This window comes from Anastrepha obliqua, chromosome 1 (assembly GCF_027943255.1).
Source record: "Anastrepha obliqua isolate idAnaObli1 chromosome 1, idAnaObli1_1.0, whole genome shotgun sequence".
Lineage (NCBI taxonomy): Eukaryota > Metazoa > Arthropoda > Insecta > Diptera > Tephritidae > Anastrepha > Anastrepha obliqua.
The window spans coordinates 67,680,732-67,932,752 of NC_072892.1; the positions used below are offsets into that span (position 1 = coordinate 67,680,732).

General features: G+C 35.9%; 1 protein-coding gene and 1 non-coding gene across 2 annotated transcripts; both read right to left on the reverse strand.

The window, feature by feature from the left end:
- Positions 1-16,968: 16,968 nt before the first annotated feature.
- LOC129253438 (uncharacterized) lies at positions 16,969-196,779 on the reverse strand. Its single transcript, XM_054891812.1, has 3 exons — positions 196,719-196,779; positions 191,654-192,387; positions 16,969-17,087 (listed from the first exon to the last, which is right to left on the reverse strand). The coding sequence occupies exons 2-3, from the start codon at positions 192,126-192,128 to the stop codon at positions 16,969-16,971; spliced, it is 594 nt and encodes a 197-aa protein (XP_054747787.1). The 5' UTR covers positions 192,129-192,387; positions 196,719-196,779.
- Positions 21,936-22,008, reverse strand: Trnav-uac (transfer RNA valine (anticodon UAC)). Its single transcript has one exon. It is a non-coding gene; the product is annotated as a tRNA-Val (tRNA).
- Positions 196,780-252,021: the final 55,242 nt, after the last annotated feature.

Here is a 252,021-nt window from a genome sequence, read left to right on the forward strand (position 1 = left end):
ATCATATGTGGCATGTTCACGGGTCGGAAAACCATCTGCGTTTTTTGTTCTTGCACCTAATAATACAATAAGAAATGTCGTGTATCGCAAGGTGCTTAACTGAAGAGTGCAATCTATTAAAGCTCCATTGAAATACTTGATTAATAGAAAAGTAACTTAATAAAATCAAAAATCTGTTTTTTTATTGCCTCTAGGGCAGAACAAAGTTCGTCGGGTCAGCTAGTTTCCATTATAAAGGAAAGAATCTATCCATCTATAAATATGATTAATATATAAAGAAAAATCTCATAAATCAAAGTTCCAAACATTGTATGAAATTCAAAAATTTTAATAAATTGCAAAAAATAATTATACAAATTCTTTCTATTTAAAATTTCTAGAGAACTTCTGGGAGTGCAATTTTATAGTAGCAGGTGGCGCAAATTTAATCATCTGCTTGATGCGATTTATATTAGCGCAGAGAAAGGAAAATAATGAGGAATTGGCAGTGAGAATAGTAAGCAATTATGCACGTGGGCGAGTACGCGTCGCGCGCGTGGTACAGATAAATGCCAGTTATTAAGTCATAAGGAGTGACAAAAAGACAGTAAAATGATGGCTTGTGGGGCATATTGACAAAATGAAGCCGGAAAATAACTACGTGGAAGAGAAAAGTAAAAATGAAACTTTCGTGGAAACAAAGAAGATGAATAAAAGAGAGCATGACGTTAGAAATGGGGTAGAAAATGTTCAACCAGATTTGTATACTCGAACGCACTTGCGCACTATGAGCTATGGGCAAAGGTTATTGGTTAACTAAATCGAGATATTAAAGTCGTATATTTACCGTACAAAAATAAAAAAAAAAAAAAACAAATAAAAAAATCGTCAAGCTAAAGTAATCATCTAATTTTTTGTTGAATAACTTTTTTACTAAATAAACAAAATTTCAATGATAGAAAATCTTGGTATTGACCCTTACGCACTGCATTGCTTACCAAAATGATTGACATATGACCATTTGCAAAAATTATAAATCTTTCGATAGGCTGATTTATTTTGCGCCATGACCGTTTGCAAAAATTATAAATCTTTCGATAGGATGATTAATTTTGCGCCACCTTTGATAGTAAAGTATAAACTTCAAACCGCTCAAACATCGCGTGGAGTTTGGACAATTCAATTATTATTACCTTTTTGTTGTTTTTGCATTCCACATATCCTTCTATATAAAAGGCTTCCTAATATGTTGCACTGAAGTATATTTTTTATAAAAACTAAAAACAAAAATTGGTAGGAAAAATATTGCGAATATCGCAAAAAAATTATGTGGCCTAATTATCTAAGCACCAGTGCATATAAAACATAATTCAACTCTCCTCTTGTAACCATCCGAATAACTGTCAATAAGTTAACCATTCACAACCCGAGAGGTTCTATTCACATTATGACACTATTAAATTTTCAAAATGATCATTGAATAAATATTCAGTGCACGACCTCACTGTAGTACCAAACAGATTCTCAATCTCTTCGTATAAAACTTGAATATATTCACGTTCCTGAAATTAAAACATTCGTATTCAATGCCACTTTCATTTCAATTTCGTTTGTATTTTCGCTATTTATTCCAACCTCTGGAATATAGATTTCTTATACAGCGCAACACCTTTTCCTTGTTGTCAAGTGATGGTAATATATTAAACAGCTTGCCAAGTTGCACTGTATCAAAGGCTTTCTCATAATCTAATATAAAGGAAATAAAAACTTTTTTTTACACAACTTGGCAATTTTGAATGAGAACATGAGCACAGAGCTTCGCGTGTTCCCAATCCATTTCTAAAGGCGAATTGGGAGTCTCCGATGGCTTCGTCGTACTTGCCATTTATTCGACTTAAGCTGAGCAAGCGTTACTCATAGCATTTTTAAGCTTGAGGTCTTTTTGGCAAAGTTATAAAAACAGATTTTAACAAACATCCACAAGCAGATTGCAATCTTCCACAAGTAGATAGAGACTATTTCCATCTATTAGTATTAGAATTTCGGCAGGTATTTCGTCTGGCCCTGTGGCTCTATCGTCTTTGGAGTACTTGATGGCTTGTTTTAGTTCAATCCGGAAATATTAGTACTGATGGATGGAGTATGCAGTATGCGGAAATATTAGTATTGATGGATGGAGTATGCTTAAAAAAATAGTGGTAATGCAATTTAGTGATAGTTATTTATCGATTCAATACAATCTGGAAAAAAATTAGTTTTGCAATATTTCATTATGGAGAATTTCTAAAAATGAATATTACCTACACTTTCACTTCCCACTAAAATCAATTTATTCACAATAAAGTCTTTATATTACCTTAACCTAGCGCAACCCATTTCTCTATTCCATCTCAAGTTGCCAACATACTTTTCAACTACAATACATAACTACACATCTAACATACAGCTCCACAATTCTATAAGTAGTGTTCCACTTTCGCGTAATCCACACACACGCACACACATATTCTCTCCATCTCAGCCCACACAAAGTCGACTTTCAATTTGAGAGCTAAGATTGACATTGTGTGGTGGTGAAATGTTGCTAAAATGGGGAAGTAAAGAATTCACCTCACCTTGAACTGCAATCATCCTAGTTATTGATGCCAAAACGATTGGAACTCATTCGCATTCGAGTATGAAGGTGTTGGCAAACCACTTTGTAACAGGTCGTCGTAACATATAATGATAGATGTATGTATGCGCATAGTGTGTATGTATAAGTGCTCACATGTATGAACGAGTGCGTGGTATGCTGCTTGCCTTGCTTGACTGCTTTAGCGGCAGCGGCAGCGAAGATGACGATAATGAATGAGTAACAGGTGCAGACGGCAGACGTTGGCTGGTTATGGGTGTGTGTGCTTAGCGTCCACGGAGTTGTAGTGGGTTGTTGCTATTGTTACGTATCCACTATGTCGCTTGCATGATTTTCATATGCGACGAAGCGTAAAGTTATAAGTAGGTATACATGCTTGGGTGTGCGTATACTTGATTGTTAATATGTATGTATGTGTATTAGTATGTATGTATGTTTATATGCATACAGATACATATATAAGTTTTTATTTATGAAGGATTGGCATTTTTTTTTTGCAGCTACCTCTTTTCTATTCTTCAATGCCTAATCTGTTGTGCTTTTAAGTTTGCCAGGCCCTATTCCACGGGATTAGGACAGGTTATATTTTTCTTTACTTTGTTTCGAAGAGTAAAGTATTATAATCGCAAGTTTGTTCAAAGAAGTCCATGGATATAGAGCTTCCTTAATTTTAATTGTACTTATTATTCTCCAATAAATTGTTTTTGTTTTTTTGGTGGTACATTTTTTTCAAAGAAGCTTTCTGCTCCGCTAGAGAGCATAGCATTACTTACGACCTGTAGTTTTAGGAAACGCAATATGGAAGACCTGTTAGTACCCACATTGAAAGGAGTGACACTGCAATTGTCTTCTAAGATAAAATACTTAGGATTAATCCTAAATAGTAAGAAAACCTGGAATACGCACGTCGAACTGAAGGTCTCTCGAGCACTAAAAGTTTCTGGCAGTGTAAGAGAACCTTTGGCAAAACATCACGTGTAAGACCCGCGGTATTACACTGGTTGCACATCGCCCTGAAAAGACCCATTGTAATCATGCGCCTCTGTAGTCTGGTGGAAGGCTACTACGGTTCATTCCAGAGCAAATCCCTAACCAGGCTACAGAGAAGTGTGTGATATGAGTAACAAATCTGGCGTTGCTCTTAATGCCATCCCGAACTCGCAACTTCTAAATCTTCAAATTCCAAAGGAAACGATGAAAGCGGCGTACAGGCTCAAGTTAAACGGTGTCTGGGGAAACGAGGAAAACACTGGGTACTGTTAGATCTACCACCAGTTGTCGGAGCGCTGAGTACTGTTTTGGATGTCAGCGGCAAATCGAGGGCTTGTTAGCTTCAGTAGGAAGAATGATGCTTTAATTCCGATAGAGATCAATGCTTAAGTCTAGATAACCTAGTAACGGGATTTTAGCACCCTTTCTACAGCAACGGATCCAAAACCAGTGATTGTAGCGGATCTGGATGGTTCTTAGACGAAGACACTAAGTTCTATAGGACAGATGGTTACAATATTCTTAACCGAAGTCTATGTCATCTTGCATGGGTTAGTAATATTGGAATTTGTGGTGGCACAGGCAAGCTGCACTGAGAGTCTTTGTTAACCCAGGCCGCTCTTCGAAATTAGTCGGTGAATGTAAGACAAAACTGAGCAGTGTTACACAACACAACGAAGTTTGTCTTATGTGGGTACCTGGACATTGTGGTATTGCAGGTACCGAGTTGGCCGGCAAACTGGCTAATGAAGGCTTAGCAAGCATACCACTAGGCCCTGAACCCTTTCTAGGTGTCAATTCTTCATCGATTCAACTATGGATTGACGACTTCACGAGGCCTATCCATAAAAGACGTTGGTTTCAGTCTGACTCCTGCAGAATAGCCAAGTGCTTTGTGACTTTTCACTCAGGCAGATATGACGAAAAGCGCCTCGAGCTCGCAAATGTCCTCGATGTCGTCCCCACTCCAGACAACCTTGTAACGCAAATGCTGAACTTGAAAGAGAAATAGGCAGCAGTAAAAATGTTTGCAGCAAGGATAGTTATAAAACTCCGAAACTTAGAATGAAAACTCAAAGCAAAAGCAAAGCGAATGCGACCGCTATAGAACACCCAACAGATGCGTCACGCAAAGAAGCCATTTTGAAACAGATCTCCTGTGAGGGTGACTGTATTCACGAACAGACGTCAAGCACAAACGCGTGAGATAAAGCCTCAAGACGAGCCCAAACAGACGACAAGTCGATATCGAACAGCGATATTGCAACTTTCCACTGCCCCATTGGTCATAAAGTAATGGAGGCTATCGATAGCGTATAACGCCAATGCGCAAATAGGAGAGGAACCTGAACGCAGATACCTGATGTGTCTAAAAGAAAATGAAATGAATTTAGCAGTCTCAGGCGAGAGGGGAGGACTGTTGTAGGGTTAGTGGGAGCATGCCCTGCATACCACTGGTGTGACGGTACCCTTGATGATGTTTTTGCCATTTTCGATTTTAACCTCCTCTGAAAAAAAGTGCTTTGTGAAAGAACGAAACAGGAAACTAGCGACATTTTTCCTAAAATATAGTAGGAAAATCTGAAAGTACTGGTGGGTGCAATCAGAGGTCACAATACCTGTGGCCAGCATCTGACTACCATGGGAATCAGTCGCGACTCAATATGATTATCTGGCCTTGATAATGAAGAGTGTGCAGAGCATTTTCACTGTAGCTGTCTGGTGTTTTCTAGAATGAAACTTAAGATGTTGGGTTGCGATGTACTGATATTCATCCTCTTCCGGATTTCTTAAGATTCATCAATGAGTCCAAAAAATGTTGCGAAAGAGTGACCTCACACCAATTTCTCCGTATCCATGGTATCCATTTTATATCTAACCTGTCTCTCTATTCTTTCTACTTTAATCTATTAGGGTGTAGTACAGTGGTCTGAGTGCTTTGACTTGTCCAACCGCTCATCAAATCTAATCTTATCCGCCTGTGGTGCCAACGTGCAAGGTGAGGTTCGTGCCCTAATTGTTTTCAATTTTTCCAATGCATCATTTAAATGGCGTAAAAGTGCATTAAAAAAATTTAAATTTTTTTTGTCACACAGTATTATCGTGAAAAATAGAGTGAATCATAATGAGTTTTGAGAATTTGTTATGCAATATTTTACTACTACAGCGTTTTTATTATCAAAAGTTTTAAGTTAAGTTTTTTAATATTTTTTAGACCTTTTTTAAAGGACCAAACTTTGGACAAAAATTTTTTTTTTTTAATTTTTGATATTCAAAACTGTGTTCGGTCGCTTTTAAACATTTTTTGAATGATTTAAAATTAGATAATTGCAATAAATATATTTTTTTATTATTTAAAAGTAGTGAAAATCGTTTTTCTTCTTTTAAAAATAGTCAAATTGAGTCAACTTTTCAATTTTACGCCCTCTAACGGAGAGTATTTTGAGAAAACTAGCATGAAAATTTTAATTTATTGCACCCTGAAATTACATATGTACATACATTTTATTCTAAATTAAAAAAAAATTAATAAATATAACATAATTTAATAAAATAAAAAAAAATTCTTTGGGGGAATAATAATATAACTAAAATTAAAAGATAAGATGCTCAAACTTTATTTTAGAGCTACAAGAGTTTTTTTCTTCCTCCCACTCGAATTCAATTTTAGAGCTACATAGGCTTTTCTTTCCGACCTTTTTGGATTTCTTAGTTCAGAATTGCTAGTAGATACTTCGCCGAAGCAAAGTCTGCTATATTTTTTAAGAACGAATTGACCCGCCCTCATCTCCAAACATATATGTGTGGTATGTGCGCGCGTTTGCGTGCTTGCGCTTAATCATTTCTGTTTGCAGCAGTGGCACACCGGCCATGTCAAAGGATATTGGCACTCACACAGGCGTTATTTGTCAAATGCGCCAGCCCAATGCCTCTCAATGCTCTTTTCAACCAATCCACATTCTATTGACAGACATATCCAACATACACCTACACACTTTACACTACTATACAGCTTATTTCCGCATGGGCCGCCTTTTTTCTTCACTTTCTACTGATTTTTTTCTCACTATTTTTTCAGTCATTTCCTGCAATTTGTTTCATTTCAACTTTTTTCCATCTGACTTCAACCATTAATTTTTTTTCCATCGCACGATATCTTGCTTCAGCGTGTCTACCGCGCCTTCTCAGGCTGAATGTCCTTTTTACACGCTTCAATGCTACTTATTGGCTTACACCCGCAACTGCCGCCTTCTCTCTGCTGCCAATTGAATGTGAGCGTACTTGTTTGCATTTTGCCGTGTGAAAGTTTCAACTTCGTAGAGGCGACAAAGTTTCCGTATGCAAGCAGTTAGGCAGCCAAGCAGTGAAGCAGTCAGGCAAACAGACAGCCACAGCTGTCACCCGCCATTCAATATAAAAAATAACAGGAATTAGGATGCTGTAAGCACATGCACACATACATAGCCTATATAAAGATTGTCCACACCTATAGGCTTTTCATGTAGATGTGTGTGTATATGTATATGTGTGCAGTCAACCAACACAGCCAACGACGACATGTAATTCAATTTGTTTCGATTAGAAAATTTGAAAAGTTTTCGCTTCCATTCCACTGTGAGGAAAAAAAAGACGTCCAGCCGCCTATTAGTATGCATGCATGTACACACAATTATACTCGTGTATGAAAAAATCATTCGCATATGCTCTCATGGCTGACTTTCTTCTTCGCTTGATCTCGCACAGCTGCCTTTTTTACAAGCGCTGCTTTCACTATTTTGCTTCCCCTTCCATGCATTCCTGTCTTTACAGTTTTTTGTATTCAATTTTTCAATTGGGATTTTCACGCCTGATGGATTTATGGGCGTCAAATGCGCACAGGGTTCAATGCCTACAAATACAGGCAGGTTCTAATATATGAATATATGAAACTATGGAGTGCGTTTGCGCTCCCTGAATTGGTTATCTGCCGCTGAGTGTTTACTTACAAAAGGTTAGACATTCTGCATAAATTAACACTTATACGCAATGGCATCCTACGCCATCTTATGTAGTTGTGTGTGCGTACGTACAGACGTGTGTGTAGGTATCTCATATGGCTGAAGAAGATTTTTGTAGGAAGTGTCAAAACAAGTTTTTGAGAATTTCGCACAAATAAATTAAATATTTATGCGCCATGTCGACACTGAGCGTGTTCTTCATTTAATTTATTGAGTTTACCATTTTATGTTTCGCTTACAAATACAAATGCAAACTGGTACTTATAAAGGGTCTTTCAAAAGTGACGCCTAGGTTAGTCAGTAGTGAATACTTCCTAGATGGTGCTAAGCTGAGATCTACGCTGCAACGAAAGCAACACATTTAGCCATCGAGAACATTCCTCCGAACTCTCAAATAAACTTCTTCATTGCCAGCCAAGCAGCATCTAAACAAACTCACACTACGTACGACAATGCCGGATGAGCTAGAAACTGAGAAACAAGCCACCATCTACTGTGCTCCAGGGCACAAGAGAATTGAAGAATACGATATACTAGCCAAAGCAGGGGCAAATCTCCCTGCATTTAGCACGGCCGTCAAGTGAGCAGCCATCCTGCCAGATCATGTGGTTTAATTCGGTGGAGTTATCGGGTTAGACCAGAGGTGTTGGGTAGTTTGCAAGTTTTCTCCTTCCCGTGCCTTTGAAGCCTGGTACGGTGCAGATACTGTAAGAGCTATTTTATGTTAAAGAAAATGTCGATAAAATCACAAACGAAATTGACCTGCATGTTAGAAGTCGCAGCATCGCCCAGGATCTACAGATCGCCCATAAAAGGATTCTAAACCATTTGCGCAAAGCTGGATTGAAAGCTCGATGTTGTCACACCAAAAAACATGAGCGATCGCATTTCCATTTGCGAAGCCTTACCCAAATACGATAAAATCGACCCCCTTCTTAAACGAATGGTGACTGGGGACGTCACATACAATAATATCGGGCGAAAACTATGACGGTCAAAATGCGATGAAGCAGCTCAAACGGTGGCCAAACCAGGACTAACGACCAGGAAAGTTCTGCTGTGTATTTGATGGGACTTGGAAGGAATCATTTATTATGAGTTACTTCCGTATGGCCAAACACTAAACTCAGATCACTACTGTCAACAACTGTGCCATTTGAAGCTAGCGATTGACCAGAGACTGCCAGAATTGACCAACAGCAGAGGTTTTGTATTCCATCAGGACAACGCAATTCCACTCACGCCTATGGAAATAAGGGTGCTTGGTTGGAAAGTTAAAGTGCATCCACCATATATTACGGACTTGGCAGCAAACGACTAACACCCTTTTGTCTCATTGCAAAACTTCCTGAGTGATAAGAAATGGGTATCAAGACAAGGTTGTGAATCTCGATTGCCAGAATTTTTCGCCAACAAGGACCAAGACTTCTAGACTCAGAGGCATTGTGAAGCTACCTTAAAAATGACAACAAATTATGCAACAAAACGGCGCATATTTGACCCAAATCGGGCAATCTGGAATAAATAAAATTTTGAGTTTTACGCAGAAATAACTTATATAAACTATTTTTTTCTATATGGAGTACTTTGATCTTCGTTCAATTAGTCACTTATTATCTTCAAATGGGTTTCATGCTATATAAAATTTAAGTCCTTCCACCGAAGCTTGCATATCTGCGTATTTATAAATTTTTCTCCGAAACCCATTTAGTAAACCACGAAACTTTAATTTACCAATCAACGAGATTCATTTCATTCCATTGTCTTTTTTTCAGCAGCGTTGTCTCTTTATAATGGAATCCAATAAACGCTGCGTCAGTTACTAAGAGTACCAAAAAAAATAGAAATCCACTTCTCACTTCACCCCTCACTTATTCCTCAACAACTCTTTAGCGTTGGTTCAAATTGCATTCCGAGCTATTCAACTTTGTCACATTTTCAATTACGAAAGTCCAAAGTTTTGACACACATGTGACACTTATGACCTCGTGCCATTGGACAATGTCGCCACTTCCTAGCGACAACAACAACTTATTCATGTTGCTAAGCTTTATTTGGTTGTCAACAACAGCCGTCACACTGTTGCCATTTTTAACAAGTCCCTATTCTTTGTGGAGCAGCGGCAACAGCGGTTGTAACATGCGCCGCGCAACCAGCAACAGCAACAACAACAACAACGGCAAATATCAGTCAACCAGTCAAGCAGGCGCCATGGTGTGAATTCCTTAATAAAGGAAAATTGCTCTGGCATTTGTATAGTGGCACGACGCTCGCTTGTTGGGCGTTGAAGCGCCACTTCCGCCTTGACGCCGCTGTGGTGAAAGTGTCAAACCTCTAGACAATAGCGCGCATATGTTGGCGTTTCTAGCCACTTAAGTGCGTGTACTCGTATGCATATGCGGATATCTACGTAAACGGAGACATTCGAAAAAAAAAAGTTCAACCTGCGCAAGTTTGACAATCAGCGTGTCAAGTCTAAAGCCGTAATGTTGGTGGGACCGAAGCGACTGAAACAGAGCACAGAGTTAACCCTTTAATGGTTATTGACAACCGTTAGACAGTGTAATACACAGAGCCCAGCTCAGTCTTTCACTCAGTGCCTCTGTCTGCTCACACTTTGCTCTAGCGTCGATTTGACATTGACACTTTCCATTCGCGTTTTAGCGCAGCTTTGAACTGCTTGCATACTCACACACATTGGCCGCCACTTACAACTTTGCGTATGTGGATTTTGGTAACATTTTCTTGGAAAACTTTTCTATTATAAATGGCACAACTTTTCATTTCCTTAGAGCCTGCTGTGACTGACAATTCGGTTCCTGTTTGAATTTATTGTTGCTATTCGTTGTTTTTTTGTTTTTGTGAACTAACCGCTGCTCTGTTTTAACCCTCACGATAAATTTTTCTACCATTCTCTTAAATCGATGAGAAAGCAAATGCTTGTAGTTGACCTTTTCTCAAACCTAAATTGCGATATTAAATGGTTCCACTTTATTATTGTAGACACAACCGCAATCCCGCTTTTTACGCGGTGTACACAGTTCTTTTACCTGATTTAATCATTTCGCCTTTTTTGCGCGATTAATTTTGGGGAATAACTTTGACAGTCACTTTTCATCTCACATTTATGCAAGGTGACGCAAAATCCGTCTGCCAATCATATTTGACACTTGTGAGATAAACAGCTGCAGTAAAATCCATACCAGAAATGAAACGCATGAAATTCAAAATAAATATTTCCTTCACTCAAAATCGTTTTTTTTTTTTATTTAGTAGACAGTTGTTCAAATAACAAATTAAATGATTAATCTTGTGCCACCTTGTTATTATGTACAATACATATTATCAGTATTTATAGCAAAATAAAGATTATTTTTATTTAATGTAAAATTTTATTTGAGTTTTATGTCCTTAATGAAGTAAAAAAATTCGCCATCTTGGAGCAAATGTATTCGACTACTTCTACGAATGATGCGCTCGATATTGATATCTCAGACTTCAATAATTGCACGTTTGTTGAAGCAAACAAAAGACTACAAAGAGCGATCGAGAACTTCAAATGGTTCAATGGCAACAGATTACATGATCTCTGTTTTCTGTGTATGAGTCTAGTTCTGTAGGTAAATCGTATCGTAGCCGAATAAAACTGAACTGATGCTATTCACTAAGAAAACCAAAATACCAAACTTTAATCTCCCAAAATTAAACGGCGTTAGTGTTACGCTAGCCCAACAAGCAAACTACTTAGGTGTTATCCTAGATACCAAACTCAGCTGGAAGCCCCATGAAGAATACACGGTGACGAAAGCTAATAGAGCACTTTACACGTATACGAGAATGTTCGGTAAAAATAGGGTATTCAACCATATAAATTTTCCCTACAAAACCAATACAAATATATGCGCTCTAGAAAATAAATACAATCGAACCACGCTCAACGCTTAGCACAAGTCCTACTGAAGCGGTTAACGTACTAACGCATCTACTACCATTATACTTACAAATAAAAACAATCGCTACATGCAAGGCTGTGATACTCAGAGACATATGACGCTTGAAAACCAGGTACAGTAACAGTAAGAGCCTCCTACAGGCATCCTCACTGCTCAAAATCAAATCAGAATTCACAATCCCCGAGTTTAACTTCAAGATAGATTTTATGGCACATTTCCAACCGAGAACCGAATGGAGGAAAAGGAATAGGTAGATCCGATATTGATGAACTAATGATGATGATTCGAAGATGAACTATGGTGTGGGAGCTGGCCTTTATTCGGAGCTGCTCTACTTATCCAAATCGAATTGACTTCCTGACTACGCGCCCTTGTTCTAGACAGAACTATTAGCAGAGAGGCACTAGAATTGCTTGCTCATTGGCTTGAAATTACTCTGATATGGGTTCCCGGGCATAGGAATATGGAGGGTAATAAGATAACAGATGAGCTAGCAAGAAAAGGTTCGGCACCAGTCATAACAGAGACGGAGGCAGTTTCTGCACCAATCAACACAATAAATATATCCACTGCCTCGCACTACTATGCTTTAGCCGAAAGAAGGTGAAAGCAATCAACTACATTCACTACAACAAGAAGAACAGGCCCGTCGCCTATTAGAATGCTCTCGACCAAGCATCTCACGTATCACAGCAATCCTTGCAGGTCACTGGAAGGAAGGGGATCATGCAGCCATTCCTAACCTTACTCTCAATCCCATCTGCAGAAGCTGAGAGGCGGAGGTAGTGAAACAAAGTCTTTTTCATTATTTATGTCAATGTCCAGGTCTTGCGAGAGCAAGAGTTCGCTCTTTTTGTAAGCCTTTCTTACAGCAAATTAATGAAATCTCAGATATAGAGATACAAAGTTTGCTGCTATGCTTGGAATCTCACGAATGGCTGACTTAAAAAAAATACAAAAACCACTAAAACAAAACAATCAAAACAAACAAAAACAACAATAACAGGATATCACACGAGAACAGTGGTGGTACAACGTCGCTAATCGCTAATAAAAATTCTTTCAATAGAAATGCTCAACCACTTCAACAACAACAACAACAAAATATATTTTAATAAATCTATTCTTGTAGGTTTCATTTTTTCCGATAGTCATGCTGCTATAAAGGCTCTGACGACGCCATGGTGCAGATCCGAACTGGTCAACTCCTGTAAAGAGGAATGCGAGGGTAACATTTCTCTAATTTTGATTCCAGTACATAGGAAGATAGCGGGAAATGAAGTGGCTGATGAGCTTCCCAAGAAGGGGTAGACTGAATTAGTCTCAGAGGTATCTACCCGGTCAACGGCATCTCCCAGTCTGTTGTTAAAGGTGAATCGCAGAACTTCTTTCTCCGGAAAGCACAGATCAGATGGAGTTATCTTTCTTCTTATGCTATTTTGAAAACCTTTTAGCCCCCTTCACCATAGACGCTGAATGCAGAAAGTCCAGGGGACTCCGTGGCGTTCAATTTCCAAACTCGTTGTTGAGTTTGTCGGCCAATGGACGATGCTAGGGTTATCATTTAACCCCCTTTGCAGAAGCTGTGGGGACTTTCAGAGAAGAAAATTATTGAGTACTTTTTCTGTAAATGTCCGGATTTGACAGCTAGACGATTAAAGTCACTGGGTGTTACTTTCTTCGACAGCTTGGGGCAGTGCGCCAACCTAAATCCCATCAATCTTCATCAGCTCTGGCTGGCTGTAGATACCAGGCTGTTGAAGATCTCATAATGATATCAAAACGGCGCTTCAGTGCTCCTTGGGGAGTGCCAGACTGGCGCGTCAACCATTTCACCTACCTAACTACTCTTGCAGATACATGTTTTTGTTGTTTGTTTTACTAATGTTTCCAAACTACGTTCACGGACTTTTTGAAACAAAGGACCATTGATTACTAAGCCCGACTTGAGAAAGTGATTCACCATTTCTTAACATCTTAAATACTAAGTAAATGCAGAACAAGTAATACTAAATTGAGATTTATGAATTTATTGTTAGCCTCTAAGTAATAGAGAATATTCAGTAATACTCGTATAATACAGACACAGCTGGAGCTTTTTTCTTCAGGGTTTTTTAATTAATGCATAAATAATAGATTCCGGTATAAATCTCTTCTTTTAGTGTTTATTATCCTCTTAATATACATATAAGCACATACCATATATTTTGCTAAAGCACACTATTTCATTCATTTTGAGACTGTTGAAGCATACAATCCTCCTCAACGCCTTTCTGCAGTCATCCCTTTTAAATCACTTCTCCAACTTCACCTCACAAATATTTCACATTAACTTTAGGAATTTGCTATACTTTCCAGCGTCAGTGTTTACTTTTCATTAAAAACGGATTAAAATGTTTACTTAATTATATTTCTACATGTATCCTACTTATTATGCCACACTTTCTCTTTGTTATCCATTTAAATAGTTTTTGTTGACCAAAAAAAAATACAACCAAACGCACAAAAAAACTTACTTTCCATAATGTTTGTGTCTATAGAAAATTAAGCTTTAAAGTTTTACGTTTGGTTGCGGTTGAATGCGGATGGGTTTGCCCAACTTAATTACCAAAAAGGGAGTATTTATTACATCATTACGTCGTGCACTCATGGAAAATGAGTGAGCCTTTGGGCGGAGTAGGCGTTAGCGATTTGCCCAAGCTTAATTAAGCGAATGTGAGTTATGAAATGTTAGTGCAAAGTTTCCCAACAAAATTAGCCAATTAAGCGCATTATGTGTTCATCATTTTTGGCATCTCCCAAACTCTGTAACTCAAATTAATTTTCGTCAATGTTTCGGAATGTCTATGCTAATGGGTGGAAGTAGTTGAATACTCGTAGAAGGCTTTGTATTTATCTATTTGGAATATAAAGTGCGCGCTTTTAATTTAGGGATACCATATTTGCGCTGTACATAGGTAAAACAATGAAAAATAGCTTAAACTGTATTGCCGTTGATAGGATGATATTTGACAAGCTTGTGATCTGTGTGCCGTAATTTGGCGAAAAGTTATAGTGTGTTTTTGTTCGGCTCGACACATGTAAGAAGACGCCTTGCACACAGAGCCCTACAGCATTAAAAGCTATTTCAAGTAATTAAACTTTCAGAGATGAATATCTTACGAACTTATTATTCATGAGCTCCTGTTTGCTCGTTTGTAAAAGTACGTCACATATGCACCGATTACCAATAAATCACAAAAATTATTCAGCCCGGTGCAAAATTGGCAATCAGCTGTCACGGCTGTTTCGAGAGGTTTTACTTTATATAAATTGGTTTTGTGGAATATTTTAGAGTTTTTAGTTTGTTTGATTATTATTAACCCGGGTCGGTCCTTCTTTTGGTCCTGTTTAAGAATCCTTTTTAAAAGGTTATATCCATAAATCCATAGAAAATTAAATTTTAGGAAGCTAATATACCTGCAGGCTTAAGTCGTTACCTATAATAGAAATATGTTAAATTCACGTCCAAAGTTGAAATTTACGTCCAGTCTTGCCAGAGCCGGGTGCTCAACGTAGGGTTAATTACGCAATTTGCTGCTAGTAATAGACAGTTGGAAGAAATCCGCAAACGACGTCTACTACAGCAACAATTCACATGCGAAACTCGATATTATTATTATACCATTTTTCCATATTTCTTTCTTTTTACTTCTATTGCAGTGTAGAGTGTGTCTAAACTCGATATTACATTTTATAATAAGCAATAAAAGCCAAAGCGCCTTTTTTCTGTCATTTGAATGCTTAATTAATAATATCTAATTGAAATTTGATTATAATTATGTCGGCAAACATATTTTCTTTGCCGGCGTCTGTTTAATTAAGTTTTTACTTTGACGTTTGCCTTACATTCGTCATAATAATTACTGATAGCGAAAAAAGCACAGGATTTTGCGGAAAAACGTTTCTTGATAATTCAAGATTATTTTATAATTTCGGAATTCGGGAGAGAAATTTTGCATGGGTAATCTCGCTTTTTACTTACGAATTGGGAGTTAAGCAGAAAAGAGTAAATAATCGGGGTTTATGTGATCCTACTTATACTATATGTGATCCTATTAGGAAATCCGGTTGGACTGTTGTAACCTTAATTGTTCTTAACATTCTGTTGGAAAACAACTACGAAAAAACGTTATTATTAAGAGTGTCAGTGATACCCCAATTCAGAGATCTTCATTGAAAATTATGTTTTTTTTGTGATTCCTATTCATAAATCTCACTCAACATTATGGCAAGAAAGAAGAGGTTTCAAGGCAGAGCCCTTTCTAAGAACACTTCGCATGGGCCAGATGGTCCTAATATGCCATATACATACATTAGGGCGGGTCGATTTAAAAATCGCTCATTGCTCTGTGAAAATCGTATTCTAGGGATCAAAATAAGAAACTTTGCCGAAGGAACCATACCTCTAAAACGAATTCTGATGTCCCCCAATTTGGGTCGAACGAAAAATCCCACTTTGACCCATTTAGAGTGCTCCTCCAATCGAGTCCAAATGTATGACCGACCCCCACTAACTTTGGACAGCCGATCCACCCATGCCAGTGGCCCACACCCTGGAACTCCCCTAGGGAGTACCCCATACAATCATTTCAAAATATCACCATTTTTGGCCTTTGCATGAGAAAAGAAACTAAAAAGTTCGATCCAAATTGGGGGACATCAGAATTCGTTTTAGAGGTATGGTTCTTTCGGCAAAGTTTCTTATTTTGATCCTTAGAATATGATTTTCACAGAGCAATGGACGGTTTTTTTGCCTGCTTTTGTCGTTGGTTACACTCCTGAAATCTGGCTTCCGTACTCCGTGCCACTCGCCGGAGAAGTAATGTCGGGATACCATAAAACTCGCGGGCAATATTTTCTTTTAGTGCTGAGATGGTCGCTGAGTTTGTTTCATAGACTTTACTTTTGAGGTACCTCCACGGAAAGAATTCTATAGAGGTGTGATTTTGTGTCATGGTAGCCAGAACATTTCCCCGAAACGGTTTATCAGTTTACTAGGGAAGAAATCACGTAGTAGCGCCATAGTCTCTCTGATCGTGAGCGTCAGCACGACGCCTGAAACCATATGTGTGTACTTAAGGAAGAATGTATCTCATTATTGGCAGAAAATAAAAGCTCGGCATATGCGGATAAGAGACAAGACTGAGCTTGAAAATACACACCCAGCCATTACTTTGGGTCTGTGAAGTTACTGCTGATGTTTTACTAATGGGTTCTCTCTTTTAAGTGACCAATAGCGGCTCGAACTTATCGCTCAGAAGTTTTTCCCAAATTGTAATCGCCAGCCATAACCACTTGCCCGATTTTAAATTTGAAGAGGGTACTACAAGATCCTTCCTCAATATTTCGAACACAAATATTTTTGGAAGGCTCAGAAGTCATACGATTCATTGGCCAAGAAATGCGCTTCATCAACATTTTCGTCTTCACCTTCATCTCCATCTGCATTTTCATCTTTATCTTCACCTTTATCTTCATATTTATCTTCATCTTCAATTCATTTTTATCTTTATCTTTATTCTTTGCTTATCTGCATATGCACTTTCACCTTTGTCTTACTTTGAGTATTTAAATTTAACCTTTACCTTTATCCCTGTCATAGTCTCAACCTCAAACCTCTCCACAACACATTCCTTAAATTCGGTTTCACTATTGCAGCATACATGTCGCAGCATTTTTCATTAGTGTCAAATTTCAACTAAGATTTTCGCTTCATATTAAATTTGAAAACTAATTAATTTTATTCAGCCCGAAGGCAAGCAAAAGGTTTCATGTCCTTAGGTCTGTTGATAAAAAAGAAATTCAAATATAAAAAACTGTATTCATAAAAAATATTCATGAAGAAAACAGAAACTCCTTATAAAATGCAAAATTAAAAGGAAAATAATCAACTTTTTCCAGTGTTCTGTGATGCATATGGAAAATTAAAAGTTCTATTCAGTAGATTGAGCTCTCGTATACCAGCATTGATGCATACAAACATAATACATACAGAACGCGACAAAAGATAGCACCGCAGCACTTGGACCAATTATGACCTTTGTTTAAGAGAGAAAAGACATAAATCCAAATTTCCAACTTTGTACAAAAATTAGAAAAGTTCAGCAAATTCGGCAACGAGACCTCAACCTTTTACTTTATTGTACTTAAATTTGCTAAACTAAAGCTGCGTACCAGGCACTCTTCGTAGAGACGCTAAGAAAATAAACTGCAGAATTGTGATGAAAAATTTGTGGTTTTTTTTTTTTAAATTTTTGTATAAAGTTTTAAATTTGGATTTATTTCCTTTTTGTTAGGCAATAAGCTATACTTTTGAAAAAATTGTGTTAAACATTCAAAAGAAAAAATAGTCAAAGCTGCTGAAAATGTTGAGGTCTTAGCGGTTTGTCGCAGATTGTAGATGCGTAAATGCGTTGTTCATTAAAAAGGAATTTGATTCAATTAAATCGGCAATTGAATGTCGAAGGTAAAGAGAGGCGGGAAGGAGTGAGAATAAAATAAAGAAACTTTAATTAGCTCACTTAAAATGCAAATTGTGTAAAATACACAGGCACACACATACGCACAAGCGGAACAACGCACGCACAGCCACCCAGAGAACAGACGAGCACGCAATAATAATTACAACAATTACAACACCATAACATCAGTACTTACGCGCATAATAGTAAATATGAAACGTAAATGGTGCGGCAAAGTGGAGCAAAGGGCAAAGTTTTACATAAAAATTTACCTATACACATACATACATACATAATGCCTTTGCATACTTACACATTTACATGATATACGTCTGCGTACATTTACTTTGTGTGGGTCGCAACGACAAAACGTCAATGCTGGCATATGCCATTTTAAAATCATCTCCACACACAGATGCATACGTTGATGTGTGTACACTCCCACACACATCCACCGAAGCACCAATTTATAAATTTATGTATGCGCTACTTGGCAAGGAATTTCACGCACTCGCAAAACTAGCAGTAGCAACAAGTTCAACGAGAGGAGTGGCAGGAAATATGTCCAATTTTCAGGCAAATTTTCGGGAATAAATTATAAAATTCTTATTTGGTATGCCATTTGATTGCGGTGCGGGTATGCAACTCATTTCCATACTTTGCCCACGGCCGTCGCTTCAGTCAGTGGGCAAATCAATTAGCACAGAAGTCATCATCGCAAGTAACTGAGCCATATGAATGTTTGTGAGTTGAAATTAATTTGGTAAATTAAGTTTAGAACTTTCACTTTGATGCAGGCAGTTCAACGGTATACAGTCATAGTCAAAATATTTGCAATTGTTTCGCGACCGAATGAGTTTTTGCGTGATTGGTATTCGGTGGATTCGGGTTCTAGCGAGCATCATGGAATATCAAATTACAAATTAAGTGGATTCTGCAATAAAAACGCTTGTCACAAAGATGGCTTAATCTTACGTTTTTATAAATATAAATATTGGTGTGTACACTTCTATTAGGTGTTTGGCGCGCGTCTTGCTGTTGTTCCATAAATGGACAAGCAAATCCATCTGCATCAAGACGCAACATCTAAATTGGAGAAGGAGCGCACCTGCTGAAGAATGAAGCGGCCATTGCTCTTTAACTTTTTATAGTCATTTGTTCACTTTTATTTATAAAAAACTTATAAACTTATAAAAAACTTGGAAAAAATGGTCGTGCCAGATTTTCGAAATATGAAAATAAATAAAAATTTGACTAAATGAGCCGCATTAATAGTATTTTTCAAGAAATACAGTAAAATGTAAAAATATTTTTGTTTGTAATGTAAACAGGAAATGGTGTTGACAGATTTTCGAAATATCAAAAAAAGAATTGTTTAAGGTAAATAAGCCGCATTAACGATATTTTTCAAGGAATGCAGTAAAGTCTAAAAAATGGAAACATATTGAAAAAATTGGCAGGATTGCCACCTATCGAAAAAATTAAAAAAAAATTAGAATACTGCCAACAACCGGAATGTCTTCGAAAGAAATATATACAGCATTGCCACCTATCAGAAAAACTAATAACAACGAAATAAATCGCTTTCTCTCATTTAAAAGTCACCGAAATCCATGTAAAATAATTGATATAAGATATTGAATAGTAGTAATAGCTACAATTATAGGATATGAATATAAACTTTTATAAATATTATATATTAATAAAAATAATAATTGGGCCAAAGAAATGGCAAGAAAAAATAAATAGATTCATTACTTACCAGTTGAACGCGACTTCAGTGCCACACGGACTTAAACATTGCCTATGTCCGTGCTATTGGCTAAAGGAATATATTGTTTAAATTTGGTTACAATCCGTTCCCTCGTTTAGGAGCCAAGTTTTAACAAAGAAAACGGCAACATTTGTATAAAATATTAAGGGAAATAAAAATACGAAGGGAATGCAAATAAGGATAACGAAAATATAGTTAAAATGAGAATTTCTAAAAATTAGTAATACCAGGACAACGCTGTTTTCAAGAAAATGAAATCGTCTATGAATTTGCCAACTGCGGATTAGCGGTTCTCCCATGGGGACCAGAGCCAATACTCGGAATCAGTTCTAAAGGAATCATGAAGTGGATCAGCGATTATGTAGATATGCAATTTGCATAATGAGCGATGGTCCAGTCTAGAACGCTGCAGAGCTGCAAAGTGTTTTATGACAAGCCCGAACGGAAAACTATTGAACTTTCTTCTAAAACTTTGTAGAAAAGACGTTCGGTTGACGATCGGTATTATTACAGGACACAATCCATGAGATCAGGATATGACCGCCATTGGAGTCTTTGACGACTCGATTTACCTGGCTAGCTTAGAGGAGGCGGATAGTACTGAACATTTTCTCTGTGACTGTCCTGCCTTTGCTAGAGTAAGGCTGGGAATTTTGGGTTCCGATGTCATGAGAATGAGTGAAATTCGAAGACTAGCTATATCTGTCTCTGTCTCTATCTCTCTTCTATCCTACCTCTATCTCTCTGTCACTTCTCTCCCTTCCTCCTTGACTGTCAACCCTCTTACTTTCCAAAGCTCTGACTTCGAAGGACTTTTTAGCTTGAGTGTTTTAGGAATTACCATTCTCTCGATGCTTCTTGGCTGACCTTTTTAAAAATTCAATTTGCATGTCTAAATAAACAAATATAAAAGAACGATGCCGAAGATTACTAAAAACATTTTCCAGTACATCACTTTTAAGCTACTATATGCACACAGGATTAAAATAATCTAATTGCAATTTTTTTGGAAATAAGTCTCATACATGAACAGTTAAGGCCTGTTTTCTCAAGTAGCTTACAAAAGCTTTTATCTGCCGTTTGTAAAAATTTTTTTCAGACCGAAAAAAAGTGCGTTTAAGGCAGGACAATATCTGCGAGACCCCCTAGTAATAAAATAAAAAACCTTTTCCAATTACAGTTTTTTTTGCCGACACTGTACACTTAAAGTCACACATACGCCATGTAATTTACCCGAAAGAATCCTTTGCACTCATTCATAGATACAAATGAACGCAGCAGCATAGCCATTTGCATCAAATTTTAATAATCCCAGCGGCATTTCTATATTAAATGCGGCGACCCGATTTGTCATGGCTCGCTAAGTCAACCGTGACAGCGCTGTGCCGCTGTTGTGAATATGTAAGTACACATACATATATTACATACTCCTATAATCATATCATATACAAATACATACGCAAATATGCATAATTCAATCAAATATACAATGAATGTTCGATGATGAAATTTCATGACCATCGTCGAATCAAAGCTTATTACGCACTTCATTCGCACGCATTCCATGTCACACACACTGGTATCACACATCCATACATACATCGGTACTGTTGCCAGGTGTCGATTGTAATGAAGTTGAGACTCATTAACCCGGCGCTGGCCTTATTAATGTAACAAATTCTCTTTTCCTAAAGGGTTTTGCACGCATGTATTTGTATGTATTAGTGTGGCAAAATATGCAAGATTCCTATTACAAATTATGCAAATGATTACATCAGTACGTGCATATTAAATGGTAACACTTCCGGATAAATGGACGTACATACATTCCTATAATATGCACCATTGGGAATTCACGGGACCCGTCCGTATTGTCCGAAAAACGCGCAGCGATTGGCAACCCGGAGGCAGTACAAATTTTGCAGGGGTTGCGCAATAGTTTGTCGGTATGTTGTATGTGAAATTTAAGCATGCAAAATATGCTTGGATACATTTAATTTTAATTTTTACTTTCCCTGCAAAACGTTGTTTTTAATAATTTCTGGCTAAAGAAACAGATATGAAATTAAAAAAAATTAAATTTTAATAAAAAATATTTCTGTCTGGTTCCATCCAGGGTCGAACTGGAGACCTTCTGCGTGTAAAGCAGACGTGATAACCGCTACACTATGGAACCACTTGAACAACTATTGCCAAACGCCAAGTAAGACGAGTGATAAGCTCATGTATAAGTAGTAGTGGATTGAGAGAGATGCGAAGAATGGTGAGAGTAAAGTATATAAAAGCATTTTGCCTAATTTTTGCACTTGAACAAATAACAATTAGCATCAAGCGGAGCGTAGAATAGAAAATACAATATGTGCATGTGGTAATACCAGAGAATGTTAATGCAATTCTCTGCTAATACTTAGTATTTTAACACGTCGGGAGACGTTTATGCTATGACTTTCAAATTTATTGAGAATCAATTCGAGTTGCCATTGTGAAGCGCTCGATTTGTGAAATCACACGTACTCGTACAATTTTTAATTGGTTTATTTTTGTTTTATTATTATAACAAGCATTTGATATTATTATATTAAAAGAGCTTGGAATTACAGTGAAACCTCGGTATAGCGAAAAACACCCAATTTGCAAAATTGTTGCTAAGTCACCTGAAAAAGCCTCGTCGTTGCGAAATTTTCTAGACAAAAATACGAAGAAATTTTGGATTATATTGACAGTTAAAGTCCCATTAACAAAAGCCTCTATACAACAAAGTGTAATGCGAATTTAGTGCACATTTTTAACCTTGGTTTACTTGTTGCCAAAATGAGTTACCCAATGAAGTGCAAGTTGATTTGCCTATGCGACAAAACTTTTGAATCTTTGAAAATTTCAAAATTACAAAATTACAAAATTTCTATATATGTATATAGGTACCAAGAAAAAGTTATTTGAGAATACAATATTTCTAATAGGGCTGCCATCTATCTAAAAACATTATTCAATTAAATATAATTGAAGTTAAATAAAATATGATACGATCGAGAAACGAGATTGGTTTAAAACGAAAGGTGCTTGAAGAAGTCGTATTCCACTAACATTTTTTAACAGAGTTGCCACCTTCTAAAATAAAAAGATTGTGTCCTACATATAGAAGAAAATAAATTCAATGAAATAATTAAGTTTATTAAAATTTTGCAACATAGATATCAAAGTAAGGATCATGTAAGGTGCATGTAACATTTGGTGTTAATACGATTTAGAGTAAAAGGGTTGCCACCTACATGAAATATTATTCTGAGTTAAATGTGTAAATTAGTTAAAATATTGAGATGTGGGTATCAAAAGAAAGTTATTTGAGAATAAGATATTTATAATAGGGTTGCCAACTGCTTAAACATTTTAATTTAAGTAAATATAACATTAGTTAAATAAAATACGATAAGAAGGACATAAAAAGAAAGGTGCTTGAGGAAGTCTTCATTCACACATATCTGAACAGGATTGCCATCTGTGAAATATGAAATAATTGGGTTGTTTTCTACATATGTATATAAGGAAATACATTGAATAAAAAGTAAACACATTAAAATATTCCAATATAGATATCAAAGTAAGGATCATGTAAAGTGCATTTAAAATTTGAAAATAAAAGGGTTGCCATATATATAAAATATAATTTTGAGCTAAATATGTAAATATGTTATGTAAAATATTTAAATATGGCCATCAAAAGAAAGCTGTTTAAGAATAAAATATCTCTCACAGGGTTGCCAACTATCTATTAAATTAAATTTAATTACAAAAGATATAAGTTAAATAAATTATTACAAAATTTTTATAAAACGAAAGGTGCTTGAGGAAGTCCTATTCCACGCACAATTTTTAGTAGTGCTGCCACCTATGAAATTAAAAGGTTACGCAAAAGGTTGCCATTGTTTTTTATTTATTTATTAAGTAAATAATCTATCACATTATTATATAAGCGTATCAAGTGAGATGTGTTGTAAGCAACATTAATCCAAAAATATTTCTAATTAGGATTATTACCATATTTGTGAAATAAAATTTTTTTAAATAAATATTTAACCAGTTCACCACAATATTACGATATATAAGTACCAAAAGACGAATCATATGGAATAGAATTGAACCCTTTTTATTAAAAAATTTAGATTAAGTTCAAATTTGAAGGGATCTTGCCTGTACTGTAGGTCGGGAGATGAAACCGCCAAATATGTGCCGGCATCTTACACAGCAATGATGCATAGGCCGAGCAAATACCTGCGTAATCATATTTTACCAGAAGAGCGAATAAAACTCAGAAAATAGAACAAGTGCTAAACTTTATTGAGGAATTTCAGCCCAGAGAAATACTATGAATCCATTAAAAGGGCACACTAGATCTTTCAGGTGGCATTGCTAAATTCCCTCTTAAGAATTGCAACAAAATTTGAATAAAAATATTGCATCAATAAATAAGCAATTCCAAGATAAATTACAAAGAAGAGATAAAAGCGAAAGCCCCTAATAAACTTAAGTGCGGAGTAATAATGAAAAATAAAATGTCCTCGCAAAATTCTGTTAAAATAATGTATACTAAACATAATGGCAAGATATAGGCAAAGTGATGTCAAATAAATAATTAAAAAAAATATGTATTCCAATCACTTGTTTGCATGAATAATTCCAAATCAAATCAGCCAGTCAGACTTTTCAGAACAGCCACACCTCGGCTCGCATGATCCCCAGCGGTCAGCAGCATAACGCCGCCAATTAGCCATACCGAATCAGAAACCTGCGAATGAGAAGCAGACAAGGGTGTTTCCCGCCGTTACCGCCATCGTCACGGCTGCAGCCGACCGAGTTCAATGAACACACAAAGCGTTGAAGCGACTAAACAACGCCGCGTGTATGCTGAACTGGACACAAACAGTCTGTCTCAAAGACTTTCATACGTACGTACACACGTAGCTACGTGGCAGGGTTGAGGCAGAAAAATCAGAAAGTCAGCATGAAATAAATAATAACAATAATAACAACAACAACATTAGAATATTTAATTTGTTACACGAGAAGCGGCCTTTCTGGGTAGTCGCAGTCTGGGATGGTTCGATCAGGAGCACCTACCTACTACTCTACAGGTCAGTTGATGGCGTTGAAACTGCTTTTGACAATAAAGTGAGATTGTTGATATGATGAGCTGCTGGTTGTTACTTTAGGTGTTTATGAGCAGCAACGTCTGCTTTAATTTTTGCCAATAGATGAACTCTTCGTACTAACAACAAACGATGCCAAGTGAAAAGGTCAAATAAATGTGCGTCACCGGCGGCAATAATCATAGGTTGTCAACAAGAAGGCTGTAATGAAATTGTCTGATGATTCAAAGAAAACAATAATCAATTGTAAATTGCACATGCAGAGAAAACTAATCTGTTTGCACTGCTTTGGAATTTTAATGATTTTGAAAGCGAATTTCTATGAAAAAAATTGCAAATGGAAAAACGAATGAAATTTGCATGAAAATTGGTTGAAGAGACAAAAAAATTTAATTGAGAAAGAGAAACAAATAATTTTAAATAGTCATTAAGTTCACAATTAGTCTTAAGATATTCACAAAATCTTACAATACAAAGTTCATAAAAGTACTAACTTTTGCACAATCGGAGAAGTTTCGGCGCTTCAAATGTGCGGGGGACTCCATTGACTGATTTAATTTGGTCTTGTAAGTTCTTAGGTCACGACGTTTAGGCAATATTTACCACAATGTAGACTGAGAGACTAGGAATTCTTGTGAGCGGCGTGTAATCGACTGATTCGGCTGATTTTGAACTCAATCACGAACGGATGAAATATTTTTGGTACTGCGTTCCTTATTCTCTCCCTGGCATTGGAACACTCAATAGTGAATATGTTTACTCGAATTGATCCACTAAAGCACTTTTGAGGAGCATCTAATCCAGCATCTAATCCATAGTATAGTGGAGCAATTATTACGGCAAATTTAAACGATTTAAAGTTAAGCCCACCAACTCAGAATTTAGGAAGTAAATTTCTATGATTTCCAGACTTTACTAATCTTTGAATTTCATTAAAAAATATTAACCGTTTTTTTTTTTAAATACTAAATTTGAATTTGTATTTAAACAGTCTGTACTCAGCAGTGGCAAGGAAAGTGTTATTTCAATTCTATTTTGCTCTTAAAAATATTAAAATCGACGGGTGACTACCGCAGATTCTCACGGATTTTTTTGAAATTATTTAGAAATCTTTAAAAAAAATGTATCACTAGAATCAAAATGATGAGCTTTTCGATGCTTTTGAGAAATGCAGATCAAACTTCCAGGTGGTCATTGATCGATGCAAATCCTCGCTTTGTCCAAGCGGTACATTTCCAATCGTATTCCCTCTAAGAGGCCTCCGCGAAGGGAGGCATCTTGTCATGGTGCGGGGGCTTAATCGAATCATTAATCAGACCTTATCAAAGGATGGTAGTATGCCCGTTTATGTACATTCCAGTATTGAGCGAGTGCATTCCATTTCTATGGTTCGGGCTGCCTTTTTGAACGATGACTAAGTTCTGCCAATCGGAGGGGCAAGCGTCTTGAAAAAGCTCTGAGTTAGAACAAGGTGTAATACGACCCCTGCTGAGGTGAGTTTTAGCTGGGGACCCAGATTTAAAAAATAGCCCAGTCGCGAACGGAGTGCTCCGTATACCTGGCGACCTTCAATTCTATCTAGCTATCTAGCCTTACCTGTGTACACGGACTTTGTCCGCTACTCGTGGGACCAACAATGAGCGAGAATTCAAAAAAAGAAAAAAATGAACGTTGGTCCCCTTAAGCCTAGAGCGCGGCAGCGGTCAGACCGACAGTAACAGGAGGAAGAAAGGGCTGACTGAGTGCTGCAGGAGGCAGTGGAAGAGAGCAGAACTGGGAAATCCGGCCTCCAATAGTTTTACGGCGTGTGTTCTGGGGTCAACGGGTAGTTTTTGAAGAAGGGGCGTGGTAAACATGTTTAAGGATGTCCCGAAGTTAAATAGAAGAATTAGTGGAGTATTTTGCGAGTTGCTCGCCTTCAAACTCAAATTTAGGCCACCGGAGGTAGTCACAAAAAATTAAAAACAGTGGATTGGCGGGAGGTAAGCATTCATAGCGAAGCCGATAGCCAAGCGGCAATTAGGACTCTAGGCGCGTTGTGGGAGAGCTATAAATTAGCCTCACCTCGCTCCCGACCGCATCTGAATATCTCGTTTTTAGACTCATTTATGTTCCTGGTCACAGTGGCATAGCTGGGCTGGCGGGAAATGACTGCACAAGCTTGTATCTGGTACAAAGCATTTAAAGATGACCCCATATCCACGTCTTAAACGGACTCAAATATCGAACATTTTAAGAAAATTTAAGTAAACAGCCCACCATCAAGCGCATAACGGCCACATGGCATTCTATCATTCTTGCATAAGTGCAGGCACGAAATGATCCAGTAAACTTTTTTCTCTTTGCTCTGAAGGGCCTGAACTGTAATACTTGCTGCGAGGACGCTTATAACTTATTAGCCTACCGTCACATTCACCTACCCGCGCACATACTTGTTCTAGTTAAAAAGTGCAGATAGCTGCTGTTCCACACATTTTCTGTTTATATTTGCCATTTTTTCTGCATTGATGCGTTTAAACCATTCGCATAGCTGAGAAATATTTTAAATATTTACGCCGCTGAATTGACACACCTAAGTGGATGTGCGTGTGTTGGTGCATAAATACGCAGAAAATATAAAATATGTATAAGCATGTTTGTGAGCTCATACATTTATTACATAAAAGTTGTGTAGCAAACGCTATTGCGCGTCGTCGTCAAGGTTCAAGGTCATTGCGCCACCAACGAACGCAAACAGCGAAACACTTCAGCTAAACTTTTATACTAATTTTAAATTATGCGCGTGTGTATGTATGTTTACATATTTATATACGTGAAAAATCTTGCAATTTATGCGAAATTGAGTTATGTGTGCGCTTCCTCGTCAAACCGATGGGATTACTTTACCTTCAGATTCGCCTGCTTGTTGTTTGTTTTAATTTTGTTTTTATTTTTCATTTGACTTTATTTCTTTTCGCCTTTTTTCTTACTGAGAGTGCATTTGTGCGGCCCCTTAGGCATCTTTAACTCATTTGCAAAGCCTATACTTGGCAAAAAACAACCTTTTAATCTTTATATAATTTATGCTCGCATGCACTGCCTCGTTATTAATAATTTGCAAGCGCGCCTAAAAGCATGCCATTCGGAACAATACAAATGTGAATTTATGTTTGCGTTGTTTACAGGCGTGGTTTCACACAAACTTTGGGCAGGCTATTTTCTTTCGTTAAATCCCTGTCGTGTTTGTTGTACCAAGTATTTAACATGAAAAAAAATGTGAAACAAAAATTTTAAAAGGCATTCAATTTATTCATTTTTGTGTTAATTTGTTTTTCTCTCATTGTTGACAGTATCAATGGCTAAGAGGCTGCTTAAAATTTTGTAAATTTATGAGCTTTGTCAGACCACAAGTCTCATATTTTACGGGCTTCTTCATGCGTAAATTGAAAGTATTTTGGTAATTTCCAACTTTTTTTGGGCGTAAATTTGTATCATGGAAAGTTCACAAATGGGATTTATGGTTCAGAAATTTTTTTTATTAATTTTTATTTTTTACTTTAGTATCACCCTTTTCACTGATCAAAACCTAAATTTTGGAAAGCAATAATAAATAAATGATTTCAAGTTTCAAGTACACGGTGGCACAGTAATTCAATTACTCATCCAATTTTGTTTTTGACTAACCTTTTTACAAAATAAAAAAAAAAGTTTTTGAGTGATGGAAATCTTTATTTTAACCTTTGCGAGCTCTCTTAATTGTCTGTTTGTATACTGAAGCTGTCTAGTTAAAAAAAAACTTGCAAAAGTTATAAATCTTTTTATAAAAACATTTGGTTGATAATATGGCCATGGGAGCGCATACAAGGTGGCGCAAAATTAATAATTCAATTTTGTTTCTGAATAACTTCCTTACTAAATCAAAATTATTTTGAGTGATGGAAATCTTTACGCGCTCCATTGCGTGTCTGTTTGTAGAGCTGTCGAATACACAAGTGCCCAATATGGCACTTCATTTCCATTTCCAAAAATTATGAAACTTTCGATAAAAAAAATAAATAATTGGCGCGTACACGTCTATTAGGTGTTTAGCCGAACTCCTCTTTCTATTTCCGGAGCGCGTTTTGATGTTGTGCCACAAATCTTCCGATAAGGTGACTAATTTTGCGCCACCTTGCATAACACAGTGCAATAAATTTTTAGTTGAAAAAAAACACATAAAAAATCGACGGTATCGATACTCTCTAGTATAGTTTAATTCCAGGAAATCTGCGCTTCAAGTTCCTCATAGGCTTGTCACGATTTTTCAAAAGAACTTCGAAGTTTTGTTTAAATCTATTATCACACCATTACTTCATACCCCTACGATTTCTTTTCAAAATTATAAATGCTCCACTCCTTTTTTAAAATATTGTTCCTACTACAACAAAAATTATATATCACGAAATTTCAAACTTTGTATACAATTTTTTAAAATTTCATCAAAACTCTCAACCACAAAATCTGTAAGCAGTTTCATAGCCCATTGCATTTTAGTATAACTAATTTTAGTGCAAATTTTAAATTTTGATTTTTGACAATTTTTTCGCTGGAGGGTCATGCCTTTCCTTTTATAAAAAGTATGCACTTGCATAAAAGAACTCTCGTACGCAGGCTTAAAATACATCACGCAGCTCTTCAATGTCATTCTACGGATTCTGTTCCAAAGCAATTCAAAATCGCTGAAATGATTCTACTCTCCAAGCCTGGTAAGCGACTAGAAGCTGTTACGTGTTACACACCGATTAGTCCTCCCCCAATCTTATCAATCGTATCTTCTATTAGCGTGACTTAAGCCAAAACTAAAGCACGTAACGCACGCAAACACGGAACAAGTTCCACAAGGAACAAGTCCAAAATAAAAAAGACTGAGCTTAAATAGAAACGACAGGAGCTTCATTCTGATAACTTCGAGTTTATTTGTACAAAATAGTCGTCTCTGGCCTCGATACATTGTTTTACACGATCTAAAAGCTTTTCGAAAGAGTGTCTCATGCCATTGGCCGGAATGTCCTTCGGGTACAAGCCTTTTGAATGGCCTCTACGGACGCAATACGTTTTCCTTACATGGCCAAATGCAATTTCCCAAATAGGTAAAAGTCACAGTGAGTCACATTAGGCGAGTACGGTGAGCGATTGATGGTTAAAATGCGATTTCTAGTCAAAAAATCACTCACAAAAGTGGATCGATGAGATGGTGCATTATCATGCAAGCTTCCTCCTTCGCGGTATTCGGGGCGAATTTGACGAATGCGAGGCATAACACTAAAATAGAAAATTACATTGACGGTTTGGACCGTTGGCACGAACTCCTTGTGGACAATTTCATTGGAATAGTAAAAACAAAGCGCCCATTTGATTTTTGACTTCTGAAAATTCGATTTTTCGGGTGCTGGCTCGTGCGGGGCCTTCCGATCGGCACTTTGACGTTTAGTCTCAGGTTCATATTGAAAACACCACGTTTGATCTCCAATTTCAATGTTGTAAAGGAAGTTCTCGTCGTTTCTCGCCTCTTTAATGAGATCTTTCGAATGTTGAATTCTGAGCCTCAGTTAACTTATACGGAATTAAACGTGCACAGACCTTTCGTAAGCGCAAATGATCAGTTAAAATGCGATATATCGATGTTTTGGAGATATTCCAACCCGATTCCATGAACTTCAACGATAATTTCGGTTCATTTTTGATAAATTTACGAACAATTTCGATGAAGTTTTCGGTGATTACTGATTTTGGGTGGCCCGTATGTTCATTGTCATTTATGTCCTCACAACCATCTGTGAAACGTGTAAACCACTCATGAACTCTGCCACGAGATAGACAATCATTGCTATAAACTTTTTTCATCAATTCATATGTTTCATGAATGTTTCGTCATGAGCCCGATTTTTTGAAATTTACATTGATTGGTAATAATAATCATCGCGAAATACTTGTAGAAAATAAAAAGCAATATGCGGCAGTAAAACAGTGAAACATTTGTGCCCATTTGGTCCGAAAGTCATCACTTGCTTCTGAGAGTAAAACTACTTCTGCTATTAAATAGTCGTTTCATGTGATCCTATTAGTCCAACTGGCGCGAACTGCGCTGCAAACTCCAGTAGTATAAACCGCACACGACCGACCGGACAACCTACAAATATTTTACGAGCGGCAACATGAAAGTAGATATATTTAATATATGTATGTTAGGGCGAGTCGATTTAAAAATCGCTCATTGCTCTGTGAAAATCGTATTCTAGGGATCAAAATAAGAAACTTTGCCGAAGGAACAATACCTCTAAAACGAATTCTGATGTCCCCCAATTTGGGTCGAACGAAAAAATCCCACTTTGACTACAATTCATGACAGTTCATTCGAGAGATGTTCTTCATCAGCAAGTGCGGAACACATTTTAAATGCAATTATATAAATTAAAAAACAAAATCTTTTTTAACAAATTAAAACAAAAATTAAAAAAGAAAACTAAAAAATTAAACAAAAATAAAAAATTAAAAATTAACATTTTCTTATTTCTTTTTTTTTTTTTGAATTTTTTAAATTTATTTTTTATTTTTATTTTAAAACGTTAACTATTTTATTTTTTTAATTTTTTTATTTATTTTTTTTTTTTTTTTTTACTTTTTTAATTTATTTCTACTTTATTTTTTATTTTATTTTGTTTTTACCTTTTTCAAATTTTTATTTATTTTTATTTATTTATTTTTTATTTTTGAAATGTGCCAGTCAAATTTCAGCTATTGAATTTTTACTCGGATTAAAAAATATTTTGCCCCCCCTTTTTTACTTGAAATATATCCCGAAATCTCGGCAATAAAATTCCCCCTAATATTAGCATCCCTAGTAAGAGCATACATACATAAGCAGAATCCATGAAAAAATAATAAATGCAATATTATTTGGTTCAATATTGCGCAAACAACGCACAGACAACTTTGACGACTGGGCGAAAAAAGAATATAACATCCATGGGAGCTGCATTCAAATCGAATCGAATCAAATTAAATTGAAATCAAATGCAACATTGATGGGGCTGGTGAAGAACAACAAATCGAGATCAATGACATTTTCAGTTAAGCCACGAAGTCACGCATGCTCACATATACATATATGCATGTGCGTGCGAATGTATGCATACAAGAAAATATTTATATTATGGTTTTACACGTGTGTGTATGCATTTGGATTTTTATATGGGTTTGTTTGTTTATAATAACGGTGGTGAATCTATAAACTTGAGGCACTTCAAAAGTACGAAGACTCAGTCGCTCAAGTCAAATAATTTCTAGTGATTGACATGTACATACATATGTTTGTATGTGGATATTAAGTTTTAAAATTTTTGCAGAAGAAAATGAATACATTTCATAGCAGACATGGGGTCGGTGCAGACAGAATTCTACCTAAATAATCGCAGGTGCCCTTTGATTGACGTCTCAGGCGCTGTGCGAAGTGATCCTTCATATTCCACCCATTGATATATATCTTAAAGAGATAGCGGCCAAATCTGCTTCCGAGACTAAAGCAGCAGACACTTCTACTATCTGTGGAACACTTGCAAGACTCATCAAAAAATGACTATCTGGTTCCCAAGTTAGATCTGAACAAATTCTATAAAATACGAATACCTACAGACTAGTGTGGCGTCTTCCAAGCTAAGATCAACGCAATAGACAGAGCAGCAAAAACGATACGTCTAATGGACTTACCTGAAACAAACCTCACCATTTTTATTAATAGTCGAGCAGCGACCTAGTCACTGGCCTCAACGCGCATCAATTCAAGATTTTTTTAATAAATGCCGGCGGTCGCACTCGCTTATCCATCAACATAATACCAAACTTTGTTCGCTTACCGGCCACTCAGAAAGGGAGGGAAATGGAAGAGCGGATGAGGGTGCGAGGAAAGGCTCTGAGCTTGACCTAAAATGAGCGGTAGAGGACATAACCATTCCTCTAAACGAGCTATATACCGTCATTAGCTTGAGCGTAATCGCGGAACCAATAGAAGAGGGTCTCTGACTACTAACTGAAGGATCTCCAAAGCGCTCTGACCTAAAACTGAATCTTAAAAGAACAAAATGTTTGCTTACATTCAACAGATCGACTACCAGCATTCTCACTGGAGTTATAATGGGCCACTGCACTAGTGGTACCCTAGCCAATAGAATGGGTGGGCATCACAATGACTTCTCAAGGAGTTGTAGAGATGAAAATGAAATTGAATCAGTACATCACCTCGTCTGTAAAAGCCCTGTACTTCAAAGTTGTCGTATCTTGGCGATTATTTCTTTAAAGGCCTTGGAAATTTGCAAAATGGCACACCAGAGGGACTAGTTACCTTCTTAAAAAGATCTAAGTGGTTTAAGCAACTAAGTTAGGAGAGGGAAATCAAATGCAGGTACCACAATCAGTCTGAGGGCCACCGAGTGTATTGTCTTAGACAAGCAACCTGGCTAACCTAAGCTAATCTATAGCAGATTTGGTTACGATAGAAACTCATATTAGGTACAGAAATTCCTACATCTGTATGTTAAAGTGTTTTTATTACCCCGTAATCGCAATCACAATTTATCACCCTCAGTGTATCAAAAAATGTTTTTATTAGTTTGGGAAAATTTATGTCATAAAATTTATAAAAGTACCCAAACAATAGACATGTACGAGCTCTAATAAAATAATAAAATCACAAAGCAGTTAGCTCACACAAATATTGAACTGCCGCCGAAAAATCTGCGAAATCACAGACGTTATTTTATTGGTTCTTTTTAAGTGCTTTGCATGGCAAATACATTTAAGCAAATATGCAAGCAATGACATACAAATAAATAATTTTGAAGAGGAGGTAGTAAAATTTCTGTTTATAATTTTTAAGTTTTTTTTTTGTACTGTTTTATTTCGCTTTCACACTTTTATCTTCATTTCCGCCTGAAGGATTTGATTAGTGGCACTGCATATCTTTTTGGTTTTTTTTTCGCGGAGAGGTTGAGCTAAAAATTTCTTCTGCATATCTTAACAATAATAATATTGTTAATAATAAAACATTGACAGGTTTATTCCAGCATTTTTTCCTACAATCTGTAGCGAGTTCTTCAAATAAAGAACCATGAAATTCTATATATTTCGCCACTGAGTGGCTTGTAAGCAGAAATGCACTTGAAGAATTAGCTCCAATCAGCCTATAGGTATCTTAAATTTTTGGAGTGAATCTGGATCAACAAGTTGAAGTGTCTTTAAAAGTTGAAGTTATGCAAGGTGGTGCAAAACTAATCATCCTGCCGGAAGATTTATAATTTTTGCAAATGGAGTCGTACGTCAATCATATTTGGCACTTGTGAACTAAATAAGTAATGGAGCGCGATAAGATTAATATTTAGGTTTGCATCACTCAAAATCATTTTATTTTATTTTATTTATTTTTATTTGGTAAAAAAGTTATTCAAAAACAAAATTGGAGGAATAATTTTGCGCCACCTTGCATGAATCGGATGGAAAGGTATCAGCATTAAGAAAGAATGCTACGCTAGATCTACGCTAACACTAAGCTTTGCCAGTGAGAGAAAAGAAAGAAAGAGAAAGGGGCACGAGATGTGCACAGAAAAGTCGGATGTGGCTTTGAACACTTACTATAACATGGTGAAAAGATTTTTATTCGGTATTCGACTCTGAGCGAATTTGACAGAATCAGCTGTTGGGCTGACGTCACTTGGGATGTGTTTACAAAAAACTGAGATTGTGTTGGTGATATACGAAAAAAGTCAACCGATGACATTTCGTTGCCGTCTGAACAACGACTGATTGGACGAGTATGTGAATAAATGTGAAATGATCTTGCAGAATTCGGTTGCCGAATCTCCTAAACGACGTGGTAGGCGAAGTTCCCCTCAAAAGTTTCGCTTTCACCATAAATAAGCAGCAAACCTTGTGAATTTATCATTCTTGCACGATTCACAGGTAGCCGCTATCAAAATTTTAACACATTTGACACTTTCGCGGAAAAGCCGGCAAACATAGAGGCAGCACGACATTCCCCGTCATTAATTATTGCAACAAATATGACAAACCTGAAACTCCCGCAGCCAATTCGATATTACTTTACGGTTTCCTAATATTTGTGTCGCAATGAGTTTTAATTGTTTTAAAACTATGAATTACAGAAAGAAAAGAAGTTGCAGTTACTTTAGGCAAGCTCGAACATGCATTGACTCATTACATCTGAAAATATAGCAAGTGCCCCACCGAAACGTCTTACCAAACACTTTTGTCCGCGAAAGAATTGCGGCAGGGACGGATTTCTTGCCGTCGGTTATTTTTACGATTGCTGCGTCATTGGATTCATTTCTATTTTTCCTGGCAGATTGAAGACTTAGGATTGCTTTTCTGATTACTTGTTGACAATTTGTTTGTTTGTTAGCAACAGCAGGCAAATAACAAGTAAATAATCGATTTGCACAAGAATACCCGCAAAATATCAATAATTAAGAAAGAAGTTTTTTCTTTGTTGTAACAATGAGCTTCAACGAATTGCTTCACAAATAGAGCAAACGAAAAGATTTTACTACTAAATTAATTTTAGCCGTCGTGGGCCTGCAATTCTGTTTCGGGCCTATGTTATTATTTTACTTACTCGCCTTTTACTTACTCGACATCTGCCGTCAAAATGTCGTACTCAAAAATTGGAAAAATTTTAAATATTCTGCTCTCTCAGCAATCGCTAAGGATGCCTAAGGTTGCCTGCATGTCTTTTTCTTTTGTATATATATGTACATATATGATTGGCACGTACACGCTTTTTGAGTGTTTGGCCGAGCTCCTCCTCCTATTTGCGGTGTGCATCTTGATGTTGTTCCACAAATGGAGAGACCTACAGTTTCAAGCCGACTACGAACGGCAGATATTTTTATGAGGAGATTTTTCATGGCAGAAATACACTTGGGGGCTTGCCATAGCTTGCCGAAGGGCGATCACTATTATAAAAACACTTTTTCTTCATTTTGGTCTTTCACCGAGATTCGAACCCACGTTGTCTCTGGATTCCCAATGATAATCACGCAGCAACCCCTTCGGCTACGGCGGGGAAAAAGTTAGGAGTGGTGATGGAGAGAAATCAGCTATTTATGCAAATTATATAGGTTCAGGCAAAATATTTTTTTCTGTAATTATAGGTAAACTTTTAAAAACATCTAAGAAGTGTATTAAAAGTATTCAAAGGGAAAATATGAAAAGGGGAATATGACTTCACATGTCAGCTCTTATAACTTCATTTTTCGGGAATATTTGAAACTCGATTATATAAGCAAATAACATTCGTAAAAATACAAACTAAGATATTAGAATAAAACGAAAGTGTGATACTGGAATGCACTGAAGTTGACATTGAAATTCATGCAATATAAATTTTCGATTTCGCCCTAAGTATTTCGTGTTTCTACGATAAGAATTATGACTCAACAAGAACGTGTGACATACGGAGGCCTACCACTATCAATTTACTAATTATGCACCTCATATGACCAGTGATTAATAGGCAAAAATAAAAATGTGCACCAGCGCTGTACTACACTTTGAAATTTTAATGCGCCAGGCGGTGCACATGACAATCATGGGAACTTTTTGATTTTATTTTTAATTTATAAATCATTTCATATTAGTCTGCTTTTATTTTTCGAAATTTTATCTATTTTGCGAATTATCACAAAGCAAATTTGATTAGCATGAATTTCAGTAATGCTCACATTTGGACGCACTGATAACAAACACATTTTTATCATACTTCCGCGTAAAGAGCGAATTGGGTAAGATAAAAGATGTTGGGTGATCGAGTGAGCGATGGGTTAGCGAGCGATGGGTTAGCGAGCGGAGAGGGCGCCTTGCAGCTTTGTACCGTAAGCTTTTTATTTCTAAAAATAAAAATATTTTTTATAATAGAAAATTTAATGACCGAGGGATTCCCCACCAATTCCCCTTCTGCGATATATTTTATAAATGCAAAGATATTAATTTCGTAAAGCACTAAAAATTTTTTTTTTAATATAAAATATTTCTTTACCATATAGAATTATTATAAATCGGTAATTTTATTTACATATATTTACATTTTGCCGCAAAACATGTGTTTCGCCATAACCAAATTATATAAAAGCTTATTTGTTTATAAAAGAGCAAATACGAAGAGAGGTTGGTAGAGAGCGGGAGAACGTATTGCGTTCTCTGAGACACAAGAAGCACGAGAAGTTGAGGCATTAAGTATTTCATGCTACGATATTGAATTCTTATACGATATACCATTAACTTGTAGCAATGGCCCATTCATAATTTGCTAGTACACGGTGGCACAAAATTAGTCATTCTATAGGAAGAATAAGAGGATAGGGCAGCCGCCGTAGCGAATGGGTTGGCGGGTGACTACCATTCGCTGTTCGGAGAACGTAGGTTAGAATCTCCGTGCATGAACATAAAATAATCAATGAACGTCGACTGGCAATGGCAAACCTCCGAGTGTATTTCTGCCCATAAAAACCATTTGTCGTTCGGAGTTGACTTAAAACTATAGGTCTTTCCATATGTGGAACAAAATCAAGCCACACACCACAAATGGGAGGAGGAGCTCGAGTAAACACCTAACAGATTATTTATTTATTTAGATATATAGGCGCAAATCAATCCTTTTAAAGGGCCCCTATCCCAAGTTTATGTGCCACCTGTCGAATAAGTCGTACTATAATAATTTAGCCCTCCAACCCGACAAAGGTGCACGAAATGTTCGAAGTCCCATAAAATGGGTCCCTGCTCATTTGTCAACTGTCAGCGCTTTTAACAGTACAGATTTTTTTTTTTTTAATTACACATTTAGATGGCACTTTCAATTGAAAATAAACAAAATATTTAGGAAAAACATTATAACGCGTATTATATTCATCCTAGTCGAAAGATATGGTGGAAACAAATGTTCTCCAAAGATTTCTGTCAGCCGCTATGTGTCCGATTTGGTTCCAGGTGTTGGTGGAGGGTCTCTCGAGAGAGGTTATGTGCATCCAAGTTTGAGATGAACGATCTATGCCCGACCTCCTTGCGGATTCCATTGTGCCATTTTGGCAACATTATCGACTTCTCTACGGAGAGTGTGCCCAATCCAATTCCATTTTTGCCTTTTTATTTCGGAATTGATTGAGCAGCTTTTCGTAAGCAGAGGAAGGTTCATACTCGTATTGGAGACTGTTTTCGACCAAAAGATACGGCATATAATTCTGAGGCATTTGTTGGGAAACGTTTGAAGGCGTAGACTAATGTAGTCAGACACAAGCGAACCCGTAGAACTATCGTCCAGGAGGACCGATTTTACGCGGGTATTGAAGATTTTAAGTTTTGTTTTTCAGTGGCAGGGTACGAGATCGCCACAGTCTGCTAAGCTTATAAAATGCAGTTCGCGCTTTACTCGTACAAATACGAACTGACACATTTGCAACTGCGCTACCATCTTTTATGAATTGGGTACCGTAGTTCGCAGAACTACATATTCCACATATTCGATAATGATGGCGTTTTCGGAGAATTTTTACAGTGGCGCCAGCTGATAAGTGAGTCATAAAGCAGACGTCGTCAACATAATCGAGGTCACCAAGTTTCTGGTTTAGCCTCCATTGTAGTCCTTCTGGAACTTCTGCAATTGTGAGTTTTAACACTCCATCAGAGACTCCATACAGATCAAAAGCGATGATAAGAGGCAGCCCTGACGTACGCCTTTATTTATGACAAATTTGCCACTGAGTTTTCCTTTGAAGCGTACACTTAGCATTGCGTTTCTATACAAGGCTTTGATAATGTCGATGCTTTTGTCAGGAACGCCGCAGCTTTGCAACGAACTCCATATAGTGTCCCGAGAGATGATGTCAAATGCATGTTCGAAGCCAACGAAGAGTAGATAAAGTGGTGGTCTCCATTCATTTGATTGTAATATTCAAATTCAAAGATCTCAATAAAAAGTTAGAATCATTTCAAAAAAAGATAAGTTTTTTATTTTTAAATTTGCATACTTCAGTTAAACAATTCGTATTATATTCTTTGAATAATTATGTGACAAGACTCAATATTTCTTGACCTACAACAACATCATAAACTAATAACTAGAAATAATCTACGCAAAAAGTAATATCACACTCATACACACATACATACATATCTGAAATGATAGCACTCTTAAGTTCAACAAAAGAGAAACATTTTTTTTTTACCAACTTAAGAGCCGCATAAAGAGGCATTCTTGTAAATTGCTCGCTAAGAATGAGAGCTCAAATTTAGGTGAACGCCGATTTGGTGACGATAAGTAATTTATAGCCGCTACTGCCAAAAACTAACAACTCATTAACTATTAGAGCCAATACTTTATACACACATACATATGCACTTCTATCGTTAAAAATCAAAGTTAGTAGAGGTATTTTGGTAACACAAAAGAAAGCCGCCGATAGATGCAGCTGGCGAAATGATGAAAAAGAAAAGCGCGAAGGCGAGGACAGCCAGGGGAGGTCGATCGTTGGGGATCCCATGTGGAGCGCGCGCCACTTACAAATGATTACGTGTCAAAATTTTCATTAATCACTTTGCAAAGACAAAAACAACTACTATATTTTGTACTAAAACTATTACTAAGCTAAGTTTCGTTGGCTTACAGACCGCACAGTGTGACTGCATAGCTCTATTGCGCAAGCAAAAATGGCAAAAACAAAAACAAAAACAACAACAAAAACCAAAAAATATAAAATATGAGAATGCCGGTATGCTCATGTAGTAGAGCGTCAAAAAATGAGAAAAAACAATTAACAAAATACCGCTCTAACAACAAAATGAATAAATATACATACTTACACATACATACATACACATATAATGCATTAGTTGGCTCGGAATGGCAATGTGGCGTGATGTGAGCGTATGTCAGAAGAGATATGTACGTATGTGTAGCTGTTGGCAGTTGTTTGCCAGCAGAAAAAAGTGGCCTGATTGTGACGATGAATCAGCTTTTTAAGTTATTTTTTGAATGGAGACACCGACAATAATTATGTATTTTTATCGTAAACATCAATTGACTATTCAATTGCGATTATGAGAATGAGAGATGTGTACTTAATATATATATTTTTTTATTAACATTTTTTTTATATATTCACAATATCGAAATTAATCAAACAATTAAAATAGTACCTTTCAGCAGAGAAATTTGAGCACTTCACCCACCAGTGTCACTGCTGACTCATTTGTTATTGTTTTTATTTTGCACAGTTACATTGTTTGCTATGTACAATTAATGTGAAATTTGTTGAAACTTGTTTATTTTCCTTCGGCTTTTTTCCTTTACCGCAGACGTATAAAGAACAAGTAATGAAATTTAGTCAAAAGTGGCAAAGAAGAAAAATTATCAGTATTTCCACCCTACAAGAATCCCAGCGCAGCAGATTTGATAAAAAAATTTACCTAAATAATAATGTTCTTAAGTGTCTAGGATAATTCTACCGGAAAGCCTGTATATGAGTATTTCACAAATTTTAAGTTTTTTTTTTTTCAAAATATAAAACAAAAAAATGGCAATTAAATTCTCCATATTGGCTAACTCACTAGACAATGAGCCCGGGACTTAAAACATCATAACGTCACTCAAATTAACAAAATTTTAAAGAAACAAAAAATTAAATCCAGTTAAATTAAAATGTGTACTTGCAAAGTAAAATAATATCACAATTATTATATATTCCCTTTTAAAAATTTTAATAAATTATCTGAGTTTGTGAGCTCTCATAAATTATTGCTTGTTTCGGAAAAGAAGATTCAATGATAATAATTTTTGAGCACAAAAGGAAAATCTATGAATTTTTTTGGATCGCTACACCGAGAATCACGCCACCGCGTTTTTATTTGTAGTAAGAAATTTCAGAAGAAAATGCTAAAAATAGAATGAGTGAATGAAATGAGGAAATACAGAAGAGCAAAGAGAGAATTATGTGTGAGCTTAGCAGTAGAAGAAAGTAGTGAAGGTTAGTAATGGCAAAAAATGGATTACTACTAATCAAAAAAAAAGTAGTTATAAAATAAAAAGTTCTATAAAATATAGTTTAGTACTGAAAACAAGGTAGCTTAGCTCTGAGACAAAATAGGTTAGCAGTGAAAAAAGTAGGTAGTTTAATAGAGAAGAAATGTATGTAGTTAGCACGGGGAACAAATAGTTTAGTAGTACAAAAAGTAGTTTGGTATAGAAGAAATAGTTTCATAGTGAGAAAAAGTATTTTAGTAGGGGGAAAAATGGTTTTGTTGAAATAGAAGGTAGTTAAGTAGTAAGAAAAAGTAGTTAAGTAGAGATGAAAGGTAGTTAGTCAGTGAAAAAGTAGTTTGGTAGTTTATATGGGAGAAAAAGTAAATAGGTAGTTTGGTAGTGAGGAAAAGTAGTTTAGTAGTAAGAAAACGTAGTTTGGTAGAAAGAAAAGGTAGCTTAGTAGTAAAAGAACGTAGTTATTACTGAAAAAAGGTAGTGTAATAGTGATAAAAAGTATTTTGTAAGGGAGAAAAAATATTTAGTAGTATGAAAACGTAGTTTAGTATTGAGAAAAAGCAGTTTGAAGTGAAAAAATTAGTTTAATAGAAAGAAAAGCTCGATAGCAGTAGGAAAAGTAGTTTAGTACAGAAAAAAAGTACTTTCGTAGTGGTAAAAAGTTTATACGTGAGAAAAAGTAATTTAGTAGAGAGGAAAGACAGTTTGCTAGTGAGGAAAAGTTGTTTAGTAGTAATAAAACGTAGCGATTACTAAAAAAAGTAGTATAGTAGGGATAAAAAGTAGTTTATAAGTAACCTAGAAGAGAAGAAAGTTAATTTAGTAGTAAGAGAACGTAAATTAGTGCTGAAAGTAGTTTAGTAGTGATAAAAAGTAGTTTATAAGGGAGAAAAGATAAATTAGTAGAGAGATAGTTCGGTAGTGAGAAAAAGTAATTTAGTAGAGGTGAAATGTAGTTTGGTAGTGGGGAAAAGTAGTTTAGTACAGAGAAAAAGTTGTTTCACAGTGGTAAAAAGTTTAAACTGGAGAAAAAGTAATTTAGTAGAGAGGAAAGATAGTTTGTTAGTGAGGAAAAGTTGTTTAGTAGTAATAAAACGTAGCTAAGGGTGTACTCGCCAATAAAAAAAAAGAAAATGACTAAAAAAAGTAGTGTAGTAGGGATAAAAATTAGTTTATACGGGAGAAAAGTAACCTAGAAGAGAAGAAAGTTAATTTAGTAGTACGAGAACGTACATTAGTACTGAAAGTAGTTTAGTAGTGCTAAAAAGTAGTTTATAAGGGAGAAAAGATAATTTAATAGAAACGAAAGATAGTTTGGTAGTAAGGAACAGTGGTTTAGTAAAAAGAAAAGGTCGTTTAGTGGTAATAAAACCTAGTTATTACTGAAAACAGTAGTTTAGTAATGACACAAAGTAAGTTAGTAGTAAGAAAAAGTAGTTTGGTAGCGATAAAAAATGCTAAAAGTAGTTTAGTAGTGAGAAATAATAATTTCATAGCGGGAAACGTAAATTAGTAGTGAAGAAAATAATTTGGTAGTGTTAAAAAGTAGGTCAGAGGTAAGAAAACGTAATTACATAGTGCGAAAGAGTCCGTACGATTAGAGACAAAACCCATTCGGGATATTCCGTCGAACCTTAGAAACCTCGCAACCTCCGGGAACCTGAAAAAATTTCCCAATCCGAAAAAGGAACTGTCAAATTTTTTATGTTAGATCTCTTTCGCGAGCTACGTAAATTTTTAAAATTTTTTCAAATTTGTAGTGTCAAAAGATGTCCAGTGCATTTCAGTATTAACCTCATAGAAAAAATTTAATTTCCTAATTTGAGCAAATATAAAAATATATAAAATTTCATTATTTAATCAGCACACTTTTTCATGCCATGTAGACTGTTTTCGTTGTTATATCTACTTGAATTAACTCGAATACAAAGTTTACATTTAACTGCACCGACAAATTACTGAGTTTAGCAATTATTTATCAGATTCCAAACTTATATGTTCCCAAAAAACTTCGAAAAATGTCGAGCCTGGAGTTTTCCACTTTTCACATTAAACGGAGTCATCCAACTATTTGCGGTGATTGTCTAGTTTTTATTTGAACAGACGATTAAGAACTTTTAATTTTTTGGCATACATGTTATTGCACTTTCGCTTCGTATTTAGCTCACTGTGCACTCACTTGCCAATAGTGTCGCTAAATTTACCGCAAACAAAAACTTGTGCTTCATTTTACCCTCGCATTCAGAACCGACAACACAACAATGACCTAGATTTTCCTTGAAATCATTAAAACAGCTGGTGCCGTTTTCCTGCACTGAGAACTACATACATATCCATATATAAATATATATGTGTGTGTATTTTTTATTTATTTATTTACTTATTTATTTAAGTAGAAGTGTAACCCCATCCACACAAAAACTATGCACTTGTTAAATAAAAGAAATTTATATGAAATAAATGAATCAGGAATGGCAAAACCGTTTAGCCATTTGACTGACAGCACATTTTCGTGACACGCGAAAGAGTAATGTTTCGTATTTTGCATTTGCTAAAAATTTGCATAATCACGTCAAAAGCACGCTGATATTAGAAGAGGAACGGAAAGTGTAAGACGCATGAAGAATTGGCGCTAATAGTAAAATAATAATATTATATATGAAACAAATTAGGGAAAAAATTTTGAAAAATATGTTTTCTAGTGCACTGAGTATGCGGAAGAACAAAAAACGGTATTAAGGAAACAGCAACGAAAAGAATTGCTTCGGATTTGCTTTTGCATTTTTATATAGTATAATGTTTTAAAGATATTGTGTGAAAATTAATGAAACAAATTCGACAAATACTTTTCGAGTTATTCATCAGGGTGCTCAAGCCCTCCGGAGCGTTCGACAGCAAGTACAGGGTTCCCATATTCGACGGACTCATCTGGCAACCCTGTATCTTTTCACAGAGACGTCAGATCGCTTAATGACATACCGCGTTGGAAGCGTCAGTGGAAGAAGAAGTGAAAAGAAGAAGAAGAAGAACAAAATCATCATGTCCGATGAGGCTCATTTCTTATTGAATGGGACGGTAAACAAGCAAAATTGCCATATTTACGCCACTGAAAATCCTCACGAAATTCAAGAGGTACCTCTTTACGACGAAAAAGTCATCGTTTGGTGCGGTGTTAGTGCGAAAACGATTATTGGGCCGTTTTTCTTCGAAAATGAAGATGGTCAAGCTGTTACCGTCAATCAGGAGCGTTATCGCGATATGATAACCACTTTTGTGCTGCCAATTATTCGTCGAAGGCGTATGAGGCAGTCCCGGTTTCAACAAGACGGCGCTCCACCCCACACAGCTCGCACCACAATCGATTTTTTGAAGAAATTTTTTCCTCCCCTATTTGACGCCACCTGACTTCTTCTTGTGGGGATATTTAAAATCAAAGGTTTATATTAATAAGGCAAAGACCATAGAAGAGCTCAAGAACAACATCCGTGAGGAAATAGCCGCTATTCCAGCCGAAATGTTAGCTAAAACTATGGAAAGTGCTGCAAAACGGGCACAATACGCCGTACAGGCTCAAGGCGGCCATTTGAGAGATATCATATTCAAAAAGTGATGTCAACAAATCTACTTGAACCAAATAAAGTGATTATTATCGTCAGCATCAGAAAAATTTTGTTTTTCTTTGATTTAAAAAAAAAACACATGAGTCCGTCGAATATGGGCAACCCGTAGCTAGATGCTGCACGTGGGAAAGTGACAGCTAAGCGCGCTAACGATCACACTCGAGACGGTAGAATACTACGTAGACAACAGCAAATCGATATTTTGAAAGTGTTTAAATGCGTTTTTCTCAAAACTATGCTTTTAAACTGGTGATCACTGTAACTTAAAAACCGGACAAACGGGCTCCACACAAACAGCGATAACTTTTACGATTATTTATTTTTTTTTTTTTTGAAATTTTGCTAAAAAAAATAAAAGTCGAAACATGATGTATCAATGGTATATTTTTATTTTTGTAAAATAAAGCAAATGACTAGCAAAAATTATATTGAAAATCGTCATTTTTTCTGGCCTCTGACTACCCCTAACCCCCTAAGAATAAAAAAAACTTTCGACTTTTCTGCCTTGTATGCTAACTTAGCGGCCGCCGTGGCCGAATGGGTTGGTGCGTGATTATCATTCGGAATTCCCAGAGAGATCGTTGGTTCGAATCTCGGTGAAAGCAAAATTAATAAAAACATTTTTCTAATAGCGGTCGCCCCTCGGCAGGTAATGGCAAACCTCCGAGTGTATTTCTGCCATGAAAAAGCTCCTCATTAAAATATCTGCCGTTCGGAGTCGGCTTGAAACTGTAGGACCCTCCATTTGTGGAACAACATCAACACGCACACCACAAATAGGAGGAGGAGCTCGGCCAAGCACCTAACAGAAGTGTACGCGCCAATTATTTATTTTTTTTTTATGCTAACTTAGCAACTACAGACGTTAAATATTTCAGTGGTATTTTTTCTGCCTATGCTATTAGCTTAACTTTCCCCCCAAAAGGAAGTCTTCTTAACCTAAATGCGAGAACTTTTAAGAATGTACTTTCCACCGCCTCTACAGTTTGTCCCTGTCAGGGTGTCACTGAAAACATCCAACACCTCATAGGCATCTGTCCATTTTGTGGAAAATACGTTAGATCTACCTAATATTATAAATAGCTTAAATGGCTGCGATTATAGAGCTTGGCTGAAATATCTATCCTGCTCTCTCAAATATAGGGAAATAATTTTAAGTGAATTTTCATAAGAACTCTTTTGAGTTTAAATAATAATATTTTGTGAGTACTGAAGTTTTAGTTATTTTTTGCATTTTGTAAAACCACTTTTGAGCCGAAATCCTTTGAATTAAAAATGAAGAAAAATGTGTCATCATATAATTCTTTTAAATTATTCCGATTGGCCAGATATCAATGCTATAGTCGTTCCATTGTTTATATATATAATTATCCTTTTAAAATATAGAACATAATAGCTAATAACGAAGTGGATCAAGTGCTTACTGAAAATTATATCAATGCGGAATGATATTCGCCTGATAGTCATGATGTTCAACGCTGGTAGGTTATCGTTTTATTTTGACTTCAGTGGATATGAAAAGCTATTCAGTCGAATAAGTATGGTCACCCATTTGCAGTCTACACTCTTAAACAGTGATGTCATATATTGACTTGCTTCAGATCAGATTGAAATCAAATTTTCGCGCACACTGTGCACAAAGCAAAGCTCGCTCTAAAGACGATATGAGAAAGCACCACTCTCCACTACGCAAGCCTACAAACTTCACTCTTTTTTGTTTTAATATGAAACTTTGATATGAGGTTGCCGATGTAATTTTGTGGGCTGAATACAATTTGGAGACCATATGCCAATTTTGAAAGTTGATTCATTTTTTTAAATAATAATTTAATATATTTGTACTTACTCATATATTTGAAATAAGAATGGATACATACCTGAAAATGAAAAAGAAAATCACTTTAATGAACTTTTTAATATTTAAGCATACGTTTTCAATTTAAATAATATGAAAATTTTAGAAAGTGGATTTAAACAATGGCCAAGTAATCGAAAATGGGCTGATCTACTGAAATATAATTCACAAGTACGCATATCTGGGGTTTTGGTAGTTTGTTTTTTAGTTTTTTTTTCTATTTTATCAAGTAGCTCATCTTGCTTTATATTCGTTGAAAAATACATGTTTTTACTATTTTTTTTCTGCGACACAGATAGTGTTTTTTTAACTAGTAAATTTGTAAATAATAATGTAACCTTAAAAATATTTTCCTAAATTTGCACTGCAAAATATTGAAAATTGAGTTAGACCGTGAATCTCCAGAAACGCTTCTAAAGACAGTTGCTTTGCGTGCGTATCATAACTCACACAAGAATCTCCAGAAACTAAAAAATCCAAACTAATTTGTTACAGAAGATGTTTCTCGAGATATCCCTCGGATAATATTTTTTCGAGTTTTTAAATTTTTCGTAGCGCTTGGAAGCCAAGTGTGTAAAATTCCAGAACGATTTGTCTAGCAGATATTGAGTTATGGCTTACACTTCAAAAATAAAAAGTTTCTGAAAAACGCTTTAACGAGCAGGCATAAAAATCCGGCGTGACAACCGATGCTCAATTACTCATTACTTCGTCACTGCACTTCCAAATGCATACAAAGGAAAGTTGCTAATTTATGCTCCAAATTCTATAATAAAAAATGTTCTTTAGCCATTTAAAATAAAAAAAACAACATCAGAAAAGAAATACTTTATTTTCTTAATTTTGAAAAACAGCAAATTTTTAACATTTTTCTTTTAGAGACACACAGATTGAATGAGAGGTGGAAAAGCAAACCAAAATGTATGTAAATTTCGAAATGAAATGATTTGTTTTTCTTGATCCTCTAATAATTTCATACTTTCACTGTAATTAGTTTTCGAAAGCTCTGCAAAATACTTTTTCACAACTTTTCATTGAATTATAAAAGTATGCGGCACTAACTTTGCGGAGAGCTTCATCGCTCATTTTTCAAATAAAATATGAACCACTCATATATCTGAAATGTCTGTTGTATGAAGAATTTCACGCAATCAATTTTATCAGTGTACGACATTAAGTTGCTTCCATTGTCACAAAAAATACACTGCCATGTCTACTTCAAATGGATTGTAAATAAAGAATGAATTGACAGATCGCAATAAAATCTGGTTGTATACGAGGAGTGCCTTTTATATGTCGGGATTAGAGAACAAAAACAAATTTTAATCATCGAAAATCACTTTATTGTTTTTCAAAATATTCTCCATGAAGATCTATACACTTTTGCATGCGTTTGAACCAATTATCGAAGCACTTTTGCCACTTTGAATGAGGTACCTCCAAAACATGCATTCTTAATGCCGCAACCGCTTCTTTAGGTGTCGAAAAACGTTCACCTTTCAGTTTGTTTTTTACGTACGGGAATAAAAAGAAGTCATTCGGTGCCAAGTCAGGACTATACGGCGGATGACCCATTAATTCGATGTTTTGGGTGCTCAAAAATGCAGTTGTTTGAGCCGATGTGTGAGAGCTCGCATTGTCCTGGTGAAGAGTGATCCGTCTTTGGCGATTGGTTTTCCTAATTTCTTGGAAGACAACTGGCAAACAAATGGTTGTGTACCACTCAGAATTTACTGTTCTGTGTTTTTCTAGTGGTACGGTTGCGACATGCCCAGTTTTTCCGAAAAAACAGGCGACCATTTGCTTGTCAAATGTTTATGTAATATTGAATGTATGCTGGTCCCACTAATGCCTAAGATTGTCTCAATCTCACGATAGGTCACATGACGATCTTGCAATATCAGTTCGCGCACAGCATCAACGGTTTTCGGAACAACAACTGATTTTGGACGATCTTCACGAAATTCGTCTTGGAGTGAACTACGACCACGATTGAATTCACCATACCATCGATAAACACTGGTCCTTGATGGAGCTTCATCGCCAAAAAATTAATTAAGTTCATCCATGCAATGTTGCTGAGTTAATCCACGTCGAAAGTTGTAAAAAATAATCGCACGAAAATGTTCACGATGATTGCAACACCAGTATTGCCAAGTCCCGACATATACGTATTGAAACGAAATATGACAGAAAGGGTCTTCCACAAGTCACACTTAAAAGTCAGTAGTGAATAATTCCAATACGATACCTTTTTTATATCATCTTTGACATTTGTCAATATTCAGATGTGCAATTTTGTATGAACAACGCACTAAAAATTATTGGAACTTACAAATTCCTGAAAACTGAATGAAATGCGAAAATTCCTGATTTTTTTGGTTGAAATAATCGTCTGAATGAGTCAACAATTGACAGGCTGGTAAAAAAATTTCAAGAAACTGGTTCGGTCGAGGATACAAAAAGTAATGACAGACCAAAAACTGGGCTTTCTGTTGAAAATATTGGTACTGTAGCGCCAAGTGTTGCTGAACAACCACCAATAAAAACATAACTCATTCTTAACAAAAGCCGCATAAATCTAAGTTCCAAACTTTGTAAGAAATTAAAAAAAATCACTAAAATTTTCAACTTTTTATTCAAAATTTAGGGTATGCAGTTTAATAGCCCATTGAAATTTATATTATTATATAAACTGAAAATTGCAGTGCCTAAAATTTTACATTGATTTTAAACAACTTTTTTTAAACAGCTCCTTTTTTCATATAATAATGTGATTCATATACAATACCATAAATAAAATCTTTTTTTAAAAGAATTTTCGATTTTTTTATTCGAAAGTATAGTATCTTAAGAATAAAACTTTCATGCGAAAATTCGCAATATTATAGCTTCTACAGCCCATTAACTAGATAGAGAGCGGTCCGTACGCTCTTGTACCTCAAACTTAAACTCATTTATCTCGAAACTACTTTTTCCGGCACGGTCTGCATAATAACTCATACCGTTTTTGATATTTTTTGATGCGGTTTTTGACGTGATAACGTCTTATAATTCGATTTAACAGGCTGCACGCACGAAAAAATGTGTCGTTACCTTGCTCATTTATCGTTACCTTGCTGATTTGTCGTTACCTTGCTCATTTGTCGTTACCTTGCTCATTGCCGTTACCTTGAATGAACTGCAAGCGAGAGCGCGGAACGAACGACAAAGAGCACAATCGGTCCCCGCGTTCGGCAACGTTCGACATCTGGCTCTGTCCTACTTGAGTGAGCATATATATGTGTGTATATGTATGTATATGCGCATTTGTATATAAATTCACATACTTGTATATTCATATGCCTTGTTCCTGTGTGCATGGTAATGAACCATTTCTCTGTTGAGAATAGGACGATGATGGAAAAAGTAGGAAATGAGAGGGAGTGTTTCGAGTGTAAAGTGTCTTGAAAAAGGCAAATCGATGATGGTGCCTCTTAGTGTTGTTGACTTATTAACGTTGGAAGCACAATCGAAATTGAACATATCTTTCATGAATTTGATAAATGTTTCGTCATTTTTCACGTTTGTGTAAATGTAACTTGACCTATTCCATTGCAATTCCATTTACCTCCTCCTCTGTATCCATACAAAATATCTATCAAACAAATAAAATTAAAATTTTGTTTTGAAAATTGCAACCATTCCATCAATATTTTCTAATGACGTTGTCACGTTAAACTATCGTCAGTAAACCGACTTTACAGACGACCTCTTTTTTTAATATTTTTGATATTTTGATTAAAGCATTTTATAAACATAGTTAAAGTGTGGTATTTATGACGTAAAACGCATACTTTTTTAAAATGTCGTAAATTGTAAACTGTTTGGACATTCAAAATCCGCTTGACAGACTATAACTACAACTTTATTTTACAAGATTTTTTTTTTGCTTTTTACAGATCCGTCAACATTTTAAGGAGAAATTATGCAGACCGTAAACAATATTTTTTTATTGTATGATACTTTGGGTTACGTGATTTTTTATGTACTAATTTTTGTAAAGAAAAATTAAAATAAATTTTTTTATAAATTTTAAGTACTTATAAACAATGCGTAAACTTTGTTTATATTTATTTCTGTTATTATCACTTCTGAAAAGTGATTCGATTTTGAAGCTATTCAAAACTTCACTTTATTACACTCAAATTGAACGAGCTATAAAACTGCTGATTAAAAATTAGAAAATGTTTACGAATTCTTCAAGTTTTTATGAAATCCGCACTTTTATTAATATGGCTTCTGCCAAAAAAATTACTGCACTTTTATGGAAAACTAGTTAAAATTAAATTAAAAAACCTATGTAACAATTCATAATCTCAAAAGGTGTATGGGTTTTTAGTTCTCGGGTGCCTGTTGAAATTATCGACCATTTCGAATTTTCACTTTGCCTTTGACAGATGCAGAGGTTTGACGTGCTTTGATATATTTATTGATCTTTGCTCGGATTGTCAAATTTGTTATCAAGCTAACCATCGCATAACCGCCAAGCATGAATATATCAACCCAGATTCTAGAATTTGCTCCAAAAAGTTATAACAAGGGGCAAAATATGAGTAAATGGGTATGACATCGAACACAAAGGCCAATCATCATCATCCTGATGGAAGGGATCGAAAGAACCAAGACCGATAAAAGCTCGTCAAATTTGGTAAAATGTTTAGGTTTTGGAGCAAACAGCCATAGATGTTGAACCAACTCACAAATTATTAATTATTTGTGATCATTTGACCAAAAGTGACACATTAATATTGCCTCAGTCAACATGCTTGGTATCTTGTGGCAACACATATAATTGTTAACATTTTTTAATAAAACATTAAACAAATAACATCTAAGCGCGTCTTTTGAAAGACCCTTTGATTATTTTACTGGTTAGTAAATGTTGCTTTCAATACTTTTCAACCAACCTGTGTCTTAGCATAAAGCTATGCAATTCTCGTACTGCCTTACAACAACAAATTGTTTTCCCTGTTAAGCCAGTTCAATAAATCTAATTTATGGGCAAGGCAAATTATTAAATCATAAACAAAGTGAAATATAATATATAAAAATACATATATAAATACACTTTCGAAAGGCAGCGCACAGTGTGACATTTCGACAATGTAGGCGGAAGAAATTATTTTCTTACATTTTTGCTAATTAAACGGATAAATTATAAAGAAAAGTCACACAATAAAATGCATACTCACACAATTATGAAATGCGGTTCATGCCACGCTTTGATGTAGTCCTGTTTACTAGGGCAACGTATTCTACTAGTTGACTCAAAACGTCAGTATTTGTCCGAGTCATACTGCACTTTCTTGAAAACCTTTCAATAAATCAGCTGTTGATATATTTCTGCAATAAAAAAATATAAGCCCCAAAGAGTGCAGCACATTTTAATACCAGATTGCTATAAAATTTTCCTAATGTTTGTCAGAAAATGTATAAGTTTTTCTCGATATATCTCCCGCCTTTGACCGCGTTTGGCATGATGGCTTACTCTATAAAATAAAGGACACTCTTCCAAAAAATTATTATATACTGGCCCGCCATCTATCGTTACGGATTTGAACTAGGTATTACTTGAAGAATGGTAACACTTAGCTGTATCTGATTTGACAGAAAATTAGTTTTATTCTTCCGCTGAACGAAAATTGTTGTGTATACGCTCAAAGAACACTGGGAAATATTGCGACATTACTTTGAAAATCATGGTAATGTTGCAGAATGCGTACGAAAATTACGTACGGCAATGGGAAGAAGAAAAGCACCGAATGAAGCGTATGTGCGTTACTTTGCGGGTATGTTAATAAGCAAGCAACGAGCCGCATTTGGGGCTCAGAAAACCCGCACGCACTCGAAGAAAAGCCGATGCATTCACAACGAGTCACTGTTTGGTGCGGATTTTGGTCGAGAAGCATCATTGGTCCATTTTTTTCGAAAATGAGCGAGGAGTGGCCGTAACCGTCAATGGATAGCGTTACCGGGCCGTGTTGAACGAATTTTTGTTCCGAGAAATTGAAGAGGAGGATATTGGTAGCATTTGGTTCCAACAAGATGGCGGTACTTGCCACACAGCGAATGCTATGATCAATCTTTTGCGCACTGTCTTCGAAGATCGCATTATCAGCCGAAATTCTGATATCGTTTGGCCACCTCGGAGCTGCGATTTGACGCCGTTGGATTATTATCTTTGGGGTGCCGTCAAAGACCAGTGTTATGCCAACAAACCAGCAACAATTGATGCACTGAAGACCAACATACGCGATGTCATAGCTGCATACAATCGAAAATGTGTTGAAAAATTGGACCGATCGTATGGGATGGTGCATGGCTAGCCGAGGCAGCCATATGAATGAAGTTGTGTTCCATCATTAACCGGAAGGATTGTACTTCAAAATAAAAAAAAAAAACAGTTTGGAAAAATATTGAGTAGTTTCTTTTTTATAGCATTTTTAATTCCGTAAAGTTATATGGCGGACCCTTTACATAGTATATAATTGCCGCGTGCATCCTTTTTAGGTGTTTGGCCGAGCTCCTCCTCCTATTCGTTGTGTGCGTCTTGATGTTGTTCCTCAAATGGAGGGACCTACAGTTTTAAGCCGACTCCGAACGGCAGATATTTTTTATGAGGAGCTTTTTTATGGCAGAAATACACTCGGAGGTTTGCCATTGCCTGCCGAGGGGCGACCGCTATTAGAAAAATGTTTTTCTTAATTTTGGTGTTTCACCGAGATTCGAACCGACGTTCTCTCTGTGAACTCCGAATGGTAATCACGCACCAACCCATTCGGCTACGGCGGTCGCCAAAAAATTATTACATATTTACTAAATCGTTCCTGGAACATCGACGAAGAACAGTCAAGACAAGACGAAGAACAGTCTGAACAATGTGAAAGTTCAGCTCGTGTACAACAGGGCAGTATTATGGGCCCCATTTGTACTTGCTATACACATACGATCGACCAGCTTCTGAAGAAACAATAGTCGAAATGTGCGCAGAGGACACTGCCGTACACACTATTGACCCCCACCCCCTTGTGGCCTCGCAAAAATTACAGGAAGGATGTGATAAAATAACTCATTGGTTGAAAGAATGGCTCTCATCATGCCCGTCCTTACGTATATAGGGCAGAAGCGTGAACGATGACAACATCCGATGAAGCGCCGCTTGGTGTGTTTGAGAGAAAGGTTCTGCGCAAGATTCCAGCGGCTACGATGCCTGGGTCATGTTGTTCGAATGGATTCGATGCGGTACCAGCTGCTGGTAGCAGAGGAAAAGGAAGACCTCCTCTGCGAGGTGAAGAAGGACTTGGCTTCACTTGGTGTGTCCAACAGGCGACGTTTAGCACGAGAAAGAAACGACTGGCGCGCTTTGTTAAAAAGACAAATAGGCGAATTTTTTACCTAAAACGAAGGACCAGACTCTCGCCTTTCATTTATTTGTAGTAAGAAAAACGAAAGAACTTATTTTTTTACAAGGAAAAGCGCAAAAGCCGTATTTTAATTTGTGAATATGTTTTGACCCATTTACGTAGAAATATATTTTTTGTACTTAATCAAACTTTTCTCTTTAACACTGCAGCATTGGGCTTTTGAAATTCAATAATCAAACAAATTATAATAAGCCCAGCTAAACTAGTCAATAGTAAAATATGCTTACAATATTATATATTATATTAAAATTCTTTTTATATTCCTGTGCCTTAAAAAAACGACATAATTTTACAGCAATTCTTTTCTGATTGAATTATTTTTACTAGATTCTTTTTACTAGATACAAGGGGAAAAAAGCCCCGTATGTAGTGTTGGTGGTCAAAAGCTGTATTCGAAGGTGCAGAGTTAGGCAACGATAGCGATTCGGAAATATGTTCTCTGACAAAACAGCAAACTCAACCCTGCCTCTAAGCTTAAATTCAGCATCACTAGCTTAATGAATTAAACAGATAGTTTTTTCAGAGTCCAGCTTTTTTTCCACCAAACACATTTCAGGGTTTCATTTGATATGGAATACACGAAATACATTCGTTTTTGTTACATTTTTTTCAGGTACTATGCTCAATGTCGCATAGTCACATAACGGTGGGATTCAACAGGTTAAAATGTTGTACAAAAAAATGTATCATTGAATTTCACTAAAAGTCTTCTGAGACGAAATTTAAAGAAAATCAATATTTTTACTGGATTTACGATATTATTTAACATGGCATTTCATCAATATTGCGAAAATTTAATTTACTTTAAAAAAAAGTTTTGACCTGGCAGACCAAAACCCAGTTGGGGTTTTACTATTCTACATGAGTACTTTCATTTGCAATTGGTTTGGTTTAGACCCGAGCCGATGACCTGAAAATTGTCGCACTGTGTTATTTTTTGCTACCAATATACCACTGTGTGCCGTGGCAGTAAAGTGTTTGTTATACATCAACGCACACGCCATTTAGATCAAATCGACAAAGGCAGCATTATTACTTCAAAAGGAAACATGATTTTCTATACTCCTACTTGTTCTAATTGTCGTTCATTTGCATACATATGTATGTGCGTACCTCTTATACGCAAATAAGTGCATAGATAAATATAGATATGTACCCATGTAAATATATACAAATATGTGGATACACTACTTTTTCACATATTTGCAACATTTTCATTGTCACTTTGTCGTTTAGCAAGCGGAAGAAGTTCCAATTCAATTTTATGCTAAATTACCCAAGAGCGAAAAGGTAGAATAAAAAATGCGATATATGAAGTGGAAAAGTTAGGTAGATAAACAGACAAGATACGAATGCATAGCATTTGAAAGGAGAACTCAAATAAGTGCTGATGTAATATAAAAAAAATAAGAAAAATTCAAAATAGTAGATCATACATTTTTACACATGTGATCATAATGAAATCTATAAGTACAGAGGCCATGCCAATGGCTGGCCGAGTAGGCGTAGGTGGTCCCTACAGAAATGTAGGAAAATTTGGCAACAATGTTGGCGCTAAATTACACGTATGTACTAATTTTAACACATACCAAGAGTACCTATACAAGTACAAATACATATACAAAAATGTACAAGTAGATACATATAATATAAACTTATTTTACAATTACAAATACTCATCAAAAGAAAGTGACAACATATATTAAAAAGTTTTGCCCATTTTTTTTTTTATTTTATTTTATTTTTTATATAACTACAATTTATGTTGCAACTCGTTTGGAAAACTACAGGCAAACTATGATACAACAAGCAGGCTCGACTCACGACTACTGAATACACATTTTCAGATGCCCAGACTGTCAAACCTAGTCTTTTACACTGCTAAACGAAAGACATAATGCTAGAACTATGTTTTAAGCGTCATTTACATGACGGATTAAGAAAAACTGTTTTTAGAAGGGATAATAATTGAAATAAATATAAAAAATTGTATACATTTTTTATTATTACTTAAACTTTATTTTAATTTATTTTAATTTTTCTTTAAAAAAATTAATATATAAAAAAATCACATTACCCAAAACGCAATGAAAAAAAGTTTCTTCACGGTCAACATCATTTCTCCTTGAAATGCTGATGGATCTGTAAAAAGTAAAACAAGAAATATCGAAAAAAATCAATTTTTTGAAATTTATAGGCGTGTGTAAACCCCGTAAATACCGAGAAAACCAAATACATGATTCGGTCAGTCAACAACACGACACGCGATGACCTAAGTATTAACAACTTTGCTTTCGAAAATATCACTGAATTTAAATACTTGGGTTTTAAACTATCAGCAGATAAAGATTCGGCGATAGCTATTAACGACAGAATCCAAGCTGCAAATAACGCCTACTACGTTAACATAAAACTATTTAAATCAAAAGATTTGTCCAGAGCACAGAAAATAAGAATGTACAAAGTACTGATACGACCCGTCCTTACATATGGTGCAGAAATATGGACGCTGAAAACAAATGACATTCATCAGCTGATGTGCTTCGAAAGACGTATCATAAGGAAAATATATGGTCCGGTTGCAACAATAGATGGCAGCTACCGCATTCGCTACAATAATGAAATCGAAGAAATCGTTCAAGGACAAAATATAATACGTTTTATCAAAGCCCAACGAATTAGATGGATTGGGCACGTACTGCGCATGCCGAAAGAGCGAAATGCTAGGAAAGCTTTTATTTTAACACCAATTGGAGGAAGAAAAAGAGGACGCCCACGAAAGCGATGGTTAGATGACGTCGAATCAGATCTTAAGCAAATGAACGTACACAACTGGAGAGATGTAGCCATGGATAGAATAAAGTGGAGAAAAATTGTTGATGAAGCTATGGTCCACCACGGACTGTGAGGCTAAGAAGAAGAAGAAGAAACCCCTTGAAGAACCCACTCCAGGCGCTCTAATTTAACCTGACAAGCAACGCTTTGGCTGGACTAATTAGTAAAATATGAAGTCTAACTAGGGAAACTTTAAACACCGTGACAGATTTATTTTGTAAACCCCAAATTTTTCATTTTTAAATCTTTTTAAAGTATGCCAAGTACTTTGCTCATGCTATGCATAAATTTCACCCAAATCAGAGAAAGCTTTGCGGAGATATGGCAAACTTAAAAAACTTCTCGCTGATTTATTTTCTAAAAATCTCTGCCTGACTTTAGTAACTCTTATATAGTTGGGGTTCATGCAAACTTTAACTAAAAACTAACTTCGCCGAACAGACAAATAAAACTCACTTGTAGGACGACCAAGTTGTGACCATCTGATACATTTGGAACAACCTCCTAGTGGAGCGTACATCTGCATCTCAAAATACTAAGAAAAGACACGGTATTTGTTCATTTTGGACCCAAATGGCAATCAGTGGCGTCAATCACCGCGACAAAATTATTCGCTCGCTCACGTTAATATAACTGATTTTTTTTTAGCCCCCATTTTATGTAGAATGGTGAGAATAATTCAGGTTTGCTTAATTTTTTAAGTGAATTTCTTTAAAATGTATTTACAAATATATTAAATACTATAGTACTTAGCATAATTTAGTGTCACCCACGCCTCACACACAAAGTTGTTGCTAATGCAAAGTTGTTGATAGCAAATCTATATGGTGTATTGTACACCCTATATATTTATACTCATATATGCATGTATAAGTGATATTAATTGTCACTTTCTGCTATTCTTGCATTCTGTACCCGTACGGTTCTCAGAATTTTGAAATATACCATTTCGAAATAAAGAATTTTATAAAATAGAATTTTACAATACAGCAATTTAAGGGGATCCGGTGGTCTAGAAATTTCAAAAGATCGGTTTTTTTGTTTTTTTCGATATTTCGAAAGTATAGTATCTTAAGAATATACTGTGAAATTCTCATAGGGAAATTCACAATATTAAAACTTCTACAGCCCATTAACTAGGTGGAGAGCAGTCCACGCGCTCCTGTACCTCAAACTTTAAACTCAATTATCTCAAAACACCTTTTTCCGACCTGGTGTTACCAAATCAAAAAAAAATTCAACCGAATCATCTGAAATTTTAATATGTTGTTCACAACAACAATGGCAATCGCCCGTACTAGAATCATATTACAATATTATTTCAATTATTTCGTATTTTTTTGTTAAGATACTGAAAAAACCCCGATTTTTAGTAGTGCTAGTAGAGTTCTAGTAGCTACAGTCATACTGATTATTAATTTTTTTGCTTTTTGTGTTTCAGATAAACAGAAGAGCCAAAATGGACAACACACATTAGGTCCAATTTTTCGGGAGGGTCAACTTCAGCGCCATTTGAAAATTATTAAAATTAAGAAAAAAAATATTTTTTCATTCTTTATGTAAAAGACGTTATATAAAAAGCTTACAAACTTTAAATATTGTTTTTCATTTTTTTTATTGTAAAATAAATTCCCGAAAATACCCCAAATTTTCGAGTTCTAGACCACCGCGACCCCTTAAGAGTCAGAATTTTCAATACAGAATATTGTTTCATAAAAATGTTGTACCCAACCTACTTCCTCTATATTCTTGTTTTTTTTTAGGTCAAGTTTACGACTCGTTAGAAAGAAGAATATTATTTACTAACGAGCATTAGTAAGTTTTTCCATATAAAGAAAAATCGAAGAACTCGTTATAGCAAGTAAATGCAAAACACCGTCAACAAAAAAAAAAAAGAAATTACTAAAAAGTTAAGCGAATTTCAAGAGACTTTAAATAGCCACAAATTAAATGGGCTACAGAAATGTACATACAAAATTTTTCTAAAAATTTTAACTAAGAATTTTGAATATTTTATAAAAATTTATAGAATTTTTCAACGTTTTGAACGTTAATATATTATTATTAAAAAAATAAATAAAGTCGTACTTTCTAGGACATGAAAGATCTTTCAGGTCTGGTTTTCTGCCGTTTGGCATACTACAGACACTAAATTATTATTATTTTTTGCTATATGACGCGTTGTTATTATTGTGAACACAGCTGTATATTAGGGTGGTCCAAAAATGCATGGGAAAAAATTTATATTAAAATTTTTATGCTGCCGCCCCCCATAATGGTAAAGAATGAAAAATAAAAAGACCCGTATTTTTTTTTTTTTTAATCAGACCATATTTAATGGTGCCGCCGGGGCTTTGAAATATCCCATGTATTTTGCATGGGAAAAAAATACTTTTTCGTAGATTTCATGTAAAAACCTGGAAAATGAATATATTTTAACCGGATACTCAGTTTCTCTTCATAATTGCTCAGGGAATAACAACCAATTATGAAATAATTAATTTTTTTGTATTAACTATTTTTTATAGAACCCCAAAAAGCCCCCATAAAACGAAAATCTAAGAAAAAATCGAAAAACAATATTTTATATTACTTTTATGATATTTTTTTTACGAAACTTTGTACACATGTTTTTGGAGGTGATAGAAGTAACATAGGGTACCATCAGCGAGGTGGATAGGGTTTGAGATATAGGTCAAAACGTGGACCCAGGTAACCTTCGGATGTGTATGTACAATATGGATATCAAATGGAAGCTGTTGGTGAATGCTTTAGTTCAGAGTATTCCTCATGCCGCTCCGTGACTAGGGTCTCGAGATAAAGACCAAAACGTGGACCCTAGAATGTGTTTGTACAATATGGATATCAAATTGAAGCTGTTGGTGAATGCTTTAGTACAGAGTATTTTTCATGCCGCTCCGTGACTGGGGTCTCGAGATATAGGTCAAAACGTGGACCCTAGAATGTGTTTGTACAATATGGATATCAAATTGAAGCTGTTGGTGAATGCTTTAGTACAGAGTATTTTTCATGCCGCTCCGTGACTGGGGTCTCGAGATATAGGTCAAAACGTGGACCCGGGCAACCTTTGGTTGTGTATGTACAATATGGGTATCAAATGAAAGCTGTTGATATAAAAATGACTGTGGAAAAACTGTAAGCCATGAGACTGTCCGGAAAGTTTTAAGAGTGCACAAATATTCTTCGCAAATAGCCAGAAAAAAACCATTACTGTCCGCAGTTAATATAGAAAAGCGGCTTAGTTTTTCTGTTGCCCATATAAACAAGCCATTGGAATATTGGGATGACGTAATTTTTTGTGACGAGACAAAAATTATGCTGTACAGTCATGATGGACCCAGTAAAGTTTGGAGAAAGCCAAGCACAGCTCTGCAACAAAAAAATATAATACCCACAGTAAAATTTGGCAAACTTTCAGTGATGGTATGGGGTTGCATCTCGTCGAATGGTGTGAGTGAGCTGCGAATTTTTAATGATATAATGACAAAGGAGTATTACCTTGACATTCTCAAAAATGACTTGACAAGAAGCGCGATGAAGTTTGGATTTGTTGACCCAGAAAATCCTAATAAACTAAAATACAAGTTATAGTATACCAGGATAACGACCCTAAACACAAGTCGTTGCATTGCAGGACCTGGCTACTTTATAATTGCAGTAAAGTCATTGATACTCCAGCCCAGAGTCCCGACTTGAACCCAATAGAGAATTTGTGGGCGTACTTAAAGAAGAAAGTGAGCAATCACGGCCCATCTAATAAAACCGCTCTCATCAACGCAATTCAGGTTGAATGGCAGAAAATACCAGAGACTTACGACCTGAAGAACCTTATAAATTCCATGCCCCGTCGTCTGCATTCTGTAATGGAAGCTGAAGGCCGTCACACTAAATATTAAAATCACACACCTTTATTTTCCTTACAAAAGTCACATAATATATGAAAATGTAAACAATTAATTGACAGCACAGAATGAACCTTTTTACAGATTTTTATGTTTTTTTTACTTATTGTCCTAAAGTTTTGAGTTTTGCTGCTATAAATATGTTAAAAATAAAAGTTACAAAAATAATGTGTATTTAAAATTTCGAAAATGTTATTTAAGTTGGTAAAATAAAGTTATTAAAATATATTTAAGAAGCTTCTATCATGTTGCAAACAATTAATTGACATACTGTATGTCTGTTTATTGTAAAACTCTATGTAAAAGCATGGTTTGAAGCACCAACTGCTAAAAACGCTCCACGTAATGACCTTCACGGAGCGGCATGAAAAATACTCTGTACTAAAGCATTCACCAACAGCTTCAATTTGATATCCATATTGTACAAACACATTCTAGGGTCCACGTTTTGACCTATATCTCGAGACCCCAGTCACGGAGCGGCATGAAAAATACTCTGTACTAAAGCATTCACCAACAGCTTCAATTTGATATCCATATTGTACAAACACATTCTAGGGTCCACGTTTTGGTCTTTATCTCGAGACCCTAGTCACGGAGCGGCATGAGGAATACTCTGAACTAAAGCATTCACCAACAGCTTCCATTTGATATCCATATTGTACATACACATCCGAAGGTTACCTGGGTCCACGTTTTGACCTATATCTCAAACCCTATCCACCTCGCTGATGGTACCCTATGTTACTTCTATCACCTCCAAAAACATGTGTACAAAGTTTCGTAAAAAAAATATCATAAAAGTAATATAAAATATTGTTTTTCGATTTTTTCTTAGATTTTCGTTTTATGGGGGCTTTTTGGGGTTCTATAAAAAATAGTTAATACAAAAAAATTAATTATTTCATAATTGGTTGTTATTCCCTGAGCAATTATGAAGAGAAACTGAGTATCCGGTTAAAATATATTCATTTTCCAGGTTTTTACATGAAATCTACGAAAAAGTATTTTTTTCCCATGCAAAATACATGGGATATTTCAAACCCCCGGCGGCACCATTAAATATGGTCTGATTAAAAAAAAAAAAAATACGGGTCTTTTTATTTTTCATTCTTCACTATTTTGGGGGGCGGCAGCATACAAATTTTTTTTGGACCAGCCTACTGTATATATGATCTTATTTAATATGTACATATAAAGCTTACCCATAAGGGCAAAGAGAAATGTGCCACGTTCAAAAAAAAAACATTTATGGTTGAAATTTTTTATTTTTCAAATAAAGGCAACGCGATACTTTTCTTGTTAGAGAAATACTTATTTTACGAGCAATTATTACAATAATATTTACTCAATTTTTTTTTGCTCCCCGATCCCCTGCGAATACTATTATTTCCTTTGCGTAGCATTTCTTAAGTGCTTGTGGTCCGAAAATCTTCCAATCTCTATGGTTATCTAATCTAATACATACATACCTACATACATCCAACTTTAACACATATTCGTACTAATTTATTTTTGTCCAAACAATTCCATCTCATTCTGCCTACATAAATGTGTATTACACTTCGTAAGTTATCTTAATCTTTATCCAAATCTGTTCTCTACTATCAACTCATAATCAAAATAAAATAACGTCAAAATAAAAAACGTCAACATGATAAAAAAAAATTTCGCTCTCGAGTAAATTTTTGCCATGAAAAATTTCTTATAAAACCTCATTGGCATTCTTTGAAATCATGAAAATTGCACCACACAATTTGAAACAGCAGCTTTTCCCAAAATCATTTGGATGACGTAGACGCCGATATCTCAACACCCTAGCCCTCTTATTCCATATCAAAGTATACTTTACCTTATGCACCTGTAGTTTACGAATCCAAGGTTAAATTTTAAATGTTTCCATTTTATGGTATGTTTAAATGCATGCAGTTAATGCATTTTTCCTCATTATGTCACTAGGGACAAAACCCGGGGATTACTTTAAAAATATCGTAAAATCCCAGGATACAATTTTCCTTAATAACTATTTGCCCTTTAGCATCCCTAAGACAAGCATAAATTATATTCGGCTGCCAAACTATGATTCCACACATTTACATCCATTTAAATTTTTTTTCAAGGTTCTCTATTTGCATTATTTTTTATTTGCTTATGTATTTACTTTTTTTATTTATATTTTTTCTTTTTTTCAATTCTAAACTATAGTCGATTGCCAATTAATTTAAATTTTTTCCACTTACAAGCAAATATACAAACATATGAATGTAAAGTAAATTGACAAAGCTCTCATTTAAATGTGCACACACACATGCATATATGTATGTGTCTTGCTGCTGGTGGGTAATTTTTACTTGTAACATTTTTCGTTGGAATTAAATTTTAACTACGCATGAAATAAACTTAAGTCGGCGCAGAAAACCAAAAATAGACGAAATCGCTTCTCAGCGATCAATCATTTCACATTTCAGAAAATTAAAAATGAGAAAAAAATTAACAACAAAACATGTTTACAAAATGCTTGAAAAAAATGTGCTTCTTTGCCAAGCCATTTGAGCACACCCTCGATAGTATTTACATATATACACGTATTTCCTGTAAAAGAAAATTCCAATTATTTTTAAAATTTTTCCTGCCATTGCAGAACTTTGGCACTGACATTCGCATATATACCTACATATATAATATTTGCACATACAGTCTGCGAAAAATATACCTCACTATTTTTACCAGTTTTTTTGACTATTTTTCTTTTTTTTAATGTTCATTTTTTTCGAAATTATAGCTCATTGTCTAAAAGAAAAACTACGTAAATTCAAATTTTAAACTTTCAACAAAAGTTAAAACAAATTAAAAAGTTTTCATCAGAGGTAAAAAAAATTGCTTGATTGATTGATTTTGTGTCCCATTGCATTTTAATATAAAAAAGCATTACATCTCAACATTTTTACCAGTTTTTACTGTTCATTTTTTCATTTTCATTGTCCAAATTTGTCCATATAAGTCCAAATTTCAAACTCTATGCAAAAATTAAAAAAATGACAAGTTTTCATCCGAATTAAAAAAAAACTGGTTACATAGGTTTCCAGCTAATTAATTTTAATATAATTTATTATTATTTATAAGTTTGAAGTTGTAAGTCTCATTACTTATTTATAATTTTTTTTCTTGACGCTGTTTCGCAAGTTTTCCATTTAACAAATCTACGAAATTTTTTTATATGAAGAAAAATTCCATCACCGGAAAAACTTTTCAAAAATAAACTGGAGTTCTGAGCGACTTCAAACATGAACTTTATTATACTAAAATTTAATGAGCTTTAAAACTGTATACCCATTATTTTTTTTTAATTCTAATGAACATTTTTTTTTAATTTTCGCTAAGTTTTGTTTGAAGTTTGAAATATGAATTTATATATAATAGTTTTTCTTTTAGACAATGAAGTATTGTTTAAAAAAAACAAAAATGAACATTAATAATACCAGTAAAATAGTTAAAACTGGTAAAAATGTTAAGCTGCTATTATTTCTATATTAAAATTCAATGGGTTACAAAACTGTGTACAAATTTTTTTTTTAATTCTGATGAAAATTTGTCAATCTCTAAAATATTTGATACATTTTTTAAATTTTGTTTAAAAATTTTGAAATTTTGTTGAAAATTTTTAAAATTAGCTTGGATTAATACGATATTTATTATAGAATGAACTTCTTCTTCTTCTTAATTGGCGCTATAACCGCTTACGCGATTTTGGCCGAGTTTAACAAAGCGCGCCAGTCGTTTCTTTCTCGTGCTAACCGGCGCCAATTGGACACACCAAGTGAAGCCAAGTCCTTCTCCACCTGATCTTTCCAACGCAGAGGAGGCCTTCCTCTTCCTCTACTACCACCAGCTGGTACCGCATCGAATACTTTCAGTGCCGGAGCGTTTGTATCCATTCGGACGACATGACCCAGCCAACGTAGCCGCTGGATCTTTATTCGCTGTGCTATGTCTATGTCGTCGTAAAGCTCATACAGCTCATCGTTCCATCGTCTGCGATATTCGCCGTTGCCAACGTGCAAAGGTCCAAAAATCTTGCGCAGAATCTTTCTCTCAAACACTCCAAGCGTCGCTTCATCGGATGTTGTCATCGTCCAAGCTTCTGCGCCATACGTAAGGACGGGCATGATGAGAGTCTTGTAGAGTGTTAGTTTTGTTCGACGAGAGAGGACTTTACTGCTCAGTTGCCTACTTAGTCCAAAGTAGCACTTGTTGGCAAGAGAGATTCTACGTTGGATTTCAAGGCTGACATTGTTATCGGTGTTAATGCTGGTTCCTAAATAGACGAAGTCTTTTACAACCTCGAAATTATAACTGTCTACAGTGACGTGGGTGCCGATACGCGAGTGCGCCGACTGTTTGTTTGAAGACAGGAGGTACTTCGTTTTGTCCTCGTTCACCACCAAACCCATTCGCTTTGCCTCTTTATCCAGTTTGGAGAAGGCAGAACTAACAGCGCGGTTGTTAAGGCCGATGATGTCAATATCATCGGCATACGCCAACAATTGTACGCTCTTATAAAAAATTGTGCCTGAGCGATTAAGTTCTGCGGCTCGTACGATGCTCTCCAACATCAGGTTAAAGAAGTCGCACGACAGCGAGTCACCCTGTCTGAAACCTCGTTTGGTATCAAACGGCTCGGAGAGGTCCTTCCCAATTCTGACGGCGCTGCTGGTGTTGAGCAACGTCATCCTACATAGCCGTATTAGTTTTGCGGGGATACCAAATTCAGACATCGCGGCATACAGGTAGCTCCTTTCCGTACTGTCGAATGCAGCTTTGAAGTCGACGAAAAGATGGTGCGTGTCGATTCTTCTTTCATGGGTCTTTTCCAAGATTTGGCGTATTGTGAATATTTGGTCGATGGTAGACTTTCCAGGTCTGAAGCCACACTGATAAGGTCCAATCAGTTGGTTGACGGTGGGCTTCAGCCTTTCACACAATACGCTCGCTAGAACCTTATAGGCGATATTTAGAAGACTAATCCCGCGGTAATTGGCACAAATTGCAGGATCGCCCTTCTTATGGATTGGGCAGAGCACACTTAAATTCCAATCGGCAGGCATGCTTTCATCCGACCATATTTTGCATAGGAGCTGATGCATGCACCTTACCAGCTCCTCGCCGCCATGTTTGAATAGCTCAGCCGGCAGTCCGTCGGCGCCCGCGGCTTTGTTGTTCTTTAGCCGCGTTATCGCTATTCTCACCTCGTCATGATCGGGTAGCGGAACGACAATTCCGTCGTCAACGATTGGGGTATCGGGATCTTCACTTTCTCGGTGACATGCGCAGCTGTCACTGTTTAATAGGTTCGAGAAGTGTTCCCTCCATAATCTAAGATTGCTCTGTACGTCAGTCACCAGTTCGCCGTCTTTGTTCTTACAGGAAAACGCCCCGGTCTTGAAACCTTCTGTAAGCCGCCGAACTTTCTGGTAGAATTTTCGGGCGTTGTTCCTGTTGGCCAGCATCTCAAGCTCTTCGCACTCACGTATTTCGGCCTCTCGTTTCTTCTTTCGGATAATACGTCTCTCTTCCTTTTTCAGCTCTCTGTAGCGATCCCACATGGCTCGCGTTGCGCCCGATCGCAGCGTGGCTCTATAGGCGGCATCCTTTCTTTCTGCGGCAGCATGACATTCCTCGTCGTACCAATTGTTTTTTCGGGCTCGCCGGAATCCGATTTCTTCTTCGGCGGCGGTACGTAGGGAACGAGAAATGTTGCTCCATTGCTCGCGCATGCCGGGTTGTTGGGCAGTGCTCTCCGAGAGCAGGAGTGAGAGTCGAGTGGCGAATCTTCTGGCTGTCTGTTGTGATTACAGCTTTTCGATGTCGAACATTCTTTGCGTAGGTAGATGTACGTTTTTTGCTGCACAGAGGCGGGTGCGCAGTTTGGCTGCAACAAGGTAATGATCCGAGTCGATGTTGGGTCCTCGGATCGTACGTACATCTAATACACTAGAAGCGTGTCTTCCATCTATCACAACATGATCGATCTGGTTTCGCGTTTTTCGATCAGGAGACAGCCAGGTGGCTTGGTGAATCTTCTTATGCTGGAATCTGGTGCTGCAGACTACCATGTTTCGGGCCCCGGCGAAGTCGATCAGCCTCTGTCCGTTACCGGATGTTTCGTTGTGCAGGCTGAATTTTCCGACTGTGGGACCAAAAATTCCCTCCTTGCCCACCCTGGCGTTGAAGTCGCCAAGCACGATTTTTATGTCGTGGCGGGGGCAGCGCTCATAGGAACGTTCCAGGCGCTCATAGAAGGAATCTTTGGTCGCATCGTCCTTCTCTTCCGTCGGGGCGTGGGCGCAAATTAGCGATATGTTGAAGAAACGGGCTTTGATGCGGATTGTTGCGAGACGCTCGTCCACCGGAGTGAACGACAGTACTTGGCGACGAAGTCTCTCTCCCACAACAAATCCGACACCGAATTTGCGCTCCTTTACATGGCAGCTGTAGTAGACGTCGCAAGGTCCCATGGTTTTCTTTCCTTGCCCCGTCCATCGCATCTCTTGGATGGCAGTGATGTCAGCCTTTACTCTCACGAGGACATCAACCAGCCGGGCAGAGGCACCTTCCCCATTAAGGGACCGGACATTCCAGGTGCATGCCCTCAAATCATAATCCTTAGTTCGTTTGCAGGGGTCGTCATCAGTATAGGGAGGTCTCATCCGAGGCTTTTTAAAACTTTTCATTGGGGGCGATTTTTAAGTGGCGGGTCCCAAACCCAACGCACAACCAGCTATCCTGGAATGTTTCACCTTCTCACGTTAGCTCACTCCCGAACGGATGTTCGGAAGCTACCCAGAGGATACGTGGGCTAATCCCGGCCGTTGTGAGCTGCTTGAACCATATGCAGAAGAATCGTCCTGGCCATTCCCAAGTGAATGGCGATCAGTAACTTTCCCCACTTGCGTGGACTTCTACACATGGAACCATCCTCCATAGAATGAACTACATTTTATAAAAAAATAATAATTTAAATTAAAAAAAAAAATAAATAAATAATCAAAGCTTGTCAAAAAGTTGAGATGCTACATTTATCCGCGTGCTGTAGCAGGCAAATAAATTCATAAATTTCTATCATAAATCCCAATAATTACAGCCCGCATGCTACCTTCTCCTCCTACACACGTCGAACCGATAGCACCGCATCTAAACGTGATCTTTGAACGACCATCACTCGTTCACAAAATTTCTTATTTATTTTTCTTGGCTCGAAGCCATTTACACCCATAAGTAAGTAAAAACAAAATTAACAGAATCGTCTTTGAATGCGGCCGCCAGCGGTACTATTCGACAAACACTCGGTTAATTGACATCAAAAATCAATATACTACATATTCACACATGCATACAGTTTCAGTACGTACTCGACTTTCGGCACTCATTGCTTCCAAACACTCGCTATAGTCACACTCGTACGCTCTCTGTACTACTAGTTAGCAGCTGCATACTACATACATACATACACTATACTGGGGGCTTGTCTCTTGTGCAGTTAACGTTGTTTATCTTTTATGAGACGTGCCCCTCTCTTACATTCCCCTTTTGCCATATATTTCTCTTTCGCTCGCTCCATTTTTTTACTTTTTTCATTCTATAATTTTACAGTTTTATTTTCATTTCAATTTACTATTTAATTTTTAGATTTTACTAATTTTTACAGATCGATTGGTTATCGTTCCATAATCATAATTCCAAAATTTTCACACCGCATAAAAATAAAAAATTAAAAAAAAAATAATTTTGTATGTCAAGCGGATGTCAACGGACGTGTTTCGGACCGCTCTGCAAAAAAAGTGTTTTCAAAAATTCAAATCTGGACACAATTGATGTTCGTATTGAGACAATGACTTTATATCAGTGGCGAAGTGGATTTTTGAAGTCTTCTGCCTTTTTCTCTCCCCCATAAAACATATTTTCCATAAGAAAGAGTTAAAATAAAAAAGTGTAAAACAAAGTTTTAAATTTTAACTGTATCATAACAATATACGCAATCCATGGATTGCAAAAGGTGCAAATTGCAAATCCGTGGAGAGACGGGAATAAGGTGTGCGGGTGTATGTGGCAAAACGTATCATTCCCAATCGAAATGCTCGGGAATAGATCAATACGAGTATATATTAGAAAAACAAGATGAAATTCCCAAGCTTCGCTACATGTGTGGTTTACATAGCAACGTTGACCTTGCAATTAAGGAGGTTCAGAGTGTAGTCGAGAAGAACGGTTCACGATTGATTGATTACAAGTTTGAATTCGAAAGTGCACTTAAAACTAATGATAAAGAAATCAAAAGCTTAGTGGAGGTTATCGAGAAAAAGTACAGTGAAAGAATAAGTGGAATGCAAAAAGCGCAAGAGTATGCAAGCGAGGTGTGCGTGAAATGCATAAAATCTGCGAAATAATTGCAGGCTTCAAAGAACAAAGTAGCAAAATATGCAAGAAACGGCAGAAAACCAGGGAGGAAAATTCGAAGATATACAACGAAATCAAAGAATCGAAAAAGGCAAGCATAGCAAATGATAACGGCCAAATACCGTATGCAGCAGTGTTAAAAAACAACATTGCTCTCAAAACAGTGATGCCAGACTTAAAAAAAGATGCACCATCAGTGATTAAACCGAAATCGAAGCAAAAAGGTGAAAAAACAAAATTAGACTTGATTGCAAAAGTTAATCCGGGAAACTTAAAAATCTCAAATATTGAAGCCAGAAGAAACGGTGTTATAGTGATTGGAGCTGAAAGTACAAACGAACGGGAAAAAATTAAAAAAACGATTGAAGAAAACAATTGTGAAAGCTACGATATTCAAATACCGAAGTCAATAAGGCCAAGATTTATGGTATCACTAATGGGGTATAAGCATGTTTAAAAGTCCTTAGTAGAGAAACTAAAAAAGCAAAATAAATTTCTAGAAAATAGTGAAATCAAATTAGTAAAAATATATGAAGTTAGAAAGGTGAGCAGACTTCTTTCCCCTATGTTTTAAATTTCTAAAAAGTTAATATTGGATGGGAGCGCTGTAAGGTATTTGATGGCGTAGAAATCTTGAGATGATTTAAATGTCAGGGGTATAACCATAAAGCGCATAAAGCTGTCGATTGCAAAAATAAAGAAGTATGTTATAAGTGCCTCGAGCAACATAGATCAAAGGATTGTAATAAAGTTAGTATTCAGAAATGTATAAACTGCATACGAGCTAATGAGAAGTTACATCTTGGCGTAGACGTAAATCATCCAACTCAGAGCAAAAGATGCCCGGTATACATCAACAAAGTTGAAATAAGGCGAAAGAATATTAGCTATTAGCAACCAAAGCAACTGTGCAGTTTTTATAATAACATCTTATTGTTTAGTTCAATAATAAGAAATTGTATCCTTCCTTTTTTATTTATCTCTTCCTCTCATATTCTCTATTTCCGCTACTTAAATTTTTTCTTAACTCCTGTTTTAACCATACTTGCTGTCATATTCGGTAATATTCGGTTTTTAGAGGGTTTTATATGCAATGTTCTCTTTTTTACTTCTCTCGCCAATGGTAGGTACGGATAAACTATTTCACAAGGGCAGAGATACCACTTTTAATATGATTCGTGTACTAAGTAGGCTAAAATCTGGTCTGGAAATATGTCATCTCAACGCTCAGCTATATTTTTGAGTCTTCTGATGTAGATGTTGTGTGTGTATCTGAAACATGGTTCCCCCCGTCGCATAATGACGATTCGTTTTGTGTTAATGGCTATAAAACTTTCCGTTTAGATAGAGCCTAGCGTGGTGGCGGCGTTGCAGTGTTTGTCAAAAATAGTCTGTCTACGAACCTAATAGAATATATTTTCTTTGAAATTAAAACTAAGTATGACAAAATCCTTATTGGCTTTGTATATAGACCTAACAAATACATCGCCTGCGCATAATTTGTTGATTTCATCGAAAATTTGTCTCTTAATTATAATAATATCGTTGTAGCAGGATATTTTAACAGCGACCTGTTATGTGAAAGAAAATGAGTTCGTGTTAACCATGCGGAGCTTGGGCTTGTTCCCCGCCAACGGCGCTATGCCTACACATTTCACGCAAACTAGTAGCTCTTTGCTAGACATATTTTTTATTAACGATACCGCAAAAATTCTCCTATTTAACCAGCTTTTCGTGCCACGTTTTTCTAAGCACGATTTAATTTTCATGAGATTTGACTTCCAATTGACCTATGACACTAAATACTATTCGTAACGTGATTTTCTACGCATAGATTATAAGCTTCTTGAAGGGGCTGTGGAGGAAACTGACTGGGAATGTATCCGTAACTTAATATTTAGTAATGAGCAAATTAGTTTCATTGAAGAAAACATTAGCTCGCTCTTTGATCGCTTCGTACCACTTGCACACAAACCAGTAAATGATAAACACCGACCCTATTAAACACCTGATTTACCAACGCAACAAAGCGTATCGCAAATGGAAGAGTTTCAGAACCTCGGAAACCTATAACACCTTAAGGCTCGCAGACGAGATGTTAACAAATCAATTAGATTCAGTAAACTTAAATACTATGAGCACCAGTTTAGTACTGCAGTGGGTTCGAAGCAGACGTGGAACAATATTCGTGCGATCGGGATTGGGAACAAAAATCAACCTATACTCGATTTATGTGATGTTCATGTAAATGTACTAAATGAGAATTTTGTGCGCTTGCCCGGCTCTGTTAATAATATATGTTATGACAATTACAATTCTAATCTTAACGTTGTGATGCCCAGTTTTTGTTTTGAATGTGTCGATGATTGTGAGGTAGTACTGTCCATCCTTAGTGTCAAGTCGAATGCGGCCGGTCTGGATGGAATCCATCCAAAATTTCTAAAATGCCTGTTACCAAAGATCTTAAAATATCTTATCTATGCTTTGAATACCATCTTAACCACGTCAATCTTTCCCAACTCTTGGAAGAGAGCCAAAATCATACCAATTAAGAAAGCGAATGGAGACTACCGCCCCATTGCAATATTGCCGTTCTTATCTAAAGTTCTTGAGCGTATTATGCATCGTCAAATAAACACGTTTCTGAATAACAACACCTTGGTGAACACATTGCAGTTGGGGTTTAGATGTAGTAGGAGCTGCATCACAGCACTCCTAAAAGTGTCTGATGACATAAGGCTCAACACTGACAAAAAGCATGTGACTTTTCTAAGTCTACTTGACCATTCCAAGGCATTTGATTCCGTAGACCATAAACTCTTAATCTTGAAACTTATTTAGCTTTTCAACGTTGACCTTGACTCTTATAGAAACGTATCTTAGCGACCGATTACAAGCAGTATGTGGTGATAACACCATATTAAACTTTCTACCTGTAACCAGAGGTGTACCTCAAAGCTCTATTCTTGGCCCTCTTTTATTTGTCTTGTAAATTAACGATTTGTTCAGTGTGATTAAATATAGTGATGTCCATGTATATGCTGATGACGTTCAATTATATGTTAGTTGTCCATTAGCTGTATTAATATTTGCATAAGTAATAGGAATTCTGACTTGAGACTCACAAGCAAGTGAGCTTCTGATCACGGATTAATTCTTAATCCTGATAAGTCCCAATGTATCGTTATATACAAAAAAAATATCAAGCTCGATGGCTATACAGAAGCCAAACTAAATGACGCTGTGATTAAATATGTGGCCAATGTTAAGAATTTAGGGGTTACATTTAATAGAACTTTGACATGGAGCAACCACATCTTTACTGTCATAGGCAAAGTTTATGGTATGCTCCGAAATTTATGAACAACTCAATATTTTACACCAGTAAACATTCGACTGCTACTAGCTAAAACGTATTTGTTACCAACGTTACTGTATGGTTGTAAGTTATATCCTCCTTGTGATAGTGTGTGTCGTAGTAAGCTTAATGTTTTGCATAACAACATTGCAAGATACGTGTACTGTAAAAAACGCTATGACCATATTTCTGTTTTTGCAAAAAAAAAATTGCTTCCGTATCCTTTTACGACTTGCTTAGGTTTAAATGTTTAGTTCTACTCGAGAAGATCATAAACACTCAGGAACCCAGATACCTCAAAGATCGACTTATGTTTTCAAAGTCCTGCCGTTCGTTAAACTTAGTCCCCATGAAATACAATTGTTTGGTGACTGAACGTCAATACTTTGTGTTCTCTGCCCGTCTTTGGAATACCTTACCTTACAAAATTAAACGTATAAAAGAAAGCTCGTGTTTCAAAAATAAATTGCTTCGCTACCTTGCCGAAAATTGCTGAATGTACTCAAATGGTTCCACATTATTTAAATCTCCTCCAATTAATCCCTACTCTTACTACTATTATTTTTACCTCACTTTCCTTTTTTAATACTTTTCTCCAACTTATACTTCTTTACTACTATCAGTAATTTTAATTTTACTGTTAATCCTTGTAAACTATTCTTAAGGTCAATCATTGTAAAAATAACCTATGGTTGTCTATTTGGCCTTAATAATAATAAATAATAAATAATTAATAATAAAACACAAATAATAATAATCTCTAAATTATTAACTTGTTTTTCAAAATGTTTGCAGTTTACTTCATATTACTCTTCTCCTTCCTTCTCTGTACTTCGTCACTCTCTGTCCGCAAACTGGGTTCTAGGGGTTGTACTAGGGCTATCTTTTCAAGCAGGCTTGATTGGAAGGAATGGAGAGTCTGCGCCAGTGACGGATCCGAGATGGAATCTAGAGTTGGAGCGGAAGTTATGTCTAGGTCAGCCAATATATCAATCTCCTTTAAACTGCCCCGCCACTCAATTAGCCTTAGTAGTGGTCACCGGTCATCGGAACGCATGCGGAAAAGCTTGGACTTCCGTACAACTCCATTGCAGAAGACGTGGGATATGGCAGAGAAAGAGAGCATTGAATACTTTCTTTGCAAATGTCCAGGTCTGGCGGTTATGCGCTTGGGATTCCTTAGTGTGCCTTTCGGGGATAGCCTGAGGCAGTTCTCCAGCCTAGTTCTCTGCTTCACTACATCAACAACGCTAGATGGCTGTAGATGGTTTTTCTTCCTTTAAGTTTTTGAAATTTTTCACAGGTAGTAGTGATCTACATTAGGGTATCTGACTCAAAATCACCAAGGTTGCGAATTTCAAAATCGGTTTTATGACAAAAAAAATTGCAAGCTATAATGATGACTATTAGTTTATACTGTTGCTGAATTTGTATATTTTTAAACCTTTACAGGGCAGCGCACAGAATTCTTTATTTTTTTAGTAATATTGCTTAGTAGTAAATATCTTGCAGAAAACCATCAATTCGGGAGCGTTTTCCTAAGTTTCGTAAAATCCACAAAAACCAAACAAAGCGCATAATTTGAGCTTTGTTTAAAAACATGGGTATATTATGTATCTATATTGAATAAGCAATAATGAAATCAATACATTCAAAATTTTCTACAAGCAAAATACGTTAAAAAATTGAAGAAGTTGCTATTATTGCGCATACAATTTAAGAAATTTCAAAATATTTAAAACTCTTATAATCGAATTAACGTAATATGTACAGAACAAAAGTTCTGTAATGTAATATTGTAAATATATATATATTGTAATATTGAATACCTCCATTTATGCCTATTCTATTGAAATATTGTAATGTTCCCGAAAATGGTCAACCGTTCCCGGAATGACAAAAATGTTCTCGAAATGATGATATTGATATAATTAGGTAAAAATAAGGAAATATGTATTTAAATTATAAACAACGGTTTAAAGAACTAAGTTATTTATTTATTTATTTCTTTACAAAACTTATTATTTTTCGGAAACATCAATATCATTATCAAAATAATAATATTCTTGAATTTTTTCTTTTTTTAGTGTCGGTGTTGGAATAATACTGATTATTTGCTCAAAACCAATACATGATATATCCTTAGGTTCCAGCTTAAATTTTCTAATATTGTTACGCACAGATCTCAAAAAGGTTCCTCAGATTTCTCCATCATCGTCATCGACACATGTCTAGCAGGTAGCAACATATCTGAAGGAAACATTTGGCTTCTCAGAAGGGACTTTAACAAGCAAGAATGTCCTAGGGGATACGAGATTTGGATGTATATTTTCTTTACCATAAGACGTATTTGCTTCAACATCAATCTGTTTAACTTTAATCTGCTGACGACGAGATATAGTCTTTAAATCTTCATTGTCTGAGGAAGATGATCGCAAATCGTTATCTGTGATCAAGGGCTCTTCGTCAACAGGAGATTCAATTGCAGGCATAAAAACTTCCTCAGGTTCAACTGCACTCATATTACAAAGGCTAGAAAGCTTCGATAGTTTTAGCTCTTTATGAAAATGTTCGTATCGATACAATTGTATTAAAACGTCTAGTCCTTTTTGCCAGTACACTTTTGTGATGTCCATTATACCTGGAATAGCATCCAAAAACTTTGGAACTCGGTTTTTATCCTCAATCACGTTGTCTTCTGGGATTACTTTTACTTCAATAGCAGCATTTTTGAACAAATCGAAGCTGTTCTTACATCATTACAAAATAAGACATGTCTGTTAGCTGTTCTTTTTAGGTATCATCCTACACCATCCATTGGGCCTTTACCATGACCAGCCTCGCCTTTTTTTCTACTCTCTGTCCTGACCCCGTTCAATTTCTTTGTGCTCTTCAGTCATCTTATCCAAAAACTTTCTTCTTCTAGCATGCGCCTTTCCTCTTTGGCAAAAATAAGCTGCACTATCCTTTTTAAACTATTTTTTAGATTTTTTTTTATTTTTTCCTTTATTAGGAGTTTCCATTATGCTGTAATTATAAAGAAACAAAATTTTAAAATAAATTTATTAAAAAATTGTAAATGATTCGCCCTTAGAAATAATAATCATCATTCCGAGAACAGTCATTTCGGGAACGTGTCATCATGTCCGGGAACGTTTCCGAAATGACCGTTCACGAAATGACGATTTCCAATAAGCGCGCGCTTTGATTAAACGGCGGCCATCTTAAATGCGGTCTGAGTTTGCCAATAGGAAAATATGTGAGTTTATTTTGTTATTTCGTGTCGTAAAAAAGAATTTCATCAATAATTAAATGTAATAATTACGTTCACGAATTGACGGACTATTGATGTACGCTCTGCGAATAATGAATTAAAAGGTACTTACCATTTAGATTTATTTTATTTGACGATAAATACTCTGACAGCCCGCTTTGTTATTGTTTTCTTCCTCGACTGACGTTAGACACCGAATGGCTGCATTCACTTAAAATTATTTTTGATCTATTATCGATACGTTCACTGAAATGACTTGTGCGGTATCGGACAAATTATATTGGACATTTTTATAGTTAAAAATAAATAATCTTTTAGTATCCTTTCTAAGCCTAAATTTTGTATAAAAAATACGGTGTATTAAGTAATGAAATGGGCAACTTACCTTAAATTTGTATATTAAATTTTGGACTTGTTGCTGAAGATTGTACATTAGCACGCGTTCCCGAAATGATTATCCATGCATGTATATTGATTTTATTTAAAATTTGCTTTATTAATTAGTTATATTGTTTGATGTACACACAAAACAGGTTAGTTGAAGTAATTTATTAATTTTTTTTCCACAAATAAGTCAAGATTTAAGACATTAAATTGCTAGCAAAGCCAATTCTGCACCTTGGTGATTTTGAGCCATCTAGTGCTACTCGTAGTGTACGCGTGGGGCTCTTGGCATCTAACCTAGCTGCCTACCTCTTATTATACTCAAACCTAATAATAAATATTTCTGTTTTTAAATTGAATTGATAAAAAAAGTCTAAAAACTTGGATCGCCTTGCATAAATTGATTACCTCCTTACAAAGCATGCATTTCGAGACTTTAATATTGAGCCTCAGTTTCTGTCACAGTCGAAAATCAGTTCTTTTCACTTAGAATGATTGCAATGAGCTCCCTTTTTCATACGAATTATAAAATCCTGCGTCCCTAAAATTTTATTCGGTCAGTTCCTTGTTTTCCTTTTTTTTATATATTTGCTAATTGCATCTGCAAACAGATACTGCATCTGACACGGATATTCATTCAGTTATGTCACTAACTTTGTGGTTATGAACTCTTTTACTCATCCGGTACTGCACTTGTCTCTCACACCCAAATCACCACCACTACTGTAATGTTAGCACTATGACAAAGAAGCAAATCGTCGGAATCGGTTGAAATTTCAACAGATCGCCTTGTGTGGGACGCCACACTATGACTTCCCGCAATTATTAGACAGCCCAGAGAAGCAGATTTGTTTGCATTGATGGCAGAAATCAACACCTACCACAACCTACGCTCTTTTGGCTCAAATTTCGATATTTTCAAAAAAACAACAAATTAATGAAATGACAATTTGCAGAAACAAATACATAAATGATTTATCGTCGTAATTCAACTCATAACACTGCGTTACAAAAACGAACTTTTTTTCTGTCCTATGAACCAAATATACTTTTTCGGAAAGGGGAGAAAAAATAAAAATACACGTGTATCGGCGATTTTCATGTACACGTCAGAATTTTTTTTTATGTATAAAATATAGAGCTCGTAGTCCGCCTGTGTGAAAAACTTTGGATCAATTTTTAACCCTTTTTCCGTGATCCAATCGCGCTGAATTTCTGCAGGCAGACTCGTGGAAATGTTTTTATTATGTAAAATTAAAAAAAAAATGTTATCAATTCTCTTAATGTAACAATTTTTAATTTTAATATAATAATGTTAATAAAAAAATTCGCGGTTTTATATCTCTATTGTAATGCGGAGTGAAATACCTTTCTTTTGATACCCACATCGCCATATCTCATGCAATTTATTTTTTTTAATTTCGAACAGGTTGCAACCTTGTGAAACATTGTCAGTGGCAACACCTAGGTGAAAAGTCTAGAAATGTGATACACTATCTGTGTGCTCAATTTCATTCAAATCCGTTAAGCTAATCCTGAGATCGTGTGGCTATACAGATATGCATACAAGAATTGCTCGTTTAAAGTTATAAAATACAAAAAAAAAAACAAAAATTGTGACGTGTACATGAAAATCGCCGATACACGTGATTTTTATTTTTTATCCCTTTTCCGAAAAAGTATATTTGGTTCATAGGACAGAATGTGTGTAACGCGGTGTAATGAGACATTTCTGATTTGACATTTTTGACAAGCATTTCCTGTTGGCGTCGTCATTGTGAAATCATGAGAAGTCATTTGATATCATTTTCATGCATTTCCCCCTATTTTATTATAAAAATAAGTATAATTTAAATAAAATGAATTAATTTAATAAAACGTGGAGCCTACAAGCTGTGTAGTGTCTAAAATTTATTTAAAGCGTTTAATTTAAAAATTCTGTTCATAAATCTGTCACTTGTCAATTAAAACGCAATTTTATTTATGTAAACAAATTTTAATTGAAAAGCAAAACAATTATATTCATTTTTTCTTTTTTTTTAAGTTACTTTAAAAAACCCATGAATACGTGAACTAACTGTTTTTACGCTTACTGCTATTTAGTCGTCTATTGAGCACTGCTGTCATTCTTCTAGTAGTAATTCAGACTTTTAAAATGCAATTTGTGCCACAAAAAAATACGAAAAATTGTCAACTAAAAACAATTCGAATGCATTCACGCCAACACAAGCGAAGCAATTTGAAAACAATTTCAAAGCAATTTCAACAAAACTTCGCTGGCATAAAAATTTCACGCGCGTTTTAATTGCGAAAGCCAAAAATAAAATGCTAAAAAAAATACAAAAAAAAGAAAAAGAATAGAAAGGCAGGGCGAAACATATACGCACATACACTCACATGTGATACCCAGTGCACGTTCTAATTAGGGCATATTTCTCTATTGACTTGAAGGTAGGCAGTGTCACGCCCATTCTCCAAAAAAATTTGGGTCAATCGGTTTCCCATAGTATTTTATTTGATAGTTACAAAAATAGTTCAATTTGGTAATTTTTAAATATAAGTTAGGTGGGCGTGGTTGCTGATCGACTACTCCCAAGCTCTAATGGCAACTTGCATTCATGTTAAGAGTAACATACCTATTTTCAGTTTGTACTAACCTTAAAACGACAGCTGTTAAAATTTAATGATATTATATTTATTAGTTCTTAAGTTACTGTGCTAAGTGCGAAGCTCCTTTTGTTATATTCAGAACAATGGATCAAAAAGAGTTTGGTGTTTTAATTTTGCACTACTTCTTGAGGACTCCGATCCATGAGAACCAACAATAAAACGATGGTTTGTTCACTTCAAACGTGGTCGTAGAGACACCAATGATGCGCAATGCAGTGGACGTCCAAATGAGGCAGTAACAACAGAAAACATCAAAATATCTACAAAATCGTTTTGGACGAAAGGAGATGTTGCGAGAATTAGCTGACATCGTAAAGATATGAAAAGAATGGAAAGATCTTGACTTTATATTGCATGAGCATTTGACTATGAGAAAGCTCCTTTCAAAGTGTTTGCCGCATTTGCTAACTGTTTTGTTTCATCAAGGCAACGCACCGTGTCACAAGTCAACCAAAACAGTAGCAAAACTACATAAATTGAACTTCGAATTGTTCCCACATCCACCGTGTTCCCTAGATTTGGCTCCCAGCGGCGACTGGCTGTTCGCAGACCTAAAAAATTATCACTGGTAAGAAATTTTGATCGAATGAAGAGGTCATCGCTGAGGCCTATTTTGAGGCAAAAGATAAATCGTTCTACAAAAGTGGTACTGAAATGTTAGAGCGGCGCTGGAATGATTGCATTGTTCATGATGGAAATAATGTTGATGAATAAAACTAATTTTGAACAAAAGAAAAAAACTGTTTTCCTTGTTAGGCCCGGAACTTGTCAGCCCATATGTTATGCGAAAAAAATTACTACATAGTGTGCATTGGGTATTAAAAGCGGGCATTGGGTATTAAAAGCGTGCATTGGGTATTAAAAGCGGTGGTGGGTGCCTATTCAAAATCTGAAGAATTTTTACAGTTGAAATTGGCATTCATTTATTGTGGGCAGTAAAAAAAGGTCTGTATACGTAGTACACAAGAACACATGTACCAACAAGTATTTATATGTATGTGAATATCATGTTATTACCCCTCCAGTGAAACACCAAATTAGCCAGAAAAAAGACTCCTTCACAAATAGATTTTCCTGAATGAGATCGAACTAGTCCGAAAAAGACCAGACTTGTACCGATGCAATACGGTTTTTTATGCCTATTTTATTTGACTTTAACCTTCTATTTTACTTTCTTTTGGGTATACTTTAAACCATTAAAACCTTGGGTGTTTTTTAAGAGTTTGAGAACTTTAAATGATAATACAAAACTAAAATATTGTTGGAATGATTTTTTTTTTATAATCTCGTAGATAATTTCATTGCATTTTATTTTTTGAATATAATATCTGAAATGTGTCTGCCGCGGCTACGAGTTACATGGTCCATTCAATCAGTCCCATAAATCGATTGTTAAGCGCCGTCTTTTTGGAACCTTTGATAATCGACCGATTATGCTACCAGTGCTCCATGAACTTGTCGAACAGATTTATTATCTCATTTTTTTTTTGTCAAAGTGAATTTGCACGATTTGGAAGCGTTTTTATGGGTTACTGATATTGATAGTTCACACGCAGTTACAAAAATACCCGATATTGACTGGCCTAGATCTCGAAAATTTAGGATATTTTCAGGAATTTGTTTTACAATAAAAAAACGAAAAACGATATTTAAATTTTTTTAGGCCTTTGGTTTAACTTCTTTTGCATACAAAAATGAAAAAAAAGAAAAAATAATAATTTTTAATTTAAATAATTTTAAAAACTGCGCTGAAGTTAACCCTCCCGAAAAATTGGACCTGGAGGGTGTTGTCCATTTTGGCTCTTCTATTTATTTGAAACACAAAAATAAAAAAATTATTTATCCGTATGACTGTAGCTATATCCCATACTAGAATAAAAAAGAAAAAACACAAATTGTCAAAAAGGAGCGGTGTTGAATTTGACACTCTAAAAATCGGTTTTTTTCAGTTTCTTAATAAAAAAAATACGAAATAAAATAATTGAAATATTAATATGATTCTAGTACGAGCGATAGCGATTGATGTTACGAACAACATATTAAATTTTCAGATGATTCGGTTGAATAGTTTTCTTTTTTTTGTTTTCGCCAGGGCGAAAACAGTCATTTTGAGATAATTGAGTTTAAAGTTTGAGGTACAAGAGTACGCTGAACGCTCTCTACCTAGTTAGTGGGCTGCAGAAGCTATAATATTGTGAGTTTCCCTATGAGAATTTTAAGATAAGATACTTTCGAAATGTCGAAAAAAAACAAAAAATCGATTTTTTCAATTTCTAGACCACCGGGTATGCAATCGAATAACGTCATTGGGTCGTCGTTATTGGGGAAGATAAGCCAAATATTATTTATTGTGCTGAAAATATTTTACTTTTGATATCACCTAATGAAAAATGCTTTTATTTAATATTTGGAATAATACCAAATCGAAGGCTGCTAAATCAAAATGTATAATATTTTAAATAATGCCTATAAAAAAGGTTTTTATTTGGTTTTCATGGCTTTATTTAATTTTTCAATTTCCTTTTTTAATCTCAAAACAGTGCTGTTCGTCCATAGCTAGGCTGCTTTTTTTTGTTTTGTCTATTTGAACTAGTATGAAATTGGTATATTTCTATCGAAAACTGACAATTGAGAGCTCATAGAACACCGCCATGTAAAAAGTACCGACAGTTGCCTGACTAGTTGGGCCTGCGGCTCATATTAGTTGTGAGGTAGTTCACAATTGGAACATTTGACTATAGGGTACGGCGTGATGAAAGTATTGCAACGAACGTGCTGCAGCTCTCATACATACATATTTTTGTTTTTTCATGGCCAAAAAAATATCAAAAATTCTGAACGGCAATTTTAAGTTTTTAAATGGACATTCATATATTTGTAGGGCAATTAGTCTTATCTGTCAAGCCAGCCTTCAAAGTAAACACATTTTTGGCATTCCTAGAAAATTACTCCAGCGAGAACTTACACTAGAGCAGTCCCTACAAATTGTGACACTTCATTTGCAACAAATGGTGTTTAGTGAAAATATTTAAATTATATTCTTCCATGAGATTCATATGAGGCTCAGTCGTCCTGTGAATAAAAAAATGCCATCAAATGTCAATGTAAACTGAAAAATGCACGGTGTGTATGTGGAATCATACTTTTTCAAACATGAAAACAAAATGCCGCCAAGGCGAATCTATTAAAAGTGTTATCAGTAATTCAGCTGATTCGTTTTTTTTTTTTTTTTTTCTTTCGCCGTGTCCATGTGGCTGTCAGCCTAGAATGAAACAAGGCAAATTAATTCTTTGTTTTCTACTTCGCCAATACTTTGCTTTGACAATCAAACGTCCAAAACATTGTTGTTGGTCTAGTGCCACCACCTTTAATAAATGCGGGTTGAATGGCGCCAATTCATGCGCAATAGACAAATTCTTCGCGTTTTTCTTTGATTTCCTTCTTCTATAGAAATTGAGCGATTCCGTGTCAAGTGATTCCAAATATTTTTTCCGAAAACTAGTTTATTATTGGGCTATATATTGGGCGGCCGCCGTAGCCGCGTTGAAGAGAGAACGTTGGTTCGAATCTCGGTGAAAGACCAAAATGCAGGAAAAATTTTTTCTAATAGCGGCCGCCCCTCGGCAGGCAATGGCAAACCTCCGTGTGTGTTTCTGTTATGAAAAAGCTCCTCATAAAAAACGCAACCTCCGCACAGAGAGCCTTTTTTGACATATTTTGTTAGCTACAGGATCATATTTTTGACAAATTTTAATAATTTTTTTTAATGGAGAGATTGGAAGAGATTTTCTAAGCTCGAATCTCAAATTTTTTGTATATCAAAACAGAGGGGTAGTTTTATGAAATTGAATTAAAAAAAAGAAATTGTGTGTATTCAAAATCATAAAAATATCCTTATTCAATGACGTGTTGTGACACAAAAGGGTGTCTTTTGATATAAAAAAAAAATTTTAATTTTTGCCTAAACAATCTCGTCTAAAATCATTAGCAAACATTTTGAGAAAAAAGTTATTAGAATCGATCCAAAATTGCCTTCTTTAGGACTTATGAATAAAATTTGTCGAAAAAACCCGACTGTGTGCCGTCCCGATTCGGCATACAACTATAGGCCCTTAAATTTGTGGAACAACGTCAACACACTTGTCCTATTACCCTGTCCTAGTTTGTTATGCTAGCAGCGATCGTTTAATAAGAATTTTCCATAAATACTATATTTTACTAAATTTAAGAATAAACAATAAAATTGTGCGAAGTTCCCTAAAATATTAAGATATCGCTATTGAAGACTTGTTTCTCTTTAAATAAATAAATAAAAAATAAATACAAAAAATCGCTATTGAAGTATCTTAATTTTTGTATTTTAAGAATATAAATACCGCCCTGCCCTACCCTACCTTTACAAGTGATCTAAGTAACTCAATACCTACAGATTTCGAATTGCACTTGTCGCTCATCCAACTGCTGAAACAAGTGCATGTATAAATATAACACAAAAAAAAAAAAAACAAATATAAAAGTATAAGCAGAAAACCTTTTAGTTTGATTGACAAATGGCGGTGGGCGCAATTCAAGGAGTCAAACTGGTAGATAATTACGCAACTACAGCAGAAACAACTCAGCTTACAACATTTGTATGGTTTCCCGCAAATGAGTGGAGCAACTGATGCAAGATAAAAAATTCAAAGAATACAAAACTAATAGCTCATCAAACAAATTACAGCAACGCATAAACAAAAGTAGCAACCACAATGTAAGAGATCATCAACAATATTGTAACTGACAAGATCGAGGAGAGCAAATGTCGAGAAGAGGTGAGAAAAACTTAAATGGATTTGCGATTTACAAAGCATTGAATTACTCATTACAACACATACGTAAAGCAATAAAGCTGTTATGCATCCTAATTGTATAATTATAACTAATAGCAATGCAAAGTGTAATTGCGATTGAAGTAAAATAAAGGTTTTGTGACCCCATAACTAAATTTATGAGATCGGAAAATAGAAAAAAATATTTACATCCACATACTTATATAAATTTTAACAAGAATTATCAATAATATATAATAATATATCTAACAAAACGCTTTCGTAGTACAAATATATACCCGCATGGTGCTGAATACTCGAAAAGCTTTAAATAAACCTAGAACTGGTACAAAAAAACAACCAGCATTTTTCCGAAAGCTTACAAAAGTATAATAAAGGCTGAACTTTTTTATTTTTTTTAGAAACAGAAAAAGTAGATAAGTTTGGATTGGAAAAGTGCGAGAACCGTGCTTTACGCGCGATTCGAACTCACAAAAAAAACGAAACAAAAATTCCTCCAATTCTATTCTTCAACCCCAAAAAACGTATCCTTTCCATCCTTACTTCCGCACAATAGTCTACGCATTATTTGCATTGTGGCTGTTAAAACTAGCAAAAATCAATGAAAAACACAAAGTTACACATTGCATCAGTGGGGCCAGCAAGAGGAAGCGGGCAATCGAGATAATAGCGTAGACACCCGAAAATTAGCAAAGTACTCAACCATCTGTGCAATCCTTCTGCCAGAAAAATGGGAAACACAGATGGCGCTCCAAGCAGTAAGAAGGCGCTGTTCCTAAGCAACGACAGGTGGGCATTCCCAATATTTGGGACTGGTAGCGGCAGGCTAATCACTTAATCATCTGTCAGAAATCGAAACAGATTAACGAAGCCAACGCAAGACTGAGTCTTGTCGAGGTCCTATGCTCCCGAGAGGAGTGAAAAAGAAAGAAAAAAATGAAGGCTGAACTAGTTATCACTTTCCTCCTAGGCAGAAAAGAAAAATCTTTAGTTCAGCATATGCAAGAGAGTCACAGTTCCATCAAGAGGTTTTGAAAATGAAGTTAATTGAATCTCTAACACCGAGCTCACCAAAGCTACAGTTTTTTTGAGTTTTATTGATCTGTGCGCTCTCTCTGCGATTCTCATCACACTTATGGCTCAAAAGATAAATATGAACACAACATCTGACTCTACATCATAGTGGATGGTCATCTGGATTTTCTCAGGGAAATTAAAAATATCTATTTCCATGAGTATGCAAATATGCAAAAAAGATTAGAGAATGGCTGTACGAATACCGTTAGAAATTCATTTCCTTCATTCCCTTTCAAATTATATGAAATTAGCAAGAAGTTTGTTGGAAGGCAGTTTGTAAGCGATTATTGGTGGTTCTTATACGTGAAGCAAATCCAAAAGTCTAAAAGTCTACACTGGAGTCTTAATCTATAACTCGATTCGAAAACAAATTTACTCCAATTCAGAATTTTTTTACTTGGTAAATAGGGTTTGCATTTTCACTTATATTTTCGAATAGTTCATTCTAAAAACAAAAACTGACAACTATGATACTCGAATTTTTATGTTATTCGATCTTCGAAAATAATATTCGTTAGCTTTTGAATTGTAGGAAGCAAAAAACTTTGGAAAACCCCAAATATTTTAATAAATTTTCAATTAATACAGCCAGTTTAAGCCCAAAACACTCTTCAACAGATTAAGCAAGCAAACCTCTGCACGCAAAACTAACCAATTTGGAATTATGGCGGAATTTACGTTATCATATCCAAATTTAGCAAAGGCCTATACAAAGTGCGCTGATGCTAAGCAAAGATGTGCAAATTTGTGGAGGTCCTTAACTGAAGAGTGAAATGGAGACCGACCAGCCAAACGCAATGTAACCTCATGGAAAAAGGAGCTTTTTGCGTGATTGCGCTAACTTTGCTAACCGCTCTTGCCCTACCTTGAAAACTAGTTTCAGCTGTCTGGGTCAAAAACCGTGTAAACTTGTGTTATTTTACTTAAGGTCAATATTATTAACACATATTTTTCAATTATTGAAATAGTAAATAAAAAATTAGAATCAAAAAACTTTTCATTGCTGCACTAACAGAACAGGAAATTCAGCAAAGAGCAATAATAAATAAGTCAATAAATATGCCGTTTAAACAAAAACACAAAACTGCAATGAGCATAGATTGATGGTCAATAAACGACTCGTCATGAATTGTATTCGCCTATGCGCACAAGGTCATGCCGTTCAAAGTAATTCAAAGTAGAAAAAGTGATAATTATTGCTTGCAGTTAGAAGGACTGAAAATATTTTGAGAGCTATTTTCAGGGAAAATTAAAAGCTTTTTATCTTTATATTTTGTTTTGGTTTTCATTTTTTATAAATTTTTTTTTAATTTTTCCTAAACGTTTTTTATTTTTCTTTTAATTATTTTTAATGTATTTATTTTAAACAATTTAAATTTTAAGCAAAATGTTTTTTTATTATTTTTTAGTTTTTAATTTTCTTAAATTTTTTCTTTTTTTTTAATTTTTTTATTTCTTTTAATTTTTCTCTTTTTAATTGTTCTTTAATTTTGAATTGTTTTCAGCCAGCACGTACAAGGGTATGCTGCTCAAAGAAATTCGAAAATTGTGGCAAAGTAGTAAATATTTTTTTGTAACCTTTTTTTAGGTTTTTTAAATTTTCTTTTAATTTTTTTATTTGTCTTTAATTATTTTTAATTTTTTTTTAATATTTTATAACTCGTTTGTTTTCTTGTTTTTTTTTTTTATTTCTTATGCCCATTTTCCATATACTATTCGTAAGTGTTATATAATATATATTTTTTTTAATTTTTCTTTAAAATTTTTTGTAACCCTTTTTTAGTTTTTTTAAATTTTCTTTTAATTTTTTTTATTTTTCTTTAATTCTTTTTAATTTTTTTTTTAATATTTTATAATTCGTTTTTTTTTTTGTGTTTTTTTTTTAATTTCTTATGCCCATTATCCATATACTATTCGTAATTTTTTTTTTATTTATCTTTAATATTTTTAAATTTTTTTTAATTTTTTTTCATAATTGTTTTATAATTTTATTCTTAATTTCTCTATTTATTTTAATCTCTATTATTATTTTTGACTCCATTTTTCTTGTTTTCTAATTTTTTTATTCCCATTTTCAGTATACTTTTTCTTTCTTTTATTTTCAAAACTTCTTTTTTAAATTTTTCTTTTTTCCTTAATTTTTAATTGATGTTTTTGTTTTTAATTGGCTTATAATTTTTTTTACTTTTTTTCTCTATTTTCCTCTATTAAATTTAACATTTTTCGTGTTTTTTAATTTTTTTATGCCCATTTTCCACATACCTCTCCTAATCGTTTTTTATTCTTTCCTTAGTTTAAAAAATTACTTTTCTTAAATTTTTCTTATAATTTGTTTTATAGTTTTTTAAACTTTTTCTTTTATTATTCTTAACATTTTTTCTTGCCTTTTAATTTCTTGATGCTCGTATTCCACATACTATTCGTGTTTTCCCGACACTATAATTTATTTGTTTACATGTTAATAATTAACAATGTGACTACAACGCCAACAATGGCTTCACTAAAGGTGCCATACATACATATGTATGTGCATATGCATATACTACATATCCATACACCCAATGTTCATTCAATCGCAGTTTGCTGCTTACATACACACACGCACATTCGAGTAAAACTAATTGCTGTTGTTCTTTGTCTAATTTACCAGTTTCTTTACTTCCATATAGTACACACATCGTATGTATGTATGTAGGTGTGTGTTTTAAATTGTAAGTTTTGCATTGATTACATATGCACACATACACACATATAAATACGTTTGGTATGCACAGTGCATTCATTACCATGACGTCCACTTAGTAGCATAAAGTATTTAAATAGCGAACTGGCGGCAGTAAATCATTTTCACCTCGACCTATGAATTTACATATGCACATATTTACTTGTACGAGTGTATGTGCACATGGTCGTCAAATGCCGGCGTCAACAGATTTAAATATATTTATGTACTCTGTTTGCTTTTAATTAAAACATACAGACATATGTACATATGTAGATTTAAGTAAGTACGAATGCAGCCATACAAGTCTTTGCCTATTACAACATTTTTCAAACAATATGTGGCTGCATATGTTCATGCATACTGTCATAAAATATGATATTTGCGTTATGTGCAACCGGCATTCACACATAGATGGCGCTAGCTAGAAAAGTATAAATTTACGAACCAACTATGATACATCAGTCACGCGTTTTTGTTATCTTACCTTCTCAGGTTGCTCACAACAGCGCATTTGTGCCAGTGTTTATTATTTCGAGTTTTTGGCCTTTAAACTTCGATATGTGACGGCAGTTGTGAATTGCTAAGAAAGAAAAACATTCCTAATATGCGTCGAATAGTTCAGCTGATAAAAAACGGATATACAGTGGCTCATAGCCAAAATGATGTATTCAGTTGCTAATCCGAATAATGAAATAAACGACAAAAAATTGAAAAAATTGAATAGGTAGCACAAAATATTTATATTGTGGCATTGGCATCTCATCATAGATTTTTGGTTTTGTGGATAGATAGCTTCGATTGGGGCAATGGAAGCCAATATTACGAAAGTTATTCATGAGACCCCGACTGAAGTCCTCCAGCCAGTCATTCAAAATTGATGTTTACGGATGGCCGAATTTTTAAAAAATAAATGTCATGAGCGTTTCTACAAAAACATAATAAAGATTTCTCAATCAATTTGAATTTTCGTTGTTTTATTTCAATCGAAAACCCGATACCTCTCAATTGATCACTATTGGTATTGTATGCGTAGTAGTGCTCTCGATTGAGTTCGCACATTTCCAAACAGCTGAGGCAAATGAGCTTGAGGTTGAGCATATCAAGTTTTTTGGAGTAGTTCGAGCAATACTTTTCATTATTTTGACTTCTGGCACCACTTTTTTTAAGTTTTAAAAATGATTGGAAAACTAAAGGATCAGCATTCTCGATTTTTGTTGAGATGGTCAAATTGTTTAAAAGGTCGAAAATTTCGAACAAATATTTGAGTAGTTGAGCAATGAACCAGTTTCGAGCGAGTATCGATTTAAGCCTTTTTGGTTATTTGTCCGAGCTCTCGAGTTCGAATGCACTCGTTTTTTTATAAATTTTTTCTTTTATATATATTTTTTTTAGTTTAATTAAATAATTTTTTACTTTTTAATTTTGTTCTTTTTATTATTACCTTTTTTCTGTTTTTTATTTTATTTACTTTTTTCCACTGCTGTTAAAAAAACTTGTTCTATGTTGTTTCATGCACGAAGATTCGAACCTCCGGACTTCCGAATGGCAATCACGCACCAACCCATTCGGGTTGAGGTGAGACTGGTTTCGAATTTCATGTTTTTGCAGGTCTTTATCTAAAACTGACTACAAGTTCTCAATAATATTCAAGTCTGGCGATTGAGTTGGTGTTTGAACAATATGCGGGCCATTCCAAATGGAACGAAAATTTTACCGATCATTTAATTTAGTGCCACTTTGTAGCAATTTGACCTTTATTATATCTAAATGATTACACCTGCAAATATTGCATCCAACAAAAGTTTAATTTCCGATTCCTTCATATGGCACCTTTAGGTGTACTCCATCGTGTTTGACTGAGCTACTGAGCAAATAAAACTTTTGCTGCCTAATCTGAAAAGGTTAAATTTGCTTACATCAGCAAAAATTATGGTGTTCCAGATCTTCTCGTCAATCCATCAATAATATTTCATGCACCTAACCAGATGTTTGAATCGTAAAAAACTCTTGCAGTAGCCTTGTCGGAAGAAAAAGCCTTATGGAAATATATTTAAAAGGATGCAAAGCCCGAAAGGAGGCGTAGCTTTCAGAACCAATCGAAAAAAGCGTTTAGAATGGGCTCTCCGATACCAACACTTTACGGCTGACGATTGGTCGATTTAACTCATTTTAAAATATCAACAACCATAACTTCTTACCCTAGTCCAATTTAGAGGAAATAAGACAAATCTTATACAATGATTTTTTCCCTTTCCTGCAGATATTTCGAACACCTGGTGTGACGTTTGCAAGGCAACAGGTTGCCGAGGAATACCATCCAGATTGCGTGTTGCCCACAGTTAAGCACGGGAGAGGCAGCATTCTGATCTGGGGCTGTATGGCTACTGATGGTGTCGGCGAAATGTGCATGTGCGAGGGTCGCATGGATAGTCAAAAGTACATAAGTGTATTAGAAACTTTAATTGTGATTCGTTAACGTATCTTTCCTGTCACACTTATTTAGATAGAGTGCAATTCCAACAAGACAATGCTCCTCGTCACAAATTAGCAACTATGATGCGTTGGTGTAGAGAAAATAACATTGTTTTGTTAATCACAGTCTCCAGATCTAAGTCCCATAGATATGATGTTGATTATTTTAAAACGTAAAATAAAGGAACACAACATAACATACAGCCGAAGTCATAAGTACAGCCGAAGCTGCTGTAATCAAAGCAAAAGGAGGATCTACTAAATATTAATGTTTTTATCACTAATTCCCCTTATTTATTCCTAAAAGATCATTGCTTCAGATTAAAAAAAATCAATAATTAATGTGGTGCCTAATACTTTTGTTGATATCTCAAAAAAAAAGTCACATATAAACCGCAAACCGTCACACAGAAAATAGGTCCAAATCGATATGCGCTTCTAAAGTCAGATGAAACAGTTACGAATAAACGCTACTGAAAACAATTAATTCAAAATGCTCAGAATGTCAAAAGAGGCTGCCCAAAGGAATAAGGAATAAATTTACTAATCATTAAAAATTATTAAAATGCTAAAAACCTTATTCTGCCCATTTTGATGTATATAAATTCCCCTTTACTTCTAATCGTGCATATCTCGGTACTATTACGATAATTGCTAAAATGTGTAGTAGTGCACCTAAGGTATAAAAAATGTAAGGCCAGCGCAATTTGAAAAGATTAAAGTTTAATTTTTTTCTTCTTCTTCTTTATTTCATTACTTATTCTTAAAACAAAAAATTTCCTTTAAATTTACGAACAAATACAAATAACTTTAGTTTCAAACAAATATTTGCCAACATTTTTAACATATTTCCCTTGTCAAGCGCATGGCTGGTACGCAAACTAGTCTCTCATCTGCGTCAAACACTGCGATGCTAATTGCTTTTGTGCAGCATTGACGGGTTACTATTTACAGTAACAAAAAAGTACTTTCATTACCATTTTATTTTTTAATTTTTATTTTAGTGTTGTAAATGTTTGTGTTTGCTAAAGATCATTCATTGCGAAACTCCTGGTCAAAGCTATAATAACGATGTACGCGCTTAAGAATGTGAGACTTCAATTATACAACGTTGGTTGGGTTAAAAGTTGAAAATGAAAGCTGTTATTTGCCAAATATATTATTACACGCAATGCATACAAAGTAATTTACTTGTGCTATGGAAATATTTTATGAAACTAACACTTACCCATAACAACAATAAAAATATGAATTAAGAATAATTAAAAGGTAGATATTTGCATATTTTTTTTTATAATAAACTAACCAGCTGTGGGTATATTTATGCGACCTCTAAGATCGCATACTATGAGCGTCAAATGTATATAAACAACTAGGAAATTTTTGCTCTTTCTGATGTGTGAGCACAAAGTAAGAGACACCAACAACTTTAGGGTTATTGTAGGCGGACGGAATGCAATCAATTTAGAATGACAGTATTAGGGCTACCTGGTAAGATCCCCAAAGCTTTTTGGATTTTCAGGTACGTACCTGAGGATTTTTTAAAAAAGTGGGAAAAACTATTAAAATACTTAGTGAGTGAAGTACCTGATTGTGACTTGCGTAGTAGAATTTCACGTGGAATATTTTTGTGGAATATTTTACTCCAGTAGCTCAATCAAAATGGGCTCATTTAGCCCCTCTTTTGGTCAAATTTACAAAACAATGTATTTGCAAGGTCGCTAAAGGTTTAAATTGTTCTAGAAATTTTGTTCTAGTGTAGTAGAATTTCACGAGGAATATTTTTCTAAAAATTTTAGTCCAGCAGCTCCATCACAATGGGGTCATCTAGAGACTTTTTTGGAGAAGTTTGCAAAACAATGTATTTGCAAGGTCGGTAAAGGGTTAAAATGTACTAGAATATTTTTTAGTGCAGTAGAATTTCACGAGGAAAATTTTTGTAGAATATTATAACCCAGTAGCTCCACCAAAATAAGTTCAATAAGTCCCTTTTTTGGAAAAATTTGCAAAACAATGTGTTTTCAAAGTCGCTAAAGGGTTAAATTGTTCTAGACAATTGTTCTAGTGTAGTAGAATTTCACGAGAAATATTTGTGAAGGATATTTTACTCCAGTAGCTCAATCGAAATGGGGTCATTCAGACCCTTTTTTGGAGAAATTTGCAAAATAATGTATTTGCAAGGTCGCTAAAGGGTTAAATTGTTCTAGAAAATGATTCTAGTGTACATAGTAGAACGACACGGGGAATATTTTTATAGAATATTTTACTCCAGTAGCTTCATCAATATGGGGTAATTTAAACATTTTTTTTGGAGAAATTTGCAAAATAATGTAATTGCAACGTCACTAAAGGGTTAAAATGGTCTAGAATATTTTGTAGAACGAAGAATATTTTTGTAGAACATTTTACTCCAGTAGGTCACTAAAGGGTTAAAATGTTCTAGAAATCTATTCTACGGAAAATTTCACTGGGGCGTCCTCAGTCAAAATCTGTCTAAAAAGAATGTAAAAGTCTACAGAAGCTAAAATAGTAAATAGTTTCATATTTCCGCTGAAAATATTAACATACCTTAATTTTATTCTTTCCCTTCACAGGTAATTATGTTTATTCCGAGTGAACAACGCTGCTACCTTTGGAATTTTCCGAAGAATAATTTTCTAGCGCATTTTAACCCTCTAGCTACATTGCATTTGCATTGTTTTTCATGTTTTCCGAAACAAGGTAAATTAAATAATACATTGGTTAAATGTTCTACAAAAATATTCCATGTCAAATTCCACTACAGTGGTACCTCTCCTAACGGACACCTCTGTACCGATTCTTCTTCTATTGGGCGAACATTTATGCCTGAAACAAATCTTCGGTGTCGAATTAAATTACGCTCCCTTGAGCGGAGAAACGATGAATGACGATGTGTGCCCGTCGATAGAAGGTTTCACTGAATAAGTGTCCAAACACGGTATTACGCTCAGCTAAGTATTTTAACTGTTTGTTTTTTTTACATTTTCGAAAACTACTCAGGTACATAAATTAAAAACTAATTGAGCTATGAAAAAAAACTATCTGGGAATACCAAAAACGTTGACGGTTTTCCTATACGTCCCTAGTACTTTCATCTTGAGTTGGAATCATTGCGCTCTCAAAATGGCTCTTCCCTGTTTTATAACTATATAAACATAAAGATTTATACAGACCCGAAATAATATACAATGGAGCATTTTTCTTGCCAACAGCTGTTACTTTGGGCGAAATAATTAAAAAATTTTATTCACTGCTATCAGAATCTTTTTTTTTCAAGCCGAGTTTGGTTAACGAAGACGACAAGGCTAACAAATCGAAGATTATTTTAAATTAAATTAAAATTTAAAGATAATGTTTAAATGGAGTTTGGCTATTCAATAGATTTTCCAACCAATCAAAGATACCTACAATACCTCACACTTGGCGAAATAGTGGCTCTTCCTCCTATCTGTGGTGCGCGTCTTGATGTTGTTCCACAAATGGAGGGAACCTACAGTTTCACCCCGAACTCCGAACGGCAGAATATTTTAATATATAAGGAAATTTTTCATGGCAGAAATATATTCGGAGATTTGCCATTGCCTGCCGAGCAGCGAACGCTATTAGAAAAAAGCTTTTTCTTCATTTTGGTCTTTCACCAAGATTCGAACCTACACTTCTTGCATAGTGTTTGCACTTGTTGTATTATGCTAATGTTGTATGCAACTTTTTTGCCAAAGTATGCAAATCGATTAGTTTTTCTCCATACGATAAACTTACGAAAAGCAAAACCGTGTGGGTATTTTCCCATCTTTGACGCTCATTGTGCATACGCATAGCAATCGCTGTAGGGGTATTTGTGATAAACAAACAGCTCATTTATCATTGGTTGTTGGCACTGTTAAGGGAACAAAATATATTTGAATATTATTCGTTGAGTATTTCATTAGTGCTAAATGCTATGGAAATTTCTTTAATTAGACAATATTGAATAGAGCTTTCAATAAATCGTTTAATATATTAATTTTATGATATTGTTATTGTTATGGAGGTAAAGGTCAAATCATTATTTAGTCAGTAAATTAAAGACCTATAGAAAGTATTTAAGCGTTGAATTATTGCTTAGGAGTGCTGGTTGAATAGATTTAAGGGTGTTATCAACAGAGCGTTAGAGCTATACCTGTATAGTATATACAAGATGGCACAAAATTAGTCACTCTATCGGAAGACTGGCGTCGTATGGAGTATCAAATATAATTCAGCCGGTCTGATAAGAGCATTGAGTGTTTCAAATTTACTAGAGTTTGTATATTGGCCTTCAAATAGGTAATTTAAAAAGAATATTTAATGAAATAAATATTTTACTATCCTATTGGTTTGCTAAAGACTGCGCACTGAAAAAGTTCAAGAAAAATATAACAAAAGTTCAAAAAATTTACAATTAAGCTGTCAAAACCGCACGCTAGCAATACATAGTACAGTATTTCTTTAAAATAACACAACATAATACAAAATATTAAATTTAAATATCAGGTTATTTATTAATTGGAATAACGAATAAATTTTCTCAATGTAAGAAAAAATATTTTTTTCTGTGGCTTTAAAAGAGATTTACTACAATATTTGGGCATTTCCGCTGCGAAAAAGCACAAATACCACTTTTTATTTGCATGTATACATAGGGCCCGTGTACATATGTATAGGTGCATATCTATGTACACAAGCAATATAATTGTACCACATGGCGTATGCGTGGTATTTTTTTTCGATTGTATTCAGTGCTCAGCAGAATAGTTGGGGCAGCAACCAACTCAATTCCATATAAAATGGATTTTGCTCAAAATATTTTTTGCAGTGCGTTTAAATTTTTTGCTGACAGGCACTATTAATTTACCTACCTAAAATTTTATATTGTGCATAAATGGATTTCTAATAAAATTCCTGACCTTAAGCGCATATAAAAAAATGTAATAAATTTGGACTTTTGTGACCTCTTTCCAAAATAAATTTTAGAAAGTTAAAATGTTCTAAAAGTTGTATTACAGTGCATCCAAAAAGCAGTTAAAGGCTTAAAATGTTCTTAATATTATCTGAAAATGCATTAAAAAGGCAGTTAAAGGTTTTAAGGGTTCTAAAAGTTGTATTACAGTCCACCAAAAAACAGTCAAAGACATAAAATGCTCTACAATTGTATTTAAATTTATAAAATGCTTTAAAAATCGTATTAAAATGTATCGAGAGGACAGTTAGAGGATAATCATGCTTTGAAAGTTCTGTGAAGTTCCATTAAAATGGCAGCTAGAGGGTTGAAATATTTCTAAAATTGTATTGAAATATATCGAAATGGTAGTCAGTGGGTACAATGTTTTAACACTAAAAGGGCAGCTAAGGGGTTAAAAGTTTAAACAATTGTATTACAGTGCATAAAAAGCCAATCAGACGGTTAAAATACTCTAAAAGTCTTATTAACATCCTGTTGACCGCTGAATCTATCCCATGTCCCCGGATATCATTTCGCAATTCAATGTGAAAGTGAAATAATATAATTTTCTTTATACAGAATTAATTGAAATGATATTTTGGACATATTTTTTAAATAACTTTTAATTGAAATAGCTAATGCAAGTACGTGAGTTAGCTTGTGATCGGTCAACAAAGTGTCAAAATGCATCGAAATGCATTCTTAAAAAGCATAAAAAGGGCAGTTAGAGGGGTTAAAATGTTCCGAAAGTTGTATCGAAAAGATTAGAAAGATCGGTTAGGGGTTAAACAGTTTTAAAAGTTATATGAAATTCCATGGAAAGGGCAGTTAGGGAGTTAAAATGTAGAAAAAATGTACTGAAGTGCAGCGAAAGGCCTCTTAGTAGATTACAACTAAAATGTTGTAAATGAATTTTAAGTTGAAAATTTCCTAGAGGTCACCGGAGATGTTAAATTTTACCATATAATCTATACTGAATATATAAACATTAGTAAAATTTATCAACTTCAATGACCACTAAAAAATCTTTCTGAGTACAGTGCCTATTTTTGTAATCAATTTATATGCATACATAAATATCAAGGGAATCGAGCAAGGCAGAGCAGTTAAAATTTCACAATTTGATAATCAAGCAAATTTAACGAGAAAAAGGTCGGATAGAGTTTTTTGAAGTGAAACTTCTTAGGCGGCAATGGACGAGCGAGATGGAGAATAAAATTTCAAGGCCATGCCACGTTTTAGGCATTTTCGTTCCGCGAGAGAGAAAAAAGATATAACGTAGAGGAAATGCTTTGCATTTGTCCCAACATATGTATTCATATATGCATACATACATATGTATATGTAAGCGCGTAAGGTTTAGATGAGATTTTTGCTTACATACATATATTATATATATGTTTGCACATGTTTGTCTATTTGCTCTTGATTTTTTTGTAAATTTTGTTTATTTGTATTCTTTACAAATGTTGTGAACTTATTTAGATATATATTCTTTCCCTCTCTGTCTCTCATTCTCTCTCTGGTCTCTCTCTTTTTCTTTGTCTGACTTGAAAGTTTCACTTCTGTTATGTGTACTACGCTAAACGCACTTTTTTATTATTTATTTTTTTATTACTTCTAGTTTTTTTTTGTTGACGATGTCGTCTGTTCACTTAGCACATAAACAACTTAAATAACAAAAGTCGCTAAAAATGTTTGCTATTAATTTTTATAAAATACAATTTCTAACGAGAAATTATAGTAACTCTGCGCACGAGGCTCAGCATGACATATGCAAAATGAGAATTTATTAAAAACCACTTCCACACCAGTGAAAACATTTTATTAACACAAAAGCGGCTCTACTCACACACTATTGCACTATTGAAATATACAAACACAATAGGACTATTCTCTGTCACCAAATGAAATAATTTCCTTTTTTCAAATGCATTTACTCTGAAATTAAAAGCGGAATATGAATGTATTGGCGTGCGTATAAAATGCTCATCTATAATTTAGCTGTATTTTTTTGTTTCTTTTTTGTTTTCTCTGCATATTTACACTCAAGCGTAGTTTAATTAGTTTTTTTCTGCACTCTCATTGTGGCGTGTTATAGAAAATGTTTTTACATGCTCCGCTATTCTCTGTCACTAATGAAAACATTTGTTTGTGGTTTGAAATTCTCTGCGTGTATAAGGTGACAATAGCTTGCATAGAAGTGCAATAGCGCCTGTTCAAGGGGAATCGAAGCAAATGCAATTTTAAATGGTTATTTAAGATGGGCTTTACTTAAAGGTGGCTCACCAGAAAAAATTGCTGATTTCCACTGGAATTGTAAGGTTTGTCGAATCTTAAGAGTCCGCCAGTATATTTCGGTAAAATATTAAGGCTTAATTGAGCTTGACGGATTTGAAAGTAACCCCAAAAATCGAGTTTTTTATAATTAAAATTAGTTTCAAAAATTGTGTCTTTTAAGTGACCTCAAGCAATAGAAGAAATCAAGTTCAAAAAGTCTGCGTCAAAATGTTGAAAAATTGTATCATAGGAATTAAAATAGTGATGCTGTTTTTGACTTTTTTTTCAAAAAATAAAACTAAAATAACTCCGACCGATTAAAATTGCTAAGGTACATATATCGTACAAGTTAGTGATACAATTTTTTAATCTTCCAAATTAATTTTTATGAAAGGCGTTTAAAGGTTAAAATGTTCTAAACATTTTATAAAAATGCACCGGAAGAGCAGTTAAAAGGTGTTTAAATGACTGTTGGAGGGCTGAGGGCAGTTAGAAGATAATCACGTTTTGAAAGTTTTGTGAAATCCCATTAAAATGAGGGATAGAAAAGAGTTTTTTTTTTATTTTTAAAGCTTTATTAAAATGAATCGAAAGGGCAATTAAAGGGTTAATTACATCTATGGAACTCCATTCAAAGGGTAGTTAAAATGTTTTAAAAGTTTTATTACTGGAGAGCGAAACCATTCAACTTTTTTATTAAAATATATCGAATGGTTAGGGGATAATTTGAAAGTTTTATAAAATTTCATTAAAAGGGCAGTTAGAGACTTAAAAGGTTTTTAAAGTTGTATTAAAATATATTGAAATGACAGACAGATTGATGAAATGTTTTTAAAGTATTATGAAATAACATTAACAGGTCATTCAAAGGGTAAAAATGTTTCATAAATTGTATTAGGGTTATATTATAGAGCATACAAATGCTAGTTAGAGGGTTAATATGTTCTAAGAGTTGTATTAATATGCATCGGAAGGGCAGCTAGAGGGTTAAAAGTTTTAAAAGTTCTATGAAATCCCACTGAAAGAGGAGTTAGAGGGTTAAAATGTTCGAAAAAATATATTTAAGTGTAGCAAAAGGCTAGTCAGTGGGCTAAGGCGCCCTAAATCAATTTCAAATTGAAAATTTTCCTATAGGAAATAAGTATAAATAAAATTAGTTTAAAAAATATATTTTATTTTTTCAAAAATTATTTCAAGTAATAGAAGAGCTTAGACTTAGAAAGTCTACATAAAAATGTTCAAAAATCCAATATCAACGGAATCAAAATAGTAAAGCTGTTTTCACCTTTTTTGAAAAAACAGATTTAAGGAAATCTAGAATAACTCAGCCAGATCTTGACCGATTTGAACTTCCAAGTAATCAAGGAAAGGCATTTTCTGACAATTTCCATATCTTCAAAAATCCTTTTCACGAATATGTTACCCGCTAAAACTCTATGTTATATCAAATTCAAGCATAGCAATTTTCTTTTTGCTTGCAAAAATACATAAATTTGGAACACATTTTTTAATAAATACACAGAAAATAGATTTTGGAAAAACAAATTTACTCGGAAACTATGTGGATGCTCTGGTTCTAGGGATTTTTTTGGCTGTGAACTAGCGAAATATGAAGAAGATTTCAAGCCATTGGTAAAATTTAGTAAAACAAAAATAAAAATTAAAAAATGTATATAGAAAAAAAAATTAAAAATATAAAATAAAAATTTAAAGTTTAAAATAAAGTTTTACATAAAGCTTAAAAACAAAAAAATTTAAATTTAAAATTATAATAATATGCAGCAAAATTAAAAATAGGAATTTAAAATTAATAATTCAAAATATTTTCAATACAAATTAAAAAGATAAAAACAATAAAAAAGTTGAAAAGTTTAAAAATAAAAACTAAAAAACATATAAAAATACAAAAAATATTTAAAAAACTTTAAAATTGAAAATGAAAAAACATTTCAATAAAAATTAAAGAGATAAAAAAATTAAAATTTAGTTTAAAAATAAAAATTAAAAGTTTAAAAATAAAAACTAAAAATTCAATTTAAAAAAATGTAATTTAAAAAACTGTTAAATAAAAACTATAAAGATAAAACAATTAAAAAGTAGAAAAGTTAAAACAAAAATTAAAAAATATACAAAAATATAAAAAACAACTTGAAAATACTAAAAAATAAAAATCTTAAATTGAAAAGAGTTTTAAATAAGAATTAAAAATAATAAAAAATATTAAAGTTTCAAAATGCAAATTAAAAGTTTCAAAATAATAAATAAAAATTTTATAAAAATATGAAAAAAAATAAAAATATGTAATTTAAAATTAAGAATTAAAAATATTGTAAATAAAAATGGAAATATAAAAATAATAAAGAAACTATGAAAGTTTGAAAATGAAAATATAAAAAACATTTGGCAAAATTTATAAATAAAAAAATTAATTTAAAAAATGTAACTAAAAATTTAAAAAATGTTATAATAAATAAAAATTAAAAAAATAAAAACAATTAAGAATAATAAAAGTTTAAAATTAATATATTAGTTTAAAAATTAAAATTAAAAAAGAAATAAATTTAACAAAATTAAAATATTAAAATTTAATTTACAAACATGTAATTAAAAATTAAAAAAAAAACTGTTAAATAAAAATTAAAAAGATGAAAGCAATTAAAAAATATAGGAAAATATAAAATACAGCTTGAAAATATTAAAAAATAAAAATTTTAAATTTAGAATCAAATAAGAGTTAAAAATATTTTAAATAAAAATTAAATATAATATGTCATAAAAATAAAGAAACTATAAAAGTTTGAAAATAAAAACATAAAAAACATTTAACAAAATTAAAACATAAAAATTTTATTTAAAAATACAAAAAATGTTAGCGTTTGAGTGCATTTTAACAAAAGGTATTCACGGTCATTTACTATAATCAATAAACAAATGATATTTTACTGCTGACAAATGGAAGATACAAATTTTTAGAAAAAAACTAATGACAAGTGTGAAAAACCGATGGCGGTGGAAAGAAATTCACAAATGTTTTTTGTATTGTAGCGTAATTTATTCACATTAAGGCAGTGCACATTTGAGCGGAAATACCCTGGCATGTCATTCCATGATACGAGTATCAAATATTCAGCTTTAGTTGTAGTGCTGCCAAGATTGTTTGCACTTAATTGTGAACTAACCTGTTGAATTTATGATTGCCAACTATAAATCATTAAGTCATTCAAAATTACTTTCTTTTAATTTATGAAAACTTATATGCGCTTTAATGAATACCCTTCTCTTTAGCGCTGAAATTATTAAAAAAAGAGAAAAAACAAACATCACAAATAAGCAAAACAAAAATTCGCTTTGTCTTGCAGCAACACCTGCCCACGTAAGTTGAGTAGTAGCTGTGCAACTTAAAAATATTCACGTAACCACGCAAAGGACCAACAATAAAATAGCAGAAATGTATGAACAGCTGAGCAAAGCAATAACTTTTTAGGGCAATAACTTTCCTCAGCAAATTTTTACGGCACAACAGACTTGTGCACAATTTATTTACTTACTGAGTATCAATACTATGCATTCTGCTTATCTATTTGCCTACGTTATGCCCCTTTTATAACATTCCTTCGATTTTTTTATTAAAAATTCAATTTCCTTTTTCTAGCTTGACGTATCTATATAATAAATCTGCCAAGTAAATCCGGCACTTCAGGGTATTTTATAGTCCATATCAGCTGATTCTTTTTATTGGCTTTATCATATCAAACTTAAATAAATCCCAAAGTGAAGAAGTCTGGGTGCTTAAGAGAAATTTGTGGAACCTTAGCAAGAGAAACTGCTAAATCCAAGCTAATAAATATTAAAATAAATAAAAATAAACTTCAGCCAAAAGCAATAGCAACAAACAGCAATAACTGATAGGCGCATTTGGGACGCAATGAAAAGAATATTAGACCATAAAAATGGCCGATTTCTTCAAAGCGAAAACAGTAAGAAAATAATCAGCATTAATAGCAAAATCTCCACGATAAGCTGAATGGGCAGACACAGGCAGACACTAATTTCCACCAGTCACATTTGCCAGCCTAGCCATCGGCAAAGCAATCACATAACGCCAATCGATTGCTCAGCTGGTTGACTGAGCCGGTTTGGTCAATAAAAATCAGTGAAATTAGCCACCCAGTCAATCGTGAAGGTCATAAAAATAGTAACAGTTGACTGGATACTGTAAAATTTTTTGTACATATTTTAACGCATTTGCATTTGTGTCTGTTTAAGTGAGGATTTCCGAATAGTTCAGATTAATTTTGGCTTAAGAATGGGTAGTTTAAATGGAAAGAACACGCAGAGCTCAGAATGTAGCAGCAAAATTTATATAGCTTTTGATTGAGTCTTCAGAAATGTATGCATGGGTATACGTATGTCTTAAAGCTTGTATTTTCTCACTCATAATATCCCTTTTGAAGCAATTTTCATTCGAGTGAATTTCATTCCTACAGTAGAGTAGAAAATATCTGTACTGCAAAAAGGCTGTATGCCAATTGTCCTCTCGTTTTTGAGTATTTATACTCCTGCATATAACGGAGAGCATAATGTTTGTAAGATCACTTAGTTTGCTGAGCCCCTGAAGAGCATCTGAAGAGAGACAGAGAGGGATATTGATTTTTTATCTCAACTTAAACTTAAACCATTAAGTTTGCTCTATGAAGGATATGCTGAATGTAGTTGTACTAAGCATTCATGAAATATTTATCGTTTCTGCAACGGCACTAATAGTCGTTCTGTTGGAAGCCTATCTCTTACCATGTATACACTTATGTACAAGAGTTTTCTGTTATTTAGAGTGGTATGCTATTGGCAGAGCGTACGTCAAGAGGGAGAGAGTATGAAATAAAACTTCAGGAAAAAAAAATGTTAATAATCAAACACAAAACAAAAAAAAAACAAATCCATTACAAACATGGAAAAAACTTAAAATATATAAAAAGACGTAAAAAAACTAATACAAAAATCTCAAAATTCGAAAAAATCAAAAATTCAAAAATAAAAATTAAAAAGTAAAAATTAAAAATTAAAAATAACAATTTTAATAAAAACTAAAAAGATAAAAACAATAAAAAATATATAAATGTTTAAACATAAAAATGAAAAAATATTTCAAAAAAATTCAAAAAAATGGAATTTGCAATTAAAAATTAAAACAACAAACACTAAATAAAAATGAAAAATATGAAAACAATAAAAAAATTATAAGAGTTTAAACCGAATATAAAAAAATATGTAAAAATATAAAAAACATAAAAAATTTAAATCTAATTAAAAATTAAAAAAAAACTACAGTAAAAACTACAATAAAAATATAAAAATATTAAAAAATATACAAGTTTAAAAATAAAACAAAAAGTACAAAAACTTTTTTAAATTAAAAAAAAACGAAGAATTAAAAATGATAAAAATAAAAATTAAAAATTATAAAAATATATAAAAAAAATTTAAAAACTAAAAAAAAATAAAAAAAAACTTGAACAAAAATTATAAAAATTAAAGAGATAAAAAAGTAAAAATTAAAACTAATGTGTACCTGAATAATAATGCCTAAAAAAATTTAAAAAGGAAAAACTTAAAAATAGGAATTTAAAATTAAAAAAAGCTTTAAATAAAAATAAAAAATTTCAAATACAATATAATACAAAAATTATAAAAGTTTAAAAATAAAAATTAAAATATATTAAAATATATAAGAAAATGTATAAAAATTAAAAAGATAGAAATAATAAAAATTAAAAATATATATAAATATTAAAAAACTTTAAAAAATAAAAATAGGAATTTGAATTTGCGGGCCTTTAACGACGTGTATAATTTTTCCCCGACTTTAAATCAGATTTCCCTTACTTTCTGACAATATCAGCTCGATTCAATAAGGTAGCAGAGTATCTTTCATAAATAAAATACGACAAAATTTGTCGCAAGCATTCAATCCATGATTAAGTGTGTCAAAAGCTGTAGTACCAATTGTATGAAACAAAAATAAAAAAAATCAACGTATTTCAAATAATTGCTGTCAAAAATCTGCATCACCCTATAGCAGCTGCCCGTCTGATATTTGCTTTTGGTAATTACTAGAAGGAAATAGAGTGCCCAACACATTAAACAAAATTTAACACAAATAATTTTGTTTCTTTCCTTGGTAGTTCATCCATAGTAGAATTCACAGAAATATCTCGTCGGCCCACACTACGCTTGTGGTACATTACGAGTGGAAGTGCAAATCTCAGTGGAAGTGCAAATCTCGAAGTAATCTAACTAATCCCACTACCCATCTTTCGCTCTAGGCTAGAGTCATCAGCAAAAGTAGTTATGAGGAAAGGAGCCACTCTGAAACCCAAATTTGTATGCGGTCAGCCAGTCGGTGCTCTTACTTCTGCAGCATTCCTTAAAAATGTATGGTGAGTAGTTTGTGATGTTACTAGCCGCTGCTAAAAGTGAAGGCAAGTGCTTGGCTTCATACAAAGCTTAACTAACAAGAATAAAACTTTACTCTTAATTCCAAAAAAAGCAATCCAATCCAATCATATTGAAATGCTACTCGATGTAGCCTACCGTCCTTAGGCAGGCTGATGTAATTGAATAATTAAAAAAAATAAACAAAAATATTTATCTATTTGTTATCCTTCAATCGGCTTATTTATTTTTAATTTTTAAATTTTGTTTTATGATTTTCCATTTAAATTTTAGCTCACGTTGGTTTTCGTTGTTATCAAAATGGGCTTTTGACTCCTTCTAAAGCAGCCCCAGCCTAATCTTACCCTGTTCGTTAAAGAAAAAATTTCGCTTTAACTCCACATAAAAAATTAACAATTTAAAGAAAAAAATGTATAATCCCACATTAAGCCAATGCAGGTACTGACGTATTATAAAAGAAAAAATAAACAATTAATAACAATAAATTTTAAACAATTGATATGAGGCAGCTTAAATAAATAACTGTAAAGCTAATGCAAAATTTATGACTTTTCGTAGAGTAAATAGCAAAGTCGCAGGGAAGTAGGAGGAGTTGTGCTAAAAGCCGACAGTCTACATGCAGAATTTGCGCAAACTGATTAAAGAATACCAGTTGGTCATTTAAAGTACATTCATACAAATGTAAGTGCGAAATGCGCGATAAGCTGAAAAGCTATAAAACTGCAAAAAGTCATTGTAATACTTAACAATAAAAATAATACGATTTCAGCAGTAGGATTTATGAGTCTACAACTTAAATCCGCCATTTCTGTTGTATAAGTATTTTCAGAAAAATATATAGAAAATACGTATAATAATGTTCTGCTGCAACAACAAAAATAAACTCAAGTACAAATCGTGGATTTAGGTACTTCGCTGCGTGCAGTATAACAGCAAACGGCAATGGAGAGGTATTATTGCTCGCATTAGTTAGTTGATGGTGTGCTTTTAGGCACTCTATGTATTGTTCAGTGGAGCTATAATTACATCAAAGTCTCGCTAAACAAATGTGTATTTATTTTATATGGGTTTAGAAAACATGCAACGTAAGTTATCTCTACACACATACAGACACATATATGTACATACATGTAAAAGCACGAGTAGAAATGTTGAAAATTTCTTTGAAAGAGCGTCACTCAAAAATGACAGCCTCGATTTTAAATTTGTTTGGAAAAGCCAATGGGTCCAAGATTGTTTGCGTGCAACACTAATTTTAACTGGGTGTTGCCACCTGTTTATTAAAAAAACAAAGTAATTTATTGAAAAATAAACACAAGTATTACACCAATAGTATCAACTCTAATTTTTTTAAGAAACATTTATTCCACAAAAAACAAATTTGGTTATGGCGTTGCCACCCGAATTTTATCAGAAAAATAGCATTTTATTACATATTTTAACTGAAAAATGAGATATATTTACTTAGGTATCAACTGAAAGTTGCTTAAGCCATTTTATTTGATAGCGTTACCACTTGCATTTAATAGCAACAATATTAATGAAACACACATTTTAGTTCAATAATGAGATACAAGTACTTAGGTATCAAATTAAAATTGTTTGCACAATTTATTTTTTTGATAGCGTTGCCACCTCGATTTAACGCAATATAACAATTTATGACACGTTTTGGTGAAATACTCAGATATACTCATATGTACATAGGTATCTTCAGAAAGTTGTTTCAAAAAGTATTTTTAGCTAGTGTTGCACCATTTTTGTTTGGAAATTAAGAAATTAATAACAAAAATACAGCAATTGTTAAAAATAAGTGTACATATATCAATGTGAAAGTAAAGATAGATTTTCTCCAACCAGATTTTTAAAAGACGTTGCCACATTATTAAAAAAGAAAACATTAATAACTAACATAATGTAAGTTAATAAGAGTTAGGATATGGTAGCAAACAAAATGTGTTGAAAGGAACTAACCTTAAAACAACCGAAAACTGCCAAATTGGTTGTCATTTAAAACAATATTGCCAATTTAGAGTTCTCGGCATCTAAAAAAAAGCATACTTCATATGCGCCATCATAGGTACTTATCTATATTAACTGCATATCTATGCCTATGTGACTACGTGCCACATGCAATCAGCCGGCAGCCACCATTAAGCTGTTTTATTTTCATTTTCAATTGGGGTATATGAAGTTTAATGATGGACACACAAAAGTTTAATGCGAAAATCATTAGCTCCATTAACCTCTACTCTCGGAACTCATTAAGTTTCCATCAATTTCATATAAGTAATTTTTATGTGTTTCACTTAGACGGATATTAAAACCGCTTTTGCAAAATGCCCATATGACGAGTGAAAAAAATTTAGTTCTTACGTAAATATTCGCTCTTGCAAATTTTTTCATCAAATTAGAACTAAATACAGTGAACTCTCGTTAATTCAAACCTGCGATATTTCGAACCTCTCAATATGTAAAGTTATCACGAGTCCCCTACAAAATCTCATTATACTTCGAATTATGTCCATACATTTTTATGCACTCGGTAATTCGAACGAAAAAATCATTAGTCAAACACTCGACAAATCAAATTTGCAAAGTTTCGTGGTGTGTTAGTAAGAACTTTAAATTTTGGGACTCCCCCGAAAATACATTGACCACATATTGAGCATATGAGTCCTAAAAAGTGTAAATGTTTGACGGTTGCTGAAAAGCTTGACGATAATTGAAAAAGTAGATGATAGATGAAGATGAGGACGATACATCAGAACCTTTGGCAGAGGTGTCAGTTAAGGTAGCAAGAGCCTCGTTCGATAACTTAGAAAGCTTTTGTCTACAAAACTAAACTGATGAAACAGCATATCAGGCAATTTTTCTAATTAAAAAATTATTGAAAAGTCTGAGCAGCAGCAATGTGCTTCGAAGCAAACCCGTATAAATGAGTTCTTTTCAAAGATTAATTAATTCACATTATGAATATGTAAAACATAAGCAATTCAATACAAACGCTTGATAGCTCCAAGTTTTATTTATTTCCTCTCAAAAATCTCGAATCATTTAATATTTCAAACACTCCATAATTCGTAATATTTTAAGAGTTCCTCGAATTTCGAATTAACGAGAGTCGACTGTACAAATCTTGACGCCTTCAACGCCTTTTCGACCAATTTGAGAAGGATTAAACCACTCCCTCGTCATACATTTTTTTCAATAAATCATAAATTTGAGTAGTGGTGTTTCAAAGCTTTCTTGGAAATTTCGTAACAATTCGCTGCTCATGTGCTGCAAGATAATTTCGGCGAAATAAAAACAAAAATTCATCCATAGAGAACAACTAAATTTAATCCAACTTTATATTAATTAAAATTTAAACTAAATTTAAGCAAACTTGTACTGAATTGCGCAGCGAATCCCTTTTTCCTTAAAATAATCTTTAGACTAAAATAATCTGTGTGAAAAACCCATACCAGACTAAATTATCCCAATACAATCACTCGGCCACCGTAGAGATTTAGTAAAAACCTTAGGCATATCATTGGGCAGTGTGGGCAACATATTGACTGAAGTATTGGGTTTCAGAAAGATGTGTGCACAGTGGATGCAGCATTCGCTAACAATGGAACAAAAACACATTTTAATACTACTTTCTCAGCATCATTTAGAGCATTTTTCGCGCGCGGTTTTTGTGCATCAAGATGGAAGAGACTCGGGTCTATCACCACGATCCTAAATCAAAACAAGAGACTAAAGAGTGGTGTGCGCGCGGTTCTTCAGCTCCGAAATAAGTTCGTATCCATAAGTCGGCCAAGAAGGTGTTAACATCCGTTTTTTGTGATGCGAAGGAATTTTGTTTTGAAGATTACTTGCAAATTGATAAAACAATAAATTCTAAATATTATTCTAATCTTCTAGACCAGCTGGAGGAAAAACTTCGTTAAAAAATACCCACTTTGCAAGAGAAAAAAATTATTCTTCATCACGGCAATGCACCGAGTCACAAGAGTTATTGGAGCAACCATCGTATTTACCAGATTTGAGCCCTAGCGACTGCCATCTGTTTCCAGACCTAGAAAAATGCGTTCATGGAAAGCATTTTTCCTCAAAAGATGAGGTCATAACAGCTGCGGAAGTGTATTTAGCAGCGCTTCCAGATTCTCCCGTCAAGGACGGAGTTCGAGAATGGGTATCTCAAACCATAAAATGGTCTTCTTATCGAACCGCAAAAATTATTGAACCATATTCAGTTTTCATAAGTAATTTTTTGCTCAAACAAACCAAAGGTTTACTCAGACAGGAGAAATTACTTGGTGATTTTGAATTTAGATTAGATTCAAACAGTTGAACAAAAAAATATATTTTTTTGGCAGTTTTTCAGTAAAAATATAAAACCTGGCGTGTAAATTCCCAATTCTCTTACCATTAAAGCCTTTCCCTTTCACACTTTTTGACCGTAGTCGTGAGACTAAGTCAAAATGTAGCTATATATTTTTTGTGGCGCCTTTACAGTGGTATTCATACTATAAGGGTTAGTTGGTAGTTAAGCGAAGTGAAAAGCTGATAAAAGCTGAGAGAAAATCTTGAATTCATAAAGCTCGTTCATCTCCAACGAAAAGTTATTTCAAATGGTTTTACTTTTTTTCTATTAAAATAATATCAGCTCTTCTTCATACCTACATAAATCTAATCACATTCAATTAAAATAATTTGAGGTCATAAGAGTTGATAGCAGTAACTTTAAAATTGTTAATACACCATATTTTTTTCAGCAACTCATTAGTACTTAGAAAATACTTAACTTTGCTAAAGCCTATGACTTCCACCTCTCCTATTTACGTAAGCCAAAAAGTGCTTTTAATAAATAAATGGTCAGCTTCATTAAATAAATATAGCAAACATATAAGAGAGGTTATTTTTGTAACCTTTGAATTCACTTCAAATTACCTGAGCCAGTTTTACATAATCGTACATACATACGTACATATGCTCGGCTTTCAGCGCATTAATAACAAAAAGTACGCATTAAAAGTGACAGCCGTCATCCACTTTTTACTTGCTTTTCAAAAGCCAATTAAAATTAAAATTAATTCATTAAAAATTCGTTCACAAAATATTTATATATATTATATTATATATATTATATTAAATTTCTTAAACTCATTCAAAATGTCAGTTACATTGTACAATTTTTTGAGCTGTCATAGGTACAAATTAGAAATTTGTCTGAATATAATTTGCAAATTTTCTCTTAAAAAGTATCAAATATTTTAGCATAAACAAAGTACGTAAAAGGAAAAAGGCAATTATTTCATGCCACTGTCGTCATTGTTCACGGTTATAATTTTGAGGTTTTAAGCGACTTCATTTATCTAGGAACCAGCATGAACACCGATAATAATATTAGCTCTCATATCCAAGAGAAGGCGATTAAGTGGTAGGCGATTGATTGAGTAGTCAAGTCCTATCTCGACGAACAAAACAAACACTTTATAAGGCTCTCATCATGGCCGTTCTCCGGCTCTGAGAGTATTGGATTCGCTACCAGAGGAAGAGAAAGATCAGGTGAAGAAAGGCTTGGCTTCACTTGGTGTGTCCAACTGTAGCCGTTTAGCATGAAAAAGAAACGACTGACGCGCTTTGTTAAATTCGGCCAAAATCGCTTAAACGGTTATCGCGCAAATCAAGAAGAAAAAGATATATAAATAGATTTGTATAATTTGTCTACATGAATCCCAGCAAAACGTGAATGAGATAACATTAAGAATCTTGACCCAAGGTCAGTGGCAATTTTTTCTGGTGTGCTATGCACTCAGAAGTGCCCATGCTAAATTTATGGTAACCTGACTGCGAAGTGACTGTATTCGATAGAAGAATGGCAAAGCAGATGGGATTCGTCAATTAACAGACGCTAGACCCATAGGCTTATATCAAATATTAACTATCGAGGGACCAAGAAATACGGAGACGTTGGCTATTATCTCCCTCAAGTACTGAGTTGTCGCCTGGATGCCTGATCCAAATACTCACAACGGTTTTAAACCGCGGCATATCGGTAATACCTATGAAATTTTTCCGTTTGCATTTGCTGCAGACCCACTTATAAACACAGTTGAAGCAATGGGTACTCTCTATAGCGTATAACCTCTATGCGCCCATATGAAAGGAACCTAGACGCAGGTACTTGCTGGGCCAATAGACGGCTCCACTTTGATGGTTCCAGGGTGGAATTCAGCCGAGAACGAGGATTGTTATAGTATTAGTGGGAGCATGCCCCACATATCACTGGAGCGACGGCAACTTTGAAGATGTTTCTAACATTTTGATTTTAACCTTTAAAAGAAAAAAAAAAACAAAGGGGCAACCATCGTAACCAACTAACCAAACATTGGCTTCCTACCACAGCGAAGTTTTTAGTCAGTACGAAGTTAAGTTAAGAAATTATCAATCTTTCCAAACCAGAGTTTGCCATAGAATATCTTTTTTTTTGCCTTTATATAACTTCCTTCATTTTTGCCTTAGCCTGCTTGTATTGATGCTTGTAAAAATCTAGTTTTCAAAGCGATCTACCTGTATTGCTGCAGTTTCACAAATTCTTATCGATCCTTTGATCGAGATACTAGCTAACCTGTGCAATTAACTTCACGTGGTATGGCGGTGTTTTGTAGATATTTTAGAAAGCAAGTGTTACAATGAGAAGGACAATAGTTTTACAGCCACCAAATCTTTTTTTCTTTCCTTTCTTCGTGCATGAAACACCAAAATTATAGAAAAGGTTTTTTCTATATTAGTAGCGGTCGCCCCTCGGCAGGCGATGGCAAACGTGCGAGTGTATTTCTGCCATTAAGGGGGGGGGGGGGGGGGGGGGGGGGGTCACAAAATAGAAATTTTTTTTCTTCACTCATCTTATAGTAAATCATTTCAAGAATGTTGTGTCAAAATTCTAAGTGGATCGGAGCAGAAATCTCAAAGTTATAGCCTTTGTAGGCACTCTACCTCGAATGCGGAGCATCGATAATTTTTCAGAGTCATTTTTTCAAACGCGTTTTTCCCGAAACGACTTCTTAAAAGTCGGTGCCAATCACAACTCCGAAACTAAACTAACCGATTCTTTTCAAATTTGGCACACGTTTTCTAAATCAAAAATATCCCCCCCCCCCCCCCCCCACTGTTTTTTTTTATTTTTTTTTTTTTAAGGTTGTTTTTCACTTACAAATATGGCGAAATTTTTCGCCAAAAATGCTCGTTTTACGTTTTTTTGCCACCAAAACTACAAAAATGAAAAAAAAAAAAAAAATTTATTAATGGAGGGGGGAGAGCATTACGTCATACTTTAACTGAAAAATTCGACGTTTTTAGTTTCAGATGATTCTACGACGAATGCCGATTGGCACCGCAGAGCACCTCTCGAAAAACATATCTCCAAAAAAACTCTGTCATGGGCTTATTTGTCAATATTTTATTATTAATATTTTTTAAAAACTTATTGAAAAGATGTACAATAACATGCAACTGATTTTATTAAAGTATCTTAAGCCATATTTCTGTAAAAAATTCACAAAAAAGTGTTTTTTTTTAGCGCTAAACCCTACCACCCCCTTAAAAAGCTCTTCATAAAAAACCATTTACCGTGCGGCCAAACACCTAACATAAATGTGCAGTGCACGCGCCAATTATTTATTTATTTATTTATTTTAAATCTCTTTTGAGCTCGAACCAAAAAGTCTTTGCAACGCCAAAGTGTACGTATGACGAAGCTACACATTTTTGTCGAGCTGAAAATTTCAATCCAGTCTCTTATCTGTGCCTAAATACTTGATTGCTCCTCCAAGGCTGTTCGTTCGAATCAAAGTTTCTTCATAAACGGCCTTGTAAAAATAAACGGCGGAAGGGCGGCATTTGAAGGCAGGAGTTCATCTACAAACACATAATAATGGCATCGATGCTTACAGAAGAATAATAAAAAAAAATAAGTAATATTCCACTCATTTAGCATCGCCTCAATACAGTATGCAAGTGGAATAGTCTTTGTATTCCCTCCGGACCAGTATCGAACTAATTTCAAATGTATCTCAATTCCAGCTACTGGCCTAATAAATGAGCATACATATAAATATGTATCAACGAGATAAAATTAAAAAGCAAATACAAACAAATGCAAAAACCCAACAATAGGCAGCTAAAAGATGCGCCACAAACGCTTTGCTGACCGACTAAAACACATCTGCGGCCACAGGCTGCCAGTTGAGTGGCCATGATAAATGCATCACAACAAGTAGCGGTTTTGTGAGAGGATACGCCGCCATTGGGGTAGTTGGACGCATGGTTGTACAGTTGATTGGATTTGTGGCAAAGGCGGTGGTTGGCAATAGATGGTAGACACGCAAGTTACAATGGTTTAAGCGGCAGCAACACACGTATGTAGATGTAAATATATGCATTTGTATGCGTGCAGTTGAGGAAGTGTATGCTTACATACACACATACATGTAAAATATATTTGTACATTCACAGCGATCGCTCGAAGACTCCACCATTGTGGCTACATTGAATTGAATCTGTGATTGCCTGCGGTTGACTGTTGCACGCCGACTTTGTTTTGCGCAGCTGAGTGCATTTCCATTTTAATTGTAAACTTTTCTTCCATACAGTATTTACGCGGTTTTTTTGCCATTTCCTTCGCAACAATTTTTTCGTACTGTGCTGATTTTGAACAACCGGCCTTCATACGTAGATATGTTGGTATTTCAAAACTGAGGCCTAATTTTAAATTTGCGTTTATCAATTAAAAATTGTAACTTTGTTTAGTAATTTTATGGGCTTCAGATGGCTTCCTTTGTGGAAATAAAATATATTCATTTAGGGCATTAATGCTATTTATTCGCAGCTGTGTCAGTACTTTTTGGCCATTTTACGAGCTTTTGCGGCCAATTATAAATTTAGAAGAGCATTTCACTAATTCAATAGGCACCAGATGTGAAGAACATTAAATCGGTTTTACTGCTGGTAAGAGTGGATTTAGAAACATGAAATGCAATTAAATTTTAAAAAAACTTCTTTAAAACGGGAAAAAAAATAGAAACTGTGGCGAGATGGCACTCAATATACCTAAGGCGATTTGAGTTTTGTAATAATTAATTAAGTAGACGTTAACGATTGCCGCAAAACCCAATGAAGTTTTTAAATAATAGATCCCTTTAAGTTACCTCGAGCTCCGTCTCTCGTTTTAGGTATCCGTCTTTTGATTATCAAACTTTTGGAGGCTGAGTTTTTGGCACTCTCTGAATAGCAGCCGGTTTTTATGAGAAATCATTTTATGGCCAAATGCGCCCGGAGAATTGCCAATAGAAGCCAAGCGAAGAGTAATTAGGGAAAAATAAAGCATTTATCCAAAGCACGTTTTGGATCTTCTTCTTCTTGATTGACGGGATACCCGCTTTGGCCGAGTTCAACAGATCGCGTCAGTCGTTTCTTTCTCGTGCTAACCGTAACCAGTTGGAAACACAAAGTGAAGTCAAGTTCTTCTCCACCTGATCTTTCCAACGCAGAGGAGGCCTTCCTCTTTCTCTGTTACCGCCAGCTGGTACCGCATCGAATATTTTCAGAGCGAGAGCGTTTGTATACATTCGGACGAAATGACCCAGCCAACGAAGGCGCTGGATCTTTATGAGCTGCGCTATGTCTATGTCGTCGTAAAGCTCATACAGCTCATTGTTCCATTGCCTACTATACTCCGAGCCACCAACGCGCAAAGGTCCAAAATTTTTCCGCAAAATATTTCTCTTAAACACTCCAAGGAACGCCTCATCGAATGTTGCCCTCTTCCGAGCTACTGCGCCATCCGATAGGACGGGCGTGTTGTAAGTCTTGTAGTATGTTCGTTTTGTTCGTCCAGAGTGGACTTTACTACTCAATATCTACTTAGCCAAAAGTAGCACTTGAAGGCAAGAAGAATTGCCATTGGATGTCAGAGCTAACATTATTATCGGTATTCATGCTGGTTCCTATATAAACGAAGCCTCTCACAACCTCATTTTAGATCATTAATTTAGAGTAAATAAAGGAATTACTCTAAATTAAATTGGGTTTGAAATAATTAGAATTAAACTAAGTTCACTTAGGTTAGGTTAGACGTGCTGCTCTTGAAAATAACACTCTCAGTGGCTAAACTGAGGTCTTAAACTTAAAACGCACCGATGTTTTGCGTAATGAAATCTGCTTCGCTAGCAAGAGTTTGCTTAAACTGTAGCGGAGCCCAGTACACATTAGCGTTGTGCTGTCAAAAATATTGTAGGAATCTTTTTGACTTCGTCGTCCCCGACCTGAGCACTTTGATCGCTGCCTCATTCAGGAACTTTGTCGACTTGATAGTTGCATAGATCTCGGTTTAGAACTTCAATAGTAAAAGAGAGCGGCTGAAAAAAGTCGTTAGATCTTGCTTCACGGGCCCATACATTTCTGTTAGATGTTTGGTCGAGCTACTCCTATTTAAGGTGGGCGTATTGATGTTGTTCCTCAAATGGAAATACCTACAATTTTAAACCGACTCCGAACGACAAATAGTTTTTATGAGGAGCATTTTTCATGGCAGAAATACTCTCGGAGGTTTGCCATTGCCTCCGAAGGGGCGACCGCTATTAGAAACAACTTTTTTTATTATTTGATGTTTATGCTTGGAGATTCGAACCTACGCACTCCCCATTCTGCTACGGCGGCCATTAGTTACTTCATTTCTGTCATTAGTTTACATTATCTTCCTATTTAAAATGGATGGCATCCACGAGCAATATAATACAAGATTTCCCAAGTTAGTACAGAAAATAAACAAACAAAAATAAGAGGAAGAAGAAGAGGAATAGTAGGCGAAAGGGAATGGAAATACAAGATTATATCTAGAATAAATCGTGCATACATCCATCTGCTTGAGTATACAAAACTTTGCTTATTTTCAGTACTGACGTCACTCAATTGTCAAATTCGCCATAAATTAAGTAGCGGTTATCGGAAGGCGCCACCTTCTGTATTCTCTACACCCGCATTCTGTTAGAAGTCCTAAGTCATAGGGCAGCCAAGTTGGCTTCATTTCAAATACCTTATTTACTTTATTTACTTATTTACAAGTTTTGACAATTTTTTTTTATTTAAATTTATATTTTTTCTTTTTCTGGAATTATAGTTTATTACTCTCCAAATCTATATAAATCAAGGTTTCCAACATTTTGCAAAAATCAACAAATTTTCATTAAATAATTAATCAGCATTTTTAGAAAAATTTCGAGTATGCTTTTTTATAACCCATTGAATTTAGATATAATAAAATGCAAGTTTCAACAGGCTCGCAAATTACTTTGATTTTTCAATTTTGCTTTTTTTGCTAGCGTTTTTGGGTATTTTCTGCCATATAAAAAATGTTGAGCTTTTGCTATATGGAGAAACTCTCAGAAATTTCACCTCATTCGACAGTTTTAAAGCTTTACTTTTAAATGTTACCGTTTCTTCTTCGATTTTGAAGAATCAGCCTAGATTGGAGGAGATCTCTACAGCGCACCTCTCTGTTCACTTGGTTATGTCATTAAATGCAGTCTGGCTAACCGTTGCTGCAGTTATACGTAACTTATTTGACTCCTTTTGAAATGTTTCTAAATAAGGCCTCTAATAGACGTAAAACATACCCACAAGCGTGTACTTTGAAATTTCCAATTACATGCGTAGTAGTTAAATTAATGAATTTTCTTGTTATTGGCGATAACTTCATTACGTGAACAGCAATGCCTTGTAATCTCATGACATACTAGGTAATCGCTTGCCACTTCAATTACTCGCTTTGTGTAAAGTTTACTCCCACAACTTAGTAGGGGGCGTAAGGAGTGCGTGCGTGTGGTTTGTAAGGAGGTACTGGGATGTACGTAATTTAATAATTTATGCCTTTATTTGCTAAGTACTTATGTATGTAATAATATGAAGGCAATTTACAGCTTATTATTAATAGGAGCAAGTTATCTCGTGACAATTAGGAGGCATAATTTAAAAAACATATGGTTCAAGCAGCTCACAACGTCCGGGATTAGCCCACGCATCCTCTGGGTAGCTTCCGAACACCCGTTCGGGAGTGAGCTAACGTGAGAAGGCGAAGCATTCCAGGATAGCTGGTTGTGCGCTGGGTTTGGGACCCGCTACTTAAAAATCCCCCCCAATGAAAAGAACTGCAAAGAGATACACCTTAACTGATGGTGACCCCTGCAAACGAAATAAGGAATATGATTTAAGGGCATGCACCTGGAATGTCCGGCCCCTTAATGGGGAAGGTGCCTCTGCCCGGCTGGTTGATGTCCTCGAGAGAGTAAAAGCTGGCATCACTGCCATTCAAGAGATGCGATGGACGGGGCAAGGTAAGAAAACCATAGGATCTTGCGACGTACGGTGTCGGATTTGTTGTGGGCGAGAGACTTCGTCGCCAAGTACTATCGTTCACTGCGGTGGACGAGCGTCTCGCAATAATCCGCATCAAAGCGCGATTTTTTAACATCTCGCTAATTTGCGCCCACGCCCGACGGAAGAAAAGGACGATGCGACCAAAGATTCCTTCTATGAGCGCTTGGAACGTTCCTATGAGCGCTGCCCGAAACATGGTAGTCTGCAGCATCAGATTCCAGCATAAAAAGATACACCACGCTACTTGACTGTCTCCTGATCGAAAAACGCGAAACCAGATCGATCATGTTGTGATCGATGGAAGACACGCTTCTAGTGTATTAGATGTACGTACGCTCCAGGGACCAACATCGACTCGGATCATTACCTTGTTGCAGCCAAACTGTGCACCCGCCTCTGTGCAGCAAAAAACGTACATCTACCTACGCAAAGAATGTTCAACATCGAAAAGCTGCAATCATTACAGACAGCCAGAAGATTCACCACTCGACTCACACTCTTGCTCACAGAGACCACTGCCCAACAAACCGGCATACACGAGCAATGGAGCAACATTTCTCGTTCCCTACATACCGCCGCCGAAGAAGAAATCGGATACCGGCGAGCCCGAAAAAACAGTTGGTACGACGAGGAATGTCAAGCTGCCGCTGAAAGAAAGGATGCAACCTATAGAGCCACGCTGTGATCGGGCGCAACGCGAGCCATGTGGGATCGCTACTGAGAGCTGAAAAAGGAAGAGAGACGTATTATCCGAAAGAAGAAACGAGAGGCCGAAATACGTGAGCCCGAAAATTCTACCAGAAAGTTCGGCGGCTTGCAGAAGGTTTTAAGACCGGGGCGTTTTCCTGTAAGAACAAAGACGGCGAACTGGTGACTGACGTACAGAGCAATCTTAAATTATGGAGGGAACACTTCTCGAACCTGTTAAACAGTGACAGCTGCGCATGGTCCAGAGAGTGTGAAGATCCCGATACCCCAATCGTTGGCGACGGAATTGTTGTTCCGCTACCCGACCATGACGAGGTGAGAATAGCAATAACACGGCTAAAGAACAATAAAGCCGCTTCTATGCAAAATATGATCGGATGAAAGCATGCCTGCCGATTGGAGTTTAAGTGTGCTCTGCCCAATCCATAAGAAGGTCGATCCTGCAATCTGTGACAATTACCGCGGGACTAGTCATCTAAATATCGCCTATAAGGTTCTAGCAAGCGTATTGGGTGAAAGGCTAAAGCCCACCGTCAACCAACTGATTGGACCTTATCAATGTGGCTTTAGACCTGGAAAGTCTACCATCGACCAAATATTTAGAGTACGTCAAATCTTGGAAAAGACCCACGAAAAGAGAATCGACACACACCATCTTTTTGTCGATTTCAAAGCTGCATTCGACATTACGGAAAGAAGCTACTTGTATGTCGCGATGTCTGAATTTGGTATCCCCACAAAACTAATGTACTTATTTTATAAGAATATCTAGGCGCGTGTTTTGAAAGACATTTTTGTGAATTTTTCTCAGAATTTTGTTATTTGCAGGCTGGAGTATATATTAATATTATATGAAAACAAACTTCAGAACGTTAAAACAGATTATAACGTATTGTTTAGTAACATTATTTCAAAAAATTAGAAAATGTCTGTCATAGCGAAATGATTAACAAAAATAACCTGAAAAGTAGGTATTAGAATTGAAAATAATTTAAAATGTGCACAAATTAAAATTAATATTATTTCCTTTAATGTCAATGGTCTTGAAAACAAGTATATCTTCCCTGTGTTTTTCGACTATGTTAAAAAGCATGACGTTTTTGAACTTATAGAGACCCACCTAACCGGAGAGAAAATAAACCAAGCAAAGAAATATTTTCCAGATTTTGACACTTACTGGAAACCAGCAAGTCGTAGCAGCAAAATTCGAAGAACGTCTGAAGGTTGCGTGTATGGAGTCAAAAAAAAGGAAAAATTAAACTGAAAAATATTAAAAAAAAAATGTATAATTTTGAAAAAAATTTATAATGTTGAAATTTATTCAAGGTTCAAAATTTAAAATATGTTCGGTTCTTTTTTAATTTTATAAGTATATATTTTTTGGATAAAATATACTTTTTAAAAAAAATTTAAAATTTATAATTTTTATGTATTTTTTTCAATTATGTTTAATAAAATGTACTTTTTAAAGATTTTTTTTTGGGCAAACAATATTCTTTTTGTTAAAAATTTATCAGAAAAATTTTTTTTGTCATTTTTGAAAAATACGCCTCTAAAATGTTGTTCATATTTTGTTTCATTACGCTCAGTAGTCCTTGAAAGTTTCATAGTGAGATTCCGTAAATTTTCGGGTTATATTCCAAGCCGTAGAGGGTAAACGAATCGCTCAATGATAAAAAGTAGTACAAAGAAAGGCTAGTACGAATTTTGTTAAAAGTGAACTATAAACACAAAGAAATAGAACAAAATGATTTTTTTTTTGCTGTAATGGCATATTCATTTACTGTTTTATGTAAAATTAAATTGAAATTGCAGAGAACAGAAGTTAAACTAACAGCAAATGAACTACTTCGGAGAATACCGCGTACCAAAAATACTCGAGAAAATCTCCAGCCTCAGGTTAAACTTAATACTTTGGAGATCTTCATACCTTATATTTTTATTTCCATCCAATAAATGCTCTCTCAGATATATACATCAATAATTTAATAATAATAAACTCTTGTTTTACCTTACTACGAGTTCGCAATTGATTCAGAAGAGTTTTGCAATTATACACAAGCTTCGGTAGAGTCTTAAGGGAGTCTAAGGCTTTTGGAGCAGCCTGACTATCTGAGATGATAAGTATTATTTGCGAAAATTCGCTCAAAATATGGTTAGGTAAGTTGCCATTAGCAGAGTTAGGGAAGTTGATACCAGTAAGGTCTCGGAGACACAAAAGTTTCCCAGTGACGTTGTTGGTTGTTTCCTTTCTATATGAAATGTGTAAAACTGTTCAGCATTTGCTATGTGGGAGCAATGTGTAGGACCTCCAGCAAGAAAAATTATCAAAAATCAATACGATTTTTGAGCCATTTGAAACTTCCGAAATACAATGCAATATAAAATTAAATACGCGATTTTTTTCAATTCTGATAAAAAGGTGTGAAATTTTGATGACAATTTTTTAAATATTTTCTTAATTTGCAGAAAGGTTTTTACTTAAATTTTCTTTAAAAAAATTATTAAAATTAAATCAGAAATACACAAATTGTGAAAATAAGTCCTAGTACTGTAGTGCTGTAAAAAAAATTATTTAAATTAGGTAAGAAACAAATAAATTCTCAAAACTTTTCACAAAGTCCAAGTGCTGCAGTTATTTCACTCTGTGTATGTGCCACTTACTTGTCGCTTCTTAATTCTGGATTTATGTATGAAATGCCAAAAAAAAATTTAATTTGATAAATTTTCTACGAGGTCCAACCTTCTTACTTACGTTACGTTCCGTTACGTTATTTACTCATCTATCAACTTATGTAGGAATCACATGAAAAGCAATACATACCTGAAATGAAAAAATAATACTATTGAATTAATATTTTCAATGACTTCATTATTTATACTCTTATACTGATATATAATTAGTAAAAATAAAATCAATAAATAGAAAATCTTTAATATAAAAATAAAAATAAAATAATTTTAGATAGTTCCGATATCTATTTTCAGGGCCAAATGGAGTCATAAACGTTTATTTTGCGTACGGTCAGGCAGCTGGCATTTTCGATAAGGTATCCACTCGTCAGCAACCAAACACTCACACCCAAGGCAAGGTAAGCAAGCGAGCTTTGATATGGCGCCATTTCACCGTATGCGGTTCACTAAGGTCTGCAGCGAATATTTCTTTTGATGCAACTACAAGCAAGCTTTTAGAAGCAAACGACTCGTTATATAAATATACTCATTTAACATCCCCAAAACTAATTGCTATGCTAATTTAGAGACCCACCTCATACACGCAAAAATAAAAAAAAAAAAAATAAATAATTGGCGCGTACACTTCTGTTAGGTGTTTGGCCGAGCACCTCCTCCTATTTGTGGTGTGCGTCTTGATGTTGTTCCACAAATGGAGGGACCTACAGTTTCAAGCCGATTCCGAACGGCAGATATTTTTATGAGGAGCTTTTTCATGGCAGAAATACACTCGGACGTTTGCCATTGCTTGCGAGGGCGACCGCTATTAGAAAAATGTTTTTATTAATTTTGCTTTCACCGAGATTCGAACCAACGACCTCTCTGTGAATTCCGAATGGTAATCACGCACCAACCCATCCGGCTACAGGCAAACATAAATAAAAATAACGAAAGTACCCTCATGAAGACACTAGTGACTATCATTATTATTGAGCCCTAATGCACTTACAACTCTATTGTGGTCTATTGTGCTTGACCACGAACCTACAATTGTAGGCTTATGTTGAATTTGCTATGCTCCACAAGGAGATCAGAACAGCAGAAAGTAAGTAAGTTGAATTTGTGTACTTCCACAGATTGTTTGTTCCATATCACCAATAAATTTAGAGACGCACCACCTAGGCGTACGAATTTTTGCCTTGCGAGAGCTGCACATTCACAGAAGATGTGCTCTAGAGTTTCATCATCCCATTCGCAAAACATGGCAGACGTTTGTTTCTACTGATTCTACAGGGTTTGATTGAAAAGTAATGAGCCTTCCCGCGCGGAACGTCTGCCAAGCGATCAACCGAATCGGCTGGTGGGGGAAAATGATCGTTGGACCTTCCCCTTCCACTAGAAACCGGTCCCAGTTCGCGGTGCAGTCAACATCGCTCCGCGCGTGAAAGCTGTTTTAAAAGTGTGTTAGGATTTTGCAAAGGCGAAAATGCAGCGATCGTTGGAGCAACGTTACTCGATCAAATTTTGCGTAAAGCTAAACAGTTTGTACCTCCAGGAAGCTCTGTAAACGTGGCATTTTACAAAGAAGTGCTCCTTCGGCTGAAAAACCGCGTCGCCCGGGTTCGGCCCGACCTCGTCAACAATTGGACCCTTCATTACGACAATGCGCCGGCGCACACCGCCTTCCCTCTGCACCCTTGCATTGGCCAAGATGTGGGTTCCGGTGCTTCCCCACCCTCCCTATAGCCCAGACCTGTCCCCTCCGGACTTCTTCTTGTTCCCGCGCCTGAAAAGAAAGCTGAAGGGGAGGCGTTTCAACTCCATCGAGGCGATCCAAAAAACTGTGACAGCCGAATTGAACGCGATTTCGGCGGATGAGTTAAAAAAATGTTTCATGCAGTGGAAGGACCGCTACCAGCGGTGTATTGACGTTCAAGGGTCCTATTTTGAAGAATATTAGTTGTATAAGCCAAAGGGTTTAATAAAACTGCTTAAAAAAATAAGGCTCATTACTTTTCAATCAAACCCTATATTTTGCTGAAATGATAACGAAGTGTACATGGCCCCGTATAGTATCCAGTGAGAGTTCCTAAGATCTCTTCATTCCAGTGTAGGAGCTTATTTGATGCTCTTTTGGACGGCAGGGAAAACTGTTTAGCAGCCGATGTTCTGGACTCCCCATCTAGTGATTCACGAATGTGGGATTTCACGGTCGTTCATGAACCTTCATGTGGTGTTTAGTAAGCCACTACTTCGTGAGCGATTTATCACGGCCTACATCAAAGCTTACTTCAACATCAGTGAATTTTGTTTGAACGCACGTTCCGATGAAGACGAAGAGTGACGAGGGCAACCAGCATTTCTATAAATGCCTGTAGAAAACTTTCAAGTAATACATTGTTACTTTAGTGAAATCGTGAGTAGGCCACTTCAAACCTGGTTGAGCCATTGAGGTCCCACAGTCGGGAAATCACGTTCGGAAGGAAATACCGTCCGTACACAATGAAAATCGACTGAAGGACTTCACCGTGGCTTACAACATGAAACGGCGTCAGATATCAGCATCGAATCAATCCTCCAAATAGATTAATTTGAGATAGATGGAATGTACGCTTCGAGCATGCAGATGCATACAGGTAACCGCTTGGTTGTTTTAAGGTACGCGGATAAAAAATAATAATTGGCGCACACACTTTTGTTAGGTGTTTGGCCAGCTCCTTCTCCTATTTGTGGTGTAAGTCTTGATGTTGTTCCACAAATGGATGGACCCACAGTTTAAAGCAGACTCCGAACGGTAGATGCTTTTTTATGATGAATTTTTTCATTGCAGAAATATAGTCGGAGATTTACCATTGCCTGCCGAGAGACGACCAGTATTGGAAAAAAATTGTCTATAATTTTTCGGTGTTTCATGCACGGAGATTCGAATCTACTCACTCCCGAACGGTAGCCATGCACCAACAAATAAATGTGGCTACGGCGGCCGGCACGCGGACAGCTCTGTGCAATCAATAACTGGCTTCGTGCTAGGCAGGACGTTGAGAAATAGCTATCAAAATGACCAGCTGAGAATATTCACCCGAGAATAGCTATACTCTTCATCACCCACTTATAAACGAACAATTAACGTCCCTTTTCCTAGCTTTCGCTCCACCGAGATTGTTGAATATAAAATTCAAATATAAAATTAAATAGGAAACTGATTTCAAAATATTCCCACCTGTTTATGCATAAAAGGAATCAGCTTGCAATGTTTTTTTAATTTCTTTATAGTCCATCCTATAAGTCTACTCTTTATCTTAAATAGCATCAATGCCTCGTCAACAACACTTTCTTCCACTTAACACCTTGATTGGCCAAAGCAGCAACTAGAACGGCAAATAGCCGACAATTGGTCGCATGCACCAACACAAACAAGTGTTTGAAACAACGGAAAATGGCTAGCCAATATTGTGTCTCAAAACAGTTTGTGATGAGAATTGTTTATGGCGAAAGCAAAGTAAAAAAGAAAAGAAGAACTTTAAATGGCAATGACATTTGCAATATTTACTTGTATGGAAAATTGAGGTAAAAACTTACAAGAATGTTGCCCGGCTGCTGCAGCGCCTGCTATGCAATTTTTCCCCTAAGTCAAAGTTTAAAGTGCAATGTACGCGAAATTTCTTGGCAGACAGCTGCTGGCAATCGGACGAATACAAACATATACGTATATGTGTAATCCTTTTTCAGCTTTTTTTACCGTTTTGTGTAAACTGTAAACAACTAAATATCGTAGTGCAATGATGCAATCATTCGTAAAAAGGATATGCACTCTAGTGGCATTGCTTGCCAGCAAATAAAAATTATGGCGCAAAACATAAATAAATTGCCAAAAAAAAGTGGAAGCAAAAAGTGTTGAATTTTGTTTTGGTGCTTGTATTGCTTTCATTTGATATTGTATTTGCTGACTGGCATTCGTTTGGCAGCCAATGTTGCATGTTGCCGACTTTATTGAATTATGTGGCAGGCAGTGTTGCATGCAATGTTATGTACCACAAAGCAATAAATAATAATTGTTGCAGCAGGAGCAAATCCGATTGTGCTTCTGCTCACATCAATATATTTACTCGTACGTAGGGAGGTTTGTAAATGTGCTGTACTAGTAAGGTTGTTGTTGCTGCTCAATGCTTAATACTGATACATACTTACTTTTACATATATATATATTTACCCAGCATGGGGAAGACATTATTTTATTAAATATTTTTTATTTATTTGGAAATTTCAACTTTCATTATTGAAATGGTAAATATTCATAAAGAATTTAATGTTTTTTGATAAAAATAATATTAAGAATGGAAGTATAAAATTTAAAATTTTATTTGATAATGGTAATAATAAAAATAGTAGTGAAAAGTTACACATTTAACGGCTAATATTTAGTAATATATTGAATAGCAGGTGTAGGAAAAATAGTAGTGAAAATTTTACGTTTATATTACTAGAACATAGTACCTAAAAATAGTACTGAAAAAAGGTTCTAAAAAATAGTACTGAAAAATAGTTCTAAAAAATAGTACTAAAAATAGTACTAGAAGATAGTAAAAAAATAGTACCAAAAAAGTACTACAAATAGTTCTGAAAATAGTACTAAAAAGTAGTAATCGTAAGTAAAATTGAAATCGCTTAAACAACTCCAAAGAAAAATTGCCTGGGATAAATATTTATTTCCTTACTCTTATTTCAACGCATTTTATTATTATTATTATTATTACTCTACTATTGTACTTAAGGGGTCTAGAGTCCACAAACTTAGGGTAATTCCAGGAATTTTTTTCACAACACAAAAAATTAAAAACGATATTTACATTCTTTAGCTTTTTATTTAACTTCTTAAACATACCAAAATGAAAAAAAAAATTTAAATTTAATAATTTAAAAAATGGCGCTGAAGTTGACCCCCCCGAAAAATCGGATCTGTACTGTGTTGTCCAGTTTTGCTCTTCTATTTATCTGAAGCACAAAAACCAAAGAATTATTAATCAGTATGACTGTAGCTATGTCTCGTACTAGAAAAAAAATTTACAAAATGGCGCAAAATTTCACAGTATATTTTTAAGGTACTATATTTTCGAAATATCCAAAAAACAAAAAATCGATTTTTTGAAATTTCTAGCCCACCGGCACCCTTTAGAGGCAAAATCAAAAAACCACTCGAATGCGAATGAAACCTATGGGTAACTGTTTTGCGGAGTACTGGTTTACTGAAGCGAGAGGTTCTGTATTCGAAAGAGCAAACTTGATACCAAACAGCTGGCGGTCGCTGTTTGCTACCTGCTCGTTAATTGATGAACGCACCTTGCATTTTGAAAATATAATTTTTAATTTATTATTATGATTTATTTATTAAGTCGATTAACCTACATTCTTACAGTCAATGATTAGCACAAAATAACTTAAAGCTAAGAGAGCACGGATTCACATTACGGCGAAAATAATGCAGGGGTGGCGACATCCGCGAAATGCTATTTTGTTCTCAGTGAATTTGACAGGATCAGCTGATTTGCTAACGTAATACTATTAGTTTGGGAAAAAGAAACCCATTATTCTTGCATAAAATTTATTTCAGTAAACTTCGATTAATTCTGTGATTTTATCGACATTTTCAACGACATAAGCATAAGGTCGTGCATCTTTAATATTAAAAACGACTGAACGGAATCGACGAAACAAAAATTCCACGTAATTAGCTGTTGCAGTATCAGCACCATAAACACCATTCACATCATTTACAATTTCAGCGGCCTGGCTTGCATTTTCGCCTTGCGCCTTTATGAAAGAAAAACTCTAAAACGTACCGAATTTTCTCTTTGTTGACTTCCAGTGCCAACACCCTGTAACTCACAGCTGAGTCGAACAAACAGAAAACAGCGAAAGCATTTTTTTAGCGTGAAATGTCGCCTTTACAACGAGCATACACTTTAAATTATTGCGTCGATAATATACCAGATATCGACCACTACATTCATCTACCGATAAAATAATGGATTTGATTTTGTTCCAGAATTCTTATGGTTTCAAACCATGATTTTGGTAAACCTCTATCCTTTTTCGCATTGAGTTTGCTAACTTAACCTTACGACCTCCAAATTTTCGGATTTCCGGAGCTAAAATTAATGCCGGACAATGGCACTCTATGTTTTGCAACATTCCTAAAATTACAGACCAATTTCACTATTGTGAAATGATGGAATCTTATTTATGCTATGTACTGTATGTACACCACACGGTCATTAACTTATGCAACTCCAGTTTTCACAACTAAAAGCATTTATTACCCATTTTATGCCAAACCAACTGAGACACTTTTAATGAAAACATAAATTTTTAAACCCTTTTTTAAATCATTTTTCGCTGTTTTTTTTTTTTGTTCGTACTCTGTGCGTTTGAAAAAAAAAGTACGAAAAAATCACAACGCATCGGCACAGAAGTCTGCAAATACATTCAAAGTTACAAAGTGAACATTAAAAACGGCAGCAAAAAACTGGAAAGTTGGTTGAGTGCGAAATTAGTAAAAGAGAGTATTGAAGGCATAGTACGAAAGAAATAAAATGAATATAGTAGGAAAATAATTCTTAATTGAATTTGTGCAATTCTCCGCATTGCTGTGCACTTTTTGTTGTAATTTTTTGAGTGCAGTATTTCTTTCCCTTGACTTCGTAACTTTTCAACTCCTTTTTTGTGTTTGTTGGTACTCGCACTCGTACTCGCACAGTTGCTTGTTACTGGGAGGAATGCAGGAGGGGAATTTGCTACAACTACTTCAATTACAACACCAACAATGCTTGCAAAACTGCCAACAATTTGTAACTGGTACAAATAATGCAATTGACCCCAATTGATGTTGGCCACAGTGATGATGTAGCTGCTAATGCTCGTTGTGACGGTGCACGATGATGATGATGGAGTTCTTGATAAAGGAAATTTGTGTGTATGTATGTATGTATGTATGTATGTATATGATAATACCGCTGCAGCTGACGTTCCGCTTATAGTCATTATAGCGTGTATGTGTGCGTGTGATTGCGAAACGTAGCCGAATCATTTGTAAGGGATATTCGCCTCAACTTGCCCGATGATGAAGTTCATCCCAACTGAGCGAATAAGTAAATAGTTTCATGAGTTTGTGCTATGTGTATGGCTATGACTAGAGCTCCCGAGGGTCAAAGAAAACGGACAAAAGTCAACACTTTGTTACAAGTTTTTGATACTTCCCTAACTAAACGATCGCTAGTGGTCCTTTTCGTGGTACAATAGAATGCATAAATGGGTTAAAACTACTGCGCAAAAAAAGGTAAATGAGTACAAAGTAAGTAGAGAGTCGGAAAGAGAGAAAATGAAAAAAGTCACAAAATTTTAAGTGCAAGAAATTATCACTGAGGTCAAAAGGGTATTATAAAATATTGCAGTTGGTCGTGGAATGGGTTGGCCAACTAATTGGTTTGCTGATATTTGATGCATGGCATTTAATAATGTACGAAATTGAACGCAAATATTTTGAAAATCTTGAGAAAAAGTTAATTGGCGAAGCAAATGAAAGGAAAATGGTAAATGAACTGATAAAAGTTGAATATAAAATCGAGGAGAATTTACAATTAAACTACTTGAACTTATGGTGATGATTTTATGAAGCATAAGTAAGGTTTTGCTGTGCGTATCGACCGGCACTATTGAAAATATTGAGTTTATAATTTTAAATGTTTAGATATGACATGATGACGTATGTAAAATACATATAAATCAAGTTATAAATTTATATTATTTTTTTAATATTTTTATTGGATCGCTTTCTTTCTTGTCTGTTTAGTACAAAATTTAAAGTGGATTTAAACTACATATTTAAAAAAATGTATCCACTTAACCCTCGAATTCATTTTAATACCAAGCAAGAATAACTCTGCTAGGTATACGCAGAGGTCGGCATATTAACGCGGAATGAAATAGCATCGGAGTGGAAAAAGAACTAACGCCCTGAAACTATTCGATGTGATACCTGCTGATGGTAGCAGTGGAAGACGAAATCAACCTTTGCCTTGGAAGGAGCCGGTGGAAGTATAACTTGGTGTGTCCAACTGGCGCCTGAGAAAGGAGCGACCAGCTTAAACTGCCTTGTGACATCCACGTGTTCTTGGCACAATTATGTTCAGATAATTGTAGTAGGCTAACTCCCACCTATCCAGAATCGACCCCAACATACTCCGGCATGTGAAGGTATTCTGCGCGATACCAACCACCTACTCACATGCCCCCTTAAACCTACTCACCTAATACCGTTCTTTCTTTGCAGCCAACCCGTCGAAACGCGTGTTTCCTGAGATATATGGAAAAGACAGTGACTATACCGTACTTTTAGGGCTTGACGAACTGCTACAACAATAACAACAACCAGCGAGCTTTGTTAAGCTCAGCCAAAACCATTTAAGCTACCATCGTGCTGTTAAAAAAAATTACTTTGCAAAAAATTTAGTCGCTAGATAGTGAGTGTCAGATTTAGCAGATATTCAAAAAATTTGTTACCTTTCTGTGGGTGGTAGTTTAGTGCTGATTAATATTCTGATACGAGGGTTGCTTTCATATTTTGAGCCTTTGCAACACTAAATGTGATAAGCTGTACTCCGATATTTTTATCGAAAACCTTGATATTTTTTAGCATAAACTTACATATGAGATGGAATTAACTCGGGAAAATTTCCGTGCGATGATTTATTGCAATTTCCGTCTTGGATTATCGATACAGGCGTACATTGATCAACTTACTTAGGCTTCTAGCGTCGATCCTTGCAGAATGAATTTCGCAAAAGGCAACCCAAAAACGGTTGTGGTGCCAGAAACAACAGATGCTGTGCATCAATTTATAACGTAAGATCGTCATGTGACAGAAAGCGACATAGAGACACTCTTGAATATTAGTGGGACTAGCCTACTTTCAATATGGCATGGACATTTGGTTGTCAATAAGGTTGTCAAAAAAGTTATTCGCAGAAAAAACAACCTGGTCGCCTATTTTTTCCAGAAACTCTGGTCATGTCAAAACTATACCACAAGAGAAACTTGCAACATTCAAATCTGAGTGATACACAGCTATTTTTTGAGGCAATTTTTAGCAGCATTAATCATCCTGCATCGGAAGAATCATCTTTCACCAAAACAATGCGAGCTCTCACATATCGACCCACACAAGAGAGGGCACACAAAAATTCTAATGACCCATTAACTGCCTTGTAGCCCTGATTAGGCACCTATTGATTTCTTTTGGTTCCCTAACATCGAAAATAAAGTACGAGACCACTGTTTAACAACGCTTGAAGAAGCTATTGAAGCCTTTTAACAGCTAATTTTGAAGGTAACCACTTCTGAGTGGCAAAAGTGCTTTGAAAACTGGTTCGAAAAAATGCAGTAATGTTTTAATTTCCAAGGAAAATATTTTGAAAAACAACAAAACCATTTTTAATATTATTTTACCGTGTTTTCTTTATTGAGCGCGAAATATGAAAGGCAACCCACCCATGCACATTATTGCTTTAGGTAGATAAAATAATCAATTAAAGGCACGACAAGGAAAGAGAAAGCGCAATCAGGTTCGATTCATGTAATTTCCGGAAAAGGATTTAAATCGAGTGAAAATTTCCACACACACATCGAACTAAAAAGCAGAAAATTATCATTTAATTGAAGAAATAAGTGAACAAACCTGAGGACCCGGTTTGCGTGTCTTGCTTAGAGGAGCCGCCCAGCTCTGAGCATTTTCTCTCTCATTTTGTCGTACCTTTGCTAGAGCAAGGCTACAAATTTTGGGTTCATGATGGTGGGATGTCATGAGAATGCGTAAAATTCATTCTTTCAAACTTGAAGATATTTTCAGATTTGCCAAAAAAAAACTGGAGAGTTCTCACAGTACTAGCTATCTCTGTCTCTGTCTCTATTCTAGCATATCTCTGTCTCTATCGCTTTCTCTCCTACCTCCTTTCCTCCTTTTACTTTCCAAAGCTTTGAATATAGGACGTTTTAGCCTGAGTGTTTTGAGAGTTACCATTCTTTCGGTGCTTTTTGTCCCGCCTCTTTCAAATTTCAATTTTCAGGAACTAGATGCTTTGAAGTCACAGACAAAGGATTTAAGACCGTGTATTTTCTTTTGTGTTTTGGGTTTTTTTTAACAAAATCAATACCTGAATTTATTGTTTTATTGTTAAGCTTCCGTAGACACATGTTTGTCATCCAGTTCATAAACTTTTTTCCACACACCGAGTTAAATTTTTTATATACATTTGCTTTCTTGTACGTATGTAGATAAAAATTTTTGAAGAATTAAAGTTGATATTATAATAATTTATTCAAATAGTATATATCAGATAATTAAAAAACATGCCCGGATTTTATTCACATAAAGAAAAAGTTTATCAGAAATAGAAACAGAAACCACAACCAATGAAACATTTTGTGGAGTGGGTGACTCACACCCCAGTGTCTGACCTTGAGTGTACAAAATAAAAATACGAATACATAATATTTGGAGATAATTAAAATAATGCTTGATTCACCAAGCCGGAAATGTGGTTATAAGTTCACAATTTTTTCAGCAGTAGATGATGTAATGCCACAGATGGGCAATTCTCTTCTTCTTTACGGTCTTACCTTGAAGTGTCAGAACCAGAATTTCTTTACTTAAACATCAGCTAAGCCTCCACTCTTTGATTGCAGAAGTAAAGCGAAAGGCAACATACTTATGAAATCAATAAGAGTTAGCGGTTCCTTAAAAGTATTTACTGCCAAGGGCGCTTTCAACATCGTTCCATTATCCAATCTAGATTCCCATAATTTAAACCATCTCAAATATCTGGTACCACAAATATGTAAGTATATACATAACCAAATACGTAACCTTTCTCAAAAATATTGAAGCGAGTCATTCGCTACCACAAACTTGCATATACACAAAAGCCACACTGAGGCCAGCAGGGTCCAAAATTATCTATGACAAACCGCATTTTTACCTTCAAAGTGAAAAAAGGTAACCAGAATATTTTACACTCTCTCACTCTCTCATCAATTCATACGGCATGCAACCCGCTGAGACACACCGAAAAAGGTGCCCGCAGTGAAAAAGGGCCAACGTGGGTTGCACTTGGGTCGCTTACGGTTACGAAAAGGTGCATTTGCGGTTGGCAAAAGGTCAGTAATTTACTGAAAAGGATAAAGAAGTGCATAAAATTTGAGCAATAAGATGAGGCAGGAAAGCAAAAACTAAGGTTGGTTAAATGCAATGGGACAAAATTGCAAATTTTATAGTTTTGGGTTCGTTGGGCATTTACGAATGGGCCCCACAAAACTTTTCACCAACGCCTAAGGGACCAACTGTATGAATTAATGGTTGAGGTACCTTTGCTCGTAAAAATCGTAACGGAGTGTAGGTGCACAATTACAGCAAAAAGGAAGGTGAGTAAAGTATTGCTGTAAATGCCTGCGGCGGCTTGGAAATCGTTTGGAAATAATAAAAAAAATATCATGCAATTTTTCCTGAGCGAAGCTTGAGTGTGTGCTCTATTGTGGGGCGCATGATTTTTTAACGGCCAACATTTAAGACAATTCGCTGGAGTTTTAAAATTTAATAGCTTACCTTTTGACACTTCTGGTATAGTCGATAAAAGTTTTGCAATAAATTAGCGTTTTGCGACACATAAATGCATACATACATGCCCACACAAATATTTTTCTTAATATACCTAAATGAGCGCGAGACTACGTAAAGCGAATTAAAAAAATTCATTTCAATTTATTCACTTCAACCATTTTTCCAGCCTACAAGCAAACAATTTAATCAGTCCATAGTTGGTGAGCGGAAAAAAATGTGTAATGCAATATATTTTGCGTAATGACAAGAAAATTGTTTTTCCAAACCCAAATTTCAGCACTTAGAACAGTTATAATTCAAATGGTATTTGTATTTTTTTTATTTTTTGGTTTTTCTTTACACCCGCACGCAATGACTGTTTGTCACTTCAAGTACTAATCAATCACGTGAAACTTCGGCCATCAACCGGCCACACGAGCCCATCAACTAAACATTGAAAATGCGTGGGTAAGAAAGAGTTAGCGGTTGATGGCGAAAAGCTCGAAGACACTAGACAAGTTTTACAAAAAATTTTGGTGCAAGGAGAGCGCAAGGGAAAGAAAGAAAGAAATCGACTTGAAATAATGGAGATAGATCGGCGTGAAAAGACCAAATGGTCGGCTTGTCATGTGCACACATGAAGACAATGTAATAAAAATAGAGCTTGGAAAATCAGAAGAAAAAATGTTTGACCCATGCGCCATCCCAGGCGCGGCGAAGTGAGACGAAGCGTGTCGAGGGAATGATAGGGTTGAGTGGGTGATATTTGCTTAGGTTGCAACGCGCAGTGTTTCATTTCCACGTTTATGTAAATAGAAATTCAGATCTTAATGGGCTTATTTCTGGTTTTATGACACTCCTTTCACACATTAGAGCTTGGGCACTCTAAGGCATATGAAAGGTGGAGCAGTTTTTGAGTTTAGGCAGGACTACAGCGGAAGTATATTACTTTGAGAGGATGTAGCTGTAGCTGAATGGGTTTGTGTGTGACTGCCACTAGCTCACAAAAAGGCCGTCTAGCTCGGCTAATCCGCTGCTTATGTTTTTCTGCTTCTGCATTGTTCGCTCATGTTCGCTATAAATCCTTGTTACAGAGAATTTTTTTCAAAATACTGGCCTTGTTCAGAAGTGGGAATATCTAGCGCAGGTCGTATATTTGCTTCGGCTTGGGATGGTGTTAGAGAGGCGTTAGCTTCTTCGATGTTTCGGACTTTTTCACCAAGAATTCGCGGGGACGAATATTGAATTTTGTTTATTCTTCTGAAGGCTTCCATATCTTCATGTCCAGGTATTCCTCTCTGTTGCAATGGGATATGTTGTTTACTTGTCGGTATCCGCTTTAAGTATCTATCTCTGCTCAGTTGCCGCATTATCGCCACGGTTATCTTTACAATGCAAGGAGGCCGTGCAAGGCCCTTATGAGCTATTACGTTCAGAGCCAGAATGGCATAAGTCAGGAATTTCTCACTTGAGCCTGTACCGCCAACTTAAAGGTGACGTTGCTTTGAATGTGCTTGAAGACCTGCCACGGGCTTAACAGGACGGAGGTGGTCTACAATATTAACCAGGACTTCACTCCTGTTTACTGAGCTAACCGAATGTTGTAGCCGTCAACCCGAAGCCAACAAATCCAAATCGTTTGTAAAATATCTAAACCGTTTCGTTGCCAGGTTCACTGCCTAAATCACAATCCATGTGTGATGATGTGGACACAGGCTCCTACTAGAAGAGCAGACGCTGACCAAGGAGCCACTCACTGTGTGTCAGACGCTTCTAGACTGTTTTATGTTCATCATACCCGTGTATATTCGTGTTTGTCGCTGAAACTTCATTGGGCTTGCTAGATTTTGTACCGCGTCCTGTGTTTCAGTCCCTCCTTGTCGGGGTAACTTATTTGTTAAAACTTATTCGCTACTAACCTGCTACTAGAGGCCTTCCGGCCTACCGACCCTCATGTTGCTTAGAGCCCAGCTTAGCCGTACGATCCCGAAAGCGTGCGGACATCCGGCGGTCCGAAACTCTTTGTGAGTTTGAAATACCAAATAATAAATAAAAGTTTTTCTAATAACCATCGCCGCTCGCCAAATAATGGCAAGCCTGGGAGAGATTTCTGCGCTGAAAAGGCTGAAGCAGTAATGCTTAGCTGTTGTCTTTACCGTAAACCAAGTAGCCATTAACATGACGCTTGCCGAATATTTAGATCCCTGTTCTATAAATGAGCTCAAATCGTTCCGATCCGTTTGGATATATTTATGAAATTGTTATTAAGCTACATAATGAAATTTTGCACCCGCTGGAGATAAATGCCTTGCTGCGGGACTACTATTCGGAAATACACGGGTTGGAACCAACCGCCAATGGATGTCTCGCCATTTGTGGAACAACATCAAGGAGAAGGAGGAGCTTGGCCAGACTAGGTTAAGTTAGCCAAGTTGCTTGTCTAAAACAGACACTTGGTGGCCGTAAGGTCCATTGTGATACCTGCATATATGTAAATATGCGTGAAATTTAATTTGAGTCATCTACCTCTACACCTGTATTCATAAGAATAGCAGCGTAACATATTGCAAAGTTTTGATTAATTATTTTATATTTTTTTTTTATCAAAATATATTAAAAAAAATCAATCGGACTTTGTAAAAATTAAATAAAAAATTATCAAAATTTCCAATTTCGAAATTTTTTCTAAAAAAGTTATGTCTATGCAGTTATTTATCCTATTAAATTTTGGTACAATAAAATGTAAGCCTTAAGTAGCTCAAATTCGCGTTAATTTTTAATAATTTTTTCTGCTGATAGGGATGCGCATTTTTTCCATATAACGAATGCACGGTATTGTTTTTGAAGTGAAACTTCTTTACGCGCGTCAGAGTATAATTTCAAGGCCGCGTCACACGAGCTAGCGTTACGAAAAACCGTCACGAAATGGCATACAAGCTATTCTCTTTCTCCGCTTTGTGCGTTGCTTCGTAGTCTCACCACTCTGTAGATACGTATTACAGAGTATACACAGACATTATACACTAATCCTATGCCATATACTGCAGCCTACGGCCTATGTCATATGGTGACATCCGTATACACGCGCATGCGCAGGGGCGAAAAGATGGAGACGCCTAGACACATAGAAAACCACGCGGATTTGTGTAGTCCACGTGCTCATCAAAATTAGTATTATTATTAAATAATATTTAATATTTAAATCTATATTCAATGAAAGTGAAGTTAAAATTTGCAAATTAAGTTCCAGTTGAACAGGTATGTATTGATAATTTTTTATAAATATACTATGTCAAATTTAGTATCTATATATACGAAGAAATTAAATATCAGTATATTGTGATTATGAAAGATCTATCTTTCACAGTTCACAGGTACTGTTGAGGATAAAACTGCCGTGCCTTACTAAACCCGATTCGACATCACTAATTTGAGTATTTGTAAGTATTGAATCCAGTTATGGAAAAATGCAATGGGGTAGTTTTTCATGAGACTTGGTTACGTGAAGACGAGGAGATCAGTTTACCGAATTTTAACTGCATCATCCAGTGTAAAAGAAGTAATGTTCGAACCGGAGGAACCGCTATCTACCTCAACAAAAATGATACCGTGAATGTCCTCATACCACACTTACGATTTACCGCTGTAAAGTCAACATCAAATGCAGCTATAGCAGAAGATGTCGGTGATATTTGTTTTTCTGTGTGCCGTGCGATAAATGGACAAAACATAGTAATTGTGGGTGTCTACATAACTCGGGATTCACATATCAACGACATTATCGAATTTTTACATGGTTTGTTATTAAGATACACTCGTGATGGTGGTAAACTTCTTCCTCAACGCGACGATCTGAAACCTCTCATATTAACTGGAGATTTCAATGTAAATTTTGCATCGGACACGTCCATGAAATTAATAGAATTTTTAGAATATCAACTGAATTTACAAATGAGTAATGACCGCTATATTTCAACAACAAAATCAGGAGCAACGATAGATGCCGTATTTTCTCGCTATATCGACACAATCGAGTCAAGAACATATGCATATATTCTATTTCAGTTACCACAAACCGATTGTATCCACTGCTGCTATTGCACCATCAATACAAAATGTACAGGCTATTGAAGCACCGACTAATGTACAAATTTCAGAAATAAATGAATAATAATATTATCCACTATTATTGTAAGTAATTTTATAAAGAATCATTTAAATCCTCATTAAAATATTAAAATTTAATCCAGAAATTAAGAAGTTTCACTTGAAATATACGTTCGCATGGAGAGAAAATTGGCAACATCGGCAGATGTGTGTTTATTGTGAATACTGATTTAGATAGTTTTAGAGTAACTGTACGGGGTAGAGAAATTCCAATTTTATTTAAAATTTCAGTAAAAAGTTTCGTTTTTTTAACGCCTATCTCTCTGTTTATTTTAAAATATTATATTTTTCCGCCCATTTTTTGTTTATTTAAAAATATCTTTCTGACCATTTTTCTATTTATTTAAAAATATTTTTCTGCTCATTTGTCTATTCAATTTAAAATATTTGTTGCCTTTTTATTTATGAGGTGTTTATCAAAAATACACCACTGTAGCTCTCCACATGCTTATTGTGTATACAAATGTATGTATATACGTACAGCCAACTAGCCATGCGCCCGAGAGGAGGGCATTGGGTCGAACCGAAAGCAAATCTAATAAAGTAACGCAAATCAAATCAGAAACATGCAAACTAAACTCAAATTACAATAAACGAAGCGCACTGAAAAGGAAAGGCGAGAATAAATAAAAACAAATAAATGCTAAAATATCCACATCTGAAGGTCACACAAACGCATACACACATACACACACACACACTTGTGAAAGACATAAAAAAGATGTACAAATCGAAATAGGGAGCCAGCGGGGCAAAATATGCGAAAACAAGCAAACACTTTCATGTTCACCAAAGTTTATCCGCCCTCTGCAACAAATAAATGGGTAAACAACAAAAAGTACACATCTCGTTTGCGGACAAGTAAACAATAAAAAGGATATAGCGAAAGTTGAAAAGGATATGCAACAAAAATGGCAAATGGAAATGTTGGAGTGGAAAAAATCAGTTACAGCCGTTATTGAAAGTGTAAGTGCCGAAATGAGTAAATTTGCACGAAGCTGTCATAAAAACGACCTCGCATCTCGAGACATGGTGAATGAACAATACGGTATATTATAGCAACCGGACGATCGAGCACTCCGTTAACCAGTGTCCTCGAATCGAATCGTTGATAGGCGCCTATGAAGTGCCTGAAAAGGGTACGCAACGGCTTATTTATAGTGCCAGAGCACTTTTGCGGGCGTACTTGAAGAGTAATAAATGAGGAAGTGGAGTGAAATCGAGTGAAGTGAGGGGGTTGAGTGTGGCTGTCAACGATAAATAACCAATTCATCATAAAAGCACTTACAATGGAAGCATGCGGCGACTTTTGCGGAGAGATGAGCAGCGGAATATTGTTGTAGATAGTTTATATTACACATATTTACATATACCAGTAGGTATGTATGTGTGTGTATGTAAGTGCAGGGACGCATATTGCGGTAGTTTATGGAAATTTGTGCAACTTATTGTGTAAAATTTGCAGTTGTGCGGCTCGATGATTAACGTGAAAGCAAGGCCAGCGCGCAGGGATAAAAAATAGCAAAAGAAAATAGGGTAAATAAAATGCAATACGATAATTTGAAAATATTCTGCAATACTTGAACTGTGTTAGTATTCAGTTATAATGCCAAATAGTCAACTATGTGAAACTACGAGCCAGCGCATGATATTAAAACGACCAAGCAAGCAAAAGCTTGAATAGCAGATGCAGCAAATAAATATTCGGTCGATTCCATTTATTATTATCTATATTGTTAGAATTTGAAAGGCACTTCGTGATAAGTGAAAACCGTAAGTTTCCTAAGAAAGTAAGTTGCTTACATAAAATTAGTAGAAGTCCAGCAGTCGATTTACTTGTTTTAGATCTTTTAATCCACTACGGAAAACAACGTCAACTCAACTTGTATGTATGTATGAATGTATGTAAATATGCATGTAAAGGGTGGTTTTTTAGAGGTTAGGTTTTCAAGATGAAATAAAACGTATATAATTTAATGTTATGGCCAAGAATTTAGCTTTATTATAAAGATAAGGGTTTGCCATTATGTTTTAAAAATGGTTACGGGCAAGTGGCCCCCGCGGCTGGCTCGAATAAATTCCAGCCGAGAGGCCCAATTTTCGACAACTTTTTGCAGCAATTGGGGCCGTATGTCAGCAATAACGCGCCGAATATTCTCTTCCAAGACGTCAATCGTCTCGGGCTTATCTGCGTAGACAATCGACTTCACACGATCGCACGATCTTGGAGGCCACGCCACAGGTCCACGGCGCGAGATAATGCGCTCACCAAAAGTTTCCTTCAATAAATCGATTGTTGCGTTGGCTGTATGGCATGTAGCGCCGTCCTGTTGGAACCAAAGGTCGTCCACATCAACATCGTCCAATTCAGGCACGAAAAAGTCATTAATCATGGCTCTATAGCGCTCTCCATTGACTGTAACATTATGGCCGGCTTCATTTTTAAAGAAATATGGACCAATGATTCCCTCTGCCCATAGAGCACACCAAACAGTGACTTTTTGAGGATGTAACGGCGTCTCAGCAATGGCTTGTGGATTATGTTCACTCCAAATGCGACAATTTTGCTTATTGACATACCCATTCAACCAAAAGTGAGCTTCATCGCTGAACAAAATTTTCTTGTAAAAATCGGGATCGGTGGCCATCTCCTTTTGGGCCCAATTTGCACGATTTGCAAACGTTGTTCAGGTGTAAGTCTATTCATTATGAAATGGCAAACCAAACTGAGCATAAATCAAGTGACAGCTGTCAAAAAGACCATCTACGAAAAAAGTAGTGCCAACTTGAAAACCTAACCTCTAAAAAAAACACCCTTTATCTTACTCTGACACTATCATCCTTAAGGTGGTCTAGAAATTTCAAAAAATCAAGTTTTTGTTTTTTCGATATTTCGAAAGCATAGTATCTCAGGAATACACTGTGAAATTTTCATACGGAATTTCCACATATTATAGCTTCTACAGCCCATTAACTGGGTAGAGAGCGGTCCGCGCTCCTGTACCTCAAACTTTCATTTACTTTGACTTTTTCGGCCTAGTATTGTCAAAATATTAATTAATTAATATGTTGTTCGCAACATCAATCGCTATCGCCCGTACTACTTTTCATATTATTATTTCAATTATTTTATTAAAAAACTGAAAAAAACGATTTTAATTTATATATTTGAATGCTTAGTTTTAGAGCTATTTAAAACAAGTAAAAAATAAATGAGAATTAAGAATTCAACTAAATAATATTTTTGTTTTTGCAACACGAGGTGCCGAAAAATTAATCACACTATCGGAAGATTTCGGCCGCCGTAGCCGAATGGGTTGGTGCGCGACTACCATTCGGAATTCACACGTCGGTTCGAATCTCGGTGAAAACACCAAAATTAATAAAAACATGTTTCTAATAGCGGTCGCCCCTCGGTAGGCAATGGCAAACCTCCGAGTGTATTTCTGCCATGAAAAATCTCCTCATAAAAATATCTGCCGTTCGGAGTCGGTTTGAAACTGATGATTAATTTCGCGTCATCTTGTATTTCTAAGAACACAACTGAGTCAAAGGAATCCCCTAGAAATGAATGATATCCGCTTACTTCTTACGAATATACAAATAGAAGAAATAGTCTCGTGAAACCTTTTGTTTTAGCAGCCAACAAATAATCGATACCTCATATTAGTAATCGTCTATTTATAGTTTTTGACTTTGTTGCCCCTATAGACCTGTTCAGCTGAGATTTCACACTAATCAAATTTTCATTGTGAGATGCTGTACAGTGTGTAAGTGATTCTAGGTCTTAAACACAGCAATTTCAAAAAGATTTCGTACATTCATTATATGGAGAATATGCGCAGCACCGTCAGGGATCCCTTCGGTAACACACGACAAAATAATTGAAGAAATTAAAAAATGAAAAATGAAAATTATTACTGCTGAACAAAATATTTTCTGTATTGACGAATTTCATCTACACCACATTTAAGGTAAAATAATTTTCTGAATATTGGAAAACAGCAGAAGTCATTAGGCCAAAGCCGCTCACGACGTAAAATCATACAGGCCAATCTTCTTCCAATACTATCGAAAATGGTGGAAAAATTTTTGATCAAAAGGATCAATGTAATAATAGAAAATGAAAAAAATCAACATTCGATTATTGATTAAATACATAGAATAGTCCGAATAATTGAAAACACCTTGGAAGAAATAAAACTTGGCCTGCGGTATTGCTTGATGTATCCAATCCAAATTAATGCGCTACTACCCAAGCCTACGTTCGTATATATCCGACCGCTACTTCAGAGTAAAAAAAGAAGAAGCGTATTGGCCATTTATTATATTTGGTCTTTACATGTGATTTGCCATGCAATCCAAACTGCGTACCAGTTCATTTTTCTGACGATACAGGTATTCTTCCGATAGGAAATGCGGAAAACGCATCGACATCACAATTACAATAAATTAAACGAAAACAAGTATGTGCATATAAATTTCACCCAGAAGAAAATCAAATATGTTCCAATATATATAAAAGTTACACAAGTTCCCCACTCAAATACTGGAAAATACCTGGACGACAAGCTCATATAAAGGAAAAAAAGAAGAAATGGAATTAGAGAATAGAAATATGTACGAGTATTGGCTTATGGGAAAGGAAACAGCCCTATCCACCAATAAAAAAATATTCATATGAAAACAAATTTTAAAGCCTATATAGTCCTACGGCGCACAGATGTGAGGCTGCTCCAGTCAAAATAATATTCAACTTCTGATTAAAATTTTTGAAATATTGATGAAATTTTTTCGAATTTTTTTCAAATTTGGACACCATGACCATATTAATGTCTTTGTTATAGAATGAACTATAAATTTATAAAAGCAATATCAGAAATTAAAAAGTAAATTAATTAATAGTCAAGTTGTCAATATCTGGTGCTTTCAAAATTTTGTCCGCACTCCACTGCAGACATGAATATTTCTAACATGCAAAGGATATGCACCTACATGCTTAAATGTGTATATGTACCTACATTAGGGCGGGTCAATTTGTATAAACCAATTTTTCTCGACATCGTTCCCAGCAGATTCAGATTCTATACACAATTTTAAGAAAAACAGTCCACTAGAGCATAGCTCTAAGGTCAATTTCGAGCTAACCAAATTTTGAAAGAAGCTATATTTAATAAATACGAGGAAGCTATGGCGAAAAATATGAAGATAAAAAGTCTACAAAGTCAGAGCATCTCCTGTTGGTAGTAAAAAGTATTTAAAGCCAAAATATATGTAAATAAGTTAACTGTAAAAAACAAGGAAATGATTAGAAAAAAATGTTTGAAATTTTCTAAACATTAAATATTAAATTTAATTGCTTTTGTTTTTTTTTACAAATTTAAGTTTAAATTGTTTATTTCAAAAAATACTATAATTTTCTTTGTAGCGCGGTTCTTTAAATAAAAACTGGATAGCAATAATATTTTCTCAACTACGAGTTTGTATTAAAAAAATAACATTCATAATACTTGAACAATATTAATTTTCACATTGACTTCGTATTAACTAAAAATTATTATTGTTATTATTATTATTATTGTAATTAGGCTACTGAGTACTGGAACCAAACGAGATTACACAATAGATCTGCTGAGGTACCCTATATTTTAAGCCTCTCTAAAAATTGTACCACATTCTGGGGTTTATTGTTCCACAGTTTAGATGGATCCGCGGCAATACCACCAAGGTGCTGCAGCCGTTTTCTGTCTAGCGCAGGGCCTTTACAAAAAATCTGTTGTGAATATTCAGTACGCATTTCACAGAATCGGCAGTTGATAGCTTCAATAGAAATTTTTTTTTAAGTGATATCTACAATGGCCTGTAAAGTAACAAGTTAAAAATCTTAAGGGGTTAGGGCTAGTCAGAGGCCCGAAAAAATTATCTTTTCCAATAAAAAAACTGACAATTAATTGTTAAAAAAATCGAAATTTTTGAAAAAAATATTCTTCGATCGGGCACGAGTTTTTTATGTTTTTCAAATGCATTTTATTAAAATCTACCAAGGGGTTTTTAATTTACAGTTCTGTTTTTGTTTTTAGTTGTTCACTTCAAATTTTCACACAATATTTTTAAGATATTAAACTTTAAGAAAATGCAAAAAAAACTCCAATTTTTTTTTACTTTTTTACTACCCCTAACCCCTTAAGTCTACTCTGCTGAACAAAAGTAGCTTTTCACAAATGCCTCTGTCTATGAATGAAAAATAATATCGTTCAAATGACTGCCACGACTTGTCCTTAACGGCCCCCCACAAAAAATTGTCCAACGGGATTGAATCACAGCTCCGAGGCAGCCAGTTGATATCGGAATTTCGGCTGATTATTCGGTTTTCAAAAACGGTAGCCAAAAGTTCGAGTGTTCGTTGAGCATGTCACGGTAACGCTCGCCTTTTACTGTAACCGCGGCTCCTCGCTCATTTTCGAAAATAAATGGCCCGATGATGCCGCCAGACCAAAAACCGCACCAAACAGTGACTCGTTGTGGATGCATTTGCTTCTCTACAGTAACGTGTGGCTTTTCTGATCCCCAAATCCGACAATTTTGCTTATTGACGTAGCCACCGGTGTGAAAATGAGCTTCATCAAAAAAGATGATTTTTCGATAGAAATTCTCATCTTCGGTCAAACGATTTTCTGCCCATTGAGCGAACCGAAAACGCATTGGATGGTCATTAGGCCTCAGTTCTTGTACCAATTGAACTTTGTAAGGCTTCATACCGAGGTCTTTATGCAAAATTCTCCTCAAAGAAGTGCGTGAAATGTTCAATTCTTGAGAACGATGACGAGTTGAGGTTGTTGGATATTCACGCACATTTTCGGCTACAGCAGCAATGTTTTCGGGTGTACGCACTGTAGAAGCACGTTGGTATGTTGTTTTATCCATTAACGATTCACTTTCACGAACACGATTAACAAATTGATCCACAAACTGTTTTGTTGGCAAATCTTTTTTTCGGATTTTTTTTTTTCAAATTTCTCACAGTTTGAGTAGAAGACTCACCACTTTGGAAATAGGTTTTCAATATTGCCCAATTTTGTTCAAGCGTATAGCGTTCCATTTCGTAAATATCAAACCTTTAAGTAAATGAATACATTTGACATGTCATTTGTGTTACCATTCTCAAAAGCAAACGCTATATGGCCCACCCTGTAGATGGTCAGCCATTTCATTTTCATATCACTTATGCCTAGGAACCTAATACTACTATGTTGAAGTTGCCTAAAAGCTTTGAGGAGATTCAGGTAGTCATATACCATTTTGAGATGATTATATTTGATAGAAGGGCTTAGATAGATAGAAAGTCGTTTGACTAAGATAAGAATCCTTTCGAATTGTTTTTTTGAACTTAGACCCATTGATTCCCGCCCCTTAACTAAAGATACATCAGAATTTGGAAGGGTCGGACCGAAATTGGCTTAGCTATATTGGATTTTTAATTTAATTTTACGTAGAACCCGAATCTTCTATGAGCGATGTGGAAAAAATGTCCAGTCACATACACGTAAATATGCTCGCACACATATGTTGCCTATATATAAGCTCTTAAACGCCTTAATGTACGCTACCTGAAATCATCTGCGGCATTTAAAGTTTATCTACAATACGTGCCGAGCATATAAAGCAATGCGAATGAAAATAAAAGAAAGAATTATCGATATTTCAAAGGTTAAGTAGAGAGTCCACACCCATACATATATGTAGGTATATGCATAAGCAAAAGTTTACAGTTTGTATGAGTAACAAAAATCATATAACAAAAACCAACAAAAATTCTAGCTTTATTTCAAGCAACGATGTCAATAACAACTTCATTAGCAATGGCGCTAGTACGAACGTATTCGGTAAACAACAAACATTTTTGTTCCCTAAACCAGTTGTAGCAATGAATTTAACAAATGAAAAATTTAACAACATTCATTTATGCAACCTAGCAAAAATGTTCTGAGTTGCCTACTTCAAGGCGCCAGAAAGCTATTTGAATGCTAAGGTGCTGCATTTATCCAGATTTGTTTACCAGCGTTCGAGTCATCTATGTATTTATTTGTGTACATCTCTGCGGATGATTTTGCTAGATATGCATGTAGGTGTGTATGTGTTCCACTTCCTCACTTGCCTCGATTAGTTGCGTCTTCATTTATTTGTTTTCGTTACGTGCATGAAATGGCTTAGTGTTGCAGCATCCTTTATAGCGCTTTGCATCCTTTTGCTTTTCTTTTATTTCATTTTTCATGCTTTTTCTTTGGTTGTATTGTTTATCTCGATTATCTCCAATTTTCAGTTAGATGAACGTGTGGCAATCGTAAAAATGTGACATGAATTTTTGTATTTAAAATTTAGCTTGTCGTAAACTTTTATTGATAGAAAAGTATTTGTAGTCCTATCGATGGCGAGTTGATTGTGCCTTAAACGATATGCTGAGAAAAACAACTCAGCAGTTTCCTACTGGTGCGGCGTCGCGTATTTACCTTAGAAGTTACTTGAAATATAGAAAAAATTTGCTATGTCAGCCGACTAAATTGGAAAACGGCGTGAGCTGCTTTCAATTCATCAACCACCTGCTGAGTAATAAATAAAACTTAAAATGTCTCTTAAATCCCATCTGGTTTGGTAGCACTGCATTAATTTCGCTTTGGCAATCTCTTCTGTGATTTCCATTGCTTTTCAAGGCATCCCTTTAAAATATAATAGAAAAATATCCCTATTTCTACTTGGAAGCACTGGCGGAAACCTATTGCTTGTAAATTAAGCGACTATAACCAAAGTCGCTTTATCATCACCAAATTATTTCTGTTTGTTTGCTTAAATTTAGTGTTAACTTCACAGCCGTAGAAAGAAATGTAAAATTTATGAGCATCGCGCCGGAAGCAACTGGCAAATTTTGGGAAGAAAAGTATTTTTAAACAAATTGATACACATACATATACAGTGTATTCTCTCCTAACGGACACCTCTTTTAAGTGGACAAATCCTTAAAAAAATTTTTAAATATTTTTCTCTCGAGCGAACAACCCTCCCAAAACATATTATTAACTTTTCTTACACTTTTCTCATCAGCGCACAAATTTTTCAATTCTTTAGGTGTCCGCTGGAGAAAAATTTAAAGCAGATTTACTTTCACTTTTTTGCGAAGACGATTCAATTAAAAATATCATATCTTCGGAGTATTCGAACTGTGGCACCCAACTGGCAACCAACCAAAATAGTAAATGGAAAGCGGCATTTGTCATATGGCAGTATAAGACAGAAATTATCTTACGTATTGCTGGTACCAGCAACAACAATGCCAGCCTTGAAATCAAGCGAAAGATAACTCTTGCCTGCTAACTGCGCAATTGAGTCGTAAAGCGCTCTCTCGATGAACGAAAAAAAAACACTCTATAAGACACTCATCATCCCGGTTCTTCTGTATGACGCTGAAGCCTGGACAGTCAAACAATCAGATGCAGTCATTCTAGGAGTTTTCGAGAGGAAAATTCTTCGCAAGATTTTTGGCACTGGAAAAACACAATAACGCTTCGAGTGGCAGAAGCAGGGCTGTAGGGTTGATTGGCACGGAAGAAGCCATTGGTAACAGAATCGCAGCGACAACGCCAAATTGTGTTTACGCGAGAGCACATTTCCTGCACTTAAAATCAGTGGCGTTATATTTTATGCAGCTATGAAACGAAAAATTTAATAGAGTTCTTCCAGACATGCGGCGTCCAAAACATGCAGCATTCGTCCCCAAATTCATCTCACCAATCACAAGGTACGAAAGAGGCTCAATAATGGTGTGGGGCTGCTTTTCACGGAACGGTGTCAGGCCAATTCATCATATTAAAGGTAATATGGATGCGGTAAAATACGTTCAAATATTTCAAAATGAATTTACCGGCGATTTGGAAATTTTAACAAGACAAGAATCAGAGGCACATTTCTCATGATGCAAAAAAGTTTTCCGAAGAACATTCGATCACAGTTGTAGGTATCTTCGAGTGCCGACTTAACGACAATAGAACATCTTTAGAAAGACGTAAAAAACGCAATCAGTACCCAAAATATCACAAATTTGGATCAGTTATTTGAAAAGGCCAATGCAGCGTGGGAATCCAATCCTGTTGAACGTTGCAGCGATTTAATAATGTCAATGTGAAAGCGTTGTGCGGGAGAATTTTATGAAAACGGTCTTTCAACAAAATCTTAATGCATACGTTTCGCTTTCGCCTGCATTTTTTATGATTTGACTATTTTGCTTTGCTCTTAAGTATTTTTCTCAAATGAATTTCGCTTTGTATTAACTTTTGTACATGAAGAAAAAAAAATATGTTTTTCTTGAATAAAATGGCTAATACAGCTTGCAAGCATTTAAAATTTATAAAATAAAACTTAATACTCAAAATATTTTTCAACGGCTGTATATATATTTTTTTCCTTGTTCATTCCACTCAGGAGCATAGGGCCTCGACAAGACTCAGTCTTGCTTTGGTTTCGTTAATCTGTTTTTGATTTCTGACAGGGTAGGTGATTAGCCTGCTACCAGTCCCAAGTATTGGGAATGCCACCTGTCGTTGCTTAGGAACAACGCCGTCTTACTGCTTGGAGCGCCATTTGGGTTTCACATTTTTCTGACAGAAGGATCGCACAGATGGTTAAGGAATTCGCTAAAATTCTTGTGTCTGCGCTATTACCACGATCGCCCGCTTCCTCCTGCTGGCGCCGCTAATGCAATGCCACTGACTTTGCATGTTTTAACAGTCACAATGCCAATAATGCACTGACTACGGGACTGAGGATACGTCTTTCGGGTTGAGGAATGAATTTTCTTTTTTTGTTCTTTTTTGAAACAGGGAAAGTAGATAAATTTGGAATAGTGCGAGGACCGTACTTTACGTGGAACCCACAACCTCTGGGATGGCAGGCTAGTGCACTTATATGTATATATATTTACTTTAACCTTAAAAATTTAAAAATATTTTTATTTTAAAAATATAGTAGAAAGTTGTACCACTTGAAATCATCCACTGGACCCCTTTCTTGCATTTTTATTTTATTTAGAAAGCAAAGCATGGCAATTTGTATCTAATAAATTATTGTTTTTTTTAAATCTGTAAAATATGGAATTCCGTAACTATATATGTACCTACATACAATTGTATGTATATGTATTATATGAAATTCAATTCAATTTTAGTTCGTTGAAAATTCTTATACCTTTTTAAATGAATGCAGAAATGCTCACCCCGCAGCTGTCCGATTTTCTTTGTTTTTTATTTCACGTCAACGTTCATTGCTTTCCAAGTTATGTACATACATACACATACACGGTATACAAATACATATATTTTTGCACATATCTATATTCATATATACCTCAATTGCAGTTCTTCTGCGGCCATTCAACAGCACTTTGACTGTCAAAAGTATTTCAAGTGCAACTGAAGTCTGCTAAGATACTTCATCGTTTCCTTGGTCTAACCTTGTGCTCAAGATTTTCCCAACTACTTTCTTTACTTTGATATTTCTACTGGCATTGCTATCGTTTTTTTTTTCGTTTTCTTTTTCTATATTTCTGTAGCTTTCGTAAATTTTGGTAATATTTATTTGCTGATTCCCGCACTCAAGTGCTCATATTGTTGCAAGTATGGATGTATGTATGAATGTGTACAGTGTGTTTCACATTAATGTATGTCAAATGAGTTTTTCATTGAAACTTTCGAGCAAAATGTTATACCAAATTTCAAGCTCTTCGGCTTATCTTCTAAACAAACTTCCAAATTGTCACTGAAATTTTATTTATACAGAGAAGCATGAACTGTTATAGGTAATTTTTTGTTTGTTTTTATCTGTAAGGAATCGTGTATTTCTACAGGGTGGCGCAAAATTAATCCCCCTATCGGAAGATTTATCATTTTTGCAAATGGCACCGTACGTGAATCATGTTTGAAACTTGTGAATGAGGCACCAGCAGCCTACAAAGAGGCAAGCAATGCACCGCGTAAAGGTCAAAATAAAGATATCCATCACTCAAAATATTTTTTTTTAATTATTCAAAAACAAAATTGCAGGTTTAATTTTGCATCATCTAATAACAAATAAATTTTTTTTTTTTTTTAATTCTGAATAAATAGATTTGGATATGTCTGATGTGTTGGTTCTGTCAAAACCGAATTTCCGATGCATGCTCTAAAACCAGTTTTTTTTTTTAAAGTGGTCTCAATGACTCATACGTTTGAATCAAAATTGGCAGCTAAAAAGGTAGTTTTGGATATCCATATAATAAAAAATGTATCCAACGTACTTTATATGGAAGAAAATGCATGACACTGTCAGCAAAAAAATTGTCAAAAATCAACGGTAATTTGGATTCAAAAATCAATGGATTAAAAAACTCCATACTCAAAATCTTTCCAGAATTCTGATTAAAAAGTATTGGTATTTGGGATGTATTATGTCTGGTAATGGTGGCTCAAGCGAAGGCATCAAAAACCGTATAAAAAAAGCGAAGCAAGCTTTCGGTGCTCTAAATGCTTTGTGGAACTCCACGATTATCACAAAAATAAAAATATTTAACTCCGATGTGAAGTCCGGTTTTCACTTGTTGTCTCCGCAAAATATTTCGAATTTTCTCGCCCGAATTTTTTGTGTTATCATTTGAAGTTCTCATTTCAAGTTCTCTTAAAAACACCCGATATATGTATATATTTTCGCCACAGGCCGCACTCTACCATCTCAGTCCTGGACATCAATCACCAGGTTTTTATTCATCCTTATTCTTACAAAGGATCGCTCGTATTATAAAAAATTTGGAAGAAATATATTTAAGAAATTAACATTTTTAATTCAAACCCTACCTAGATTTTCTATGGAATAGTTCGAAAAAGCACAATTATCCAAAGCAAATTAAATCAAAACAATTTAACTAATATTCAAAGCTCACTTCACTGCTAGTTTTATTTGCAGAACGTAAACTTCTTATGTGCCTCAATGTACATAACAAAACCTTACATATCAACGCATAAGTGTGAAAATATCCTTTAGCGTCCTTCCGCAGCTTCACACTAAGCTCTGTAGAAGGAGTAAGTACACAAATCAAGCGAAAAATTAAATAAATCTTCTCCACTTTTCCGGTTACGCTTTTGTGGTGTATACACATACATACATACATGTGTTGGTATTTATAAGCTTTTCTCGTACTTTTATTAGTCGTGCACTCCCACTCAACACGCCCCCATACAGACATATTTATTGCACACACACACTTTCGATGCTATTTTGTTATTGTTATTTGTTTCGAATTTTTCTTCTTGTGTAATTGTTAGTACTTTCGTTGGTTTTATTTTATTTGCCCCTCCTTTTGTTTCGTTTTTATTTAAGTACTTGTGAAATGACCATAATTTATTTGTCATAGAAAGGGAAATTTCGTACGATTTGCCCCGCAGACTTCCACAAGCACATTCTTTGTGAATTTTTGGCATTTCTATTTGCTCCCATGTGGTATTTTTCATAGATGAAATTTTTCCTTTATTTTGCTTCCTTTTTTTCTGTGTTGTATAACAACTCCCCGAAAATGGAGTGAATAAGTAAATATTCTGTTCGGTAGACGTGTTCGTTTTCGTGCACATAAATTCCCCTTTAAACAGTTTTAATGTCCACTTGTGTGTTGCGGTTTGTTCGGCTACACTGTTGGTATTTTTATGGATCCTCCTATCTTTCCAATATGCTTTATGTTTGTATTCGTATCCATTCTTATTCTATCCTAGCACTTGTGCCTACGGCTGCTGTATATTTTACATGTATGTATGTTTGTTTGTGTTGCCAAATAATTATCTTGATAGAGTGCATTTAATTATGTTAAATGGCTGATATTAATTGCGGCAAAATCTTCTAGATGATTGAGGTCACGCCCTAATTTGCATGCGAAAATTTCTGCGAGTGAAGGCTACGAAATGTGTGTGTGCATATGTAAATGTGTGTGTAAATGTGCAAACATTGCCGCTTCTAGCAGCAAATTCAGTTTTAATTTGTAATTTTAGTTTATTTTTAAAAACTCATTAATTTCTCAATTTAAAACGCGAAACAACGTAACTGCAGTGAAATCATCAAATATTAAATACTCTATGGACTCAGCAGGATCCGCCTTATCCTAAAAAAAGAGGATACGCGTTATTTTAAATAAAACGTTAAAGAGAGAGGTAGCACAGCTCCACGACACGATAAGACTCTCTGTAACCCTTTAAACCTGTAAAAAGTCCTTAACCAAATGTTGGGTGCAGATCTCCAGTACTAACGTTACGTTCATATTATCGTCGTTTCGACACATTCTTCTATATCGTCCCCTTAGTATAACAATAGCCTATGTGTTCATAGGCTATTATTCTTTTATTGAATTTTTGGATTCTCCATCGTCGATTTTATATGTGGTCAAAATTTTGTCAAATTCTAGTTCCACAAAGTGGGTCAAAACGTCAGTCAAAAATAATAAATATTTACAGACATAACGAGATTTGAGTGAGAACTACTTTCGACAAAAAGTTTGAAATTCATTTTCTCAAAACATCAAAAAATTTATAGGCTATTTTAATACTAAGGGGACGATATATACCTACATATCTGGATTGGTGGCATAATGGCCCGCCTTGAGCTGGGCGGTTGGTTGGAACCCCGATGTATAGAAAGCAGAGGTGTGGGTGGCGTCAAACCGTTAACCGGCTCTCAGCTTTTTTGAAGGCATTAGCTGATTGGCTGACGTAATAGGGGTCATGAGAGCGGTTTGTGTCCGAAAAAACTGAGATTGTGTGAACACAGCCTTCGCTCATGTTACTTCGTTGCCGTCTGAAGAATGAGTGACTGTACGAGTGTGTTTGTTGTGAATACGTGTGAAATGAGCAGGAAGAATTCTGCCACCGAATACCCGGTGATGTTGCAGCCAAAGTTACTCGCACAATTTTGCCTCGGATGGCCGAACGTCGTAATGTATCATCACCGTTACCTTCGGCTTGAGTTTGCGCGAACACATATTTGCTAGGGAATGGATTTCTAGCCTAAAGTTTTATTTACTGACGAAACGAAGTTATATTTGGAACTGACGGCCGAGCTGAAATATAGAAGAGGCAAAATGCGGATATGGAAATGAAAAATTTGACACCACTATGGTTTGAGAAGCTATACCTGTATCTGGCGTTGGAGAGATGACCTTTATTGAAGACACTATGAACTGATATAAATATAAAAACATGTTGGAGTAACATTTGAAGCCGTCAGTTGAGTGCTGGGGTCTAGGGCAAGGTTGGGTTTTCCAACAAGACAATGATGCCAAGCATAGTTCACTAAGTGTCCAATAATGGGTTTTATTATATATTACACACCCAGACAACTTAGTGCACTAAGGCAGATTCCGGATTTAAATCCGATGGTGCATATTTGGAAGCTTAAAGAGAGAAAATCTCGACGAACTATAATAACTGACGCAAAATGGATAAAAGTGTTGATGGCGGCATGGAAACAAATAATGCAGGAAGAGCTTATCCAAGTAGTTGGATCAATGCCACGATGCCTTTAAGCGGTAACTGATAACGGTGGTGGATCTTCTAAATACTAAAAGTATTCAAAAAAGCTCATTCATTTTATAAACTAATTGAACTGTGTGCAGACTTTTGTCATATCACTTTTTGTTGTTTTGTTAATTTTTTTTGTTATTCACTTGCTTTATAATTTAATTTTTATAAATTTATAAATAAATATGAATTCCAAAAAAACTACATCAACAGTTTTTTCAATTATTGTATACCTTCTGGGAAGTAGGAAAATATGCTGCTGTATGTCCTTCACTGTATACTAACATATTTTATATTTTAAAAGCCGCTTTTTTAGCGAAAAGTTAGAGAATGGATGTACCAAAAATTTGGTTATGGATTCTGGGTAGGCTTCTCATTGTTATAGGCAAACTAATTTTTTTTTATTACTTAAAGAGAGAACTTCGAAACTTTGAAAGTTCTACAGAGTCTAACATAAACTCTTACATAGCAGCGCGGCTCACCCGTAAATCACAAATTGAAGCACTCTACACCTGTGAATGCATACAACACAAGGCAAGAGCTATGTATGGATGTTAATGTAAGTGCCAATGTTCATCTTGGTGTTAATGTTAATGTTAGAGTTTATTCTTATGTTAAATAACTAATACCAGAGAATGTTAATGAAATATTTCAGATAATGGAAATGTACAGATAATGGAGAAATATTGCAATTATGTTGAGTTGCCACAAATTCATATTTACGTAGAACAACAACATTGCTGTTAGTACTTACATTATTTTTATTTATTAAATAAAAAAATTTAATCCTATAATACTAATAGTACACACACACAGTTTTTTTTTTAATTTTCTATAAATATAAGGAGGTGGAGGTGTTGTCTGAGTGACACAGTCCACACCTAATTAGTACAAAAGATGCCATTTTGATACCCCACTCGTAGAAAAACTACTTTTTATTAGTCAACCTATATTGATTTCATTATGAATCTATCAATATCGTACATTTTCTTTTCTGCAATTTCTTTCAAGTTAACCATCGAGAATTCCCCTCGCATTCTATGTCGTAGAGCGCTCAGACTTGGGCACTCACACAGATAGTGAAATACTGTTTCCTTAGATTCTTCTTGATTGCAGCTTCTACATCTATTGTTGAACGGCCACCCCATCTTCTTAGCATGGTATCTCAATTGCAGTGGTAGTTTGTTGTTAACGACATTCTGAAAATGTCTGCACGTGGCTTTCTTAACAACTCCGTCCTGGATTTGTTGAAATTGGGCCACGTTTGTTTAGTTATTTTGCAGGTGTCCATGTTAGTCAGTGGCCTTTTTCTGGAACAGCAAGAAGATCTTCCCTTTGCGCACTCCATGGGGACAGCCTACTTCTATCGCACCGGATTCGTTGTAGAATGCGCCCTGTCTTACCAGTTCATCAACTTTCTCACTTCCTTCTATGTTCCTATGGCGAGGTACCCGAATGAGACTCATGTATCTCATGCGCGCTAAATCATTAAGTTCTTCTTTGCATATTCTGACGATTTTTGAACTGGTTATAGGTGACCCTAAAGAGGGCTGCTTGACTATCTGAAAAACACACACTTCTAATAGTTGTTGTGGATGGTTTTTAATTATCCTGCAAGTTTCCCTTGTCCCGAGAAATTCTGCTTGACAGATACTATTCCAATTCACCAGGCGCAAAGACTTCGAAGTTTCGAGGTGCCTACGCTGCAGTCCATCTTGGATCCGAAAAGTGTAAACTGTATCTAGTTTAGAGGTGTCAAATATGATTGAGGTATGACGTCGTTTGCTGTATGGTAATTAATTTCGTGCCACCTTGTACATCACGTACTATGTTTGTTTGGGATCGCCTGGGAATACCAATAAGAGTTTATTTTAATTATGTGAAAGAAATTCCCAACTCGAAATACCATAATTTATTTTTAACTATTAACAACGTGGCAACGCTGCTATCAATATGAACAAATATAAAATTTCAAAAATACCTTTATCAGTAAAAAAAATTTAAAAGAAACCATCGTCTTTTTTGTATCACTTCCAAATATGTACTTAGCTTTCCTAGAGAGAGCAAATTAAGCTCCTTAAAACTATAACATTTTCTTAACTTTCTGGTTTCCCATAAAGTTGTCGCGCTTACCTACTTTGAGCTGTTAGCAATATAGACCTTTTAAATCCTATTTCGTACCCATAACAGAAAGTTGAGCCAACTCTGCTGACGGATTACGTACTAGTACACATACTAGCGTTGACTGATAAACTAACAATCATTCGTTCGAGTATATTTTAAATCCTTCTAATAACATTGCGCTCTCTCAAACGGTAGTGCTCAGACTATAACGCACCTATTGCACCCAAAACGGCAATCTTTGAGATAGTTTTACTAAAAACCTCACAAAACCTTTATTGGCTGTGAAAAATGCTTAACCTATAAACACACAGCCACACAAGCCGTTCAGCGGCAAGCAGTGCCCCCTTCAGTGTAACAAAATAGTTTGGAATCTTTCCTCCTCTCTAGTATGCGTATTTAAATGTGTGTATGTATAACTTCAGAGTTGTGAAACCGTTTCACGCTTTTATGCTACCGTAGACAATAATAAATTCCACTTGGATATCGTTGGATTCATAGAAAAATGGGAAACGTGCGCACAACACATGAGAACCGAAAAATTTAAGCGAAAGTTCAAACAAAGCAAATAACAAAACACCAAAATGTGCCCCTTACCACCCACTGTGCCCACCGAACGCAGCAGTAGCCACCAAACAAAAAAGGGCAAAAAATTTGTAAATGCTGGCAATATTTAACAGAGGATCCCTTGCAAAGGAAAATACAAAAAAAAAAGTATTTGAACTAACGGTTCTTCATAGCGGCTGAAAGGAAACAGATAGCATTAGGCGGAAAGTTACGACGTACGCTTAGGAATGCCTATTGGTGCACAAGTCAGCTCGGTTGCATTATAAATTTTTACTATGCACACAAGCGTTAAACTTCAGATACGCATAGATGCACAAACATATCGATAAATACGCACCAATGCATCACAATACATGCACGCTGGTATGAAACCATTTACTTTTCCCGTTTATTGCGGTAATGTCTGTTTTGTTTTGGGTTCCGCACATGTTTTTGTTTCTTATTTTGAAAAATTTTGCAGAAAAGAAAATTGTTCTGTTTTTTTTTGGTGTCATAAATTTGCTTTTTCTTTAAAGATTTTGCAATTCTTTTCCGTTTTTTTAAACGAGTTCTGCGGATTGTTTGTTTAAATGTTTTGGAAATTCTGTGGTACTACTGTGTTGGTGCGCACAAGGTGAATTCCAAAAATAAACAAGACTGAGCTAAAATAGAAACGACAGGAGCTTCGTTCTGATAAGTTCAAGTTTATTTGTTCAAAATAGTCCTCTCTGGCCTCGATACACTATTTTGCGTGATCTAAAAGCTTTGCGAAAGAGTATTTCCGGTCATTGACCGGAATGTCTTTCAGGATGTCGGTAAAAGCCTTTTGATTGGCCTCTACGGACGCAAAACGTTATCCTTTCATGGCCAAATGCAACTTTCCGAATAAGTGGAAGTCATAGGGAGCCATATTAGTCGAATACGGTGAGTGATTGATGGTTAAAATGCGATTTCTACTCAAAAAATCAGTCACAAGAGTGGATCGATGACATGGTGCATTATCATGAAATAAGCGCCAGCGAAGAATGCGATGCAACAAACGCTTCAAAACGCCAAGATAGAAAATTGCATTGACGGTTTGGCACATTGGCACGAACTCCTTGTGGACAATTCCCTTGGAAGCGTAAACACAATTGAGCATCGACTTAATTTTTGACTCCGCCAAACGCGATTTTTTTGGGTGGTGACTCGTCTGGGGCCTTCCACTTTGACGCTTAGTTTCAGGTTCATGCTGAAAACACTCATCACCAGTTACAATATTGTAAAGGAAGTTCTCGTCTTTTCTCGCCTTTTTAATGAGGTCTTTAGAAAGTTGAATTCTGAGCAATTTTTGGTCCTCAGTTAACTTATGCCGGATGAAACGTGCACAGACCTTTCGTAAGCCCCAAATCAGTTAAAATCGATAAATCGATATTTTGGAGATATTCAATTCCGTTTCCATGAATTTCAACGATGTGAATTTCGATGGAGTTTTCGATTACGGGCCACCCAAAATCGTCCGTATGTTCATTGTCATTTATATCCTCACAACCATCTCTGAAACACGTAAACCACTCATGAACTCTAGCACGAGAAAGACAATCATCACCATAAACTTTTTGCATCAATTCAAATGTTTCGGCAAACGTTTTACCGATTTTAAAACAAAATTTGATATTAGCTCTTTGTTCGAAACTCATTTTTGGACCGATGACACAAACAAACTGACTCTTTAGACGCAATAACTTCGCTTTCACTGAACCGAATGTCACCCAGCTTTCACTGGATGTAACTTCCAAAGCACTAACTCATTAAAAAGATGGCGCTACTCTTGTTTTTTTTTGGACTTCACCTTGTATGTTTGTATGTAATGTGAATATTTCAAATTTGGCATAGTCTCTCAAATACTCTTTATGCTCGAAATGCAACTATTACTGGAGCCTCAATTGAATTTAATAAAATCTACAAAATTTGTTGAGATAGATTTTTAATTTTCAAAATATCGCCTATTGAAATTTTTGCATATTTATTATAAATAGTTATTTATAGTTTCTGTTTTTTAATGCCTATTAACCTTAAAATATGTATACTTAGCCAATAAGAGTCTATTATATTCCTTGGCTTTATAAATAAATAAATAACTACGTACTTTTTGCAGTTTTCTTAACATAAAACATTACTCACAGTTTGCTTCTCATCAATAGTTTCGACGAAATTAAAGTGGCACTACTCTTTTGTAGTTTTTTTTTAGTATGCCCTGCACTCAGAGTTATGCAAAAGCTATGAAAAGCCCCCAAGCGAAGAACATCTCTTTCATATTTTATTTTTTCATTTCCTCCTTTTATTTTAATTAAACTTTCGATTTTTGTGAAGCTAAAACATTCCAATTCACTCCCAGCTAAGCTGCTATTTCAAGGTAATATAATATTTCGCAATTTATCCGTTCATTATCGAAAATGGAAATGGAAATGTACTAGATAATAAAGTAAAATGTTGAGAAAACTGGACCAGCCGGTTCAGTAAAATGAAAAAAATTATAAATTGTCAATCTGTCACTTAAACTACCGCAAGTCAACCCGGCCTGCATTGCGGAAGAGTATGCAAAGGCTCATGACTTCATCGAGCGGGGGCTCGCCTCTGTCGTAATTGTAGGCGCAAGGCATCAAAAAATGTCAAGGTGCGCGCATCGGCATAAGTGTGCGTATGTATGTGTGTGACTGACTGATGTCTGACTGACTGCATGTCGACATGTAAATTATACTTATCTGAATATTCAACTTAAGGGGTTACGCCACTCTAGCTACTGTAAAAAAGCAGTTTTTTAAGGATTTTTTTTACATTGAAAGAAAGGTGCCAGGAAAAAACTTTTTAAGTATATTATTAAGCATGTATTTAAGTGTAATTACAAATATTTTTATTGAAAAATATTACAAAATGGCGCCTTTGGAGTGAATCTCTGAACGCGCCCTGCGAAAAAGGCACTTCACGGCAAGCAGTACAACTGACGTAAATGTCCACCTAAACCAAATTAAAAACATTCTTCTCAATCGACGTGAGTATAGCTGTAGAAATACGTACGGGATTTTAGAAATATTGAAATTTGTGTATTTTGCAGATGTTTGAAGTCAAAAGTAGAATTTTTCGTCTAAAATGGAACCGTTAATTGTTTATAAAAATTTTTCTAATTAATTAATAAAAAAATCCGTACGTATTTCAGTGCGGAATAATGTTCTAAAGATCCTTGTACAATTACAAGTGAAAATATTAAAAATTGTTTGTGTTATGCTGCTTGCCGTTTTGAAAAATCACGTTTTGAGATAAACACGCTTTAAATTTGAATAGTCGGTTCAGAGACGTCAGAGGCGCTCGCGCAAAAGTGCGAAATATTAGAGATAAACATTTTTTTCACGCATAGGACTTTTTGTTTTATATTCTAAAGAGTTTAAAGCATCTTTTAAGCAAAAAAAAAAAATTTCGATATTTTGAAAATCCTAGAGTGGCCTAACCCCTTAAGTAAGCTGAGGTTAGTGATTTCATGAGCGCGAATTTGAGCGAAGATGAATGGCATGAAAATAATTACGAAAAGAAAATAATTGAAAGGAGTTTCAAAATATGAAAGAAGCGAAAGATACAAAATAAAAAAAGTAAATATAAAAGTAAAGAAGTAGCCTCATGTGCACGATGTTAGCTTTTTAAATTGCAGGCATAATAATGGAAAAATTAACATTCATTGGTGATTGAACACGGTTTTAGTGGTTGTCAAAATATTCTCGATGACAATCAATTCAAGTTTACATTCATTTGAACAAATTTTCGAGCACTTTGAGCAAATGCCTTTCCAGGTCGGTTTTTGAATTGTTTGATATTCAACGGGAACATACTTTTTCTACAAAAAGGTGATCATACAAAATCTTATTGATCCTCATCATATTAAGGGGGGAAGCTGGTCTAGAGCGCAAAAAATGGGCATATTTTATGAATTTATTTTGACTCAACAAAGGAATCAATCGAAAATCTGTGAAATAGGTTTAATAATATAGGCGCCTTTATAAGGCGCCTTTTTTTCTAGTGGGTCCATTGCCGAAGACGTAAACTCCTTAATTTTTGTCCTGGATCAAAAAATAAAATTTTTTTAGTTTCTATATAACAACAGAAAGAGACGTACGTAGGATTTTTTCGATATTTTGTTTTTTCGCGAAATGGTGCACGTTTGAACAAAAAGTTACAATTTTCACTATAAAGAACGACATAAAATTGTTGATTAAAAAAAAAACTATGTAATATAAATAAAAAATCCTACGTACGTCTCCGGAGAAAGGTATTTCGAATGTATTGTCAAAATTTCGTAAGAATCGGTAAAGATTTGTTCGAGTTATGTCTTCGGCCAGTTTAAAAAAAGTGATTTCGAGAAAAACGCGTTTAAAGTTGTAAGTAGCGTTCGGGGCATACCTGCGAGGCACTGCCGTCGAATGAAAAATTTGGGCATTTAGACATTTTTGCTGGCATCCCTCATTTGGTATATTATTTCTAAGACCCTAAAGCACCTTTTAAGACAAAAAAAAAATTTCGATTTTTTCAAAATTCTAGACCAGCTTCCCCCCTTAACGCCTAACGATGCGCCAATCCCATGCTATGCGGCACCATGATCTTGCACAAGCATTTTGCGCAATAACTGATTTGGCAGGATCTTTCCGGAGTTCATTGGCGACCGAACAGTGACCACGACAAGATTCATTCTACCAGTTTTTTACGAACGCTAAAGGACGGTGCTTGCTCGCTGTATAATAACTTTAGTTCCCAGATGCATTCTTGTCTTGTTAATCCGCGGTGAAAATTGTGCTAAATAATAGCACGAAAATGTTCCCGGCCCAGTTCCATTTTGTCGCCGAGATGAATTCTTAAAGCCACTATAAACTCCACTAATATGCCTTACACATCAAAACGTTCTGAACGTGTTTTTGGTAAAATTTGTCAAACTTTCCACTAGAAACACCAGATGGCCCAGTGAAGAAATACAACTTTTATTCAACCAACGCTTAATTGATTTGTTAATAATGAATGTTGGACTATCATAAATGTATGTATATACGTATGTATATTAGGGTGCTTCACCTTTTTCGATCAAATTTTTTAATATTTTAATTTTCATTTTGAGCTTTAACACTTCTTCTATTTGGGATTATTTTTTGGAAAAAATATTTTTAAACTAATTTTATTAAGAAAATTCGATTTTCGGAGTTACTTTTAAAACAGTTCTGCTCTCACAAAACTTAATATTTTTCCGATATATTTTGGCAAACATTGAATATTGTAATTAGTCCTGCCATAAGTTCTGTTGCAAGTTAAGTCCGTTATAGATAATTATAATCCTTTTAGTTATTTAGTCCTTTATTAAAATTAGTTTTATTTAATCATGCAAATATTAAAATACAATACAAAAATTTATTTTCATTCGAAATGGTCATCGTTTGCCTTACCTACAACAAACGATTAGGCCATTCAGCCATAACAGCATTCATGCTTTCCATTATATTGACGTCGCTGCTCGAACTAGAGGATGTTTGCGACTCTCCGAATTTCTGTGAGGTCTTCGACATGCCATGTTCTCCAATCCACAAATTAGTCCAATAAATACAGATCTGGACTTCCAGACGTCCAAGGTTCTGCGACTAAGAACCCAGGAATATTGTTTTATAGCCACTGCTGGTTGGTTTTTGCCTTTTGGGCCGGAGATGAATCTTGCTGTAAGATCCAACGCTCTCCATTGAAAAGAATATTGCTCAACTGCTTCACCACGGCTTCTAGGACATCCTCCTGGAATACTTTTCCTGCGCTCTTAACCACTTTTTCGCAGAAATGAAGACAAGACATTTACAAAGACAATCCCCACCAAACCATTACGGAGGCTGGATGGCGGTCATGCTGAACACTTGGAACAACATTTTTTGCGACTTTAGAAGTTTGAGCATAGATTTTGTTGGTTTGCTTATTAAAAATTATTTTATCTGTGAAAAGAATATTTTCATGGCCTTTGACCGCGTTCCACCGAAGAACCTGCGAACCCAAGTGCGCCGACAAAATATTACCAGTTGAGCGCCGAAGGCTTTCATGTAGAGATTATCTTTAATTAGCCTTGACATGGATCTGGTCGATACATTCATTTTCCTGGGCATGATTTTGTGCTTTTTAAGGGGACTTCCACTATCTCAGTCAGCCATCTAACGTCATTGACCATTTAGCAGCGCTGCTTTGCATTGTTGTTTTCATTATGGTTTGTTGCCGAAATCATCTCTGCTTTCATTTATTACCTACACACGAAGTACACGAAGTCTTTCTCGAAAGGGTTTTATAGGTGCACTGGTTCGAAACACGCGAGGACGATCACCTCTTTTTCTGTCTGTCACTTAAGACGTTTGCAAAAAACGATTACTTATTGGGAAAAACGAAACATTCTCGAAATATTAAGTTTTTTCAGTAGTTCGTAAGTCTCATTGGACTTTTACCACACTGTTGGAATACAATCACTGCCCTGCGATTTCCTTAGCTCGCCACTCCATTGTTAATAAGCGAAATTTGCGACGAAACTGAGTACAATTTATGAGTAGACAATGCATACGAACAAAAGCAAAAATAACGCAACTTTTTTCTGCGAATTCGTTCTCGCCGTGTGTATTGTAAAATTTGTCACAGAATTTGTGGCAAGACTAAGTACGATTGAATGTGTGCAGATTAGCCAATCTGTTGATAAGATCTTTCAGCTTCAGCCCTTCTATTATCTGAAGTGATTTTTGAATTCCATCAAAGTTCAACTGTAATGAGCCGACCCACAAGTGTACGGATTTCAACCTAGCCTAAAATTACATATGAATTTTTTTGGAGGAAATATCCTTGAGCAGATCATCAGGAGACATTAGTTAGACATTGATTTAGTTGCTTAGAGAATACACAATTTTTACTCCAGTTATGCGCTACAAAACCCAAGCATGCATGGCCAAATCGGTTCCTTTGGCCACTTCAAAGTTTCCCAAAATCTCTCTCTGCCACTCTAAATATAATATATATACATAGATATATAATTGGCGCGTACACCCGTTTTGGGTGTTTGGCCGAGCTCGTCCTCCTATTCGTAGTGTGCGTCTTGATGTTGTTCCACAAATGGAGGGACCTACAGTTTCAAGCCGACTCCCAACGGCAAATATTTTTTATGAGGAGCTTTTTCATGGCACAAATACACTCGGAGGTTTGCCATTGCTTGCCGAGGGGCGACCGCTATTAGAAAAAACTTTTTCTGCCACTCTAAATAAGTACAAAAAATCGTATGAGTTATGAACGAAATTGCACCGCCCTAATACACCAGTAACTGAAACAAAAATTACATCTGCTACTAAGCTGATTATTAAAACCTGATTTTATGAATATTTAAAAAATTTTGTTTACATTTCCAAGCCGTTGCATTTTTACATAAAAGAAACATATACATACATACATCCATACATACATACATACATACACTTATATTTCAAATGCAAATGCCGTGCTTTTTACGTGACTTCCACTATCTCAGTCAGCCATCTAACGTCATTGACCATTTAGCAGCGCTGCCTTTGCATTGTTGATTTCATTATGGTTTGTTGCCGAAATCATCTCTGCTTTCATTTGTTACGTACACATATTAGCGCTTACTTTGAAAATTCATTATACAAACGCAACTTTTTTTGTAAACTTTCTTCTTTTTTTTATTTTGCTTTCCAGCCGCGTAGGCCGACCAAAAGAATTAGTAAAGCAATCCAATTGAGTTTTGTGTTTGCGAATTTTTCGACTCAAATGTTCAGTTAAGAAGATTCTATTTTTGGCAAGTAGTAAAAAAATTTTGCTCAAACTGGTTTTGACATTTTTACTGACGAGATTGACTGCAAGAAGAGGATCTACATTCTGAACAAAAAGTGGAAACATTCAATTTATATACTACCAGCGTGGAGCTTAAGCGGTTGGAAGTAAGGAGCAACATCACAAAGCGAATTGATTTTCTGATTGGGCACTGGGAAATGTCTGCTTGGATGTGATAAGAAGTCCAATGTTGGCATATGGAGCGATAGCCTGGGCATCAACAATGCGAGCAGCACTTAGCATGCGTATGCATCACGGGTGGTTGTGGTGATGTGGACCTGCCCTACAGTTGTGATGGAGGTGCTGCTTAAGCTGACACCGCTTCATATAATCATGCAGCAATCAACCAAGCGTACCCGCTGAAAATTACCAAGGAAGGCATCGGGAGAGAAGAAGTGAAGTCATCTAAAAACATGGAATTGCTGACGCTGCAGTTCTCACTTACTTAGTTATCCTGAGAGTATATCACTGAATTCAACAAATTCAGGCAGAAGTTCAGAATTGAACTGAACGATAAGTTAAACTGGGTTAGAAATGCATTTGAAGGAGTGTACCCTGCACTGGTACACAGATGGCTCGAAAACACGAGAAGGCATAGGCGCTAAAATATGTAGTCAAGCACTTTGCGCCGATAGATAGTTTTCCAAGCATCTTCCATGCAGAGAAATGTATGACTTGTGCAGAGATAAACTTAGACAGAAATTTTCGGAATAAGCGAATTGCCATTTTAAGCGACAATCAAGCGACACCCAAGGCTCTATTATCTTGTGCGATTAAGTCCTCAGCGTTCCTTGAGTGTATCGAGAAACTGAATTTACTAGGAATGCACAAACGCATTCGGCCAATTTGGGTTCTTGGTTTTTGTTGGAAATAATCACTCGAATGAGTTGACAATTCAAATGTTGGTGCACAAATTTCAAGAAGCTGGTACCGTCAAGTACTGGCAAACCAGAAAAATGCGAATAAGCCAGCAACGATTTCAGAGCTGAAAAACAACATTCGGATCGAGGTTGTTGAACTCAATGTGTGAACCAGTCTTTGAAAATTTTAATTCTCGTATGACAACCTGTAGACGTGCTTATGGTGGACATTTAGTTATATAATTCTTCACTTATAATTGTGAAGAAACGTATTTTGAATAAAAATAGGGAAACCTGAAAGAATCTAAATTTTTACATGTTTCATTTCAAAACAACATCTAGGCGTGTCTTTTGAAATACCCTTGTTATGGTTCTGAGTAAAACTACGATACTGCAACATAGAGAGCCATATATGGTGCATAGAGAGCCATATTTGGTGCGATTTTTTTATTGTAAAATAACACAATTTTTTCCAATATCTATATAAACAGATCACAAACAAGTGTATGATCATATTAATGATATTTAATTTCCTTTTTTCTCCATAAAGAAGATGCCCTGCCCTGTAGAGCATTAAAAGTAAGTTCTCTCTTTGATTTCAACGTCCAAGTTTTAGTGTTTGCGAAACCAATGTATCGGATTTTTACGTTACTGTTGACAAATATTCAGACTGCCTTGTACAGCAATTACTCCTAAGCTATTACTCACTATTCCAAACTAGTTCTAATTAGCAAATTTGTTCAGCAAACAAAAATTTTCGTATCACGTGCTTCCTACAAATAATATTTCATTGTCAAAAACCAAGTACCAATTTAGAGACCAAACATTACATTGGCCATTAAAAGCAGAGCAAATTACTCAACCCTAGCTGCCACTTCTACCTCTCTCTTTCTGCACTCACCACTCATTTATTGGAAGTCATTAAAAACAAGGACGACAAAAACCAAATAAATCAGCTACAGATTTGTTAAATGCATTTTTATTGCAATTTTCGAGGGGGTCAAACCCGTTCCTATTAAAAGTTGTTTCTGCCTATAAGCAAAACTTCTCTCTACTACCAACGGCACCTGCAGCAGCAACGCTCTCTTCGCAATACTTGCAGACAACGAAAAAACATAATATAAATACCTCCATGGAACCAACAATGATACGAAACTGTAAATGAAATCGAAAATTCATAGCACGTAACGCTCACGAGGCCATGTAAAAGCACTAATAAAGCCGCAAGGAAAAGCAATCGACAGTAAAACAATTCCAATAAAAACAACATCAACAGCAGCAATAAAAGTGAAAACAAACAGAAAAGGAGTAAAAATCCCACTGACAATGAGTAAAGTTGTGAGAGTGAGTGGAAGAAAGGAGCGGCATGAAGCGGTCACCATCACCACATGCAGTTCAACAATATTGATGGGATTACACGTTAACAACAAAAACTACAAAAACAAAACGGGCTGAAATAAAAACAATAACAAAGTTGATTGTAGCAGTAGTCATAAAAAATAGTACTCAGTAGTTACAATAATGTATGTATGTAGTCGTGTATGTACGAGCTTTTAGTAAATTTGTATGGATTGGTTTGCCTGAGTGTAAGCAGCAGTTATTGATGCGCATAAAACTCGAAAAAGGGGAAGTGGGCGTGGTTGCATGACCAATACTATCTTCTGTGGGCAATATTGCCAATGTTGCTGCAACTAAATTTGTGAACCTTTTTTATATGCAACTCATTCGCATGTTTAGTACGATTTTTATGGGCAATGCAATCAATTTTGTGCCAACTAAATTTTGTCTTTCGATTTTCTTTGTTGTTGTAAATGTTATAGCTGCTGTGCACAAAAAAATTGGAAATGGCCAATGTGAATGAATACCAAAACGAGCGAAAAAAAACAAGAAAACCCCCAAAAAAATACAATATAATAAAATATAATTTAATGCATAAAAATTTATAAAAACGGGAGCATGCGAAAGTGAGTTTGCATGTATGTGTGTAAGTGTGAGGAGCATATAAAAGTGATAATGTAAATCTAGTACGTAACTATATAAATATGAGAGAGTATGAGCACAAAGTATTGAATTGCTGTGATGAAGTTGGAATAATAATTTGTTAAATTAAGTGTTATTGAGTGAACTAGATATTTCAGCTAGTATTTTTGATCCACAAATTCATGCGATGAAAATTGTTGTCGCATTTTCTAATCGCGCCAACAGTGTCCTTGCTGTATGCTCTGATTCACATGTTTGTGGTTTAATACTTCTTTGTTATTTTATTTATATAATTTATTAAATAAATACATACGAGGCCTTCAGCCGCTGAAATAACATATTTTTATATATTATATAATAATTTTAATAATTTTTTTCAATATTCGCACTATTTTCATGCAACATTTTTTTCCATAAATTCTAGTAAAAATATATTTCATTATAATAAAACACAAACTTCCAAAATTTGTACTAAAGGGTTTTCCAATAACAGGTGTTATTTTGAATAGCCCGCTATTTCGGTAGATGTCACTTTTAAAGCTGTAATTTTTATATTTTACAAGTGAAACTACACCATTAATAAAAATGGAACGATACACGCTTAAACAACGCATTGAAAATATTAAAATTCACTATAAAAATGGTGGAAATTTGGCAGAGACGGTCGGTAAAACTCGAACATTTTTGCGGCATCGTGAAGCACCTTGTCGAACCGCAATACAGAAATTGGTAAACAACTTCGAGCTGTTGGCACAAGTTAGTGATGTGAAGAATAAAACCCGAGCACGTCGCTCAAGAACAGCCGAAAATATTGCTGTTGTAGCCCAAAGTGTTGAAGAAAACTCAGGTTTGTCCATTCCTTGCGTTCTCTGGAATTAGGCATTCCACAAACGTCATTACACCATATTTTGCATAAAGATTTGGGTTTTAAGGCTTATAAAGTCCAGTTAACACAAGAACTCAAGCCAGCCGATCATCAGCAACGCCGTGTCTTTGCTAATTGGGTCGTTGAAATGCATGAAAATGATCCGGAATTCCATCGAAAAATCATCTTGAGTGATGAGGCCCATTTCCACCCCGGTGGCTTCGTCAACAAACAAAATTGTCGGATCTGGGGCTCAGAAAATCCAAGAGTTATTGTTGAAAAGCCTCTCTATCCTAAACGTGTGACTTTTTGAAAATGAAGTTGGAGCAACAGTTACGGTGAATGCATTGCGCTATCGAGAGATGATTAACGATTTTTTATGGCCGGAATTGGATTGATCTCTTACAAGAATAACAGCTCTTATTGGAAAACCCTTTAAATTCACAAAAATTTTTACATTTTCAAATATATTTCATCAAAATTTTCAACAATTTAATCAGAATCTCTGGAAAACTTCTGGAATAAATTGTTAAGAATCAACGGGATTTTTAAGTGGCTTCAAACTTACACCTCCCCTATGGCGAACAGCAGATATCAAAAAAAATATTTTTTCAACAGTCATTCTGTTTTATAAAAATCAGCTGGGGAATGAAGACGACAAAAAATATGAAGGGTTCCTACTCCTAATGGAAAGCCAATAACACAACAGCAGAGCTATCATATGAAAGTGAGGTTTCTATGCTTCAATGGGATATAAAGGAAATAATGATGAGAGCTATTAGATAGCCACTAGGCTGGCTTTACAAATAAACAGTAAAGAATAAAAAACACTTAAAATATAATTTTGCTTGTCAACCATAGTAAAATCGTATATGTAAATATATATTTGGATTATTAGGGATTTTTATGAAACAAAATTTTCCGATACTGCACCGTCAAAATTGTGAATAGGGATAACAAGTTCTTATATGATGTAGGTCTAAAATGAATTTTGACACTTTAAAAAATTGTTTGTATAGGAAATATTTGATTTAACTAGAATTTCAAAGGCACTTGGAATTTGTAAAATTATTTTTTCGCTTTTTACGTTGGCCCTCAGAGCACAAATCGTCAGTGGTTTTTTTCTTCTTCTTGATTGGCGCCATAACCGCTCGAGCGACTTTTGGCCGAATTTAAGAAAGCGCGCCAGTCGTTTCTTTCTCGTGCTAATCATGCATACCTACCTGCAGGTATTCCGCGGACCGTAAGTTAAGCGTAACTCCACAGAAAATAGTCGAGTGCTTCTAAGGATGCAGCGTACCAAACGTTTGGCGAACAGCGCACTAATTTTTATAACAAATTTTAACAATTTGAACTTACTGTTCAAAACCGTCTAAATGTCCTAATTAATATCGAAATAAGTTCATTTCACAAGTACAGCTTTAACAAGATGGACGCTATTACGGTCCAAATGAGAGCACTTCTACTAAAAGGCTCTATAGATTAAAAAGCTAAAAAACTTTCTAGCAGTTGCGTCGCCTTTAAAAATATGCCGCCGCCTTTTATCCGCTCCGCCGCAACAGAGCACTGCCGTTCTTCGCTGTACCTACATATATTCCCTTTTGTTCTACATAAATTCGCCTTCGCTGTGAAAACTGTTACGCTCTCACACAATTCATTTCTGTAATTGTTCAACTCATTCAATTGTCAATTGGTAGCAAATGGAAGCAAAGTTCAAAGGGCGTTTTTTATTAAGTTATTGCATATTGGATTCTGACTAGTGTTCGGGTGTTAAGTTAAACACAAGCGTGAGATTTAAATTGTTAACCTATGAATTAAAAAGAATTTGTAACCAAAAGTTTAATAAATTTACAGAATTTGTGATTTTGATTTTGCTGATTTTTTTAGCTTTTAATTAACCATCATTATGAAAATTTAACAGGTTAGTAACCTAACCTCGTAACCTAACTTCAAGGGGAGTTGATTCTGAATTTTCGTAATCAAGTTTCGCGTTAAACCTATGCTTGAATCGTTTTATTTTTAGGCTAAGTGATCCGGCGGTCGCCCTGGCCGAACGGATTGGTGCGTGACCACCATTCGCAATTCAGAGAGAACATAGGTTCGAATCTTGTGGAACACCAAAATTAAGAAAAAGTTGTTACTAGTAGCGGTCGCCCCTTAGCAGGCAATGGCAAACTTCCGAGTGTATTTCTACCATGAAAAAGCTCCTCATAGAGAATATCTGCCGTTCGGAGTCAACTTGAAATGTAGGTCCCTCCATTTGTGGAACAACATCAAGACACACGCCACAAATAGGAGGAGGAGCTCGGCCAAACACACAGAAAGGGTTCGAAGAACACACTCGAGCTTGACTTGTTTACAGTAGCACAGAAAACAAACTATGTGACATATCACGCTGAAATTTGCCATGTAAGCTTATAATAGTCCTACCAAAAAACAAAAAATTTATTTTTGCCATATGTCATCCGCGGACCGGTTTATTGATAACGTCTCGTTCATATTTGAGCAGAAGGTATATATGACCCGGTCTTAGTAATATAGGCTTGGTTTTTTAATAAGAACTTCCGTAATATAGTCTATCGATAGCTTGACTGGTACAAAAGTACTTCGATTACCAAGAGTTTTACGTTACCGATTTCTAATTGAAAAAATTGAAGAATAATTGAAAATCATCAAAATTATCCAAACAATTATGTTAGTCATGTAATTAAAAAATATTCATTTATAATTTTATTTTTTCTTCATTATTCATTATTAATTTATAATTTTTTTATGTAACTAATTATTAATCAATAAAAATGTGCAGAAAGGGATACCTTAAAACACACCCTTTAGTTAATAATTATTGTAATTATTTTCTCTTTCTTTCTTTCTTTCTTTTGTTTTTGATGACTTTTAGACGTTTGTCACATCTAAATCCACTCAATTATAATCTCCCTATTTGATTTTGAGTACAGCCTCGTTCCTTCTGGATGCGGCAAACATACCAAAAAATTAAAATGCAATTCAGTTTATGATTAAATAAATAAAAAAAAAAAACAATTAGTGACAAGCATACAGCCCAGAGCAAAATAGCTTATCGATTTCCAGACACACTCCACAGAATTAACTCCAACCACTCATGCACTTATCCAGCCTTGATAGAGTGCATTTTTGTTTGATATTGGCATGCGTTGCGGCGCAATGTGGCTTGTTGACTCTGTTGACAGGCGTATTGACAGACAACTTGTCAACAGAACTTGTGCTGCTAACTAGCTGACATTTTTCGCATAATAGTACACGAGGGGGGCCTCAACGCTTACTTGGGTAATCACGTCACACGCTGAAAAAAAGTAATAGCAGCAAGATAAGCAACAACAAGCACTACCTACTAATAAATACCTACACAGACGTATGTATGTATAGATGTGTACACAATACGCGTATCACCAACGAGCAATCAATCAAAACTATCAGGAACAATTATCATTTGAACGCTGCGACAAACTTATCTGTATGCCATTGGATTTTTCACACCACAAACTACGCCGCTGCGTAAAATGATGCTGTACACACACTAGTACATGAATACCGCAGCATAGCGTCTATCAACACCACTCGCCAGTTTATTTTTTTTTCATTTGCTTTCGTCCCACTCTATTTCTGCAGGAACCCCCACCTCTAAATTCAGCATTCAGCATTGCAGCTTTCACATTAAACGGCACTTAATCGCTTGTTTATCCTTTACAAATCCTATCAATGCCATCGATAGCACTTCATGCGCAATGCAAAACACGGAAAATCAACAGAATTGCACAAAGTATAATTGTATGTGTGTATACGTATATATGAGTGTGTGTGCAATGGCCGTATGATGATGACCCAATTGGAAGTTGACTACTTCACTTCAAAGAAACAATTTTTGATAGAAGTACTTTTTTTACAGGGAAGCTATCGAAAGATTATGTTACGGAAATACTTACTAAATCACCAAGCCTAAGTTAATAGGATAAGATTACAAAGTACTTGATAACTAAGCCAAAGAGTAAAACGATTCAAGCATAGACTTAAAGTGAACCTTGATGATAAAACTTCAAAATCAACTATCTATGAGACTAGATTATGGTGGTTACACTCTCTATAAGTGTGTAGAGGCCTGGAGGCCTATTGTAATAAAAATAGTTTGAACTCAAGACTCTCTTCTAAATCCCATAGTGATAAAACCACTCGCAGATAAACGACAAAATACTGTGGATAGCTGCGAATTCCAATTCTGCCAAACATTCAAAGACGTACGAGTTTGGAGAGCAATATCATGTTTGGACAAGAGCAGGACAGCTGCAGTGGAAGTGTTCAATTCTCTCCAGCTCTTCCTCATCCCTGCAGTGCGACAGAAGTCGTTACAGGGAAAGCTCATACGTTTCATGAGATGATACCAACTTCATGATACTGTATTAATGGAAGCTCGGTCAATATTGATGAGCGACCTAGTTTTGTGTAGTTATCTCACAAGTGGGATCCATGGCCCGTCTACTGTTGGCTTGTGCTGAAGACCAACCCGACCCAGAGCTTGTTTGAGGATAAAGGCATGCCCTCATATTGAGCAGAGCGGACTCATTTAAGATCGACTCTCGTCCTAGATATTACAAACGTAATGCAATTTCCAATAATGTGTCCGTGACAATCGTTGGTGCTGCACCGTTTAGCCAGCTCAATTAGAAAAGACCTACATTCGATTGCCCCTTTGGATGAAATACCTTCTATTACTGTAGGGATTTCACAGCCGCTTGACTGTCAGAGTAGATAGTAATACTACGGACGAGCCCCTGGCCCAAAATCTAGCCCTATTTGCAGGTATTAACTCAGCTTGATAGACACTGCAGTACTCAGATAGCCGTAGTCCGAGGTTCAGCTGGAAAACTTCTGAGTGGAAGTCACTCTTGATCCTATTATTTACTTTTGAACCGTCAGTCAAGCGATTGGTAATGGGTCACTCCGAAAAAACTCTAAAAATTGGAGCTAACGAATGAGTTATTGCAGTGGCAGGAAACCAATCTGCTCGATTCACTCAGAACAATCAATGTTTCCACAAACCAGATCCAGGAGTAACAGCAGCAACTCATGGTTCTTCTTCTTTCTAATGACTATAGGTTTCTTAGTTGGCAGCGAGCACCATAAGTTGGCAGCGGGCGGAAGAATTAAGAGGCTGAAGAACAAAATAAAGGAATATTTTTTGAACTCGTCTAATATTCTAAGCAGGATTGTTGATAATTGGGATGCAGAAGATTGGCGCATAATATAATTTGAGGTACTAGTGAATTAAAAAGAATTTTCTTGGAATAGGGGTACTTAAAGTCTCCTTAAAAAAGTTGCGATGATGTTCTGCAGCGCTAAAAAGCAGTTGCGTCGGCTGTAATAATTACCTTTCATTTTTTTAAAGTTTCACTTTATTTATTATTTATTATTAACAATATTTTTTTCCGATAGCCAAGCTGCGTTCACGGCTCTGATGACGCCATGGTGCAGATCCAAACTGGTCAACTACTTTAAAGAGGAGATCAAATCTCCGGGGCTGTCTGATCTGGTTCCAGGTCATAGGAACACATAGGTAAATGAAATTGCTGATGATCTTTCCAAGAAGAGGTCGACTGAATTGGTGTGAGAGGTCTCTTATTCGGTCATCGGCATTCCCTTGACTGTTGTTAAAGGGGAATTCCACAACTTATTTCTCAGAATAGCGCTGGACATATGGAGCTCCATTTCTTCATCTGCTGTTTTGAAAACCCTTTGGGGCCCAGTACAATTGACAGAAGGCTCAGAAAGTCCTGGGGACTTCACGCCATTCAATTTCCAAACTCGTAACTGTGTTTATCGGTCATTGTATGATCGTCTCACACGCAGAAAAGCTAGGTTTACAATTAAGCCCCCATTTTAGAAGCTGTGGAGACCTTTCAGAGAAGGAGACTGTTGAGCACTTTCTCTGTAAATGTCCGGACTTGGCAGCTAGATGATTAAGGTCACTGGGTGCTCCCTTCTTTGACAACCTGGGGGACAGTGCGCCAAGCTAGGTTGGGTTAGGTTATGGTGGTAGTCCATTGTGATACCACTGTGCTGCACAGGAACACCAATTACCTTCCTTCGTGGAACCATTTTGTGGCTCTTATGAAACGTAGAATTGATCACAACCCCACGCCAGATAGTTCTGTAAGAGATTTAAAGAAGTAGTTACCTAGACAACCTGCTCTGATTTTAGCTATGGCTGGACAATTGCAAAGGAAGTGTTCAACTGTTTCTTCCTGTACACCAACCTAAATCCTATCAGTATTTTCCATTACATCAACAGCTCCGGCTGGCTGTAGATACCTGCCTGTTGGAGGTCTCATGGGCGCTTTAGTGCTACTTGGTTAGTGCCAGAGTGGTACTTCAACCATTTCACCTACCTATCTACCTAACAGTATTCAGGTTATTTTTTTTTCATTCATGTATCCAATATGCAAATCTCCACAACTCCTGCCATTTTTTCTACATACCCAACAACCAAATATAGGATTTCCTGCTGGGCAACCACAAGGACAATACAGCAATCAACTTCACATCACAAATGAAGTGCCAATAACAACCATGGGAAATGCAATAACGGCTGCAATCCAACACGTACTCAAGCCATAGTCTAGTTTGAGCAAGCTTGTTTGTGCAAACAACCTGGCTGAGCCGCATTCACAATCCCATTTTAACACAATTCTACTCTCAACTTAGCCCATCACGCGTGTATGTTTGTGTGTGTATCTGTGAGAAAGTCACTTTGTACTTACGTGTGCATGTATGTTTATGGATTTGTATGCGCCACTCGAAAATTCAAATAAATCAAGGACATTATTGGCAACCCTCCAGCGCTACTGCACAACGTCGGCATGGCTTAAGAGTTTCACATAGACTGACTCTTTGCGATTTACGTATTATTGTTGCAAATATGTGAGTAAGCAAGCATGTGCGTTGTCACGATGGACATTGATCGGACAAATGTCATTGCAATATCTCGTTGCCATTGTCTATGTCATTCGTTATGGTGTGAACAAATTAGGCGGTTTATTTGATATAAGCGATGCCGCGTGCAGGCAAACAAGTCAAGTACTACTGCATAAATAAACACATACACAATGATGGGCAACGCATTACGTTTATAGAAGCATGCATGCATATGTACATGGCTGCATGCCCTTCGCCCTTATTTTTTAGAACAACATATTGCTTTCCATAGATATTAGCCGCTTCCCTCTATAGTTTCGGAATTATCTAGATTTTCCATTTGTTCTCCCCTTTTCAATAATGCCGTCACTTTCATCAATACTTTTGACATAATCTCATTGCTTTTTCTCCTGCTTTCGCAGTTTGTTTTAGCATTTTAATAAACATTTCTTTTTCGCTTAGTATGACTTATCAGCGCGTTGCATCAATCATCAAATTTTATTGTCAGAATTTTTTATCGATTTGTGAGAAAATTATTAATTCAAGCAAATATGCATAACTAAATGCACTGGTGCGCACATCCGAATTTGTACATTTATATATGCGTAAGTATGTATTATTTATATATGTATATGTTTACGCTGCCATTTGAAAGCTACTGCATCACATAATCGCATATGCGCATAAGCAATGGCTTTCATGCTCAAAGAGGATATACGTCAGAAGGGTTTTGATAAAATATACGCATGAAATATTAATCATTTTTTGTGTACATTTACTTATATAATGGCATACGAAAGAAGAGGATGTGGAAAACATACATATGTTTGGGTAGTATGTATGTAAGTGCATATGTACTTATACATCGGCAATGCAGGGATTAGCGCGAATTCGGCGATTCTATAATACGTTGAAAGCCTGCACTGAGTGGATTAAAATGGCTACATTAAGTGCTAAATTTATTCAACTACCTATGTAGTGCATTAGGAGGGTCCAAAAAACAATTTTCTTCCTTAATGTTATTCTCTGGTATTGGTATTCATGCCCGCCCCAGTCGAATGGGTTTCTGCGTGACTAGCATTCGGAAGTGCACTGGTTCGAAAGCCTGTGCACGAAATACCAATTATGGCGAAAAAACAACAAGTCGCACACCACAAAGCAATGGAGGAGCTTGACCAAATACCCAAAAATGGTGTAAGCGCCAATTACATATATCGGGTGTCTTCTAAGAGCTTGAGAACTTGAGATGATAAAACAAAACAGAAATATTATTGGAATGAATTTTTCGTAATGCCGCTCAATGAACTTCGTGAACAGATTGGTTGTTTTTTGCCATGATTCAATTATAGAAGGTTAGGGAAGTAATGACAAGGGAATTTTGACACTCCCTTATATGTGGTTGCATTTACGAAGGATTGAGGAAGAGGGAAAAAGTTCTCCCCTTCTTGCCTAAAGGTAGTAAAAAAGTACGCAAAGTAGCAATTAGCAATGTAATAAAAAATTAAAAAAAAAAAAACTGACCAATATAGATTCAATCTATATTAGAACAAAACAACAAAAAAATTATTGTTTTCTTTTAATAAAAATATGGTACTTACTTAATTTTTTGTCAGGATGACCAAATCAAGTTAACTTTTTAATAAATCTATCAAGATTATTTAATTATTAATGTTCTGAAATTTAAAATGCTAATCATTGCTTTATGTCTATTGTTATTGAAGGTATGTATCCCTGTTAGTTACTTTATTAAATTAATTACTAATAGAGTAAAATCATCATTAGAAGACTGGAAGTATTGCTCTCTCATAGTAAATTAGCACTTATTTCTAATGATAAATTTTATTAATGCAAAGATAGTTAAACTTATAACAACCGCTCCTCTTGATTCAGTTTATTTATTATCATTTGGAATAATAAATTATTACTCTGCAATTTCTCGATTTCCTTAACCTGATTTCATTAGTATTTTGTCCTTAGTTTTCGACCCAACTTCAAGTATTTTTAATTTATCATTAAATTAAAAGAAGCTCTTTTAGAATTAATAGGAATTCCTTCAACATATTGACTAATACTTACCATATATCGTATCTTTTGAGATTCAAGAAAAAGCATTTAGCATTAACTTTAGCAATAATCTACAGCAGGAATTAAATCATTTAGCTTTATTTACTATTAATATAACTTGAGCACAACACAGATCACTACTAAGTTACACAAGGATAATCTTTTACAGTAACTAGGAATTTATTTTATTATTTTGCTATCTTATGAAAAAAGCATTTACAATTGCCGACTCAATTTATGGATCTACGTATTTCAGTGCACAATTTGCTAGTATAGGTACATATATTGTGAGTGCTACTAAGGGATAAAATACCCTTTTATACTTAATGATACACTGTTGGTCTGTTCCAACGCTAGGATACACTCGTTGCATGTGAATGCTACATTTATCATAGCGAATAGTTTTTTTATTATATCACAGCAATGTTCCAAACAGTCCATATTGTCCCATGATTCCTAAAGTCTCTGAAGCATAATTGTTCAAAGGAATGGATCGTGTGATTATATCAACAATATCCAAAATGCCCCCCAGTTTAAGTTCCACTTCAGCTTGTAAGATCTAGAGAACAACTGTTAAAACAGTTCGTCAATAGTAAAAAGAAATTTGAAGTTTGGTCTATGTGGGACGTCAATGAACATTTTAGACTGCCGAAGATTTTGAAATGAATAAATTTCTTCTTAAATATTTCTTTATTTTTTTCGTTCTTTCATGGCACCCACATAATTGGAATATTGCAGTGGTTGTACCCGCCAGCTCGCTCAATCTGTATATGTCCTCGCACGTTATTTTGAAGTTTTCCCATATATCCGAGGTAACCTTGATAACTGCTTGTCTATCCGACTATTTCAGAAGCACGACCACCATCGACCCAAATAATTTAAAACGTTATTAATTTGAAAATTAATTCGATTTTATCGTAATATGATACTCAAATGTTTACAGTTTGAATGTTTACGATTTTCAACGAATAATAATAAGGCGAAGCGTCGAAATAGAAACGGTGTTGCCGACATAATAGTTTTCACTAAAAGTTAAAATTTTACTACACTTTAAAAGTTTTTTTATAAAACATGTACGTATACTTGTAAAGAAGCAACATGTTTTCAAATAAGAGAGCCGATTTGTCAAGAGGAAGCGAGAAAGCTGCTTACTTACCTAACCTTCTATAATTGAATCATGGTTTTTCGCAAAATAAATTTCTACAATTTGGAAGTGATTCATGATGACTTGCCAAACCTTACTGAACAGAAATGTCAACACGTTTGCCATTTTCGGCTGTCAAACTATAGTTATCGATATTTTTAGTTCTCATGCAGCTAAAAAACACCCGACTCATATAAATATTCATATGAAGATTTAAATTAGGTTGTTTACCCATTGTAATACCTATGTCAACAAAGTTGTATATTTCTTCCAAACTGCCATCAAATATTTTATATGAAGTCGGGTGTTTGACTTTTATAAGAAGTCGGGTGTAGCTGCATTTCATAATCATGGATTGGCCTCAAAAATTATCTATCAAGACTCAATATTGTTTTAAAAGTGGTTTTTAAGAAAAAAAATTTAATATGCGGCTGTGCGAAGAAAGCATTATGACGCGAAACTGTTACTATTTTAATTTTTTTGCTGTTTGTAGTTTCCCCACCATAGCCGACTCATTCCGTTCGATCTCAATGCATGTTAGTTTACAGCATTATGTTGACAACTGCTGTTAAATGTTTCATGGCGCTTTAGTAGTACTGGAAAATAAACTTATGTTTAGTATACAGATGGAAAAAAATTGTTCCAGAAGAACAAGACTGTTACTACTTATCCAGATAATAACAGAAATATTTTAATCTTTTTTACTTCTACTAATAATATTTATCGGTATTGAATTAATCAATACTGACTCATTTCATTCGATTGCAATGCATGTAAATTTACAGCTTTATGTTAACCCTTGCTGTTAATAGCGCTGTGAGCAAATAAATAAATAAATAAAAGTAATCGAATGAAACATGTGTACATTAGCTTCAGTATTCAGCATCTCTGAAATTTTAATTTTCTTCGTACATTAATCAGGCCTGCAGGAGAGCCAACATAAAAAACGCGCTAAAAATTCAGCTCGTAAGTGGTATGGCACGGAGTCTAATAAAATTAGATTGATAAAAGAATTTAGATTAAGAAAAAATTATTTAATAAATTAATAAAAAAATTCACTTAATATTGAAAAAAGTAGATAAAAAGTTGCGTTAAAAAAGCGCTATAAGAGAACTCCAAAGGGATTTTTTCAAAACAAAATATAATAATTATTCCATTTTGAAGGAATAAATCTCTTAATTTTCAATTTACTTTGGCCTTCAACCATTTAAATATAATATAAACAAAGAACAGTTATATCATAGTATATCTACCTATATATACATATAGATAACATTACCCAAAAAAACCCTAAAAACTAATAAAACTTTGATGGTTATAAAATCTATTCGATGCAGTGTCTGCTGGTAGTAGTAGAGGAAGAAGAAAGCCTCCTTTGCACTGGAAAAATCAAGTGGAGAAGGATCCGCCTGCATAAGATGTTTCTAACCCAATCCAATCGCTTAGACAAGTATTGTGGTAATAAAGAAGATGCAGAAAACTCAATGCATGATTCGGTTTGGAAATATTTAAATAACAACATCGAAATGAATAAATAAAAATTCGAAATGAATAAATAAATATATCGAAGTAAATAAAAAATTTCTCTAAAATACTGAGTACTTTTTAAACTTCATTACTTACACAACTTTTAATTAGAAACGATTGTATCACCATAATTGATCTTCGTCCCTCATCTACTGACTTGACATTTTACGCAATGCTCTTTCCCCCATCTAATACCAGCCGCATTCCGCAACATTTACCTTTCCAATATCTACTTTTATTACTTTTTAAGAACTTACAAGACCGCGCAAAACAAACCGGGTGTATTACAAAACTTTCACCAACTTGATTAACTGCGACAAGGTGCATGGGAAATAGATATTTCAGGGGGATAGAAATTGCATAAAAAACCTTAAAAGATGCAAGAAAGCGATGAGAACAAAATGATGCAAAACTAAAGTTCCGAAGAGCAAAATTAACATGGGAAATTGCGTAGACAAAATTTTTAAAAAAGAGAGTGTGGGGAAAAGTGTAATAATAATGAAAATAAAAAACCGCGCATGCATGTGTATGCGTACAATGAAGGCGACACACGTGATGAAAAGTTATAAAATGGATAATGCTTTAGAGCCAACTTAACAGCTAAATTAAGTTAGTAAAAGTTATATCAAAGCGAGAAAATGAGAAAGTCAAAGGGCTACAGTTCTTGAGTAAGGGTTAAAATGTCGCAAAGTAAGAGAGTTAAAAGCGCAGATAAATTTCCAAGTAGCAACAAAAACCGGATATTCACATGCGACATCAACGAAGGTGAGCTTAAACTATGCAACTAGTGTTAGAGAAAGGCAAATACAACGACGATAATGCGAAGTAAAGGAAGAAAATTAAAGCTGCAATGTAGGGGTGTGTATGTGTGTGTGTTCGAGGGTATTGTAACCATCCAGTTTTATCGTGAAAAGCCACGCGCAGCACAAATACATATATTTTCCCAACTGATCTCAGCTGCATGCAAAAGCAATGAAGCAAAGTAAACAGTTTTAAGGCCACTGTGTTGAGAATGTGTTTAAAGTGACTTAGAGGGGAAGAAAATGGAAATGTGTGCACGAAAAGGACGCTGATACGTACGCTGTAAATCGTAATGAAAAGTAGTAAAGCTTAGGTGAAAAACTTAGGATGAAGCATCAAAAGCAAATACAAAATAACTAAAACATTTCAGGTAATGAAGAATGTTCTTAGAGGTTTGATTTTATAGTTAGTTAGCAAAGCTCTTTGGTAATGATAATTGTAATGATATTGATAATGATAGGGATAATGATAATGGTGATAATAGTGATAACACATGATTATGATTATAACAATGATTGCGGTAATGGTAATGGTAGTGATATTGGTGATGATAACGATAATTTTAATGATAATGATATTGAAATGATGTTCATAATAGTAAAAATAATGATACTAGTAATGAAAATTTGGGAAACTTACCCAACTATGTGAAACCACTTCGAAAATTTTCAAGACTAGAGTAAAATCGGATGTCAACTAACTAAACTTAATAAAAAAACAATTTCGGTGACTTTAAAAGAATCAAAAATAATTGATTTTAATTATGGTGCTGCAAACCTCTGGACAAATGCTGTATATGTGGCGTTTTCCCCCTCTTAACTATCCAATCTAAGACGTACTCTAATAAAGTTGTTGTTGTTGCTGTTGTTGTAACAGCATAAACATTCCCCAAACATACGCGGCTGCTGGAGTGACAGTCTTTGGCCGGATATACACTAAATCCGGTCGTGCTGGTGACGTAGAACCGACTGTCGTGGGAACACTTAAATAAGACCAATGCTAGCGATTCGCTAAAAAAGTACTTCGCACTGATTTGTCACTGTTTGCTATGCGTGAGAGAACTTATAGTGAGATCACTATAAGGCTTTATGGGATTACTGAGGATAGTCGCAGCTATTAACGAAAAAATATTTTAAAAAAGCCTGGGAGATGGTTTTCAACAATAGCAAGCAGAAATCTTTTTCGCAAAAATTTTCAATCAAAAAATTATTTTTTTTTCCAAACAATCTTTTGCAATAAATTTAATTTTTTAGATATATTTTATCTAAAAAAATATTTCTTTTAATAATTTTAAAAAGAACCGAAGATATTTCACTATAAGAAACTCTACAGAAATTTTCAACAATTTTCGAAATTTTTTTTTTTTTTTTTTTATACAAATAAACCTATTTTTAGAAGAATTGATGACAAAGTCCAAAATACTTGGATCAATTGACATGGAACCGGTCAGCTGTGAAAACAAAATGTCTAATCAACTGACTCATATGAGATGGCTTTATTGTGGACCTGTACAATACAATTCGTGGTGGCGCAAAATTAATCTCCCTATCGGAAGATTTATGATGTTTGCAAATGGCGTTGTACATCAATCATATTCGAACTAGACAGCTGCAATATACAAACAGCCACTCAAAATCATTTTTTCTTTTTATTTGTCAAACAAAATTAAAAAATATATTTTTTTTCCACCACCTGCTGCAATGATTTAAATAAACTTACGGCCCTATTCTTAGCTGATACTCGTATCACAAATGAGTCATCTTAATTTTGAGATTTTTTTTGTGATAGTTCTTGTGACTGCATTCTTGAAAAACTCTCTGGGAGAAAAAACATTCTAAACTACACCGCAACTGTGTGAGAAGTTATTTGCCCTAATAATGCGGGTTATGCTTCTTCTGGCCGTACAAATTACAAAAAAAAAGCAAAAAAGTCGGGAGTTTTGAGCTTATTTTTAGGTCATTAAATGTTGGTTTTTACCTGTTTAAATGAGCTCAGAATTCATGAATAATAACCATTAATTATAGTCATGAAAAATTATCTCAAAGTCAAGCTTTACAAGATCCAAAAGGCGCATGATCTTACGCAAAAGCAGCAACAAGTCAGACTTGAGAGAGCGAAAGAGTTGCTTTGCTTAGTCGAAAGCGGTCAATTTCCGAACATTGTGTTTTCTGGCGAGACATTTTTTTAAATTGAGCAATTCGTAAACTCCCAAACGATAGGATTTATTTGACCGACCGTTCATACGAGAATTAGCGTCATCGATTGGCACCAGGAGGCAGTACCTGCCACAGGTAATGGTTTGCGCTATAACCGCAGATGGGCGCTCTCCAATCGCTTTCATCAAGCCTGGCGTCAAGTTAAATTCGAAATATTATCGGGAGAGTATTCTGGAGGTTGCTTTGAAGCCGTGGGCAGACAATGGTGGCAGACCATGGTCGTTTGAACAGAACTCTACACCGTCTCACAAAGCTCGAATTAACCAAAAATGCCTAAAAAACAACGTTCCGAACTTCTTAACGTCCGCACAATGACTTTCAAATTCCCTAGACGCGAATCCGATGGATTATTCTCTTTAGGCCATTTTGGAGAGGAAGGTCCGAACTAAAAGATTCGCCATGGGCCAAAATACCTGCAAGTTACATTCGGACAGCTTCTTTTTTGGATCGTCGCAAGGCCATAGTCAAGGCAAAAGGTGGTCATGTCGAACAGAAGTAAAGTGATTCTTAATTTTGTATTATTTTCACATATTATATTTTTTACTTTCAATTGGCCTTTTTAATTGGTTACACTTTGAGTGCCGGACCCTATATATGTATTTGCGTGCATTGCCTTTCCGGATCCAACGCCTTCATAAAAAACAGGAAAGCTCATTTACATTTCGCACTAGTTCGGAATTAATCAGAACTAGTCCATAAAAAAAATGTTGCAACTGTAACTGACAAGTATCTGCATACCACCATTTTTATTGGCTTTGGTAGGTATTAAAAATAGCAACAAAAAAATAGCAAAAGCCTTTCATGTCGGCTTAAAATGCTAAAAACGCAAATGCGACATGCCATCTGCTAGTGTTGACATTTGACATCTGAATACAAGTTTTTTTTTTATACAAACATTTGTATGTAGAAATTGTAAATTTAAAACCGCATTCAAATGTGGTTTGATTATTTCGTTGTTTTCCAGCAATGTGACGAGATTTATTTTTTTTTTTTTAAGAGAAGGGGATGTGATAAAAAGCGAGAGTTTTTCAACAGTAGAGAGTAAAGACTATGCGTGTGTGAGAGTAGAGTATACAAGTGTGAATCAATAAGTCTATGATGATGACCTGTAGCAATGGTTTACTGAATTCTGATGCCATCGTAATAGCATAGATGGTGTTGAACGTTCTCGGCACCCTAGTGGGGACGCTACACGAGAAATGGTAATACAAAATTTTCAGTGAACAGATTGGTGATATTCACTCGCCGAATGCCGTTTCGTTATGGCAGACTTTAAGAAGAACTCATCACAATATATCTGAGGCTCTGCGTGTGTACTCATTCAAAGCCAAGAAAGGGGTAAACGAACGCATTTGGCGAGTAGAAAAGTAAGTTGCGAGCTGCTCTCTCAACAGTTGAGCTCCCCTGTGGCTATTTACTGCTTTCAGACATGAAGAAATGGTTGAGCGGATTGAGTGAAGAGGTTATCGATGACATAAATGCTTACCTAGGGGGCATCCCGACATTGTATGACATTATTTGAAGGATATCAAGAAATTGTGGAAGTATAAGGAAGCTAAGAGAGTTAAAGGAATAGCAAAGAAATAAATGATAGCCGCGTACACTTCTGCTAGGTGTTTGGCCGAGCTCCTTCTCCTATTTGTGGTGGGCGTCTTGGTGTTGTTCCCCATATGTTCCACTTTTTGGGTTACTATTTTAAAAAATGACACCCCGTTTTCATTTAATCCAATTTTCAGGAATTCGTGTTAATATAAAAACGAGGGACTATAAGCGGTTTATGCCCACACAAAAACACCTGCTGGTGATGCAGCTCATTGAATAGGGAATGTGCCTGTATGTGCCTACACATACGTGCATGTACTATATATGTGTGTATACTCGCTTGCTCACAAATTTTTTATTTTGCACCTTCTACTTGCTTGTACAATATTTGCATTGCAAACCGCAAAATGGGTGGGCCAGCGTTGGATTGTTTGTTGATTTTGCTTTTTCATTCAATTATTTATTTCCTTTGCCATTAAAAAAATTTACTTGATTAGTTTCATTACTTTTTATTTAATTACTATTGTAGCTGGTGGCTGCGGCTTTATTTGCGTATAAACAACAATAAATTAGACAGCATTCAATTTTTGAAATGGTAAGTGACGGCAATTTTTAAATTTAAAGGAATTTTAAGTATGGTGGAACATTTTTTATTATTGTTTTTTTTTTTTTTTTTTGTTTTTTTGTAAAGAGTTAATAAGAATTAATAAAACTCACAACATTTTACCTTCTTAGAATAAAATTTGAGGTGCCACCAGCCAAATTAAATTTGAAAAAATAAACGCAATTCTTTAATAAAAAACTTCATATATCAGAGATTTTAAGATGTATGTTTGATGTGAGTCGTCAAGCAGTGAATGGGAGTTGTTGGCAAAAATGGCTGAGTCGCTGGAGCAATACGCCATACCAACGTTAGACCATCACTTGAATCCTTCTGCACGAAGTTGACTGGACAGACTACGTAAGGCTGTGGATTTTCACCTTACCCAAATATTGACAGGGCACAGTTGCTTCAAATTTTGTTTACATCAATTCGGACATGAGGACGACCCATACAGCGCAGCTTCTGTGCAAATGACTTAATTCCTCTGTACTATTATAGCACTTTCGCCCTAGAGTTAGGCATAACCTAACCTCAAACTAGATTTTGTTATTCATTTAAATTTCTTCTTGAAAATTTACTCAAAAATATTATTGGTTTAAGACTAGCTTAGCCTTCGTTTTGATATATGAAAATATGTATATATGCACATATTTTTTACAATTAATATGCAGTGCAATCAATCCATTTACAATGTATCCACACTGACCAGCATAACTGGATTAATCATATATTTTTTTTAATGTAATTAAATTATTTTTTTTGTAGCAAATCATATAAAACGAACTTTAAAATTTATAAAAATACGAGATGCAGAAAAAAAGAAACAAATTGTGGTCTAAGTTTCACGCTTTTTATTCTGAATTTTTAGAAAATTGCTGGATATAGATATTCCATATAAAAAAAATTTCTTGAGAAAGAAAATGAAAAAAACGTTTGTATAAAATGCACTTAATAAAAAAAAATCTTAAAAATCATCGCGATTTTTTAGCTGGTTACTAAAATTTCATGAGTCAGAAAAAAAAATTTTTTTTGAAAGAAATTTTTATGAAAATTTCCTACATTTTTCTAAATTTTGAATAAAGTGTGAACGCTTAATTTATATAGTTTTGGTTAAAGTATAAAAAATATTTAATGGGTGGTCAGAGGCCCCTTCAGTCTATATATTTTTTTTAAATTAATATTTGTAAATGTTTTCGCTGTTTGTGTGGAGCCCGTTTCTCCAGAAGTCCTTTGCGGTGATCATCACAAGTCCTTTGAGATTCAAGTTTTATTAATAGATAATCTTATGCCTGATCGAAGCTTTTTTCAAAATTAACAATATGGCGGCCTCATCAAATATATATCAGAAATAATTTCAAAAAAAAAAACCTAGAATTAATTGTTTAAAAAAATACATTTTATTGAAATCCACCAAGCGGTTTTTAAGTTACAGTGATCACCAGTTCAAAAAACATAATTTTGAGAAAAATGCATTTACAGTTTTGCTATCGGCTCCGAAGCACCCTTTGTTAATCGTTGAATAACTGGAAAAGTATTCGTCGGATTCACTTCAAATTTTCACACAATATTTTTAAGATATTATACTTTAAGAAAATGCAAAAAAAAACAATTTTTTTGAAAATTCTGAGTAGCTCTAATCCTTTAAAACAAAAAAATTGTGCTAGAGAAACAATGTAAATATCTATTTAAAAAAAACTGCACTTCCAGCTAGGCTTGCCGATACAATCCAAAAGAAAATTCATTCATATTTTCCATATTTTCCATTTTTCATAATTTTCCGAAGAGGAGCTGATTTTATAGTTCCAGTATAAAAGATTATAAGGATCTATTTTAATATATATTGTATACATATATACAAAATATAGGGTGGCGCAAGATTTATAATTTTTGCAAATGGCAAGGAAAGTAAATCATATTTGATATTTCTGAGCCAAACAGCGGCAGTATACAAACAGACAAGCAACAGATCGTATAGAAATCAAAATAAAGATTTCCATTACCCAAATTATTATTTTTTTAGTAAAAAAAGTTATTCAAAATACATTGGGTGAATTTAAAATTTTCTTATTTAAATTTGTTCACAAATCTCGTGCAGTAATTTTAATGGTTTTGAATAACGTTTCATTCTTCACAGTCAAATACGATATGCTCGGGTTTCGGTTTAAAAACACAAAAAACGGAAATAAAAATTAAGATGAGTAGCCAATTTAAAAATCAAAATTCGGTTTTAGAAACATCGATCATTTTTGAACATCCCTACTATCAGCAAATAGGTACCATCATCTTACAACTAAGAACGCCACATGGCATCTAAGAACGATTTTTAATTTCCTATATATATTTAAAATATAAGCAATTTATAAGTACATCCATTTGAAAACGCTCTACTTGGTGCTTTATCCACGTGCTAGCCAATAAGTTTACACTTTTGCACTTTTTCTCACACTCTACTACTTTTCTTGTTTCCCTAAACCCCAGAGAAAAGTTTAAATATCCGGCTTGTAATTCAGCCAATGTACTTTACAATGTCGCTTCCACACAATCAATCACGTATTTACAAGCAAGAATTACCAAAGTTCCTCACTGAGACAAACGCACACATACACCCATACATGGGCATGCATTCCAAAGGGGCCTCAGGCAATCAATAATTGCATGTGACAACAATGTTAAAAGTTTAAAATAGTTTGGTCCTATCAAACCTCAGCTGGTGGTTTCAGGCGCCCATTGAGGTAATTTTCTTTTCCATAAGAAGATGGTCAGTATCTGATGGGCAGTAATGCTTTTTTAATACCCAAAAAGTTGGTTTTCGATCTTTGGCCCAAGGTGGCATAGAGGAAGGTCAGTTGGTTGGCAGTTTGAGCTGGAATGGAACGATGTGTATGTACGTATGTAAGTATATAAATAGTCTGTGAATAGCTTGTGAATGCTAGTTTGTGAAATGGAGTGAACATATTTTTTAGAAAAAAGGTTGCATAGAAATTCAGAAGTGAGTTTTTATGAAATTTAAAAACTAATATAAGAAAGATAATGAAAATTCTAAGAGTACAGGATTGGCGCTTAAAAATTGATTTAATTGTATGCCACTATTTTTGAATGGTGACTAACAGAAAAAACTTTTAGAAAGACATAATTATTATATGTAGAAACAGCTCTGTACTATCCTCATCCCCGAAACAAGATGTCCGCAATGGATCGTCGATGATGCCTATTCTGATCATACTTCGTCTCCATGGATTGTGCGCCGTAATTAGTCTTAGCAAGGCTCATAGCTCACTTCTTCGTTGCCTGAAAAGGAATTCTGCTGCCACCCGGGCATGCATTTTCAGCAAAACTTTGGTACAGAGTAAGGAAAGCAACAACCGCCATGTATGGATGCAAGGGCGCAATTGGCAAAAGATAATAACCTTTCGCCTAGAGTTGTATTTTGGTTCTACAATACCATAATAAAGCTAATCTTTTTATATGAAGTCGTTGTATGGTTGAACACATTGGAGAGGATGGCATCAGTTAAAAAGCTGGAGAGAGTTCAAAGGTCTACACTCATTGGAATCAGTGAGGCGCTTTGAACTACTCCTACTCTAGCGCTTAATGTAATGTTAAATGTGGTACCTGTAGACATCGCAGGCAGAATTGCCGCTGCAATCAGACAGAGGCGCTCGGGCTATAGGCTCAACCCCACTTATGGACACTCAAGCATCCTTAGAAACTTTGAGCTCACACTGAACCAACTGAACATGAAGCACCACAAGAGCGATTAAAAAAATATAGAATTTGATTGAATGTGAGTTTAGAACGAAGAAATTCATGTTAGTGGACAGAAGCAAAACCGTTTACCTTTTTTTTTTTTCAATAATCCATTTGCAAAAGCATTCCATGGAAAATATTTTCTTGCCATATGTCCATAAGGGGTAAATAGTTGAAATTTTCCAATTAAGTAAATTCCAATAAAAACTCCCAACTCACACTCACAATCAGAAATCAGAAGCCTGTACTTTCGCTCTTTATTAACCCACTAAAATACCACCTGAAATAAATGAGAAGGCTCACATTCTGCAACCAGTTCAAGGCCAAATCAATCAGGTAGCCACACAAGTCGACGGCCGCGCATTTTTAGCCAACAAAGGCAATAACTGAGCGCATCAGACATTCCGTCACCGTAATTGGCACACCGGTCATGGACAAAGCCAAGACAAGTTATGCCTGCATGTATGTATGTATATGTGCATGCAGCCATCCATATTACATACTTACATACTAACCTATACTTCTATATACGTTTGTATGTATGTATGTATGTATATGCCATGTTTTCGTACGTAAGTTTGGTTCGCTCTTTAATCAATGCCATATATTAACAATAAATTATGCAATTTCTAATTTTATATGCAATTTTGCAATGACTGAATTTGTTGTACCCAGACGATGGCGCGAAAAGAAAAGAAAGAGCAATAAAACATACATACACTCGCATTCCGTCTTTTCCCCCCCCTCTCGCAAATTCACTCCACCTGCTCGTGCGCTCTGTTACGTGCACTTAACAAAAATGAATGTAAAATGAACTGCTAGCAAAGGTGTAGAATTCCATTTCAGGTGTTCTTTTCAAGTGCAACAAACTTCAAAGCCTTAAGTGGAGAAAATATCTGCTGGAAGTGCTGCCACTTCAAACTGTTGCTTTGCTTTAGTGTGCTTGCTCTTGCTTTCGTGGCTTCGAGCTCAAGTGTGCAAAGGAGAGGAAGAAGGGGAAACAAATTATAAACAGCATGCGCATCTAAATTCAGAACAAACAAATGTTGGCTTTGTAAGATTCGCTTTTGTTACTTGGCATTTGCAGAGGAAAGCTACGCATAGTGAGGCAAAGTTATAATAGATTTTTAAATGGAGTTAGTTGGATTGCCTGGGCTGGAGAATACAACTTTTAGCACGTCTTAGTAGCAAAAGCGAGAGGATATATTTAATCACAATACGTGATGTTGGACAATAAAAATATATTTTTCACCTATAACAGAAGAAGCGTGGTGTCAGACCCGAGCTGGAAGGCAGAAGGTTCAGCACTGGAATACCGTACTTGGGTAGCAACCTGTTGGCAAGCAATGCGAAATGAGTCGGCGATTTGCAATATATTAGTGGGAGATACATAGCACTTTCTGCCACACTACGGATCGTGTTTTTCTTATATTTGCACGAAGCTCGACAAGAACGTGGAGGTAGGGACTAATAGCTTGACCTTCAGAATTTTGAAAAAAAACATTGCTTAGAATTTGAATTACCAACAAAGACTTTTCGAGATATAAAGGTGTATAGCAAAGAGAAAAGAAGTATAGCAAGCGGAAAAGAGTGAAAAGAGGGAGAAAGGGAAACTAACGTTAAGTCCGTGATGCCAAATAAATACGAGGGCTACCTTTTATAATTTGCGACTTTGCAACACTACGTGTGATAAACTGTAATTCGGTATTTCTATCGATAGCTTTGGTATTTTTTAGGATAAAATTATATATAACGTTTTCACTTCCGAGCTTTATTAGTTCTTTTTTCAGTGAGTTAAAAAGAAAGAATTAACTCGTGAAAATTCTCGTGCGATGATTTATTATAATTTTCGTCGTGGATTATCGAGACTGGAGTACATTTTTTATTTTATCGAAAGGCTCTACCCCGTCAGTGTGGGACCTTAACCCGAACCAATTCTCTCACTTCTTAACTCAGTTCCTCTCGGGCCACGGATACTTCCGGAGATATCTGCAACGCATGGGCAAGGTAACCGATTCCAAGTGCATATACTGCGAAGCGCTGATGCGGCTCGCGGAAAGAAATGCTCTAAGGGAGCAGATTGGCGACATCCCGCCGAGCAATATAATCAGCAAAATGCTCAAACGCGAGTGCAGATGGAACGCGGTAAAGAAATATCATACATCGAGAACGTACTACCGCCGCACAGATAGAGACACAAGAAGATAAGCCTATAGCATGAAAGCTGGCTACAAATATGTTGGACCCATACATGGGTTAATAGAATTGGTCCTTTATGGATGCCGTTCTGGGTCCTCTCGAAGTAATATAGAAAGCAGTTCCGGGAAGGGTGTCTCGCCAGAAGGAGAGGAGGGAGCGTTTTAGTGGTCACACCACACGACGCAGTAGACGCCGATCGCCGTAGGTGCAAAGGCATTTTCAACTCTACCTCACCCACCAAAAGAAAAAAAAAACCGCTCACCGTCAATATTGATCCCTCCCGTTGCTACAGTTAAGTAAATCGTCGGAAGGCGGTTGAGCACTAGGCTCTACGTCAGTTACTCTTCACAGGCAATCCGTCAAAAGTTGCATGTAGTTTATCCTCCCCTAGTTTTGTTTATTTATGAAGTGAACCACCCCAGTGGGGCCTGTCCGTTCCCTCCTACCAAACTTGTCACACTTCGACTTAAGAGTCCATTTCCTTGTCTATCGTCTGTTTGGCTGCCGCTGACCTCGTTCACGTCTGCGCGCTTTAATGCATGTTGCATTTCGCTGATTGCCGAGTAGATCTTATACCAGACATCTTATTGAAGACATCATGATGTCGACTATGTTTTCTGGTACTACTGGACATAAAAGCGACTCACGTGTCCTAAGGCTAAGTTAAGCTCACCATAGCTTCGATTTAGCCATTTTTCAATGGTTGGGATTAGCGTATAGGTCCACCTTCCCTTTATTGATTTTTCCCAACGCTCCTGCAATTTCTCTTTTTATGATATCTGATATGTTAGGAGTACATTGACCAACTTGTTTGGCTTTTGGCGGTGAAGCACAACATTTAGTCACAGTGAAACGCTTGTACGACGAAATCCAATGTGGCCGTCGATTCTTTGCGACTTTGAATTTTGTGAATGTCGTCTAAAAGCGGTTGTTGTGCTAGAAACAATCGATGCTGTGCGTCAATTGAAGACGCAAGATATGGGCTTTAGTAGGACCAGCATACTTTCAATATTGCATAAACATTTGGGCGCCAAGAAGAGTTGTTTTCTTTGGTGCGGCATAATTTGACAATTTCCCAAATACCCAGAAAAGAACTCGTATCGAGCCGTGTAAAGAAAAGTTGAAGAAATTCAGTCACGGTGGTGCAAATCACATATATGACTTCGTAGAATCTTAGATCTGTGCATTTGGGCCAGGAACTAAACAGCAATCGACACTAAGAAGCACCTCAAAGCAATTGGTGGGTTTTTTTTTTTTTTTTTTGAAAAATCTGCTCATGTCGCAACTGCACCACTAGAAAAACGTAAGACATTCAATTCTGAGTGGTACACAATCATTTGTTTGCCAGAATTTTTCGTTCAATGAAGAAAAACCAACCATCTTCACCAAGCTCTCACGTATCGGCTCACACAGCAGAGTTTTCAAGCACCCAAAATATTGAACTAATGCATCATCCGCTTTGCAGCCCCAGTTTAGTACCTATGATTTCTTTTTGTACTCGAACATGAAAAATAAAACGTGAGATCAACGTTTTTCAAAGAAGCTGAAGCAGCTGCTAAAGCCTTTAAACTGCTCATTTTGGACGTATCCACTTCTGAGTGGCAAAAGGGCTTTGAAAATTAACTCAAGCGCATGCAGAAGTTTATGTACTTCCATGGAGAATATTTTGAAAAGCAGTACAGCCATTCATTACTGGGCACAAAATACAAAAAGGAACCCTCGTAATAAACGAAGTTTGTTTTATTTAGTGACTTAGGCCATTTACAAAGTTATGGCACAATTGCTGATATTTCATGCATCAAACTTGAAATAAATAACTAATTGGCGCGTACACCTCGGTTAGGTGTTTTGCCGAGCTCCCCCTCCTATTTGTGGTGTGCGCATTGATGTTGTTCCGTAAATGGATGGACCTACAGCTTTAAGCCGGCTCTGAACGGTAAATGGTTTTTGATAAAAAACTTTTCCATGGCAGAAATGCACTCGCAAGTTTGGCATTGCCTGCGGAGGGGCGACCGCTATTACAAATTTATTTTTTTTATTATTTGGTGTTTATGCACGGAAGCTACGCACACTCGGATGATAGTCACGCACCAATCATTCGACTACGACGGCCGTCAGGCTTAATATACTCTTCACATTCAATCATATAAAAGCAAGACCGTTCTTGAAGTAAAAACTATTACAGATGGAAAAGATACGGCATTTATAAAAGGCGCTCTAAGGTTACTTGTTTTTGCTATTTCTTTTACTTGGTTTTCAAATTTTTGCTCCCAATTAATTACTTTGTATTTGACACCTCTCAACCTCTGACCTCATTAAGTTATTACATATTTTACTCAGCACTACGTAATTTTTATTTTCTGTGTGGGCCAAGTTTTTTCATCTAATTCTTTCCAAAAAAGTTCTGGTGCAAACTAAATTAAAAAAAAATTACTGCCTCTTAACTTTTGATCTCATAAACTTTATTGGTATCGCACTCGCTCAGCACTAATTTCTGCCCTCCGCCACTCAATACATGAATATGTATGTGCGAATGTATGTACAAGCATGTTTATATGTGTAAATGTATATACGAGTACATACTTATACAAGCTGCTGCACCGTCTACTAACTGCTATGTAGAGTTGCTGTTGCCACTTGTTGCTACTTTACACGTTCATAAACCAGCGCTCTCACTCACCAGCGCGTCTCACTCTCCACCCAATGCTCACAAATGAGCTAATGCACTGCATAGACTCTCTGTGGGTAAAGTATTGGCTTTCAAACACATACATACATACATACATATGAATGTACACTTTGTTATGCATCAAGCCACGTTTTCCACACTATAAAGCAAATACAAATACATTTTTTCAATGCCGGCCGGTATTTTCGATAATTATACACGTCACTGTCGAAAGAGGTAAGAGAGTTACAAAAAAAAACGCCAAGTAAAATGAGCAAGCAAAATAAAATGAACTCGGTTCCCCAGTCAAGTCAGTCAACTAGCCAGTCAGTAGACAGTGCAAACACACCACAATTTTGGAGGCAAGAGCGACGACAAGGCAGTAGCAACGTGGAAGTACATATTTATAAGCAGAAAGCAGTGCAGTGCAAAAAAACAGTGCGACAGACACGTAAGTAGACGCACGAGATGACTTTGAAGAATGCAGACGCTTGGCAATTACCAAGCGCCAACGGTGCAGCACACTTGATAAATATAAAGAAATAAAAAGAAACAAAATGTTGCAGACACACAGCTCATAAGGAACAACGAAGATATGTACATGTGAAGAATGGCAGTAGGCGAAACGTGTGCAGATCGGATGCAGCCGGTGGTCGAGGCTGTTTTGCACACCGACAACGCCAACAAATGGCACAACCAGTTCGTGTGGCAGCCACAATGCCGACGTTGTAGCTGTTTATGTTGCAGTGCAACGGCAGTATGATGGCTATTTTTATGCGCATCTAATACAAAAATAGATTTTCAAATATACCAACACGAAATGGACCAAGTGGAAATAATGAACAAAAAAAATTTTAAATGGGCGGCGCACCATTTCGAATAGATGCTGGTGGCTACTCATGTGAAAGAGGTACATACGTATGTATGTATAGTATGTATAGGAAATCGGCGAATACAAACAATATTGACTAGACGTCATTAAAAAGCTAAGTAACGCTTATAAATGTGTTAGCAAAACAAAACTCAGCGCTAAGCCTAAGTCATTTCATTACTCGATTTATTAGTTTTTTACTCACCAATGCTAAGCGGTGTGCCAATCTTGCCGGAGACATTCAAAAATTTAAAATCGAAATGTATTAAATTTTTGCGACCAAAAAACGACATTGAGCCACTGCCGTCACTGACACTATTCGCTGGAGGAGCACTATTTTTCGATGATTTCTCCGCCGATGTTACAGGTGGGCCAAGTGTTGTTGCAAACGAATGTAATTTCTCCATTAACGTTGTAGCATTGAGTGCACTGTAGGGTGGGCCGGCTGTGGTGGGTCCTGGTGTACCAGCAGCAGCGGTGGTTTGTACCGGACCAGCGGTAACAGTGCACAGCTTACTAATGCTCAGTATGCATGTGATAAAGATGAAATTCGACGAGGTGAAACTGAAGCTGATCAGTTGTTGGATTTTACTCTGGTAATTGCAGCTGCTGTTGAAGAATTTGCTGATTTTCGGCGGTTCGCTAGCGTTCGAGGCTGCGTTGGAGGACAGTGTTGCCATTGTATGTGAACGATGCAATTGTATAATAAATGTTAGCTATGCTTTAAAGTGTTTATTTCTTTAGTTCAATCGGAGTATTTTTCAATTTCAATTGGTTTTAAATTAGGTAAATTGTTGTAATTAAGTTATGTAGTTTCGAATTGATTTGACTTTTAAAGTAGAGGATTAAGCTAACACTAGATGAATGTGGAAGGGAAATTATTTATTAAATTTTATTTTTATTTATTTAAAAGTTTTAAAGTTGAGGATTAAGCTAACACTAGATGAATGTGGAAGGGAAATTATTTATTAAATTAAATTTTATTTTTTTGAAATATCTGTATGCTCTATAATAATTTTTATTGCGTACTGGTTTGCTCTGTGGGAAAAAACACTATTTGCAATGCGATATAAAAAAATGTATTATTAGTTGCTATCGCTGTAATTTGCTACGAATTCCCATCAATTTGTGCGCTATTCATTCTTATAACTTCATGAATTTGAATTTAAAATTGTTATAAAATAACTTCTTTTTTTAATTTTTTTTAAATACTTTAAATGATGGTAAAATGTGGTAAAAATTTTTTTTTTTTTTGCAATTGTTTGAATTTGTATTTTGTAATTTTTTTTTTTTTTGGGTATTTTGTAATTTCAGTTTTAATTTTTTTTTTTTTTTTTTGCACTTATATCTTGGCTTCGTTTTATTTTTATTTTATTATTAATAATAATTTCGTAATCTGCACAACACTTTCTTGCTTCACATCTTTTTTTTTAACAAACACCCTTTTTAAGAAACATCATATTTTTAATATTGCGCGCTTTTTATGCTTTAGATCTCATGCTTACCGAGCCGGAAACTTATTACTAACTTGAATGCGACCTTTAATTCTGTACGCTTTCTCAAGTGACTGACAAAAATAACTTTTCTAAATAAGCAAGTCAAAAGCAATTATTTTTTTTTATATTAGGTCGAGAGTGCTAAAAAACAATTTTTGTTTTTGGTTTCAATTTAATAAAGCGAACATTAATGGTAAGCGATACTTGAGAAAAGTGCTAATTTTTAATTTTACTTTTTTTATTTCAATATCACTAATTTTTATTTATTTTTAACTTAATTTTATTTTATTTCCTTTTTTTTCTCGTGCATACTTTTACAGAAAATACACTTACACCAATTACGCTTACAAAATAGATGCCCAGCTCACGAAATTTTTTCAAGACTTCACTTTTTTCTTAAAACATATATTTTACACCGATCTCATCTATCAACAAATGGCTACGCCTAATCTCCCGAGTTCTCTGCCCAAACTACTTTTCAAATGAAAACCTCTACGCGCGTACAAACAGTATGCCCCTCAACTCAGAAATCAAAACGGGGAAAGTGGAGCTGGATTGGCCATACGCTCCGAAAAGACAACAACACCGATATTGTGAAAATGGCGTTCGAGTGGGAAATCCATAAGGGAAAAGAGCGCGTGATAGACCAGAGATGACGTGGGTGCGAACGGTGCGTACTGAAAGCGCGAGTTTTGGTTCCTGGAGACAAATAAGCAGTTATGCATATGACAGAAGACGTTGGAAGAGGTTAGTATCCGCCTTATGCTCTGACTAACCGCGGAACATTTTTAAATTTGTGGACAAATTTTGAGCTACACGTTGTAATTAATTATTGAATTCATTACTTCGAATTGTTCCAAGGAATAATTGATAATAATGCCCTGGTTGAGTTCAGCTAATAAAGTCAACAATATTTTGACCAATTCCGGCTATTTTCTATTTATTTTTTAATTTATTGCTTATACTTTTTTCACATGCATCTATCTAATAAATAAATAATATAATCCATATTTCAAACTTTGTACAAAAATTATAAAAATGCAACCAACTTTCACCAGATATCCAACCTTTTTATTCAGAATGACATCATATGTGCAAGGCGAAAAAAAAACAAATCAGCTGTTCTACTGCTATATCCTTTAATAAATTCGCCTTCGAAGATACAGTGAAACCTCCCCTAACGGGGGACATTTTTTCCTTTACCAAAATTTAAGTATAAATTCTTGAACAAAGTACTCTCTCTCTCGCTCTTAAGCGGACACCCACTCGGACACACGTGGACAGTTATTTTTCCTAAAATTTACACCAACACCTCTATTGAGTGGTCGCGAGCCTCTTATCAAAGGACATTAAGATTTATTTTCATAACAAATCAAACAAAAACCACTGTTGAGCGGACACGAACTCCTCATAGAAGGACAAAATATAAAAAATTTGAGTGAACAGTTACTTGCATAAATTCTAAATGGATAAAGAGGAATTTCGTTATAAAGTGTAATGTTTTTTCATGAACGCATTTAGTTTGGAGGGAAACAATTTGTTTGTCCGGGCATTCGCCAGTAGGAAAGTTTAACTAATCAAATCTTCCAGATAAAAAGCAATTAGTTCAGTGCATTTGATTTGATCATAACTGAGTGTCTGTAAGTCCGATTTTCCCCATTAAGTTCAAAATTGGAACATGAAAAACACAGATTGCGCTTATCGTCAAAAATAACGAAATTATTTGGTCAAAATGGATGTTTAGAGACAATGACTTGACTGCTTTCGAATGGTTAAAAAATTGGAAAACGATTTGCAAAATAGTTTTCTTTGAAAAAATAAAAAAAATCGACAATTTCCCAGACCTTTTATGTAATGAATCTAATATCTAGTTTTATATAGTTCATTGAATGAAATGTAGTCTTTACTTTTATGTATATCCATTCTTACTTTATATGCCGTGTGTCTGGCCGGCCTTCGCTCGAATCAGGGTTGAGGTCTTTGGCACTGATGTGTTAAGAAGCAACCACCTTGGCTCCTTGGCACCACAAGATCAGTTTTCCTCGGAGGTCGGGTAAATTTAAAGAAAATTCAAAAGCGGGCCCGAGTGCAGTACAGTGGACTTAATGTTGGCTGGTATGTCCCGACAAAAAAAACAACTTTAAATGAATTAAGTACTTAAAAAAATGGATATTTACATTTGCATATAACTTTAGTTTATTCCAGTACTCAATTAAAAAATCAAGAAGTTCTAAAACTGACGGTGAGTGTCCGCCCAAGGGAGGTTTCACTGTATACAAAATAGAACAACGAAACGAAAAAATCACCTGACAATCAGAAAAGTTGTATACTTTTCAATATGAAAAATATCAACAACCAACAGAAGTCAGTAGTAACAACAAAAATATGACCAGAGTAAAATCAATAATTAATCACTGCGGGCCGCTTATTCAAAAAAAAAAAACGCTAAATGATGATAAAATTTTGCAAATTAGAAATTGTAAGCACTCAAAGCAAATAAGAGCTGAAATGAGTGAAATTTATACACACACATAAATAAGTACGTATTGTAATATCTGACAAATGGCAACACACTTATGCTAAATCAAACAAAATGGCATAGAATATTCATTATTTGCATATTTGTCTGCGAATTTCCTGAACGCGCAAATTGCAAATCGATTGATTCCATTGCAGAAATTTGCAAGAGAAAAATTCAAAACAAAAAAAAACAACAAAAAACAGAAACCACTCTTCAAAGAAAATGTGCAAAATTTATTTATCACACATACATACCACACATGCACATGTATAGGAGATATTTATGTCTGTACGCCGCACAACGAGCGAAAACAAGTTAATACAGCGACGCAAGCAGCAAGTTCAGCGAAATTTTCGGCCAACATGTGAACGCCAATAAATGGCCAAAATAATTACCCAACATAAAAGCGAGTTAAATGCAAGAAAGACATATAAATAAAAGCGTAAAAAGTAATAAAAAGAAAAGCCAAATAAACTCAAAACGTATGCAGAAGGCAGGTATGCAGAAAGGGCAGGCGAAGAGAGCGGAGTCTTGTGTAGTGTCTAGCCAAATTGAAGAACTGTGGCTTAAATGCGGCGGAAAACCGACTTAAACGGTAAAAGCATACAAAATTACTGTTAACCGACATAGCCAAATATTTTTGTTTTCGTGGAATTTCAAGTGTACTTTTCTTTATTTGAATTAAACTAACAAAAAACACATGTTTTAGTGTTGGAAAACTGAAGAAAAACGCAATTTGCCCTGTTATTTGATAAAATGCGTGTATGGCTCCGTTACACATGTGCGCATACAACAACAAATCACTATACGTAAGTGCCAATGCGCGCACTTACTGCTGACGCGAATGTCAATAAACGCTTTGAGGAATTGTTGTTATTCAATTTCTATTCTTTTATTTTTTTATTTTATTTTATTATTTTTTGCTACTACCGCGTGTCAGCGAAATCGATTGATTTTAAGCACATGCACATTTCCCACTATTAAATTTAATTCATTTTTTGCATTAAAGCATTTGCCCTTACGCCATTCACACTTTAAAAATAAAACAAAAAGCATTTAGCATCAACAACAAATCACACGTTTTGTATTACCAATTTTCGTATTTATTTATATTATTATTACGACTTCTTCCACTTAAATATACAATATTTTATTTTTCTTATATATTTTTGTTTCTATTCTTATATGATTTGTATTCTCTCTGGCACACCGAACTGTAAATTTTTGTGCAAACAAAAACACACTTTACGCACCCGAACCGAAGAAATCGCCGTCGTACACGCAATTACACGATCGACTTCGACACGAGGACGCACAACAAACGACTAAAAATTGCAACTTTAAAAGTCACACACCAAACGTCAGATCGATCGCAACATAAACGAGCTGAAAGCAAGTAAAATGAAAAAAATACAACAAAAACAAGAAAAAACCAACCAATCGACCAACCAACCGATCAACGAAACAAAAAACACAGGCAAACTCCAATAAGAAAAAGAACACACGTTGTCACATGCACTTTTTCGCTCTTCACAACCTTACAATTTCTTCCCCACTTTGCCGCTGTCCCATGCTACTGGTGACTACTACACGTTTTGTATGCTAAGATCTTTGCGCCTAATGTGCGCTCACCTGTTGGCCATCGCAACTACACAAGCACACGTACGTTCGTACATTAACGTACACATGGGAGGCGCGCTCTGAGTAAAGTATACAAACAACAAAAAAAGTAGACACTTCTAATAATCGCAATGCTCACAATACAACAACTCTGCTATACTGCTATCGAATCACAGTGAGTAAAGTAAATATCACATTTACTTGTGTCCATATCATAGAGCCATCCATATGCACGCGGAACCAGCACAAGTCAAAAGCATTGAATTGTGTTTGCCTTGTTTATAACAATCTTGCCGTTTAATTCGCTTTGCTGCTCTTTCTTTAAGAGAATTTCGCTACTCTCGAGATATTTATTTAATATCGTTAAAGATTTTTATACTCTACTACATAATATCGTAATATTTTCTTGAGTCAAGCTCGAATGGTAAAAAAGTGGCGGCATTAATCAGAAATAAGCAAATGGCAAAAACTTTACATTTCCTGAACGGAATCTGCTTTTTACATTACTCTGTTAATTGATGAACGGAATTAATTAATTGGGCGCAATTTGAATACTTTGGCGGCTGCACGCTTTTTATCACCAACCCGTGTATGTAAATATTCTAATAAAGGTCAGTGATAAGTGGAAATTCTACGGGACAGAGGACCGATTTTATTACCATGTTATTCAAAAACTTTACGGAAGTCTGACTTTATTTTAACTGAAATTTTTATTGATTTTAAATATGAATAGAGAGCAATTTCAAGTAGCTTCAAGCCATTTAACTATCGATTTTACTTGAAATTATTTATTTAATTTCACAGCCACGAGTTAACTTAAGATTCAGTGTTAGTTTAGACTATACGGGGGATTCTGCTGTTTCCGTGGCGCCGCAATCTTATGGCGGATTCTTATAGAACTCGACAAAAGAAAACGAAATGAAGGAGTAACATTTTTTGTTATCTCGCTTAGTTTTCGAGATATTAAATAAAAAATAATAATAATAATAATAATAATTTTTTCTTCAGTTTCGATAGATAAGACAAAATATAGGAGTACAATTTTTCGATGTTAAACATTTCTATGTTAAACATTTTTTTCAACTTATTTTAACCAGTACAAAAATTTGTTATACTTTTTAAATGTTCATTAAAAGATAGAAAAAACTTTGCAGTGCTAAATTTATTTTTTCCTTAAAAAAAACGCAAAGAGATGCAATTTGTAGACCTCATAAACCAGGCTCCCCCCTTAATTATTAGAGTTGAAGATCTAATACTCATCTGCCAAAACTCGGCCAACAAAAGCAAACTTATTATTACTATGTTTCATTATTTTTAACTTTATGCTAGGTTTACTTCCTTATATTAAAAAAAAAACAAACCTCATCAGTACTGCCCAGTATGAGGCAACCTCTGGATCAGGTCGGTCTACATAACGCAGGCCAACAATAGATGCATCACGGAGCCTACTTTTGAGGTAAACAAACAGATCTGGCCTATACTGAATGAAAACAGTACTAAGTCCCTCAGCCATCTCGAATGATCTTCCATTAGTACAGTGTTTCCTACCGGGCACTGCCTAATGAAACACATACGCAGGGTATAGGATTTTCAATGCACCAGCAATGGATCGGCGAAGGAAAAGGAAAGTGTTCAACAATAAATGAACTTTCTTAATGTTCAATTAGGCCGTGGTACTTAAATGTACCATGTAAAAATGTAGATTAACCCTGGCTTGTAAGATGTAAAGCGGAGGTTTTTCATAGTAGTTTTTTTTCTTCGAAAAAAAGAAAAAATCGTTTAAAAAACCGAAACCTGTGATAAATGTATAAATATAATGATGTAGAATTAAGATTTATATCATATTCTGTAAATTGTGCGATAACATAAATATTTTAATGTTTTTCTACTTAATAAACTCTTATCTTATCTTTCTCTCTTACTGTTCTACTTTTGCCAGAATGTGACTTTGTGGTCTAAAATCTATTTCTTTGGCAAATATACAATCCGCAGCCATTCACAATAGTTCATCCTTTATTAGGGAGACGATGAGCACTTCACCACATTAAGGTGAATTAGAGGAGGAAACTTGCGTCCAAACAAGCGGCATGACAACGGGCCTTCAGACCTAAGTGCGCCCGTGAACAGCCTCAAGAAGAGTGGCAACAAACGCAGTCTAGCCTAATCCAACCTAACCTTGCCGCTGGTGGACTGTAACTAAACAAGGATTTTTTTACTAAAGATTTTTCTTTAACATAATTTAAGATTTTTGGAATTTTGTTTTCTTCTTTTTTGTTGCTTTTTCTGCTAAGACAATAGAAATTGTTTAAAAAGTTTAATTTCCAATTTTGCAGCATGTCTTGGATCTGCTCGTAAATTTTAAACGCATTTTTCTCGAAGTTTTCTCGCGTTTTCAAATTGATTGAAAAACTCTTTTCTAATAGCGGTCACCCCTCGGTAGGCAATGCGAAACTTCAAAGTGTATTTCTACCATGAAAAAACTTCTCATAAAAAACCGTTTGCCGTTCGGAGCAACATCAGGTGCTCGGCAAAACAGCTAACAGAAGTATAATCGTTAATTATTTATTTATTTTTTTAAGATTTTTCTTCAACATAATTTTTTTTTCTGTTAAGCGTTTTTAAATAAAATTTAGTTGTTCCCTTTCATGGGAAAATTTTTTAAAAATTTCAATTTTCGATTTTGCTGCAATGTCTTGGAGCTGCTCGAAAAACTTTAAACGCGGTTTCCTCGAAGAATTTTTTGTTTTTTTTTTTTCAAATTAAACGAACAAATTACTTGAACATTTTTGCATGGGTTTATTTGAAATTTTCCAAATAGTTTCTTAATTGCACTTAAATAGAAATGCATAGCCGTTTTATTACCGAATATAAATTTTCTTGTTTCGCATTTATTGGTAAAAAATCAGGTAGGTTTTCAAAAATACACCATTTCCCCAAAATCTGTTTGAATAAGATATTAATTTACTGTTAAAGGATATTATATTCATAGAAATGTAGAATAAAAAAATAAAGAAACCCGTCCGCCCGTGAGGGATTAAAAAAAAATTAATTTGATTTGATTTGGTCGGCTCTCTCCTCACTCTTTCGCGTTAACAGGCATCAGTCCTTTTGTCCATTTGACCACAACATCGCTTTATTTTGTGGGAAAAATGTGACATACTATGAATAATTTTTTTTCTCTCTATTTTTTCCAATATATTTCAATTTGTTTTCCATAAAACCCCAGTAGTAGAAGAAAGTAAAAACCCAAAATTCGTTATTTTAAAAATAAATACACAAAACTCCTTCAAAGTTTCCTTCAATTGTTTGTTATTGTCTTACATATATTTTTTTTTTATTGCTTGAAGAAAATTTTTATTTTGAGTTTTAAAATATTTAAAAAATATATTTTAATTAAACTTTTAAAAAACAAAATACTGATTCTTCTTTAATACTCTCGTAATAAGCCATTAAAATTTGTCTTTTTTCTGTCTGATGTAAACCTTTAAATTACATATAAAGACTTCAAGTTTCTAAGAATTTAAAGTTTGAAAATAAAGTTGAATATTTTGTCTTTGATTAATTTCTGAATTCTGCGATTTCCGTGATAATATTCAAATAGTTTAGATTGCGCCAAATAGCTCGAATTTAAAAAATTAATTTTCTAAATATAATTGTTTATAATTCCTTAAGTTCAATTATGAGCTCATACAAGTAAAGTAATTGGATTTCGGCGCACTTTTTTCTACTATTTATTACTAAAAACATACAAATCGATCGAGGATAAGCTGACACATAAATTGCGAACCGCGCACGAAAACGCGCAAAATCAAGTCGAAACTGCAATAGGAAAATCGAAACCGTAGTAAAAGGTGTGCACGATACGAAATCGCTACCGAAACTAAAAGAAACAATGGCGATGACACCGACAGCACAGCTGACAAGACACAATAAATGTACGACCAATGGGAATTTGGCAATGGACACTTGGCACTTGGCACTTGATGCTTGTGGGAAAACATATTTACACACACACACACACAGAAAGGCAGGGGCAATGGCAAAGTAATACAGTCATTGAGGGGCAGTGATGGCTAGCAAGCAAATCAACATATCGACAGAACTAAAGCGAGACCAAAAAAGACCGCTGCTGCCACGTACAGTGCACGCAATAAATCCCTAAAATGATAAGTGACAATCAGTTGTCCAGTACTCGAATCACAATTATGATCAATTAAATTCGATTAGCGGTTAACAGGGGCCATAAATATATCAATATGTGAACAAAGGTGTACATGTGCGTAAGTGTGTATGCGTGTTCGTTATTGGAAAATATGCGAGGCCAATTGTAAAGGTGCTGATGATAACAACAAAGGCGGAATTACTACTGCGTTTCGCTTGATAATGAACGAACTAGCTGGTGGCCGTCATAGCCGATGGTGTGTGGTGCGTGATTACCATTCGGAGGTGCACACGTTCGAATCTCCGTAAATGAAACTCCAAAATGATAGTAAAAGTTTTTTCCAAAAATTTTTTTCATATATTTCTTCCATGAAAAATCTTCTCATAAAAATCGATTTCCCGCTCGGCTTCGGCTTAAAACTGTAGGTCCCTTCAAGACGCACGCCACAAATAGCCAAACACTCAATAAAAAGTGGATGCAGTGCGTGCGTTTATTTGCGCATGTCAAAAGGCAGTAGATATTGGACGCGATCCAGGAGAATATAGAAAACATTATATAATATAAAAAAATGCTTACAATGATCATCCCCGGTAGATTAAGAGAACTTCTGAGTGTATTCCGGCCTTGAAAAAACTTCTCATTAAAACTTGATTGCCCTACAGTGGGGACATAAAACTCTAAGACGTTCCATAAATAAAAACAGTAAATTTAAAAAAATATCAAATTAAAAAAATAAATAAATAAAAATGAAAAAATGCTTAATGTAAAAATAAATCTTCTCCATATTTGTGCCAGTGGTAGGATAGGATTTTAATCCGCTACAGCCTTTCGCTAAAAAGGCAGACCTCAAAATGGAGTTTAAGCTTGGTCTAAACACTTTTCAAAGATTTAGTCGGTTTCTTATCATAATCAGTGCGGAAAAGTGGCAGTACGAGTAGCATCGGCACTGGCAGTGGCAGTGATAATGACAATGGTAACTGAACGCTTATCTCCCATGTCGTACTGTATGTTTTTTTGTATGAAAGTGTATGATAAGTGTGGATATGGTTTGTGGATCAGATTAGAAAGGTACTTTTTCCAACAGGGTTTCTTTAACAGATCACGCGTGACTACTGTCAAACGAAATACATAACTTTTTCAGTATACACTGACATTTCATCATGGAAAGATTTACGCCTCAAAGTTTACAAATCGTACCACTGTATTACGAAAATCGATGCTCTGTAAAAGTGTTTATCGCGCGCACCGGTCAACTTATGGTGTACGTCGATAAGCAAAATTGCAGTATTTGTGCTGAAGAGCAGCTCGAAGCCTTTTAAGATCAGCCATTATATCCATTAAAAACAACTCTTTGGTGTGGCCAGTGGGCTGAAGGTATCATCAGCCCATACTTCTTCAAAGACGACGCTGGCGCCAATCTAACAGTGAATAGCGAATGCTATCGCGCCATGATAAACGACTTTTTGATGCCGGATGTCAGAAATTGAAGCCGATAACCTCCACAACATTTGGCTGCAAAAATACAGCGCTACTTGTCATACAGCCCGTGAAACAATGGATTAACGAAACGACGACGCAGGTTTCGGTGAGCAATTTATCTCTTGTCTCGGACCTGTGGATTGGCCACCAAGACTGTGTGATATCACACCACTCTACTTTTATTTGTGGGAGTTCAAAATGCTTTGCGGCAGCTTCGATTGAGGCATTGGAAGTCAACATTACTAAAATGAAGCCAACAACACCAAAATGAAGAAAAAGTTTTTCTAACAGCGCTAGCCCCTTGGCAGGCAATGGCAAGCCTCCGAGTGAATTTCTGCTCCTCATAAAAAACCCTGCGATTCGGAGTCGGCTTGAAACTGTAGGTCCCTCCATTTGTGGAACAACATCAAGACGTACGCCACAAATAGGAGGAGGAGCTCGGCCAAACACCCAAAAAGGGTGTGCGTACCAATTATATATATAAAGGGTTTTTCAATTGGCGCGGGTCGATTTTGGCGCCCTGTGGCAGCCATTTTGTTTAGGTGACATCTGTCAAATCTTTGGTTTATTATTCAGTTGTTTATGCCAAATCATCATGGCAAGTTACACGATTGAACAGCACGTTCAAATGATAAAACCTTATTATCAAAATGAGTGTTCATTAACGCAAACGTTGCGCGCATTGCGCCCATTTTTCGGTAGATGTGGTGGCCTTTCAAAAACGAGTCTTCAACGTTTGGTGGCCAAATTTGAGACGACCGGGTCAGTAAACAATCAACCAACACCCGTACGTTCAAGGAACGCAAGATCAGCCGAGAACATTGCCGCGCTCCGTGAAAGTGTACAGCAGAACCCGAGACGGTCTATTCCTCGCCATGCACAATAACTTGGCCTTTCGCAGACTTCAACTTGGCGAATTTTACGTCGGGACTTGGGCCTACACCCGTACAAGATCCAACTGACCCAGGAGCTCAAAGTTGATGACCATAGACAACGCCGTTTGTTCGCTGACTGGGCTTCAAATAGTTTGGAAGAGAACCCCAGTTTTGGGCGAAAAATCATCTTTAGTGACGAGGCGCATTTTTTGATGAATGGCTGTGTTAACAAACAAAATTGCCGTATATGGGACGACACCAATCCACACGAGGTTGACCAAGTGATAATGCATCCTCAAAAAGTTACCGTTTGGTGTGGATTTTGGGCCGGCGGCGTCATTGGTCCGTACTTTTTTGAAAACGACGTTGGTGAGGCAGTCACCGTCAACAGCGAGCGCTACACAACGATGATAACCAATTTCTTATGGCCCATATTGAACCATATTGACCTAGACGACATGTGGTTCCAGCAGGACAGCGCTACATGCCACACAGCAAACGCCACGATTGACATTCTCAACATCTACCCGCCCTTATTGAAAAACCCTTTATATAAATATATAGGAAAAGTAAAAGAGCCCGAGCCCGAGTATTATCTCTATCAAAAAAATGTTTCATATCCACCGACCAAAATAATCTATCACTGTAGGTATGACTCCATCGCTGCAGGACACCCGGCATTGATATTACTATCGGTAAATATTAGAATTCGATGCTTTGTAAGATGAAGAGCGACTGATAAATTTACGGCGCAAAGTGCTCAATGAATAAAAAGCATGACTTCACATTTTTTTTTATTTTTCAATACAATCCCCCACAAATGAAATGCTCTTGTAATACCGTGAATAAAAAATATTCTACCGTCGCCTTCATCTCAGTGCCCTCCTTCTTCCACGCAACTCCGTTTTTAAATTTGAAAAAAACATACTGTGAGTCAGCCTCAAACTCAAGGGTGGTAAATTTCTGTGAATCCCGTAGCTTTTACAACACCCTTCGCAATACGAGCGGCGTACGTGAGCATTTTTTCTTGTAGAAACAGCACTCCCCCTGCCACATCTCTCCTGTCTGACTTCCTCCCGCGTCGTACCTAGTAGATTAGCATAGTTCTGGGCGTTAATTTTTTTCACGTTTTAGTAAATAATCCATTAACTAAATTTCTCCCCTGTCTAAGAAAATGGTAGCCAGACTCCGGTACCCGATTTCGTTCGCGCATTGTGGATGTTTGCTCCATGGATAAACTGCTTATCAGCCTAATAAAAAAGGAGGCATTATTTGTAGCAATAATGAGTCAGGCAATGAGTATTTCTATTAACGACATGATGAGTCAATGTTAGGGACCCGCGTATGTGCCATAGACTTGTAATTTATCCATCGTATACTATGCGACCCGTGTGTGGAAGGGACTGGTTAAATTACATGTCAAAATGAAACACTTGCTTTGCCGGCGCGAATTACGCCTTTCTGTTTTTCCACTTTTCAGACAACAACGTGATGAAAAATTCTTTTTTCGCCAGAAACGAACTTGAGCAGTATTATTTCCTGCCGAGCTCATCCGCAATGAAACAGGCTAATTGAAAGCTGAGCTCTAAATATCATAAATAGATTAGTTGACTCATTTATTCTAAGAACTGTGATATTAAAATGCTATAGGTCCATTACAAGAGCAATGTTATTACGTAGTATGCAAATTCCGCTCTCACATCTACAGCATTACTGTGTATACTAAACATCGTATATTTTCTACTTTCCAAAATATTAGAGTGCCGCTATTTGACACACAGCCATACCCCAGCTCTCTCTCACATCAACAAATACTCGTTTGAGTATTGTGTGTTTTTGTTTGTAGACACATATTAAAATTTTTAATCGTAAAACTCATTAAGCAATAAAAATTTATTTTATTAAAAAAATTGCACAATTAACTAAGGAATCATTGGTTTAATGGGTCCTTATAGTCCATTTTTTGTTAAATTATTGTCATATATTTATTTATTTTGCATATGCAACAACAGCGCAGCAGCACTAGCATTGTCTTACAGGGCGCACCTTAGCCAACTGTAAAATCGCCGATAATAGACGGCCAATTATGCAAATAGCCGCCCGCCCACAAAGCAATGATTTTAACTACAAACACATGTACACGTATGTACGTTAAGCATTTGTATGGATGTGCAGTAATCATTTGCACTCGGACGCGCGCCAAACAGTCAATTTTTTCTCGAATATTTCCCTGCAATGCATTTTCGATTCTAAGTGTTTACATAGGCGTTTCCTTTTTTTGCGATTTTCCCACTGTGAATGTATTTAATTTATAGCGTTCACGCAATTGCGGTGCATTAATGGTCAATAATTCAAAAACACGCACTAATGCCAAGCAAGCACAAACACACATACACAAAATACCATTTGCTTAGACAGCGCTGCTCCTAGGTATTGGCACACCTCTGGGGTGGGTGGCTGCTCTTGACAATCACAAGTGACACTTATCAATTTACGACGCGTTAAACGCACAGCCGAAGAAGCGGTGGACTTTGCGACTCAATGCGAAATTATTTTTAAATTTTCTCTATTATATTTGAACAAAATATGTTGGGTAAAATAAATATTTTAAATTGGGTTTTCTCTTATTTTACTTAGGTATTATACTTAAATTTTTTTTGTATTTTTTTCGCGATTATTTATCAATTTAAAACGCGTTAATAGCACAGCCGAAAAAGCAGTGGACTTTGCGACACAATTTTTTAAATTTGCGCTATTATTTTTGGACAAAAAATGTTGGGTTAGATAAATACTTTAAATTGGTTTTTCTCTTAATTTTCTTATATTTATATAATTTTGTATTTTTTTCGTGCTGTTTTGGGCACTTTTTGTATAAATTTTTTCAGTATTTTATGTATTATATTTCAACACTTTTTTCTTCTCTACTCTCAACACAGAAAGTAGAAAACGCCAACAAAAGATAAATTTATTTTTATTTTTTTTCCTAACAAATTTATTTTTTTAACAGTCTTCGCGTAAATAATTTGTCCTTTTTTCAAATTTCGAGTATTTTAACAGAGTATTTTTCTAAAACGATGTAAACAAGAGGACAGTTTTTTAAATACTGAACAGCCAAGTCATTAGTATTCACAAGATGTTCTTGCTTTTCAAAAAACAGAAAAGTCAATAATTAAAACTATGTGGGAAAAAATTGCGATTGCATTTGAGATAAAATACAAATTTTCATCCAAGAGCAAATATTTTGCTAGAGCTAATGTCCACATGCGGAAAAAATGAGAGCTGCTGAACGAAGAGCGCGATATTTTGAAAACTTAAAATAGAAAATGCCGCGAGCAAAATTTGTTTAATTGAGCGCCAATTGTTGTTAAGCCAGTGTTGCTAAAATTTCGATTTCAAAACGCACCGAATTGAGAAAAGCAAAATTTCACTTAAAAATTGCCGTAAAAAAGAAAATTCAGTAACTAAAGTAAGAAAGTGAAAATGTGAAATTATTTTTAAAAATATTAAAGTCTGTAATATATCTGATATATCTGTGTGTAGCCCTTTCACTTTCGCTGGTACTATTGTAGCTTTTTCGAATTATTGCTACTAGTTTCCAAATTGTAATTATTATTTTTTAACTGCTTTCAGTTCAATTCAAATTTAGTTTTAAAAAATTATAAAAATAAAAAAGTTAGTTGCGCATTTCAAAGCTGCTAAAATACTTATAACATACCAATTACAGGAAGTCGGTATACAGTTTTTTAACTTCGAATTACCATAATTTATTTTTATATATGTATTAGCAATGCGGCAACGCTGTTAGTGCGTTATGAACTAAGTGTGAAACTTCAAAAATTGCAGTATCCGTCAAAAAATTTGAAGTATCTGTCCAAATTATTTTTATATCATTAATTTGTACTTATATATGAGCCACTCTAACCTTCTGGTCATAAAGCAATCTCTATTTCTTAAGCAAAACAATAACGCCGGTCGATACGATTTTCGAGTCTCCCTGCTGAATGTAAAATGTTGGTTTCCTTACTTAAGTAATAGAGACAAAAATAATTATTTTGAACGAAGTCTACTTTCCCGTTGATCTTCAAGTTCAATCCGTTAGTGCTCAGAACGCTATTAAGTTGAAGGAGGTTGGCCCCTCGAGGCAATCTCCTATAGGAGATGATAGCATTTAGAGGCAGATTTCTCCTTCCTTATCTTTACTTCGTACATATCATCCACAAACTGGGTTTTGGGAGTTGTGCTAGATCTATCAAAACAGGCTGGATTGGAAGGAGGCGAGAGCCTGCACGGACACAAGTACCTCTGTTTCCATCGCCGAATCCAAGATGGCAACTGCAGTTGGAGCCGATAATTCTGTCTCTCTTAAATTGCCGAAAACTAGTAGTGTTTTTCAAGCAGAAGTATTCGTGTTCCTGCAGGCTTGCAAAATGCTAAAGAATCGCTATTGGGAGGGACGCATAAATATCTCTTCCGATAGTCAAACTGCGATCAAGGCCCTGTCGTCGCAATGTTGCAGCTCTCTTCTGTAAGAAGGAGATCAATCGTCTCGAGCATGTAGGAAACATTTCTCTTATCTGGGTTTCAGGGTACACGAACATAGAGGGAAATGAAGTTGCCGATGAGCTTGTGCCCATGTCAGACATCGGAGTCGCTTTGACACTTTTTAATTCAAAACCGTATAATTTCTTTCTTAAACAAGCACAAGACAGATGGAGTTCTATCTTATCCCGCTTAGAGTGCTGGAGATCCCACACCATTCAATTTCCAAACTGATTATGGGTGATCGGATCTCATGCGAAGAAGCTTGGACTTCCGTACAACCCCCATTGCAGAAGCTGTAGGGATCTGACAGAGAAAGAGACTGTTGAAAACTTTCTTTGCAAATGTCCGGGTTTGACCTAAATCTCGTTTCTCTCCTCCACTTCATCAACAGCACTGGATGACTGTAGATGGTTTTTCTTCTTTTAAGTTCTGTAACTTTTCAGAGGTGGGATACTTGTAATGTACCCATGGTACTCTTGCTGTCTAACCTTCATGCCTACCTACTTTTGTAGAAACAGGAGAAAATTTTTCAATTTTTTGGAAAAAGTAACAGATTTTTTCATATTATTATTATAAATCACAATCAGCAAATTTTTGCTGAACTTCGGAGCCTTTTTAATTCAAGAAAAATTATTAATAATAGCATAAAAATGTAAATCATCAAAAAACAATTTCAAAAGTTAATACTTCTGATCATTTTCTTGTGTTTATATTTTCACGTATTTTTATTTATTTTTTAATTTTTATATTTTTTTTTTTATTTGCATATTTAGTATATGCATGTACCACAAACAGAAGCAGATTGTAAAAGCTGAAAAATTGGCGCATACACTTCCGTTATGGCCCTACAGTTTTAAACCGACTTCGAACTGTAAATGATTTTTATGACAGAATACACTCGAGGTTTACCATTGCCAGCCGAGTAGAAAAAACTGTTCCTATTAGTTTGCCGATTCATGCCTAAGATGGTGACAAATATCTAATGACTACAAGTCTCACAAAATCAAATGGAATTAGAAAAATAGCAAATTCAAAACTTGTTAATTCTACACAAACTCCCCCAGTGGTTAAAGTGAACTTCCAATGCTAAATTATTTTAGTTTCTAATGATTTATTTTTGCGGTATTGCTTTTAGGAATAGATAAAAGAATAAAATGTAAAGCAAAATAAAAGGGGAAATATTTGCTGTTTTACACTTCTCGATTTAAAACCAAATTGCACTACGAGGCAACCCCTGCATAAGCAATTCAGAAACACAGACATATGCGAAACGATCTCTAACGATTGCGAATGAACAACAACGATCTAAACAATCTGGCCCATCAGCGACAAGAGCAATCCACAAGCAACAAAAAAGAGAAAATCTACTAACTCTCATAATTTGTCATTGATACCAAAATTATTTCTCTTATGCAGTCACTGCCTCCTGTTAAGTTGTTTATATTTTTAACGCATTATCTGTTACATTATCGGTTTGAATGGCGATAACAAATAGAGAGCACCTATTAATTGTAGCAAAGAACAAAGCAGTTCTAAACAGTTACGAGAAAACTTATGACGGGTAGTTTTTTAGAAATTGCGACAGGAAAAAGAAAATCATCACTTTATTGAGGCGCACTTTTGTTGAGCGAATCGTTTCAGGATATGGGTCAGTCAATAGGCAGGCATGAATCCCTTGGATAAAATTTTCGAGTCTCGCAACATAAATGCCTATAAAAAGAGAATAAAAATTATTATTATTATTATTGATTGGCTGTTTGTACACTGCGATCTGAAGAGATCTATTGTGCAGTAATGTAGCCGACTCAAAGAGTTGTAGGCTATTAATAAATTCTAGAACTGCAGTAGGCTTAATTTCTACCAGGCGGTTTGGATCTATAGCCCCATTTCCCAAGTAACTTAGATTAATGGGCAGTCGCATAGAATATGTTCTGCTGTTTCTTATGCCTCTTTGCATGAGTCTACAAGAATCGTTTTCTAACACACCTATCTTTTTCATGTGATAATTAAGTATACAGTGTCCTGTTAGTAGTTCAGTGAAAAGTTTAATGTCTTTTCTGCTTAGGTTAGGGTTTGCTTCTGCCTTTATCCGTTCTGCATCTATGAGTCGACTGCTGCATGCCCGTTTGAGCGCTCCAGTAATCGCTTAGGCCTCGTTATTCCTGCTCACGTAGAAAGGCACTTTTGAAGCTGTTATTTAACCCGCAGAAAGGTTCAGGACCTATGAAAGGAATGTTTGCCACCTTTTTCGCTAAAGTGTCCGCAATTTCATTCCCTTCATGCCCCTCATGTCACGGAATCCACATTAAAGTAACATAGTTTCTTGATGTTAGGGTGTTGAGGATTTTAAAACATTCCCAGACGAATCTTGATTGGAATGAGAAGCTATCCAGCAATTTTGGAGCTGCTTGAGTGTCAGAGAGAATGTTAATATTGGCACCACGCGTGCTTCTCCGTAGACATTCTCTGAGACACAGCTCTAAGGCGTGGACGTAGGCCTGGAAAATGGAAGTGGCTTTTCCCATTACTATTGCTTTTTTGAAATGTGGTCCAACGATTCCAGCCTCGACTCTACCGTCCTCCATTTTGGAGCCATCAGTGCGCCCTGTTTTAAGGATATTTCATTGTTTCTCCACGCTGAGCGTGGAATTTTTTGAAGAATTCGAGTTTCCTTTCCATCTTGTCGGAGACTGCTAGGCACGGAGCGTTCAGGATTGAACCCAGAATTCTGACATGTCCTGTAAGATTGCCTTCTTTGAATAGATTAGGAGTAGGAATAGATTAGGAAGCCTTAGAGCTGCACTGACTGCCGACCCTTTGGCTACAAGACAGAGTGGAATGAGTCCATTGATCATTCCTAAAGCCGATGTGGGGAGTGGGGAACTAATACATAAGCTGAAAAGTCCAGAGCCTAACACATAGATGGCACTAGTTTTATTTCATTCACCTCTTTTTCAGTTAGTACTAACCTTAAAAAGACTGCTACTAAAATTTCAAAATATTCTATTCATTAGTTCGGAAGTTATTTTGCTAAGAGTGACGCTACTTTTATTATTTTCAAAACAATGGATCAAACAGTATTTCGTATTTTAATTTTACACTACTTCCGTTAATTTTACACTAATACCGTTCAAGCGAAGTAATGACTTGAAAAGTGTTATGGAGACTCCGCTGGAGACAATAAAACGATGGTTTGCTGGTGGTAACACAAGAAAATATCAAAAAAATCCATAAAATCGTTTTAGATGATCGAAAAGTGAAGTTTCGTGAGTTAGCTGACATTTGACTCTGAGAAAGCTCTGTTCAAAGTGGGTGCCTCGTTTGCTCAATGTTGACCAAAAAAAAAAACGATTTGATAATTCTGAGCAGTGCTTGGCCATATATAAACGTTATAAACCAGAGTTTTAGCGTCGATAAGTGGCAATGTATGAAACATGGATCCATCACTTCACTCAGAAATCAAAACGATCGTCACCTGAGTGGAAAGCAACTGGTAAACCTCATACAAAGCGCACGAAAGCTCAAAAAGTCGGCTGGAAAGGTTATGGCCTCGGTATGTATGCGTGTGGTAATATTCAGCGTCTATCTTGAGAAGGGAAATACCATCAAAAGTGAATATTATTGGGTTGTCCGCAAAGTAATTGCCGATTTTACATATAGACGGCGTTGATAATTGTTTTGAACAGCTCGTGACTATTTATTTTATTTTTTCTTTTCACAGTTATTAGCTGTCACTTTTAACTTGCTTTAGAATAAAAGCGCGCGTAATTTTGTTTATATTGGTTTGTTTGGCGCAAATTTTAATATGGAGCCCACAAAAGAGCATTTTCGTCCCATTTTACTTTATTATTTCCATAAAGGAAAAAGCCTAGAGAAGGTTGCTAAAAAGTTGCGTGATTTGTATGGTGATAAAGCCTTAAAACAAAGATAGTTTCGAAATTGGTTTTTCACTTAAAGGTGAGCCACGTTCAGGTGGGCCAAGGGATGTCGATGAAGACGTTATCAAGGCTTTAACCCAATTGGATCGTCATATAACTTTGCGCGAGATTGGAAACAAGTTCAATATACAATAAAAAATATAAATAATATAAAAAATCAACCGTTAATGAGCATATAAAGAGTCTTGGACTGGTAAAAAAGCTTGATAATTGTCATATTTCATTAGGACAACGCTAGACTGCTTACATATAATATTTAGTCACTCGCCAAAAACTGAGAGAGCTTGGCTGGGAACTTTTTATACATCCACCATACAGCCCTGACCTTGCACCATCAGACTACCATTTGTTTTGGTCTTTGCAGAACTCCTTACTGGTAAAACTTTCGGCAATGATGGTGCTATAAAATCGCAATTGGCTCAGTTTTTTGCAAATAAAGGCCAGAAGTTCTATGAGCGCGGAATATTGAATTTGCCGGAAAGATGGCAAAAGGTTATCGAACAAAATGGAAATATAATTGATTAAAGTTCATTCTAAGTTTTAATAAAAATGTATTTACTTTCTTTTAAAAATCGACAATTTCTTTCCGGACATCCCAGTATATCCCTGATTAAAGAACTTGGTATTTTATCTATAAACATATGGCATTTTATATTTTTAAATTCAAGACATTGTTATCACATTTCAGCTGTTATCACTAGGAAGCAGAGAATCCACGCGTGGTGACAAGCCAGCGAGACTAACACAACCTAACGTATAACTTTCCGAGCTCATTGTATTGCATTTTTGTAGGTCAGCCTTCCCACTTCCCTTGAACAAAATATTTTTCAGTTCTTTTCACTTCGAGCCCCACTGTTATTCAAGCGATAGCAACAAACACAAAGCGAGTATTTCACATCGCGCGATTGGACGAGCCCCTTTTTTAGTTCCACACTGTTATTGTAGGTAAATTAAGTAGAATTTTTTCTCGTTGCCGTTTTTTTGTTTCTCGATCTTTCATTTGTTTTGTTTTTTTGTTTTTCGTTTTACTTTTAGTTTTGTATTTTTCTTATTTTTTTTTTTTAATAACAAACACGCACAGGAAACACGTGTCCCTCTACAGGTACTTGAATCACTTCAGGTAGTAAAGTTACCTGCTCGATGCAACGACACTTTACTGACCCACAATTTCATGAACGCACTCACGCACTTGACGCTCTTGGGACTCTGAGTCTGCACGGTGGTTTTACTAACTGTTGTGTGCCGCAGCGCCGTGAACTCTCACTTTCTGTTGCCTCTTGCCAGTGCCAATAGATCAATGGAATGCGTTCTTCCGCTATTAGCCAACCCAATGAGCCTGGACCAGTATTTCGCAGCTCCTGCTTCTTCTTCTCCTTTTACAACGTTACCAAACTGCCGCTGCTGTTGTAATGATACATCAACTGCTCTACGCGACGTTAATTCAATAACTGGCAAATGAAATGCCAAAAATACCCGGTGAATCTAATGGTGGATGCTGATACTACCACTGCTGCTACCTCTGCTACTGCTGTCGTTTATTCTGCCGCCATTGTTGGTATCGAGCCGCCGCTGCTTGTGTTGCTGCTCGTTTTGCTGCTGCTGCGCCTCATTGTGCACCAGTGGTAATAGCTGGCTGCGACAACCGTGTAAGAGCGTAGCTGCACGGACAGTGGCATTTCACCACCATTCACCGCATCATCATCGCCGTCAACATCGCACACTTCTTATTCGATGCGGTTTGTCTGTCCGCATACTTGTTTGTATGCTGGTGCTGGTGCTTCGGCCCGCACCGTCTTCTAAATTCGTTCATAAAAAGGTAGCGCGCGCACTCTCCCATATCAGATCGCCGCAATCATTGTTTTGTTTGCTCATTCGGCATTGCTTCACTGTGCAGTGCGGCATGTGTGTTGCACAGTGGAACCAAGTGGCAAAAAACGAACAATTGGAAAAAACGTATGTGGCCAAAATGTTTTTAGGAAGGCTCATGAAGGTAGGCAATATTGGAAATATTCATACAAGTTTAAGTTAGTAGTGAATTTCGAGCGAAAAAACATAAGCAACAATAAAATAAGTGAACAAAATTAATTTGTTTACTAATTGGGATTTTTGTTTGCTCAAATAAAAACGAGCCACTAAAATTAACACAAAAATTCAATTTCATCCAGACAAATTTTCATGTAAACGTGAAACTATGGCTGTTATACTTTAGTAATGCTGCTTACTCAGTTTCTCATGTTCTCTTCAACTTAGTTTTTACATCACTAAATTGTCTGAAAATAGTACGGAGATATGTAACAGATTTCGTCCATGAGAGCCTTTTTTTTTTTGTTTACGGGTTTTATGACCCAGCACAAGAAAAAGTAGAACCCCAATGGATTATTTCGAAGGTTTCCCATACCAGAAGTTCGCTTACTAACAGTAAAGGAGCTAGAATGTCTCGTACCATCTAAATGGTATCTTTCTAACGGATCTTTCGAGCTTTATTGTTGTTGTTGTAGTTGTTCACAGGCTCTGCCAGTGCGGTATAGTCACCGAACGTCATCGTCTAACACACATACATAACAGTAGGCCCAGAAAACATACTGTTTCGACGCGTTGCGTTCAGGAGGAGAGAGGTGTTACATGCGTGAATTTGAGAGGGCATTTGAACAGGTGGTTAGTATCATCCAAGGTAGCTTCACACGTCGGACATATATTGAGTATGTCTGAGTGGATTCTGAATAGCCTGTTACAATAACCAGACCGTAATTGGGGATGCCGTACCAGTAAACTAGCCTTGTCTAGTGCGCTGAACCTTATCACTTCGAGGTTTCTTAATAAAACGCGGTCTAGTAAAAGACTGTACTTTAATAAATATTCGCTAAAATTAATCAATTCCGATTGCAGTGACTAGGTGACTTGCTCCCTCTTCTAAGACTAATTTTAAAGCCAATCTCTACAATTTCTAAACTATTCGAGAGTATGGTGTAAGAGAAAATGTATTTTGTATTACACTTACCAACCAAGCGGTCTTTAGTAAACACTGCATTGACACGTTTTTTACCGAGCTGCAAGTTGATTGTATTTGCACTGATTTTTCTAAAGCAATCGCCAAAGTATCCCATTGCATTCTATTGCTCAAGCGAGCCATGTTTGAATTCCACTCTAAATTTCTAAAGTGGCTGAATTCCTATTTAAATAATAAGAGCTGTATGGTCTCAATGTAGGGGGTTTCTTCTATTCCTTTTATTGCACTCTCTGGCTTGCCTCAGGAAAGTATCTTAGGACCTCTACTCTTTGTCCTTTTTATTGGGTTGAGGAATAAGTTCGGAGCGTTTTTACCGAAGACTTTTATTTCAACAAAAAACAATAATTATATCTACAAGTTAATCAATTATATATTTGCTGTTGCTCATATCTCACATGGCACAAGTTTTCTGAAAGAACTTATTCCTTCCAAAAAGGATATTTTGTTGGAAATGAAAGTACTAGAAACGGTGTGAAGTGTTTTTTTATCATTTCTATTGAAACTGTCACAGGAAAGCGTATAGAATTTTTTCTCATACACTGCCTCTGATAATTAAATGGCACTAAGCTATTAAACCACTTAATAGTTAACCCAGATGGAATTGAGACGGTCTAACCCTGCTACAATCTATTATGATTGGCAGATGAGTTATGAAAGCTGGCCCGAAAACATAGTCTAAATTGGCACGGTCTTGAGTATGGGCATAGAATGAGGTGAGTTGATTCTTCACTTATTTTATTTTTATTTTTACTTAAAATACCGGATTTTAAAGACTGAATTTATGTCATCACCAAAAATGGCGTAAGATTTTTTCACAGTCACTGCCCTGGATGATATTAGAGAGAGAGAGATAGAGAGAGAGAGAGATGACTGTACGATTGTTGTGATAAAGTTGCCTAATTAAACAGTTATTCCTCATTTATATACTTTGCCACAAGAAAAGGGGAGTTGTATCCAATCAATGTAAATAAATATGAAGTTAAGTTTGAAATAAATGATTTATTAGAACTTGACTGTACAAATAATATAAAACAAAATTCAATTCAAAATAAAAACTAAAAAATATCCATAAGAATATGTACATACTACTCGTTTATTGGCTAAGAAAAGAACTAAGACAAGAGGACTAAGAATTGATACATCCCTACAACAAAAACATCGTTAAGTTAGAAAGTTGCCAAACTATGGCAAAGCCAAATGAAGAGTCCACGAATTTCGCTCTTTGAGCTTCAGAGAAAACTACGGTGGAACGAAAAGTAAATTGAATTATTTTAAGAAACTTTCAGGGATTACTGAGCACAGTGTCAGCTATTAAAGAAAAAATAGGAAAAAAGTCTGAGATGGGTGTTTTCCTCAAATTAGAACAAAAATTTCCCAAAAATTTTCCTAAAAACTTGTTTTCGAAAAAAAAAAATCCATTTTCCGAAGATAGATTATTTTTTTCAGAAAAATAACGAATCAACCTTAAAAAGAAATTATTATTTTTTTTCATATTATGTTAAGGATATATTACAAATAGTGAAGATATTGGACTTAGAAAATTTTCAACATTAAAGAAATCTCAACCAATAATTGAATCTCACTTTGAAATTTTCAAGCATTACTGAGCACAGACTTTGCTATTAATGCTAAGTTAAAAGTAACACATTTTTCTTCTTAATTTAAGGGAGGTGTTTTCACAAAAGCCAAAACAAAACAAAATTTTCCGAAATTTGGCCGAAATTTTTTTTCTGAAAAAAAAAAACAATATTATTAAAGGTAGATTTTATACTAAAAATTAAAAAAAAATTAAAAATTATATCTATATTACATTAAAAAGAACTGAAAATATTTGACTTCAAAAGGATTTATACCAAATTTTTTAACAATAAATCTCAAAGGTTAATCGGCGGCCGCCGTAGCCGAATGGGTTGGTGCGTGATTACCATTCGGGATTCACAGAGAGGTCGTTGGTTCGAATCTCCGTGAAAGCAAAATTAATAAAAACATTTTTCTAATAGCGGTCGCCCCTCGGCAGGCAATGGCAAACCTCTGAGTGTATTTCTACCATGAAAAAGCTCCTCATAAAAATATCTGCCGTTCGGAGTCTGCTTGAAACTGTAGGTCCCTCCATTTGTGGAACAACATCAAGACGCACACCACACATAGGACGAGGAGCTCGGCCAAACACCTAACAGAAGTGTACGCGCCAATTATTATTTTTTTTTTTTAATCGAATCCAACTATAAAACTTTCAGGAATACGCATAGTCTCAGCTATTTATGATAAATGCAAGAAAACGTTTGAGCGAGATGTTTTTTCACAAATGAAAAAGAAAAAAAAATTTCCGAAAATTGTCCGAAAAACTTTTTCAAAGGTAGATTTTGTACTAAAAGATTGAAAAAATTTTTATAATAAATAATCGAGAATATTTGGCATTAAAAAACTCCGTACAAAAAATTTCAGATAAATCTTGAAATTATGTTTTTAATAATAAAAAAATCCTGAAAAATATTTTCTGAAAGTTTTTTCTGGCAAAAAGTTCTTTGAAAGGTAGATATTATACTAAAAAATTAAAAAAAAAATAACATTTAAAATATAAATAGGTATACTAAAAAGAACCGAAAATATTTAATTAAAAAGGCTTTATACCAAAATTTTCAACATTGAATAAATCTCAACGGTTAATCGAATGCCACTATGAAACTTAGAGGGAGCACTTAGCATAGCCTCAGCTATTAATGAAAAAAGAAGGAAAAAGTGTAAGGGGAGTGTTTTTTCACAAATGACAAGAAACAAAATTTTCCGAAAATTTCTTAGAGTTTAGGCACCTTTAAAAAAAAAATTTCCAAAATTTTTGGGGAGGAATTTTTAAAGTCAAGTGTTTTCGGTTATTTTTAATATACCTATAATTTTAAATTTTTCCACTTTTTAAGATAAAATGTATCTTATGAAAAATGTCTGGAAAAAATTAAAAACAAATTGTATAAGCTAAATTTTGACAAAAGCTTCAACATTGAATAAATCTCAAAATTATGAAATTATTTTCAAAATTTGTTCACTTTACTTCTTATTATGCTCAAGCCTACAAATAAGCCCATATTAAAAAAAAATGTAAAACCATGTCCAGAATACTTGGCTCAGCATAGACTCGTGCAATAGAGCATTTGTTTGATATGAAAAATTCTTCAAATTTACATAATAGATGCTTGATTTAGACCTACTGTATATCAGCGTGTTTTTTCATATGTGCCACCATATGCGATTTGTGATCAACGAAGCATTCATTTTCCTTTGTGCAAATAGAAAAATCAACCAGTACAATAATACAAACCAGTACAACAACAAACGGCACAGGACATAAACAACAAATCCGTAACACCAGCAAAGCCACAATCAAGCGACTAACAACAGTGAAACAACAACAACGCAAAGGCCCAAAAGACTACAAACATTGTGATTGTAAAAGTAAAAGAGACACAAAACTCACCGCACATACGCGACAGAAGAACAAACAACAAATGCTGCAACAACAAACGCAAGCAGCAAGAAAAAATCAAAGAAGCAGTGGCAGTGGCAGAGGCAAAAGCAAGTAAGCAAAGAAACCGAATTCGAAATATGTCCAATAAGGAAAGGAAAATAAAGTGAGAAAAAATAGTGGAAAAATGAAGTGAAAATTTGGCTGCGAGCAAAGCCGGGGAGGGTTTGAGGCAACAACTTTGGCGGCAAATACTTTGTATGATGACACAAACGGCTATTGTTTTTGTTTGTTGCACTGAAACATATTGTTGTTGTGTTGTGTTTTTTCTGCTCTGCTGTCGTTGCTCATTTCGTATGTTTGCGCAGCCCTTTCGTCTGCATCGGCATAGGTATGTGCAAATCTGTGCGCGCATATGTATGTATGCAACGCATATGTGCTCGTGTGTGCCCTTTTGATTGCCCTATGTAATAGCCATAACTGTGTTTTTTTATTATTGTTTACTTTTATGTTGCTGCTGCATTGTCATTGGTGTCATCATCAACAGAAGCAGCAGTAGCAGAAATGCCAGCATAATCAGGCAAAGCCAGCAAGAACAACAGCAGCAGCCATGTGCTAAATTTGCGTCACTCGCACTGCAAAAACAACAACAACAAGGAACGGTCTTTCACTCGTCTCATAGTTGAATGCGCTGACAGCAAGAATACCCCCGACGACGTTGACAGTTATGACAAACAGCAGCGCCAACAAGAGAACCAAACTAGCAGCATAATAATCGCTACAAATGGTCGTCAAAACTAGCAACCAATATCCCGAAGCTGCCAGTCACCCGACGACCTCACGTCAACAGCACGTCATACGTGTGTATGTATGTGTGTATGGTATTCCTGCCAACCCCACACAAAACGTTCGCCGCCTTCATTATCGTTAGCGTCATTAGCACCGATCAACAGCCATATAAGGGCCATCAACATTGTCAACCGCGACAGAGAAGTGTTCACAGCGTCGTCGTAAGAACAATTTTTAATAGCTGTCACTTGGCAAATAATGGTGAATTTTTACTCCAAAAAAATATAAAAAAACAAAATCAACCAACCTTAGAAATCTATAAAATAATACTACAGTAAATATTACTGTTACATATACGAATAGCTATACCGATAAGTGTGTGTGTGTGTGCGTGTGGCTGTGTGCTTGCTGCGACCCCAACATGTCTACCGCAAAGCGCGCCAAAAGATATCCATCGCCACAACCACCGGCAAAGTTGTGACCGCCAACAAACACTGCCAACTTTCCATCTGCTTACTACTTGCCCCAAAATGCCACAGCTAGCCGAGGCTTGCGTGGCCAGCATTTATGCCACTACCATCTTTTGCGTCCAATAGCTGCAGTAGCATTATTCCCTTATACTCCCATACATGCATACATACACATAAAGTGAATTCAACGAACCATTCACTTCTGCAGCCCACAAATCTGCAATCCACTTACAGCCATAATAGCCGCGCGCGCCACACAGCTGCCACACTACATATTTGATCGCTGCTTTATATTAGCCAGGGGTGGCGGCAGGAGCAGCAACAGCGACGACGGCAGCCTCATCGCATCACATCTTCGTTTATGGCGTTGTTGTTGTTAACAGTCGGTCGACCACCGAAATTTCATCAACTTTTCGTTTAGCCTGCGGCCGCGTTTGGCTGTTGGTGCAACTCCTGTGGCATTTTTTGGCACTACTGACTCAAGCCGTACTCACTTTTGCTGGTATCTTACGCGTACTCCGCAGTATTTGTGCTGTTAGACTCACTGCTGGTACTTAGTTGCCGTAACTGGTGTCGTGTTAGCTATGTGGCTTTCACTTAGTGAGCTCATATGCAGAGAATTTATTGACAATACAGGATGATTGGCGCCCTATGGTTTTGTATTTTCGAGCGGTGCATTTTAGGCGAGCTCTCATAGTGTGCCAGTAGAAATATTTAATAAGAATATGAATTTTGAAGCATGAAATCAATTGTCATGCCCTTTGTCTAATCGGAAATCTTAAATCAAACTAAGTTTAGTAGAAAAGTAAAGCTGTGAGCGCAAAGAGTCCGCACCTCGCCCGCTGTTTCTTATTTCACTAAACTTTCCTCACAGTTACAAGCAAATATTCTTAAATCTTTTAACGAACCACCTCAATAACTACTATGTTATCTCTTGAACGGGCGAGCTTGCTAAGGATCTACAGAACTTAAGTTATTTTGGTGTTCTTGGAAGGATTTTATTATTTCGTTTACTACTCAGTACAAACAAAACTTTCCATTCACATTCCATCAGGAGACAGAGCCTGGAGAACATGTCTATGGATGGTTGAAGTTGGGTGGAGGAATAGTCTGCGAGGAGCTTTCCATCAAACTCAAGGTTAGGTTACCGGATCACTGCAGTGTATTCCAACGCGGGGTAGGCACGGTAGCTAACTGTATGGAAATTAAATATCTACTCCGGCAGCCAAGCGGCAATTAGGGCCCTGGGTTCGATAATGGTGTGCTCCAAACTGGTGTGCAAATACTTGGCTTCTCTCTGCATTCGAATTCTTTGATAATTCGAATACTCATCTGGGTAACAGGTCACACGGATATTTCATAGGCTTTCTCTCTAAATTAGAGCATTGGACTCACCTTGACTACCTGTGGTCTTCTCCTGAAAAGGTGGGCTTGGCGTCAGCTCAGCGTACGATGGGCAAGTACACAAAACTAGCAAGAACGTGAGATCTTTCTGGCCACGTGTGGATCGGAAGCGCTCGATAGAACTTCTAATGCTACCAAAGCCTCAGCTCTCGAATTTTGTGGGTGCCCTTACTGGTGTGGGAATGTCTGGCATCTCTTTAGACTGCATCCGAATTCTTTGGTAATTCCACTGCCCATCTGAGTAACAGATTACAGAGACGAACTAGCTAGACAGAGTACCTGCGGGGGTAGCTGACCCACGATATGAGAAAATCGGGCTACCCTTAACTACCTGTGTTCTGCTCCTGGAAAGGTGTACTTCGTATCAGCTCAGCTGGACAAGCACACAAAAACTTGCAAGGTCGAGAGGTCTTTCTAGCCACATGTGGATCGGAGGCGCTCGAACGAGCTTCTAATGTTAACAAAACCTCAGCTCTCCGATTTCGTGGCTACTCTTACCTGTTATTGTCCGGGAAGCTGTAAGACTCGGCCTAACTTCGAGTTCTTCTAATGGAAGCTATCTGGAGGATGAGATGAAGCAATCTCAGCATCTTCTCTTTAGCTGTCCTGCTTTTCCGAGGCTAAGATTTAGCTAACTTAGCTCTCACGTCTATGCTATGCCTTTTGATATAGCAGGACTAGATATTAGTCATCGTCAGTAGCATAAACACAACCAAAAATTAGACTTCTTTCGGTCTAGCGCTCTTTCTCTTCTGTTCTTCTCTTTTCGCCCCAGACCCTCCTCGGCAACCACTTAACCGCACCTAACAAGATCGCTCAGCTGTTTTTAAACATGGTCACGTACCAGGTCCCGAATTAAGTTGCTGAAGTTTGTCAGTAAAACGCAAGAAAACTAAATCACGGACAAAAATTGTGTTACCGAATTTTACACTAATTTCCCTCAATGCTTCCAACGTGCTACCCTGATAGGAAGCACTCTTAGTAATCGTCCGAAGCAAACCCGTTCCACATCGCTGATACATCTTCCTTGATCTTCTGTACTTCGCCACCATAATGAGCTCCCGTAAGCGTGGCCTCATTCTGTGGATTAAAAGAGGAAAATACGTGCTCGCAGCTGCTCCAAGACGCCCACATAGTGCTCTCTTGTTAAGTCTGTCTGATAGAAAAATGTTTACGATGAGTGAAGACACAGATGTCGAAGAAGACAATCAACGCTGAATTATGTCGCAACTTTATCTCCCTTTTGTTAGTCCCAAACTTTTCCATCCACTGCAGACCTCAACTTTAATATCCAGGTGTTATCTCCAATGATTATCCAACTCATTCAATTTATGACATCGCTCTGAATTCAAGGCAACAATTCGATCGATTTTCGGAACTACAAGGGGCAAATATCTACTGGCGGACGGAGAAAGCCTATTCAACGCGGAACCTGAAAAAAGTATAATTCGAGATTACTTTAAGCTCAGAATTTATTTTCAAAGCCTAACCTTTGGTAACATAAAATAATCTGACTTTCCAGGATACCCTTGGAGTCAAATCCATTTCAAGATCCATCATCATCATCTAGGCTTGACGGGCCGAATTGAACCTTGGCATCCCTCAATACGTTCGACCAAGAATATCGATCCATTGCAGGCATTTTCCAATTTTTAAGTCCAAAGATCTTGGCGTCGTCATTAACGATATCAATCCAGGTTTTCCTTGGGTGGCCCCTATTAGAAGACACATACGGCTTACTATTGTAGATCTTTTCAGCAATATCGTTTGGGTCCATCCTCAGAACATGTTCAGCCCACTTAAGACGCTGAAACTTGATGTTGTCGGCCATTTGGAAGTCATTTAGCTTTGCTAGGCATTCATCGCTCTAACGTATGCGATAGTTGACGTGATCTGTCCGCATCGGTCCAAGAATGCGGCGTACAAATTTTCGCTCAAATGTTTTAAGCTTGCCTTCATCTAAGTTAAGGACACACTCTGTATCTCAGCAGATAACCGTAACCAAAAATAACTGTAATTGCCAACAACTATTTTATATTGCCCACGTACTTTCAAAATAATGTTAATACGTCTGCAAATATGTGGACTAGCAGACAAATGCCAAAATTACCGTGACAATTACAAACATAAGCGACTCTTATGAATTAAAGGCATACATACATACGTACGGGCTTTCTAAATAATTCCTCCAAGCTACCAACAAACAAATGTCACATTAGGCAGGACACTTACAGGATGCTCGGCTGCTGTGACGGCGCGCAAAGTGAATACAAACAAATACGGCTGAGCGCATATGCAAGGACAGCAACAATCGCGCTGGAAAATGAGATGCTATGCAATGGCCTTTGGTGGCATGTGAGATGTGCCAGTGTGGCACTATGTGGCAGTGTCGCGAAACAAACAATTTCGAAAGAGTTTACGCAAGCACACAAAAGAATCTACTTCATCATCATCATCATCAGCAGGCCGCCATCAGCGCTACCATAGACAACACCAATAACATGAACTACAGCAACAACAATGGCGAGGAAATCATGCAGAAGGCAGTAGCACTGGCTGGCAGTAGCCAAATTTGCGGTCGATTTGAGAGGTTCGAAAACAGCAGATGGGTTCCGAGGGGAGCAGTAAGACAGATCGCCATCGTTATGCTGTGTTATCATATGACCAGAAATCGGCTGCTGGTTAAAAGGTGCTGCGCATTGTAGTGATTTTTGTTTTTGCCATTGTTCTTGTTTTTGTTGCAACACACACACACACACACACATGGTCAGTAGAGTTGGAACAGCAATTTGGTAGTTAGTCAAGCATGCAGTCCACCACTGCGACAAACTCACAACCGCGGAATTTGCAGTAGCAACAACAAAGACAGTATCAGCTGCGATTGCAGTAACAACAACACTAGAAAAACAACATAAACAGCTTCACCCATCGAAGTATGAGTAACTGACGTCATAGGTCGCAACTGCTCCAGTAACCACTTGTTCCCACAGATTTTCTAAAGCAACAATATGAAATGTTGGCGCTCACTCTTCATGCTGCTGACTCTCCTTCTACCTCACACGCCGCCGACCACTTTCACATATTAGAGCTATCATCACTGCTGCAACTTGCAGCTACGCTATTTTGACGGTGTTTGCGGTTGTTTTTCGTTGCGCCGCATCGCTTGGGACTTGTGTGAGGACTGCTAAAATGTTTGGAAACAAATTCGTAGCTTAATGCGAGTGTTGCGCTTTGGGCAGCGACGGGGGTGCGTTTGCCAATGTGTGTAGTGTTGGCTGCTGGGCTGCTTTTGCTGCTAAGCTTGGTTGAGGCAAGCACTTCTGACGAAATTCTGGCGATGTACGCCTTTGCACAGCACAGCTTTGCTGCTTCCTCAGCTGAAATGAAACTTTTTTGATGAACTCTCAGTACGCTTTGATTTGGTTACCAGTGAACTCTGTTTGGACTTTTCCTTTGCAGTTAATCACTTGTTTGCTTTTCTGTGGCTTGTGGCACTATATGAAAAAGAAATGAGTAAACCCTACTTCAGCGAATTGTCTTAGCCTGCTGTACAAACACAGGATTAAATAGTTCAAAATATTGAACCAAAAAAACAAATAGAATGTGGGTGATGAAGATAAACATGTAAATTGGTTTTGAGCTTTTTAAGTTTTTTTTGCATTTGCGCATTTTCTACCGTAATAAATTTATTTTTATATGGCATCAAGTTAAGAAACTTCTTCCATATTCACCCCAGCGAAATACAAAATTGCGTACCCAGAATTTTTTCAAAAATTCTCAAGAAAAAGTTGGAAATTTTGTGGTTTTTTGTTATAAAAAAAATAAATAAATAATTGGCGCGTACACTTCTGTTAGGTGTTTGGCCGAGCTCCTCCTCCTATTTGTGGTGTGCGTCTTGATGTTGTTCCACAAATGGAGGGACCTACAGTTTCAAGCCGACTCCGAACGGCAGATATTTTTATGAGGAGCTTTTTCATGGCAGAAATACACTCGGAGGTTTGCCGTTGCCTGCCGAGGGGCGACCGCTATTAGAAAAATGTTTTTATTAATTTTGCTTTCACCGAGATTCGAACCAACGACCTCTCTGTGAATTCCGAATGATAATCACGCACAACACATTCGGCTACGGCGGCCGCGTTATACACAAAGAAAATGTTATATTAAAAAAATAGTTCAAAGTTGGTATTTCGTCGCGCTCCTTTTATTTTGAACACAGTTGTACTAGGTTGTTCAATAAGCTTTGCGGTTCGATTAGGAAAATATAATTTTATGATTTGAAATCCCTTTATTATTGAGTATAGACTTCGGTGAACATCAATACACTGCTTCCAACGAGATTTCAATTTATGAATTCCATCCCTGAAATGAGAATCTGCAAGGTCTGCAAACTACGTTTCCACAGCTGTTATGATCTCATCGTTGAATGAATAACGCCCTCCACGCATGAAATTTTTTAAATATGGAAACAGATGGAAGTCGCTAGGGGCCAAATCTGATGAATACGACGAATGCTCCAACAATACGAACTTTTTTATTTCATGGATTTTAGCCATTGTCAAAATGCTCTTGTGGCACGGCGCATTGTCCTAATGAAAATGATTTTTTTCTTTTGCAAAGTAGTTCTTTTTTCACAAACTTTTTCCTTGGCCTAAACGATTCCAGTAATGTTCATAATTTATTGTTTCACCAGTCTGTAAGTAATCCAAAATCCAAGATTCCTTTCGCATCCAAAAACCTGATGCTAACAACTTCTTAGTCGATTTCTGGACACGAATTCGTTTCGAAGCCGAAGAACCAGGTTCACACCACCCTCTAGCCTCTTGTTTTGATTTAGGATCACGGTGATCGACCTAAAACTCATCCATAGTGATGAATCGACGCATCCAGCGTCCTTTCGAAAACGCTCTGAATGTTGCTAAGAAACTCCATTTCGAATGTGTTGTTGTTCCATTGTTAGTGAAGGCGGCACCTATTGTGCACACAGCTTTCTGAAGCCCAATGCTTCAGTCAAAATATTGCATACACTACCCAATGAGATGCCTAGGGCTTCTACTAAATCTCTTTCAGTCACTCGACGATTTTCCAGTACGATATCCTGTATTTCTCTACGATTTCTGGTGTTGTTGCATTTTTGGGACGTCCTTGACGTGGACCGTCTTCAAGGCGTGCACAATCACTTTTAAATTTAGCAGCTCATTTATAATTGGTGTCGAAAAGTCCCTATACACTTTCAGTATTCGTTCATAAATTTCCTTCGCTTAAAACTTCCAAAAGTAAAAATTCAATTAATGCACGACACTTGATTCGAATGTAAAAAATATGTACTGTGACACGTTGATACTATAATAAATAGCTTGTAAACAAAGAATGAATTGGCGGTTTGAAATGCAACTTCACACATTCATATGAAGAGTCTACGAGCATAACAAAACAAGTTTAGGCTAATCGCAAAGTCCTCTCTTATCGAACCGCAAAACTTATTAAAAACCAAGTATTTTACTAACATTTTATGAGCCATGTTATCAAATGCTCAAAAAAATTTCTAAAAATTCAGGTTGAAATGTTAAAACATAGTTAAACATTTCTTGAATATCTCTAATTTTTGATTATAATATATATTTTTTATATTATTTATATGTTTTTGTTTTTAGACAATGAGCTATACTTTTCTACATTTTAGGTTTACAACTCTCGAATAAACTGTAATAAACTGGAAGATCTCAGTAATGTGGGATCAGGGATCTTCTAAATGAAAAATACAGACTGGTTTTAGGAGAGATAAGAACAAGTTCCCCGCGCGGCATCACAAAGGGCTATAAGTCTGCGTGTATCCCACAGTGGCCAACCGCATCAACTACACTTTTATAAAAAAATAATGAGCATTAAGAAAACGAAAAATGGTCCAAACTGATCAAAATATTGAAGTGCAGTTGTATTTATTACTGTATGTATTTTTTTTTTTTTGTTAAAAATAATACAAAAACAAATCCGGTGTAAGCGTTTCCATATTTGCTAAAAAAATTTAGGTCATATAATAAATTAGTCTATATTATTATTTATCATAAAACTAGTAAATTGTTGAATCACTGAGTGCATTCTATAAATGTCTCTTAAATGAATTAAATAGCTTTAAGTAAAAAAATTGCTTAAAGTTTAAAAATCAGAACGTAATAAAGAAAGGGATTTAAAAAAATGTAGAGAATTTTTCTTCCTAAAAAATTGTAAATTCCGAAAATCCCGAACTTATCCCGAAACTATTCCGGTAATACCGGGATTTGTAATTTCAAATTCTAATTTCACTCAATGTATTAAAAGCGTTGCTGTCTTATGCTCGTCTATTCAGGTATAAATACCTTCCTGAGTGTGTTAACATTTACTCAAGTTTTCCTTAACTCACAAGACAAGAACATCTTGTAAATACACACTTCCCAGGTAACACAGAATATATTGAGAACAATACTGACAGTGTTCAAACATCCAAAATATCAAATATGGAGCAAAGGAGTGGTGATTGGAAGACACGATATCGAAATTTATACCGATGGTTCTAAGATGAACTGTGGTGTGGGAGCTGGCTTCCATTCGGAGCCACTCAACCTATCTCAATCAATTCGTCTTCCTGATTATGCCGGCAGAACACTTAGCGATCAGAGAAGCATGAAAATCGCTAGAACTCTACAAGATAGTTGGTGCAAGAGTAGCTATCTTCTCAGACAGTCAAGCAGCTATTAAGGCCTTAGACTCCAACTACATTTCATCCATACTGGTCCTACAGTGTAGAGAGAAGCTGAAACTGCTCAGCCATTGGCTTGAAATTACAATGATATGGGTTCCCGGTCATAGGAATATACGGGGCAATGAGATAGCGGATGACCTAGCAAGAAAGGGCTCGACACTAGACATAGCAGAGGCGGTCGTAGTCTCCACCCCACTGAACACACTAAAAGCATCCATTGCTTCATGCTATCATGCTTTAGCCGAAAGAAGATGGAAGCAAATACCTACATGTATTACAACAAAAAACACATGGCCGTCATACAAAATCCAAAGGACGAATGACCTGCTAGGATGTTCTCGGCCAAACATTTCACGTATCACTGCAACCCTTACAGGACATTGGAAAGTAGGGGATCATGCAGCTAGACTCAATCTACCCTTCAATCCTATCTGTAGAAGCTGTCAAGCGGAAGGGGCGAAGGAAAGTCTGTTCCACTATTTATGTGAATGTCCGGGACTAGCCAGGGCACGACTCCGATCCTTCGGTAAGCCTTTCCTACAGCAAATTAAGGATATCTCAGTCATCGAGATAAAGGATTTGCTCCTATACTTGGACCTCACTAAATGGATCTGACTTGGAAACAAAAAAAAAAAAAAAAAAATATCATCATTACACGAGATAGTGGTAGTAAAACGGTGCTGGTCACTAATTAGGAGCATTTCAGCTCAGAAATGTTGAACCACCTCAACAGCAACAACAACACAAGACTCTCCATGGCTTCGTCTACTTAATAGAGCAATTGCTAGGAATTTTTCTTAAGTATCTAAAATCCCGGGAGTGCTGGCAAATAATTCAAAGAATGCATTGAGACAGAAAAGAATATGGATGATGGATATGATGATGGATAAAGCTTAACTAACCAACAGTGAATCTAATTACGTTCCGTGAAAAACAAAAATTAAGGTATTAAGTCAACGAACTTCAGTTTCCCAGAAAAAAAGGATATACTTCTACCTACGGTCATAATTCTGAACGGATCAAATAGAGCAGGTATCAAAACAGAAAAGTCATAAAACTCATAAACAAACTGACGCCCATCTGCTAATCTATTTGGCCATCTTAGCACGTCTTTCCCAAATAACCAAAGCGCGGATATGAATAAATATTTATGTATATAAATACATATGTGTATATAAGTCGGTGTGCGTGCATTTCGACCCAACCAATATTAATCCGTTATTGTATAAAAATACTGTTGCCAATATGAGACTGAAAAAACAAACAATACAAAAGGTTGAGGAAATTTTGTGAAAGGGTAAAATTCCCGTCTTTCAATTTTCACTATATTCAATATACACATACATATGTACGAGGTGTGTTCAAAAAGTATCGCGAATTTTGAATTTTCGTAGGTTAGATTAATTCGAGTTTCGATTTCTTTGCGGCGATATGTTGGTGCTCATGTCTCTCACTCATGCCGACCAGTTCGGCCATTTTTAATGTTCAGTTAATTGTTGACAGCTACTTTGCTTGCACGTATTTCGGCCTATTTTATTCAAAAAGATGGATCAAAGAACCTGTATCAAATTTTGGGTGAAAAACGAAATTAAGTGCGCGGATGCATTCCGAATGTTGACTGTGTCATACGGAGAAGCTACTTTGAACCAAAGCAACTTTATCGGTGGTACAAAATGTTCTCATAAGGCCGAGTTTACATCTTAAACGACGAAAAGCGTGCCGGACGCCCGAGCACTTCAACAACAGACGAAGAAATTGATGAAGTGAAGAAAATGGTATTGACCAATCGTCGAATCACCGTTAGAGAAATAGCTGAGGACCTAGGCATATCGATTGGCTCGTGCCATTCCATTTTTTTCTATGATTTAGGCATGAGATAGACCGCCAAAAATTTCGACCAAAAGCAGCATCGCATAAACATTGCTAATGAGATGTTGGACTCTGTCCGCGACGATCCAAATTTGCGTCAGAGGGTTATAACTGGTGACGAATCGTGGGTTTATGGTTATGACATGGAAACCAAAACTCAATCATCTCAATGGTAGCTGCCGCACGAATCAAGACCGAAAAAAGCGCGCCCAGTTCGGTCGAATGTAAAAGTTTTGCTTAGTTTTGAAACTTTTTGAACGTTGTGAAGGACGTAGTTCAATCTGGTCAGTTGCTGACAGTATAGGCCCGCAGTGAGTGTTTGGCCCGATGAGAGCAGTTCATAGTCCTTCCAACTCCACCAAACACACAGCAAAACTTTCTTGGCCGTTAATCCGCATTTGGCGATGGCTTAAAGCGGCTGAGTGCGATGTGGCTTCGATCTTTTTCGACTAACTCGTATGAGACCCATTTTTCATAACGAGTTACCATCAGGTTGGTTGTAAAATCGCTCAATTCGAATCGAAAAGTTTTTTCCCGTCAATTCGTGCGTCATGTATAGAGCTTCTTCTTAAGACTAGTCTTGTGCTAATTTCTTCAAAGGATTTATCGATATTTTCAGCAATTAGCCTACCAGAGCTTGCCCCATCTTCTATGTCTACATTATGTAGAATCATTGGATCTATCCTTCTGATGCTGCATTCAATACTGCATTTGGGTCCATAAACAGCAAACATTTTTTTTTTGGCACCTGCTTTGATTATTGAAATCGTAGTATTACTGATAAAGGTATGAAATTTTCTTTTTTGGAACTCCGTTATTCACAGGCGCTTTTACAAAGCCTAAAATGGTCACGGATCGTTTTTCTAAACGCAACATTATCCTTAAATCTCCGAGGCAAGATCACTAAAGAGATCTAGAGGAAAAGGGCCATTTTTATAGAATTTGATCATCCAAATTGTGGTAATTAACCTCTTCTCTGATATGCGATTAAAATGAAAAATTAATTCAAAAACAAAAATGTGGCGTTATGCAGTTAAACAGGGATTTGGATTATCCTAAAGTTGCAATAAAATTTTGGTGAAAAGTTAGGCACTTTTTACAATTTTAGTTAGACTCGTTCGTAACTACTTACTGATTACCAACGTTAGTTTACCTTTATCTTAGACTACTTACTCAAAACCCTTCGACATAAAGCTGGTTTATCTACGTATTTTGAAGTATAATACACAATTTTTTACATGTACGAGTTGGAGTTGGGTGTACGTAATGTAGTTCGAAGGAGTTCCTTGGCACTTCAACTGACTTATTGGCTTCATTTCTTTTTAAAATTATTTTGTGTTTAATTTTGGCATTATTTGTTTTAGCCTCCTTTTGTTGCTTTGTTTTATTACACAGAATGCATTTGTGCTATTGTATGTAGATTTGTATTATGCTTTCTTCATGGAGATATTTTATGATATTTACTATGTGACAGAGGCACTGCGTAAGACGTCTAAAAAATCTGTGGAAAATTCGCAATCAACCAGACGCCAAGTTTTCGGTAGTAATGCCCGACGCAGTAGTAATACCCGTCCTAACGTATGGCGCAGAAGCGTGAACGAGAACAATATCGATAAGGCTTCCCTTGGAGTGTTTGAGAGAAAAATTCTACGCAAGAGTTTTGGGCTTGCATGTTAGCCACAGCGAGTATTGTAGACGATGGAAGAATGATCTGTATGAGCTTTACGACGACATAAACGTAGTGCAGCGAATGAAAATCCAGTGACTCCACTGGCTAGGCCATGTTGTCCGAATGGATGCAAACGGATCTGAAAGTATTCGATACAGGACCAGCTGGTGGTAGCAGTGGAAGAGGAAGCCTCCTCTGCATTAGAAAGGTCAGATGGAGAAGGACTTGGTTTCACTTCGTGTGTCCAACTGGTGCCTGTTAGCGCAGGAAAAAAACGACTGGCGCGCTTTATTAAACTCGGCCATAATCATAAGTGGTTATCGCGTCAATGAGGAAGAAGAATAATCGTATAGTTGATAGCATACAGCTTTGGGGGTATATTATACAAAAAACTCAAACAGTTACTCAGATCTTAAAATCCCCACGATTAGCGAAGATATTTAAAATATCAGGTGGAAATTCTTCAAAAAATGCAGAATCTTCCAAACCCACTTGCAAAGTTCTCTTCTACGTACAACTTGCAAAATACAGTTAATTTGTGTGATTTAATAAATAAATATTACTTCAAAAAATCAGTTCACAAATCGATTAATGATCTCAGTAGAACTTTCAACTATTAAAAATGCACGGTTACACTTATAGAAATATGCAATATCCAAAAACTTCGCTCTTAAATCAATTAAATGTAATCAAATTTTTACATGCCTCCATTAAAGCCCCTCCCAGTTAGCTTTTAGACGCCGCTGTATAAGATATTCAATGTGAATTCTTGAATTCGTACCGTTGAAAACACTAAAACAATAGTAGCGCTTCTTCCCCAACCCCAAAGAGCATAAACCGTCAGAATCTACCCACAACAATAACTAACTCCCAATACAGCTACAAATGGCTTATTGAAATACACTCATATATGCGCAAATTTCGTAAACGTATCACATCCGCTTTGATTTCCGGCAAAAATTTATGAAATCAATCGGCACTATTCACTCACAGCCACTTTATCACTTCCAAGCCATAACAACGGCAACAACAGTAAAATTACTCGTATATGTACCTAATGCAAAAACAAGAACAATTCACAACATTAGTAGTGATAAAAGCTGCGACAGCATTCATATACGTACATATGTAAGTATGAAAGATTGCAAGTCGATGACAGTTAGGTAGGCTAGCGATTGGTGGCATAAAATTCAAACACAAAAATGTCAAATGCGCCGGAAAGCGTAACGAATTTGGGGTGGGGAAATGAGAAGGCAGTTAGAGGCTGCTGCGCTGCTTTGCAGCTAATGCACAACATATGGCTGATGAGCGAGTGAAATGGCTGACATAACATTATGAAGATGCGAATTGATGATCAAAATTGCAATGCAATAATAATGAACTTAGACAACAACAATAATAAAAACGTGCATAGTGTTACGAGCATGGCGAACTATACACAAACAACTACGTTTTGAAGGGGAGACTTAACTGTGTGAGAAATTTTGACAGCCACAAGACATGGCACAGAAAAGTAAAATAGAGTGATGAAAGAAGAATTTAAGAAGCAATAGATACCGTGTGTCACATGTCAATGAGCAGTGGTAACATTAAAAGCATTACAAATGGGGGAATAAAAGCAGCAAAGATTTCTCTAACACGGCGGCAGCGAAGGTGACGCTGGCATGCGGTGATTGGTTCACGATTGATTTGGTAACAAGAATAACACAGCACTTAAATAATTCCCTGTTATAGAACTCTTTCTAACCCTTTGGCGCGTACATCCTTCATTAGGTATTTAGCCAGGCTTCGCTCCAATTTGAGGTGTGCGTCTACATTTTTTTGTCTTACAAATTAAGGGGCCTAAAATTTTAATCTGCCAAAAAAGATTTAGACGTAATTTTTATGAGAATCTTTTTTTAAGCAAAAATGCACTTATAAATGTGCAATTATCAGCCGGCAACCACTATTAGAATACAGTTTTTTCCAAAATTAAATAGCTCATATCCACAGTGAGTATCTAACCTCAAACCACTGAAAGCTAGTCGTTCACAACCCACTACCCAATATCCATCTCCATAGTACGACTAACATAGGTATATAATTGAGTTATCACCCTCTGAATGAATTTGCACAGAATGTAAATAAAACAGTTGATTTCTCTCAGGAAAATTTAATAACTCTAGCCACGAGAACTACTTCCATTTTTGTCATATGCGAATGCTTCGGGTTTTTTAAATTATCTCGAAAACGAAAAATTTTTCAACATCAACTTTAGCATTGAGTTAAGCTATAAGTTAAGCCTATCGTCAAAATAAAAAGTCAAAATACATTTCGACATTCGACTTAAAGGAAATGCCCTAATGTATCCATACGCACAATTGTAGTTTTTTAGTTTTCCTAGTCTGAGATATATTTTTAACCATTCAAGATGAGTTGAAATCACGACAAAGGCAATCCAAAATCAATGCAATGATGTCAGGTTATATGCAAACATTTTAATAACATTGTTTTTATTCTCAGGCGCACCCTGATTATTGTAAATTGGCGTTTATTTGTATCCGGATAATGGAATCTAAGTGAATAGAAAAGCGACATACTCCAAAAAAGTTTATATTTTTTTAGATAAGTATACAAAAATTGCCATTCATAGATATGATAAGCGGTAATTTTAAAAATGACAGAAATCGCGATTTAAAAAAAAATCGTGAAAATAATAAAATATGTTATAATTTTGTGTAAGAAAATTTCTCAGAGAAAAAATACAATTATACTCATCTTAAGCGCTGAGTCTTGCAGTTCGGAGCCTTTGGGGCCGTCCACTTTAAAAACTTCTCTTTTGTCTTCAAAATACTTATTTTGAATTCATTTTTTTTTTCATTTATTTATTTAGCAGTTTATTAGTAGAATAAGATCTCTAAGAGAACTTTTGAAGTGCAACAGAGATAATAAGTAGAATGAAAATAAAAAAATGTGCATAAATATTCTTAAAACAAATGCAAATAATAAAAGCTACTTGAAAGTAAAACTAGTTCCATTATTTCCAGTTTCCATTAGTTGCAATAACCTCCTCGAACCGGGTCCGGAAGCAATTGCATGTCTGAATAAAATTCTCTTTATTCATATTGACTATAACGCCATTAATTACAACCTTCAGAAAAGAAATAGTGAAAGAGCAGAGTCTTGTTCTATCAATCCACGCTTTCACTACTGTCTGTAGAACATCGATATGTGCAGGTCGAAATCCTTGAGTAAAGAAATTTCGTGGCATGACATGTCCTTTGTTACTCACAGCACCTAAAACCGTAACAGTGACTGGAAACTTCGTGTGCATAAGAACAGGTACCTCTGCAGGATTCGAATATAGCCATATGTCATTTCTGCGGTTGATCTTTCGGTCTTGTTCAACATTTTTTTCGTCAGAAAGAAACCATAACATCTCAGGCGCTTCAGGGTGTTTAAATTTGTTTAGAATGCGTTTTAATCGACATAAGCTCGCTGTTCTTGCTTCGACATGAACTATCTTCAGTACATAATGTAAGACTTATGTATACCGAAGATCTTCATGCACAACTCGACGGATGAAATCCTCAGAAACATTAAGGTCCCTTGCAAGGGCTCTCATTGATTTTGAAGGGGCCTCGCCAATGGTGGCTTGCACTTGCTGAATACATTCTGCAAATCCGACAGTGTCCTCGTTTATCGTATTTTTGCGTTTTATAACAGATTCTATAACGCCGCCTGATGCTTCCAATTGACGGCGAACCTTATGAGCGGGCGCTTTTTAGAAAATTAGAGGTTATTGTTACTGTTATTTGGACATTTAGCGCCGGTAACTGCATATCTCTTCATTTCTTGAGTTCGTCCTCCATGTCTTATCGGACAGGAGCAAAAAGAAAAATAATGGTTACGAGAAGTTATGAACACATCTCTGTATGTCCTACAATGTCGCATTCACCCTTCATATTAGACTAGGGTATATGATGATGCCTCGTATTAAAGATGGGACAAAGTTCCTTATGCGGCCATTGAAGAAAAAATCTTGAAGAGAAGAGATAATTTATTTTTAATATATTTAATAGGCTAATTTAAAAATGTATTTTGGGTCTGTGAAATTATTTAAATCACTGAATCAATAAATTAGATATGAGAGAAATACTGTTTTATCGACATTTTTTAGCAAGTACTCCCAAACAGCTTCATTTAGCCATATTATATTGTATATTTTGTAGATAACATTTTTTCCAAAAACAAATTATAAGTAATTTTTTTGTGGATTTCAATTAGATTTTTCTAGTTTATGTTTTTCCACTTTTTAAGAAATTGCATTTAAATTTTTCCATATAACTTTGAAATATTTCGTCACCTTTCTGTGTTAACCTCGTATCTACTAAATCACAATTTTCGGTAAATCGATAAAAATGTTTAGAGTTAATATACTTAACTTCTATGAAAAGTTATAACTTATTTGATACGATACTTATAGTAGATACGAGGTTTTTGAATTCGAGCATGTAGGTACGAGAAAAATCGAAACACTCTGAAAAAAATGCTAATATATAATCATTATGAACATTGTATGTTTTGTTTTACGTAACAGGAGTGCTAAAGACTGTTTTTCACTAAAAGTCTCTTCTTCTTCTTAATTGGCGCAATAACCGCTTACGCGATTTTGGCCGAGTTTAACAAAGCACGCCAGTCATTTCTTTCTCGTGCTAACCGGCGCCAATTGGACACACCAAGTGAAGCCAAGTCCTTCTCCACCTGATCTTTCCAACGCAGAGGAGGCCTTCCTCTTCCCTGCTACCACCAGCTGGTACCGCATCGAATACTTTCAGAGCCGGGGCGTTTGTATCAGTCAGCGTAGCCAACGTAGCTGCTGGATCTTTATTCGCTGCGCTATGTCTATGTCGTCTAAAAGTCTCAGTTTCGAAAAAAATGAAGTCACGAGGTTAACACAGAAAGGGGACGATTTGTATTAGATATTTATTTATTTATTTATTTAAGTCTATGAATTACAATCCTTACAGACTATGATACAAAAGTTGCTTAGATTACGCTACAAATATATTATATGTATTTAAAAACTATACTATATTATCTACTAACTAACTATAATATAGAATTCAAAAGATTTAAAAGTGCTGTTCTTGAAAGCGAGAAATCAAGAAGAACATCATTATGAACGGCATTTAATTCCCGTAAAGCACGAGTAATGGGAGCATTGCTGGCATACGTAGTTTTAAAGTTTCCCCCATAGTAAGGGTAGAAGTTCCTAAGAGATCGCTGGGGAACATTAAATCGAATCCTTTCCAACAAGTAGGGACAATCAATTACTCCAGTAATAATATTATGAGTAAAAGACAGACACAGTATAGTCCTACGAATCTCCAAGGACTTGAGACTTATAAGCATGAGACGAGCAGAATATGATGGCATGGGATCAATAAAATTCAGGGACCGAAGGGCATATTTGAGAAATATTTTTTGCACACGTTCGATTCTATTAATAGCTTGCTGACTACAAGGTCTCCAAATAAAAGCAGCATATTCTAAGTGAGATCTAACAAAAGATGTATACAGTAACTTAATGGTATAGGGATCAGAGAACTTAGTGGCGTTCCGTCTGACGAAGCCCAACATCGAAAAAGATTTAGAAGTAATATAATTTATATGGTTATTAAAAGAGAATTTGTTATCGAAGATGACGCCAAGGTCCTTAAACTCACTAACACACTGCAGGGCACATGCCGAGATCCTGTACTTAGTGCACAAAATATTAGATGTTTTAGAGTAAGATATTTGGAAGCACTTAGATAAGTTCAGCGAAAGTCGTGAATTCTGGCACCAGAAGTAAAGCCTATTCATATCGGCTTGAAGTTTAGTGGCATCCTCTTGCGTCTTGATCGCTGAGAAGATCTTAAGGTCATCAGCATAAAGCAAAAATTTAGCAAATGTGAAACAACTTTTGATGTCATTAATAAATAACACAAATAAAAGCGGTCCCAAGATACTTCCTTGCGGAACACCTGAGATGGCAGCAAAGGAGGTAGATGAAATACCATCGATTGTTACAACACAGCGTCTATTGCTCAAATAAGAGCTTATCCATTGCAGAAATGTAGAATGAAAGCCAAGACTAGCTAATTTTTTAACTAAGATTCTATGAGAAACTTTGTCGAAGGCTTTCGAAAAGTCGGTGTAAATACAGTCAACCTGGAAGCCAGCGGAGAAAGAATCAATGCAGTATTCACTAAAAACGGCCAGATTAGATACTGTAGATCTGTTAGCAATAAACCCATGCTGATTAGGGCAAATTAAAGATTTAACGGCAAAACTCAGCTTTGCATAGACCGCATGCTCAAAAATTTTGGAAATAGTCGACAGCTTAGAGATAGGTCTATAATTTCTAACGTCATTTTTATTGCCACTCTTAAAGAAGGGCGTATTAATGCTAATAACTGCATGTTTTTTGTGAATAAAAAATTAGCTTAACTCAGCTCAACGACATTTTGAATATTATACACTCATTCCGTAAAATTAAACACTGTACCGAAAAGTTCACACTTCGTCGTTCTCACTTGCAGCCTCTGCGCATCGTCCCCGCATTGCGCACCACGCGCTGAGTGACTTAGCAGCTCCGAGCAAGCGTACAGTAAAAACCCCTAAAACTGGCATGGTAAGAACATGAATCGCAGCGCCAGCATGGCCCCAAGCTAGAGGAGTTGAACGTTTGACAACAGCCAATACCAACATCTTTCATTGTTTGACAATTTAACCGGCGGCTAAAAAGTTCACAGAGGCAAGTGCCAAAACTAGTAGCAGCTTCTCACCGACGGTCATTCGAATATAGGGGCACCGTCCCCATCAGCCGGCCAATGAAGTTGTTTGGATTGCTGTAATTTTTTAATGTTGCACTTGTTGTTGCAATGCGACTGCCCTCTTTCAAGTGTGATTAATTGTAAAAGCAGCAGCAGCAGCAGCGGGAGCTAAACAGCGTAAAATTTCTGGTAATTCCTCGTGCAGAAAACCAACTACATCAATTCTCCTCCCAGTGTGTGGCACACATCAGCTGGCGTGCAATTTGGCTGGCGCTCGAAGTAACTCGAGTAGTAGTGAGCCGTTGGTAGTCAATTCGACCGGTTGGCACATTGACGACAATCACATTGCCATGGCTTTGCTGTTTTTCTTGTGACCATTCAGTTATTTGTTGTTATTGTTATTTGCTTATTTACACAACACATCGTTAGCCCTTACGGTCATTGGCCCCCAGCGGAACTAAACCATTGTTAACATTTTTTTTATAGCACTGATTTTTATTTACACTGCCAAACACCCCAATGTTTGTGTCATACACTTGCCTGCTGCCTCATTTTCTTTGCTGCAGGTGGAACTTATCCACTTAACCTCACTCTCGCCATATACCAGCCAAAGTCAACACTTAAACTGACGCCAACAGTGCATTGCTGTTTTTATGATGCTACTTCATATTTTGCGCTTCATTTTCCACTTCCCCAGCTGCGCTTCCTGTGCGCAGCTGTCCTAAATGCGATGCCCAACCCCACTCCATCATTTCGATGTATCGCTTTTTGATTTTGATTGCGTGCTTAAAGGTTTGTCTCTGACATTTGCTGTCATTAATTCTGCGCCCACTTTGTCATTTTTGCTGCTGCTGTCCGCACATACACACATACATGCATACATACATATATAGCTGCTCAGTCAACCTATTCGTTTGATTCAGTCTTTTAAGCATTTTTTACATTTTTCAGTCGCCGGTTCATTTTTTTCGCTCACTCGCACACTTTCCTTTTCTCTGTTGCTTCCCCTCACAACAGTCAACACTGCCACTAATAATGTGTGGGTATTCCACTCCTTTACGAGCACTCCCCTTCTTTACAAGTACCAGCATACTTCCGCTAGTGATTTGTTGTCTTTTTCCGCTTCCGCCGGACTCAATCAAATTTGTCAAACTGCCACATGGCGATAATCTTAACGCTTACACGACTCAGTGGCTGTTCGCTTTATCACCGTTTAATTCACAATTAAATTAGTCAATTTGTGTATTCTCACTTTAAATTTAATGAATTTCCTATGTAAATCCAATTTGGCAATCTCGCGTACATACACACAAAACCACGAAGCAACCGCAAAGAAATAGCGCCTCACCATCGCGATTTACCGGATCGCGTTGCAGGCGTTGCTGAAATTTCTGCTAGTATACCCAGCTCTTGTCACCGCCCGCTCTCTTCTGTCAATTGAATTCATCAACGCTAACATTCTCTCAGCATGTAAATTGTTTCGTCTTCGAGCGCCTACATACATATATCTGAGTTTTTTTTTCTTTCTTTTTGTTGTTTTTTGTTACTGCTACACGATATGCTTGCGGCTTCTTGGGCTTTGATTTATTATCCCAACTTGTCTTAGATTTATGCTTCATTCATTATTGCCAATGCTAACAACACTAGCCCGTGTGTTTTGTTTGTATGTATGTATGTACGTACTTTTGTTACTTTAGCCACTTGCACCTCCATCACAATATCTATTATTTATTCTGTGTTTCAAAGTCTTTAATTGTCTTGTAAGAAAAGTTTTTGTTGAATTGTCTTGTAATTGCTGGTATATTAACGGTTTTATCGTGTCAATCAGTACCGTTCAAAGTGGCAAGAAATGATCCGCCCACCCACTCACTCGCTAACTAACTGCCATTATTTCTTCTTCCTCCACTGTTTACCGTTCACTTTACCACTTCTCTTACTCCGCTTACTCTATTTATTTGACAAATTATCATTTACCCCTCAGATTTTCGCGATTCGATGCATAATTTGTGGTTTGATCTAATTCAAAAGTATTACGCGTATACCTGAAAATGCGAAGTCTCGTAAATAGTAACTTTCAGATCTCACTATTTTTTATTCAAAAAAGTGCTCTGAATTATTAAATGTTCACCGTGAACACGTCGACAGGTAAAATCCGCCAAAGAGTCAATTTATGGATGCCAAATTTTTGGGAACGTCGAGATATCGATGTTGAAGGCTGTTCAGCAACACTTTGCGCCACAGCAGAATGTTCTCAACAGAACGTCCATTTTTTCTATCCTCGACAAAACCAGTTTCTTGAAAATTTTTTGCTAAACTTTTAATTGTCGACTCGTTCGGACGATTATTTCCACCAAAAAAACACGAATTTTGCGATATGTTATTCCTAAGCATCATCAACCATTTTCATAATATGTATAAGTATATACGAGGTGTGTTCAAAAAAATAAGGTGAATTTTTCTTTTTCTCAAAATATATTTATTTTTTCATCGATTTGTATTTTATCTCCTCCTTTTATCTCCTTCAGATATAATACACTTGTGCGAGCGCGTTTTCCAATCATCGAAGCAATTCTGATATGCACTTTTCGGTAAGTCTTTGAGCTCACTCAGCGTTTCAGTTTTTATCTCCTCAATCAGTTTTTATCTCCTCAATCAGTTTTTATCTCCTTCAATCTTGGGAACAGAAAACAAATCGCAAGGACCAAATCTGGTGAATACGGTGACTGAGGCATGATGACGGTTTTGTTTTTAGCCAAATAATCTTTCACAAGCAAAGATGAGTGAGCCGGTGCATTATCCTGATGCAAAAGCCATGCATTTTTTCCACAATCCCAGGCGCTTTTTTCGTGTCGTGCTTCACGCAAACGGCGCATAACTTAAAGGTAATACTCCTTATTTGCCGTACGACCTTGTGGTAAGAACTCCTGATGCACTACGCCATGGTAATCGAAGAAAACAGTGAGCAAAACCTTAACATTTGATCGAATTTTGCGTGCTTTTTTTGGTCTGGTCTCAGCTGGACTCTTCCATTGCGACAATTGGGCTTTGGTTTTGATGTCATAACCATATACTCATTAATCGTCACCAGTTATGACCCTTTTAAGCAAATCTGAATCATCGTTGACGTCATTCAAAAATTCCTGAGCGGTGCTCATGCGACTAAGTTTTTTGGTGAAAATTCAGCAGTTTTGGAAAGAACTTCGCTACCACATGCTTCATGCCCAAAAATTCCGAAAAGATTGCATGGCATGAGCCAACGGATATGCCGACATCCTCAGCAACTTCTCTAATTGTGATTCGATGATTCACCATAACAATTTTCTTCACTTTCTCAACATTTTCATCGGTTATTGCCATACTGGGATGTCCAGAGCGAGCGCCGTCATTCACATATTCTCGATTTTCTGTGAAAAGCTTGTGCCACTTGTAAACATTTTGAACCAGAGTACTCTCACCGTGTGCCACTGTCAACATTTGAAGTGTTTTTGATCAGTTAATTCCATTTTTTACACAAAATTTCATGCAACTTCATTGATCCATTTTTTCGATAGCAGAAAGTCGCCGAACACGCAAAACACTTGACTTATTTATGCCGCTCACAAACGAGTGTGCCAACATAAAAAAATAATAATCGAAAGTCGAATGTACGAGGCCCACGAAATTTGAAACCTTCATCTTATTTTCCATCCTTCATCTTATTTTCCATCCACAAATGGAACAATTAATGCTCAGCTTTAATATTCATATTTGTTTCGTTGTTGTAAAATCGTATTTCGTTCTTGATTTTGTGCATCGTAGCACTGTAAAGTTTACTAATTAATCGCACAAGCGAGCTTGGCAAGCTGAGAGAGGCTGCACATGGACAAAACTGATGTTACCTGTCATGTCCGACCGACTGTCGCAGATCCTCCTGTCAGTAAGCAGAAGCGACTGTAGGCAGCTGTTTGTACTGATGACGGTCCACTTTCTATGGGCGAGCCACATGAAAAAGGTAGGTATCTCAGACAATGCACTCTGCCCAGCATGTGGAGAGGAGGATGAGACGGCGAACCACTTTCTGTGCATCTGCCCGGCCACTTCGGCTCCTTGGCACCACAAGATCTACTCAGATTTCGTCGGAGGTAGGGTAGATTTAAAGACAATTAAAAAGGGTACCCGGCCGTCGTAGCCGAATGCGTTGGTGCGAAACCATTCGGAGTTCAAAGAGAACGTACCTGTAGATTCGAATCTCGGTAAAAGACCAAAACGAAGAAAAAAAGTTGTTTCTAATAGCGGTCGCCACTCGGCAGGCAAAAGCTTCTCATAAAAAATATCTGCCTTTTGGAATCGGCTTGAAATTGTAGGTCACTCCATTTGTGGAACAACATCAAGACGCACAACACAAATAGGAGGAGGAGCTCGGCCAAACACCCAAAACGGCCGTACACCCCAATTATATATATGTATGTATATGTAAGGGGAACCCGAGTGCAGTACAATGGGATTAAAAAAATGAGTCTCGTATGTTCCCCTCTAGATGCTGCACTTACGATTAACTCCCGATAGCAAGAATAGAGCGGATACAAAAAGTATATCTCAAATTTTCTCTTCGTTTCCTGAATTTTGAAACTCTTGAAAACCGTAGATTCATATTATCTTTAACTTTTGTCTACAATGATATTCAAGGTAAAGTTGACTGCCCTTATCTCTTAAAAAGGATTTGTTGTAATGTTCATTTACATCCGTAACAACTAAGTAAACAAGAAAGACAACGGCGTTGTAGGGAAAATTTGCTTGTGAATAGCAATAAAATCAGCTGATTCCGTCGAACCTGCTGGGCGCAGGATAGCGGTTCGCGGATGTCTCCACCTTCTGTAGGAGGTGACACTATGGTAGGGGCGGCTTAAATAACCTCTTGGAGAGATTTTTGTAGCTTTATTGTTATTTATTTATTATTATTATTTATTTGCTTAAGCGTCGATTACGCGGCGCATAGTGCCAAAGTTAATGATTTCCACTTATTTCTTGATTTCTATTTCTTCTATCGTTTGTGTTTTGCTGAGATTTTGCGTTTCTTGAGTCCAGGTAAGAACGTTGCGAGTTATTTCGTCATGCAGGCTGCTTCGCCAGGATCCTCTTGGTCTACCCCTGCGTCTATACCCGCGTGCGTTTCACTCCAAAGCGATTGTTGGTATTTCTTGGGCTGATTTTCTAAGGGTATATCCAATCCATGCCCCCTTCCTCTTACGGAGAAAGTATTATTGAGCAGAGGCATCAATTTACAAACGGTAGATGTTGACCAGAATTCACAACCATACAATAAAACCGATTTGATGTTAGAGTTAAAAATACGTATTTTCGTTTTCCCCTCAGGTGACTCCGCAAAGTATTTATTAACGATGAGTTCTAGCAACACCAGCTATCTCATAGAAGAGCATGGCAATTGGATAGTTAACAGTGATAAAACACTAGAAGTTATGGATGATCGATTATAAATTGGAGCAGGCTTTAGTTGCCAATAAACGTTGGCAAATTCAGTTACTAAAAAAGACAATAACTGGCTTCCAACGGCTACTAGTCATTCCATCCTGCTACAAAATGTTACGTATTAAGTATTGCCAGCATAAATATAATACTTAGCCATGTGCTCATAAATACAATACATACATATATACACACGAACAGACATACCACATACAAACCCGTTGGTATCTCTAAGCAAGTACGGCATTTATTAACACTTAAATCCTACCATTTAAAGCTTGGCTATCTTTCCGCAAATATGACTGCTCATTAAGCCGTCAACGCCGCTGCCAACACCACCACCACGACCATCAGCACCAAATGCGCCGTTCATCGATCTATTGTTTCTTGCTCAGTCATCGGTTTTAGTGTTCATTTTCCCTTTAACGTCTCGTTGAACACAATAATCGTTAGGATTTTATGTACATTTCATTAACCGGTCGTGGTAGATAGAATCTTCACATCCACGACGCACGCGTACTCAAATAGCTAAACCATAGGCTATATAGTCATTCAAATCCTGCAAAAACAAAAGCAAAAAGAGAACACACACACACAATGCCAAAGTTAATTAAACGAAAAATGGTAAAACCAATAGTTTCTATTGCATGTACTTTATGTATGTGTGTATGTGTAGCGTTGTTTAGTGTTGGCAAGTAAAATAAGCCAAGCAACTAAGCATTCATTGCCCATGCTGAAAACGAGGCAGCATAAAATGAAATGGCAGAATGAATATTTTATGGGGCTGAACGTTTAGCAATAGCGCCACCTCTCGCCATTTCCGTCTCCTATTGAATTATAACCATTAAATGCCCGTCCGTTTGCCATCATTTAATTAGCTTCTTTGTAAATGGGAATACATTTTCATATTTATTTATTACTTAATATCATAGTTTTCTTAGTTTGCAATCTCTTCGTTTGACTGCAATGAATTGGGTTGCTTATCGACGTTATGGCCGAGCTCAATACAATTACTCGTCTCGCCACAGAGACACTCTGCCAGTGACGTGGGAGTATTACGTGTAGCACGTTTTTGTAACATTTAATAAAAACTTTTCTTGTAGATTTTTTTTTTTTTTGGATTTATCATTTGCACCAAATTTATGTAATTTAGTTTTATTTTTAGTGGAGATATCACACTTATTAAATTACCATTTCATGTGAGGTGGGCGTGGTTATTGACCGGTTTTGCTCATTTTCAATAGCAAACCACCTATGTTGGAGACTTTTAGATATGCAAATTCAACCTCTCTAACTCTCTAACGCCCCTGTAAAGGGCGAACTCAAAATGATATAACTTTTTTTATATTAATCGCAAAAATATTTTTAAAAATGGATTTTAAAGCTGAAGACTAGTACTTTGCGATGCCGTTGTGGAAAATTAAAAAAAAAGCTTTACCTTGCTCAAAAAAAAAATTAAAAAATGGACAAAATCTGCATTTTTTGACCATTTAACCTCAAATTGCCAAAAATCCTGACGTGCTGGAGCATTTTCAAGGTCATATTCGTTTTCAGCATAAAAACCTTCAAGAAACACCCATAGCCGTTTTAGAAACTGTACCTCGCAGGACTGTGAAATATATCCGATACATTTTGGTACATAAACTTTATTTTTAAATACTTAATTGTAAAATGTGAAAAATTGATGGGTGATATAACTTTTTAATAATTTTTTTCGTAATCAGGACACCAAATCACAAAGTAATTAGTTAAAATTATCGAAAAAGTTTTTTGGTTGTTGGCCTGTGTTATTTTTCTAAATTTTTTATAAGGAACTCGGATGATGGGTGATATAACTTTTTAATAATTTTTTTCGTAATCAGGACACCAAATCACAAAGTAATTAGTTAAAATTATCGAAAAAGTTTTTTGGTTGTTGGCCTGTGTTATTTTTCTAAATTTTTTATAAGGAACTCGGATGATGGGTGATATAACTTTTTAATAATTTTTTTCGTAATCAGGACACCAAATTACAAAGTAATTAGTTAAAATTATCGAAAAAGTTTTTTGGTTGTTGGCCTGTGTTATTTTTCTAAATTTTTTATAAGGAACTCGGCCAAAGATCCGAAAAAGAGTGTAAGCGCCAATTATATGATATATACAACGTGAAGTCCAAAATAAACAAGACTGGCGTCATACAAATGCTCTTGATGGTGCTGTCTTTTAAATTAATTACTGCGGAAGTCCCTAGTTGACTTCCAGTGAAACTTGGTGACACTCGGTTAAGTGGAAGCGAAGTTATTGCGTCTAAAGTGTCAGTATGTTTGTGTCATCGGTACAAAATTAGTTTCGAACAAAGAGCTAATATCAAATTTTGTTTTAAAATCGGTAAAACGTTTACCGAAACATTTGAATTGATGAAAAAAGTTCATGATGATGATTGTCTATCTCGTGCCAGAGTTCATGATTAGTTTACACGTTTCAAAGATGGTTGTGAGAACATAAATAACAATGAACATACGGGCCACCCGAAATCAGTAATCACCGAAAACTCCATCGAAATAGTTCGTAAATTTATCAAAAATGAACCGAAATCATCTTTGGAATTCATAAAATCGGATTTAAATATCTCCAAAACATCGATTTATCGCATTTTAACTGCTCATTTGTTCTTACGAAGGGTCTGTACACGTTTAACTACACAACAAGTTAACTGAGGACCAAAAATTGCTCAGAATTCAACATTCTAAAGACCTCATTAAAGAGGCGAGAAAAGAGGAGAACTTCTTTTGTAACATTGTAATTGGTAATGAAACATGGTGTTTCCAACATGAACCTGAAACTAAGCGTCAAAGTGCCGAATGGAAGGCCCCACACGAGCCACCACCCAAAAAATCGCGTTTGGAGAAGTCAAAAATCAAGTCGATGCTCAATTGTGTTTACGCTTCCAAGGTAATTGTCCACAAGGAGTTCGTGCCAAAGGGCCAAACCGTCAATGCAATTTTCTACCTTGGCGTTTTGAGGCGTTTGTTTTTGTTGTTGAATTCGCCGTGACTACTGCGAAGGAGGATGCTAGCGCTTTTGGTATAATAATGCACCATCTCACCGATCTACTCTTGTGACTGATTTAACCATCAAACACTCAGCGTATTCGCCTGATATGGCTCCCTGTGACTTCCACCTATTCGGAAAATTGCATTTGGCCATGAAAGGATAATGTTTTGTGTCCGTAGAGGTCATCCAATGATCCTGAAAGGCATTCCAGCCAATGACCTGAAATACTCTTTTGAAAAGTTTTTAGATCACGCAAAATAGTGTATCGATGCCAGAGGGGACTATTTTGAATATATAAGGTTGGCCAAAAAGTCTTGCGGTATTTCCGTAAGCTTGTCTTTGCAAGCGCGTAGTTCTAGTTGTATTTGTCGCATCGGTTCACGCTGGAGCTTTTTGGAAAGCTCTTTTCACGTGCTAACGTGTTTGATTAATTGTTGTTTGCTTTTAGTCGTTCGTGAGTTATAGCGTCGCAAACATGGAGCAAAATAAAGAGAAAATACGGCATATTTTACAGTACTACTACGATAAAGGCAAAAATGCATCTCATGCTGCCAATAAAATTTGTGCAGTTTATGGACCCAATACAGTTTCCATTTCCACCGCACAATGATGGTTTCAACCTTTTCGTTCTGGTGCAGAGGTGATCGAAGATGCGTCACGGTCCCGAAGGCCTGTCGTCGAAAATTGCGATAAAATCGCTGAATTGATCGAAAGAGACCGGCATAGTAGCAGCCGTAGCATCGGCCAAGAGCTGGGCATGAGTCATCAAACCGTTATAAACCATTTGAAGAAGCTTGGATTCAAAAAGAAGCTCGATATATGGGTGCCACACGACTTGACGCAAAAAAACACTTTTGCCCGTATGAATGCACGCGAATCGCTTCTGAATCGCAACAAAATCGACCCGTTTTTGAAGCGGATGGTGACTGGCGATGAAAAGTGGGTCACTTACGACAACGTGAAGCGCAAACGGTCGTGTTCGAAAAGCGGTGAAGCTGCCCAGACGGTGGCCAAGCCTGGATTGACGGCCAGGAAGGTTCTTCTGTGTGTTTGGTGGGATTGGCAGGGAATCATCCACTATGAGTTGCTCCCCTATGGCCAAACGCTCAATTCGGACCTGTACTGCCAACAACTGGACCGCTTGAATGCAGCACTCATGCAGAAGAGGCCATCTTTGATCAACAGAGGCCGAATTGTCTTCCATCAGGACAACGCCAGGCCACACACATCTTTGGTGACGCGCCAGAAGCTCCGGGAGCTCGGATGGGAGGTTCTTTTGCATCCACCGCATAGTCCGGATCTCGCACCAAGTGATTACCACCTATTTCTGTCCATGGCGAACGAGCTTGGTAGTCGGAAGTTGTCCACAAGAGAGTCCTGTGAAAATTGGCTCTCCGAGTTTTTTGACAATAGGGAAGCGAGCTTCTATAAGAGGGGCATTATGAAGTTGGCATCTCGTTGGGAACTCGTCATCGAACAAAACGGCGCATATTTGACTTAAATCGCATTATTATAACCAATTTTATGAACAATTGAAAATTCAATAAAAATACCGCAAGACCTTATAGAAACTCGAAGTTATCAGAACAAAGCTCCTGCCGTTTTTATTTTAGCTCATTCCGCTTTTAATAATATGCGTGTGACGTCGCAATTGGGGATTCGTGTATGGCGTATGTCCTTGCCCGGATGTAAATCCGGTTCGTTCCGGTAACTTAAACCCAAGTGTCGTGGGATTTTCACATTTCTCATGCAACTGCGCCAGCGTGAACAGGTTGACGACCCTTCTCTTATGAGTGCAATCTTGTAGTTTTGCGTCCTCGAAAATTAAAAATCTATTTGCACAAATAAAGGAACATTTTCAACAGTTATTCTGTTTTAGCTAATAGTATTATTAGACGTAGCAAGAAAAGTGCTTCCAGAAAGCCTGTGCCAGTGCAACGCTAGCACGTTGAAATTGTAGTCTGACGTTGTGAGTTTGATTGGTAAAATTTCTTACCGAAAAGCGGAAACGAACTTCCTGCACCCGATTTCAGAAGTAAAAGTGTGACAGCAAATGAGTTGCAAAACCTCTTGTTATGACATTCCGCACATCATCCTAACATGCACTCAAAATAACTGGTCTTGCAACACTACAACAAAATAAAATTGTTTTTGTATCCTATTTGATGTTAATAATAACATACTATAAAATCAAAACGATCGCATTTCATTTTCTTAAAAAAATAATTCCTAAAAAATATCTATAAAAAATGAGTATTTGAGTATGATCCCAGGAAAACCATGATTCCAATGGAGGACGTGTAGCGGCCCTTGAACGCTGGGCTATTTGTAAGAGCGAACTCTATACTCGTGGGTTTTGGAGTCTCTTGACCATTCTCGGTCGAATGACGAGTTGATTGCGGGCCGTAAATTTCTCGCACTAGCCTTCTCAGATGTTCGTCATTACCTGGAAACATCTTTGCTTGTTCTTAGAAAAACCCGCGCTTGTCAATGTCTTCGTTCGGTGACTTCATTCGCGCCTCTTTGAGGGGACCGCCACGTTATTTATCATCCCTTTCGTTCCTAACGCTGGTTATATTCAACATCTATATAGTAGTTCAGTAGTGGTGGTGCAGTTCAGTGGCAGGTCCTACGATAGGCCAAGCCACAGTAGCGGGTTCCACAGAGAATATAGTTTTCACAAAAAGAGAGCAAAGTCACCTCAACTTAGTCACGGTCAGCCATAGTTACAAGTACAATCGTATGTGTGTTCTTAGAGTAAAAACATTATGGCACTGTGATAAATTCCGTTAGCAAAAGTTAATATATAGGGTTGGGGAATGAGTTCATATTAGTATTTCAGTAGTCATTCGATACAACTTTTTCTGCTCTATAAAACTATGTTAATTGTATTTTTGATTTATTTGATTTTTTATTAGTTTTGAGGCTTAGAAATGCAATACCCAGGAGGCAAAAATCAATACTTCAACATATTCGACTGAAAAAACCTGGTCGACATGGTCAAACCATACTCCTCCATGACAATGCCAGGCCCCATGTTGCACAAGTCGTCAAAGCCGCACTCTGCTCGAATAGGAGGTTCTTCAGCATCCGCCGTAATCTCCGGAACTTGAACCGACCCATTACCATCTTTTCCGCTCCTTGTCAAACCATTTGAAGGGTGTTACCTTCGATAACAAAGAGGTCCTTAACAATTGGCTCACCAACTTCTTTGACACCAGACGAGGCGATTTTTGGCGGAACGGCATCAACAAATTGGTCAAGATGTGGGAAGAGGTTGTAAACCGCAAGAGCGAATATACAAATTGAATAACTTTTTGATATAAGTATTGTTTTTGTTTAAATAAAAATCTTCGGTAAAAGCGCTACGTACTTATTCCCCAAGCTAATATTTTCCTTCGATCTGCGCATGGAATGTATTATTATAAATATTAGTAATAGCAAATAATGTCTGTAAATCTATTTATACTGTGGGCAAAAAGTAAGGTGCATTTATTTGTCAAACTTCGCGGGATTAAAATTTCGCTCTAGTTATTTTTTTCATGAGTTGGCAGCACTGTTAATAACATCTGGGCCAGCTTTCATGTGAATGTCATTATCAGTAATATATTTACGCTTGTGTTTACCAAACGACCAAGAGTGCATTTTTCGATTTTTTCAATGTCTGATTTGATTGAGCAGAGAAGTGCCATCAAATTTTGTTTGCTGAATGAAATTTCGGCTGCGGAAACGTTTAGCATGTTGCAGAAGGCATTTAGTGATTCGACCATGTCGCAGAAAAATGTTTATAAGTGGTACAAAGACTTCAAAGAGGGTCGAGAACGTGTTGATGACTTGGTGCGCTCCGGACGACCATCGACGTCAACAGATGACCAACACGTCAATAAAGTGAAGGGGTTAGTGCTCAAAAATCGTCGTTGACTGTTAAAGACTTTACTGATATTATCGGAATATCAGAAGGATCTGTGAAAACCATTTTGAAAGACCATTTGAGCCTACGAAAAGTCAAATCTCGTTTGGTACCGAAAACTCTCAATTTCTTGGAAAAAAGTCATCGCGTTGATGTGTGTGAAACAATGCTTTCGAGGCCAGACCGAAAAGAGCACATCAAAGTCGTTCAAAAATAAAGGTCATGATGACAGTTTTTTTCGATTTTCGTGGTGTGGTGCACTTTGAACTCCTTCCACCTGTCCAAACTGTTAATAAAGGATATTATTTGAGCGTTATGCGTCGTTTACGTGAAGCAATTCGTCTAAAAAGACCAGGATTATGGGCCAACAACTCTTGGTTTTTGCATCACGATAATGCACCGTCTCACACTGCACTCGTTCTTCGTGACCGTTTCGCCAAAAATTCCACGCATATCGTTCCGCAACCACCGTATTCGCCTGATTTGGCTCCTTGTGACTTCTGACTATTCCCAAAACTCAAGAGACCACTCCGGGGAACGCGTTTCGAGTCGATTGAGGAGATAAAAGCTGAATCGAAGAAGGTGCTGATGGCTATACCGGAAATGGACTATTTGGCATGTTTCGGGAATTGGAAAAATCGTGGGCATAAGTGTATTTCATCGAGAGGGGATTATTTTGAAGGGGATGAAATTGATTTACAAGAATAAATAAAGATTTTTCATTTTACAACCAAATTCACCTTACTTTTTGCCCATATTAGTATATATTACAATTAATATTATTCAACTTATTTTTTCACTTTTAAAGGTAAATAAACACTGGAAGCCTCAGTAAGCGCTTTTTCTAATGGCCAGTCATTTTGACTGTTTTTGATAGAAATAGGAATATTTAAGCAACTAGTAAATTTGGTGTTAACTCTTCCGTTGTTTCTGAACACCTTAAGAATAGAAAGTTTAGAAATGCCAAAATGTTTGCCAAGCCACTGCTCACTGTAGCGTGTCTTTTTAAAATGACGGATTGTTTAAGTTTCGCTTTCTTTTACATCCTAATTTCCCACAAACGACGATAAATCCTCCTCACAGCCCAACATTTCACGATAAAATCCACTCTAATGATGTGTCTTTCCATTCAGGAAGAAAAATAATCATTCGATTTTCTTAAACGCTAACCGAAAGCCAACCGAAACAGCAGTGCACTTTCCTCCACGAAAATTTGTAGCAGCGTTTTGGGCGTTTATCAAAGCGCGAAATTCACAAATAGCATTACATAATAATGATCTTTGTTATATCTTAAAGGGGCGTTATTCGCGCTCAAATGCTTGCGCATAATGGC

Coding starts and splice junctions, on each gene's coding strand:
- LOC129253438 (XM_054891812.1), bottom strand. CDS start 192,128: ATGGCAACACTGTCCTCCAACGCAGCCTCGAACGCTAGCGAACCGCCG. Junction 17,088..191,653: donor TGGCACACCGCTTAGCATTG/GTGAGTAAAAAA, acceptor AATGAATTGAAG/ATGAAGATAAATATGAAGAT.